This window comes from Schistocerca serialis, unplaced genomic scaffold, assembly GCF_023864345.2.
Source record: "Schistocerca serialis cubense isolate TAMUIC-IGC-003099 unplaced genomic scaffold, iqSchSeri2.2 HiC_scaffold_843, whole genome shotgun sequence".
NCBI classification, from domain to species: domain Eukaryota; kingdom Metazoa; phylum Arthropoda; class Insecta; order Orthoptera; family Acrididae; genus Schistocerca; species Schistocerca serialis.
The window spans coordinates 552,017-840,374 of NW_026048456.1; the positions used below are offsets into that span (position 1 = coordinate 552,017).

Sequence of the window (288,358 nt, forward strand, 5' to 3'; positions counted from 1 at the left end):
CGCCACTATGATACATGGGCAAACGTTGAGATTTGAGCAAAATTGCTCAAGTCTCTAGATGCATATCGTATATGCGCAGGCATTTTGTGTAGCGAGGAGATCGCCGCATATCTGCTGCGCGTACTGTCTGAGTCAGCTGTTGCTCGATCAAGAGTTGATCCTTTACCTTGTTACATGTGTGAGTACATTTATTTGTGGCGGCTAAAAAGTTTGTATGCTTGAAGCCAATAAAAAAAAAATTGATCCTCTTTGTATGCACGCTGAATTTTAAAATGGTTGATACACGTCAAAGAAACCTTGCGCCTGGCGAGATGTCCAAGTTTTTGGGCTTTAGTAAAGATATGGTATTTAGATTGCAATACCAGTTAGTGGACTACAAATGACTCAGGTATTAGTGCATTTTTAAGTTTACTATTAAAGGTATCACTTTCCTTTGTGTATTAGTCCAGAAACACCCAAAAGATCGTACGTTCGGATTGTAGTCGTGCGTTCTGGCACAGTTAACTTAGAGAATCCCGTTTGAGTGTTTGTTTTTCTTTCTAACAATTTAATTTGAGCTTGTCCATTCACTATTAAGTTCATATTTCCGGCAAGTAGGGTAAATCTTAAGTTGTTTGATTTACAAACTTTCGCAATAGTCGTTGGTTTACATACAGTTTGCGTATGGTAAAATGTCATTCTGTTGTGATTAATTAATGGATACTGCTGTAAAGTGAGCGCGAAGTTCTTATTGGATGCGAAAGTAAACAACTTTTTACGTCATATCATACACATTAAGCTGTAACCTGTGGGCCTCATTTTTGATGCTCGTAAATAACGAAAATTCGTGTAATGTAAACAGTGTTAAGAAATTTAATTTCATTTTAAGTGTGTAATCTGTGTTACAATGCCGGATAAGTGTTGATGTTGCCAAAGGATAGCGAAAAAGGGAGTGGTATGTGTAAACTAGGGGATACTGAAGAACGGGATACAACTGCTTTGAACAATGACATCACAAGTTACCACAGATGATGCATTGCAAATATTTAAAAGCATGGACGGATGTTGAGAAACTAATGATTTTAGTATAGAGAAAGAAGATCGCGGACATGCATCATATGCCATGTACATCCACATTTCGAACATAATGTGACGTAAATCGCTTTTTTCACAGTATAAAACTCTAGTACGTTACAATGGCGTGGAGTACCGAAGTTGACACTTTACAAATTTTATGTTTGTCGACTTTTCGCTAGTACTAGTATCAACTGAAGAATAGGATTTAGTAGTAGAGAAGGCGAAAAAAGCGACAAACGTAAAATTTGTATCCTGTACTTCAGTTGACCTATATAGGTCAAATGAGGAGTAGGATACTAGTACTAGCGAAGGCGAAAAAAGCGACAAACCTAAAGTTTGCACCACATACACTCCTGGAAATTGAAATAAGAACACCGTGAATTCATTGTCCCAGGAAGGGGAAACTTTATTGACACATTCCTGGGGTCAGATACAGCACATGATCACACTGACAGAACCACAGGCACATAGACACAGGCAACAGAACATGCACAATGTCGGCACTAGTACAGTGTATATCCACCTTTCGCAGCAATGCAGGCTGCTATTCTCCCATGGAGACGATCGTAGAGATGCTGGATGTAGTCCTGTGGAACGGCTTGCCATGCCATTTCCACCTGGCGCCTCAGTTGGACCAGCGTTCGTGCTGGACGTGCAGACCGCGTGAGACGACGCTTCATCCAGTCCCAAACATGTTCAATGGGGGACAGATCCGGAGATCTTGCTGGCCAGGGTAGTTGACTTACACCTTCTAGAGCACGTTGGGTGGCACGGGATACATGCGGACGTGCATTGTCCTGTTGGAACAGCAAGTTCCCTTGCCGGTCTAGGAATGGTAGAACGATGGGTTCGATGACGGTTTGGATGTACCGTGCACTATTCAGTGTCCCCTCGACAATCACCAGTGGTGTACGGCCAGTGTAGGAGATTGCTCCCCACCCCATGATGCCGGGTGTTGGCCCTGTGTGCCTCGGTCGTATGCAGTCCTGATTGTGGCGCTCACCTGCACGGCGCCAAACACGCATACGACCATCATTGGCACCAAGGCAGAAGCGACTCTCATCGCTGAAGACGACACGTCTCCATTCGTCCCTCCATTCACGCCTGTCGCGACACCACTGGAGGCGGGCTGCACGATGTTGGGGCGTGAGCGGAAGGCGGCCTAACGGTGTGCGGGACCGTAGCCCAGCTTCATGGAGACGGTTGCGAATGGTCCTCGCCGATACCCCAGGAGCAACAGTGTCCCTAATTTGCTGGGAAGTGGCGGTGCGGTCCCCTACAGCACTGCGTAGGATCCTACGGTCTTGGCGTGCATCCGTGCGTCGCTGCGGTCCGGTCCCAGGTCGACGGGCACGTGCACCTTCCGCCGACCACTGGCGACAACATCGATGTACTGTGGAGACCTCACGCCCCACGTGTTGAGCAATTCGGAGGTACGTCCAACCGGTCTCCCGCATGCCCACTATACGCCCTCGCTCAAAGTCCGTCAACTGCACATACGGTTCACGTCCACGCTGTCGCGGCTTGCTACCAGTGTTAAAGACTGCGATGGAGCTCCGTATGCCACGGCAAACTGGCTGACACTGACGGCGGCGGTGCACAAATGCTGCGCAGCTAGCGCCATTCGACGGCCAACACCGCGGTTCCTGGTGTGTCCGTTGTGCCGTGCGTGTGATCATTGCTTGTACAGCCCTCTCGCAGTGTCCGGAGCAAGTATGGTGGGTCTGACACACCGGTGTCAATGTGTTCTTTTTTCCATTTCCAGGAGTGTATTTCAGCTGACATATATAGATCAGCTGAAGAATAGGATACTAGTTCTAGTGAAGGTGGCAAAAGCGACAAACGTTTTTAAATTTATATTCTGTATTACAGCTGACATTTACAGGTCAACTGAAGAATAGAATACAACTTTCATAGTTCAACTGAGGTACAGGATGCCACTGCTGCTTATGTCGCTTTTTTTCTTTCGCTAGTACTAGCATCCTATTCTTTGCTTATAGATGGCGTTGACATGCACAATCGTAAGCCTCGATGCAGTAGTTCTGTTGTGCAGGACTGAAGTTAGAGTTATATAAAGCTAACTGTTCTAACTGTGAGTTAACGTCTCTAATGTAGAATAAACACTGAACAGCGATGTAAGTCACTGTACTGTTAAGTGGCTCCGTTGGCGTCGATGTGAACTACACTGGCTAGTAGCTGGAACTGTCGCTGCAGAGGGCGCCTCTATAAGCGGTTGAGTTTCAAGATCTGGTGGCGCCCCATTGCAGTAGCGTTTGTGGACAGCCGCTGCACTTGTGCTGCCAATTTCGGAGTCTTCGAGGATGATGGTACCTCGTGTGATATCGATTGTGTAACAATAGCCCACCTATTATGATGCCCTCACGACCGAGGTGGAGCTACTACGCGCGCTGGTCAGCACATTATTGTCACAGAACAGTTCTGAGGACGATCCTAAGCGCTGTCACAGACTTTCTAGGAGTCGGTCTGCCAGTAGTACCACGTCAACTCATAGAGAACGGCTGGTGTGCTGGCACCATCGTCGTTTCAGAGAGAAAGCAAGGAAACGTATCCCCACCCCCTGCAGTTATGCTAAATGCCCAAAACTGGCAGTTCTATAAGTACCTGGCAGCTTGTCATCGAAGTGACTGTTTATTAATGACCACGATTCTGGTTTGAAGTTTCTTGTTGATACTGGATCTGACTTGAGAATTCTCGCAAGATTTTGGAGGTATCGCTGCAGGCCATCCACTGTACTCTGCCTAACGACACACAACAACTCCAGCATAGCTACACTACTGGCCATTAAAATTGCTACACCAAGAAGAAATGCAGATGATAAATGGGTATTCATTGGACAAATATATTATACTAGAACTGACATGTGATTACATTTTCACGCAATTTGGGTGCATAGATCCTGAGAAATCAGTGCCCAGAACCACCACCTCAGGGCGTAATAACGGCCTTGATACGCCTGGGCATTGAGTCTAACAGAGCTTGGATGGCGTGTACAGGTACAGCTGCCCATGCAGCTTCAACACGATACCACAGTTCACCAAGAGTAGTGACTGGTGTATTGTGACGAGCCAGTTGCTCGGCCACCATTGACCAGACGTTTTCAATTGGTGAGAGATCTGGAGAATGTGCTGGCCAGGGCAGCAGTCGAACATTTTCTGTATCCAGAAAGTCCCGTACAGAACCTGCAACATGCAGTCGTGCGTTATCCCGCTGAAATGTAGGGTTTCGCAGGGATCGAATGAAGGGTAGAGGCACGGGTCGTAACACATCTGAAATGTAACGTCCACTGTTCATAGTGCCGTCAATGCAAACAAGAGGTGACCGAAACTTGTAACCAGTGACACCCCATACCATCATGCTGGGTGATACGCCAGTGTGGCGATGACGAATACACGCTTCCAATGTGCGTTCACCACGATGTCATCAAACACGGATGTGACCAATGCTGTAAAAAGAACCTGGATTCATCCGAAAAAATGACGTTTTGCCATTCGTGGACCCAGGTTCGTCTTTGAGTACACCATCGCAGGCGCTCCTGCCTGTGATGCAGCGTCAAGGGTAACCGCAACCATGGCCTTCGACTGATAGTCCATGCTGCTGCAAACGTCGTCGAACTGTTCGTGCAGATGGTTGTTGTCGTGCAAACGTCCCCATCTGTTGACTCAGAGATCGGGACGTGGCTGCACAAACCGTTACAGCCATGCGGATAAGATGCCTGTCAACTCGACTGCTAGTGATACAAGGCCTTTGGGATCCAGCACGGCGTTCCGTACTACCCTCCTGAACCCACCGATTCCACATTCTGCTAACAGTCATTGGATCTCGACCAGCGCGAGCAGCAATGTCGCGATACGATAAACCGCAATCGCAATAGGCTACCATCCGACCTTTATCAAAGTCGGAAACGTGATGCTACTCATTTTTCCTCCTTACACGAGGCATCACATCAACGTTTCACCAGGCAACGCTGGTCAACTGCTGTTTGTGTATGAGAAATCGGTTGGAAAGTTTCCTCATGTCAGTACGTTGTAGGCGTCGCCACTGGCGCCAACCTGTGTGAATGCTCTGAAAAGCTAATCATTTGCATATCACAGCATCTTCTTCCTGTCGGTTAAATTTTGCGTCCGTAGCATGTCATCTTCGTGGTGTAGCAATTTTAATGGCTAGTCGTGTATGTAGGTTTGAAGAATTTGGAACTGAATCTAGGACTACATCGCCAAGTCGGCTGGAACTTCACCATCGCAGACGTCCCAGAGGCGATCATTGGCACTGATCTTTTGTCTCACATAACCTCTTGCCAGATGCGACAAACGCTCGGCTAGTTGACAGCGTCACCAGGCTTGCTGCCACTGCGTTCTACTGCAGAAAAGCTGCTGGGTTCTACTGCAGAAGCACCTGTCACAGTACGAAGCTAGTCCAGACAGAATATGGCGTGTACACTGCTCTGCAATTACCCGAATCCAACCAGGCTGCCAAGCGCTTCAAAACAGCTGTTGCACAATATGGAACACCATGTAGAGACAACAGATGCCTTCCCATTTCTCGCAGGCCAGGTCATCTGGTGCCTGATCGACTCGCAATACTGAAAGCAAAGTTTAATACCATTTTGCGCGAAGACGTTATCAGACTGTCCAGCAGTTCATGGTCCCCCATTTTGCACCTTGTGACTAAAAACAATGGGATTTTGCGTATTTGCAGAGATTACCATACACTAAATGCGAGGACAGTACCTTATAGATAGCCCACACCATTGCTGTGAGATTACAACCACGTTCTGCAACGCAAAATCATCTTTAGCGTCCTAGATTGTACTAAGGCGCATGCGCAAGTACGACTGGCCGAGGTGGACATTCCGAAAACAACTACAATGACAGATTTTGGACATTTTGAGAGTATATTCATAACATTCAGCTTGAGGAATGCGGGGCAGATTTGGCAGAGATTTGTAGATTCGATCCTTCAAGGCCTTCCATTCTGCTACGCGTATCTAGAAGATGTGCTAGTGTTCTTGGCTGGCAAATAGCCATACCGCCAACACCTGCAAGACCTATTTAGTCGCCTTCAACATTATGGCATTGTTTTTAACACAGCAAAGTGTGTTTTCAGACTGCCAGAAGTCGCTTTTTGTGGACAAGATACCTTCACCTCGTCGTCTGCTTCTGACGGAAAAAGTAAATACAATAATGCACATGCCTAAGCTCTCTTCAGTCAAAGAATTATGCAGATTCTTAGGTATGTTAAATTTTTACCACCATCACTTCCTGCACCCTACCAAATTTCTCGAACCATTGAAGGCAGCACTCGCAGGACCAAAGAGGAAAGGTAGCTGCTCGATAAAATTGAAAGAGGAAATGATACTGCTTTTGACAATGTCAAACAGAATATGGCTGACGCAAAACTGCTCGCACACTCGAAACTTGACGTGCCCTAAGCTTTGATCATCGACGCGAATCAGACAGCTATTGGCACAGCACTTCAACAGTACATAGAAGGCACTGAGCAGCCGCTAGTGTTCTTTTCAAGGAAGCTATCATTATCGCAAAGAAAATGGAGTGCTTGTGACAGAGATTGTTAGCAATCTATGGACCCATTAAGTACTTCTGCCCACAGATCGAGATTCGTGTTTACTATATTTCTAGATGATAATTCCTCGATCCATGTATTCAAACAGAACAGAACAGTGTAAGCGTAGGCTTCCGCGGCCGTTGTCTTCTTCAATAAAATTCTTCAGGGTATCAGACCGCATCGTCATAATTTAAAATGCGCCAACGTTTCGGCCAGCGTTGCAGCTAGCCTTCATCAGGGCCTTACGTTAACTGCTAAATGAACACACTTGGGGTGCTGCCTTTTCTCGACGTGGAAGTTTATCGAAAACCTGATGGTAAACTTGGCCACAAAGTGTACAGGAAACTCCTCCCACCATCACCCCACGCAGAAGAAGTCCGCCCTGCACACGCTAACGAAGAGAGCGTACAGGATAAGCGACGAAGAACATCTGAAGACAGAACTTGAACGCCTCAGGTCCATCTTCGGAACTAATGGCTATGGGAAGCAGATGATAGACAGCACCATGTCGACAAGGGAGAAGACTAATAGGGAAGAGGAGAAGGAGGCACAGAGCATTGCTGTGTTACCATATGTACAAGGGGTCACCGAACGTATTGGCAAAATTCTACGAAAAGCCGACATCAAACCAATTTTCCGAAGCAGAAACAAAATATCAGACATGCTTGGTTCTACCAAGGATACAGTTGACAAACTACACACAGCTGGCGTGTATGAAATTGGTTGTGCGTGTGGATTAGTCTACATAGGTGAGACGGGACGTCCGATTAGCACAAGGCTCTCGGAACATGAAAGATATATCCGCCTGAAACAACACACTAAGTCAGCAGTGGCGGAACACCGAGACGAGTGCGGGAAACCAATATTTTTTCAAGAAGCCCGCGTCCTGGCGAAACAGCCTCTCACTTTCAAAAGAAAGATTAGAGAGGCGATAGAAATAGCCAAAAGACCCGCCAACATGAATAGAGAGGTCGGGTACAAGCTTCCGAGGTCTTGGCTGCCTGCAATAGCAGGGCTACGGAGCGGCGGCAGAGCCGTGGCGGCCCATGCAGACACGCGGAGAGCCGCAGTAGTGGTCGCGAGCACACAAAGCAATGGCACACTGCAGCCGGCTTCTGGACAGCATGGAAACAGTGTGACGTCACAGCTATCACCTGTTCGCTATTCGTCCGTCTCCTCCAATGGGGTGGATTAATATAAAGACCAATAGAAAACACCTATTTCAGCCAATGACAGATAATAAAGGAAACACCAATAAAGCATACCTTTCACCCCTCCTTCTCCTCCTTTTACAGCCAATCAAGTAACGACACGGTTTTCTCGTGCAGCTATTTAAGGAACCAAGTGTGTTCATTTAGCAGTTAACGTAAGGCCCTGATGAAGGCTAGCTGCAACGCTGGCCGAAACGTTGGCGCATTTTAAATTATGACGATGCGGTCTGATACTCTGAAGAATTTTATTGAAGAGAACAGAACAGGTTGCTCACCACACCACTTCAACCATCTCGAGTTTATGCATCAGTTCTGCACAGATATTCGACACATATCTGGTATACACTCCTGGAAATGGAAAAAAGAACACATTGACACCGGTGTGTCAGACCCACCATACTTGCTCCGGACACTGCGAGAGGACTGTACAAGCAATGATCACACGCACGGCACAGCGGACACACCAGGAACCGCGGTGTTGGCCGTCGAATGGCGCTAGCTGCGCAGCATTTGTGCACCGCCGCCGTCAGTGTCAGCCAGTTTGCCGTGGCATACGGAGCTCCATCGCAGTCTTTAACACTGGTAGCATGCCGCGACAGCGTGGACGTGAACCGTATGTGCAGTTGACGGACTTTGAGCGAGGGCGTATAGTGGGCATGTGGGAGGCCGGGTGGACGTACCGCCGAATTGCTCAACACGTGGGGCGTGAGGTCTCCACAGTACATCGATGTTGTCGCCAGTGGTCGGCGGAAGGTGCACGTGCCCGTCGACCTGGGACCGGACCGCAGCGACGCACGGATGCACGCCAAGACCGTCGGATCCTACGCAGTGCCGTAGAGGACCGCACCGCCACTTCCCAGCAAATTAGGGACACTGTTGCTCTTGGGGTATCGGCGAGGACCATTCGCAACCGTCTCCATGAAGCTGGGCTACGGTCCCGCACACCGTTAGGCCGTCTTCCGCTCATGCCCCAACATCGTGCAGCCCGCCTCCAGTGGTGTCGCGACAGGCGTGAATGGAGGGACGAATGGAGACGTGTCGTCTTCAGCGATGAGAGTCGCTTCTGCCTTGGTGCCAATGATGGTCGTATGCGTGTTTGGCGCCGTGCAGGTGAGCGCCACAATCAGGACTGCATACGACCGAGGCACACAGGGCCAACACCCGGCATCATGGTGTGGGGAGCGATCTCCTACACTGGCCGTACACCACTGGTGATCGTCGAGGGGACACTGAATAGTGCACGGTACATCCAAACCGTCATCGAACCCATCGTTCTACCATTCCTAGACCGGCAAGGGAACTTGCTGTTCCAACAGGACAATGCACGTCCGCATGTATCCCGTGCCACCCAACGTGCTCTAGAAGGTGTAAGTCCACTACCCTGGCCAGCAAGATCTCCGGATCTGTCCCCCATTGAGCATGTTTGGGACTGGATGAAGCGTCGTCTCACGTGGTCTGCACGTCCAGCACGAACGCTGGTCCAACTGAGGCGCCAGGTGGAAATGGCATGGCAAGCCGTTCCACAGGACTACATCCAGCATCTCTACGATCGTCTCCATGGGAGAATAGCAGCCTGCATTGCTGCGAAAGGTGGATATACACTGTACTAGTGCCGACATTGTGCATGCTCTGTTGCCTGTGTCTATGTGCCTGTGGTTCTGTCAGTGTGATCATGTGATGTGTGTGACCCCAGGAATGTGTCAATAAAGTTTCCCCTTCCTGGGACAATGAATTCACGGTGTTCTTATTTCAATTTCCAGGAGTGTAGATAATATTGTAGCAAACTGCCTTTCGTGTATCAGCAGTGTGACAAGCCATATAGATTTTATGGCAATGGTGCAGGTGCAGCAGACTGATGATGAACTTCACACTCTCATAGAAGACGCCAATTCATCACTCCAGTTGTAGTTGGCCGACATCTCTGGCACAGAGATGAAACTATAGTGCGATGTCTCCAAATGAAGACATTGTTTATTCCTTCCACTGGCATTCCGCAGGCAAGCAGAGAAGCAAAATACCCTGTCATGTCCGTGCCACTCTCAGTAAGTTCTCAGACATGACAACACGCTTCGCCCACATATATCTGGACATTGTGTGACTACTGCCGCCCTCAAACAGGAACAGATATCTGTTCACAATGATTGATCGGTATGCACAATGGTCAGAAGCAGTTCTTCTAGACAATAATACGGCTGAGAGTTTAGCCTCTGCATTTGCCTCTACATGGTTAAAGAGATTTGGTTGTCCCCACTGACTGGGGACTACAATTCGAGTCTGAACTGTTCAGTCAACTCGCAGGTTCGAATCCTGCCTCGGGCATGGATGTGTGTGATGTCCTTAGGTTTAAGTAGGTCTAAGTTCTAGGGGACTGATGACCTCAGATGTTAAGTACCATAGTGCTCAGAGCCATTTGAACCATTTTTTTGTTGAATCAACTAGCCAAGTTTTGCAGCTATAGGTATCACAAGACCCCGAACTACCACACAGTGAGTAATGAGGTGGTGAAGTTCTGGCACCATTCATGGAAAGCAGCAATCATGTATCACAACATGTCTTGGACAACTGCCTTGCCATTAGTTCTGTAAGGCCTGAGGACAACATGTCTTGGACAACTGCCTTTCCATTAGTTCTGTAAGGCCTGAGGACAACATACAAACCGGACACTAATTCCTCAACCAGAGAGCTGATACATGGATGAACATTGCGTCTCCCCAGCGAATCTGTTGATACAAACACGCTAAATATCAATGAGGACCAACTGAAATTCTTGCTCGAGCTTCATGAACACGTTGCATAAGTCCATCCATCGCATGCTTCTCGACATGACACGCCTTATTGTATGTACCCCATGATATGGAGATGTGCATGCACATCATGCTATGCATTGAAGGAGTGAAACGACCATTACAGCCACCTTACACTGGTCCACATTGTGGAATACATCGAGGTCCACACTCCTTGGATATTTTATGGAATGGCAAAGAGTCTACAGTCTTAGTAGGGTGATGCCAACAATACTCCATGAGGCACCACTGTCCACAGACAATCATGGACAGCTTTTAGATTGTGCATTCATCAGCACTGCTCGGTAGTCGTCTTAAGGCTTTTATACCATATCTGTGACTCGTTCAGTCATTGCTTAAGCTTCAGTGTGGATGCGACCAGTATCAAATTGTGCCATGTGGATTGAAATGCTCAATGTTATCAAAAGTGATAATTTTTACTGACTGTTAGAATTAATTATAATTCTTGACCCCTCAACAATTGATGTTATCACTTGAAACAGTCATCATAGTATCCCTGGAGGAATTATTTAATGAGATTAGCTGTATGGAAAGTTTGTTGGAAAAGTAAGGAGAGACTGTGATCTAATGTAGCGGGCCGGGAGTAATACAGGGTCGTTATACCCCATACCCAATAGAGTTTGTTGAGAACTTCAAAGAGTGGTTTATAACTACACCACTACCCAATCAACAGAAAACCTGCAGGTGCGAACAACACCTTATGGGAGAAACAAAACTGGTGTGGTGGGACATTACAGGAAAATACTGAGTCTTACCCAGTGCTTGAGCAGATATTTTTGGCACAGCACTGTAGGTATAACCAGCAACAATGTGCCAACTGCCAGAGGACAAGGCCTGACTGCAACGCTAATTATGGTAATTATGGAGCTTGTAGTCTCATTAGCATGTCTCCTAGATACCCTGTTTGAGCCAGAGGCACTTACAGCTGTGATATGCCATAGAGTACCTGACTGGGTGCATAGACAAATAATTACAGTCTTGATCTGGACGCAGCACCTCCATTCTAAAAGCTGTGCTAGGGTAGTTGGTTGTAACAGCATGTCAATACAATGAGGCCTGCAGTTGGATGCATGCATCTTCAGGCATACACCACAGGATTCTAACTGCTCACCTTGTGTCTCCTGAAGTTGATGTCCTTGCAGAAGATCATGCATGGCCATGGTTACATTTATGAAATAGTGGCTCAAATTATCTGGGAAGATGCTGGTTTGCCTTCCAGTAAAGACCACATAAATTTATTTGAAGGATGACATTAATTTGTTCAACATTGCAATTCTTGCCACAGCTCTGTCAAAAATACAATCATGATATGTTGCACTATATTCCCCATGACTAACTGCTTAGTAAGTCACAAACTTAAATCGCTAATTACTATGTCAGCCACAGTAGTTCTTAATACAATTACTTCTTAATAACACCTTTAGCATATCTGAGTAGTGAATCAACTGCAGGTCATGCTATTAATAATTGTCATTTGGGACCTCGCACACACAATAGTTCACATTGATGGACACCACCTAACCCTGTCATATGCAATAGCGAAGTAGCTGTCTCGTACGTTTTGACCAATAATCGACTTGGAAAATCAACACTACCATATTAGGTCATGTTAAGCTCAGCTGCCAATGGACTTTGTGCAGTGGTAACACCAGTTCCCACCAGATCACTGAAGTTAAGAGCTGTTGGCTTGGATAGCACTTGGATGGGTCTGCTGAGCACTGTTGGCAAGCGGTGTGTACTCAGACTTTGTGAGGCCAATTGAGGAGCTACCTGATTGAGAAGCAGCGGCTCTGGCCACGAAAACTGACAATGGCTGGAGAGCAGTGTGCTGACTACATACCCTTCCATTTCACATACAGTGACGCCTATCGCCTGAGGATGACCAGGTGGTCGGTCGGTACCGTTGGGCCTTCCAAGGTCTGTTCATGTGGAATATGTGTGTATACACTCAGCCAGTGAGAAGTCAAAATGGTGTCTCCAAGTAAATTGGCGTCTTAGCAAGTTATCAATAATGATGTAATATGCTACCCACAGTAGAGCTTCAGATATATTGCACAACATTTCGATTTGTCCTGTGTCTATTTGCTACAAACGTTACACGGTGTGTAGAAGAGTCACTCGACCTTCTGTTGGCCTTGGACGAATTCGAAACTGATAGAGATCAGCGGAGCACATGGCATAATAATGAAGCTGTTTGCCCTGTTAGGAGAAATGACGTGGCAAGAAGCGATGAGCAACAATCTACTCACGATACAGAGCAGTTAGCATATTCAATATGAGTGGTGGAGTGAGGCTAACCTTGTGCCACTGCTCTAATCCTGCATATGTGACAACAAGGGACAGTCCAGCGAGACACAAATTTGTGTAATGCTCCATTCTTATGGGTGGGGAATGGTAGGTGAGAGGTATTCCTCTCCTATCCAGCGGTTTTGTTCCTAGGGAAATTGTGGTATCACCGTTCGATACCACACTTGTTAGGTGTTGCAGATGTCGACCGCGGTCCGTAATAGATATCGCTGGACGCGCGAGTCGCGACTAGCGCTGCTAGCGTGCTCCGCGGCTTCTGACAAGTCTCTAGCGAGCTCTCGCCCACTCTTGCTCGGGACCTCAACTAGGAATGTAGAATAGCCTTCATCTGAGTGAAATCAACCTCTAACAAGGCGCTTAGTCAAGTATGGCATAAGTAATGCCTCTCTAGATATCTGTTTGTAATTATATGTACGCAGCATATGAAGAAGCCTGTAACACAAGTTAAGAACAATATACGAGGTGCATTCAAGTTCTAAGGCCTCCGACTTTTTTTCTAATTAACTACTCACCCGAAATCGATGAAACTGGCGTTACTTCTCGACGTAATTGCCCTGCAGGCGTACACATTTTTCACAACGCTGACGCCATGATTCCATGGCAGCGGCGAAGGCTTCTTTAGGAGTCTGTTTTGACCACTGGAAAATCGCTGAGGCAATAGCAGCACGGCTCGTGAATGTGTGGCCACGGAGAGTGTCTTTCATTGTTGGAAAAAACCAAAAGTCACTAGGAGCCAGGTCAGGTGAGTAGGGAGCATGAGGAATCACTTCAAAGTTGTTATCACGAGGAAACTGTTGCGTAACGTTAGCTCGATGTGCGGGTGCGTTGTCTTGGTGAAACAGCACACGTGCAGCCCTTCCTGGACGTTTTTGTTGCAGTGCAGGAAGGAATTTGTTCTTCAAAACATTTTCGTAGGATGCACCTGTTACCGTAGTGCCCTTTGGAACGCAATGGGTAAGGATTACGCCCTCGCTGTCCCAGAACATGGACACCATCATTTTTTCAGCACTGGCTGTTACCCGAAATTTTTTGGTGGCGGTGAATAGGTGTGCTTCCATTGAGTTGACTGGCGCTTTGTTTCTGGATTGAAAAATGGCATCCACGTCTCATCCATTGTCACAAACGACGAAAAGAAAGTCCCATTCGTGCTGTCGTTGCGCGTCAACATTGCTTGGCAACATGCCACACGGGCAGCTGTGTGGTCGTCCGTCAGAATTCGTGGCACCCACCTGGATGACACTTTTCGCATTTTCAGGTCGTCATGCGGGATTGTGTGCACAGAACCCACAGAAATGCCAACTCTGAAGGCGATGCGATCTGTTCAACAGTCATTCGGCGATCCCCCAAAACAATTCTCTCCACTTTCTCGATCGTGTCGTCAGACCGGCTTGTGCGAGCCCGAGGTTGTTTCGGTTTGTTGTCACACGATGTTCTGCCTTCATTAAACTGTTGCACCCATGAACACACTTTCGATACATCCATAACTCCATCACCACATGTCTCCTTCAACTGTCGATGAATTTCAATTGGTTTCACACCACGCAAATTCAGAAAACGAATGATTACACACTGTTCAAGTAAGGAAAACGTCGCCATTTTAAGTATTTAAAACAGTTCTCATTCTCGCCGCTGGCGGTAAAATTCCATCTGCCGTACGGTACTGCCATCTCTTGGACGTATTGACAATAAACGCGGCCTCTTTTAAAACAATGTGCATGTTTTATCTCTTTCCAGTCTGGGGAAAAAAAAATCGGAGGCCTTAGAACTTGAATGCACCTCGTATATTATTTTTTACCAACGACTACTAGTTATTCCAGTAGTTGCAGAGACAGTTTATGCAGCCAGCTCCTTACCTACTTCACTGCCAAACCTGCAATATATGTTTCTATTTAGCATTGGCCACCTGTCATCATAACAACTGACGACAAGAATCGTAACAGATATTACCCACGAGGAACAGAACCTGCAGAGGACACTGTTCGAGCACATACCTCACGAAAGGTACTTGAGCTCGGAACAGCAGATGCAGTGTGCCCACAAACATATGACATATGGACTGAATTCACCCCACAATTCAGAAGTTATGAGAGGTTTTGAATACGCTAGTCCATTGATCTATTGGTTGCCCTGGCAAGAGCTGATGTCCAATATTACTATACACATTCCGATACCAGCAGTGATTTAACCTCTCCACCTGTGATCAGCAGGCGAGAAAAAATTGTGATATCATAGCAGAGACTTAGACAAAACGAGATGAAAAAAATGAACAGCGAAGGAAAGATATAATTTTTGAACCTTATAATTTAGTCTTGATACAGTGTCATGTTAAGTCCGATTTGGTAGAAAAGAAAATCACCAAGTTTCATTTTCTGTACACGCACCTTACAGAGATGCTATGCGACTAGACGTCCATGCCTATTGACTTGTGCAGCTAGCAGCCACGTAGGAAAAAGGAGGCTATATGAAAACTGCACCCAGTGAAATTTTCGCCCACCCCAATAGTCTGGTTGATGAACTGTGAACACTCCCTGTGAGTCATAGCCTATTTGTGCTTTGGAAGACTGCATCCACTCCAGTATAACTGCTCAGCTCATCCATGTGCTGGGGATCACTTCTATTGGAGATGGGTGGTTGGTGTATGCTCTCAGTTGCTGTGCTGCCTCGTCCAAACCGTGTTAATGCCGCATTGCAATTGACCAAATACAGTGTGTCCCACATAAAACCAATATGCCTCACTTACCGGTTAACCATCTCTAGTAAAACCGGTTGTGAAGTAGCAACACTGTCTAGAAAGTTGGCTACACTGCATTTTATTTGAAAGTTAATTGCAGGTGCATGTTCGTGCGTCAGTTGTGCGAAGCTCGTTTTGTTGATTTGTTACAGAAATGGGGTAGTCTGCATTATAACAGCAAATTGATGTTGTGGAGTGTTACATAAAGACAAGCTCCATCAAGAAATGTAAACAAATGTTTCAAGCGCAGTATCCTGGTAGGAAACTCCCCACGACCAGGTCTATTCAAGATCTGTCTGAGAAATGGAGGACTTAAGGAACCGTTCAGAAAGTGCAGAGGAATACGTGACTGACCGTGGGGACCCCTGAAACTATAAAAAGATTTCACATGGACATTATGAGCAGTCAGTAAGGAGGTTACTGGAGCAAGTTGATGTATGTAGTACATAGTGTCATCGTAAAATGAAATGTATGAAATTACATACGAGTGTGGTGCAAGAGTTGAAATTTGATGGCACGAAGAAAGAGAACATTATTGTAACTAGCTGTTAATATCAGTTGCTAACCCCTTACTTTACTTCATGTCAGATGAGGCCTGGTTTCATTTGTCAGGTTATGTAAACTCCCAGGATTGCAAATACTGATCGCAGGACAACCTACATATTGTGCACAAGGAATCTATCCTTTCACAGAAGACAGATATTTGGTGTGCGCTATCCAGGATCAGCATTATTGGCCACATATTTTTCAATTGCACTGTAAACAGTGCTGGATATCTAGAGATCTTTGACTCTCTCCACGCACAATGAACAGAGGCAGAGGAACTGTACGCAGGTTTCCAACAAGATGGACCAACTGTTCACACATACAACTAAAGTGTGTTCCAATTCACTAACATGTTCCTTGAAGACAGCCTTGTTAGTAGAGGCTTCTGGCCCACAAGGTCCTCAGCCTTAGCATTGTATAATTTTTATTTATGCAGCACACTAAAAAACAAAGTGTATGCTGTCACTCTTCGAACAATAGACGATCTTAAACAGAACATTACCAGTTAGCTCATTGCTACTTGAATCCCGGGTGTGAGACGTACTGGTTTTATATACAGCACCCTGTAGTAAACATCCTGGTGCCAGGGCAGTGGTTGATATGATGTTCTACGATATGCCCTCTTACATATGAATATTACGCTGATTCTAGTTATTTTAACGTTTAAAGCATGCAGTTCCTTCTTTTATGATGTGTACTGTGTCCTAATCCAAAAAATCCTGGTACACATTATCAGCGTAAAGAAATATAGTTTGTCATTATATAAGTTATTTTATGACAACCATCTGTAGTTTCAAAGTACATCTTTCTTAATATACAACTTTATAATGGTCATATGCCTTCCACTTGCCAATACTGGCAATGATATGCACAATTCGAATTACAAGGAAAATTGTTTTCTTTTTTTTCTTTTTCTTTTTTTTTTTTTGAATTCACAAATAGAGAACGCGCCCATGTTGAGCTACAGGTGCATGGAGAAGCTGAGTATAGCTTATGTGGTCTAGTTAATATGACAGCATATGTTATGTACAATATATGGTTTAAATGGCTCTGAGCACTATGGGACTTAACATCTGAGGTCATCAGTCCCCTAGAACTTAGAACTACTTAAACCTAACTAACCTAAGGACATCACACACATCCATGCCCAAGGCAGGATTCGAACCTGCGACCGTAGCATACAATATATGCACCATATGATGATTCTCAGGTGTGGGCCTGTTTTATACTTAATTTAAGGTACGCTTTGCCAAGTAAAAGAGACATGATTTTTAAAATTCGTGTTTCTAATTTGGTTTATATTTCCTGTGTAAATCCATTAATAAATAAAAAATATTGCGACTGCGGCAGATAGAAATAAAATAAATGGTGATCACTTCCGACTGTAATTTTTTTTGGCATTACTGCTGTCGTTCTAGCATCTATAGTCCTCTTCATCAGTACGCCACATAAGAGCCCTCGGCTTTTCTACCTGCCATCCAAGTTCGGACAGGTGGATTACTAAACCTTTCGTCGACCTTTTCTGGGTACAGTTTACAGGACACCAGTAAAGTGCCTACATCAAAAACATGGTTCAAATGGCTCTGAGCACTATGGGACTTAACATTTGTGGTCATCAGTTCCCTAGAACTTAGAACTACTTAAACCTAACTAACCTAAGGACATCACACACATCCATGCCCGAGGCAGGATTCGAACCTGCGACCGTAGCAGTCGCGCGGTTCCGGACTGAGCGCCTAGAACCGCTAGACCACCGGTGCCTACATCAGCTATTTAAAAAAAAAATTAAGTCAGTAATACTAAGGAACTCTTGCATTACCGTATACTTTTGCGAAGTTTCCAACACACTGAGATACGCTTCAGTTCACGTCATTACGTGTCATCAGTAGGAAATCCGATTGGTTAGATGGATTTGTGGATGGTTTGCTGTAACTTGTGTTTCGTGTAATGGATGTCAGTGCAGATATTTTTGTATGAGATAGCTTAATGTGTACATCAGTGTGCTGGTCGTTTTTTCTCTGCATTAAACAGTCTTCCTGCAAAGACGTAACATACGAGGGTCGTTCAGTAAGTAAAGCCCTTTTTTTTTAATATACATAGACAAAGGTCCTTGTTGGTGCTTCACATTTGATATTTGTTGTGTGCGCCGGTGAAGTTTCGAACCATCCTGGCAGATGGCAGAGCCGTAGTACAGCGTCAAAATCGTGCCTACATACGACTCACGTTACAAGCAGCGAGCTATTATTGAATTCTTGTGTGCAGAAAAAGAAACCGTGGTGAACATCCATAAACGTTTGTGAGTAGTGTATGGCGACGTTGCAGTTGATAGGAGTACATTTGGGCGATGGGTAAAGAAAGTTACAACCTCGGGAAATGCAGAAACAGAGCTCTGTGATCAGCCACGCTCTGGATGTACTGGCACAGTCACTGCTCCAGACATGCTGAATCGTGCGGTTGCCATTATTCGCGCCGACTGGCGCATCACAACTCGACAATTTGCTCTACAGTTGTCGGTCAGCATTGGAAGTGCGTCTGCAATGATCGAGACTCTCGGATGTTGTAAGATGTGCTCACGATGGGTTCCACGAACGCTCACAGCGGACCACTAGATTCAAAGAAAGGCCATTTCGTCTGAATTGTTGGAGCGTTTTGAAACCGACGGAGGGGTCTTTCTGTCACGGATCGTTACGGGGGACGAAAGCTGGGTGCACCACTTTGCACCAGAAACAAAAAGGCAGTCCATGGAGTGGCATCATCCTCAATCACCACAAAAGAAAAAATTCAAAAGAACACCCTCTGCCGGAAAAGTCATGGTGACAGTCTTCTGGGATTGTGATGGCGTCATTCTCGTGGATGTGGTGCCAAGTGGGCCAACTATCAATTCAGAGGCATACGTGAAGACTTTGAATAAACTCGAGAACCGTTTCCGACGTGTTCGATCGGACAAGAATCCAGCAGACATCTTGCTCAAACACGATAATGCACGCCCACACAAAGTCTGACAACCCGGAAATACATCACCATATTGGGTTGGACATCATTGCCTCATCCACCCTACAGTCCAGACCTGGCACTCTCGGACTTTCATCTCTTTGGGCTGCTTAAAGATTCTCTATGGGGAAACACTTTGAAGATGACGAGAGTGTTAGTCAGGGAGTGAGAAATAGCACGTGGACATGCTGATGTATATTGTCACCAAATTCTTAGTCATAACAATAAATACGAGGGTTGGAACTTAAATAGTGGCATAGTGGAATAGAAAAGCAACTGGAATCACTCAACAGAGGAAAGTCCGCTGGACCTGACGGGATACCAATTCGATTCTACACAGAGTACGCGAAAGAACTTGCCCCCCTTCTAACAGCCGTGTACCGCAAGTCTCTAGAGGAACGGAAGGTTCCAAATGATTGGAAAAGAGCACAGGTAGTCCCAGTCTTCAAGAAGGGTCGTCGAGTAGATGCGCAAAACTATAGACCTATATCTCTGACGTCGACCTGTTGTAGAATTTTAGAACATGTTTTTTGCTAGCGTGTCATGTCGTTTTTGGAAACCCAGAATCTACTATGTAGGAATCAACATGGATTCCGGAAACAGCGATCGTGTGAGGCCCAACTCGCTTTATTTGTTCATGAGACCCAGAAATGATTAGATACAGGCTCCCAGGTAGATGCTATTTTTCTTGACTTCCGGAAGTCGTTCGATACAGCTCCGCACTGTCGCCTGATAAACAAAGTAAGAGCCTACGGAATATCAGACCAGCTGTGTGGCTGGATTGAAGAGTTTTTAGCAAACAGAACACAGCATGTTGTTATCAATGGAGAGACATCTACAGATGTTAAAGTAACCTCTGGCGTGCCACAGGGGAGTGTTATGGGACCATTGCTTTTCACAATATATATAAATGACCTAGTAGATAGTGTCGGAAGTTCCATGCGGCTTTTCGCGGATGATGCTGTAGTATACAGAGAAGTTGCAGCATTAGAAAATTGTAGCGAAATGCAGGAAGATCTGCAGCGGATAGGCACTTGGTGCAGGGAGTGGCAACTGACCGTTAACATAGACAAGTGTAATGTATTGTGAATACGTAGAAAGAAGGATCCTTTATTGTATGATTATATGATAGCGGAACAAACACTGGTAGCAGTTACTTCTGTAAAATAGCTGGGAGTATGCGAGCGGAACGATTTGAAGTGGAATGATCATATAAAATCAATTGTTGGTAAGGCGGGTACCAGGTTGAGATTCATTGGGAGAGTCCTTAGAAAATGTAGTCCATCAACAAAGGAGGTGGCTTACAAAACACTCGTTCGACCTATACTTGAGTATTGCTCATCAGTGTGGGATCCGTACCAGATCGGGTTGACGGAGGAGATAGAGAAGATCCAAAGAAGAGCGGCGCGTTTCGTCACAGGGTTATTTGGTAACCGTGATAGCGTTACGGAGATGTTTAACGAACTCAAGTGGCAGACTCTGCAAGAGAGGCGCTCTGCATCGCGGTGTAGCTTGCTCGCCAGGTTTCGAGAGGGTGCGTTTCTGGATGAGGTATCGAATATATTGCTTCCCCCTACTTATACCTCCCGAGGAGATCACGAATGTAAAATTAGAGAGATTAGAGCGCGCACGGAGGCTTTCAGACAGTCGTTCTTCCCGCGAACCATACGCGACTGGAACAGGAAAGGGAGGTAATGACAGTGGCACGTAAAGTGTCCTCCGCCACACACCGTTGGGTGGCTTGCGGAGTATAAATGTAGATGTAGATGTATTTATTCACAACCGATACAAAATAATTACATGTTTTCACCGGTTACTGTCCTTCAGAGTAATCACCAACGTTGTGTAGATCCCGTTACCAGCGATGTGGAAGGCGTAGTATACCGTCAGCAGAGCCAGTTCTGTTGATTGTGCGAGTGGAGCGATCTAAAGTTATGGTGATTCTCGTGTACGACTGGGATGGTGTGATCCAAACGCATTACGTTGCTCCACGGCAGACCGTCAATTCACAATATTACTGATCGTTTTTGGAGCATCACCTGCGACCAGCTTTGCGTAAGAAGCGGCGACACTTTCTGCGCAACCCACCCATCATTTTGCACGACAATGCGCGGGTGCATACAGCGCAATCTGTGGCTGCTCTGTTCGCTCGATGGGACTGGGAAGTATTGTACCATCCATCATACTGCCCGGACTTGTCCTTGTGACTTTTATTTGATTCCCAAGACGAAGGAACCACTTCGTGGCATTCGCCTCAGAACTGTTCCATAGATTCGACAGGCAGTAGACCGCTCCATTCGCACCATCAACAGAACAGACTCTGCTAACGGTATACTACGCCTTTCACATCGCTGGCAACGGGTTTTACACAACGCTGGTGACTACTTTGAAGAACAGTAACAGGTGCAAACATGTAACTCTTTTGTATCGGCTGTGAATAAATAGTTGCCACTATTTAAGTTCCAACCCTCGTATGTTCTGAGAAAAAAAAGTGGGGCGTTACTTACTGAACGACCCTCGTAATTGTACTAATGTTTTCTGCACTGAACTACGCCTGCAGTATAGACTAACCACTTTGCATCTATGCGAGCACACTTCAACATCTGACATGCTACCCAGGGGAAAATAAACATTAATGGCTTGCTATTGCTCCATTTTACTTGGAGATATTAATCAACCTAAAAACAGCTATAAATATAAGTCTGTAAATGAGGCAAACACCGATGTAATGTTGTTGAGTACACCATACTAAGTCACCAATAACAATATTTGCACTTACTTGAGTTCTGTATCAAACCCCAGTGATATGTTAGCTGAGCTACAAGTTTAAGTTACTGACAATATTCAGTCAGATTTTCGAAAAAGGTCATGTAGTTGGAGGAAGGATGTGCATTCCCTTCCACTTCGGTTATTAGTCAGAGGCAAGTGTAGAGTAGTTTTTTTGTTGTGATTCTAAAGAAAACTTCGAATTGAAAACGGAGAATTTCTTTCAGGTATCTCTGCGCATGGCCTGAATGAACTCCCACCTGAGTTACGTCTTTACAAAAGCCTCAGTGACAAGTTAATTGAGCTGCAAGGTTGTCTAATCTACAAGATTCAGTTATTACCGAAAGTTCAAAATGGTTCAAATGGCTCTGAGCACTATGGGACTTAACTTCTGAGGTCCCCTAGGACTTAGAATTACTTAAACCTAACTAACCTAAGGACACCACTCACATCCATGCCCGAGGCAGGATTCGAACCTGCGATCGTAACGGTCGCGCGGTTCCAGACTGTAGCGCCTAGAACCGCTCGGCCACCTTACCGAAAGTCACATAGTTCGAGGAACCATGTGCATTCCCTTACACTTCAATTATTACAAGTGCCACGTATTGTTTTTGGTGGTGGCTCTCATAAAATTGTGAATTGGAAACGGGGAATCTCCGTCAGAGATCTCTGTGCATGGTCTGAACTAACTCACCTGTGTGTGTAGAGTAAGGACAGACCAGCGAAAGAGTCTAAAGTAGCGGCGTCGCAATTCTAGCTAATTTGTGAAAAAAAATGTAGGCAGTCTGGGACCGTTGTTTTTGCAATTGTATTCGGGGAAAGTATAACAGGTAAATCAGGAAAGACCTCCATCCTGAGATACACAAATACTGGTTTGATTGGATATATATGCTTACACAGTTTCGATTTTTGGCATGTTCGTATTTCCTTTTATATGTTTGGGATTGTTTCTCGGCGATTCAGATTATAATACGGTTACAACTGAAACATAACTCTTTGCTCGGAAGTTCTCAATACGGTTCTTGGCTCTATCACATTCTTCTAAGTATATGAAGGAACGATGATTCTCGAGTTTATTCGTTAATTCTGTTGCAATGACTGCAAGCTGCTGCTAGCTGAGAGTCTCTGGGACTGACAAGAAAAACGTCGCAAACATTGCATGTTCGGAATGTGTCATCTGCAAAGGAATAAAATATTTTGGAGCGAGTCGCCCAAGCATTTGTGCGCAGGTAGAAAGGAAGGAAGTAAATGCCATTGTGGTTCCTTTACCAGCGAGCCGTGGATTACAGTTCACTGTAAGGGTTACGAATTTGTTGTTGTTGACTACCTAGTCCGGTCACAAATGTGAACTTTCCGTTGAAACTTCTCTCGTTACGTCTGTTTGTCAGAGCGCCCGCATCTCGTGGTCGTGCGGTAGCGTTCTCGCTTCCCACGCCCGGGTTCCCGGGTTCGATTCCCGGCGGGGTCAGGGATTTTCTCTGCCTCGTGATGGCTGGGTGTTGTGTGCTGTCCTTAGGTTAGTTAGGTTTAAGTAGTTCTAAGTTCTAGGGGACTGATGACCATAGATGTTAAGTCCCATAGTGCTCAGAGCCATTTTTTTGTTTGTCAGAGAGTGTGTAAGAACAAATAGTTGTGGGAACAAATTTAAAAGTGTATTGAGTACAGTAGCGCTGTACTACCATTTTTATGATTGTTTTGGAAGCAAGTACAGGAATCGTTACAGGCCAGTCGCACTGATTCAGAAGAGAGAAATAAATTTCCCGTTTGAGGAAAGCTCGTTATGGTCTGTCTGTTCAAGACAGTGGTGTAGATAAAATTACCCCATGTAAGTACACTCCTGGAAATGGAAAAAAGAACACATTGACACCGGTGTGTCAGACCCACCATACTTGCTCCGGACACTGCGAGAGGGCTGTACAAGCAATGATCACACGCACGGCACAGCGGACACACCAGGAACCGCGGTGTTAGCCGTCGAATGGCGCTAGCTGCGCAGCATTTGTGCACCGCCGCCGTCAGTGTCAGCCAGTTTGCCGTGGCATACGGAGCTCCATCGCAGTCTTTAACACTGGTAGCATGCCGCGACAGCGTGGACGTGAACCGTATGTGCAGTTGACGGACTTTGAGCGAGGGCGTATAGTGGGCATGCGGGAGGCCGGGTGGACGTACCGCCGAATTGCTCAACACGTGGGGCGTGAGGTCTCCACAGTACATCGATGTTGTCGCCAGTGGTCGGCGGAAGGTGCACGTGCCCGTCGACCTGGGACCGGACCGCAGCGATGCACGGATGCACGCCAAGACCATAGGATCCTACGCAGTGCCGTAGGGGACCGCACCGCCACTTCCCAGCAAATTAGGGACACTGTTGCTCCTGGAGTATCGGCGAGGACCATTCGCAACCGTCTCCATGAAGCTGGGCTACGGTCCCGCACGCCGTTAGGCCGTCTTCCGCTCACGCCCCAACATCGTGCAGCCCGCCTCCAGTGGTGTCGCGACAGGCGTGAATGGAGGGACGAATGGAGACGTGTCGTCTTCAGCGATGAGAGTCGCTTCTGCCTTGGTGCCAATGATGGTCGTATGCGTGTTTGGCGCCGTGCAGGTGAGCGCCACAATCAGGACTGCATACGACCGAGGCACACAGGGCCAACACCCGGCATCATGGTGTGGGGAGCGATCTCCTACACTGGCCGTACACCACTGGTGATCGTCGAGGGGACACTGAATAGTGCACGGTACATCCAAACCGTCAACGAACCCATCGTTCTACCATTCCTAGACCGGCAAGGGAACTTGCTGTTCCAACAGGACAATGCATGTCCGCATGTATCCCGTGCCACCCAACGTGCTCTAGAAGGTGTAAGTCAACTACCCTGGCCAGCAAGATGTCCGGATCTGTCCCCCATTGAGCATGTTTGGGACTGGATGAAGCGTCGTCTCACGCAGTCTGCACGTCCAGCACGAACGCTGGTCCAACTGAGGCGCCAGGTGGAAATGGCATGGCAAGCCGTTCCACAGGACTACATCCAGCATCTCTACGATCGTCTCCATGGGAGAATAGCAGCCTGCATTGCTGCGAAAGGTGGATATACACTGTACTAATGCCGACATTGTGCATGCTCTGTTGCCTGTGTCTATGTGCCTGTGGATCTGTCAGTGTGATCATGTGATGTATCTGACCCCAGGAATGTGTCAATAAAGTTTCCCCTTCCTGGGACAATGAATTCATGGTGTTCTTATTTCCATTTCCAGGAGTGTATAAACGAAATGAAGTGAAATTAGAGAAACGAAAAGCTGAAATGGACTGCCATTTATCTGCAGTGAGAAATACAGCGAAAATAACTTTTGTAGAAGATGTTGAAAGAGACCCTCTGCAAAATCGAGCTGTGGACATCTAAGCATATTCAGATACACCTAGCGTAAATTTCGGATATAGATGGTGACAACTTCACGACTGATGTTGTCTTTCAGTTAGTACACTGTGTATGGACTTGTTTCATAGACCTTGTTCTTCAAGTGCCCCACAGGAAAAAAATCACATGTTGTTAGATCCGACGAAGGTAATGGCCATAAATGTTTGCTGATAGCTTGTTCCTCAGTGAAGACATCATAGATTTGCTCCAGAAATACCTTAGATGTGTGGCATGTTGCTTAGACATGTGGCACGTTGCCCCATCTTGCTGGAAGAAGCTGCATTGTCTGTCATATTCAGTGAGTTGAGCACAAAAATTATCAAAAATTTCCATATTTGCAATCGTGTTGAGGGTAGTGGCAAAAAATACCCGTCCAAAGATGCGTATTACTCTTACACCGCATCGAACACCGATTTTTTCATAATGGAGTCGTTGCTGCCAGACAATGTTAGGATTCTCCGTTACTTCTACCTCGTCTTCTGTGAATTCACATGATCGGAAAGCTGAAACCGTGTGTTATCACACATGATGTAATGGAAAGAATCTAACAAACCGTCGTTGACGTTATTTAAAAGCCACGTGCAGTCATCTACACGTTTCTCACTGTCATTCTCCCATCACACGCTATGGCTTCAGATTACGATTTTTCAATATCCGCTGGCAACTTTTCGTACTTACCTGTACATGCGGCTGTTGGGTCAATTTACTTGAGACTTCTTTGGACTCTGAATAATTTTTAGGTGAATGTCTGCAATAACTTCTGGTGTGCGAACGGGAAGAATTTTTTGTCGTTTTACATTTTGCACTGATTCGTAGGAGCGCTAATTTTTTTACGGACTTTGTATTGCTCTCTTTGTTTGTAGTCCTTTATCCGTATACTTGACACCGAAAATTTCGCGAGTTTCTTCACTCGAACACGTTTTCACACTTGCTTTCACAATTTCAGTTCTTCCTTCTATCGAGAAAGTCATTTTGCAGACAGCAAAGAGGAACTTCTGCAATGAAATAAACTAAAATGCTGGCAGAAGACTGCCAACAATCGACTATTCCGTAAAACTGTCTATTGTTGTGGCTGTTTACTTCAGAAGAGAAATACTCAAAAAATGGCTCTGAGCACTATGGGACTCAACTGCTGAGGTCATTAGTCCCCTAGAACTTAGAACTAGTTAAACCTAACTAACCTAAGGACATCACAAACATCCATGCCCGAGGCAGGATTCGAACCTGCGACCGTAGCGGAAGAGAAATACTGCATTCGCATTCAAGTGCAAAATAAACTGCGTCGGTCTGTACTGCAGGAGCACGCGCAGGAATGGAGAGGATTTGCCATTAAACACACATAACACACTCGTGATGTTACGTTTCATTCATCTCGGTCAAAGTCATCAAATATTTGAAGTGCATATATGGAACTGGCATCAATGTGTTGTGAAAGTACTACACCATGTTTTTGTTTTAGTTTCATTTGGGGAAATAAATTATGAAATCGATACACAAAAATCTATTTATTATTAATTTAACGTGACCAGATTAAGACTTCCAGCCCCTCTCTATGATCGGACCAGGAATAAAAGACACATATACATAATAATAATAACAAGAATAAATGACATTATGATTAACAAGAATACTGATTAGCTTAGCAATATCGAGCAACTTCATGTAACAGGCACAATATAGTTCCTTCACACAGTTCTGAGAATGAATTGTAAAGGTCGTCGAGAAAGTCTACTTAATAGAGTTTATGTAAATGGTAACATGTGTTAAACCCATGTGTGTGCACATAGTGAGATGGGTTAGAAGCGCCAAGTAATATGAAACTTTCGTAGTCAGCTATTTTCATGGTCTGTGAATTATGTCTCCTTGTTGTGGAGCATGTCTACTATTTACGAAAATAGTACTTTTCCTAGGTGCAAATTTGCGTGCACTCTGCACACTTCACATGAAGTTTTAAGCCGTATTTACATATTATTAATTAAATATTGACATGAATTAACGAAACACACAAGCACACACACTCCAGAATGTATTATTTGTTCAAAAACTGTTGAAGCCAATAGAAACGATTGTGGAGGAGAAACGACTTTTTAAGTAAAGTGGTTTCTGTGAAGTTGGACGATTTCTGTTCCAGTTTATTTGCAAATGTTGGTTTACATCTAATAGCTTCTGATCTTCTAAATTTCATGGCATTAGTCTCGATGTTCAACTATTATCCTAGTGCTGTTTTGTCGAAACCTGCATTTTCTGACTGTGGCTGTGTGAAAATACAGATTCTTACAATAAAGTAATCTTTGTTTATAAATATCCCTCGACTGAAATATAAAGTGTGTGTGTGTGTGTGTGTGTGCTCGACACTATCTGTGTTTTAAAAGTTCAGATATTGTGAAAAGTTGCCTGACATTTGGAGCAATGTGTACTTCACCGAAGGCACTCAACAGTGCAATACGAGGACACAGGATGATGTAAATAACACAAAAAACTGATTTAGTTATTGTCTTAGGAAGTTGTTTACGTTATTATAAAGCACTGTTAGTTTTATTTACTATAAAATAGTCCATCGTTTTTTGCTGTAGGGCACCACTGAAACACCACTGAAACAGTTAATGTCAGTGGTGAAGCTGTAATGCCTGGCCATGAGCCATGCCTCAACAGCTCAGTCAGTATGAACGTTGCCCTTGAAACACAAGGATTCAAACTTTAGAAAAACTTGGGCATAATGTCGCAGATAGGAGGTAGGTACAACACCAGTCCGCTAGAGTGCTCTACTTTCAGTAGTAGGTTGCTGCAGTGTTACGCGACGAGTCGCCATCCAGGCACCATGGTCGCCATCTTGTGGGCTGAGGGCCCATCCTTGGCGCCGTGGCTGGGCGCATCATATACGATTGTTCTCCCGCCACACAAGATGGCGGCTGACAGTCCAAAGGTGCCGTAGGTCATGATGAGGTGCTGGCAGGAGGACAGCAGGCACAGGTCATCTCCTGGGGAGTCCGAGGTCATCAGGAACCCCACACTGGCTGGCGAGTCCTTCTGAAAAGAGGTGGGTCTCAGCTTGGTTTCTTAACATCGCTCTGCGCTAAAATGTGTGTGTGTGAGTGTGTACCTGGGGCACGATTCAAAATCGATAGAAACAATACAATATATTTTGTGCAGGTGGCGCTACACAGCTCATATTTGAAAATTTCAAAACTGTCACGAGCTTCTGACAAAATAAGTCTCCATTAACTACCAGTTTCGAGCATCTGATCATCTTCAGCTATCATAAAATTATTTACTGTAGGCTACATGGCAATGATCTTACAAATGAAATGAAAGCAGTCCTGGGTCACCACTATCAAAAGTAAAATATACTATACAGTCAATAGCAAAATGAACTCACAGAGTTAACCGATCTTCATATATTATCATAATCAGGTTCCATCCTTTTGTGTGGAGTGCACTCTACATACTTAGTACTAAAGCTCCAGCAGAACATTTCACTATTGAGTGTACCGAGGGCAAATGGCTTTTATTTAATTTGAAGCCACAATACGAATGTTGCTATATAGGCTGATGTAAATAACTTTGTAATACCTGAAGATGATTTGAGCTGTTAGTAGATAAATTATTACTTTATCAGCAGCTCACAACAATGTTGAAACATAACTTTTTTTAAATAATACAAATGAAAGAAACAGCAAGAAACAAAACAGAATGTGACTGATATGGAAATGGAAACACACCCAAAAAAACCTCATCTCCTATCAGCCGTTTTAATGACTGATGGGGGCCAGATTGTTGATAGTGACTAACAACAAACAAATTTATGGAGCTGGTAGCAGATTGCGTTTGCATCTACATCTATACACTGCAAATGACTGTGAAGTCCATGGCGGAGGACACGTTCCACTGTACCAGTTATTAGAGCTTTTTCCCATTCCTCTCATGTATGGAGCACGAAAAGAATGACTGTTTAAATACGTCTGTGGTCAATATGCTGATGTATAGGAAAAACAATTACTGTTGATAGCAAAAATTTTTGTTTAAGAATGAGTACAGGATGTGTTTAAAGTACAGGTAACAGATTAAAATAAAATAAATGAATCAATACTTCCATGCACACTGTAATTAATCTAATATTGTCCTCATGATCCATATGGGAGTGATATGTAGGAGGTTGTAGTATATTCCTAGATTCATAATTTATAGCGTTTTATGGAACTTTGTAAGTAGGCTTTTTTGGAATAGCTTGTCTATCTTGAAGAGTCTGCCAGTACAGTTCTTCCAGCATATCTCTGACATTCTCTCATAGGTCAAAGAAACCTGTGACCATTCGTACCACTCTTCTCAATATGATTATGTTTGATATCCCTTGTTATTCCTATCTGGTACAGGACCCATCCACTTGAGTAATATTCTAGAACAGGTTGCACGAATGAAGCTGACTGCATTTACCTAGTATTTTTTTTTCTTTTATTAAAATGTTACAAGTTTCACAGGACCAAAGTGAGGAGTAAACCTCCATGGTCGTGAAACGAGGCAGTACACGAAATTAACACCAGAAAAGTTAGTAATAAATAAAATAAATTTACCTAAATCGTATGTAGACGACAGGCTGCTAGTATAATTGCCACAATCAACAATATAACACAGGACTTAGCTTAATTTTTTCCAGGAACTGTTCCACAGAATAGGAGGGGTGAGCTTTGAGGAAATTCTTCAATTTAGGCTTGAAAGTGCGAGAATTACTGATAAGATTGTTTTTTAAGTTCTTGGCGTAGTTTACTGAAAATTGCCGCAGCAGAATACCGACACCTTTCTGCTTATGAATCAAGGAAGTGCGGTCCAAATGCAGATCTAATTTCTGCCAGGTACTAACTGATTGAAAGCCGCTAATTCTTGGGAATAAGTTCACGCTGTAAACAATAAATAACATTAGAGCAAATATATACTGGGAGGCCAGTGTCAGGATTCTCAGAGCCCTGAGCAGTGGACAAGAGGATTGAGAAACTAGGCCACTTATTGTTCAAACTGTCCGTTTCTGAGCCAAAAATATCCTTTGTGAAAGGGAAGAGTTATCCTAGAATATAACGCCGTATGTCATAAACAAATGAAAAGATTCTAGCAACAAACCGAAGCGTGCACCTGATTTGCCTACAAGAGAGCCAATGTCATCGTTCCATTCCGTATCTCTCTCTCTCTCTCTCTCTCTCTCTCTCTCTCTCTATATATATATATATATATATATATATATATATATATATATATATATACTCCTGGAAATGGAAAAAAGAACACATTGACACCGGTGTGTCAGACCCACCATACTTGCTCCGGACACTGCGAGAGGGCTGTACAAGCAATGATCACACGCACGGCACAGCGGACACACCAGGAACCGCGGTGTTGGCCGTCGAATGGCGCTAGCTGCGCAGCATTTGTGCACCGCCGCCGTCAGTGTCAGCCAGTTTGTCGTGGCATACGGAGCTCCATCGCAGTCTTTAACACTGGTAGCATGCCGCGACAGCGTGGACGTGAACCGTATGTGCAGTTGACGGACTTTGAGCGAGGGCGTATAGTGGGCATGCGGGAGGCCGGGTGGACGTACCGCCGAATTGCTCAACACGTGGGGCGTGAGGTCTCCACAGTACATCGATGTTGTCGCCAGTGGTCGGCGGAAGGTGCACGTGCCCGTCGACCTGGGACCGGACCGCAGCGACGCACGGATGCACGCCAAGACCGTAGGATCCTACGCAGTGCCGTAGGGGACCGCACCGCCACTTCCCAGCAAATTAGGGACACTGTTGCTCCTGGGGTATCGGCAAGGACCATTCGCAACCGTCTCCATGAAGCTGGGCTACGGTCCCGCACACCGTTAGGCCGTCTTTCGCTCACGCCCCAACATCGTGCAGCCCGCCTCCAGTGGTGTCGCGACAGGCGTGAATGGAGGGACGAATGGAGACGTGTCGTCTTCAGCGATGAGAGTCGCTTCTGCCTTGGTGCCAATGATGGTTGTATGCGTGTTTGGCGCCGTGCAGGTGAGCGCCACAATCAGGACTGCATACGACCGAGGCACACAGGGCCAACACCCGGCATCATGGTGTGGGGAGCGATCTCCTAAACTGGCCGTACACCACTGGTGATCGTCGAGGGGACACTGAATAGTACACGGTACATCCAAACCGTCATCGAACCCATCGTTCCACCATTCCTAGACCGGCAAGGGAACTTGCTGTTCCAACAGGACAATGCACGTCCGCATGTATTCCGTGCCACCCAACGTGCTCTAGAAGGTGTAAGTCAACTACCCTGGCCAGCAAGATCTCCGGATCTGCCCCCCATTGAGCATGTTTGGGACTGCACGTCCAGCACGAACGCTGGTCCAACTGAGGCGCCAGGTGGAAATGGCATGGCAAGCCGTTCCACGGGACTACATCCAGCATCTCCATGGGAGAATAGCAACCTGCATTGCTGCGAAAGGTGGATATACACTGTACTAGTGCCGACATTGTGCATGCTCTGTTGCCTGTGTCTATGTGCCTGTGGTTCTGTCAGTGTGATCATGTGATGTATCTGACCCCAGGAATGTGTCAATAAAGTTTCCCCTTCCTGGGTCAATGAATTCATGGTGTTCTTATTTCAATTTCCAGGAGTGTATATGAGGTGACTGATTCCAACCGTGACGTGTTGATACATAGTTGTAGTATACAACGTTTTTTCGATTTGTGAACTGCACAATTTTACACTTCTGAACATTTGAAAGAAGCTGGCGACGTTTGGACAACTATGAAACCTTAAGAACATCCGAGTGACTATTATTCCAGCTTTTTTCAGACAGTACTTTGTTATAGATAACCATATCATTCGCAAAAAGTCTGAGGTTACTACAAGGTTGTCTGCAAAGTCATTACTACACAACATGAACAACAAAGATCCTACCACACTTTCCTTTGGCACACTAGAAGTTGCTTCTTCATCTGCCGATAACTCTCCATCCAAGATAACATGCTAAGTCCTCTCTATCAAGATATCCTCAATCCAATACAAATTTCGCTTGATACCGTCGTAAGATCGTATTTTTGATAATAAGCATAGATGTGGTACTGTGTGAAATACTTTTAAGAAATCGTGAAATACTGCGTCTTCCTAATTGCGTTGATCCAAGACTTTCAGTATGTCATATTAAAAAAAGAATCCATGCTGGTTGGAGTGGAGGAGGCCGTTCTGTTAGAGATACCTCATTACGTCTGACTGTGAGCTCTGAGTATGTTCTAAAATTCTACAGCAAATATCTGTCAAGAATACTGAACCGTCGTTTTGTGTATTACTTCTACTACCTTCTTCTAAATGGGTGTGATATGTGCTTTCTTCTAACTACTGTGCACGGTTTCTTGTTCATGGGATCTACGATAAATTAGAGTTACAAGAGAGGCTAATGCAGCCGCGAATTCGATACAGAATCTGATAGGGGTTCCAACGAGCCCTGGAGTTTTGTTCTATTTTAGCCATTTCAGCTGCCTCCCAACACGGCTGACATTAACATTTACATCACTCATCTTTCCAACAGTGTGAGAACTAAATTGGGAAAATGCCCTTAGATTTTCATTTGTAAACGAACATTTGAAAACCGAGTTCAGCGTTTCTGCTTCTACTTTGCTACTGTCGACATTAGTCCCTGTATCGTCCACGAGTGACTGGACACTACAGCCTTTACACACCACCAGAATTTCTGTGGGTTCTGTAGGAGATAGTTCTAGAACATCCTACTACGGTATCATTGAAGACTCCGCGCCTTGTCCTCTCAAGAGCCAAGTTCGTTTCATTTAGCATCACCCTGTCTGTAGCCCCATACCCTGCTTCACACCTGTTATACAGTAGTCTTATTTCCTTAGAAGCTTCTTTACAGTGACTGTATACGATGGAGGACCCCTCCCATCATGAACTGTCCTATTAGGTTCATACAGGATGAAAATTATTGAACTACGTAAAAAAACGTAAATTAATTCCAAAAATTACACTTTATTTAACATGGAAACGTCTCTGCAAATAACCGGATTTAGGTTACGACATGTTTGATATGCCTGCCATCATTACCGATAATGTGTCGTAGACGAATAGCGAAATTCTGCATGACCACTAAAGTGTTGGAACGTCGGTGTTGTCGATGCCTCCTGATTGGCTATTTTCAGTTCAACAATGGTCTTGAGGATATTGCTGTACATCTTGTCTTTAATATAGCCCTACAAAAAGGAGTCGAGATTGTTCAGATCTGGAGAATATGGCAGCCAATAGAGGCCCATGCCAGAGGCCTCAGGGTACCCCAGAGCCATAATGCGGTCCCCAAAGTGCTCCTCCAGGACATCAAACACTCCTGCGTCAATGGGGTCGAGCTTCATCTTGCATAAATCACATCTTGTCGGAATCAGAATCACTTTGGATAAAGGGGATGATATCATTTTCCAAAATCTTCACGTGCTGTCAGCAGTCATCGTGCCATCAAGAAATGTCGCACCGATTATTCCGTGACTGGACATTGAGCACCACACAGTCACCTGCTGCGGGTGAAGTGATTTCTCGATCGCGAAATGCGGATCCTCAGTATCCCAAATGCCCTAGTTTTGCTTATTGACAAACCAATCCAAATGAAAGTGGGCTCCGTTGCTAAACCGAACCAAACAGTGAGAGGTTCCATGCCCTCTTTTGCATGTCACCTCTCATTTTCATCAATTTTATTAAGGGGATACGGAATCACCTATCCCCGCAATGTTAAAATATGCCTACTATAGGGAACATTTTCTCACAAACTACTGGAGACAGAGAGGTAAAAATTTTACTGTATGTGCATTCATATGTTACAACAATACTGAAACAACAGTTTATTGTCAAAGTATTTTCTTACAGAGATATTGTACATTTATTTTTAAGTAAATTTTTTCCATCGCTTTTTACTAGACTATCACCCCTAAGTCTTTTGTAAATCAAGTAATTAAAAAATCGTTGTTTCAGTAGGTAATAGGGACCTATGTCACTACGTCATAAAAATTTCAGACTTCTAGGTTGACCAGTACCTGAGATAATGTTCCTAGATGAAGTAAAAAGTAAACTTACGGGAAACGGAGAAAGAAGATTAAAACATTCCTGATCCGTAGCTAATACCCCCTTCACAGTCTTCATAATCATCTTCAAGTCTTCTTTTGGCACCCCTCTGCACCTGTCTTGTTTTTTTCACTAATGTCTTGATTATATTATCAGCATGCCTTAGTCTGTGCTGATCTAAAAAGAACATAGCACGTACCGTACGGGAACCAACACACATACCCAACTTTTGAAGGACCTGGCATTTAGTTATATTTCCAAGATTGAAGGTTGCCACAGCATCATACACACCAAAATGTAGTGTATTAATTCCGACAAACACTGTTTTTGGGAGACGATGCCATATCACACTATTCAAGCACTCGTTGGGGTTCTGCGTTTTTCCGTGAAGACATTTCATCAGAAGACTTCTGTCAGCCAGATCTCTGAAAATGGGCTTTATTTCTGCCATGATGGCTGATGGTAGACTGTGGTGGTGAATGTATTTCTCTCCTGTTGTTAGTCCCCTATTGTATTTACACCAGCTGTTTTCACCTTTGGGGCACAAACCATGTTGTGGATGCTCATCCGTGGATGCGGTGTGGAAATATAAAGCCCATATAGCTCTCCTCATTTCTTCAAGATTGCCTGTATTTTGCCTGATTGCAAGGCCATAGCAGTTCTGAATGTGGTCTATTATGGAACCAGTCAATCTTCCTCTGCCATCCAAGGTTTTCCCATCATCTAGTTTTTTCCCTTTCATAACTGATTTTAACCTTCTCAGCCTGGCACCCATTCTCTTCTGCACATGTCCTATACATTCAAGTTTGCTTATATTTACACTGTTCCCATATGGCTTGCTTTCCAAAACTTCTTTGAATGCTTTAGAGTCACCATCTCCCAGATATTTGACATAGCGAACATTATACCACTGTGAAGAGCGATGAAAAATTTTCTTCACCCCAGCAACCTCCATGCCACCACTACTACCATAATAATTAGCAATACAGTCATCACTGTGTTCATTTTTCAGCCTGCCTGTGCACCTACAGTATTTAGACATTATTGCAACATCAATAACCTTGCCAGTATCAACACTAGTTGCTGTTACAACACCATTGTTGGAGGTGTGGCCCCTTTTCTGCCACGTGCCATCAAACGCCACTGTGAGGTCACGACTGCCGTCATTTTCTTCCACTGCTTCTTCCACAGCAACCTGCATTGACTTCTGTGCTACATCTTCAACTGCAGATCCTAGTACATAATTGTAAGCTTCAAACTTTGAAGGTGCACTTGGAAGATTTAGAACACCACATAGCATATCACCAGCTGCTTTGCCCTTACCAATTGCTCGCAATCCAAAACTAACCTAATATTTACACTATAAAGTTCAGTTTTCTTGTATCCATTATTTACAGTTACTGAAACCGAACTTGGAAACTTACAGCTGTATTTACAAACACTGCATATTAAATTAAACTGGGCAGCCAGGCCAACATGGGATTCTACTTTCAGAGAAACGTTTCCATGACATTTTTTGCAGCACAAACTGTTTTCAAGAGCTTCACACAATATATTCGTATCAATGAGTTCAAAAACTTCATTCCCTCTATCAAGTAAATTATATTTCTCTTCCAAATCTCTTAGTTTTTTATGAGAAGCACTGTTTTCATTTGGTGTAAGTTCGTTCGGCAAATCAGTAATAAGTGGATTCACATTTTCCAACAGTGATGATGATGAACTGCTTTGCTTTGCTAATGAATCATTATTTCTTTTCTTTTGCCAGTTCACACGCTTTTTAAATACTTTTGCTTTAGCTCTAGGCATTTTCACTGCGAAAAATGAAGCACTAAATACGAAATAACTGAACAACAACTACTTTCTTATATCACACTGTTTACAAAACAGTCCCGCCACAAAGTCAAAGAGTAACTTGAGGAAACCAGAGAGAAACATTTTCGGGCAACTAGTGTATAAATAGTCGCTGGAAACCGGGATATTTGAATTCATGTCACTTTAAAGGTACTGCCAAAAAGTTCATGGTCAGCCACGAGAGACGTGTATAACTAAAGCGCAATACCCGATCTCACAAATATATAAAAATAAAATAGTTATAATTGTAGTAGAGCTATGTATGATACGTCATTTTAAAGAGGAAACATGGCAGAATATAATACGCCAATAAAAAAAATTCGATTTTTTAACCCAAAATCCGATTTCGTATCCCCTTAATGTTCCATGTCATTGCACGTTAGTAGCAGACTGAATAGGGTTATTGTAATGAGAGTATTTGTACCGAGAGCTCAAAAAATACTTTTCATTTGATTCCTATGCTTGTTGGGTTACTTTCCTGTGTGTCCTGTGCGAGGCAAGCATCGGAGGACGCGGCATACTGCATTTCTGGTTGGGGATTGCACTTCCCTGAATTCTGAGGGGTTCGTACAACGGACTTAAGTGCCTGGCGGAACGACTGACGTCAGTCGAGTTTCGCCTATTGTGTGCAGGGTGAAACGACCTGGGAGACGTCTGAGTGTCGCCCCAGTTTATGTGTTTACCGTTTCGGTGCGTCCGGAATGAAGACTCCTGGCGCCAACTGACTGCATTGTCCTCTTGATTCTGAGAATACTTGTGGACTGTGCCCTGCTGGGTGCGACTGTCTGGTACCGGATGTCCGGTGGTCTAGGCAGGTTGTTTTCATAGCCGGTCAAATGGCAAGTTCAGTGTCCTCAGCTGAATAGCAGAGGCATGATTGTTCAGCTTAAACTGAGGCTAGTTGACGTCATAAAGCCCTGTTCGAAATTGGAGGGAACGGTCGCTATTGGCGCGAATGATGTTCTGAGACAGTATGAGGGAATTTTGGAATCAGAACTGAATGCTGGTTCGCGGTTTTCGAGGAGAGTAGGGATTTGAGCAATGTTGGCTTCGTTCTTGCATCGCATTACAGAGTAAGATTCGGGATCTGATCTTTGTCGGAGTCAGACGGTCTTGCTACTTGGTCGCTCTTTTTTGGAAGAACTTGGAATTCTCGGACAGCCTTCGAGGCCAGGGCTTGACACAGAGTTGCTGCACGGCAGAAGTCGGCGCCTACATCATCAGGACGCTGCCTACCGACGACATGCTGCAGATTTCAGTATTGGTACAGTATTTTGCGGCTCGGGCATTGTAGGACCTTATCAATGCAGTGAATCCCTGCAGCACGCGCGCTCGCCTTGCTACAAGTCCACCTTGCTTGTTTCTCCATGTGATCCCTTTTGAGCTCTCACTACTAATTGCGATACTGCTATATAGTTGGGAGATTAATATTTGATTAATTAGGACCTCCAGTCATTATCGTCAATCTGTTGCATCACAGAGAGTAGGAGCCCCTTGTTCTCAACCCAATTCTTGTTCTGACAATGGTTCAGTATACCCTACCCTTTAACCTACTGTTTGTGTCGACAATCATGTGCATTTACGTTCTGATGTATAATAAATCTCACTGTAATATTTACTCCGCATATCATTTCGTAGATATATGCAGAATCCCATTTCCTGTTGTTTATTATGTTACAGTTCTCTTTTTTTGAGTAGATTGCTATTTTTGTTAAATTATTGTGAATGTGCACTCCTTATTTTACCAACCAGCAGGTTCCACCATCATTTCCTTCCGTTACCATTGTGCGCATAATTAATTAGTTGGTAGATAAGGAGAGGGTCGAGTACATGTCTCGTTCTCATGCAAAATTCTTCTCGATTAAAGAGGTACGAACTCTTCTCCACCCTGGCAGCTCGCAACAGTGTTTACTAATTTCCATCATGCCCCGTGGCCAAATGTGCAGTTTGAACGTCCTGACGCATACCGTTCAGAAGCTATGACGCTTTTGTTTCATATAGTTGAATAATTGTCACCCTAACCTATCAAGTGCACAGACTTGAACCATAGTTCTTCTACATGCTCCTCTCCAGCGTTGGGTGTTTAGAGTTCCTTTTTGAGATATGACACTACTGCTTCTTCATCTACCTTGCTGAATATGTAAATTCTTCTATTTTTTAGTTATCTGTTGTACTTTCGTAATCATTGTTGCTACAGTAGCTTCATTGTCACTGATACCTATTTCTATGCGGACATCCTCAAAGAGATTAAGTCCATTTTTGGTGAAATGTAACAGTGTAACGAAAACATTACTTCCTACGCATTACACAGTTTGTTTTTGGCAGAGCTTTCATAGCCAAATGAAGAATGGGAAACTGGGATATTGGGTATCAGATTGATTAGTCTGAAGTCTAGATTTCCTTGAAGGTAATTAGCGTAAGGGAAACTATTTGTCCGAATTTCCATAGCTAAACAGAGTGGGAAATGGACAACCGTGCTGTCAAACTGACCGACTAGAGGTCTAGATCTGCTGAAAGAAATTCAGTCGTTTGAAAGAAATCTGGATAATTAAGAAAAATATAATTATCGATTCGAGGGAAAATTGAAATATTTCACCAACAGCTGCTATTATCTATGCAAAGATGTGTCAAAAAGTTCATCTCTTCAAGGTATAGCCATTTTGTACGTAAAAAAGCTGCGTTGGTGTGACATGTAACATTCGAAATGTACCAGGTAATAAACTCAGAACATTTCGAGAACAGAAACCACCAGGATAGCTGTTTTGTAGACGTCTCTATGCCAATGCCTGTGTTGTCGCAGCTGTACCGAGGAATATTGTTTCTCCTACAGCTGTGAGGACTTAGGCTACGGCCACACGAGCGTTTCTTTCACGCGCGTTTCTGCAGGCGTTCAAGCCGACATTATAGACCATTGCGTGTTGAATGGGTCTGGCCACACGAGGCGTTTTCGCACGCCGCGGGCCCGCAAACTTCGGCTTTCACGCTGAACGAACGCTCTCGGGTGCATTCGTTTTGCGTGTTTTTCACGCTGGGCGCTGGCCACACGGGCGGGAGACACGCTGCGGCAGAGTCTGGAACCTAAGCCCTTTCCTCCGACGCTTACCGTCAATTACCGATCTGAAATCGTAGCGATGCCAACATGTGCAACACTGCGTGGAGCGGTATTATTTCAATAGGCATTTCATAATAAAGAACATATGCAATCTAACAATGCGTGGTGCGATATTATCAAAAGTAGGTATTTCATAATGAAGTAGCCACACATGTCTTATTTTTGGTTTTATAACATGTTGTGTTCCTTTTAGAAATTTTCTCTCCAATCATATTCAGAAGCATTTCAAATGAGTTAACCGACATCCTGCAGTATTCAAAGAACTTGTCCGGATTTGCCTTCAGTTTGTTGTGTAGAAGCACGAACTTTCCTTTAGTTGATCTATCGCTCAATATGGGATGAATCCAGTATTTTTTTTTCCTGCCGTCGTTTCCGTAACTGTTGAAACCTGGTAACAGTAGCGCTAACTTTCAGGGATCAAGTTATGGCGACTCGACTGTACAGGGTGCTAGAAAACGATACCGATGGACGTCGAGCGGTCTTAGGGGGTGTCGTGCGGACAGGAACCCGTCTCCAGAAATGTCATCCTGTCCAGAAATGTCATCCAACGACGCTGTAAAACGTCAAAGAAGCTACGTTTTCTTATACTCTATTTATCATAAGAATAAATCTGATGTAAACATTACGCCATGTATGCTTCAGCGTTTGCTCGAATCTCATTGGATTTCGTTTCCCTTGGAGCGGAATGCAAACTGTGACCAGTACAACCATGTAAATTCATAGGTATACGTTTTATGGTGTGTAACACGCACATGGACTGAGCGATAACGCGGGCCAACAGCTTTACCGGCGCATTAAATTTTGACAGCCCTGGCCTGCCAGCGGTCCAACTAACCTACAATGGTGTGAGCAGTTGCAGTTCAGACGTAGAAAGAGACGAACAAAGAAACAATATAGCTTCGAGTGTCATTTAATTTTTAAAAAGAATGAAATAATATTTCGCAAAACTCCAGTACTACCGCGCGCTTCTAAGGTGACCAGACGGAAAGTATAAAGTGCTCTCGTTCTCACCTGATAGTATGCTAATTACAAAAGAAAGTGATGAAAACTCCTAACTTAAATAGAGGGTAATTTTTCTGAGCGAGCTATGTGTGATGCAAAAGCAGACTGCAGGGATTTCACCTATTGTTGAATGCTGACAACACTAGAGGTATTACAGTCAGTCGTCAGGTAATCTCTCAGCTCCTTCCTTATCCGAATCCGAGAAATACGTTTCAGTTCTGGAACCGTCATCTGCTACATTGATAACGAGTCGATCAACGGCAGAAGCCACCCAGGCGGCGCATTTTCTCCTCTTCTTTTATGAGGTGCTTGCTGTTCTATGTCCCGCCAGCGTTTGGCAGTGATATGTGAAAAAGCTGCCTGCGTTAGTTCCAGTACGTCTGGCAGTTGAACAGTCTTGTTATTTCGCGGGCCAAATCCCGTAACTTGGCTCCAGATCAGTTCTGTTGGGTTCATATTGTATTGCTACTGTGGCAAGTGTAAAAATGCAGCTTCTGTATGAAGTGCTCGATGCTGTGTAAATGTTTGTTTCCCCTTGTTTCTACGACACTTATCTACATCTGTGGTATAAAACAATGGACATAGTCCAAATAAAGACTATTTGGTTTCTCATTTTTGCCTTAAAAATTAAACTGTTATATTTTCTTAATTTAAGCAACCTTTAAATGAAAATAGGAATGTCGCGTGAATACGTAATTAGAAACAAGAAGATGAGCATTATTCATAAAAATTATGATGAATTTTACAATTACGAGATTTAGGTATTTCAAATGGAACGAGAAACAAATGTGACTCAGGTAAAACTTGAACCAGCGAACCACGAACAGCAGTAAATTATCGATTTACAGCACTACCGATACCGTTATTCATCCAGTGTGAGTCAGTGTTTCAGCTGTATGTAATACAGTCCCTCGAAAAACTTCAAAGGCGGTTATCTCCGTGAATTTGTGAAAAACGTTAAGAACAACATATTTCTCGGCATTTTGTAACCGTGTTCCACACGCGCGTTACGCTACGGAAAGGGAAGCAGCCCAGCCATTTTGATACTGCGTATTAACAGCGCGACAATCAGGGCACAACAGTGCAGAGGCTGTGGCTATACACGATTTTTTAAATAAAAACTAGATAACTAAAGCGTGAATACAGGGTTATAAATACAAAATCAAATAGAGGTAATGCAGGAGTAGGTTTAATAATGAATAAAAAAATAGGAGTGCGGGTAAGCTACTACAAACAGCATAGTGAACGCATTATTGTGGCCAAGATAGACACGAAGCCCACGCCTACTACAGTAGTACAAGTTTATATGCCAACTAGCTCTGCAGATTATGAAGAAATTGATGAAATGTATGATGAGATAATAGAAATTATTCAGGTAGTGAAGGGAGACGAAAATTTAATAGTCATGGGTGACTGGAATTCGAGAGTAGGAAAAGGGAGAGAAGTGAACATAGTAGGCGATCATGGATTGGGGCTAAGAAATGAAAGAGGAAGCCGCCTGATAGAATTTTGCACCGAACATAACTTAATCATAGCTAACACTTGGTTCAAGAATCATGAAAGAAGGTTGTATACATGGAAGAACCCTGGAGATACTAGGTTTCAGATAGATTATATAATGCTAAGACAGATATTTACGAACCAGGTTTTAAATTGTAAGACATTTTCAGGGGCAGATGTGGACTCTGACCACAATCTGTTGGTTATGAACTGTAGATTAAAACTGAAGAAACTGCAAAAAGGTGGGAATTTAAGGAGATGGGACCTGGATAAACTGAAAGAACCAGAGGTTGTACAGAGTTTCAGGGAGAGCATAAGGGAACAATTGACAAGGAGGGTGGAAAGAAATACAGTAGAAGAAGAATGGGTAGCTTTGAGGAATGAAGTAGAGAAGGCAGCAGAGGATCAAGTAGGTAAAAAGACGAGGGCTAGTAGAAATCCTTGGGTAACAGAAGAGATACCGAATCTAATTGATGAAAGGAGAAAATACAAAAATGCAGTAAGTGAAGCAAGCAAAAAGGAATACAAACGTCTCAAAAATGAGATCGACAGGAAGTGCAAAATGGCTAAGCAGGGATGGCTAGAGGACAAATGTAAGGATGTAGAGGCTTATCTCGCGAGGGGTAAGATAGATACTGCCTACAGGAAAATTAAAGAGACCTTTGGAGATAAGAGAACGACTTGTATGAATATCAAGAGCTCAGATGGAAACCCAGTTCTAAGCAAAGAAGGGAAAGCAGAAAGGTGGAAGGAGTATATATAAGGGATGATGTTCTTGAGGACAATATTATGGAAATGGAAGAGGATGTAGATGAAGAGGAAATGGGAGATATGATACTCCGTGAAGAGTTTGACAGAGCACTGAAAGACCTGAGTCGAAAGAAGGCCCCGGGAGTATACAACATTCCATTAGAACTACTGACAGCCTTGGGAGAGCCAGTCCTGACAATACTCTACCATCTGGTGAGCAAGATGTATGAGAGAGACGAAATTTCCTCAGACTTCAAGAAGAATATAATAATTCCAATCCCAAAGAAAGCAGGTGTTGACAGATGTGAAAATTAGCGAACTATCAGTTTAATAAGTCACAGCTGCAAAATACTAACGCGAATTCTGTACAGACGAATGGAAAAACTGGTAGAAGCCTACCTCGGGGAAGATCAGTTTGGATTCCGTAGAAATGTTGGAACACGTGAGGCAATATTGACCCTACGGCTTATCTTAGAAGAAAGATTAAGAGGAAGGCAAACCTTCGTTTCTAGCATTTGTAGACTTAGAGAAAGCTTTTGACAATGTTAACTGGGATACTGTCTTTCAAATTCTAAAGGTGGCAGGCGTAAAATACAGGGAGCGAACTGCTATTTACAATTTGTACAGAAACCAGATGGCAGTTATAAGAGTCGAGGGACATGAAAGGGAAGCAGTGGTTGGGAAGGGAGTGAGACAGGGTTGTAGCATCTTCCCGATACTATTCAATATGTACATTGAGCAAGCAGTAAAGGAAACAAAAGAAAAGTTCGGAGTAGGTATTAAAATCCATGGAGAAGAAATAAAAACTTTGAGGTTCGCCGATGACATTGTAATTCTGTCAGAGACAGCAAAGGACTTGGAAGACCAGTTGAACGGAATGGACAGTGTCTTGAAACGAGGGTATAAGATGAACATCAACAAAAGCAAAACGAGGATAATGGAATGTAGTCGAATAAAGTCTGGTGATGCTGACGGAATTCGATTAGGAAATGAGACACTTAAAGTAGTAAAGGAGTTTTGCTATTTGGGGAGCAAAATAACTGATGATGGTCGAAGTAGAGAGGATATAAAATTCAAACTGGCAATGGCAAGGAAAGCGTTTCTGAAGAAGAGAAATTTGTTAACATCAAGTATTGATTTAAGTGTCAGGAAGTCGTTTCTGAAAGAATTTGTATGGAGTGTAGCCATGTATGGAAGTGAAACGTGGACAATAAATAGTTTAGACAGGAAGAGAATAGAAGCTCTCGAAATGTGGTACTACAGAAGAATGCTGAAGATTAGATGGATAGATCACATAACTAATGAGGAGGTATTGAATAGAATTGGGAAGAAGAGGAGTTTGTGGCACAACTTTAGGAGGAGAAGGGACCGGTTGGTAGGACATGTTCTGAGGCATCAAGGGATCACTAATATAGTACTGGAGGGCAGCGTGGAGGGTAAAAATCGTAGAGGGAGACCAAGAGATGAATACACTAAGCAGATTCAGAAGGATGTAGGCTGCAGTATGTACTGGGAGATGAAGAAGCTTGCACAGGATAGAGTAGCACGGAGAGCTGCATCAAACCAGTCTCAGGACTGAGGACCACAAAAACAACTAAAGCGTGATTATGAAATACGTTGATGACTGCCAATACATTATAATATCTTAAAGTTTCATTTAACGTAACTTAGTAATAATATATCTCATACATAAGTAGGACCAACCTCCGAGAGGAGCCGGCCGCTTTGGTCGAGCGCTTCTAGGCGCTTCAGTCCGGGACCGCGCTGCTGTTACGGTCGCAGGTTCGAATCCTGTCTCGGGCATGGATGTGTGTGATGTCCTTAGGTTAGTTAGATTTAAGTAGTTCTATGTCTAGGGGACTGATGACCTCAGATGTTAAGTCCTATAGTGCTTAGAGCCATTTGAACCATTTGCTATTGAAACATAGAATTTTTTTTTCTTTTTTTAGTGTTAGATCCTATTGAACCAAACTGCTGAGGTCACCGGTGCCTAAGTTTACACACTACATAATCTAACTTAAACTAACTTAAAAACACACCCATGCCCGAGAAAGGACTGGAAGCTTCGACGGGGGGAGCCGCGTGAACCGTGACAAGTCGTCTTAGCCCGGCCAGCTATTCCGCGCGGCAATAGAGAAAGATTTTATGAAAGCTTTTAAGAAAAGTTGGTTTTCCCTTACTGCTCAGTACCATATCTCCTAATCTATGTGTCGTACAACAACATAATTTTAGAGTTGACTTCAGCGGCATAAGTCGTTAGCGTGTGCAAGCTTTCTGGCCAATAGCGTCAGTAAGAGTGAAGTGATAAATTAAAATTTCACATATGACGCAGAATTTTTAGCAAACCAATATCCGAAATGTAGTACGGAACAAATTTTTTCCCTTTACTCTTTTTGTGGGAGGGTGAAAGAGAGAAGAAATTTCAGAAAGGTTTGAATTTATTTCTACAGTTTGCTGAAAGTCAGTAGGTGCTACTGCTTTCCCTAGACGAGAGCAGTATTGTGCGGTTGGTTTGCGCGACGCGATTTCCGGCGCGCTGTGAGAAATATTTTGCTATTGGGGCAGTGCAGTGCAGCGCAACAGTAGTAGCAGAGGCAAAACATGAAGCTCACGCAGCGATCTATCTAAAAAAAAGTATGTTACTTTTGGTATTCCGGAAGTACAGGGCTATTACAAATGATTGAAGCGATTTCATAAATTCACTGTAGCTCCATTCATTGACATATGGTCACGACACACTACAGATACGTAGAAAAACTCATAAAGTTTTGTTCGGCTGAAGCCGCACTTCAGGTTTCTGCCGCCAGAGCGCTCGAGAGCGCAGTGAGACAAAATGGCGACAGGAGACGAGAAAGCGTATGTCGTGCTTGAAATGCACACACATCAGTCAGTCATAACAGTGCAACGACACTTCAGGAGAAGTTCAACAAAGATCCACCAACTGCTAACTCCATTCGACGATGGTATGCGCAGTTTAAAGCTTCTGGATGCCTCTGTAAGGGGAAATCAACACGTCGGCCTGCAGTGAGCGAAGAAACGATTGAACGTGTGCGGGCAAGTTTCACGCATAGCCCGCGGAAGTCGACGAATAAAGCAAGCAGGGAGCTAAACGTACCACAGCCGACGGTTTGGAAAATCTTACGGAAAAGGCTAAAGCAGAAGCCTTACCATTTCAAACTCATTGATGGGGACATGCTGCACCGAGTGTGGGAGGAACTTGATTATCGGCTTGATGTCTGCGGAATCACTAAAGGGGCACATATCGAACATTTGTGAATGCCTAAAAAAACTTTTTGAGTTTTTGTATGTGTGTGCAAAGCATTGTGAAAATATCTCAAATAATAAAGTTATTGTAGAGCTGTGAAACGCTTCAATCATTTGTAATAACCCTGTATATAGAAGTTAGGGGAGTGGAGGAAGAGTGAGAGCACTCAACCCGCATCTCATGGTCATGCGGTAGCGTTCTCGCTTCCCATGCCCGTGTTCCCGGGTTCGATTCCCGGCGGGGTCAGGGATTTTCTCTGCCTCGTGATGGCTGGGCGTTGTGTGCTGTCCTTACGTTAGTTAGGTTTAAGTAGTTCTAAGTTCTAGGGGACTGCTGACCATAGATGTTAAGTCCCATAGTGCTCAGAGCCAATTGAACCATTTTTTTGAGAGCACTCAGGAAGAGCGAAGCAGTCACACTAATGTTCTTACACTATGAAGAAGGAGCGTATAACATTTTAGTAAACAGTCGCTCGACGATGTGGAGGAATGCCTTATAATGCAGACGTATCAATAATTACTGAACTGCTCAAGGACAATGTGATACCCTTGGTAGGCGTCGTCTCTTACGCCGATGCAGTAGGATTCACTGTGTGAAGCAGATTCACTGATTACTTCAAAGGGCCGAATTTGAATCGTCTTTCACAGTACTGATCACAATAACAACAACAGCCAACACATTATAACTGTGGTTAAAGGCTAAGTACAAATATACATTGAAGCGCTAAAGAAACTGGTATGAGCATGCGTATTCAAATACAGAGGTATATAAACAGGCAGAATACGGGGCTGCAATCGGCAACTGCTATAAAAGACAAGTGTCTTGGGCAGTTGTTGGATAGGGTACTGCTGCTACAGTGGCAGGTCATCATGATTTAAGTAAGTTTGAACGTGGTGTTATAGTCGGCGCACGAGCGATGGGACACAGCATCTCCGAGGTAGCGATAAAGTGGGCATTTTCCCGTACGACCATACCATGAGTGTACCGTGAATATCTGGAATCTGGTAAAACATCAAACCTCCGACATCGCTGCGGCCGGAAAAAGATCCTGCAAGAACAGGGCCAACGACGACTGAAGAGAATCGTTCAACGAGATAGAAGTGCAACCCTTCCGCAAAATGCTGCAGATTTCAATGCTGGGCCGTCAACAAGTGTCAGCGTGCGAACCATTCAATGAAACATCATCGATATGGGCTTTCGGAGCCGAAGGTCCACTCTTGTACCCTTGAAAACTGCGCGACACAAAGCTTTACGCGTCGCCTGGGCCTGTCAACACTGACATTGGACTCTTGATGACTGGAAACATGTTGCCTGGTCGAACGAGTCTCATTCAAATTGTATCGAGCAGATGGACGTGTACAGGTATGGAGACAACCTCATGAATCCGTTAACCCTGCATGTCAGCAGGGGACTGTTCAAGCTGATGGAGGCTCTGCAGTGGTGTGAGGAGTGTGAAGCTAGAATGATATGGGACCCTTGACATGTGTAAATACGACTCTGACAAGTGACAGGTACATAAGCACCTGTGTGATCATCTGCATCCATTTGTCCCCACTGTGCATTCCAATGGACTTGGGCAATTCCAGCAGGACAATACGAGACCCTTCACGTCCAGAATTGCTACAGAGTGGCTCGATGAACACTCTTCTGAGCTTCGACACTTCCATTGGCCACCAAACTCCCCAGACATGAACAGTGTCGAGCATATCTGGGATGCCTTGCAACGTGCTATTCAGAAGAGATCTCCCCCCCCCCCCCCCCGCAACCTCCCTTGTGCTCTTACGGATTTATGGACAGCCCTCCAGGATTCATGGTGTCAGTTCCATCCAGCACTATTTCAGACATCAGTCAAGTCCACACCACATTGTCTCGCAGGGGCCTTTCACGATGTTAGACAGATGTACCAGTTTCTTTGGCTCTTCAGTGTATTTACAAATGTGTTACACTGGACATTATCAAAGACATTTCTTCTTACTTGCTTGATTCATTTTACTCCCGATCTCTTTTTCCATCCAGTTTTTCAACTCTACGTCAGCCATATTCCACAAAACATGCTGTTCGGATACCATCCTGATAATGTGTTCATCATCTCAGGCAGAGAAGCGGTAAGACGACATTTCTGCTGAATGTTTCAATAATTACATCGGTAGAATTACGTACTCTCTAGCTGCCCGTGCACATGAAACAAACACTGCAGCTGTCACCTAGTAGGGTCCACGCAAAGTACCAAGGCTGGTAGATGTGCAGTCGGCAGGGCACATGTGGGGAGAGCGATAGTGGTGTGGGTTATGGGCAGGCGATGTAGGGGAAATTCCGAGCACTGGAGGGGAAGCACCGTAGTAAACTGAAGCTCACACTTTCTATAAGTATTAAGTGGAGCCCCTCCACACCCACACTTGCACGGTGACCATTCGAAAAGATCTCTCAGCTCTGCTTGGTTACTATCTAAAAAGAATTCCGCTAAGAATGAAGTGATTTATTTTCGTTTGACTTGTTAATCATTTGTAACTTTTAGAGAGGTGTCACAAGTGGCGAATCTGGACTAAAACCTAACATTTCTCTAGCTGCCATGTCAAAATTTGCTTCTTTTGCCAAAACACAGCAGAGGTTACACAGTGTCACCTCACTGACATGTTGTACAGACAAAACTGTGAGAGAATCCTGAGACAGTGGTTGATTTACTTGAGCAACTGAGGAAAAGCAAGGTGAGTAGCTTATGAAAAAGCACATCCTAAGCACAAAATAAACGTGTAATGTCTTCACTTATGTTGTTCCAAAACCCAAAGCATTTCTCGTTTCACCAGCTATCGATGACACCTAAAAACTACATTCTTTCATGGGAAAATACTGTAGATAGTGAAATAACGTGGTAGAAAGTGAAGATTTGCATAACAACCATATGGCAAAATACTCTGCTTTTTGCGTGCTATCATTTGCCAAAATCTATTATCGATGCCTCAAACCGTTTATGATACATGAGGAATGTTGTGGATATTTCACTCTTATTTTATCGCTGGCGCGGCAAGATCGCAGATGAGTGTGTTGACATCAGTTCGACTATCTGGAGATTGGTGACAGATACACTACTGGCCATTAAAATTGCTACACCACGAAGATGACGTGCTACAGACGCGAAATTTAACCGAAAGGAAGAAGATGCTGTGATATGCAAATGATTAGCTTTTCAGAGCATTCACACAAGGTTGGCGCCGGTGGCGACACCTACAACGTGCTGACATGAGGAAAGTTTCCAACCGATTTCTCATACGCAAACAGCTGTTAACCGGCGTTGCCTGATGAAACGTTGTTGTGGTGCCTCGTGGAAGGAGGAGAAACGCGTATGATCACGTTTCCGACTTTGATAAAGGTCGGATTGTAGCCTATGGCGATTGCAGTTTATCATATCGCGACATTGCTGCTCGCGTTGGTCAAGATCCAATGACTGTTAGCAGAATATGGAATCGGTGGGTTCAGGAGGGTAATACAAAACACCGTGCTGGATCCCAACAGCCCCCTATCACTAGCAGTCGTGATGACAGGCATCTTATCCGCATGGCTGTAACAGATCGTGCAGCCACGTCTCGATCCCTGAGTCAACAGATGGGGACGTTTGCATGGCAACAACCATCTGCACGTACAGTTCGACGACGCTTGCAGCAGCATGGACTATCAGCTCGGAGACCATGGCTGTGGTTACCCTTGACGCTGCATCACAGACAGGAGCACCTGTGATGGTGTACTCAACGACGAACCTGGGTGCACGAATGTCAAACGTCATTTTTTCGGATGAATTCAGGTTCAGTTTACAGCATCATGATGGTCGCATCCGTGTTCGGCGACATCGCGGTGAACGCACATTGGAAGTGTGTATTCGTTATCGCCATACTGGCGTATCACCCGGCGTGATGGTATGAGGTGCCATTGGTTACACATCTCGGTCACCTCTTGTTCACATTGATGGCACTTTGAACAGTGGATGTTACATTTCAGATGTGTTACGACCCGTGGCTCTACCCTTCATTCGATCCCTGCGAAACCCTACTTTTCAGCAGGATAATGCACGACCGCATGTTGCAGGTCCTGTACGGGTCTTTCTGGATACAGAAAATGTTCGACTGCTGCCCTGGCCAGCACATTCTCCAGATCTCTCACCAATTGAAAACGTCTGGTCAATGGTGGCCGAGCAACTGGCTCGTCACAATACGCCAGTCACTACTCTTGATGAACTGTGGTATCGTGTTGATGATGCATGGGCAGCTGTACCTGTACACGCCATCCAAGCTCTGTTTGACTCAATGCCCAGGAGTATCAAGGCTGTTATTATGGCCAGAGAAGGTTGTTCTGGGTACTGAATTCTCAGGATCTATGCAGCCAAATTGCGTGAAAATGTAATCACATGTCAGTTCTAGTCTAATATATTTGTCCAATGAATACCCGTTTATCATCTGCATTTCTTCTTGGTGTAGCAATTTTGATGGCCAGTAGTGTAGATACCTCCACCCAAGTGTAAGGACAAATTGGATATGTTAGCTAAGTTTCGGGTGCAACAACATATTATGTAATATGCACCAAACGCAAAATTATAGCCATCATATTTTTCATTTCGAACATTTTCGTACTTAGTGCAGGGTCTCACTTCCATACAAATATCACAATAACTGTGACCATTAACGAAATGATCGGCACATTATCATGAACCCGACATATAAAGCTATAAGTAACGCAAAAATCAAATTTTTTTACCCAATAGTTTCCGTAAAATCGTTCGAGAAAGACTACTGGATGTGTGCGTCGATTCTATGATCACCGACAGGCCGAAAGATGGAAAAACACTGTCGGCTTCCCCTTCTGAACAAACGAGCTTCCCCTTCTGAACAAACGAAAATGTCTGAAAGAACAGATACCATCTTCATATATATATATATATATATATATATATATATATATATATGAGCGTAATGGACAGGGACACTACGGATATAGTGCGGGACAATAAGCTGGGAATTTGCGTGTCACGGGAGGCGTGCCTGCAGTCGCACTATCCTCTGTGTCTTCTGTGGCTCAGGTGGGTAGAGCGTCTGCCACGTAAGCGGGAGATCCCGGGTTCGAGTCCCGGTTGGGGCGCACATTTTCAACTATCCCCGTTGACGTATATCAACGCCTGTCTGCAGCTAAGGGTATTCATTTCACTGTATTAATTTAATTGTAATTTAAATACAATTGGAGAAGATGTTCAAAATGCCTGCAGGGCCACCGAGACGGCTAAGTTACAGAGCCACCTAGCTCACTCCAGCGATCTGCAAACAGATGTCCGATTTGGGTTCCGGCAGCTAAACCCAAGTGTGTGTGTGGTCTCTCGTGCCAGAACTGCGTATGTCAATGGACTGTAAGTGTCACTTCCTCCAGTAATGCTGGCAGCACTTCTCGAACAATAGTTGCATAGCTAACACCTGTGAAGCAAAGAGGAAGCATGTAGGGGCCAATCAAGTAAACGTGTTCCATGCCAGCCCATAAAATATAGTAAATTCTCGTTTACAGGTGGCGTGGAGTTCTCTTCCGCCCAAATATGACAGTTGTAAGTGTTTAAGACACCCCTACAGTTGAAGAACGCCTTGTCTATGGACGAAACATACGCAGCATAATATGGATGAGTGGCACAACGATGCAAAAACCATTGCCTAAACTACACATGTGGAGCAAAATCATGGGCTACCAGCACCTGTGTCTTCACCAAAAACCTAAAAACCGCTAAGTGATCGCTTTGCAATGCACGCGCCATGGCACGAATGCTTGTGGATGATCCATTGGATCTGCCTAATAAGTCCTCTTCAGATCGTAGTGTGAGTATGCTTCGCATGCCACCTCTGTCGTTTTGACATACTTTGAAACCATCTGATGCTGATGAACAGCCGCAAATGTAGAATAGTGTTGCTGATGCCTATACGGATGCCTTTGCCAGTAGAAGCATAAAGCTGCATGCACATCTAAGCTGACCTCACTATTTGTCTTTCCTGTATGCCATCACTGCTGTTAGCGGTCTCTACAGTGTTGTTACAAAAGGTGTGGACATGTTCAGCGCCATCTAACACCCACAATACTGTCAGGTAAATTGCGAGACATTCCACCTTTAATTTGTCACTACATGGAGTCACATTTCCTGCCAAAGGGATGGCCTAGCGGCAGGCGCTGGTGCCTATTAATTCGGCACTCTGTAGCATCTTTGGATGACGCTTCGGGGCACAGATTCCTGCCTTCAATTTGTTCCTAAAGACACCCTCTATGAGCCCCCAAAGTTTTTCAGATGTCATTTTGAAATACCCTGTAGAATATCTCAAGCAGTCTGGCGACCACCAAAGATGCCTCATAAATGTGGAATGACTGCCAGCAACATTGAAGGCAGAGATATTTGTTTTTGATGAGGATGGAACCATGACTGAAGAAAACGTTCTGCTCGGAATAAACAATTCTAGCCACCAGTCATTGAAGAAGTGTTTGTAAAATGGAACTTGAAAATAAAAAATAAAAATGAAAAAACGGTCAGATGTGTGGTGAAATGATTTCTCTACAATTAAGAAATAAAATAGATAACACATACATTTATGCACATTTGAGTAATGCTGGAAATCATGTACACCAAATGAGATGCCAACTAAGCATGTAAAGTTCAATTTCTGAATGAGAAGCATAGAATTTTAAAGAGTCAGTACTGCCATTCTGGCCGTAGATGAACTGTTGGAATGGCCAGCCATCGTATCATTCTCAGCCAATGGCCTCATCTGGATGCAGTAAGGGCAGGCGGCGGTCAGCACACCACTCTACGAGCTGTTGTAGTTTTAACAGACCTGGGGGCCGCTAATTCTGTTTCAAGTAGCTCCTCAGTAACCAAGACAAGGCTAAATGAAACTTGTTCCAGTCCTCCCACCGATCAGAAATCCCTGGCAGTACCACGATTCGAACTCAGATCTAACTGCGTAGCAGACAGCCAAGCTGACCGCTCAGCTAATGAGCGAGTAATTCTAAAAGATACTGGAGAATATTTGTCTGGTGGGTTATGTAGACCATGGAGTTTACAATTGAGTGGCTCGGACATATTTCTATTATCTTTGATCGAGGGTGTAAAAAAGTTCCACCAATTTTTTAGCCTAAAATTTTTTTCAGTGGAGAATTCTTCAAATATCAGGCAAGAGAATAGGCAGTCTCAGTTGCCAACACATTTGCTGTTCATAATTTCGTGAATTATTGAAAAAAAGGGTTCAAATGGCTCTAAGCACTATGGGACTTCACATCTGAGGTCATCAGTCCCCTAGACTTACAACTACTTAAACCTAACTAAGCTAAGGACTTCACTCACATCCATGCCCGAGGCAGGATTCGAACCTGCGACCGTAGCAGCAGCGCGGTTCCGGACTGAAGTGCCTAGAACCGCTCGGCCACAGCGACCGGCTGAATTATTGAAAGGCACATCAAATATTTCTCTAATATACTATATTTCTTGCTTTTAGACAAATCATTACATCATACATTTGATTGCTGTTTTCCATTTTTTTATGTGTTCCTGTCAGATCCAACACATTTCCATCACAAATGGGCTTCCAAACAATTTGTTCGTGGTAGTTTTCAGGTAACGCATTTAGTTCTTTTTGCAGGATGTCTTGTCACACCAAACAAATTACAAAATTGTAATTTTCCAAGCTGGTTGTTGAATAATTATGATCCGTTCCAATGATGAGAGTGAAATTATTGAACTGAGGTTTTCTCTAAGTTTTTGTTTCATCTGGAACTGAGTATGGTGGTCAAAAGAAGGATCCGATTATAAATTTATGCCCTCCCTTGATACTGTGTCATCCCCAGACAATCTAGTATGCAGTTTCTATTTCTATCTCGATGGATTTGAGTTCCTTGTCTCCGGCGATCAATACACAGGGTCCATTTCTCATTACCCTGTTCTTTCGATACATACTTAAATTTTCCCCAAACACCTACTGCTATTGGTTTCGAGTTTGAAACAGCTTTCTGTACCTAGTATGATGTGATCTCTACAGCGTTTTAGGTGTGCTTCAAACTCTGACACTTTGTTGCGAATGCTTCAGCAGTTAATCGCTCGCCTGTAGGAGGCACTCCTTTGCTTCTTGCACTGAAATTCCGGGGTTAGACACATCTTTGGCCTGTAAACTAATTTACTGGACTAGAATTGTCTTTAGTGATGAGTCCCAGCCCTGAGCGCTGATTATCAGCCAAGACACGTCTGGAGACGCCCGGACAGCAGTGGGATACCAAACTGACTATTGCCCACCATACGGCACGACAATCATTTCACAGCAGGACCTCCTTGGTTAAAAAAAAAAAATAAAAAATAAAAATGAAAAAACACAAAAAATGAAAAGTTGTTAAATTAACTTAAGTATGTTGTTAATTTAACTTAATTATGTCATGTATTGGAAAATTTGACTCGTTCCACATCATTACGAAATATCGTATTCATGATCCATGAAACTAGTATTTGTTGTGTCTAGACAAGACACAATGTGAGGAAGCCGAAAGGCAAGCGCTTAAACTCACGCAGGGTGGCGTGAGGTCTGAAACAGGATACGTAATGAATGCTATAAGAAAAGTACGTAGCTTCTGGAATACTTAACTTTAATCCACAATTGTAGAACATCGCTCTTGATGACACATTAATAGAATCTCAATATCAATCGAATACGGCGCCTTGCTAGGTCGTAGCAAATGTAGCTGAAGGCTATGCTAACTATCGTCTCGGCAAATGAGAGCGTAGTGGTCAGTGAACTGTAGCTAGCTACGTCGGCTGTACAACTGGGGCGAGTGCTAGTACGTCTCTCTAGACCTGCCGTGTGGTGGCGCTCGGTCTGCAATTACTGACAGTGGCGACACGCGGGTCCGACGTATACTAATGGACCGCGGCCGATTTAAAGGCTACCACCTAGCAAGTGTGGTGTCTGGCGGTGACACCACAGTATTAATCTAATCTAATCTAATCTATCCGCAATACCCTTACGGCACAGGGGTATGTCTACGAGCATAGCGGTTCGACGACGATATTCTATGCCTCATTTTGTTGCCCTTCATGGCAGACCGTCCTGGGCTTACATTTCAGTAAGATAATGTCCCCCCGCACGTGGAGAGAATTTCTACTGCTTGTCTTTGTGCTTGCCACCTGCCTTGCAACGGCGCCAGACCTCTCGCCATTGAAGAACATTTGGAGCACTATGTGCAGGGCCCTTCAACCAGCTCGGAATTTTGACGATCTAACGCGCCAATAGGACAGAATTTGGCATGATGCCCTCAGGAGGACATCCAACAACTGTGGCAATCAATGCAGAACCCAATAAATGATTGCATAAGGGCCAGAGGTGGACCAACGCATTATTGACTTTCTTAATTTGTGAAGCTCTTTTTCTTCAATAAATGATATAATTTTTCTGAAATTGCAGTCATTTGTTTATCTATACATGTACGTCACATCTACTAATTTCCATCTCATTCGGATAGTTTCTTTGCTGTGCGTCGTTTTGTGTCTTAGGATGTACTGCCGGCCTGTGTGGCCGAGCGGTTCTAGGCGATACAGTCTGGAACCGCGCGACCGCTACGGTCGCACGTTCGAATCCTGCCTCTGACATGGATGTGTGTGATGTCCTTAGGTTAGTTAGGTTTAAGTAGTTCTAAGTTCTATGGGACTGATGACCTCAGAAGTGCCGGCCGCGGTGGTCTAGCGGTTCTAGGCGCTCAGTCCGGAACCGCGCGATTGCTACGGTCGCAGGTTCGAATCCTGCCTCGGGCATGGATGTGTGTGATGTTCTTAGGTTAGTTAGGTTTAAGTAGTTCTAAGTTCTAGGGGACTGATGACCACAGATGTTAAGTCCCATAGTGCTCAGAGCCGTTTTTGAACCTCAGAAGTTAAGCCCCATAGTGCTCAGAGTCATTTGAACCATTTACGATGCACTTTGTTATTTAGTTTATAAAAAAGCGAACCCCATCAGAAGATTTTCAAATTCAGAGCTTCTGTGAATATACTTATCTTGTGGTCACTAGTTCGCACCAATGTTGCACGTCCACAGATCCATTTTATGTTTGGGGTAGTCTTACCTTTATAGGTAACAAACAAGAACATTGTGTGATGTTTGTTTACTGTTGTTCAGTACCAAAACATATTTAAGCAAATCTAATTGTAAAATCACCATTTTCCACACCTGTCCACCATCAGTCACATTCAGAGTAGAGGCTGCTTGTTTTATTACAGTGCCTTGTTATGTCGATCCCATGGCAACAAACAAGCTCCACATCATTATTACTGTCTTATAAATCAACTGAATATTCTTACACTTTCCGATGCCACTGAAGGCCAGTTTTCTGGATGCTTCAGTAGATCAAAATAGTATTCAGTCACAGATTGCTGGTTTTGTTTGTATGCAGATCGTGTTTAGGTTATATTGATTGACTCACGCTGACATGGGGACAGAAAAGCGAAATCATGCGAAAACAAAAATCAATAGAAAAAGATAAAATGAAAAATACTGCAGAATATAGTTCGTATGTACTACCTGACAGAAAATTTGAGTACGTAGAAGACATAGTAAGATGGCATCACGTACACACAAACAGTGGGTATGTAAATGACTAAAGCTGCAATTCTCTGTGACAGATAGGACAGCCAGCAGACTGCGTTATTGTATGGTCACACCAATATTCAAGAAAAGTAGTAAGAGTAATCCACCAAATTACAGGCTCATATCATTAACGTCGATATGCAGCAGAATTTTGGAACTTAACGTTGTATTCGAACATTATGCATTACCTCGAAGAGAACGGTGTATTGGCACATAGTAAACACGGATTTAGAAAACATCGTTCTTGTGAAACACAACTAGCTCTTTACTCACACGAAGTTTTGAGTGCTGCTGTCAAGGGATTTCATATTAATTCCGTATTTCTGGATTTCCAGAAGGCTTTTGACTCTGTACCACACAAAGCGGCTTGTACTAAAATTGCGTGCTTATGGGATATCGTCTCCGTTATGTGACAGGACTCGTGATTTCCTGTCAGAGAGGTCATAGTTCGTAGTTATTGATGGAAAGTCATCGAGTAAAACAGAAGCGATTTCTGGCGTTCCCCAAGGTAGTGTTATAAATAAGCACTTTGGTGTTCCTTATCTATATATACGAGTTAGGAGATAATGTGAGCAGCCGTCTTAGGTTGTTTGCAGTTGACGCTGTTGTTTACTGTGTAGTAAAATCATCAGATCAAAACAAATTGGAAAACGATTTAGAAAAGATACCTGTATAGTGCAAAAATTGGAAATTGACCCTAAATAACGAAAATTGTGAGGTCATCCACATGAGTGCTAAACCGAATCCGTTAAACTTCGATTATACGATAAATCAGTCAAATCTAAAGGCCGTAAATGCAAGTAAATACCTAGGAATTACAGTTACGAACAACTTGCATTGGAAGGAACACATAGAAAATGTAACGGATCTACGAAAGAGACTGCCTACACTACGCTTGTCCGTCTTTTAGAATACTGCCGCGCGGTGTGACCCTTACCAGATAGGATAGACGGAGTACATCGAAAAAGTTCAAAGAAGGGCAGCACGTTTTGTATTATCGCGAAATAGGGAAGAGAGTGTCACTGAAATGATACAGGATTTGGGGTGGTCATCATTGAAACAAAGGCGTTTTTCGTTGCAGCGGAATCTTCTCACGAAATTTCGATCACCAACTCTGTCTCCTCCGAATGCGAAAATATTTTGTTGTCGCCGGCCTACATAGGGAGAAACGGTCAACATAATAAAATAATAATAATGATTGATAAATAAGTAATAAATAATGGAAATCAGAGCTCGCACGGAAAGATATACGTGTTCGTTTTTTCCGCGCGCTGTACGAGTTTGGAATGATAGAGAGTTGTTGTGAAGAAAGCTCGATGAACCCTCTGCCAGGCACTTAAATGTGATTTGCAGAGTATCCATGCAGAGTACATATTCTTATGTAGTGTTATCACCAGGCCTTTTGTGAGATAGCATCATCAGCACCTGACAGAATCTGAATGGGGTCTCGTTGCTCATCTGCAATTGGCTGGCTGGTCGAATTGCGCAGTGTTCAGATTTGTGAGGCATTCAGATGTGACAGCGGCACTCTGTTCGTCAGGCGTACTTATCGTCAAAGTTCTATCCACCAGAAGGGAGGATCGCCGTACTGTGCGTCAAGCAGATCGTAATCTCTTCACATCTACAGCTGCCATCCGAGAACACCTAGTGGACTATCTGCAACATTCTGTGTCATCCCGGACCACAGGTCTGAGATTAGGAGCAGCTGGACCAGGGAATTACTGTCCCACGCGTGACGTGCAGTTAACGCCACAACACAGATGGCTGTGTCTGTACAGTGCCGTGCCCGGGAAATACGGACTGCTGACGAATGGTGTTGCATGTGTTCAGTGATGAATCGCAGCTCTACGCTATGTAAGGAATGTGTGAGAACTCTTCACTACACTGAAGACAATATAGCCAACTTAACGCTACCCTTTGTATTGTGTATGATTGGAAGTAAATAAGCACTCAGATATCGATAGTAACAAGCTGAGGGCGAAACATGGGAGCGCGATTCTAAGCATCGTTGTGAGACGAGGTCTGTCTGCGAGAGAGGAAGTAGTAGTTGAAGCTAGAGATGGGTCGAACTCGTCCATTCCCGTGAACTACTTCATTCATTTCACTCTTTGCCGTGAAGCGTTCAAATGAAGTAGTTCATTCATGAAGTAGGTAAGCCCAGTTCGCCGCTCAGCCTCGGCTACGCTTGCTTCGCCCCGCTCGTACAATAAAGCTTCGTAATACTTCATAATTTTACCAACAGGTGGCCGAACTATGCAGTAATGTGCACGCAACGTTTTACGCTCTTACAGCGTCTGAGTTAAATAGAACATGGTCGAAGGGGACAAAGGAAAGATAAACAGAGAAGCCTGTCAAATATAAAGAAGGTATTACATTTAATCTTGCTCGACATTTTCTCATGAAGCGCCCAAAAAAGTCTTTATCTGCCAAATGAAACATTGTTTGTTGTATTCATGGACCGAAAACTAGGGCTACCAACGAAATGCAGTCCAATTTTATGTTCCTTTTAAAGTTTAATGCAAAATGGAATGAGTATGTTTACCACTGTTACAAAGTCTATATACCTACGTTAAGTAATTGTTCGGGACGTTTTCTTGTAGATTTTATTTTTGTTGAGAATAATAACCCTCCAGATTCAAAACGTAAACTGTCACCTGTAGTCATTGGTAAGATTTCGAGTAAAATCCCTCTTTCAGTGTCATTAACAAACATTTCATTTTCATGTTGGCTGTGCGTGCTCACATAGCAGCGGGAGTGGGAGAGGGGAAGAGAGTGAGTGAACGAACTAGAAAAAAGAAGAGTTTGAAGTACCAGTTCACTCAAATTGAGTGGTTAATTCACACTTCACTAGAGTGAAGCGTTCATTTGAACGACTCATTCACGAGCTCCCCATCACTAGTTGAAGCAAAGCAAGCGCTGTATCGTGTGTGAGATAAAGAGGCGAACGAGTGTACTGGGACTTACACCAGTTACACAAATTGTCAACAAATCGAGACCAACATCAACTATGAGAAAATTTAAGGTATAATAAACACAAGTGCTTCTTTCCGAACCAAACGTTTAGAAATAGATTGACTGGCCACATACGAACTTTGATTTATGAAAAGAATATTATATTGACACGTCGTAACGACAATCATGGTGCAAATCCGAAAGCAGGTTAATCAGTGAACTGCAACACTTAGCACTGAAGGCACTCTCATTGCAGACACCAACGTGAAGCCAGAATAGAACTGCCTCCTGCAAGGAGACTGCAGTTATTTATACAGGCATCGAATAGTCCAGAAAGCTAGTATAAGAGCAAACAATGAATACTCCAGAAAATGCATAGATTACAAACATAAGAAATTTCGAGAACCTTCTAGAAGTGAAATATGCTAATTAAGACAACTAAATATCTCGAAAACAACTCATCGAGCGAAAAAAATGTGTTGGAGACATCCGTCGGTGCTATAACTGGCTACCTCCTAACAACTTCTTCTGCGTGGGCGAGGTCAACGTTGTATTTTCAGATGAGAAACCTCATTTCTATCCATATTCGGGTTCTAGGCCAAAAAGTGCTTCAAGTTTCCCTAAGCATTTTTCCCCATTCGTGGTAGATAGAGCATGTAAATCTAACTTTTGTGCTAAAGGTTGACACACTGAAGCGCCAAAGAAGCTGGTATAGGCATGCGTATTCAAATACAGAAATATGTAAACAGGAAGAATACGGCGCTGCGGTTGGCAAAGCCTATGTAAGACAAGTGTCTGGCGCAGTTGTTAAATCGGTTACTGCTGCTACAATGGCAGGTTCAAATGGTTCAAATGGCTCTGAGCACTATGGGACTTAACTGCTGAGGTCATCAGTCCCCTAGAACTTAGAATTACTTAAACCTAACTAACCTAAGGACATCACACACATTCATGCCCGAGGCATGATTCGAACCTGCGACCGTAGCGGTCGCACGGTTCCAGACTGTAGCGTCTAGAACCGCTCGGCCGGCTACAATGGCAGGTTATCAAGATTTAATTGAATTTGAACGCTGTGTTATATTCGGCGCACAAGCGATAGGGCTCAGCATCTCCGAGGTAGCGGTGAAGTGGGGATTTTCCTCGTGCAACCATTTCAGGAGAGTACCGTGAGTATCAGGAATCTGTAAAACATCAAATCTCCGACATCGCTGTAGCCGGAAGAGAATCGTTCAACGTGACAGAAGTGCAGCCCTTCCGAAAATTGCTGCAAAGTTCAATGCTGGGGCATCAACAAGTGTCAATGTGAATCATTCAACGAAACATCATCGATACGGGCTTTCGGAGCCGAAGGTCCAGTCGTGTATCCTTGATGTCTGCACGACACTGAATTTTACGCCTCGCCTGGGCCCGTCAACACCGGCATTGTACTGTTGATGACTGGAAACATGTTGCCTGGTCGGACGAGTCTCCTTTCAAATTGTATCGAGCGAGTGGACGTGTACAGGTATGGAGAGAACCTCCTGAATCCCAATACCCTGCTTGTCAGTAGGGGACTGTTCAAGCTGGCGGAGGCTCTGTAATGATGTGGAGCATGTGCAGTTAGAGTGATATGGGACCCCTGATAGGTCTAGATACGACTCTGACAGGTGATATGTATGTAAGAATCCTGTCTGGTCACCTGCATCCATTTATGTCCATTGTGTATTTCGACGGACTTAGCATTTCCAGCAGGACAACGCAACACCCCACACGTCCAGAATTGCTACAGAACGCTTCTAGGAACATTATTCTGAGTTTAAACACTTTCAATGGCCACCAAACTCCCCAGACGTGAACATTATAGAGCATATCTGGGATGCCTTGAACGTGCTGTTCAGAAGAGATTTCCACCCGGTTGTAGTCTTACGGATGTAGACAGCCCTGCAGGATTCATGTTGTCAATTTCCTCCAGCACTACTTCAGACATTAGTCGAGTCCATAGCACGTCGTGTTGCGGCACTTCTGCATGCTCGCGGGCGCCCTAGACGATATTAGGCAGGTGAACCAGTTTCTTTGGCTCTTCAGTGCATTACTTTACTAGGGTACAATGGTTGTGGTTCGAATTCCGCCGGTTTCGACGTAGCGGCCTGCGCGAGAGTTATAGCGGTTAGATAGAAACGCGCGCCGAAATCAGTCGCCCTGATGGAGAAGGGACGGGACGTTCGAGGACGGCCACCGAAATCGAGCATTCCATTTGTTTGAGGACTTACCACAGTCACCCCACACGGAACAGAAATCTACGTCATCATACAAGTAGCTTATTTCCGAGTATTGTCAATGTGTAGATCTATTGATTGTACTGTACAATCGCATTATCAACAGTCAAGTAACATTTGAGCATCAGTATCAACTGTTAGAAAACAAATATTGACTGTTATATTGTAAATGAAATGTAGAATCAAATTCTTCGGTTCTTGAATACAAAAACAGACACACTTGCTACTTGACGACTGCAGTGTCACCTGCAAGGAATGCGAAACAATGGTTTGTGTAGCCAGCACATATATTTCGGCGTAGAATCCGAATATGTGATAAAAATGGGGGGTTGCCCATTTGAAAATACGAAGTTGACCCCTGCCAACACGGGTGGTCAGGAGGTGGCCACTTGTAGTACAGACAGATGACCCCTTTATTAAATTTTCAAGTATAACATTTTTTTTTCATACGATGCGTCGTTTTCGAAATTTTAGTTGTCTTAGGTTAAAACAAACACCCTGTGCAGTGGTGTTCTGAACTGGCGTCCGGCCGCACACTTGACAGTTACGCTAACTGCTGCTTCATATTGCTTGCGGCCTGCTGTTTCAGAAATTCTCATTGGAACCACCTACACCCTCCCAGAAGTAGTTCTGGAACCATCACAGGAAGTGCATCGTGCTTCAAAATGATGTCTTCTACAATTAATCTTGCAATTTCCAGCACGGCACGTCTTTGGTGACATCGCACTGCGTAAGGTGGCCAGTGCAGACTTATTTATCGACTCCCGTTTGTCGACTTCACGGACCTCCACAGGAGATCGAATTAAGTCTGGTGGAATGGTGATGCTGCAGGCAGAATTGGTATCGGATCCCCCAGAGTTAATTGAGGCACTTTGGTCGTTGGCATTCATGGCAGTAGCTCACGGTAATTATGTACTGCAACTCTGAAGACAACTAAACATCGGAAGATGCATCACTTCTGGTGATAAGACAGCACTGTAACTGATAAGTAGTACTTATAAATGGCATGTTCTTGAACAGATCACGATCTTATCTCAAGGTCACTGGTCATGACTTGTGGTGCCAGGTTACAATCTTGGGCTAGGTATATTCAAGGTCATCCTTCCCCCTCCCCCCACTCCCCTCACCACCTGGAGAAAGCACTGGCAATTGTGTGAGTTACATGCAAGTTTACCCATGGGAACCCTCGCCCTATCCATGCACCTGACGTGGTACAGGACATAGCCTGATACCAGTCATGTGGTCACCAGGACCTTGTGTGAGAAAAAATTGGCGAATAATCCCTATCTCTCTCGATCAATAGGAACACATTAAAGTGATGGCAAATCTTTCTCTCCCTCCCCCCTCCCCCCCCCCCTTGAACAATTAGCTTCAAGTTCCTCCTCTCACTCCCCATCTCTTATAAATAGGTTAATAGCATGGGTGGCATCAGTCTTCTGCTAATCACCTTAGGGAGAAGACCAGGTTTCTTATAAACACATTTTTATTAACAACAATTTTTTGTCTATACTGGAATGACCATGAAATAATAACAGTGTTATACCAAATGAACTTAAGATTTAATAATAATTTTTTTCAATGCAAATTTCTTACATTGATTTTTGTTCTTTATTAGCAATAATTTTCTTCTATGGATATAGTTACAAATGAAATGTACATAAATATTTTTTGGTTGAATAACTTAAATACAATGTTTCCCATTAAACTAGTAATTGTTTTCTTCATCTTGCATACGATATTTACATTTTAATCGTTTTTCTGTGTACAATATATATCTTATAAGAGTACCAACAGCAGCAGTTGAAGAAAAACTACTCACACACACGAATATATACAATATTTACATGTGTGCACAGTGCACAGTCCTTTACATATACACATAGCGACCAATCAGGCAAGCATCCTCAAACACACAACTATAAGTGGTTCATCCGACTATTCTGCACACATCACCAATATTTACAATTAAACAAATACACAGCCACACACTCAATTGTTCCATCAATAACCTGAATATGAGAGGGTCTGGATCCCGTCCTCCCAGATGAACCGTGTGTCACCATTAGATGACAGCCTAACATTCAGCTGCAATCCAGCATGTACCTTGTGGTCTTGGAATTGAAAGAATATCTGGCGCACCAAACGCCCTTGAACAAGAACCTCTTGTAATGCTGAACTCCTTCAATGATGCATCACGTGTTCGAGCTCTGCATCCATTATGGCTGTGCCTGTTTGTTTACTGGAATATGCACATATGTCGGGCAATGTGGTTTCAAGGAGTCTCTCCACTGAATGCTGGTATTCATATTGAAAGACCACTCTCTTCATCACAAGCTGAAACTTAGCATCATAGTGATATGCAGCTCCAGTGATATGCAAATCCTCCTGACGCACTGTCACAACAAGTTTTTGAAGAAACCCATGCGTGAGGTGTAGCAAATCACGAAATCAGAGTAATATTTTTGGCTTGACTCGCTTAGAAAATGAAATGTACTCAACAGTGTCAGGGATGGTACTGACCGTATCCAAGCCAAAATCACCCAAGTGCTCAACAAGAAAGTAAGCATCATTGTTGTTGTGATCTTCAGTCCCAAGACAGGTTTGATGCAGCTCTCCACGCTACTCTATCCGGTGTGAGCCTCTTCATCTCCGAATAACCATTTCAACCTACATCCTTCTTCATCTCCTTACTGTAACTAATCCATTCTTTTCTTTTGGTCAGTTGTGCCACTAATTTCTTGATTCCCCATTCCCTCCGGCACCTCCTCATTATGTATGTCATCCACCCATATAATATTGAACATTTTTCTGTAGCACAACATTTCGATAGCTTCTATTCTCTTTTTGTTTGAACTATTTATTGTCCATGTTTCACTTCCATACATGGCTACACTCCAGACTAATATTTTCAAAACAGACTTCCTAACACTCAAATCTACTACTTAAACTAATTCCCTCATCATCGCCTGATTTAATTCGACTACCTTCCATTATACTTGTTTTACTTTTGTTGGTGTTCGTCTAACATTCTCCTTTGAAGACACTGTCAATTCCGTTAAACTGGTCTTCCAAGCCCTTAGCTGTCTCTGTCTGAATTACAATGTAATCGGCAAACTTTAAAGTTTTGCTTCTTCTCCCTGAACTTAAATTTCTACTCCAAATTTTTCTTTGATTTCCTTTACCGCCTTTTCAATGTACAGATTAAATAGCGCCTGGGATAGACTACAACCCTGTCTCACTCCCTTCTCAACCATTGCTTCCCTTTCATGCCCCATCGACTCTTATTAATGCCGTTTGGTTTCTGTACAAGTTGTAAATAGCATTTCTCGCCCTGTATTTTACCTCTGCTGTCTTCAGGATTTCAAAGAGCGTAGTTCAGTCAACACCGTCAAAAGCTTTCTCTAAGACTGCAAATGATATAAATGTAGCTTTTTTTTAATTTACCTACCTTATAAGATAAGTCGTAGGGTTAGTATTGCCTCACGTGTTCTTACATTTCTCCGCAATCCAAATCGATTCCTATCAGTTTTTCCATTCTTCTGTAAGAATGCGTGTTAGTGCCTTACAACCATGACGTATTAAACTGAGAGTTCGATTGTTTCCACGCATGTCAGCAAGTGCTTTCTATGGAAAAGGAATTATTTCATTCTTCATGAAATCTGAGGGTGTTTTTCCTGTTTCACACATCTTACATACCAGATGGAAAAGTTTTGTCTCCCAAGCCTATCAGTACTTCTGACGAAAAATCGTCTACTCTCGGCGCCTTGTTTCGATTTAAATCTTTCAGAACTCTGTCAAATTCTTCTTTCAGTATCATATCTCCTATCTCATTTTCATCTACGTTCAATTCCCTTTCTATAATACTGCCTTCAAATTCATCTCCCTTGCATAGATCTTCTATATACTCCTTCGACCTTTCAGTGTTCCCTTCTTTGCTTAGTACTGGTTTCCCATCTGAGCTCTTGATATTCATACAGCTGCTCCTCTTTTCCCCAATGGCCTCTTTAATTTTCCTGTAGGCGGTACCTGTCTTTCCCCTAATGAATTATGCTTCTAAACCCTCACATTTGTTCTCTAGCCATTCCTACTTAGCCGTTTTGCACTACCTGTCAGTCTCATTTTTTAAAATTTTGTGTTCCCTTTCGTCTGCTTCATTTGCTGCATATATATATATATATATATATATATATATATATATATATATATATATATATATATATATATATATTCGTCGGTTAAATTCAATATCACTTGTGTTACCCGAGGATTCCTGCCAGCATTGTCTTTTCACTTATTCGATCCTGTGCTGCCTTTACTATTGCATCTCTCAAAGCTACCCTTTCGTTTCTATTGTATTCCTTTCCCTTCTCCTAGTCAACTGTTGCCTAACTCTCCCTCTGAAACTCTCAACAAACCCAGGTTCTTTCTACTTATCCAGGTCCCATCTCCTTAATTTCCTACCTTTTTGCAATTTCTTCAGTTTTAATCTACAGTTCACGACCAATAAGTTGTTGTCAGAGTACGTATCTGCCCCTGGAAATGTTTTATATTTTAAAAACTAGATTCTAAATCTCTGTCTTACCATTATATAATCAATCTGAAACCTTCCGATGCCTCCAGGTCTCTTCCACGTACATAATCTTCTTTTATGATTCTTAAACCAAGTGTTAGCATTGATTAAATTACGCTCTGTGCAAAACTCTATCAGCCGGCTTCATCTTTCATTACTTTCTCCCTAGTCCATATTCATCTAATATTTTTCCTTCCCTTCCTTTTCCTGCTATCGAATTCCAGTCTTCCATCACTATTAAAGTTTCGTCTCCGTAAACTATGTGAATAATTTCTTTTATCTCGTCATACATTTTTTCAACCTCTCCATCATCTGTGGAGATAGTTGGCACATAAACTTGTACTATTTGGGCTTTGTGTCTATCTTGGCTACAATAATGCTTTCATTATACTGTTCATAGTAGATTATTCATTATTAAGCCTACTTCTGCATTACCCCTATTTGATTTTGTATTTATAACACTGTATTCACCTGACCAGAAGTCCTGCCCCTCCTGCCACTGAACTTCACTAATTCCCACTATATCTAACTTCACGCAGTCCATTTCCATTTTTAAATTTTCTAACCTACCTGACCGATTAAGGGATCTAAAATTTCACACTCCGTTCTGAAGAAGAACGACAGTTTTCTTTCTCTTGATAACGACTTCCTCCTGAGCAGTCCCCGCCTGGAGATCCGAATGGGGGACTATTTAGCCTCCGGAATATTGTATCCAAGAGGACACCATCATCATTTAACTATACAGCAGAGTAGCATGTCGTCGGGAAAAATTACAGCTGTAGTTTCCCCTTGCTTTTAGTCGTTTGCAGTACCAGCACAACAAGTCCGTTTTGGTGATGTCACAAGGCCACATCAGTCAATCATCCAGACTGTTGGACCTGCAACTACTGAAAAGGCTGCTGTCCCTCTTCAGTAACCACACGTTTTACTGGACTCTCAACAGTCACGCCTCCATTGTGGTTGCACCTACAGTACAGCTATCTGTATTGCTGAGGCACGCAAGCCACCCAGCCAATGGAAAGGTCGATGGTTCATGGAGAGGGAGGGTGGGGGGGGGGGGGGGGGGGGGGAGGTCAGCATCATACCCACAAAAAAAAAAAGGAACAAGATGAGCATGTGCTGTGACAATTGGCTTTTCAAGTAGCATGCATGGTAACCTTGTGCTACACAACTTCTCTGTTGCATCACAGTGGTGTCTACATTGAGTGTCTCCTTTTCTATCCAATGGCAGCCTCCAACTACCTTCTTGTAAAGTATGTCATTGTCCTGCCAGTCGGTAATGGGAGTATTGTTGAGACAAGTGAGATCAACTTTACTCAAGTAATTTAAATTCAGAAAGCAACAAGCTTGCAGGATTATCCCCAACATATGATTCGAATCTGTGGCTGGAGTCATACGAACATATAAGAGCGTTCAAAAAGAAACGAGCCGGAATCTGGAATGCGCAAACCGGTGACAGGAGGGTAATATCGTGGCGTGTGTAAGGCGTGGTTCCGACCAGAGCGTGGAAGTTCACAGCCTGTCGCTAGAGGGCACACGTGCACGTCACGTGGCTATACAGAGCTAAAGTAGCATGCATCAATCGTCCATCGCTGCTAGTCTGACGTTCTTCTTTGACCAAAATGGCCCCCTTCCGATTCGCTTCCTGCAGCACGGGACAACAGTGAATGACCAGCGTTACTTGCAAACCCTTCACCAAGCGATCAAATCAAATTAACCAGGCAATCTCACCAGTCGGGTCATTCTGCTCCACGACAATGCAGAGCCTCATAAGGCCAACACAGTCGCGGTAGTCCTGCAGAAATTCAAATGGGAGGTTCTCGGCCACACTGCATACAGTCCAGACCTCTCTCCCAGTGATTACGCCATTTCTGGTCCCATTAAAAAGGCTCTGAGGGGCAAATGAGCTACATGTTGTGTACATAGTTTGAGGGGCAAATGAGCTAGATGTTGTGTACATAGTTCCGCGTAGTCAGCGCGTACAAAACTTTCCCTCTAGAGCGCGCCCTGCTAAGCACAACAGTGCAGGCGTAGCGCTCGTCCGTCTCTGCACTACGAGATGGCGCTACCTAAGAGACAGACCAAATTCTGCTTCCGCCGATCCGCGTATTAATATGTAACGCAGACAATGAGATTGCTGCTAACCTAGAACCTTTTCTCCTCGCGGATCACACTCGCGCAGTGATACCTGAACATGCAAGATATTATAACGAGTGTACAGACCTCCGATTAGTCAGTCTGCATTTGTCTGCACCAGTCTGCATTAGCCTGTACCAGTCTATAGTCAAGTTTCAGTCTGCGCCTAATAAGATTATCATATTCCTATACATAGCCATGAAGATAAATGAATAGACACTTTGTCAAGTACCAGAGATATGTGAGAATAAGATTAACGTACCAAGACCAAAGGAACTTCAGATTGTCAATTGTAAATAGCATCCAGAATCAAGTTAAGTAAGGTTTATGATTGTTATTATTTTAATAAATGTGTATGAAAATTAATCAAGTTCTGCTTAAAGTTGGTCACCATCAATCTGCTACACTAAGCGTGCAAGTGGCATTTCTATCGTCTGACCTAACGGCAGAAGATAAACATGCCACGATAAGACCACGAGACATATTGCTGACACTCGCCTACTTCGTTAGAGCGACAAGTCAAATAATCTGATGGTGTGTGTGTACCAAAAGTCTTACAGTACGCACACCACACTAGAATACACTGAAAGTCAGCGTATATGGCGAAGGAACGTCGCTCCTGGTGGCGGGAGTTTTTAAACTCTAAGAACTACAAGGAGCATTCAGTAAGAAATGCCACATATTTTGTTTCTCGTCCAATTTCCGCTGAAAAGGTGCAGAATTTGTGGCGTAACGTTGTGGAATATTCCTGCTTGAGCCCCTAAAGTACTATGAAGTTCCAATAAGTGACAGCACTATATGTAGCTTTCAAAATGGCATCTGTAACAGAGGTGATTTTCAAGCAGGGACCTGACTTAGAGTTTCTCTTGGCGGAAAAGCAGAGCACCACAGACATTCATGGCCACTTGCAGAATGTCTATGGAGACCTGGCAATGAACGAAAGCACAGTGAGTCGTCGAGCCAGGCATCTGTCATCATTGCAATAAGATCACGCAAACGTGTCCAATCTCCTGCGTGCCAGCTGGCTGCACACAGCACTGACACTTGAAACTTTAGAGCGTGGTGTGAACACTCTCACCTGAGGTGATCGACGGGTCACAGTCCAACACCTTGCTACACAAGAGAACATCTCTGATGGGAGCGGTGACACATTTGTCCACCAGCTGGGGTCCTCACAGGCGTGTGCCCACTAGGTTCATCGGCACTGTAACGTTGCGAGTATATAGGCAAGTTGTTCGTACACATAGGTCTAGTACTAACAAGGGAACCTCCCCATCGCACCCCCGTCAGATTTAGTTATAAGTTGGCACAGTGGATAGGCCTTGATAAACTGAACACAGATCAATTGAGAAAACAGGAAGAAGTTGTGTGGAACTGTGAAAAAATAAGCAAAATATACAAACTGAGTAGTCCATGGACAACATAGGCAACATCATGACAGTGTGAGCTCAGGAGCGGCGTGGTCCAGTGGTAGCGTGAGCAGCTGCAGAACGAGAGGTCCTTGGTTCAAGTCTTCCCTCGAGTGAAAATTTTACTTTCTTTATTTTTGCATAGTTATTATCTGTCCGTTCGTTCACTGACGTCTCTGTTCACTGTAATAAGTTTAGTGTCTTTGTTTTGCGACCGCATCGCAAAACCGTGCGATTAGTAGACGAAAGGACGTGCCTCTCCAATGGGAACAGAAAACATTTGATCGCAAGGTCATAGGTCAACCAATTCCTCCACAGGAAAACATGTCTGATATATTCAATACGACATTGGTGACGGCATGTGCGTCACATGACAGGAATATGTTGTCGACCCACCTAACTTGTACACTTGGCGAATGGGTAAAAAGAATCTTCTACCTTGCCCGATTTAGGTTTTCTTGTGGATGTGATAATCACTCCCAAAAAAGTGATGAAAACATGAGAGTTTGTCACATAAACTGAAAATAAAAAATTAAAATTTTCACTCGATGGAAGATTTGAATCTAGGACCTTTCGCTCCGCAGCTGCTCACGTTACCACGAGACCACAGCGGTCCTGCGTTTTTCATGTCCTTGATATTGCATATCTTCCCATGAACTACTCAGTTTGTATATTTTGCTTATTTTTTCACAGTTTCACAAAACTTCTTCTTGTTTTCTCAATTGATCTGTGTTCAGTTTTTCGAGGCCTATCCACTGTGCCAACTTATAATTAAATCTGAGGGGGGTGCGATGGGGAGGTTCCCTTGTAAGGACAGCTGAGTTTCCTTGCTTGGTTGGGTACGAGTCAGCGGAACGAAGCGAGCTCAGTGCAGAGACAAGGAGCGCCTCGACGGAAATGGGTAAATGCCAAAGCTGGGAATTTGGACGGATGTTGCTAGCATGGCCTTTCAGCAGATGATGCGTTAAAAATGGTGGAGTGTCAGACAAGCTAAAAGATGGTTTCTGGCAGCCCTTTGACAATCTATGGTAATTTACAGTCAACTATTACAGCAAATTTGTACACACTTGTGATCTCAGAAAAATGAGGCTCATCCTGTGACACAACAATATTTTCAACATCTTTAGAGACCAAAATGAGATTTTCACTCTGCAGCGGAGTGTGCGCTGATATGAAACTTCCTGGCAGATTAAAACTGTGTGCCCGACCGAGACTCGAACTCGGGACCTTTGCCTTTCGCGGGCAAGTGCTCTACCATCTGAGCTACCGAAGCACGACACACGCCCGGTACTCACAGCTTTACTTCTGCCAGTACCTCGTCTCCTACCTTCCAAACTTTACAGAAGCTCTCCTGCGAACCTTGCAGAACTAGCACTCCTGAAAGAAAGGATATTGCGGAGACATGGCTTAGCACTTGCCCGCGAAAGGCAAAGGTCCCGAGTTCGAGTCTCGGTCGGACACACAATTTTAATCTACCAGGAAGTTTCATCTTTAGAGACGTTAATAGTTCACAGTGACCAACATTTTCACAGTGAACATCTGAATTAACAACTTTTAAACGTTTCGTGCCATTTCAGCACACATTATCTCAGATGATAGCATTGCACAATAACTATCACGTCTGAGTGCTACGTATCTGTATCTGTTTTATTTCTTACTTACGGCGTTTTTTATACCTTTTTTATTACGCAAATGTTTGTCAGAACATAGCAGGCTCCACAGTTACACAACTAACGAATACGTCATGAATTGCTCAAACATTGTCCTAATTGTTTAGTTATTTAATGAACAGTTTACTATTTTGCAAGTAACTTTATTTAAATGTTGACTGAAAGTGCTATTAAAAACCTGTGCTACTTTAAAAGTGGTCAATTGCATATGTTAGCGGATTCCACTATTGAAATGAGAACCAAAAGATGTTTATGTCAAAAAAGTATCAGTAATTGTTTAAACAAAATTTAACGACAATTCGTTGTTATTTATTGTGACCACACTTGCGCGAGGATGCTGGCTTATTTATTTATGAACCAACTAAGTCTTAAATCTATTGTAAATGATCTATGTTCAACCGAATGTTTATGACAGTTCTTCATTTGAATATTGAGGTTATATATTAGTTTAGTCTGAGAAGTGATCATGTTGAGCGTCTCTCCTGCAGAGTCTTCCACTGGAGTTTATCTATCATCTCCGTAACGCTTTCGCGATTACTAAACGATCCTGTAACGAAGCGCGCTGCTCTCCGTTGGATCCTCTCTATCTCTTCCATCAAACCTATCTGGTACGGATCCCACACTGCTGAGCAGTATTCAAGCAGTGGGCGAACAAGCGTTCTGTAATCTACTTCCTTTGTTTTCGGATTGCATTTCCTTAGGATTCTTCCAATGAATCTCAGTCTGGCATCTGCTTTACCGACGATCAACTTTGTATGATCATTCCATTTTAAATCACTCCTAATGCGTACTCCCAGATAATTTATGGAATTAACTGCTTCCAGTTGCTGACCTGTTATTTTGTAGCTAAATGATAAGGGAACTATCTTTCTATGTATTCGCAGCACATTACACTTGTCTACATTGAGATTCAATTGCCATTCCCTGCACCATGCGTCAATTCGCTGCAGATCCTCCTGCATTTCAGTACAATTTTCCATTGTTACAACCTCTCGATACACCAAAGCAACAGCTGCAAAAAGCCTCAGTGAACTTCCGATGTCATCCACAAGGTCATTTATGTATATTGTGAATAGCAACGGTCCTATGACACTCCCCTGTGGCACACCTGAAATCACTCTTATTCGGAAGACTTCTCTCCATTGAGAATGACATGCTGCGTTCTGTTATCTAGGAACTCTTCAATCCAATCACACAATTGGTCTGATAGTCCATATGCTCTTACTTTGTTCATTAAACGACTGTGGGGAACTGTATCACACGCCTTGCGGAAGTCAAGAAACACGGCATCTACCTGTGAACCCGTGTCTATGGCCCTCTGAGTCCCGTGGACGAATAGCGCGAGCTGGGTTTCGCACAACCGTCTTTTTCGAAACCCATGCTAATTCCTACAGAGTAGATTTCTAGTCTCCAGAAAAGTCATTATACTCGAACATAATACGTGTCCCAAAATTCTACAACTGATCGACGTAAGAGACATAGGTCTATAGTACTGCACATCTGTTCGACGTCCCTTCTTGAAAACGGGGATGACCTGTGCCCTTTTCCAATCCTTTGGAACGCTACGCTCTTCTAGAGATCTACGGTACACCGCTGCAAGAAGGGGGGCAAGTTCCTTCGCGTACTCTGTGTAAAATCGAACTGGTATCCCATCAGGTCTAGCGGCCTTTCCTCTTTTGAGCGATTTTAATTGTTTCTCTATACTTCTGTCGTCTATTTCTATATCTACCATTTTGTCATCTGTGCGACAATCTAGAGAAAGAACTACAGTGCAGTCTTCCTCTGTGAAACAGCTTTGGAAAAAGACATTTAGTATTTCGACCTTTAGTCTGTCATCCTCTGTTTCAGTACCATTTTGGTCACAGAGTGTCTGAACATTTTGTTTGATCCACCTACCGCTTTGACATAAGACCAAAATTTCTTAGGATTTTCTGTCAAGTCAGTACATAGAACTTTACTTTCGAATTCATTGAACGCCTCTCGCACAGCCCTCCTCACACTATATTTCGCTTCGCGTAATTTTTGTTTGCCTGCAAGGCTTTGGCTATATGTATGTTTGCTGTGAAGTTCCCTTTGCTTCCGCAGCAGTTTCCTAACTCGGTTGTTGTACCACGGTGGCTCTTTTCCATCTCTTTCGATCTTGCTTGGCATATACTCATCTAACGCATATTGTACGATGGTTTTGAACTTTGTCCATTGATCCTCAACACTATCTGTACTTGAGACAAAACGTTTGTGTTGAGTCCTCAGGTACTCTGTAATCTGCTTTCTGTCACTTTTTCTAAACAGAAAAATCTCCAGTGTAGTACTCTGACTTTTTCTGCTTGTATTACGGAACTGAGAATAGACAGGGTATTAGTTACTATTCTTTTTACTGCGTCTGATAATCTGTAAATCATCATGGTTGAACTCTGAACTGTTGTGAGCTGGTGAATGTTTCGTGTATTGTGATTACAAAACTGATTTAGTTATTGTGTATCTTTGATTAGAATGTAGTTTCAGATTTCTGCTACCATCCTTGTAAAGCTCTCAACGTAACTTTACTGCATTTCATAAGCATATTTTCTGTCTGTATTTTAACTAAATATTGTAGGACCATTTCCCGTTTATTTGATATGATATTTCTTGAGCAACGTTAATCAACATAATTCTCTGTCGTCTACATCGATTATAGACGTTAGGATAGAATCATTTTTAGTAAATTTTTCATTTATCTTTTATTTTATATTTCAGTGTATTTTATTGATTCGTAGTTCTAGCCAATGCACAGACTGTTTGACTGCAGGATCACAGCTACAAGTAATTATTTGCAGCGAATTACCTGTGGAGCATGAAAGCAGACATTAGCAGCTCGACCCTGTCAATACATCGAGCTATTCTTTTAAACAGCCTTAAATAGCTCAAGTGCCTAAAGTACGAGTAACTGCAGGTAAATCGCCAGGTATCATCGCACTACCTAACAGATGACCATAAAGAATAACGATGGACCATCTGTGCGGAATTACTTGTGCCTTGCATGGTTGATCATGACAATTTTTTGTCAACCATTGTCATAAAACTTCGTTGGATTGTTGTTCCTCATCCGCCCTACAATCCAGATATCGCACCTTCCAACTTCCATTTGTTTTGCCAAATGAGGGATACACTCTGCGGGAAGCAGTATCTGGATGATGCAGAGCTTATTGATGCAGCAACACGTTGGCTCTGAAGTCCACCAACAGAGTGGTACCATGTTGGCATACAGGGCGTCCCACAAAGGTGGCACAAGGCTGTCGCACTGAAAGGAGATTACGTTGAAAATAGGGCTTTCTAGCCAAAAGACTGAGGAATAATATGGTGCATTGGAATCCTGGATATAACCATCCTGCTTTCCGGAAAAAAGTGTTGCATTACTTATTGAATGTCCATCGTATTTTCATGCTCGGTACACAATTTAACACGTACCGGCTCCTGGCTCGAGCAGTCAGTGAGCGCCTTTCAAGATACTCTCTCTTGGGATAAGAGTTGAGGCGTCTACAGCAAAAATACCTCGCCCCTTTCTGGTTTTGATCCAGACGTATTGTTACTTCACATCCTCGGACAATATCAATAAATCTCCATGTTTTCGACGCTGATCAGGTAATTTTTGAAAGGTAGAGGTGTCCAACTACTTTATTCTTTACTTCTTTCTGCAGGGAGTGCTCCTGGTCATTTCTTCTGGCTCGTTATCATCATCCAGGCTATATATGTGAACAAAATAATTCAGTTTCTACCCGTCGAATTTTGGTACATCCTGATGTTTAATGAGGAATTAGATATATTTGAAGTTGTAATACTCACAGACATTTTGATGTTTCTAGTATACAGTTGCACACTCAGGATGAACACTATAATTTCTATCACAGTCCAACAGCGACCATGCAAGTCAGAATTCATCATCATCTTCACTATTACAGACATTAATACATACCTGTTTAATGGCTTCAGCTTCCAGAAGAGAGGTGAAACTGAACACACCATTAAGTAGATCAAAACAAACTGGTATACACTGAGATGGAGTACATGGTTGAGCGCCTTAGTCTAAGGAGCTGCAGTCATGGACTGTGCGGCTGGTCCCGGCGGGGGTTCGAGTCCTCCCTCGGGCATGGGTGTGTGTGTTTGTCCTTAGGATAATTTAGGTTAAGTACTGTGTAAGCTCAGGGACTGATGACCTTAACAGTTAAGTCCCATAAGATTTCACACACATTTGAACATTTTTTTTTTGAGCGCCTTAGCAGACCCTCATTCCTACACTTTGAAAAAATGCCCCCGTATGACACTAAAGGTAAAAATACCAAGCCACTTTGCAATTGAGTCATTTCATGATATCACACCGTTAACCTGCCAAATTTGTACAATGCTCTTTTCCTCAACAGCATCACTACATTCTTTTGAGGGTGCATGAGTTCGCAATACCGAACTGCTTTAAACTTTGTGGCAGGATACTGTATGTCATTAACCAATGGAGGGAGCTCCCTTTACAACACAGCTTCACGAGCATTGATGAAAGTCGCAAGATCACAATACCTCACATTATTGTTGTCAATGTGAGCTTGTGAAATCTCGTCCCTAAAAGCAGCAGCAACCACAGATTAGCCCAATGTGGCTGTATGATTTACCTCATGATCCATAACAGAGCGTGCTCTAGGGCTGCTGCCACTAGACTCGTTGCAATGTTATGGTGATGTCCAGTGGTGACGATTGCGACATGATCCAGAGGTGTGGAGAGTATCGCTGTATTAACAAAGGAGCTGGAGTCAACAGTCCGCACCGTGTTGATGATGATGAACAGGGCTGTGGTGGTGATTCCAAGTGAAGTAAATACGTGATCAACGAACTGGGAGTGGGGTGACGAATGCATCATCATGTGTCAGGTAATGTAGTTGCTTTTGCCTGCGCAAGCATGAGTGTACACATGTCCATCACATCTACATCTACATGACTACTCTGCAATTCACATTTAAGTGCTTGGCAGAGGGCTCATCGAACCACAATCATACTATCTCTCTACCATTCCACTCCCGAACAGCGCGCGGGAAAAACGAACACCTAAACCTTTCTGTTCGAACTCTGATTTCTCTTATTTTATTTAGATGATCATTCCTACTTATGTAGGTTGGGCTCAACAAAATATTTTCGCATTCGCAAGAGAAAGTTGGTGACTGAAATTTCGTAAATAGATCTCGCCGCGACGAAAAACGTCTTTGCTGTAATGACTTCCATCCCAATTCGCGTATCATTTCTGCCACACTCTCTCCCCTACTACGTGATAATACAAAACGAGCTGCCCTTTTTTGCGCCCTTTCGATGTCCTCCGTGAATCCCACCTGGTAAGGATCCCACACCGCGCAGCAGTATTCTAACAGAGGACGAACGAGTGTAGTGTAAGCTGTCTCTTTAGTGGACTTGTTGCATCTTCTAAGTGCTCTGCCAATGAAACGCAACCTTTGTCTCGCCTTCCCCACAATATTATCTATGTGGTCTTTCCAACTGAAGCTGTTCGTAATTTTAACACCCAGGTACTTAGCTGAATTGACAGCCTTGAGAATTGTACTATTTATCGAGTAACCGAATTCCAACGGATTTCTTTCGGAACTCATGTGGATCACCTCACACTTTTCGTTATTTAGCGTCAACTGCCACGTGCCACACCATACAGCAATCTTTTCTAAATCGCTTTGCAACTGATACTGGTCTTCGGATGACCTTACTAGACGGTAAATTACAGCATCATCTGCGAACAACCTGAGAGAACTGCTCAGATTGTCACCCAGGTCATTTATATTGATCGGGAACAGCAGAGGTCCCAGGACGCTTCCCTGGGGAACACCTGAGATCACTTCAGTTTTACTCGATGATTTGCCGTCTATTACTACGAACTGCGACTTCCTGACAGGAAATCACGAATCCAGTCGCACAACTGAGACGATACCCCATAGGCCCGCAGCTTGATTAGAAGTCGCTTGTGAGGAACGGTGTCAAAAGCTTTCCGGAAATCTAGAAATACGGAATCAACTTGAGATCCCCTGTCGATAGCGGCCATTACTTTGTGCGAATAAAGAGCTAGCTGCGTTGCACAAGAATGATGTTTTCTGAAACCATGGACCGATAACCTCAGCAGTTTGGTCCCATAGGAACTTACCACCTGAAACCATTCTGATTACGTATCAATAGATCGTTCCCTTCGAGGTGATTCATAATGTTTGAATACAGTATATGCTCCAAAACCCTACTGAAAACCGACGTCAATGATATAGGTATGTAGTTAGATGGATTACTCCTACTACCCTTCTTAAACACTGGTGCGACCTGCGCAATTTTCGAGTCTGTAGGTACAGATCTATCGGTGAGCGAGCGGTTGTATATGAGTGCTAAGTAGGGAGCTATTGTATTAGCGTAATCTGAAAGGAACCTAATCGGTATACAAAAAAATACAAAGAAAATAAAAATGGATAACTGTTGTGTATAAAAAAGATATGTGCAGCCATCTATAATAATTTGTAGCCATTCTTTAGTTACATACGAAATTAGCAGCATCTGAATAAGGTCAACGAGTCTCTATCACAATGTTATTTGCCGTGATGTCTTGTAATATCGTATCCTGCAGGTCAACACAATACCAGTATTATCATTGAGTGTATTTAGGAACGAAAGTCCATTATGACTGTGAGATAGTCCAGAGTGTGAGAATGTGGCTGGGTTGGCAAGTGAGCTGGTGTCACCAGTCCTTACCATGCTGATGATGACAGATGAGGCTGTAGTGGTGTCTGCAGGTGTGGCAAATACATCTTGAACAGATCATGATTGTGCAATGGATACATCATCATCATGGTAGGTCATGAGGAGGTGATGCAGGTGCAACCCAACTGCATGCATCCATCAGATCTAGAAGAGAAGAAGAAGAAGAAGAAGAAGAAGAAGAAATGAACCATCAGATGCCAGCTATAACGAAAACAGACAAGCATGGAGAAAAAAATCACCTTAAATACATACCTGTAGGATCGCTGGCCGCAAACTGGGCTCAATTTTTAGTCGCTGATGAACCGCCATCATAACTATTTCCATTATATCACTTCATCTCTGCTGAAGCCATCAGTACTGTTGATGTTGTTGCTGGCACGTCTCACACTGGAATTACTTTTTGGGCCAAAACACCACTCATTTGTAGCAGAAAATCGTTTTCCTTTGTTTATTTCAGCCAATAGTAATATAGTCACGTGCTTTTAGGCAGGACGGCACCAACTCGCGGCTGTGCATAGGTGACACTATCTTACCCCACTTCCACAACTGGACATGTACACACGCTGGTCCATCACACGGACAGTGGTGGAATGCAACATATCCAGTTACAAAAGAGAAGAGGATTTTGCCAACGCTTTGACACCTGCAGTGCGCCACGTCCATTATCTGCTAGTCCCACCTATGCCTCAGATAGCACTGTCAGCTCTGTTCAAAGAATTCCATACATATTTTACTAATGCGTCTTTGCAGATGTCTGCTAGTTTAGAAGCCATTAATGGCACGTGTAAGCATCAAGTATTGCTCAGAGTTTGGTAGCTATCGCAGTATGCACTGCTTCCACAATAATAGTAAGGAACGGCGGTAGGAATAATTTGTACTACACCAACAAGACCACTGCACAACGTCCAGTAACAGCGGGCAATAGCTATCACACACAGCTCGCCCAAGAGCCTGTGTGCACTGCTCGCTATTTGGAGAAAAATCTGAATGTCTGCATCAATGCGTAAGTAAGCTCTGGCATGTGCTAAAATACGTTAAAAACCCAAATATCGTACCAGTGGCACTCTGCGAGAAGTGTTTATAAATCTTTCTGTACACCTACAGCACGAGTTTGTGTAATCGATTTTCACGTTGAGTAGTTACAATTATAGACATAGAAATAACATCTTGCATTAGACTCCCGCCTGTCAAACGCAGCCTAGTCGATTATTCATACCAATAGGAAAAGCCTCTGAGTAAAGACCCAAGATGGCAGCATTTGTGGTCATAGGCTTTAAGTCTGAATGTACTTGCAATCCAGTTACGCTATTTTGTGTGTGTGTGTGTTTGTGTGTGTGTACTGTGATGTGGATGCCAAATGGCCAGAAGTTAGGTGTGACGTAATTTTTTTTGCACGCATAGTGTTACTTTATAAAGCAAAATGCATACTAAGGGAGAAAAAGCAATTAATGTTGTCCAGATCCTCTTTAAAACAAGAGTGTAATTGCTTATTTAAAAATTAATGATGCATGATGATGAAATGTTACACATAGGTCTGTGGCAGGAATTTGTAGACTGGCAGATAGAGCTATCGAGAGGCCTTGTCAATTCAATAGTAGCATACCTAACCTTCCACACACTAACGGTGAGACATGGTCAGCACTCGAACTCACAGTATCTCCAGATTTCTCTCTCTCTCTCTCTCCAGTTTGTTAACTCTCTTCCTAAGTAGTCAGTTACATATGTGCTGAGAGCTGTATATTTTCCGCAACTGACACTGCCAAAGGGAGCAATCGAAAGAATCGTTCAAAGTGAGATAAATGGTTTAAAAACATTAGACAAACACCGACAAACAGTATTAGGTGGTAGTCTAAGTAACGCAGATAAAATGCATGCTGCCCATGCTTGTGCAACTTATCGTGATTTCGTTTGTACTAGATTCGACAAGTGATCCACGTGTATCACTCTGCGTTGAGGGAATCATGTCACTTTACAATACATCAAAATACAGCACAATTCCAAATACAAGTGACTTGCAGCTCCCATGTATATGGAGAGAATACCGCAGCATTCAGAATGCAAATAAAGGGTGCTGTACAAATTACATTCCACAATAATAAAACGACCGAAGGTAAGAAAACTTAGCGCACGTCAGAAACTTTTTTTTCCACGCTACATTCCCATGTATAGAGCTAATAGTTTGGAGACCGAATGGATGCCTACAGTTTACGTCACAGTAGAATCTTATAGCTGGGAACGTATTGTAAAACCGAGCGAGGTGGCGCAGTGGTTAGCAAAAAAATGGTTCAAATGGCTCTGAGCACTATGCGACTGAACTTCTGAGGTCATCAGTCGCCTATAACTTAGAACTACCCAAACCTAACTAACCCAAGGACATCACACACATCCATGCCCGAGGCAGGATTCGAACCTGAGACCGTAGCGGTCGCTCGGCTCCAGGCTGTAGCGCCTAGAACCGCACGGCCACACCGGCCGGCAGTGGTTAGCACACTGGACTCGCATGCGGGAGGACAACGGTGCAATCCCGCGTCCGGCCATCCTGATTTAGGGTTTCCATGATTTCCCTAAATCGCTCCAGGCAAATGCCGGGATGGTTCCTTTGAAAGGGCACGGCCGACATCCTTCCCTAATCCGATGAGACCGATGACCTCGCCGTCTGGTCTCCTTCCCCAAACAACCCAACCCCAACCCAACCCATGTTGTAAAAATGCTGCTAGGTAATTTTTAAAAAATCAGCTGTGATGAGGATTGGGAATATTATTACTGGTTCTTCACACACACACACACACACACATACACACACACAGAACTATTGGGAATATGACAATTTCGTTTTGTTACTATGTCTCTCTAGAATGCACCGTCTTCTCTCTATTAACGCATTTGTAGTGTCATTCCCTCTCCTGTATCCAGTGGTTACATTTAGGACATACAGTCCCTTTCTACAACATATTCCTATTACTCTGTCTGTGTGCTGCTTTTTTTATTTCTAAGTGTATCTGTGTGAGGTCACATACCTCCCACATACAGTCAGTTGCATAAGGAAGTGTGAGCCATGATTTTAAATGTAACGCCCGCAGCGAAATATCTGGTAGTAGTCTGGAATCTGTAATCAGTGCGCTTTTGCACAGTGTATAGATAGACAGTGTCACAGTTGAATGTTTTGTTGGTTGCAGTTTAAAATGGGTGCAAAATATCGGAAGCGTCACTTATTTATATTCATAATTGTATATTTAGCCTTCTGATGCGTTTGGTTCGAACGGGGCAAACTGAGTGCTACTGTCAGTTGCATAAGTGTCCAAGGAATAGAAAACCAACTGGAATCACTCAACAGAGGAAAGTCCACTGGACCTGACGGGATACCAATTCGATTCTACACAGAGTACGCGAAAGAACTTGCCCCCCTTCTAACAGCCGTGTACCGCAAGTCTCTAGAGGAACGGAAGGTTCCAAATGATTGAAAAAGAACACAGGTAGTCCCAGTCTTCAAGAAGGGTCGTCGAGCAGATGCGCAAAACTATAGACCTATATCTCTGACGTCGATCTGTTGTAGAATTTTAGAACATGTTTTTTGCTCGCGTATCATGTCGTTTTTGGAAACCCAGAATCTACTCTGTAGGAATCAACATGGATTCCGGAAACAGCGATCGTGTGAGACCCAACTCGCTTTATTTGTTCATGAGACCCAGAAAATATTAGATACAGGTTCCCAGGTAGATGCTATTTTCCTTGACTTCCGGAAGGCATTCGATACAGTTCCGCACTGTCGCCTGATAAACAAAGTAAGAGCCTACGGAATATCAGACCAGCTGTGTGGTTGGGTTGAAGAGTTTTTAGCAAACAGAACACAGCATGTTGTTATCAATGGAGAGACGTCTACAGACGTTAAAGTAACCTCTGGCGTGCCACAGGGGAGTGTCATGGGACCATTGCTTTTCACAATATATATAAATGACCTAGTAGATAGTGTCGGAAGTTCCATGCGGCTTTTCGCGGATGATGCTGTAGTATACAAAGAAGTTGCAGCATTAGAAAATTATAGCGAAATGCAGGAAGATCTGCAGCGGATAGGAACTTGGTGCAGGGAGTGGCAACTGACCCTTAACATAGACAAATGTAATGTATTGCGAATACATAGAAAGAAGGATCCTTTATTGTATGATTATATGATAGCGGAACAAACACTGGTAGCAGTTACTTCTGTAAAATATCTGGGAGTATGTGTGCGGAAAGATTTGAAGTAGAATGACCATATAAAATTAGTTGTTGGTAAGGCGGGTACCAGGTTGAGATTCATTGGGAGAGTCCTTAGAAAATGTAGTCCATCAACAAAGGAGGTGGCTTACAAAACACTCGTTCGACCTATACTTGAGTATTGCTCATCAGTGTGGGATCCGTATCAGATCGGGTTGACGGAGGAGATAGAGAAGATCCAAAGAAGAGCGGCGCGTTTCGTCACAGGGTTATTTGGTAACCGTGATAGCGTTACGGAGATGCTTAGCAAACTCAAGTGGCAGACTCTGCAAGAGAGGCGCTCTGCATCGCGGTGTAGCTTGCTGTCCAGGTTTCGAGAGGGCGCGTTTCTGGATGAGGTATCGAATATATTGCTTCCCCCTACTTATACCTCCCGAGGAGTTCACGAATGTAAAATTAGAGAGATTCGAGCGCGCACGGAGGCTTTCAGACAGTCGTTCTTCCAGCGAACCATACGCGACTGGAACAGAAAAGGGAGGTAATGACAGTGGCACGTAAAGTGCCATCCGCGACACACCGTTGGGTGGCTTGCGGAGTATAGATGTAGGTGTAGATACAGCGTGGAAACAAGGCAACGGAGTGCCCACGATGGATTGGCCTGCAATGTCTCCGGATGCAAATCCGATCGAAAATGTTTTGTCGTATATTAACATGAAAAAAATGTGTGTGAAATCTTATGGGACTTAACTGCTAAGGTCATCAGTCCCTAAGCTTACACACTACTTAACGTAAATTATCCTAAGGACAAACACACACACCCATGCCCGAGGGAGGACTCGAACCTCTGCCGGGACCAGCCGCACAGTCCATGACTGCACCGCCTGAGACTGCTCGGCTAATTCAGCGCGGTTATTAACATGAAGCTTAAAGGAAAGCCGATATATTAATTGAAGCAACTGTCATATCAAATCAGGACGATATGGAGATCATTTCCGAGAGAATATGCAGAAAATCTCGTGAAAAGCATGCCAAAAAGGTGCCAAACTATAATCGATAATGACGGCGATTGGATTAACCATTACGTAATTGTGCAATTAGTATTAGCACCTATTTACATGTAAACATATATTTATAACAATGTCTTTTATTTCATACAGATAACTACGTATACTTTCCTTTGGAACTAACTGTATGCCCAGTGTTTATGCGGAAAATTTCAACTACTCCCTCTGTATAAATAACAAACTACATTGTTTTTCAAGTAGTCTGCAAATTCTTCAATCTTTAGCTCGGATCTCTGTCATTTTGGGAGCAGATTGTGCTGTGATTCTAATAGTTTACTTCCTTGGTACAAACTTGTAACCTTATAAAAAAGTGTCCTAGAGATCTCCGGACACTTTCATATTCTCTTTATGCCACAAATTTCAACTACTTCCTCTGTATAAATATAGATATCCAGTACAATATTTTGTATCCGGGTTTTACCCTTTTTTACACTTTTTTACCATTTTTCCGTATTTTCACGATTTTCTGTTTTTTCCGTTTTCCCTGTATTTCTCAATTTTCCTGACTTATTTCCATATCCTGTATGTAAATGTACAAGAGTATATAAGCTCTTACTGCCAGATGTGGGTTGTTACATTTACTATCCAACTCTGATAGAGAATCCCAACCCACCCCGAGTTTCTGCAAACTACAGTCATGGTCAGAATAAACAGAACACCATGAATGACTAGAGATAGAACAGTCGTATTCATAGGATATGAACATTGGTGAGGTCCGCAAAACGATTAGCATTCGAGCCATGTCGGCCCACGGGTTCGAGGTCAACGCAACACCAGCTGTCGGTAAAATGGCGCTGCAGCTCTCGTTGTCGCTATAAACCGAAGGTACCGGTAGTCGATCAGTGTGACTTGAGCAGACGTCCAGGATATCTTGCAGAAGGAAGTGTGCGCTAACCGTACCATCAAAATCAGCGAGTTTGAAATAGGGAACATTATTGACATGAGGAAATGTGATGCATCCATCCAGGGAATTGCTGCTCATGTGGGATGAGGCGTTTCGGCAGTACAGTGGGTGAGTACAGAATGGTTCGTGGAAGGCAGTAGAACACGACGAGATGGGCCAGGTCGTGTCATCAGACCATCCCCTAAGAAATTAGAATTATATGAATACCTTCAGCTGCTAACGATTGTTGACATATATATCAACGGGGACAGGTGAAAATGTGTACTCCGACCGGGGCTCGAACCCGGGATCTCCTGCTTACACGGCAGACGCTCTATCCATCTGAGCCACCGAGGGCCCGAGGATAGCGTGACTGCAGGGACATCTCGCGCACGCCCCCCGCGAGACCCACATTCTCACCTTGTATATCCACTCACTACATTCGTAGTGTCCCACCCGAACACACTCATTACTCGTGGAAGACATTCTTACCAAGTCCCGTAAGAGTTCGGGGAATATGTGTGCATCCGCACAGAAGAAGATCATGGCCGGTATTTCCAGAACTATATACTATATGGATATGGTGTCTGTTCTTTCGGATATGTCCGAAAGAACAGACACCATTGATGACCTGCAGCCGTCTGGAGCCTTTCTGCACAACACTCCAGACGCCATTTTTCAGCAAGACAAATACACGACCACATGTTGCTGCATGAACACGTGACTTCTTGGTGTCACAGGATATCAGCCTTTGTTCCTTTACCGCCAGATCACCAACCTTGTCGCCAATCGAAAATGTGTTGGATATGGTGAAATTACAGAATTACAGTGTCATCGGCAAACCTCAACGTTTTTATTTTTTCCCCCTGAACTTTAATTTCTATTCCAAATTTTTCTTTGGTTTCCTTTACTGCTTGTTAAATGTACGTATAGAATAATATTGAGGATAAACTACAATCCTGCCTGACTCACTTTTCAACCACTGCTTCCCTTTCATGCCCTTCGACTCTTATAGCTGCATCTAGTTTCTGTACAAGTTGTAAATAGCCCTTCGTTACTTGTATTTTACCCCTGCTGCCTCCCGACTTTCAAAGAGAGTGGTCCAGTCAACATTGCCAAAGGATTTCTGTAAGTCTACAAATGCTATGAATATATGTGGGCCTTTCCTTAATCTATCTTCTAAGATAGGTCGTAGGGTCAGTATTGCCTCGCGTGTTCCACATTTCACCAGAATGCAAACTGATCTTCCCCGAGGTCGGCTTCTATCAGTGTTATCATCCTTCTGTAAAAAAAGTCGTGTTAGTATTTTGCAGCCATGACTTATTAAACTTATAGTTTGGTAATTATTACATCTGTCAGCAACTGATTTCTTTGTAATTGGAATTACTACATTCTTCTTCAATCCTGAGAGTATTTCACCTGTCTCATACATCTTGGGTGGAAGAGTTTTGTCACTGCTGGCGCTCCCAAAGGTATTCTGACGGAATATCGTCTACTCTCGGGGTCTTGTTTCGATTTAGATCTTTTAGATCTTCGTCAAATTCTTCTCGCAATATCATGTCTGCCAACCTTCTCTTTCTTTTCCTACTATTGAGTTCCAGTTCCCCTTAACAATCAAATTTTCATCTCCTTCAACTATTTAACACTAGGTACAGGATCACTAACAATCTACAACGATTATTGAGACATATACTACGGAAATCAGAGCCTTTCCCCCATCAGGAATTTACAAAATTAACTGTGTAGAATACTCTAACTTTTATATTAGATGAACCGGAAAGAAAGTTAGCACACAATCTGAAGAACACACGACAACAAGCAGCAATAGCTTATCGACCTTCGCTTCACACTTAAAAGACACAACCACAAAATATCTAACACTGATGAATCACTACAAATATAACAAAAGTTACAGAAAGGTAAATTCATGGATGTAATAGAAGAAACTGAAACTTACATCCTTCTAAAAGGCCATTCAAAGTTTCTAATGAAGAAATAGATCTGTGAAGTGGAAAATTTCTAGACAAATTTTAACCAGCTCTATAACGAAGTGTTATACAGCCATATAATGTATAATTATCGCTATACTCATTAATAAATATGACTGTAATGCGGAAGCAGGTCATGAAGACTTTACTCGATTTTTGTGGTTTTTCTACTATTTCATTAGAGTACTGTGATCGACTCAAGCAACTATTCAAAAATGACATGCTCCCACAATAACAGAACAAATATTTATAATTTGTTTTAAGGGAATTACAGACAGTCATATTTATAGCAATGATCAATGACAAATAAATGTAATTGAGGACAAAGACATATATACTGAAACCAAAAAATTCTGTAAAATAATTATAATATTCCTAGTGCAAGTACATTAAAACTTCGACTATATATATATATATATATATATATATATATATATATATATATATATATATATATATATATATACGAGTTTGGAAACAACTGCCCAAAAATAAGATGCTCCTAAAATCGCGGAAAACTATTTCTAAATTAGTTTGTGACAATTACATGCAGCCTAAAGAGCAAAGACATACATGGCATAATTCACCATTGCAGAATCGTTCATAAAGTAAGTTATAATCCTCCTAGTATATCTTAGGTTTGACTTGTTCCTGAGTTACATTTATGAGTGAGACTAAAGTACCCAATGTATAATGCTTCTGTTTCAGATATCTGAAATTGTACAGGCCAAAATTGTACAGTCATACATCAAATAGAGGGAATGGCAACTGAAGACATCACAAAAACAATAAAAAAATTACCATAGTGAGTTTTCCCAAACTTTAGGGAGAGTCCATTTTCAGAGAAGCGTTTAATAATTCTTTAAAAAATATCATTAAGAGCTCTTCTATGGCTTTCTCTTTAATGGAATTTATTATGGCACTAGTATCACCTGTAAAAAGAACCAATTCTGGTTGTTAAATGTTTAAGTGGAAGGTAATACATACAGGTAAGGAATAGAAGTAGACCCAAAATTGAACTTTGTGGCCCTGAAATTTTCTGGCCATTCAATATTGTTTGAATTTTTCAGCACTTTTTTTACATTCTGGTTCATATCCATTAGTTTCTATTAAGTTCTAGTAGATGCGACCACCATTACTCTCTTCCATTGGTTCCTACATAGTCAAAGACATCAAACAGAGAGCAGCAATGAATATTGGAGAGGTGGCAATATTGCAATATTGGAATCCAGTGCACATCTTCAGTCTCACAGGAAAGATTTATTCATAGGAGTGAATGTGCATACTTTGTTTTAAGTTTAAGAAACCTCTGAAATCCAAAGTGTGCTTTCTTGGTTATGTCAGAGATACTAACAAACTTTTTGAATGAAAGCCTTTTTTAGAGAGACACACGCTATTATGTTAACAAAAATGATGTATCACTGCCATTGTTTATAATTAACAAACAGAATTTTTAAAAAGGTGTCTTTGTCGAAATAGTGATATACAGTTTGTAATGTAATAGGCACGTAGGCGATTTATTTGACCAATTAGAATTGGTATGAAGGGAGGTGAATTCATTTGTGCAGAAGAACGCTGGGTGGAATGGCCTGACGGATAGTCCAGCAGAGTGACTGGTATGGTCCGGCTCAGGTGCAGAGACGTGAAGCGAGTAACAGGAAGCAGGTAAAACCTGGACAGCAGTCGCTCCCTTAAGAGGGCCACTGACGCACCAGCAATACCAAACAGTCTGAAATATAGCTACTTACAGTTCTTATAAATTCTGTAGTAAATCACAGTTAAATAATAGGCAAAACTGAACACATCAGGAATCTCAGGAAAATGAGATGTACCCAATGACACAAAAAATATTTTCAGTACCTTTAAGACTACAGACGTTAATATTTCACAGTGACTAAACATTTTCACAATGAATCTTACCATTAATAACCTTTAAATATTTCATGCGATATCAACAAATAATAGCTCAGATGATAGCATTGCACTATAGCTATCATCCCTGAAGGCTATGTATCTGTATCTATTTTATTTATTGACGTATTATGGCTTTTACATCTTTTTTACTATGCAAATATTTGTCAGTGCATCGTATTCTCCACAATAACACACAAAATTAATGCAGTATGAACACTTCATATCTTGTCATATTTGCTTAATGAATATGTTTCTAATTTTGCCAGATATTTATTTAAAGACTGGTTACAATTGCTAATATAAAATAATGGTAATGTAAAAAGCAGTCAACCACATGTGTTAGCTGACACTACTATTGTAAAGAGTGCCAGAAGACGATACTAACATCACATGTAAGTAATTGTTTAAAAAATGTTGAAGGACAGTTTGTTGTCATTTAATGTGAGTGCACTTATGCAAGAACGTTGACTTATTTATTTACGAACAAACCTTTATTTATATTTCTCCTGCATAGTCTGAGTATGACAATGTGTATAACATTTCTACATTTACATATTGGTGTAATATATTAGTTTACCCTGGGAAGTAGTCAAGTTGAATCAAATTACGTCTGTAGAACTTAAAGAACAATGAATTTTGGTGACAACAGCCTTCAGACAGTGGAGAAGCAGAGAAAGGCGCATCATTACTGAAGTCAACAGGAGGCGGACACTTTTCGAGTGAAGAGCTCAAGCGAGCGATGCTGGACAATTTTACGTTTGTTCTTGAAGAAGGCAGACCTGCCGGTGAGATAGTGGGTTTTTTGGATGAGTGGGTGACGGATGCTGGGCGGTGAATGGCCAGTACAATACTTCAAGTTTTGGAGAGAATTAGCATGTGCAACATCTGAATGTGCTCCAGTGCAGAACTCAAACTTTTTCCAGTTGCAATACGGAACTGAGAACAGAAAGAGTGTGTGTTTTTGCTCGTTGTCTCTCATATGTTATTGTGTAAATTATACAGAATTCGGAATTATTTTGAGCTGGCGTATATTTCGTGTTACTTAAAATCCGTCTTGATTGCAAATTTTTTATTATTCATATGACCGGTTACGGTTCTTTCAGAACCATCTTTAGATCTGATATTTCAGTCACATACTACGTCACATGTGAAAGTTGCTGGATTTGGACGGGTTACTCCTGTAACTGAAATATCAGATCTGAAGATGGTTCTGAATGAACCGAAACCGGTCATATGAATAATAAAAAATTTGCAATCAAGACGGATTTTAAGTAACATTATAAAATCACTGATTGCTGTTATCCCATAAGACATTATGTCTGTTTTCGCGAAGTATATTTCGTGCATTGTCATCACGAAGTGGATTTAATTTTCGAGCATCTTGGATGACTATTTAGTTGGGGGTTCTGCTACCATTCTCACCACGTTCTTTTCGCCACACTTACTTAATTTGATAAGGTTATTTTCTGTCTGTATTGTAATTAGATATCGTAGGACCTTATTCTGTTTATTTTAGATGTACTGTCTTCAACAAACATTATTGAATGTATTTCCCTCTCATGTACTTCAAGTACAGACATTAGAATATAACACTTTTCAAAATTATTCACTTTTTAATATGTCTGTTTATTTTACTGATTTGCAATTCTAGCTGATGCATAGACTATTTGACCGCAGAATCACAACTACAAGTTATTTGTAACACACTAGCTGTTGGGGATGAAAACAAATGTGTGCACCTCCACCTTAAGACACTATCGATCCATTTTTTTGCTAAACAGAGCTGTTTATAGCCCAATTACCTAAGGTAAGAGCAACATCAGGAAAAGTTGCAATTGATTTGCCCGTATGGAATGCAGATTAGAGAGCAATTATTTAGCAGAAAATTTTTAGGTAATGTCACAAGAACGTACACTATTTCATTATAATTTAATGGAGCACAGCATTGTTGTTGTATTGAATGTTTTAGACACAATCATTTTGTTCCCATTGCGATGTCTGTTGCAGGTGCAGGATTATATTCATTTATCTGAATATATTCTGCTAGCATCTATGGACATTAAATTGATATAATGAAACAGTCTGAAGGAGCCTTATCCAGAAATTAAAATATTTGAAGTATTTCTGCAAGACGTTTCTTGATGTATCTCCATCAAAATCGAAAGAGGGTTTGATTGCAGTACTTTGCGACGCTAGGGAACGGTTTTCTCTTGCTGAGTACTTGCTCTCTAACCAGCACTATATACGCCTTTACCTCATGCTGCTCCCTCATTAGATAATTGGGCAATGCACAACTCCGTTTAAAAAGAATAGCTGGTCTGCCTTCTTCAAGAACGAATGTAGAAGTGTTCAGTATCGCGCCATTGAGCTCTTCACTTGAAAAAGTGTCTCTCTTCACTTGACTCAGTGGAGTTCCTCTACTGTCTGCTTTTCAGTTGGCTGAATGCCGTCCCCACCAAACAGACGTCTTACTTAAGTTCTACAATATGATTTGACCCTACTTGAACACTTCTTGCGCTAAAATAATATATTATAACAGTATTTAAATTAAGAAATCTTACAGACATTCAGTTACGCTCAGACCACGCACAATAAATATAAATGAAAGTATTTTCGTAAATAAATAAATCAGCATTTTTTGCGGAGGTGTCCTCGTGTTAAATGAGAGCCAATTGTCACTGAATAGTGCTGAAACAATTGTGGCGACTTTCTAGTATGCTCGAACTATAGAATAATACGGAGTTGTTCAGAATAACTTTTATTACTTTAACACTCGAAAAACAACGATAAACATAAACAACTCTGAGTCACTATCCAACAGCGGCAAAGATTGTGCTCTAATATGCAGCTTCTGATGTCCATGGTATTACATGGTTTCCTGTAGTATTTTTTCCTGTGAGTAGAGCCGCGAGTGGTTCTTGGGCTGTCTCTAGGTGAAGTAAATGGCTGCGGTAGTAGTTGAGCATGCCGAGGAATCGGCGAAGTCCTTTGTACGTTATTGGGAGAGGCATCCGTTGAACTGCCTCCAGACGTTCAAGCAGCAGTGGCAGACCTGCTGTCGAGACCACATATCCGAGAAATTTGACTGCCTGTTTGCCCAATGCACACTTTGCCTCGTTAACTAAGATGCCATAGCGTTCAAAACGCTGTAAAAGCAGCTGCAGGTGTTCTTTGTGTTCTTCCGTCGATGAGGAGAAAACTAAAACATCGTCCATGTAGCAAAAAACAAATGGCAGCTCTCGTAGCACTTTACGCATAAACCGCTGCCAAGACTGGGCCGCGTTTCTAAGGCCAAATGGCATAAAGTTGTATTCAAACAGGCGAAACGGTGTGATCACTGCAGTTTTTTGAACGTCTGCTGGTGCCATTGGAATTTGTAAGTACGCTTTCGCACAGTCTATCAAACTGAAGGTGGAGCATTGCCGATATTACAATTGAAATCCATCACATTGGGAACAGGATACCGATCCGGAATTGTTCGAGGATTGAGTGCCCTATAATCACCACATATCCTCCAAGAACTGTCTTTCTTGCGAACCATATGGATGGGTGAAGCCCACGCACTGTCTGACCTAGTTACTATAACTATCGCCAAAAGACGATCAAACTCCGCCTGCGCCGCAAGTAGATTCTCTGGAGACAGACGTCTTGGACGGAATGCAACTGGTTGGCCGGGCTTCGTGCGGATGTGATGCTGTGTCTCGTGAAAGCACTTCCTTGTGGCGAGTAATTGCTGAAATGCGTTGAAGTATGCTGCGAAAAGATGCGTCCTCCTTTGATGTTGTCATATTGCCTACAACAAACGAATCGTTGCATTTGAGAAGCTTATTCTTGCGTGGCTCACTCATGTGCGTCCCGTATTGTTGTAAGCACGAATTCGTAGCGACGCGTTCTGGCACGGAGGAAGTGTTAGAATGACCGGGCACTTCGCACTGCATTTGCCCCTATGCGGAAGTGAGGGGAGACAATGTCTTTTCCTTGCGTATCGGAACCAGTCGTCGATTGACAAGGTCTGGCATAACGTGATGTTTGCGCAAGAAATCTGCAACAATAATAGGGTCCTGTACATGTGCTATTATGAAAGTCCATACCAGTTTGTAATCAGGTTCGAGATGTAACGCCAATCGTTTCTCACCATAAGTGGGGATTGCAGAATTGTTGGCGGCAGTGAGCACGTGATGTGACGTAATTCTTTGGATATCACTATTACTTCTAGGATACCCACTAACCTCTGAACCTGTATCAACCAGAAACTTCTCTCCGGATGTAAAGCATTGGATGAATAGTCTGTCCGATTTGCTAACCATAGATATCGTTTTCTTAGCACCGTTTCGTTTTCCTTCTGTCTCCGGGCTCCTAAAAGATTGATGACGAACATTCGCACCCATTAATGTCCGTCTCCGAAGTTTGGGAAGCTGCAGGGTTGGGCACATTGACGAGCAGAATCGCGGAAGCGTTTGTGATGCCAGCACCAATGTTCTGACTGGCTCTGAGGAATGTTATTCCTGCGTCTTTTCCGGCGACGGCTTTGTAAATGTTGTTGGTGCTTGGAGACAGACGTTAAGTTTTGCCACTTGTGCTACCAACTGTTCTATGACGGATTCTTACGATGTGTGCTGGTGATGAGAGGAAGTAATGCCTGAAACGGAATCCACGGTGTCTGACTCTATATTGCTGTATACTCCCGTGCTTCTATTGTGGTTTGTATTGACCGTTGCATAAGCAGAAGATTCTATTAAATTATTTGCCATGGTGTCTGCCTTCTTTGCCAATGTCGTTAACGGTACATCTGTTTGTGCGGCGATGATGTTGACTGGCAGTTCATGTAGCCACAGTACCCGTAAAGATTGTTCTGGCAGCATATCTGCCCGCCAATGTGCGTAATGACCTGAGGACTTGCGACGGAAGCTTTTGTTCCACATATTGTCCAGTGAAAATTTTTTGAAGACGTAGTTCTGTCGGTAAAGTGTAGCGTTGTATTAGAGCCTCTTTTGACGCTGCGTAACTGCGTTGTGACAAGGTATCTTCCACTTCTTCTATCACTTCCAAGTCTAGACATGAAAGCAGAATGTTGAGCTTATCACTATCACAGGCTACCTTGCGTTGTTGAAATATACATTCCGCCTGTGTGAACCGCAGCTGTGGCCTCGTTGTCCAGAAAGCAGGGAGTTTGACATTTCCTTGGCCTATAGGGGTACTTCTATGTTCTCCTGTGGAAGAGCTTGCGGCAGGCGACGTACTTTGTTCCTCCTCGAAACTGTTTTCCGATGCTGATGTCGGTGTAGTCATTATTTCGACTTGGTGTGTGTGTTGTTGCGTCTTCTTCGCAGGGTCACCACTGTGGCGACTTTCTAGTATGCACGAACTACAGAATAATACGCAGTTGTTCAGAATAACTTTTATTACTTTAACACTCGAAAAAAATGATAAACATAAACAACAGCGGCAAAGATCGTGCTCTAATACGTCAGCGATACGATCGCGCTAAACTCACGTGGCAAAGAATGTCAAAGTGTTGCCACACAATTATTTATGGCTGCTCGATAGTCATCGTTCGGCACTCTTTTCAATAGTGGTGTCAGTTAACATAAGCGATAGGCCACTTCTTAAATTACCATGATTTTACATTATCAGTTACAATTATATTTAAATAAAGTTAACAGCAAAGTAGTGAACTATTCATTAAGTAATACACAAGTATGACCAAATATGAGGTATTCATGATGTATTCATTTGCTGAGTTATTGTAGGAAGTATGGTATTCTGACAGACATTTGGGCAATAAAAAGGTATAAAAAATCTCATAAGTCAATAATTAAAACAGACACAGGCATGCAGCCTTCGGGGATGATGGCTATAGTGCGATGCTATCATCAGAGATATTGATCGTTGAAACTGTATGAAGTTGTTAATTCATAGGTTCACTGCGAAAATATTTAGTCGCTGAGAAATATTAACGTTTGTAGTTTTTAAGCTATTTAAAATATTGTTGTGTCATTTGATGCACCACATTTATCTAAGATCACAGTTGTTTTTAGATTTAATTTAATATTAGACTATGTTTTATTGCCGAATTTCAAAGAGATCGAAGAAGAAGCCATCTTTCATCTTGTCTGATACTTCACTATTGCTGCAGCAATAGACATGTCCAAAATTCCCCGTAATGGGGTTCTCCCAGTTTCCACAGACAGATTCACCTCACGTCGTACCAATTCTAGGCAGCCAATTAGCTCACCATCATAAGCATAACGTTCCAACCTGACGTTCGAAAACTGATGTCTGATTCCAATCAAAAATGACTGCGAGTGGGATGGAGTGACGGGTACAATACAAAGCGGTTGTTGCTAATTTCTTAGACAACGAAAACTACCCATAAATCTGTTACGGCCAAAATGCAGGATAATTTCAAGAATCTATGCTGTATGATGAGCTTCACAACGTACTTTTTGAAGGGTAATTTTGATTTATCTCGGAAAATTTGGGCTACATATATGATGAAGAAGGTGAGCACTTTCATCAAGATGCCAAAGTGATGGAGAGACAGTACTGGGTGCACTGGAGTGCCAAGGTAATGGTTAACTAGAGTTAGTTACTTCAGTGGAACATGAGCCAATGGATACAAAATTCCTCTCTATTAAGGAACTCTTAAATAAGATCTTTGTCTATATTGAAAAGCTAAATTACTTCTCATTTCAGTAACAAGTGTTTAGCAAGTTTCTTGGTTTATAGCGAAGCCACATTTTGACAAGACTGTACGCTTTAGAAAAGAAAAAACGAGATTAGATGTGGAATCAATGCCCAGAAAACCATAAGACCAACTTATCACCCAAAAGAAGGCAATAAAGAGTATTTTTCGTTCACAGGTGTTCGTTCTGCCAAGGTATCCTAATAATGAAACGTGCAGAAAACTCACAGACGCATTCCTGGTGAGAGTGGGCAGCAAGTTCTGTTGGCACCACTGGTTGTCGTCGCTCGTTACGGCGAAAGCGACGGCAGTGCACTCGTGGCGCAGGTCTGTCAACATGGCGTCCGCCGCTGCCTTGTAGTATGAGATGCCGGCCGGTTGCTTCAGTTGGAACATGTTCTCCATGAACTCTTTGTAGTCCGTCCTGCGCACATGCACCCCCACCGTGCACACCTGTCAACAGGGCCACGCTCTGACTGCCACGAACTGACGTCACTTACGCCCACTTGTGTGTAACAACAGAAATCTGGGTGGAAGAGCAGTGTTTTCATTTGAAAATAAAATGTTCCCTTTTTTTCTTTGTGTGTTCATTCGTGCATTTTTATTTTGTTACTCTAATATCTTCCGCTCTCCCGCCCAATAACAACATTTAATACTGTGACATAATTTCATAATCAATCATCGAAGCAAGGTCAATCGCGACACTTAAAAACAATCTATTTTAACATAGAAAAAAAATCTCTTTTAACTTAGAAAAATGATATATCATGTGAATTCCACGCTTTTACATGAAGAGGCTGAAAAATCAGCCAACCAGTTGCAAATAAGGGTTTATTAACCCTTGACCTAGGTTTCGATATTTGTAAAAATATCTTCTTCACAAGTAGTGGGCCTTGTTACATCACATGGCGGTACATTAGATTAGATGAAGCCGAGCGGCTCTTGTCATAAATAAAATTGCCAAAACGAGAATTATCGGAAGCCATGACTTTAGATAGCAGCCAGACTACATATATCGTACTTCAGAATAAATTTTCAATAGTAAATGCCCAAAGGTAGCGGCCCTTGTCAATATAAAATTGTAATAGACATTACAGAATAAAATATTTGCATAACCTTATGCCAGAGGCTGAGTTTTCTTATATGTCCGAGATATTTACGACATATTAGAAATTGCTTCCTGATTCCATTGATATAATGCAATCCTTCCAAAATTTGTGTATTAGGATTCCTGGAAGAAGTCCATAGTTTGTATATTGAACCGACTTTAATACATTACTCCACATTTTATTACCATGAACTGTGGATCGTTTGTAACTAGAGACCATAGTAGGATAACAGGTTTCATGAAGAGTCAACTCATTTGGCTAATTCAAAAATGGAAGTTGTTGCGTAATATTCACATTCAATTAATCGAATTTTGAAAAGGAATATTCAGTCAGCAGATACCAGAGGATAAAACATCATGATTTACATGTACAACTGTAATCTATACACGTCAACTGAATCAATATAACCAAAATATAAATCGAAATGTTACATCACCCATAATATTGAAAATATTACAATCTCACAAAATCTAAGAGCAGTTGTGGGACCATTAACAAAATTGCTTTGAGATGAGACACTTTATATATATTCTCATACTCTTTAATTTGGTAAAAAAATTACTTGTTTTGGAAATATGGCAGACAGGTTCAGGATATAATAGTGGACTCAGGTATGATTGCTACCACATTAACTTATATTCACGCACATATGGAGCAGAAAAACTCTGTTGTGTTTATTCATACATAAAATAAGAAAGAGACAGCCTTCAGATATTGTATTTCTACACTCCTGGAAATTGAAATAAGAACACCGTGAATTCATTGTCCCAGGAAGGGGAAACTTTATTGACACATTCCTGGGGTCAGATACATCACATGATCACACTGACAGAACCACAGGCACATAGACACAGGCAACAGAGCATGCACAATGTCGGCACTAGTACAGTGTATATCCATCTTTCGCAGCAATGCAGGCTGCTATTCTCCCATGGAGACGATCGTAGAGATGCTGGATGTAGTCCTGTGGAACGGCTTGCCATGCCATTTCCACCTGGCGCCTCAGTTGGACCAGCGTTCGTGCTGGACGTGCAGACCGCGTGAGACGACGCTTCATCCAGTCCCAAACATGCTCAATGGGGGACAGATCCGGAGATCTTGCTGGCCAGGGTAGTTGACTTACACCTTCTAGAGCACGTTAGGTGGCACGGGATGTTGTGTCGGTAGCTGGGCCGACACCGTGAAGTAGAGATGGCTGAAAATGAACTCTAGACTAACGCTGTAGCCGATAGGGCACGCACGGCTAAAGCAGACGGGCGTGAAGTCTGGAACATGAGAACTTATAAATAAATAAGAAGAAAAGTATGTAGATGCTTATTACTTATCTTTTTATTAGTCCTTGGAATACATCTCTCTTGAATACTCGTAAGCTATAGGCACTGATACAAATGGCGCCTTGCTAGTTCGTAGCCATTAACTTAGCTGATGGCTATTCTGTCTCTCGGCTAATGAGAGAGAAAGGCTTCGTACAACTGGGCGGTAGCTAGGTTCTCGTACAACTGGGCGGTAGCTAGGTTCTCGTACAACTGGGCGGTAGCTAGGTTCTCGTACAACTGGGGCGATAGCTAGGTTCGCGTACAACTGGGCGATAGCTAGGTTCGCGTACAACTGGGGCGAGTCCACTCTCGTATCACGAGACCTGCCTTGGTGGTGGCGCTAGGTCTGCGATCACAGTGGCGACACGCGGGTCCGACATGTACTAAATGGACTGCGGCCGATTTAAGCTACCACCTAGCAAGTGTGGTGTCTGGCGGTGACACCACATTCCTCCCCCGCAAATCGGCGAACGGTCGTGTGATAAGGCTTCCGCCCGCCGTGGGGAGGACCACATGTTGACGTATGCGATGAGGTGGGGAGCCTAACAACAGGCGAGGCTGTGCCACCCGCACCCGGCCATACGGTCCGAGGGGAGCTAGGAAACGCCTGCAAAACTAGTGCAGGGTGCACGTCAACATGCGGTGTATGCGCCCGTAAAGAGACAGGAGTGACTGAAGGGTCGACCTCCATTGCGTCGGGGTATCCGACGCGCGATGACGTCACGTGGTCCGGAGCGGTCGGGAGTTCCATGGCGGAGGACAGCTGGTCACGGGAAGCGATCGGCGGCGCGTGACCCTGGGAGGCGCTTGGCGGCTGCAGCGAAGCGTCTAATGCGGGCGGCGCCGGCGGGAGAACAAGCGGCGGCGGCGGCGGCGGCGGCTGCTGCTGCTGCGGCGGCGGCGGCGCGTCGCCATGGGGCAAAATGGAAGGCATCGTCGGTAACACCTGGGGATGAGGCGAGCCAGTAGATGGGTCTCCAGGGCGCTGACCGGACGGCACCGTCGCTGAAAGCAGACGGGGAGCGGCAGAACCCGAGCGACGACAGAGGCGCAGCTGATTGAGATGCCGACGCACCTCACCAGAGGCCCCCAAAACCAAATACATCGCGCGGCCGAGGCAGCGAAGAATGCGCCCTGCGAGCCAACGCCGTGAACCTCGATAGTTGCGATAAAATACAACGTCGCCTGGAGCAAAAGCAGGAGTCTGCCGCTGCACAGGAACCTGATGCGGCGGATGCAGCAAAGACATCAAGGTGCGATGAGGACGACCGTGGAGCAACGCAGCCGGCGAGCGACCATCTCGGGGCTGAGAGCGATACGAAGACAAAAAGAGCAACAATGCGTCCTCCCGAGAATGCGACTCTTTCAATTTCAACATCTGTGACTTGAAAGTCCGGACCAATCGTTCAGCGGCACCGTTGGACTGAGGCGAAAACGGCGCGGATGTCAGATGTTGAATACCATTGGCCTGGCAGAATGACTGAAATTCTGCGGACATGAATTGTGGGCCATTGTCGGAAACAACAGTCTGCGGAAGACCTTCAATGCAAAAGATAGCAGACAACGCTTGGATGGTGGCGGAGGACGTCGTGGAAGACATCCGGACAACAAAAGGAAAATTACTGAAGGCATCGACCAGAACCAACCATCGAGCATTCCAGAATGGACCAGCAAAATCAATGTGCAAGCGTTGCCAAGGGGAAGTGGCTTTTGGCCCTGCAAAGACTTGCCGCGGCGGTGCGGACTGTTGTTCGGCACACGCCGGGCACGAAGAACACATATTCGTAATCGCAGCATCGATTCCGAACCAAGTACAGTGCTGACGAGCAAGTTGTTTCGTTCGCACTATACCCCAATGTCCTTGGTGAAGAAGCCGTAAAACAGCGGACTGTAACGAACGTGGGACCACGACTCTGGACTGATCATTATCAGAACGCAACAACAAAACACCACGTCGAACAAAAAGTCTCGCCTTGTGAGCAAAAAATCGGCGAACTAACGGATCCTCGATCCGAGACTTTGACAAAGGCCATTGCGTAGCAACAAAACGTAAAACAGTAGCAAGGACAGGGTCAGCAGCTGTGGCTGTAGCGACACGACGAAAATCAATCGGAAACGATTCGACCACTTCATCGGTTTCCGAATCAATGAACATGCAAGCAAGTTCGGAAGAATCGAATGCTTTATCCTCAGTAACAGGCAAACGGGACAACGCATCGGCGTTTCCGTGCTTAGCAGTGGACCGATACAAGATATCGTAGCGGTACTGCGAGAGGAAAATAGACCAGCGAATGAATTTCTGCGCTGTACGTGGAGGTACAGGCTTGGTCGGATGAAAAAGCGATGTCAAAGGTTTGTGGTCTGTGATGATGGTAAAGTGACGACCATACAAGAAATCATGGAATTTAGTAACACCAAACACGAGAGCCAAAGCTTCTTTCTCTATCTGTGAATAATTTCTTTGCGCAGACGAGAGCAATTTGGACGCAAAGGCAATAGGGCGATCATGGGAGCCAACTTTGTGCGCAAGCACAGCACCGATCCCGAAATCCGATGCATCTACCATCAACAAAAGGGGTTTCTGGGGATCGAATGGCGTAAGGCAAGTATTAGAAAGCAACGCCGATTTCAACTGGCGAAAGGCGCGTTCACATTCCGTCGTCCAGACGAACGGAACACCTTTACGGCGTAAGCGATGAAGCGGAGCTGAAATAGAAGAGGCATTGCGCAGAAAGCGATGATAATAATTAATTTTACCCAACACACTCTGTAGCTGTTTCACATTTTGAGGGGAAGGCAATTCTTGTATGGCACGGAGGTGCTCTGGACTCGGATGTATGCCTTGGGCATTAATGACATGTCCCAGGTATGGTAAGTCACGAGCAAAAAACACACATTTGTCCTTCCGCAAGCGAAGACCATTTTGCCGCAAGACCTGAAATAAGGTTCGTAAGTTCGCAAGATGATCTTCTTCTGTCGGTCCGGAGATCACTATATCGTCCAGATAGTTTGCTGCAGTAGGGACCGACGCACAAATAGTTTGTAAATATTGCTGAAACAAGGCAGGGGCGGATGCACACCCGAATGGCAGTCTTTTGAAGCGGTACAATCCAAGATGCGTGTTAACCACCAATACGCGCTGGGATTCGTCGTCCACCGGTATTTGCAAGTACGCATCGGCTAGGTCCAACTTTGAAAAATATTTTCCCGGGCACAGTTTAGCAAAAAGATCTTCCGGGCGGGGCAAAGGAAAAGTAGCAGTCACTAGCTGTGGATTCACTGTGGCCTTGAAGTCCACGCAAAGTCTCAATTTTCCGGAAGGTTTTGGCAAAATTACTAAGGGTGAGGCCCAAAGAGAAGCTTGCACACGTTCAATTACACCCTGTGATTCGAGATCGTGTAACGTTCTTGCGACCTCTTCACGCAATGCGTGGGGAACATTGCGCGCCCTGAAAAATTTCGGTTGCGCGTTTACCTTCAGTTCTAAATGTGCTTCATAGTTTTTAGCGCAACCTAAGCCCGGTGCAAAAATGTCTGCAAATTCGTCACACAGCCGAGAAACACTGTCTGTAAGCACAGTCTGATTCACTGATAGGACCTGATTTACAATAGACATGTTAAACAACTGAAACAAGTCTAGACCAAACAAGTTCACTGCAGAAGAAGAACGAAGAACGTAAAATGACACAAGTTTTGTTTGTCCCTTGTATGTTGCAAGAAGGCTGCACTGTCCTAACACAGGAATTTTCTGTCCGGAATATGTAGTTAGCTTAACATTTGCGGAATGCAACGGAGGTTTGCCCAGTTGTTTGTACGTGTCATGATTGAGCAATGAAACTGCAGCTCCGGTATCGAGCCGGAATTGTATCACTTTGCCTTCAAAGTCTAAGTCCACAAAAAGTTTATTGTCCTGCTGACGACAAAAGCGACTGTTTTGTGCAATTTGAATAGACACTGGTACAGAAGCACTTGCTAATTGACGTGATTTCCGGCGACGTCGACGCACAGTGTTTGTGGGACGAACACAGTTACTGTTAGAGAAAGTGTCACTGGACGAAGCGAAATTAACGACATGAATGTCCATAGGCGAAGGTCCACGAGCCTGAGTGTCCTTGGTTCGATTCCGGCGCGAAGCAAAGGGCCTGGAATGATTGTGATTGTCTGATCTGAGCTTTTTCTGGCAAACACTTTGAACATGTCCTTTCTTATTGCAGAAAAAGCAAATAGCTTGGCGTGACGGGCAATGTTCACGCGAATGTCTAGTAGCACACCGCGGGCATGATTTCACTGCATTTGTGGGCTGGCGCGGCACACCTGGCTTAGCACGCGGCGGTCGCTGTGTCGACGTGCGCAAGGCCCGGTTACCGGGCCGCGCAGCGCGTCCAGCGGGCCGGTTAATGTTACACACGGCTGGCGAAGTTTCAAAAGATTCCTGAGCACAGTCAAGTGTGTCCTGTCTATCCAATATGTCTATCACTTGTTGAAGGGAGGGATTAACTAGTTTCAAAATTTGCTCCCGTATACGAACATCAGAAACGTTCTGTGCAATTGCATCATGCACCATTGTATCTGAATAAGAAAGACCACAGTCACATTCAAAGGCACAGTCCCTAGTAAGTCCTTGCAATGTTGCTACCCACTCCCTATTAGTTTGACCGGCCGTACGTTTTGTACGAAAGAACGTATACCTTTTTGCAACCACATTAACTGTTTCTTTGAAATAGGCATCTAATGCAGACAAAATTTCCTCGTAGGACAAAGTTGCTACGTCGCGTCGGGGAAACAATTTCACTATCACACGGTATGTGGACACACCGACACAAGAAAGCAAAAACGGCTGCCGCTCATTACCTTGAATTCTGTAGGCAGCGAGGTGAAAGTTGAACTGGCGAGACCACTCTTGCCAGGTCTCATCGGCTGCCACGTATGGTCGAAAGGGAGGTGCAACAGCGTTTAGTGGCAGCGGTAGCGAAGAAGCGGCGGCGGCCGCATCGGTTTGAATGGTACGTTGACCCTGGACGAGCTGTCCAAGGGCATCCAGTAACGCCTGCGTCTGCTGATTCTGCAAGCGATAAAATTCGGACAGTACATCTGGAGAATGTGGCGAAGCCATGACACAATTAAATGTAAGCAATCAGAACACTTTAAATCGTCGCCAATGTTGTAAACGAATTAATACAAACGCTTTTGCTCGTCGCCAATAAATGTTGTGTCGGTAGCTGGGCCGACACCGTGAAGTAGAGATGGCTGAAAATGAACTCTAGACTAACACTGTAGCCGATAGGGCACGCACGGCTAAAGCAGACGGGCGTGAAGTCTGGAACATGAGAACTTATAAATGAATAAGAAGAAAAGTATGTAGATGCTTATTACTTATCTTTTTATTAGTCCTTGGAATACATCTCTCTTGAATACTCGTAAGCTATAGGCACTGATACAAATGGCGCCTTGCTAGTTCGTAGCCATTAACTTAGCTGATGGCTATTCTGTCTCTCGGCTAATGAGAGAGAAAGGCTTCGTACAACTGGGCGGTAGCTAGGTTCTCGTACAACTGGGCGGTAGCTAGGTTCTCGTACAACTGGGCGGTAGCTAGGTTCTCGTACAACTGGGGCGATAGCTAGGTTCGCGTACAACTGGGCGATAGCTAGGTTCGCGTACAACTGGGGCGAGTCCACTCTCGTATCACGAGACCTGCCTTGGTGGTGGCGCTAGGTCTGCGATCACAGTGGCGACACGCGGGTCCGACATGTACTAAATGGACCGCGGCCGATTTAAGCTACCACCTAGCAAGTGTGGTGTCTGGCAGTGACACCACACGGGATACATGCGGACGTGCATTGTCCTGTTGGAACAGCAAGTTCCCTTGCCGGTCTAGGAATGGTAGAACGATGGGTTCGATGACGGTTTGGATGTACCGTGCACTATTCAGTGTCCCCTCGACGATCACCAGTGGTGTACGGCCAGTGTAGGAGATCGCTCCCCACACCATGATGCCGGGTGTTGGCCCTGTGTGCCTCAGTCGTATGCAGTCCTGATTGTGGCGCTCACCTGCACGGCGCCAAACACGCATACGACCATCATTGGCACCAAGGCAGAAGCGACTCTCATCGCTGAAGACGACACGTCTCCATTCGTCCCTCCATTCACGCCTGTCGCGACACCACTGGAGGCGGGCTGCACGATGTTGGGGCGTGAGCGGAAGACGACCTAACGGTGTGCGGGACCGTAGCCCAGCTTCATGGAGACGGTTGCGAATGGTCCTCGCCGATACCCCAGGAGCAACAGTGTCCCTAATTTGCTGGGAAGTGGCGGTGCGGTCCCCTACGGCACTGCGTAGGATCCTACGGTCTTGGCGTGCATCCGTGCGTCGCTGCGGTCCGGTCCCAGGTCGATGGGCACGTGCACCTTCCGCCGACCACTGGCGACAACATCGATGTACTGTGGAGACCTCACGCCCCACGTGTTGAGCAATTCGGCGGTACGTCCACCCAGTCTCCCGCATGCCCACTATACGCCCTCGCTCAAAGTCCGTCAACTGCACATACGGTTCACGTCCACGCTGTCGCGGCATGCTACCAGTGTTAAAGACTGCGATGGAGCTCCGTATGCCACGGCAAACTGGCTGACACTGACGGCGGCGGTGCACAAATGCTGCGCAGCTAGCGCCATTCGACGGCCAACACCGCGGTTCCTGGTGTGTCCGCTGTGCCGTGCGTGTGATCATTGCTTGTACAGCCCTCTCGCAGTGTTCGGAGCAAGTATGGTGGATCTGACACACCGGTGTCAATGTGTTCTTTTTTCCATTTCCAGGAGTGTATTATTACAAATATTTTTACGCTTCGCTTCGCGACATCACTTTCCATAAACTGGTAGGGAGAGTGAGATATTTAAATACTCTGATTTGCTAAACTTGAGGACAAAAGTAACTTTTTCATGATGCCATCAAGTAACATAGCTTGACGAAACTTGGATCGTACATAGAAACAACTACTACAGCATAGTACAGAAGGTAACTGAAAGAAATACGATGATCACACTAAAGTCACCGTGATTTATGATGGTCCCCAGGGCATTACATAAGACCACATATGGCTCGTAATAGTATGAGTGATCACCATGGATGACAATGCATGCTCTGCAACTTGCTTCCATGCAGGCCACAAGCTTTAGCAGTCTTGTGGTAGGGCTTTCCATTCTCTACCAGTGCAGCTGACATCTACTGAATGGCCGTTGGAGCATATGGACGTGTTAGAATACATCTCCCCAATGCCAGCCACACGTCCTGAATGGGATTCAATTGGGGAAACCGGGCAGGCCAGTCCATTCGCTGAGTACCCTCTCATTCCAAGAGTTGATCATCTGCTCTGACCGTGCAGTTGCACAATGTCATCCATAAAAAGTCAGGGCTCATGAGGAAGGAGTGGAGTGTCACAGTAACTTTGACTTACGAGCGTACCATATTCAAAAATCTGGAGGTCAGTATGCCCATACAACGTTATACCTCCCCACACCATAACACCTGCACTGCCAAAGCCAATTGTTTGACAAAGTTCCTGAGGGCAATACTTGTCCTCACTTCTCGTCCTAAGAAGGTACTTCCAGAATCACTACTCAGACTGAACCTACTCTCATCCAAAAACAGCACACAACCTCACTCTTCATTGGTGCTCTTGGCATCATCAGATACCATGCTGGCAGTGTCCAGGTGTCAATGGAAAACAAAGCACTTGTAGTCGGGCAAAGAGACCACCCTCATGCAGTCGCCGTGTCACTGTGGAGCATGAGATTGCAGGCCTTCCAATACTGTTAAATGTGGTTGCAAATGCACCTGCAGTTTGACGTGGGTCCTTCTTCATTGCTAGGCAATGTAGCGGCCATCTTCTGCGGTGGATGTCTGTGGTCGACAACTGTATCGACTTTAGGCAGCAGTGCCTGTGGTTCAGAATGCTCCCCACACAAATGAAAGAATAAGTTTCCTTTAATTTACGTCTATGGTCACAAACTTTTTGTTAACAGATTACCGGTTTCGGTCTTTAATGACCATCATCAGATCTGCAGCAAAAATGGGAAAAGCCTAAATACACTCGCAAACTGTATACAGCTTAAGAACAATACATAGACCATAATGAAAAGGAGTACTGACAAAATTTACATATGTGCGCTTTAAATATGAAACGGGTATGCCTCTTCATATTTAAAGCGCACATATGTAAATTTTGTCAGTACTCCTTTTCATTATGGTCTATGTATTGTTCTTAAGCTGTATACAGTTTGCGAGTGTATTTAGGTTTTTCCCATTTTTGCTGCAGATCTAATGATGGTCATTAAAGACCGAAACCGGTAATCTGTTAGCAAAAAGTTTGTGACCATAGACGTAAATTAAAGCAAGCTTATTACACAAATGGGTCACTGTTTTTTCGCGACGATGGCGCAGCCTGTCAAATGAAAGAATGGAGTGTGCAATATAAAACTGCAGGGCTACACTCCTCACACTTCGTCCTTGCTATAGTTTGCCGATGATTCTCCCCTATGTGAAGTCATCCAAACGTTTGGTTGGTCATGTTGTAATGAACAACACCATCATTGTTGAGCTATTCAACTCTTTATGTCACTTCTAGTACCATCTTGCAAACTGGACAGATCAGCTTGTCTAGTATAATCTGCTACCTGTCAAGCTACTCACATGTACAGTGATAATGGCACTACATTTGGAGGTGTGCACAAAGAACTTCAACTTTTTTGTCTAATGATGCTGTAGTAGGAGGTGTGGTGAACTTTTCGAACTTAGAGGTTATCAATTGGGATTTTACTCCACCCCATGCCCATAACTATGGTGGACTGTGGGAAGCAGGACTCAAATATAAGATGTCACAGCTCAGATGTGTAATTGACAATGAAGTACTGACATTTGAAGAACTAATTATAGTGTTAACTTAGACAGAAGCTTGCCTGAGTTCAAGGCCGTTTGGTACTCTCTCTGATGATAAATTCTCGATCTGCTCTCACTCTTGGTCATTTCCTCTTTGGACAGCCACATGTTTCTCTTCTTAACCATCAGCTATACCACCACAAAACTTCCATATCTGCTATACACTGATACGGGGTGCTAACCTCCTCGACATGCGCACATCTGGAGAAATCTCGTGCACTTGGATGGGTGCCTTGAGTAAGATTGGTGTGGAACAGCAGTTACAGACTCGGATCGGCCTGTTTCTTCCTGAGACATGGAATGCAGCCTCCTAATTCTGGTCAGCGGCAACTTAAATCGGTGACAGTGTTGCAGGAAGAGTTGGTCAAGGACAATGTGGGGAGATCTTTCATCCTCTAACTTTATCCTAAGAATGTGAGAATGTGAGGGAGCGATGGGCAATCGTAATCGTAAATTACGCACTACGATCGAAGTGCTAGATATATGTATCAAACGACAACACAGGGACCCTCTATTGCAATTAATAGTTTGTGGAATATGACCCTCCTACAGTACTACCGAGCGAGGTGGCGCAGTGGTTAGCACACTGAACTCGCATTCAGGAGGACGACGGTTCAATCCCGCGTCTGACCCTCATCCTGATTTAGATTTTCTGTTCAAATGGTTTTAAGCAGTATGCGACTTAACATTTGAGGTCATCAGTCCCCTAGGCTTAGAACTAAAACCTAACCAACCTAAGAACATCACACACATCCATGCCCGAGGCAGGATTCGAACCTGCGACCGTAGCAGCAGCGCGGTTCCGGACTGAAGCACCTAGAACCGCTCGGCCACAACGGGCGGCAGCTTTTATCTGATTCCCATAAATCGCTCCAGGCAAATGCCGGGATGGTTCCTTCAAAATGGCACGGCCGACTTCCTTCCCTAATCCGATGAGGCCAATGACCTCGCTGTTTGGTCTCCTCCCCCCAACAACCCAACCCCCAACATACAGTACTGGTGACAAAACTTTACACTGTTCTGTGGAACGACTTCGACCACTGGTCATCTGCTCCAACGAACCAATACCTGCATATTTAACAGAGTAGCCACATATGTTCGACATCTGCATGCAGACGGTACGTATTTCCGATATTTTTGAAGAGAGGGATGTGGTAGCATGTTATCGAGTTCTCTATCGGATGCGATAGCTAAATTTTTATAGTTCGTAGCTTATCTCTGTTGGTCGGTAGAGCTACGACAACATGTTCCTATCTCCATCGAGTGGTCAAAACACAGTCCTGTTGCATTAACTCAGCTCATCCTGTTTCCCCACGCGTTGCAGAAGGTGATGGATATAGCACTTTCCGACTTCTGCTCAGTTCCGACTTAAATTGGAACGATCACGTGGACAAAAGTGCAGAGACTGAGGAACAGTTACAAGATCCAGAGGGACTGTCTAAAAAACAGTGCTGTCGTTTTGCTGCAGCAGATAGTTCGAAAAAAAAAAAGGTAACACGTTTCGAGATATGAGTGTGTCACGAATATGATTCATCAGTGGCTGTAATCATTAAAATACATCTCCGTAGGATCCAACGCAATTATGTGGTTGAATGGATAGACTTGATTCCGAAACAGAATAACACTATCAGCGACTCTTGCATGTGCCTGTAGAACCAAGACCGCCTCTTATGCAGGGTAACATAATCGTTGTATTCGTGTTTTAATAGCGCAGTCCTTACGCGAAATGTGTGTTGGCAGTGGTAGAATCCTTCTGCGGTCAGCTTCAAATGCCGGTTCCCAGTAGTGTTCCTCAAAAAGCACATCGTGTGCCCCTCAGGGATTCCCATTTGAGCTGTCTGGTGAATGTAATCAGACTGTTGGAAAAAAATTACTCGCCATGCAAAGTGACTCCCATGATCAATTTAATTAATTAACTACCAATTTGATATCCATGACGTGCTGCCTGGCGGGTGGAAGTGATGGCTAGGGTACAGAAGGTATGATTCTTGACTTGAAAGGTAAACAGGCGTTGTCTACTGGAATTGCCCAAGTCCGTCGGAATGCACAGTGGACATGAATGGATGCAGATGATCAGGCAGGATGCTTTCGTACGTATCACCCGTCAGAGTCGTATCTAGACGTATCAGGGGTCCCATATCACTACAACTGCACACGACCCACACAATTACAGAACCTCCTCCAGCTTGAAAATTGGAAATTTGTGGTAAGGACTATGGGACCAAACTGCTGAGGTCATCGGTCCCTAGGCTTACACATTACTGAATCGAACTTAAACTAACTTACGCTAAGGACAACACACACACCCATCACACCCATGCCCGAGGGAGGACTCGAACCTCCGACGGGGGGGGGGGGGGGGGGGGGGGGGGGCGCCGCGCCCACCAGCTTGAACGGTTCCCTGCTCTGACATACAGGGTCCATGGGTCCATGAGGTTGTCTCCATACCCGTATACGTCTATCCGTTCGATACAATTTGAAACGAGACTCGACCCGCCGGGCAACATGTTTCCAGTCATCAAGAGTCCAATGTCATGACGGGCGCAGCCGAGGCGTAAAGCTTTGTGTCGGCACTCATCAAGGGTACACGAGTAGGCCTTCGGCTTCGAAAGCCCACATCGATTACGTTTCGTTGAATAGTTCGCGCGCTGACACTTGTTGATGGCGCAGCATTGAAATCTGCAGCAATTTGCGGAAGGCTTGCACCAGTGTCACGGTCTCGTTCTTGCAGGATCTTTTTCCGGTCGCAGCGATGTCGGAGATTTGGTGTTTTAAAGGCTTCCTGATATTCACGGTACACTCATGAAGTAGTTGTACGGGAAAATCCCCACTTCATCGCTACCTCGGAGATGCTGTGTCCCATCGCTCCTGCGCCGACTATAACATTGTAGCAGCGGTAATCGATCTAACAACTGCGCCAGACGCATGTTGTCTTATATAGGCGTTCCCGACCGCAGCGCCATGTTCTGCCTGTCCACATACCTCTGTATTTGCATACCTATACCAGTTTCTCTGGCGTTTCAGTGTATATGGTACTTCAGTTTTGCAGATAAGTCTACTTTCCTAGCCACGTAACGTTCAGCACCGCCACATGTACTTTGGCCCGTCAGTGTTCTCATATGTTTACAATGACAGCATTATTCGTCAACTTTAAGCAGTTACTGTTAGATATCTGCTTTAGAGATGGGCAAATTCGTTCATCCTTGGGAACTAGTTCACTACTGATCTTTCCTTTTTGGGAACCGTTCATTTTTACTCGTTCACCGTTCATTTGTGCTTAGTATATGGTTCTCATGTAAAACTGAAAACTAGTAGTGTAGGTGACTGAAGGATGGAGGGCACCAAGAGGGGGCACTTGCCTCCCCCCTGGAGTATAGAGTTTTTATTCATTACAGAATTCTTACACACTTTTAGAAGTAATTTCTGTGATTCTGCAGAACCTCTCGTTTAGCCAACTGCAGCGTTGTGTGGCTGATTGCAGGGAAATGATATAGGGTGGCGCACGGTAAACCGGCCCCGAGTACAGACTGCTCGCCAGTTGCAGACGATGTGTTGCCCGTTACGAGCAGATACAACAAACAGACAAACATGTAATAATTAGGCAGTGAAGAAATAACAAGCTAATGCAAGCAACAATGGCGAAATATCGATGACGATGTGTAGAGAGCTGGAGAAGAGAACATAAAAATGTCACGCGACGCGCATGGGCTATAGCACATGTAGTCTTGTAAACCTGTTGGTGGCTGTTTCCCAACCTAATAGACCACTTCATAGCTATGCTGCGTTGTAAACAATAACGTGAAGTATGTATAGGGTGTAAACGATTGTCTCTGAGTTCGTAGGCAAAGTAGATTGTATGGAAGCATAAAATAAAATGTGGTTTTCTCATCATACTTGCGTCACGTGCTTAGTAAAAATTAGGTTTTTATGTTGCATTATTAAAGTTAATGCAGCAATAATAATAATAATAATTAAGTTCGCAGTAATAAAGCTTTTGGTTTGAAAGCTCCTTCTGAACAAATGTTTTTGAGATAATAAGTAAATACGATTTTATGGCAATATGTCTTTTCAAATGGAGAGCCACCGCTTTTCCTACTGAGCCAAAATGACCCACAACCCACTTTTTTCCCCAAAGAAACCAAACTAGCAGGTAATGTAAATTGGAAACAACTAAACTTAAAAATAATTAGAGCCTTCCTGAGTGTAATGTTTTGCATATGAAAGATACACGAAAATTGTTTTATATGAATTTTCTTACACTAAAAATTAAGCAAATTATTGAAAGTTAGTTGCTAAATCAAGTCGATGAAACCAAAAAATATATGAATAGCAAAGAAAAAACTTGCCTTGTTATAAGTATGTCTTCTGCTGTTCATCTATATAATGAAGTGAGCTGATATGCCGTTTTGTTGCCTGAAAAGACGTACCTGTTACATACAACGTAATTTTTTTGTAATTTAAGTGGCTATAAAATACTTTTTGATTACCGGTCGTGGACGCTGAATAGCCAGACCCAAGTGCAAAAACAGTTTGGAACACACGTAAAATGGGCGAGCGCAGTGGACGAAACGAACAACTGGATACTGAACTAACTAGGAGCAGTCGGCAGTGTAAGTGAGACAGGTGGTCAAGCGAAGAACGACGAGTGCGGCCGAGGGAGACCGAGAATGAGACGAGCACGCGACCGAGGCTGGAACGAGAACTGCCGAAGTGACCGCCGCGACCGAAGTGAACTAGTGAACTATGAACAGATCGTTCCTCGTTCCCGGGAACTATAAGTAGACAGCCGCGACCGAAGTGAACTATGAGCCGATCGTTCCTCGTTCCCGGGAACTATAAGTAGACCGCCGCGACCAAAGTGAGCTATGAACTGATCGTTCCTTGGAATTTGTTCCTCGGTCCTTTCGTTCATCTAGGTGAACCGTTCCTTTGCACCCGTTCGTTCGCGAACTACCCATCTCTAATCTGCTTGCAGTATATTTCCAAGTTTTATTTAAAAATTTCCGATGTGGCTAACTTTGGAACACGACAGATGTTCCAGTTTCCTGTCAGATGCTACGGAGCGAGTCTTGACGTATAGCAGCAACTGCTTGTGTTATCCCCTGTCGCAGCTCTTCGACGTTTCCCCGAAATGGAGGAACAAACACCCTGTCTTAATATAACCCCATACACAGAAGTCCACTGGTGTTAAATCAGCTAATCATCGTTGCCAGGATATTGTTCCATCACGTCCAATCCAAGTCGGCACATTCAGGCGGAGATACGCGTCAGTTTTACGATGATAATGTGGTGGCGCGTCACCTTGATGGAAAATAAACTCTGTGCCCCTATACTGTTGTAATCGAGGCATTAGATCATGTTCGGGCATATCAAGGTACGACAGGTCAGTTACAGCTGATTCGACAAACAGAAAGGACGGTAAACCTTGTTACGGCTAACAGCGTAAAACACCTTAACCTAAAGCGAGTCCATACATGTTGCATTACGTGACGTAATTTCTATTAAGTTCATATCCGAACATTACGCTGATTCACTTTGCCGCAGGTATGGAAGGTGACTTCATCACTGAACACAATTTTATTAAGAAAATATCTTCAGTCTGCATTCTGTTAACCATTTCTACTCAAAACTGAGCTCGTTTTTCGTTGTCGCTTTTTCTTAAAGTTTGCAACTGTTCCGATTTGTAGGGTTTGAAAGATAGGCGTTTCCGTAATGCCTTCCACACTGTAACACTAGGCGTAATTAAGTGTGAGCTGGCACGTCTCGCTGGTTTACCCGGATCACGAATGTAAGACTGCCAAACTTGCTCAACCGCTGAGTCAGAGAATGCTGCCCGACCCTGACCAAGTGTCACAGATTAGATTAGATTATACGTGTTCCATAGATCATGATACGACACTTCGTAATGATGTGGAACGTGTCAGGTTAATAAAAGGTGTCTATACAAGATATTACATTACACAAAATATTACATGACACTTAATATTTTTAATTTTAAAATTTTGTTTTGTGGGTGTTGGGGAAATTACCCACTTACTATATCCAAAAATTCATCTAATGATTAGAAGGAGTTGCGATTGAGACATTCTTTTAATTTCCTTTTAAATGCTATGTGGTTATCTGTCAGACTTTTGATGGTATTAGGTAAGTGAGCAAAGACTTTTGTGGCAGCATAATTTACCCCTTTCTGAGCCAAAGTTATTTAACCTTATATATATATATATATATATATATATATATATATATATATATATATATATATATATATATATATATATATTGTGAGGCTACAGTGAAGATCTCTAGCTCTTTCAATAAGTGTCTGCAGGATGATCTTGGATGAGCTCCAGCACTTACTCTGATTACACGCTTTTGTGCAATGAACACTCTTTTACTCAATGATGAGTTACCCCAGAATATGATGCCATACGAAAGCAGAGAATGAAAATAGGCGTAGTAAGCTAATTTACTGAGATGTATATCGCCAAAATTTGCAATGACCCTAATAGCATTCAGTGTGTTTTTTCCAGTTCAACCCCTCATCAACGCATACACCTAGAAATTTTGAATATTCTACCTTAGCTACCGATTTCTGATCGAAGTCTATATTTATTAATGGTGTCATTCCATTTACTGTGTGGAACTTATGTACTGTGTTTTGTCAAAGTTTAATGAGAGCCTATTTGCAGAGAACCACTTAATGATTTTCTGAAAAACATGGTTTACAATTTCAACAGTTAATTCTTGTCTGTTGGGTGTAATAGCTATACTTCTATCATCGGCAAAAAGTACCAGCTTTGCATCTTCGTGAATATAGAATGGCAAGTCATTAACATATTAAGAGCAGCAGAGAACCCAAGACCGAACCTTGCGGCACCCCATTCTTGATTGTTCCCCAGTTTGAGAAATCACCAGTTTTTTGCATATTATGTGAACTGCTTATTTCAACTTTCTGCACTCTTCCAGTTAGGTATGATTTAAACCATCTGAGCGCTGTCTCAATCATACCACAGTACTTGAGATTATCTAGAAGTATTCCATGATTTACACAATCAAAAGCCTTGAGTCACACTCAGTTTCAGTGAAACAACTGTACCTCTTAATAACAATTTGAGTTGGTGGTTTGCTACATTTAATAGTGAATAGTCCCTCTGAACTGTAGTAGCGGATTTACAGTCATGAAACCATAAACAACACTGCATAGTCTCTACACCATTATACGTCATTAGACTCTTGGAATGACTCATTCGCGCATGGTACCCAGCGGGAACGTTGGGAACGAAGTTATATGAATGCGTGGTGTCTTATTATTTTGGACGTGTCCGAAAGAACAGACACCTCGCGGAATCCGTAGCTGTGATACATTATATGTAAATTGAAGGTGGAGTAGGGAAGATAGGAAAGGAAACGGAAGAGATCACCGCTGTCAACTGCATCAGGGCATTACGCAGAATCGGCGGCAACGAGTTAAAGTGTCTACTGGACCAGGATTCGAACCCGGGATCTCCTGCTTACAAGGCAGATGCGGTAACCAATACCTGTCACTGAGCAGCTCCATTATTCCCATGTATTCCCATAAATACCTTAAATAAAAGAACAAAACGGAAGTAATAATGAAGGTAAGATAATTATCAGATTGCCACTTCCAATGGCGTTCGAGTGCATGCCAGGCAGATGGTGGCAAAGAGGGCAGGGGTCGAGAATTCTGAAACCTGGCCACGATGCAGCCCCCGTACCTGTCATCCACTCACATTTTGTGTAATGCGAAGACTATCTGCACCAGGTAGGTGTAGGCAACGAGGACAGGTGTCAAAGATCCGAGGCTTGGCCACATGCCAGATTGCCACTTCCGAAGGCGTGAGCACCTCGTAAGACATAACTCATAAGAGGAAAATAGGTGACAGAAAAATCCATAACATTCAAAAACATTTCACAATGTAAGACATTATGCACTGGAGACATATGATGTCTGTAAGGAAGCCACATATTTTTCATCAAATGAAAGTAAATTCGGAGTCGGAGGGGTTTGCCAAATTAGAACAGTCTCACTTCAGAGCCAACATAAAAAGTGAGCAGTGGCAAGCTGGGGCCAGTCTTATTTTGTTCATGTATCGTTGAGATCGATTGTGGTTGAGGTAAGCTATCTTTGCTTTCCGCATGTCTTATCTTGTGGCTTCGCAGGTGAACCGAACTGGTGCAATTTGGAATTGTTTGAGTTATGAGTACGTTAGGTTTCTAATTGTATTTGCAAAGTTTTATCGAATGGTTTGTCCACAATTTGTAATTCTCAAATTATTTTTTTAAAGGCGTAATGCCAATAAAGTGTCTTAATTACAAAGTGTGACTACCAAACATGATTCCATCCCGCTTCCTCTTTTATGGTATTTAAGATATACTGTGCAAGCGGGGTATGACTAAGGAAACACGTATCAAAAAGATTCCTGGAATAATAGAGAAGAAAGAATAAGTATTCTGCTTCTAATCAATAAAACTTTCGTCTTTGTAGCTCACATAAAGCAATAGATAAAAAAATTTGAAACCAGTACTTATATTTGTTATTCTTCTTCAGCTTAAAATGCTCTTCTGCAATACAGAACATGCACTCTTCTAAGTTCGAAGTTTTGTTTGCTAACACGTAAAACACTAGCTGTCCCAGAAGCCACGAATAACAGTTATTCTTTCCGGACGGGTAGCATTTCCAGTCGGGTTGCAAAGCTTCAGTTATCGGTATATGACTTTCTGCAGTTCTGTTATAAGTGCTAATTTCTTCCTAATCCAGTTCCAAATTCTGATTTCATTTCCACTTAAGAACATATGCGCTACAGTTTCTACAAGCTGACATTTGTCGCAGTATGGAGATGGTCTCAATTTGATTTTCCATAGTCCCGCTGTGGGTATGGTTTCGTTTACGTCGTTATACCACACGGCACTGGCTCTAGTGGGTAGAATTTCACTGTTGGTATTGGTCCAAATGTTCATCCAGTTTTTAGCACGATATTTTATCTGAATTGGGTTGTTTCTGGTAACATTCATAGACTGTTCTTGGGTTGGTTTGTGCTGGTGGAAGTCTTACATAGCTCCAATCGACATAGTACTTTCCGACGTAATCTAGGCTGGCATCGATATGTGCTACATTAACAGGAGCGTTCTTGTCCCCATGATCTAATGAGAGGAATAGAAGTTTCGTAATGCCTGTCTTAGTGGCATGTGTTAATTTAAAAACACGAGTTAGAAACAGTGCGGCACATCTAGATTTAACGTCTTTAATTCCAAGACCCCGTTGTTCCTCTGCAAAGTTACCGTGTGGAACGACCCCTTGAAGATATTTTGTTTCCACACATATCAACACGCTGCAGCTAGTATTTTTCGTGCGGTGATGTGCGCTATCGGTAAGATTGCTGCGACATACACTCCTGGAAATTGAAATAAGAACACCGTGAATTCATTGTCCCAGGAAGGGGAAACTTTATTGACACATTCCTGGGGTCAGATACATCACATGATCACACTGACAGAACCACAGGCACATAGACACAGGCAACAGAGCATGCACAATGTCGGCACTAGTACAGTGTATATCCACATTTCGCAGCAATGCAGGCTGCTATTCTCCCATGGAGACGATCGTAGAGATGCTGGATGTAGTCCTGTGGAACGGCTTGCAATGCCATTTCCACCTGGCGCCTCAGTTGGACCAGCGTTCATGCTGGACGTGCAGACCGCGTGAGACGACGCTTCATCCAGTCCCAAACATGCTCAATGGGGGACAGATCCGGAGATCTTGCTGGCCAGGGTAGTTGACTTACACCTTCTAGAGCACGTTGGGTGGCACGGGATACATGCGGACGTGCATTGTCCTGTTGGAACAGCAAGTTCCCTTGCCGGTCTAGGAATGGTAGAACGATGGGTTCTATGACGGTTTGGATGTACCGTGCACTATTCAGTGTCCCCTCGACGATCACCAGTGGTGTACGGCCAGTGTAGGAGATCGCTCCCCACACCATGATGCCGGGTGTTGGCCCTGTGTGCCTCGGTCGTATGCAGTCCTGATTGTGGCGCTCACCTGCACGGCGCCAAACACGCATACGACCATCATTGGCACCAAGGCAGAAGCGACTCTCATCGCTGAAGACGACACGTCTCCATTCGTCCCTCCATTCACGCCTGTCGCGACACCACTGGAGGCGGGCTGCACGATGTTGGGGCGTGAGCGGAAGACGGCCTAACGGTGTGCGGGACCGTAGCCCAGCTTCATGGAGACGGTTGCGAATGGTCCTCGCCGATACCCCAGGAGCAACAGTGTCCCTAATTTGCTGGGAAGTGGCGGTGCGGTCCCCTACGGCACTGCGTAGGATCCTACAGTCTTGGCGTGCATCCGTGCGTCGCTGCGGTCCGGTCCCAGGTCGACGGGCACGTGCACCTTCCGCCGACCACTGGCGACAACATCGATGTACTGTGGAGACCTCACGCCCCACGTGTTGAGCAATTCGGCGGTACGTCCACCCGGCCTCCCGCATGCCCACTATACGCCCTCGCTCAAAGTCCGTCAACTGCACATACGGTTCACGTCCACGCTGTCGCGGCATGCTACCAGTGTTAAAGACTGCGATGGAGCTCCGTATGCCACGGCAAACTGGCTGACACTGACGGCGGCGGTGCACAAATGCGGCGCAGCTAGCGCCATTCGACGGCCAACACCGCGGTTCCTGGTGTGTCCGCTGTGCCGTGCGTGTGATCAGTGCTTGTACAGCCCTCTCGCAGTGTCCGGAGCAAGTATGGTGGGTCTGACACACCGGTGTTAATGTGTTCTTTTTTTCAATTTCCAGGAGTGTATATTTTGCTAAGAGCTTTCTGCAGTCGGTCTAACGATCGCATATTATGGTCCTTCAGCAAGGCTCTGACGACTTTAATTTTCCGTTCCCAATTGTTCGTAGCCATGAGCTTGGGATTCGCCCTTAACCACAAGCCTAGTTGGAGTCTCTCTTCAGTTACATCCAACCAGTGCGCAGCTGTTGCAGCTGTTTCACAGAGGAAGACTGCACTTTAGTTCCTCCTCTAGATTGTCGCACAGATGGCAAAATGGGAGATATCGAAATAAATGAGAGAGGGGTAGAAAAGCAATTAAAATCTCTCAAAAGAGGAAAGGCCGCTGGACCTGATGGGATACCAGTTCAATTTTACACAGAGTACGCGAAGGAACTTGCCCCCCTTCTTGCAGCGGTGTACCGTAGGTCTCTAGAAGAGCGTAGCGTTCCAAAGGATTGGAAAAGGGCACAGGTCATCCCCGTTTTCAAGAAGGGACGTCGAACAGATGTGCAGAACTATAGACCTATATCTCTAACGTCTATCAGTTGTAGAATTTTGGAACACGTATTATGTTCGAGTATAATGACTTTCCTGGAGACTAGAAATCTACTCTGTAGGAATCAACATGGGTTTCGAAAAAGACGGTCGTGTGAAACCCAGGTCGCGCTATTCGTCTACGAGACTCAGAGGGCCAAAGACACGGGTTCCCAGGTAGATGCCGTGTTTCTTGACTTTCGCAAGGCGTTCGATACAGTTCCCGACAGTCGTTTAATGAACAAAGTAAGAGCATATGGACTATCAGACCAATTGTGTGATTGGATTGAAGAGTTCCTAGATAACAGAACGCAGCATGTCATTCTCAATAGAGAGAAGTCTTACGAAGTAAGAGCGATTTCAGGTGTGCCGCAGGGGAATGTCTTAGGACCGTGACTATTCACAGTATATATAAATGGCCTTGTGGATAACATCGGAAGTTCACTGAGGCTGTTTTCGGATGATGCTGTACTATATCGAGAGATTGTAACAATGGAAAATCGTACTGAAATGCAGGAGATCTGCAACGAATTGACGCATGGTGCAAGGAATGGCAATTGAATCTCAATGTAGACAAGTGTAGTGTGCTGCGAATACATAGAAAAAAAGATCCCTTATCATTTAACTACAATATAGCAGATCAGCAACTGGAAGCAGTTAATTCCATAAATTATCTGGGAGTAGGGATTAGGAGTGATTTAAAATGGAATGACCATATAAAATTAATCGTCGATAAAGCAGATGCCAGACTGAGATTCATTGGAAGAATCCTAAGGAAATGCAGTCCGAAAACAAAGGAAGTAGGTTACAATACACTTGTTCGCCCACTGCTTGAATACTGCTCACCGGTGTGGGATCCGTACCAGATAGGGTTGATAGAAAAGATAGAGAAGATCCAATGGCGAGCAGAGCTCTTCGTGGATCATTTAGTAAGCGCGAAAGCGCGGAGGTGGTAGATAAACTCCAGTGGAAAACTCTGCAAGAGAGATGCACAGTAGCTCGGTACGGGCATTTGTTGAAGTTTCAAGAACATACTTTCACCGAAGATTCAAGCAGTATATTGCTCCCTCCTACGTATATCTCGCGAAGAGACCATGAGGATAAAATCAGAGAGATTAGAGCCCACACAGAGGCATACCGACAATCTTTCTTTGCACGAACAACACGAGACTCGAATAGAAGGGAGATCCGATAGAGGTACTCAAGGTACCCTCCGCCACACACCGTCAGGTGGCTTGCGGAGTATGGATGTAGATGTAGATGTAGATGCTCTCTACTCTTGAGATTCCTGCAGGAGGTCGGACGTACTTGTGCATCCTCTCTGAAGAAGGTGGATCCATTGCCCATGTGAGGAAAACACGCATTCACAGAATTAATTCGTCTTGATAGGCAATGGACCTACCTTCTTCAATGCAGGCACACAAATACGTCTGTCCTCCTGCAGGAATCTCAGAGTAGAGAGCATGGAGAAAATGGGCAGGGGCTGCGGGAAGGTGGCACTTGGTGGGAATGTGGGTCAGCCTGGAGGCGTGCCGAGATAGTCCGCGCAGTAGCAGTAACACTTCTAAGTAGGCTGTTTAGGTTTTCTTATTGGTAACGCCACGTAGCGCTCTGTATGAAAATCACTGGCTGTGCTGTGTGCAGTCTGTGACTAGTTTTCATTGTTGTCTGCCATTGTAGTGTTGGGCAGCTGGATGTTAACAGCGCGTAGCGTTGCGCAGTTGGAGGTGGGCCGCCAGCAGTGGTGGATGTGGGGAGAGAGATGGCGGAGTTTTGAAATTTGTAAGACTGGATGTCATGAACTGCTATATACATTATGACTTTTGAACACTATTGAGGTAAATACATTGTTTGTTCTCTATCAAAATCTTTCATTTGCTAACTATGCCTATCAGTAGTTAGTGCCTTCAGTAGTTAGAATCTTTTATTTAGCTGGCAGTAGTGGCGCTCGCTGTATTACAGTAGTTCGAGTAACAAAGATTTTTGTGAGGTAAGTGATTTGTGAAAGGTATAGGTTAATGTTAGTCAGGGCCAATCTTTTGTAGGGATTATTGAAAGTCAGATTGCGATGCGCTAAAAAATATTGTGTCTCGGTTTAAGCACAGCCATGTATAATTTTTCTAAGGGGACGTTTTATATGTCGACCCTTAGCCAAGGATACCTCACTGGAATCTTCTGATTTTTTCTTGTAGTTTGTGTAATTACTGTAGATTTTGTTTATTACTAGCACATAATTGTAGAGGGAATCTCCTTTGTAGTAGCAGTCTTTCATTGTTGTACAGTAAAACAGGTGTGGCACACATGTAAATTTGCACCAAGTATTCCGCAGCTGCACTTCCAATTAACTAGATATTATTTTCAGTGCTATGTTCATGTGTTCTCTTATTTTTGCTCTTCAAATTGTGTTTTTCTGTGTTGTCGTGTAAAATACAGGGCTATTACAAATGATTGAAGCGATTTCATAAATTCACTGTAGCTCCATTCATTGACATATGGTCACGACACACTACAGATACGAAGAAAAACTCATAAAGTTTTGTTCGGCTGAAGCCGCACTTCAGGTTTCTGCCGCCAGAGCGCTCGAGAGCGCAGTGAGACAAAATGGCGACAGGAGCCGAGAAAGTGTATGTCGTGCTTGAAATGCACTCACATCAGTCATTCATAACAGTGCTACGACACTTCAGGACGAAGTTCAACAAAGATCCACCAACTGCTAACTCCATTCGGCGATGGTATGCGCAGTTTAAAGCTTCTGGATGCCTCTGTAAGGGGAAATCAACGGGTCGGCCTGCAGTGAGCGAAGAAACGGTTGAACGCGTGCGAGCAAGTTTCACGCGTAGCCCGCGGAAGTCGACAAGTAAAGCAAGCAGGGAGCTAAACGTACCACAGCCGACGGTTTGGAAAATCTTACGGAAAAGGCTAAAGCAGAAGCCTTACCGTTTACAATTGCTACAACCCCTGACACCTGATGACAAAGTCAAACGCTTTGAATTTTCGGCGCGGTTGCAACAGCTCATGGAAGAGGATGCGTTCAGTGCGAAACTTGTTTTCAGTGATGAAGCAAAATTTTTTTCTTAATGGTGAAGTGAACAGACACAATGTGCGAATCTGGGCGGTAGAGAATCCTCACGCACTCGTGCAGCAAATTCGCAATTCACCAAAAGTTAACATGGTTTGTGCAATCTCACGGTTTAAAGTTTATGGCCCTTTTTCTTCTGCGAAAAAAACGTTACAGGACACGTGTATCTGGACATGCTGGAAAATTGGCTCATGCCACAACTGGAGACCGACAGCGCCGACTTCATCTTTCAACAGGATGGTGCTCCACCGCACTTCCATCATGATGTTCGGCATTTCTTAAACAGGAGATTGGAAAAGCGATGGATCGGTCGTGGTGGAGATAATGATCAGCAATTCGTGTCATGGCCTCCATGCTCTCCCGACTTAACCCCGTGCTATTCCTTTCTGTGGGGTTATGTGAAAGATTCAGTGTTTAAACCTCCTCTACCAAGAAACGTGCCAGAACTGCGAGCTCGCACCAACGATGTTTTCGAACTCATTGATGGGGACGTGCTGCGCCGAGTGTGGGAGGAACCTGATTATCGGCTTGATGTCTGCCGAATCACTAAAGGGCACATATTGAACATTTGTGAATGCCTAAAAAAACTTTTTGAGTTTTTGTATGTGTGTGCAAAGCATTGTGAAAATATCTCAAATAATAAAGTTATTGTAGAGCTGTGAAATCGCTTCAATCATTCGTAATAACCCTGTATTTTGACAATAATGGCGTGTGAAAAACGTAATACTAGGCTCCAAAGTAAACTGAGAAATGACAGTGAAGACGAAAGCAGTGCGTTAGCGCCACCATGTAATGAATTAACTAATGTTCAAAGCAGTAATTTGGTACTTGTGCATAGGGAAATGGAGCGGGCTGCAAATAATGGTGTAGGCAGTGAAACAATTAGTGAACAGGGAAGCATTATCGATCGATCGGTCGGCAACAGCTCGCCTCAGGATTCCGAAATAACAGGACGCAATCTTGCAAATACTGTAGATTCAGGTTTTGCGTCCTCACCGTTTTCTCAAATAAATCAAGACACATTTTCTGCTTTTCAAAATGCGAATATTGCCGGTTCAAATGCACTGCCGAATGGCACTGAGGAACATGTTTCAGACACCAGTGTACTGTTATTACAGTTAATGCAACAAATGGGACAAAGGCTACAAAAGTTAGACAGAACGCTTGAATAAAATCAGAAACAAATGGGACAAAATCTTCAAAAGTTAGACACAATGGAACAAAATCTTCAAAAGTTAGACACAATGGAACAACACCAGAGGCAAACACAGCAACAGTTATACACAATGAAACAAAATCAGAGACAAACACAGCAAAAACTTCAAAAGTTAGACACAATGGAACAAAATCTTCGGAAGTTAGGCACCACACTTGAACAAACACGTGAAGATTTAACTACTGAGTTACATAACATTGAATCGAAATGTCAAAAAGTCTGTAATGACGTAAAAACACAAATTTGTGAGCATTTACAACTTATTTTTTCGCGTCATGAAAATGCATTATAGAATCACGAAGCAGCCATAAAAGAACTGCAAACTATTGTTCATGAAAATCACGACACCTTGCAAGCTAAAACTGACTCAGTTGCATCTACCGATTCGGTTACGCAACTTGCAAAAACTCAGGAAAACTTAAAGGACACAGTAGATACGATTTCAACACAAATGGACACTCTGAAACACACAGAGGAAATAATTTCACTATCGGATAAAGTAGCCGAACTTTCAGATCAGTTCACTAACTTATCTACAAAGGTAGATGATGATCTGAATGACAAGACCTGTAGCCTTCACAGACACTGAAGAGTATGAACAAATTAGAAAATTCAAACAAAATCAAAATCAAATCAATACACAGTACAAAAGAGAAATCCGGGAAGTACAAGATCAGTTGGAACAAGTAATACAAGAATTACATATTTCAGAGGACACTCGCGCTCCAGTACGGGAAGAGGGACATAGAAATATGGAACAACCACAAAACAGTAACACAGGACATTTCGGAAATTATGAAAGAAATTGGCAAGGCGCATTGGATTTTGAAATGGAACCGCCGAAACGAAGTAACAATGAGTGATGTGTGACTCGCCAACACGATGATTTTGACTATAAGCTGTTCATTACTACACGTAAATTCAAAACATTTAAGAATTCTGACAACGACATTCATCCACAAGCATGGCTTCATCAATTCTCTCATTGTTTTCCTCCCAACTGGTCATTGGAGCACAGGTTAGAATTTATGTGTGGCTACTTGGAGAATGAACCAGCTGTAAGAATGCGATCGGTCATTCACGATTGTCACAGTGAAGGAGTATTTTATCATGCCTTCCTCTCAGCGTATTGGTCTCAAGCTACACAAGACCGAGTAAAACATAACATCATAATGATGAAAGTTTCGAACAATATGAATTTTCCAATCTTATGAAACATTTTGAAGACATGTTGCATAAGAATCAGTATCTTTCAAACCCATACAGCCCCTCAGAACTCATCCACATTTGCTTAATCAAATTGCCTGAACATTTACGACATATTATTTTAGCAGGACGTTGCAAAGACGACATTGAAGCTTTTCAGGGACTGTTACAAGAACTGGAAATTGACACTGACAATCGCGGAACACAACAACAGGAGCACAACAATTACAGGTCACATCTGTCACAATTCCGCGATGACAGAAATAATACACGACAAGGCTATTCTTACAACGTAAATCGTGACCAAAACAGACACGCCCCGTATGACAACCGTTGGCAGAGTAGTAATAATTACAGGGAAAGATCACCTCTCCGCAGTAATGACTATCACAGAGACAATCAGAGAAACAGATAATATGGGAACCAAAATAATTATTATCAAGGGATACAGAATAACTTTAGATGCAACGGTCCAGCGCGCAGTTACGATTCAGGGAGAAATTCTCCACCACGTGACCGACAAGAAAGAAACTACGGAATCTACCGACATGACGACAGACGATATGATCGTAACGACAGACCTGAATTGCATCAGAACTGGCGGGATTCAAACAGTGTAGGGCCCTCTTGACAAGGTAAATTTGTAGAAGTTAGGTCTCCTAATCCTAATAACGACGCGCGCCAACAAAGAAACAGACAATGACTCGCACCGGCAGGCAGCCACGTGCGCCGGCAGGGCTTGAGAAAAATAACATAAGCTAACCTTGAGAAAAATTCCAGTGTTCCTTACCGACGTAACCACATGATAATTGCGTTGAAACTGAAACTCTGCGTACTAGGAAGAGTAAAAGATTGCACCACATTTTACATGCAAAACCGTTTATTGAGAGATGATCTGCTTTTTAACTTCGTCTTTGCTATAAAATTTTCACTTTCCATTACTAATATGCTTTGTCAGACTTAGAATCTGTTGACATGCAACAATGTTTGAAGTTAAATATCCAGTCAAGAACCAAGAGAACTTATTTAAACAGAAATTACGAATGCATTGATATTGTGAACAGACGACACAGTGTTATTGTGTGTGTACCTTCTTCCTTGTTAGTTGCACGATTACGTAACGTCTATCAGGCTTACATACTTAGAACATATACTGCTAATGAGATTTTAATGCAACATTTTGGTTTACTTGAAAATACATTCTTTATTTGAAGTACTTTCTGTGAGATTAAAGATGACTTAGTATTTGGTTTCCTTGACAGCTACACGATTATATCATTACGCTACTAATGAGTGACAATTTACAATGTTGCTTTTGCGGTGTTTCCGTTTTATATCTGCACAGTTTTTCTGAATTATTCTGGGAAGTAAAACATGTTTTAGTAGTAACTTTTGTGGTATAGCTACAAGGAGACAGCCTTTTCCATAGCACAATACGTTACAGCACAGTACTTTCTTCATCACAGCAATAAGCGTAATAACTATGTATCTATACGCAAAGCACTTCACTTAAGTTTATCGTGAGGTAAGTACATTGACTTCTGCAGAAATTAGCTTTCGGAGGACGATAACTACGACACTTCCACAGAGATTATCTTACAACAAGACGCACAGTTTAGCGCTACAGTACACGTATTTGAGTGATTAATTTTGTACTTAAAACATTTATTTTTAAAGATTTTTGAATTACAAAGATACAAAGGTTTTCCGTGATACATTTCATTCCATTGCTGTAATCTGTAAGACCTGAGGGTATAATTACATTAATCCTCAAGGGGGTACACGCCTACTTTGTGTACCATGTGTCTGGCAAGCACAAAAAGCCCTAGCTGATATGGTATTTGCTTACACAACTTTACACATCGGTACCATATTTCTCTAACACATAAATTACACAGCTATCTGATCATTTAACTGGAAGAGACAAACATTTATTTTACTACATCAGTGACAGATGTTTACGTAATTACACAGTTGAATAACTTCACACTTATGAAACTGAATTTTGTCTGCACTTTGTGAACTGTTCATATTTCTTTTTGGAACCATTGTGATACTACGAGAGCTTTCAATGATGTATTTGGTATGGGATCATGATTTTTAGAGTATGTTTGAGGTAGATGACACTTTTGACATGAGCAGAGAATTTTTTTAGGTTTTGAAATTATTGAAGGAAGCTACGACGATTTTGAGATTTGGCTGAGGTTTTATGATGTTATGATGACGATGTGTGTTACGCTGTTGCGGTATGTTTATGATCAATAAGCTGATGCTATATGAGGAATTTGATTATGTTGCATATTTACTATGATGAAATATTGAAGAAGTGTCTACGAATATGTATATGTGTAATAAAGCAAGGAATAATGAGTAGTGGTTAGGGACTCTGGTTTGTGAAAAAGGATGTTTGAGCCGAGAATTGTACTTTAAGAGTTATGAAAAGTGTGTATATGCGTGAATGTATCACTATGCTGGCGAAAATTTTTTGGACACTGTTATATTTACAGGATTTTGTTTCTACACATTTGTAACGCAAATTTTCGACCTGTTAAATTTTATATGAGACTGTCACTGTAGTGCAAACTGGTGTCGTAAATATTTCGGTAAGAAAGTTAAGTGACCTCCGCAGTGAGACAAAATGGCGACAGGAGCCGAGAAAGTGTATGTCGTGCTTGAAATGCACTCACATCAGTCAGTCATAACAGTGCAACAACACTTCAGGACGAAGTTCAACAAAGATCCACCAACTGCTAACTCCATTCGGCGATGGTATGCGCAGTTTAAAGCTTCTGGATGCCTATGTAAGGGGAAATCAATGGGTCGGCCTGCAGTGAGCGAAGAAACGGTTGAACGCGTGCGGGCAAGTTTCACGCGTAGCCCGCGGAAGTCGACGAATGAAGCAAGCAGGGAGCTAAACATACCACAGCCGACAGTTTGGAAAATCTTACGGAAAAGGCTAAAGCAGAAGCCTTACCATTTACAATTGCTACAAGCCCTGACACCCGATGACAAAGTCAAACGCTTTGAATTTTTGGTGCGGTTGCAACAGCTCATGGAAGAGGATGCGTTCAGTGCGAAACTTGTTTTCAGTGATGAAGCAACATTTTTTCTTAATGGTGAAGTGAACAGACACAATGTGCGAATCTGGGCGGTAGAGAATCCTCACGCATTCGTGCAGCAAATTCGCAATTCACCAAAAGTTAACGTGTTTTGTGCACTCTCACGGTTTAAAGTTTATGGCCCCTTTTTCTTCTGTGAAAAAAACGTTACAGGACACGTGTATCTAGGCATGCTGGAAAATTGGCTCATGCCACAACTAGAGACCGAAAGCGTCGACTTCATCTTTCAACAGGATGGTGCTCCATCGCACTTCCATCATGATGTTTGGCATTTCTTAAACAGGAGTTTGGAAAAGCGATGGATCGGTCGTGGTGGAGATCATGATCAGCAATTCATGTCATGGCCTCCACGCTCTCCCAACTTAACCCCATCCCCATGCGATTTCTTTCTGTGGGGTTATGTGAAAGATTCAGTGTTTAAACCTCCTCTACCAAGAAACGTGCCAGAACTGCGTGCTCGCACCAACAATGCTTTCGAACTCATTGATGGGGACATTCTGCGCCGAGTGTGAGAGGAACTTGATTATCGGCTTGATGTCTGCCGAATCTCTAAACGGGCACATATCGAACATTTGTGAATGCCTAAAAAAACGTTTTGAGTTTTTGTATGTGTGTGCAAAGCATTGTGAAAATATCTCAAATAATAAAGTTATTGTAGAGCTTTGAAATCGCTTCAATCGTTTGTAATAACCCTGTATTTATTTACTCATTTTTTTTAAATATCTAGTTTCTAGCTGCACTGCAGCATTGGTTAAAATAAAATTTAATAGATGTACTAGTATAGTTATTTTATGCCTACAGATCCAGTCAATAATAAATTTATGATCTACTTCCAAGAAAACGAGGGCACATAAATAGACATTTCCCTTCACAGGAATTGCATAAATAATTTTTTTACGATTTGGTAACTTATCCGCTAGCGTAAGTTCTCGTGATGCATCACCCTAGCGTTAAGGTGTGACATAGGTATTAAACATGGCCATTTTTACTGTAATATTTTTTCTGCTTGAGCTTTGTCATGTTTAGATATTAGTTATTGAATTTGCTGCTGCTTGCTTTGCCAATTTCCATTTTTTTGTCATTGCTGTTTGTGTTAATTGTTTTGTGCTGCTGCATTGCCTCGTCCCTTAGTTTAACATCTGAGCTCAGTAGTTTTAAGTTAGCTTAAGAGGGGGTAGACTATATAAGAGAATAAGTTGCGATGAATTGGAAGAAATGCCTGAGAAGTTATACGAAAAAAGTACAGAAAGCAGGTATAGATAGGATTTTCTTGGAAATAAATGATGAGGTAAGATACTGGAAAATAAATAATAAGGTAAGAAATATGTGAACATACAAATACAGAAAGCATGCTTGGATAGGATTTTTTTTGGCGGAAATAAATGTTGAAATAAGACGAAAGATCTGTGGAATGAAGTTTTGGGTTGGACTGCAGTACCAAATGTTACACTGAAAACGAACCCTGTCCTGTATTTTTGTGTTATTACACTATGTGAATTTGTGTTATTCCTGTCTGTATGTGTTTAGCTAATAAGATTTATGTTGTAGAATTTTTCTGATAATATGTTATTTACCTTGTAAAGATGCTTAGACATTATTTATTCAGTTTTATTTTAATGCTCATGTGTGAAGTTGATGTTTCAAAAGTTATTCTGATCTTTTATGTATTTACTTATGTCATAATTCCTGTAACACTGATGTATATGTTAGTTCGATTCTTTTGTAAAGCCTGTATTACTACAAATGTTATCTGTATTATTATGTTTTTAATGATGTATTTTATACCTTTGTTATTATATTCTTATGTTATAAAATTGTAATTGACACCAGTTCATCAAATTAAGTTACTTGTAAGGTACATTTCACTGCACACGTTTCTGTTGGTCATAGTATATGGACAACATGTGAGAAGTAGGGACTGATAGTGTTTGCACGTGTATTAATAATTCAGCAAGGGACTGGATAACAGTATTGCTGGTTCAAGGACATTTAAAAAAAATTGTGAGTGCACAAGTGGTGGTTCATGGACTTGCTATATTGTCCACAAGACTCTTCTACGGTGATTGTTCACTTGCACAGTCGCAACGGATGGCTGCTAGCCATCTCTACAAGGACTACAGTGGCTCTACACCTTTGATGACTCACCAACACCATTATCTCTACAAGGACTACTTTAGGTCTACACCTTTGATGACTCACCAACACCATTATTTCTACAAGGACTGCAGTGGGTCTGCCTCTCTGGTGGCCCACCAATACTGTAATCTCTAACAAGACTACAGTGGTCTGTTCTGTGATGACCTACCTACCAATATTCTTCAAAACGTCGACTGACTCTGCGGTGGGTTTGCTCTGTTGTGGTCCATTACCTGTCAGCATGTCAAGAGCCAGCACTGTCTTTCCGTTGGAAGGACAACACTACTTCTTCAAGACTGCATGGAAATCCACTACTTCCATGTGCATTGTCTTTTACTGCTCAGACTTTGAGAAAACAAACGGCAGTTTTACTGTGATGAATGATCAGGATTGTCTTTATGGACTGTGAGAAAATTTTAGCTTTTGACCAACATTGTATTAATAAGTGTGTGCATTTGATATCTTTCTTACTGTAATTATGAAAAAAAAATTTCAAATCTGTATTGGCCAGTGCCCAAAACAATTTGTAAATTTTTTTGTGGGGAGCATGGGGGCTATGTAAGTAGGCTGTTTAGGTTTTCTTATTGGTAACGCCACGTAGCGCTCTGTATGAAAATCACTGGCTGTGCTGTGTGGAGTCTGTGACTAGTTTTCATTGTTGTCTGCCATTGTAGTGTTGGGCAGCTGGATGTTAACAGCGCGTAGCGTTGCGCAGTTGGGGGTGAGCCGCCAGCAGTGGTGGATGTGGGGAGAGAGATGGCGGAGTTTTGAAATTTGTAAGACTGGATGTCATGAACTGCTACATACATTATGACTTTTGAACACTATTGTGGTAAATAAATTGTTTGTTCTCTATCAAAATCTTTCATTTGCTAACTATGCCTATCAGTAGTTAGTGCCTTCACTAGTTAGAATCTTTTATTTAGCTGGCAGTAGTGGGGCTTGCTGTATTGCAGTAGTTCGAGTAAAAATGATTTGTGAAAGGTATAGGTTAATGTTAGTCAGGGCCAATCTTTTGTAGGGATTATTGAAAGTCAGATTGCATTGCGCTAAAAAATATTGTGTGTCAGCTTAAGCACAGTCATGTATAATTTTTCTAAGGGGACGTTTCACACTGTGTCCCAGATGGCGCTATGGTTAACGCACCTGCCTAGTAAGCAGGAGATCCCGGGTTCGAATCCTGACCCAGTACACATTTTAACTCGTCACCTCCGATTCTGCGTCATGTCCCGATGCAGTTGACAGCAGTGATCCCTTCCGTTACCTTTCCTATCTCCCCTATTCCACCTTCAATTTACTTGTAAGGGATCAAGCAGTGTTAGGTGGGAATAAAACTTGAAGATATACCGCATTCAGTGCTGTATCATACATTTTTGTACATTATTTACCCTTTTCAAAATTGGAGATTACTTTTGTATAACGAATTTACAAACGCCCTTTACATGAGTGAGTTCGGCGCCGGCCGTTGTGGCCATGCGGTTCTAGGTGCTTCAGTCTGGAACCATGTTACTGCTACAGTCGCAGGTTCGAATCGTGCCTCGGGCATGGATGTGTGTGATGTCCTTAGGTTAGTTAGGTTTAAGTAGTTCTAAGTTCTAGTGGACTGATGACCAAGGGTGTTAAGTCCCATAGCGCTCAGAGCCATTTGAGCCATTTTTGAGTGAGTTCGTCTCTATGTACCTTAAGTGTGGATGCTCCATGTCTTGTGAACCCCTGTGGGACTCAGTGAACGCTACGAGCAGTGGATCTAATGGATGGGGGGGGGGGGGGGGGGGGGGGGAGGAGGGAGACGCTGCTTGGCGTATGACAGGTTGGGAATTTGGGTCAGACAGAACTTGTGTACAGATGGGTCAAGGTGGTTAAGGTAACCTTTCTAGAGAAGCAGAGCATATGGGTTCGAGTCCCGGTTCGACACAGGTCTCTGACCTTCGCCATTGATTTATTTCAATGCCTGCAGTTGGCTGAAATCCTGGTATCTCGTAATACAGTTTCTTAACGGCTGCCGTATCACTAGCGGGGACAGGTCTGTCGGACATGTCCGGAACAATAGACACTACATATTAGTATTTTTGTAACACTCAATCAGTGACTGGAAACTAATGTGATACCTGTAATCAGAGCTCCTGAAGGAGAATCGACAGCGTTTAAAATCCATTATGCAACAATAAATATTTAGTAGCCAGAGGCTGTTTTTGGTTGGTTGGATGTTTTTTCGGTTTGGGGAGGGGACCAAACAGCGAGTTTATCGGTCTCGTCGGACTGGGGAAGGATTGGGAATGAAGTCGGCCATGGCCTTTCAGAAGAACGATCCCGGTATCCGCCTGAAGCGATGTAGGGAAATCACGGAGAACCTAAATCAGGCCGGCTGCTGTGACCGAGCGGTTCTAGGCACTTCAGTGCGGAACCGCGCTGCTGCTATGGTCGCAGGTTCGAATCCTACCTCGGGCATGGGTGTGTGTGATGTCGTTAGGTTATAGTAGTTCTAAGTCTAGGGGACTGATGACCTCAGATGTTAAGTTCCATAGTGCTTAGAGCCATTTGAACCTAAATCAGGCTGGCCGGTCGTGGGTATGATTCCTCGTCCTCCCGAATGCGAGTCCAGTGTGCTAACCACTGCCGCCTCGCTCGGTGAGGCTGTTTTTATTCAGCTTTGGAGTATCAACTAGAGTCCTGTTCGTAAACATTCCAATCATATAAACAGACTACCGCATGGATATCAAAACCATCTGTGTGCCAGATCGAAAGCGGTTTGCCGTTGGGTGCTGTTTTAGCTAGTTGTTCGCACTGTTTTGTTTGCCACTGATCGGTCTAATAAGAGGAAACGTACGTCTGTTTCTGCCGATGGGGAACGCTGGCAGGCATAGAACAATTACAGCTTTTCCAGAATGAATTTTCACTCCCTAGCGGACTGTGCGCTGAGTTCAAACTGTCTGGTAGATTAGATATGTGTGCTGCGCCAGGACCCTAACCTGTGACCTGTTTCTTTCGCGGGCAGTTGCTCTGTCGACTGAGCTATCAACGCACGAATCGCTTCCGGCCCTCACAGCTTTACTTCCGATTATATTTCTTCTCTGAGGATCGCGGGTCACGTCTCGTACTTGGATAGCTCAGTGCGTAGATCACTTGCCCGCGAAACGCATAACCTCAGCCCTCCACACATTAATTTGTCAACGAGTATGAAATCAGCGCAAGTTACAATACAGAGTGAAAATTTATTCCGCGAACAATCATCTAAGCTGTGACCAAGTCATTTCTCCAGCGTACCCTTTTTCCAGGAGAGGTACTCTCTCAAGGCATGCAGAAGAACTGTGAAGCCAGGAAGGCAGGAGGAGAGGCGGAAGTAGAACTGTTACCGGTCGGGGGAAGGGGGGGGGGGGGGGAGAGGGTGTTCGTGAGTCGCGCTTGGTCAGCTTGATCAGTACAGCTCTCGCCCACGAAAGGCACAGGTCACAGGTTCGGGTCCCTGTTCCACACACAGTTTTAATGTGCGAGAAAGTGTCAGCTACAGATAACAGAAATATTCAAATTAAAAAAACTATTGAAATCTTCTAAAAAACTTCTGCTAGATGCAACAGCTGCTAATAGCTCCTTTATTATAGGGTCATACACGACCGGTTTCGCCATGATTTAATCGCGCCCTCTGGTATAAAAACTATGGCAAAATATAATCAGAATTAGGAAGTATAATAATGGGGAAAAATAAGGCAATTAAATCAGAAAAACCGAGGAAAAAATACTCACATGAAACTTCCTGACAGATTAAAACTGTGTGCTGGACCGACATTCGTACTCGACACCTGTGCCTTTCGCCGACATGTTCTCTACCGACTGAGCTACCCAAGCATGACGCACGACCTGTCGTCACAGCTTCACTTCCACACGTACCTCGTCGTAAAGCTTCCAAACTTCAGAGAAGTTCTCCTGCAGACCTTGTAAGACTAGCACTCCTGACAGAAAGGATAATGAAAGCTAGGCGACGAGGTACTGGCGGAAGAAAAGCTGTGAGGACAGGTCGTGAATCGTGCTTGGGTAGCTTAGTCGGTAGAACACATCAGCGCACACTACGGCGCAGAGTGAAAATTTCATTCCAAACTCTCACTGGCCTAACTTAACAACGGGTTAGACACTGAAGAACCAGAGAAAGTGGTACATTTGCCTGATATCGTGTAGGGTCGCCGCGAGCACGCAGAAGTGCCGCAACATGACGTGGCATTAATGTCTGAAGTATTGCTGCAGGGAATTGACACCATGAATGCTGCAGGGCTGTCCGTAAATCCGCAAGAGTACGAAGGAGTGGAGATCTCGTCTGAACAGCACGTACCAAGGCATACCAGATATGCACTATAATATTCATATTTGGGGAGTCTGGTGGCCAGCGGAAGTGTTTAAACTCAAAAGAGTATTCATGGAGCCACTCTGTAGTAATTATGGATGTGTGGGGTGTCGCATTGTCCTCCTGGAATTGCCCAAGTCTGTCGAAATACACAATGGACATGAGTGGATGCAGGCGACGAGACAGGATGCTGCGTGTCATCTGTCAGAGTTCGTATCTAGACGTATCAGCAGTCCCATATCACCCGAACTGCACACGCCCCACACCATTACGGAGCCTCCACCTGCTGACATGCAGGGTCCATGGATTCATAGGGTTGTCCCCATACCCGTACACATCCATCCACTCGATACAATTTGAAACGAGACTCGTTCGACCAGGCAACATGTTTGCAATCAACAGTCCAATTTAGGTGTTGACGGGCCCAGGCGAGGTGTAAAGCTTTGAGTCGTGCAGTCATCAAGGGTGGACGGGTGGACCTTCGCCTCCGAAAGCCCATATCGATGATGTTTCGTTGAATGGTTTACACACTCACACTTGTTGATGACCCAGCGTTGAAATCTGCAGCAATTTGCGGAAGGGTTGCACTTCTGTCACGCTGAAAGATTCTCTTCATTCGTCGTTGGTCCCGTTCTTGCAGGAGCTTCCTCCGGCCGCAGCGATGTCGGAGATTTAATGTTTTACCGGATTCCTGATATACACGGTACACTCGTGAAATGGTCGTACAGGAAAATTCCTACTTCATCGTCCCCCTCTGAGATACTGTGTCCCATCTCTCGTGCGCCGACTATAACACCACGTTCAAACTCACTTAAATCTTGATAACCTTCCATTGTTGCAGCAGCAACCAATCTAACAACTGCGCCAGGCACTTGTGTTATATAGGCGGTGCCGACGGCAGCTCCGTATTCTGGCTGTTTACTTATCTCTGTATTTGAATACGCATGCCAATACCAGTTCCTTTGACTTTTGTGTGTAAGACAAACGGTCTCCCAACGTTTGGATGAGGTTCGAATTGTCAGAGCCGCTTAAATTGGATGGTTACAAAATGAAACATCCAAAATTTCGGTGGGTAGCAGGTACGTGAGCACTGTGAGTCGCGGGCTGTGATCTACAAAGAAGTCCGAATAAAGGCCCCGGAATAAAACTATACGGAATGAACATACGTTGGATAGAAAAATATGAAGACTCAGCAGTGACGAAAAATCAACATATGACCGCAAAAGGCACTTGGTGGAGACGTGACTTTGCGTGAAGCAGGAAGGCCGGGCCACCAAACAGCCCACTTCACGTGGTGTTATCGAAACTACCGGAGCGTGGCATCTTCCATAGAAAGGTGGCCAACAATAAGTGTGTTTCAAAATGGTTCAAATGGCTCTGAGCACTATGGGACTTAACATCTGAGGTCATCAGTCCCCTAGAACTTAGAACTACTTAAACCTAACCAACCTAAGGGCATCACACACATCCATGTCCGAGGCAGGATTCAAACCTGCGACCGTTTCGCGCGGTTCCAGACTGAAGCGCCTAGAACCGCTCGGCCACAGCGGCCGGCTAAGAAATGTGGGAATATGCTGCTAGAGGGTGCAAAGATGGAGACAAAAGAATCACGATTACGTACCCACAGAAGGCTGCAGACCGTTAAAAAATAAATTAAGGAAGAGAAAGACGGTGAGTGGTATAACAGTATGTAGAGGGAAATTACAGGGCTCGCGCTAAGAGCTGCTAAGATAAAATTAAAAGTACAATATAAAAACTTCCTGTGATCAAATATTAGGTCACCTAATATAAAAAGATTAGCCGGGTGACCTACAAAAATGATTAAAATTGCAACAAAACCCATCCCCTATCCAAAACACGTTCATTCCAAACAGTTTTATTCCGGGATTTTATTTGAACTCCTTTTTAGATCCGTAACCCCGTCTCCAGTAATCATGTACACGGTTACCCACTGGAATTTTGGATGTCCTCCTCTAGCATTACTTTTCCTCAACAGTAGTTGTCGATACCAGTATTATTTTTCGAATTTTGGACAGGTCAGTATTACCTTAGCTCCTTTCCTGAAAATTTTCGTATAATTTTATACACAATATGTTCTATTTCAACCTAACATTTAAGAAAAAGAATTACTTTTTCTTCGGTATTACACTCTGAAGTACAGTTAAAATCATTTTTTAGAAACATTTGAAATTGCGAATTATTTGGCACACTTAAGATTTCTATTATTAATTAAGCAATATAGTACTGTTTACTATGTTTATTTATGGATTCGTTTATGAAATAATAATCGAACTTAACAGAATTCATTTGTCAAGAAAAATTGTAAACCCTTATTTCCGCTGAGTGAACAGTACTAAGCATGACTTTGATGTGATCGGAAGTATTTTTGTATTTTGGGCGAATAACGTAATTTCGGCTTTGTTAATGTAAAAATTCAAAAGACTGGGAGATAGACTAAAACGTGACAAAATATTTTAACGTAACAACAAAAATTCTGCAACAACAGTCTTCAAATTTATTTACATCGATTACCGGCCGCTGTGGCAGAGCAGTTCTAGGCGCTTCAGTCCGGAATTACGCGACTAATACAGTCGCAGGTTCGAATCCTGCCTCGGGCATGGATGTGTGTGATGTCCTTAGGTTAGTTAGGTTTAAGTAGTTCTAAGTCTAGGACACTCATGACCTCAGATGTTAAGTCCCATAGTGAGTAGAACCATTTCCACCATTTTTTATTTAGATCAATTCAACCATGACGACCTAAAATGTGATAATTTCAGCTTCAAGAATCAGACCCCTAGACAAAAAGAACTGGAGCCATCTCTAACCGAAAATCTATGTAAACTAGAAAGTTTATTATAATCTTCACTCCTCTCAAATTTTTCATAAAAGGCTTTGCTTATTGTGGGCAATAACAGAAATTAGGAATGAGAGGGGAGATCACGAACACCATCCAAACGTTAGGACACCGTGCATCTTCAATGAACCATAGTTAAATTAGTTATGTGAGAATTTGCTCCCCTGTTTTTCTGCTTTAATTGCATTATTTTTTTGCATTATTATACTTTCTAATTCTCATTATATTTTTCATAAATGTACATACCTGAGGATACGATTAAATCATCAGGAAACGAGTCGTGTATGATTGTATAAATAAAGGAACTATTAACAGCTAATGCGGCTACTAGCAGCTTTTTAGATGATTTAAGTTTCTAAAAATTAAAAAAAATGTATTGTGTGTCTAAACTATGGACGCCCAACCGTAAAATCATATGTATGTTCCCTTTACAAACACTTAGTTACCTGGGTGTAGTTTGTGCCAGTGGCGCTCGCTGTCTCCAGTCTAATCCTGTGCAACTTTTCGCTTGCGACACTCTGCAATTCCGGCCGAAAACGGAATTCTTGTCGCAAAAATTCCAAGGAGGGTGCGAGATACTCTGGTAGAAACATGTACCTCCTGAAAAAACACAGCATAAGAAGATTCGTATTAGTAGTAGCGTACATCTTTCATAAAACGACCGATAACAAAATGCAGCGTAATTACAAGTGAGTCATCAGATTTTGGCGTCTTATAGCTTCGAGTATATAATGCCCACCTATTTGTACTAACAAGCAATCGAAAGAGAATATTTTAATGTTTTGACATCTCATAGTTTCAAATATACAGGGTGGTCCATTGATAGTGACCAGGCCAAATATCTCATGAAACGAAAAAACTACAAAGAACGAAAGTCGTCTAGCTTGAAGGGGGAAACCAGATGGCGCTATGGTTGGCCCGCTAGGTGTTTCTGCCATAGGTCAAACGGATATCAACTGCGTTATTTAAAATAGGAACCCATATTTTTTATTACATTTTCGTGTATTATGTAAAGAAATACGAATGTTTTAGTTGGACCACTTTTTTCGCTTTGTGATAGATGGCACAAACGTGTAAGTACGTGGTATCACGTAACATTCCGATTCCGCCAGTGCGGAAGGTATTTGTTTCTTGATACATTACCCGTGTTAAAATGGACCGTTTACCAATTGCGGAAAAGGTCAACATCGTGTTGATGTATGGCTATTGTGATCAAAATGCCCAACGGACGTGTGCTATGTATGCTGCTCGGTATCCTGGACGATATCATCCAAGTGTCCGGACCGTTCGCCGGATAGTTACGTTATTTAAGGAAACAGGAAGTGTTCAGCCACATGTGAAACGTCAACCACTACCTGCAACAAATGATAATGCCCAAGTAGGTGTTTTAGTTGCTGTCGCGGTTAATCCGCACAGCAGTAGCAGACAAATTGCGCGAGAATCGGGAATCTCAAAAACGTCGGTGTTGAGAATGCTACATCACATTGATTGCACCCGTATCATATTTCTATGCACCAGGAATTGCATGGCAACGACTTTGAACGTAGTGTACAGTTCTGCCACTGGGCACAAGAGAAATTACGGGACGATGACAGATTTATTGCGCGCGTTCTGTTTAGCGACGAAGCGTCATTCACCAACAGCGGTAACGTAAACTGGTATAATATGCACTATTGGGCAACGGAAAATCCACGATGGCTGCGACAAGTGGAACATCAGCGACCTTGACGGGTTAATGTATGGTGCGGCATTATGGGAGGAAGGCTAATTGGCCCCCATTTTATCGATGGCAATCTAAATGGTGCAATGTATGCTGCATGACAGAATGGCGATGTACTTCCAACATGATGGATGTCCGGTACATAGCTCGCGTGCGGTTGAAGCGGTATTGAATAGCATATTTCATGACAAGTGGATTGGCCGTCGAAGCACCATACCATGGCCCGCACGTTCAACGGATCTGACGTCCCCGAATGTCTTTCTGTTGGGACAGTTGAAGGATATTTGCCATCGTGATCCACCGACAACGCCTGACAACATGCGTCGGCGCATTGTCAGTGCATGTGCGAACATTACGGAAGGCGAACTACTCGCTGTTGAGAGGAATGTCGTTACACATATTGCCAAATGCATTGAGGTTGACGGACATCATTTTGAGCATTTATTGCATTAATGTGGTATTGACAGGTAATCACGCAGTAACAGCATGCGTTCTCAGATATGATAACTTCACAATGGTATATGTATCACATTGGAACAATCGAAATAAAATGTTCAAACGTACCTAAGTTCTGTATTTTAATTTAAAAAACCGACCTGTTACCAACTGTTCGTCTAAAATTGTGACTATTACAGCGCCATCTATCACAAAGCGAAAAAAGTGATCCAACTAAAACATTCATATTTCATTACGTACTACACGAATATGTAATAAAAAATAGGGGTTCCTATTAAAAAAAACGCAGTTGATACCCGTTTGACCTGTGGTAGAGCCACCTAGCGGGCCAACCATAGCGCCATCTGGTTTCCCCCTTCAAGCTAGACAAGTTTCGTTCTTTGTTGTTTTTATGTTTGACGCTTATTTCGTAAGATATTTGGCCCGATCACGATCAATGGACCACCCTGTATAATGCCCAATAACTAACAACCAATCGAAAGAGCATATTTCATAGTTTTGTTTATGTCATTTCAGGTTTCATTTTGACTCACCAGATGGCAGGGCGATAATAGCTTGCAAAATGGTGACTAATCAACAGAAAGCAATTTTTGTGTTGCAGTATGTGTGAACAGAATCTGTCACTATCTTGCAGCGTGCGTTCCGAAGACAGTACAAGATAGAGCCACTGACCGACCAAAGTATTCTGCGATAGCATCGACAGTTCAAGGACACAAACTGCCTCCGTAAAAGGAAAAGCTCTGGGCCACCACCTGCCAAAGAGTAAACAGTGGAGAGGACACGAGATGTATTCCATCGTAGCCCAAACGAATCGACGTGTCGAGCAAGTCGCGAACTGAGCATTCCTCAGTCAACGGTGTGCAAGATTCTGTGGAAGCGATTACGTCAGGAACCGTATCGCGCACAACTGCTGCAAAGTTTACGGCCGAACGACCGCACCATTAGATTCGAATTTTAGGAACGTTCCTAGAAAGCAATGGAAGGTGACGTGTTCAGTGGTGAGGTGATGTTCTGCCTAAACGGTAAAGTGAATCGTCACGGCGTCCTCACAGGGAGTACGGAAAATCCCAGTGTTACAGTGGAGATTGAAAGAGGTCCTCCAAAGGCGAATGTCTTCTGTACTGTGTCATGTAGCAACGTTTAAGAACCCTACTTCTTCCCTGGGAAAACTTTCATGGGTTATGATGCACCTACACATGTTACAAGACTGGTTGCAATGCACACTTCATATTCCAACAAGATGGAGCTCTGCCTCATTGGCATAGAGAACTGCGTCGCCATATGAGCAATGAACTTCCGAACAGGTGGGTTCAATGTTTTGTGCCCAGGATGATTTGACACCCTTCAGGTAGCCCGCAAGGTCTTCCAACCTCACAGTTTGTTTTCTTCATTGGGGATAAGTGAAAGGCAATGTGTACCTTCCACCTTTTGCGACAATATTGGGTGATCCCCAAGATTGTATCACTGTTGCGCTAGGGAACATTGACAGGTATGTACTCAAAAGTTTATGGGCTGACCTTATTAGTGGAACAAAGAGAGCACCACCCCACATTGCATTGTTGGCAAATTTATTCAAGATGGCGTATTCAAGATGGCGGCGATACTGTGGCAATGTCGCAATGACGTCACTGCGTGGAGTTCAAATTTTGGCAGGAAAATAGGTCAATTGGGCTGTTGTTGTTGTTGTGGTCTTCAGTCCTGAGACTGGTTTGATGCAGCTCTCCATGCTACTCTATCCTGTGCAAGCTTCTTCATCTCCCAGTACCTACTGCAACCTACATCCTTCTGAATCTGCTTAGTGTATTCATCTCTTGGTCTCCCTATACGATTTTTACCCTCCACGCTGCCCTCCAATGCTAAATTTGTGATCCCTTGACACCTCAGAACATGCCCTACCAACCAGTACTTCTTCTTGTCAAGTTGTGCCACAAACTCCTCTTCTCCCCTATTCTACTCAATACCTCCTCATTAGTTACGTGATCTACCCATCTAATCTTCAACATTCTTCTGTAGCACCACATTTCGAAAGCTTCTATTCTCTTCTTGTCCAAACTATCTATCGTCCATGTTTCACTTCCATACATGGCTACACTCCATACAAATGCTTTCAGAAACGACTTCCTGACACTTAAATCTATACTCGATGTTAACAAATTTCTCTTCTTCAGAAATGCTTTCCTTGCCATTGCTAATCTACATTTTATATCTTCTCTACTTCGACCATCATCAGTTATTTTGCTTCCCAAATAGCAAAACTCCTTTACTACTTTAAGTGTCTTATTTCCTAATCTAATTCCCTCAGCATCACCCGACTTATGTCCGCAGCTCGTGGTCCTGCGGTAGCGTTCTCGCTTCCCACGCCCGGGTTCGATTCCCAGCGGGGTCAGGGATTTTCCCTGCCTCGTGATGACTGGGTGTTGTGTGATGTCCTTAGGTTAGTTAGGTTTAAGTAGTTCTAAGTTCTAGCGGACAGATGACCATAGTGCTCAGAGCCATTTGAACCATTTGAATCACCTGACTTAATTCGACTATATTCCATTATCCTCGTTTTGCTTTTGTTGATGTTCATCTTATATCCTCCTTTCAAGACACTGTCCATTCCGTTCAACTGCTCTTCCAAGTCCTTTGCTGTCTCTGACAGAATTACAATTTCATCGGCGAACCTCAAAGTTTTTATTTGTTCTCCATGGATTTTAATACCTACTCCGAATTTTTCTTTTGTTTCCTTTACTGCTTGCTCAATATACAGATTGAATAACATCGGGGATAGGCTACAACCCTGTCTCACTCCCTTCCCAACCACTGCTTCCCTTTCATGTCCCTCCACTCTTGTAACTGTCATCTGGTTTCTGTACAAATTGTAAACAGCCCTTCGCTCCCTGTATTTTACCCCTGCCACCTTCAGAATTTGAAAGGGAGTATTCCAGTCAACATTGTCAAAAGCTTTCTCTAAGTCTACAAACGCTAGAAACATAAGTTTGCCTTTCCTTAATCTTTCTTCCAAGATAAGGGGTAAGGTCACTATTGCCTCACGTGTTCCAACATTTCTATGGAATCCAAACTGATCCTCCCTGAGGTCGACTTCTACCAGTTTTTCCATTCGTCTATAAAGAATTCGCGTTAGTATTTTGCAGCTGAGACTTATTAAACTGATAGTTCGGTAATTTTCACATCTGTCAACACCTGCTTTCTTTGGGATTGGAATTATTATATTCTTCTTGAAGTCTGAGGGTATTTCGCCTGTCTCATACATCTTGCTCATCAGATGGTAGATTTTTGTCATGACTGGCTCTCCCAAGGCCGTCAGTAGTTCTAATGGAATGTTGTCCACTCCTGGGGCCTTGTTTCGACTCAGGTCTTTCAGCGCTCTGTCAAACTCTTCACGCAGTATCGTATCTCCCATTTCATCTTTATCTACATCCTCTTCCATTTCCATAATATTGTCCTCAAGTACATCGCCCTTGTATAGACCCTCTATATACTCCTTCCACCTTTCTGCTTTCCCTTCATTGTTTGGAACTGGGTTTCCATCTGAGCTCTTGATATTCATACAAGTGGTTCTCTTTACTCCAAAGGTCTCTTTAATTTTCCTGTAGGCAGTATCTATCTTACCCCTAGTGAGATAAGCCTCTACATCCTTACATTTGTCCTCTAGCCATCCCTGCTTAGCCATTTTGCACTTCCTGTCGATCTCATTTTTGAGACGTTTGTATTCCTTTTTGCCTGCTTCATTTACTGCATTTTTATATTTTCTCTTTTGATCAATTAAATTCAATATTTCTTCTGTTACCCACGGATTTCTACCAGCCCTCGTATTTTTCCTACTTGATCATCTGCTGCCTTCACTACTTCATCCCTCAGAGCTACCCATTCTTCTTCTACTGTATTCCTTTTCCCCATTCCTGTCAATTGTTCCCTTATGCTCTCCCTGAAACTCTCTACAACCTCTGGTTTAGTCAGTTTATCAAGGTCCCAACTCCTTAAATTCCCACCTTTTTGCAGTTTCTTCAGTTTTAATCTATCTTAATCAATTGGGCTACCTCCACTAAAATAACCCCCTCCCCTCTCCTCCCCTGGAAAATGGCGGGAAGTTCACATTCCAGCAGGACAATGCAACACACCAAGGATACCTCCACTAACCTAAGAAAATGGTGGGAAAATAGGTCACTTGGGCTACCTCCACTAAACTAAGTCATCCGACTGCCACCTCTTCCTAGGAATTGGCGGAAAAAGGACTCAGCCTGAGCTGGACAGGATGGACATAAGTCTTTATTTTCAGTTTAGAGGCAGTACCACCATTAAGCGTGTTCACCATGAGGTCTGGAGTCCAACTAACCTAGTACACAGTGCCACCACCAGAGGGCACTGTCGTCCTCCTGGAATGTAATCCAAGATGGTGGTCTGGAGGGGAAAATGGTGGGAACAGGACTCAGCCTGCGCTGGGCTGCTGGAGAGAGGAAGGAGTGTACTTTATTTATTTTTGGAACTATTTGCTTTGGGACAGATTTGACATAGTACATTTATTACACTGATACAAAACACTCACTCTGAGAAAGCAAGTGTTCAAAGACAAATTGAAGCAGACCACCCATCTCTGGTTGGGATGCCCTCACTCATCCACCACTGTGGCATTAGGACATCTCCAGACCAGTAGCTGTAGGATACCAAAAAATCCCGCCGGTTTTCTCTTCTGTAAGACAGGGCTTCGAATTCTGTTTGCGTAATTGTTCTGATTTCCCCCTGTCTGTGCTTAGAAGAATGATTCTATGATTAATGGTGGTTTTGCGAGTGTGCACAGACATGATGAAAGCTTTTAGTGGTGAGAACGTTTAACGTTTCTGAGATGTATGTTGACAGCAGGACGAACATTTTGCGGCGATGCGTCAGCCACGCTGGGCAGGTAAGCATGCGTGCAAGGCAAGACGCAGCTCGCATGTCGGTTAGGATCGCTAGGAACAATGCACCCTGTGCTATTCTAGGAAGCATTGGAACAGATTTCTGTAGCACAACCTGTGATGTCAGTAACCACAGGTCGAGAGGTATTGTCCCAGCACCCAGGCACCCAGTGGGTGACTTGGTTTTTATTCACATAGGGATGTGATGTCAGTACAACACTCGAAGAATTCTAACTGTATATCCGAAAATAGATGCGACTTTCACCTGCTGGCTGTAGGCGATAGTGGTGTGAGGGCAGTTGCTCGCACTCCAGCGTTCATCACTTTGCAGCAGCAGTGGTGCCCCCGACTCCTGGTAGCGTGTGCAGCGTTGTCGGCGTCGACGTCGCGTGTCGGGCGTGGGGATGTGTTGTTTAGTAGCGATCTTTTGTTTAAACTATATTCCATCGATTTCCCCTATTCCGGGAGTTAAAAAAAACTACCCCATACATGTGAAGGATATCGATTTAATTAATTTGCATAAATTTTTTATATCAACATGGTGTTAGCGGTACATAAGTTAAGGGGAGGGTGTTGGTGGGTGTGTGACATGGAGCAGAGGAGCAGGTTAGGTGCAGACCACTAGGTTAAATTGCATAATTTTTATGTAAAATGCGGTACAATAGTTTAAGAGGGTGGGGGTGGGTGTCAAAGAAGAGTGCGCCAGAAATGGCTTTCAAAAGTGTGTGAAATTCGAAAAGTGTACAAGAAAATGGTGGGAGGACATAACAAATAATTTAATATGGTATCAAAGGGGGTAATATAGTTTAAGGTTATGGAGGTGACACGGAAATCCAGTTAACAGAACAATAGGTTCAGTGCTGACAAAGGGCCAAACATTTGGTTAAGGCACCCAGAGTGCAGTGCCAAACATTAGGTTATGCAACATGTTTGCCCCATTAAATTGCTTCTTACAAGATCTACATCTTTCCAAACAGCTGAGAATGAAGAGCAATAGATTTCCAACCTCTGCAAACTGAATTGTTTATAGATAAACAATATGTCCTCGAATTTCCTGTTACGAGTCCCTTTCTCTCCACCACAAGGCCGCCATTTTCCATATATTTCATACATTGCTTTGAATCCCACAAACTGTTTAAATGAAAATATTCCATACCTTGTCTAAATTATTTAAACAATATTCCATACACTACAATCGAATTCCCTCCAAATGACCAATCAACTGAGTCTTTTTCCCACCAACTTCTGGGAGGGAGGGTGGGGGGTGAGGTGGTTTACCAGAAGGGGAGAGGTTAATTAACTGATCAGTTTAATTAAATAGTCAATCAAATTGATAAGAGTGAGAAGGGCTATTCCAATAACTCAGACCTGAAAGTGTACCTGTAGCAGTGAGGGGGGGAGGTTTCTTGAGGGGCGAGGTTTCTTGAAGGGGGAGGGGAGTGGAGGGGGTGCAGACACAATAGGGTAAGTGACTGTCAATCAAAAGAAAGGATCCTTTTAGTAGAACAATAGGTTAAGGAGCTGTCAATCAAAGGAGAACAATAGGTTACGTACCTGTCAATTAATGGAGAATGATAGGTTAAGTACCTGTGAATCAAAGGAGAACAATAGGTTTGCCCCTGAGTGCATACCTGACTGTGATGTAGGCAACCTACACTAACAAAATGCGCCAGAGCAGACCTTGTCCCCCTACTGACAACAGTCCCCTGCATGTCCACAGGGGACTGTTCAAGCTGGCCGGTCAGAATGGCCAAGCGGTTCTAGGTACTACAGTCTGGAACCGCGTGACTGCTACAGTCGCCGGTTCGAATCCTGCCTCGGGCATGGATGTGTGTGATGTCCTTAGGTTAGTTAGGTTTAAGTAGTTCTAAGTTCTAGGGGACTGATGGCCTCAGAAGTTAAGTCCCATAGTGCTCAAAGCCATTCGAGCTAGTGGAGGCTCTGTAATGGTATGGGGCGTGTGCAGTTGGAGTGATATGGAACCTCTGATATGTCTAGATACGACTTTGGCAGATGACACATAGGTAAGCACCCCATCTAGTCACCTGTATCCATTCATGTCCATTGCGCATTCTGACTGACTTGAGCAATCCCAGTAGAACAATGCGACACCCCACACGTCCAGAGTTGCCACAGAGTAGCTCCAGGAACGCTCTTCTAAGTTTAAACACTTACAGACATGAATATTATTTGCATATCTGGGATGCCTCGCATTGTGCTGTTCAGAAGAGATCTCTACGCCCTTGTACTCTTACAGATTGACAGCCCTGCAGGATTCATGGTGTCAGTTCCCTCCAGCACTACTTCAGACATTAGTCAAGTCCACGCCACGTCGTGTTGCGGCACCTCAGTGTGCTCCCGGGGGCGCTACACGATATTATGCAGGCATACCTGTTTTTTGGCCCTTCAGTGTTAAATACTGTGTTGGTGTGGGCAGCTTTATGTCAGACAGACTGTGAGTTCTATTGAACAGCGTTGCCTAGAACGAGAGAGATATTTTCCCATTGAGTACTATGAAAAATCAGTGGTATCAGAGTACTCTCTAGAAAATGTAAATCGTATTACATTCGGCGAAACGCCTTTAATTAACGGACAAATACGAGTAGTTTCTGGGGTTGAGTAATAATAGAAGCGATCGAGATAACAATTTATGACAACATCCTCAGTAAAGGTGGCTTCCTGCAGCTAAGCACGGCGGAAGGTTGAAGCGGGCGCAGCGAGCGACAACGGATACATTGCTTTATATGGCGCTGGATCGAGCATCAGTGGCGTCACAGAAGGCAGTGCGGCTCTAGAGAAACCAAAAGACAGTCACCAATCGACAACGGCCGAGGAGTACTCGGCTAGAAGCTCGTGGATATTGAACCACTTGACGCCGCTGGCAGCTCGAGAGTATTTTATCAAAATAATATTCAATTGTAATAGTCGAGAAGTAGTTGTTCTTCCTGAGAAAGTAAACAAAAGTAATTATTGAGGAAGGATGCTTGCATTTTTACAGACATAACAAAAGGAAAAGAAACAGGTCATGAATAGGGTATACTTCCATAGACCTTATAACTCCCAGTCGATGAGCGTGGAGGACTATGAGTAATGTGAGTGTTCTCTATACTCTTCTCACTCCGGTCAGACAGCTCAAGGTCATTTGTCCCGCTCTCCCCACCTCACGCGACCATCCCTCCACAGCAGCTTTTGCACTCTCTCCCAGTGCAGTAACCATGCCTTCTGCAGCTATACAACAAAAGTGCGTGAGTGAATCTATGCGTTTACATTCAAACTGTGCATGATGTCGAGCCTGAGAGGTATTGGGCGCCAGTCTAAGGACACTGGGCATAACGTGTTTAATTTCTTCAAAGCGCTGGAAAACTGCCAAAGAATAGGTTTTTGGTTTTTTGAGAGATAGCATGTCAGGTCTCGGCAAGAATAGTGCAACGTATCTCTGAGGAATCCAATAAAAGTGTAATCGAAAATGAAGATGACCTAGGGCAAAGTAAAAAACATTGCACACCAAAAACCTGTCATAAGGTTGGATTATTTCCAGAAAGACGTAATCCATTGCTCAGATCACGAATTTTATGGTAATAGTGAATACCCAACACTTAAAAAACTATTATCTGGCAGGATTCTAACAGAAACTGTGGTCTAAAGGTCCTTTTAGGTAAAGGACCATGTCTGATAATCTGCCATGCCCGATCGGCCAAATACCTTTTCATAGAGGGACGGAATTGGTGTTTCAGTCTAAAAGCAGTGCTGATTATCATCAAGAGATGAATAATGTAGTATTTGGGGAATGGTTCACTGATCTCCTTCAAAGCCTGGAAGAAGGGTGTGTGATAGTCATGAACAATGCAAACTATCGTTCCATGCTTAACGAAAAAATTCCCAACACAAATTCCAATAAAGCTGACATTTTGGAATGTCTGCAGAGCAAAAGCATACCCCATGATCCCACACACATGATGGGCGAATTCATTTCCTTGTTAGGCATCGCAGCTGCATTTGTAGGCGATATGAGCTTGATGAGCCATTGGCCTTGCCGCTTTGGTAACACCGGTTCCCGTCAGAACACCGAAGTTAAGTGCTGCCGGGCTGGGCTAGCACTTGGATGGGTGACCATCCAGTCTGCCGAGTGCTGTTGGCAAGCTAGGTGCACTCATCCCTTGTGAGGTAAACTGCGGAGCTACTTGATTGAGAAGCAGCGGCTCCGGTCTCGGAAACTGACATACGGCCAGGAGAGGGGTGTACTGACCACATGCCCCTCCATATCCGCATCCAGCGACGCCTGTGGACTGGGGATGATGACACGGTGGCCGGTCTGCACCGTTGGGCCTTCATGGCCGGTTCGGGAGAAGTTATGAGTCTGATGATCTAGCTGCAGAACTGGGACATGAAGTAATATGGCTTCCTGTCAGTATAATCTCATTGAACTGATATGGGCTAAGATAAAGTGAGAAGTAGCAGACAAGAATTGTGCATTGAAATATGGAGAAGAGAGAAAATTATTGAAGGACGCCATTAAACACGAAACAATAGAAGATTGGCAGAAATGTATTGCCCGTGTGGAGCGACTGCAGGAAGAAGAATTCGTGAAGCAAGAACTTGGAGATGAATGCATTCAGAAGAAAATGGTTCAAATGGCTCTGAGCACTATGGGACTTAACAGCTGTGGTCATCAGTCCCCTAGAACTTAGAACTACTTAAACCTAACTGACCTAAGGACATCACACACATCCATGCCCGAGGCAGGATTCGAACCTGCGACCGTAGCAGTCGCGCGGTTCCGGACTGCGCGCCTAGAACCGCGAGACCACCGCGGCCGGCGCATTCAGAAGATTGTAATAAGTCTACGTGAAGACTGTGACCACAGTTGCAGTGACTACACAGTGAAGATGATGTCCGCCTGCTATAATTTCCGTTGATAGGTTAAATTTAAACTTTTCCTTTTCTTTCCCTTTATTAATATGCGAAACAAAGTTCACTAAAATGTAATGAATTAATTCTACACACCGACGATGCTTATTCTTGTTGGTACCTTGCTTATGCACCAAAAGCTGTTGACTGTACGGTGTTCTTGCAAGGAAGTAGAGGGGAGCATATAGAGTGGGCATAAAGGCACGTGACCTTGAGCTGCCTGGTCAGAGTGAAAAGAGTGTAGTTTACACAAGAGGTGAACTCACGAGGGATACATTGTAGTCCCTACACTTGAGGCAAGCCTTATAAATATCTGCGAACCACACTGTATAGGAAGGCACTTTATTTAACGTACTTGAAAATGAGTGGCAAGTGTTTGCTTCTCAGGTGGCTCAGTGTCTTCTCTACAGATCCCCACGTCAGGAGCTGGTGCTTCGGGTCGTCCAGGAACCCCTCCTCTGTGAGGTTTCCTTCACATGGCGGCTGCTGCAAAACTCGGCCCAGCGGTTCTGCACTGATGTTGTGGAAGATGGCGGACAGTGGCTCGAGGATCCTGGCAGGCATGGCCAGCCGTAGGTGGTGCCGGTTCGCCAAAATGGCGGAGCACGCATACTCCACCAGCAGGTTCCCCAGTCTGCCACCAGGCTGCGCTGTCACCACACCGTCCATGCAGGCTCCTGTTTCCTATAATACATAAAGCATAAGATGTTAAACACGACATATTACTGCAATTATGGTTGCCTGTAAATGGTGATGACACTGGCCATATGTACACTGATCAGCAAGAACAGTAAGACCACCTACATAATAGTGAGTATGTCCGCATCATGGGCACGAATAGCAGCAGCGACGAATCGTGGCATGGAAGCAATGATGCCTTGGTAGGTCACTGAAGGGAGTTGGCACCATATCTGCACACACTAGCTGCCCAATTTCCATAAACATGGGAGAGGGAGGCGATCAGCTCTTGAATCCACATTCAGTCACAACCCAGATGTGGCGAGTTGTGGGGCCAGCACATCAATTGTAACTCACCACTGTGACATGACACATTATCTTGTCGGAACATACCATTGACATCAGAAAACATAATCGTCATGAAGGGGTGTACGTGGTCTGCAACCTCTGTACAATACTCGTCGATCATCGTGGCCCCTTATGCAAGGCCTACTGGACCCGTGGACGCCCACGTGAGTGTTCCCCAGAGCATAATGGAGCCGCCGCCAGCTTGTTTCCGTCCTGCTGTACGGATGTTGAGGAACTGTCACCCTGGAAGACGACGAATTCGCGTCCTTCTATCAGCGTCATGAAAAAGCATCGGGATTCATCTGACCAAGCAACGCCCTGCCACTGCACCAACATCCAGTGTCAATGATCACGTGCCCATTTCAGTCGTAGTTGCCGATGTTGTGGTGTGGCACATGCATGGGTCGTCAGATATGAAAATTAAGGAGATTGTAAATTGTTAAACGACAGAGTTATTAATTAATACATTTCCAAGAAAGGGGCCATTTAGATACTTCTACCTACACCTAGGGCAGTTGATAGCAGATGTTCCATTTGGCGGTCCGCTGCACCCCCTAAATACAGCTATAGATGCAATACGAGGAGACGCTTTGCACCAAGATATCAAATTGTCCACGTCAGTCAAATGCCCACGTATGTTGTGCCTCGGATGACGTCGCAGCTGGGTAGTGTTGAATGCGTTTTCGGTAAAAGTAGGAAGTGAACACGCAAGTACTGAGCACCATCTTTGATTTCACGGGAGTACCTTTTAGTGTGTCGCCCGTTATGTTGACAAAACCACGTGGCAAGTGGCGAGATTATTTTCCACTTTTAAGGCGAGCAAATAACTTTTGGTGGTTAGAAGTCAGGGCGATAGACCAATTTATTTGGAACTTCCCATAGAGATCACCTCTGAACCGTTAATAGTGCTGTTTTCGATAGGGATATTAGTCACAATATTAAGACTTATATTTTGTGCAAGTGAACGTTTACAGAATATATCAATCAGGTAAAACTCAAAAATTTTATTTATAGTCATAGCTGACGATCCCGCTGAGAAAATAGCAAGAGTAATGGGGACTTGCAGACTGGAAATTATGATCAGTATGTTCTCCATCGCATTTTGGCTGACGGAGAAAATAATTTTCAGGCTCTTGTAGATGGCGAAGGTACGTGGAAAGCACGCACGGACTCTTAGTCTTTTCATAATGACATAACAAAGTAACGATCATTTGATTGTTACCCGCCGCCCGACAGTGTGTTAACATATTAGGGAATAACTTCCGTGGCGCTAGAATGAGTTCGAGAAGGGTAAAGAACGTACGGGAGAAAAGCGTTTGGAGCACATCCAACAAATAATTGAGGATGTTCGGCGTAGGTGTTGCTCTGACTGACGAGATTTGCGTAGGACAGGTAGCCGTTGTGAGACACTTCAAATCAGTCACAGGACTGGTGAAAAAAGGTTTAAAAAATAAATAAAGGGTACTCAACCTTTTGAACACAAATAGATTCGAGAAGGAACTGAATTTATACAATGGAGAATAAGGACTGCTTGTTATCTTCCTTTTTTGTCTGCTTGCTACCGATTTAGAAGCTCAAAGAGTTCCTCTTTGGGTGCTTTAGGTTAGTAATCGATGACTAGCACCACAAGTATATCCGGTATCTTTAATGCAGCATCCACGACTCACTGAGTCGTGTGGTGACTACGCCATACGATTCTGGATTACATTAATCGGATCTACAGGGGATAGGCAAAATAATGTGAACACCTGTACTTACTTGGGAATGGTTTATTAACAAGGGGTTGGACCTCCATTTTCCCGTAATACAGCTGCAATTCTTCTTGGAATACTGGCATATAATGAATAACTGTATAGTCTCCAATAGAATGTTAGGCCACTCTTCGATCAGAGCCTTTTCTGACTCCTGTAGCGAAAAGGGAGGCGGATATCTGTTCCGGAGTCTACGCTCCGATACCGATCACAAGGGTTGGATAATTTTCGAGTCTGTGGGCTATGCTGGCCAGGGAAGTCGCTGCAGTTCAGTTGCATGCTTCTCATACCGCGATTGTGCTGTCCTGACTATGTGAATGGGTGCATTATCGTCCTGAAATATGGGATTATTGTTGGGAAACAACATTTCCATCATAAGGTGCGCCTGATCATCTAAAATATTTACATAAACTTTGGCAGTAATGATGTGACTAGCAGTATACCATCATATGGCTGCCCACACTATCACACATCCACCTCCACGCTTAACAGCTGGAATGAAGCAATCAGGATTGTAGGCTTCGTTTAGCGTTCTCCAGGCGTAAACCCGCCACGATGTTGGAAATAACGGAAACCTTGAGTCGTCGGACCATATGTCATGTTTCCACTGATCATCCGTCCAGGATTTATGCTCCTGACACCATGTCTTACGCTTCTTTGCGTTGGTTGTCGCCACTTATCGTTTCGGTGTAGCAGTCCGTCCATAAACATTGGCTTTATGGAGTTCTCGGCGAACAGTGTCGACAGATACAGTCTCGAAGATGGATATTGAGCTCTGAAGTCACTTTAGCCGCCATGGTTTTGTGTTGTTTTGGCACAATTCGTATCAGCATACGACTATCTCTGTCATTATTACTATTACGTTTACACGATGGTGTCTTTCCATGTTTTGTGTAGGCTGTCACGACTGTTGAAACAGTTGCTCTTGAAACATTCAATAAGTTGGCCGTCTAGATTACTGATGCTGCAGCTAATGGGGTCCCCACAATCTGCCCTCTTTGGAACTCTGTTAGGTCTTTCATTGCACGTCGATCTCGGCTTCTAAATGCAGATAAGAAGTGTGCACTACTCGTAAACAACCTGCACTGTTGCCTAGTCCGTACTGAACAAGCACAGTCCAGCACGACACGTGCCTTACCTGCGTTGTTGATCGGCAAACACAACCATCCCATTACTAACACTGTTACCATTATTTTATCCATCCCCTTTCAAATGGCTCTAAGCATTACGTTTAACAGCTGACGCTGATATTTGCAGAAGTATGGAAGCAACATGAAGGAACTGACCTTTATTTGGGGCGACCTGACGAACGCAGTGATGGTATCAACACGGCTGCCACGTGCCACCAACCTCGGCGAATATACGACGTGGTCGGTGGCGGCATCCTGCAAGGAGACAAGGAACATCTGAGGTCATCAGTCCTCTAGACTTAAAACTACTTAAACCTAAGTAACCTAAAGGCATCACACACATCCATGCCCGAGGCAGGATTCGAACCTGCGACCGTAGCAGCAGCGCTGTTCCAGACTGAAGCGCCTAGAGCTGCTCGGCCACAGCGTCCGGCCCCCTATCCCCTTTACTTACGGTCGTACACAGCATTGATTACTACCCTAAAGCCCCTGATGATCAAGTCTCAAAACTTCGCAATTGATAGTCAAGAGACAAAAGACGGTAAACATAGATGGCTGGTGACAAAACAGTAAGAGGATAAATAGTTTTAACTCTTTACAATAAAATATTTAACAGCTGACGCTAATATTTGCAGAAGTATGGAAGCAACATGAAGGAACTGACCTTTATTTGGGGCGACCTGACGAACGCAGTGATGGTCTCTGTGGTGTCTCCTAAATTGTAGCTGACGATCAACAGTAACAACAGAGGTATCAACACGGCTGGCACGCGCCACCAACCTCGGCGAATATACGACGTGGTCGGTGGCGACATCCTGCAAGGAGACAAGGAAAATCCTTCATCGCTGGTCTGCCAAGCTCCAAGTGGATGGATACCTCTCTCCAAATTGTTATGAAGCACCAGGTGTTCAGATGTGCGTACCATGTTGACTGGTGTGATGAACATTGCTAGTTGTTAAAATTGCAACACCATACCTATGTAGAATCGGAGAGGAAAGGAATATGTGGAAAACACAGATAAGGAGAAGGGACAGGATGATAGGACATCTGCTAAGACATGAGGGAATGACTTCCATGGTGCTAGAGGGAGCTGTAGAGGGCAAAAACTGTAGAGGAAGACAGAGATTGGAATACGTCAACCAAATAATTGAGGACGTAGGTTGCAAGTGCTACTCTGAGATGAAGAGGTTAGCACAGGAATGGAATTCGTGGCGGGCCGCATCAAACCAGTCAGTAGACTGATGACAAAAAAAAAAAAAAAAAAAAAAAAAATCTGAAAGCGAATAACTACTTATTGGGCGTGCGCAGAACAGTAGCTAGAATACGTGGTTAGATTTGTACGGGATTTCGGGGATATACACTACTGGCCATTAAAATTGCTACACCACGAAGATGACGTGCTACAGAAGCGAAATTTAACTGACAGGAAGAAGATGCTGTGATATGCAAATGATTAGCTTTTCAGAGCATTCACACAAGGTTGGCGCCGGTGGCGACACCTACAACGTGCTGACATGAGGAAAGTTTCCAACCAATTTCTCATACACAAACAGCAGTTGACCGGCGACGCCTGGTGAAACGTTGTCGTGATGCCTCGTGTAAGGAGGAGAAATGAGTACTATCACGTTTCCGACTTTGATAAAGGTCGGATGGTAGCCTATTGCGATTGCGGTTTATCGTATCGCGACATTGCTGCTCGCGCTGGTCGAGATCCAATGACTGTTAGAGAATATGGAATCGGTGGGTTCAGGAGGGTAATACGGAACGCCGTGCTGGATCCCAACGGCCTCGTATCACTAGCAGTCGAGATGACAGGCATCTTATCCGTATGGCTGTAACGGATCGTGCAGCCACATCTCGATCCCTGAGTCAACAGACGGGGACGTTTGCAAGACAACAACCATCTGCACGAACAGTTCGACGACGTTTGCAGCAGCATGGACTATCAGTTCGAAGGCCATGGCTGCGGTTACCCTTGGCGCTGCATCACAGACAGGAGGACCTGCGATAGTGTACTCAACGACGAACCTGGTTGCACGAATGGCAAAACGTCATTTTTGCGGATAAATCCAGGTTATGTTTACAGCATCATGATGGTCGCATCCGTGTTTGGCGACATCGCAGTGAACGCACATTGGAAGCGTGTATTCGTCATCGCCATACTGGTGTATCAACCGGCGTGATGGTATGGGGTGCCATCGGTTACAACTCTCGGTCACATCTTGTTCGCATTGACGGCACTTTGAACAGTGGACGTTACATTTCAGATGTGTTACGACCCGTGGCTCTACCCTTCATTCGATCCCTGCGAAACCCTACATTTCAGCAGGATAATGCTGGACCGCATGTTGCAGGTCCAGTACGGGCCTTTCTGGATACAGAAAATGTTCGACTGCTGCCCTGGCCAGCACATTCTCCAGATGTCTCACCAATTGAAAACATCTGGTCAATGGTGGCCGAACAACTGGTTCGTCACAATACGCCAGTCACTACTCTTGATGAACTGTGGTATCATGTTGAAGCTGCATAGGCAGCTGTACCTGTACACGTCATCCAAGCTCTGTTTGACTCAATGCCCAGGCGTATCAAGGCCGTTATTACGGCCAGAGGTGGTTGTTCTGGGTACTGATTTCTCAGGATCTATGCAACCAAATTGCGTGAAAATGTAATCACATGTCAGTTCTAGTGTAATATATTTGTCCAATGAATACCCGTTTATCATCTGCATTTCTTCTTGGTGTAGCAATTTTAATGGCCAGTAGTGTATACAGTTCTGTACATAAAACTGTCCTGAAGCAGCAAGAATGACTAGCTCGGTTAGGCATAGGGTCCAACTGTCCCCTGATGACAGATACGAGTACGTCATTCTGTGTAGCTTCGACACTGTGCCAGAGTTCAACAGTCATAATGGCTGACGTAATGTGAGTGTTAGTATCTACACTACCCGTGACCAGATGCTTTTAGTGGATGAAAGATCTGCAGAATATGCTGGCCAGGCCAGATGTCGGCCACACTCTGTATCGAGATAGGTCGGGGCAGCACGGGCAGGATGCGGTCTTACATTATCTTGCTGAAACATATAATAGTCACCGAGACCAACCATTCATACACCTTGTTTAATCCCTCTGATAAATCAATTACTCAAAATGACAGTCACAATCGCATTGTTTATTTTGCCGCCAACCGGTTTCAACCCGCGATGGGGTCATCTCCAGGGCAATTTACTCTGTAAAATTATAATATTTGTAAGTAATCATGTACGTAATCTACTAGCAATTAGACAAAGTTACATAAATAAACAGATTTTTATACCCATTTGGTCGCTCGCTGGAGTCGTCACCCTGCCTGTGTACGGTTAGTAACTATGCATAGTTGGCTCTCTGCATGAGCTTAAATAACGACCAACACGTGGGCAGACGGTAAACGCCCTCCACGGTGACCAACGGTAGTTATATGTTTAAGCAAGAAATCGTAAATTTTAAAGTTTGTTCCAGTTGTAATATAAAACATGATAAATAATAATGGTAAATATAGCTAATTAGACTTCGAGAAATTTACAACTATTTAAAATTCAGGTAACTGCTGTCCCATTCATGTTTCACATCATTTGTGGATAGAGCAGAGCCTTTTATCTTTTGTGGTAGGGACACCGTTGCCATGGGCGATAGTATATATCAAGCGCCCCCTAGCCTGTGTGGTTGGGACTCTGTCGTCATGGTAGACCCTTCGTATGAGTCGTCTGCTGTAATACCATCTTTGTGTGGCGTTCGAAGTTATGGTAACGGCGTACCATAACCATTCTTCCACCATATTTTTGTCAATCCATGTGGTCTTCTGCTGCTGCTATATTTATTATTATTATGTGTTATGTTTTATATTACAACTGGAACCAACTTTAAAATTTACGATTTTTTGCTTAAGCATGTAACTACCGTTGGTCACCGTGGAGGGCGTTTACCGTCTGCCCACGTGTTGTTGACCGTTATTTAAGTTCATGCAGAGAACCAACCATGCATACATCTACATCTACATGATTACTCTGCAATTCACATTTAAGTGCTTGGCAGAGGATTCATCGAGCCACAATCATACTATATCCCTACCATTCCACTCCCGAACAGCGCGCGGGAAAAACGAACACCTAAACCTTTCTGTTCGAGCTCTGATTTCTCTTATTTTATTTTGGTGATTATTCCTCCCTATGTAGGTTGGACTCAACAAACTATTTTCGCATTCGGAAGAGAAAGTTGGTGACCGAAATTTCGTAAATAGATCTCGCCGCGACGAAAAACGTCTTTGCTTTAATGACTTTCATCCCAACTCGCGTATCATATCTGCCACACTCTCTCCCCTATTACGTGATAATACAAAACGAGCTGCCCTTTTTTGCACCCTTTCGATGTCCTCCGTCAATCCCACCTGGTAAGGATCCCACACAGCGCTGCAATATTCTAACAGAGGACGAACGAGTGTAGTGTAAGCTGTCTCTTTAGTGGACTTGTTGCATCTTCTAAGTGTCCTGGCAATGAAACGCAACCTTTGGCTCGCCTTCCCCACAATATTATCTATGTGGTCTTTCCAACTGAAGTTGTTCGTAATTTTTACACCCAGGTACTTAGTTGAATTGACAGCCTTGAGAATTGTACTATTTATCGAGTAATCGAATTCCAACGGATTTCTTTTGTAACTCATGTGGATCACCTCACACTTTTCGTTATTTAGCGTCAAATGCCACCTGCCACACCATACAGCAATCTTTTCTAAATCGCTTTGCAACTGATACTGGTCCTCGGATGACCTTACTGGACGGTAAATTACAGCATCATCAGCGAACAACCTAAGAGAACTGCCCAGATTGTCGCCCAGGTCATTTATAGAGATCAGGAACAGCAGAGGTCCCAGGACGCTTCCATGGGGAACACCTAATATCACTTCAATTTTACTCGATGATTTGCCGTCTATTACTACGAACTGCGACCTTCCTGAAGGAAATCACGAATCCAGTCGCACAACTGAGATGATACCCCATAGGCCCGCAGCTTGATTAGAAGTCGCTTGTGAGGAACGGTGTCAATAGCTTTCCGGAAATCTAAAAATACGGAATCAACTTGAGATCCCCTGTCGATAGCGACCATTACTTCGTGCGAATAAAGAGCTAGCTGCGTTGCACAAGAACGATGTTTTCTGAAACCTTGCTGTTTACGTGTCAATAGATCGTTCCCTTCGAAGTGATTCATAATGTTTGAATACAGTATATGCTCGAAAACCCTACTGCAAACCGACGTCAATGATATAGGTCTGTAGTTCGATGGATTACTCCTACAACCCTTCTTAAACACTGGTGCGACCTGCGCAATTTTCCGATCTGCAGGTACAGATCTATCGGTGAGCGAGCGGTTGTATATGATTGCTAAGTAGGGAGCTATTGTATCAGCGTAATCTGAAAGGAACCTAATCGGTATACAATCTGGACCTGAAGACTTGCCCGTATCAAGCACGGCAGGGTGACGACTCCAGCGAGCGACCAAATGGGTATAAAAATCTGTTTATTTATGTAACTCTGACTAATTTTGTGTAGATTATGTACATGATTACTTACTAATATTATAACTGTACAGTGTAAATTGCCCTGAAGATGACCCCATCGCGTGTTGAAACCGGTTGGTGGCAAAATAAATAATGCGATTGTGACTGTCATTTTGAATAGTTGATTATAAGTAAATTAATCGCTGTTTATCTCCATACAAATATGTTGTCCATAAAAAATCCTCTGATAAACAATAAAGTTGAGAGAAGTGAAAAGAAAAGTTGAGGGTGAATTAATCGCATATTAATTTGTATTAAAAATGTTCTATAAATAATTGTGTTACGACGCCGCACAGTAGCCGGAAGCGCCTGGGAAAGAAGTACCATGCCACGCCTCCGTGTGTGGTGACACCAGGACGACCATGCAGCAGCAGCCAAGAAGTGGTGGGATGCCACTGCCGCCAGTCAAGAAATGAAATTAACTACTTCAAACGCCTGTCTTTGTCTCTTATAATTTTCTGCGTGGCGCAATGCTCTTGTGTAGCAGCAGACCAGGTCTTCTACAGAAGCCAATGTTTGGGTTAATTGAATACTTAAAGGATAGATACGAAAAATATAAGGAGCAGTGTGTGTAATATTTAGTTGAGAATATATTACAAGTGTGTTTCAACATTTATTTATTCTTATTGGTAGCCTGAGGTTAGTCGCTTGATTAGCAATGTGCTTATTGGTTTGAAGAATGATTTACAGTGCAACATTTAATTCGTTTGAAAATATTTACTTAAACCGAAACAAGAAATTATTCTTTGAAAGTGAAGAATCTATGAGAACTTGATTCTAGGTTTCGTGTAGAGAGAAATATATCTAAGCACGCTGTCAGGCATACTCCAGAGGCGACACACTGACAATTTCAATTAAATATTCGTTCCGCTTTTCCGCTTTTTCGCAGATTTGAATATTAGACCCTTGTTGTGGCTCCGTAAGCTTTCCCGGCGCAATAATTGGTTGTATTCATGTCTGATCTCCAGCAGGAACATATCATCTGGGCACAATATTTCGGTGTCCCATTTGGCCGTCATCTTCATGTGAGTAGGCCGTCGCACTGTCCCGCGCCGGAACTGAAATCAAACGCGGTGGCTCCCTTATACACCGACCGCGGGTCCATAGTGCGTAGCGAAAATAACTGCCCTCTAGCGACAGACACAGCTGCGCACCGTTGGTGAAAGTTCGCGGAAACGATGAATCAATATCAAACACTACTGAGAGTTTTTAATGACCGAAACAAGAACCGTTGTTTCTTAATGTCAAACAGAACAAGGTTCCAATTCTTACTGAAAGGAGACCCCTTATCTCTGTTTATAATATTATCAGACAGCCGGATTTCAATGGCTTCTTTCACTACACAGTCCTAGTCCCACAACGTAGGGGCAACCACTTGTGGCTCATCGCATAACATTATATGTCCTTCAGTAAGACAAGGATTTTTCTTCATATTTTTCTGGCTGAAATAAACGCTTGTGGCGATGATGCTCCATGCAACGATCCTGGACCGTATGAATCGTTTGTCCAATATAGGCTTCCCCGCAATGGCAGGGAATCTTGTAGACCCCGGGCTTTCTCGAACTCCAATTATCCCAGCAGAGCTCTGGTCTTAGCTGCCGGATGGAATAGAGCTGTAATACCAAATTTCTTTAAAATTCTTCCTGTTTTTGAAGATATGCTCCCCGCAAAAGGCAGGAATGCCACCGATTTGCTTGTATCTCCTGTTGGTTCCCGCGAAGGTCCAATCTGTAGAGCATTGACGGATCTGATTGTCAGCATAACAGCTTTTAGATCATTCAGTTCTTGTTTCAAACTATCTGCATCCGAGATGGCGTAAGCTCTTTTTACCAATGTACGTAGGATCCCTTTGCATTGATGTGATGGATGACATGCATGAATATATTGAACCATATCCGTGGGCTTACGATAAACAGTAGGTCATCATGTCCCATCATCCCTCTTGTAGACCAAGACATCTAAAAACGGAAGTTTTCCATCCTTTTCAGCTTCCATCATGAATGGATGTGGATAGTTCCACCCGAGTCGGAGATGAGTTATCCTTTTGCACTCAGGATTGGGAATGTGGAAACAGTTTAAATTATATTTCTACAACCCAAACGGAAGAAACACCAGAAGGATAACGACACGAAGAACTGGAAGATAGGGCACAGCCAACGGCCCTAACTAAGAGCTGCTGTCCAAACTACTGACTGTGCAAAGCAGAGGTGACGGTCCTGTGTATCCATGATACTCTACACTATCGCGCCCGATGCTGGTGCCATGTGACAATAAAAACCGCAGTCTGTTAACGTTCACTGTCACTGGGGCCCGCATGCTTGGGCACGTTCATCGGGATGCTTCACTTAGAACCGGTACTCGCCTGAGAAGGCCACGTCAGTCCTGTGTTCAGAGCTGCCGTTATTGGACCTCTACCGCCGCACCTCTGTCTTCCACTAAGGAGAGGGAAGCCGCAGTTGTGGAAGCTGTGACACACCAGACGTCTTCGTACTGTCATCTGTCTGTATCAAAGTCTTGCCGCAAACAAGCCCATTCCTGTATCGTCCTCTATGGCCAAAAAAGAGATTTCACTGTCCTCTCGGGCGATAGTCGCGTGGGATCGTTGATATTCTGCGTGTGGTTGTGTATGGGTCTCTTGAACCCATCGATTCCATATTCGCGTGGTAGTTGAAGGACCCTGACCAATGCGAGCAGCTCGAGTCATAAAACGATCTTCTCACTGACTAACAACGTTCAAATGCGATTTCCGAATGAGAAAGCCGCTGCACGATCCGCCAGATAAGTGAAAGGCACAAAATACTACCGAGCGAGGTGGCGCAGCAGTTAGCACAGTGGGCTCGCATTCGGTAAGACGACGATTCAAACCCGCGTCCGGCCATCCTGATTTAGGTTTTCCGTGATTTCCCTAAATCGCTTCAGGCAAATGCCGGGATGGTTCCTTTGAAAGGGCACGGCCGATTTCCTTCTGCATCCTTTCCCAATCCGATGGGACCGATGACCTCGCTGTTTGTTCCCCTCCCTCGAATAAGCCAACCAACCACGAAATACTAATTTGAATGCATGAACAGTCTCTGTTCCAGCTATGTAATTGCTTGTTAATTCCAGCTACCCGTTGAATGCGGTTAGAGTTTCATCACAGTGGAACACAAAAAAAAGGTTCAAATGACTCTGAGCACTATGGGACTTAACATCTGAGGTCATCAGCCCGCTAGACTTAGAACTACTTAAACCTAACTAACCTAAGGAAATCACAAACATCCATGCCCGAGGCAGGATTCGAACCTGCGACCGTAGCAGCAGCGCGGTTCCGGACTGAAGCGCCTAGAACCGCTCGGCCACAACTGTCGGACAGTGGAACAAAAAGGAAATAATTACAGCTCAAATGCGTGAACCTAGCGGGCAGTGGGGATAATATCGCTAACAGGTGAGTAAATCTGAAAAACTTTAAACTTACTTGGTTGAACTGTGAAAGCATCTAGATGGGACCGGTTGTCGTGTAAAACGGCGGTAGAAAACACTCTTGTGAAAGATATGAAGCTGGTATCTATACAAATACCATTGGTGATCTTGCAGCTCTCGAAGAATGAAATTACAATGAAATCCAGACCTTTAGCTGCTTATAGGCGCTGATATTTATCAACAATTTCACTTGTCAAATATGTTTTCTCTTCATTCCCACAGCTCACGGACATACATCACTAGACCGGCAAAAACGCATCTTTTAGCTACTGAAGTCTGACGTTTGGTGAGGTAAGATGGAGGCGTGAGGAAGTATGTGTATGGTACTGCTACGATTTTCTGAAACGAAATGAGCCTCACGAGGTAGTCTAAACAAATTCTGGAGTTAAGCAAATATTTGTGCACTAGTGAGTTCAATACATAAATTGTAGAATCGTGTCATGAAAAGAATATCAAGTTACATATATACACATTCGAAACAGACTGTAGCTTTCGTAAGAATGCTCAGATGAATAAGGGCATTCGTTACCAACGACAAATACCACGTTCTACTCGTAGGAGCACTTTCACAACGAGCATACTAGTCGAAGAAAAGCTGAAGTTGATCAAAACTGGTTAGACACACCATTAAGCTACGTCTTTTCTGTATTTATTAAATACCATAAAATAACTATCTAAACACTGCCGGTATTGGAGATGAGACGAACTTTAATGCTAATTCTTTAGGCTTACGTACAGTACGAGAGTCCGCTGCTAATGATTTTGCGGTAGCGTTATCGCTTCCCGAAGACGCGGGTCCCGGTTTCGATTCCCGGCGGGGTCAGGGATTTACACCTGCCCCGAGATGACTGGGTGTTGCGGTGTCGTCTTCACCATCATCATTCATATTCATTACGGTCGGGGGAAGGCAACGGCAAACCACCTCCACTAGGACCTTGCCTAGTACGGCGGTGCGGGTCTCCCGCATCGTTCCCGTACGCTCTCTCAAGAAGCATGGGACTTTATTTCAGTTCAAATGTTTGTGGAATCTTATGGGACTTAATTGCTAAGGTCATCAGTCCCTAAGCTTACACACTACTTAACCTAATTTATCCTAAGGACAAACACACACACCCATGCCCGAGGGAGGACTCGAACCTCCGCCGGGACCAGCCACACAGTCCATGACTCGGCTAATACCGCGCGGCTTTCATTTCAGTCACAGCACGAGAGCAAAAGTACATAGAATGTTTCTTGTTATGCTTGCATTGAGACATGTTTCTTTCCGTTTAAGTACGGTCTACTGTACGATAAATTACAGCGAAACACGGGGCATGTATTGACCATTGTGTCAAAACTAGGTAACTTAGTTATATCAGTTTCTCCAATTCCTTACGACAGTTTTAACAGTAAATAAACAGCTGTTTACACGTCCTTTGCGCTCGCCGCCATATTGCGATTCTAGAGTACTGGCTTCATTGACACCAGTTATACTGTATACGGTACCGCCAGTGTGGTAATGTATGACTGTGCCACGACTACCCATATCACACTTCTTCCAGACACTGTCAGTATTTTACACTGTAAAAGTGAAAAAGTTTCGCACAGGTCCCCTGGTCCTTAATACTTTACCCGGAGAGTCTAACTTGACTTTACAGTGTGTTAAAAAATCTATCGATCAACCCATCGTATGGAATATTTCGTCGCGACTCTTACACAAGAAACTTGTGCCCTGCTTTCCCGGCCCCTTCCACGCTTAGGTATGTGTTTACTGCACGTGTAGAACTTACTGCTAAGTTGGTGATGACTTTCAGACGAAGCACTTCTTCTTCATTTAGTGTTACATTACTATTTACAGGAATACTCGTCTTCCTTAATGGCATATCTGTGACAATTTGTCTATTAATAGGTTTAGTTGCTTCCGTGAACCACGTACTGTTGGAAGGAACAAAGTCTCGGGTCTTATTGGTTCCCGCTAGGTAGCAGCAGTGTGCGTCCACTTCAGTTCTACACTCCTGGAAATTGAAATAAGAACACCGTGAATTCATTGTCCCAGGAAGGGGAAACTTTATTGACACATTCCTGGGGTCAGATACATCACATGATCACACTGACAGAACCACAGGCACATAGACACAGGCAACAGAGCATGCACAATGTCGGCACTAGTACAGTGTATATCCACCTTTCGCAGCAATGCAGGCTGCTATTCTCCCCTGGAGACGATCGTAGAGATGCTGGATGTAGTCCTGTGGAACGGCTTGCCATGCCATTTCCACCTGGCGCCTCAGTTGGACCAGCGTTCGTGCTGGACGTGCAGACCGCGTGAGACGACGCTTCATCCAGTCCCAAACATGCTCAATGGGGGACAGATCCGGAGATCTTGCTGGCCAGGGTAGTTGACTTACACCTTCTAGAGCACGTTGGGTGGCACGGGATACATGCGGACGTGCATTGTCCTGTTGGAACAGCAAGTTCCCTTGCCGGTCTAGGAATGGTAGAACGATGGGTTCGATGACGGTTTGGATGTACCGTGCACTATTCAGTGTCCCCTCGACGATCACCAGTGGTGTACGGCCAGTGTAGGAGATCGCTCCCCACACCATGATGCCGGGTGTTGGCCCTGTGTGCCTCGGTCGTATGCAGTCCTGATTGTGGCGCTCACCTGCACGGCGCCAAACACGCATACGACCATCATTGGCACCAAGGCAGAAGCGACTCTCATCGCTGAAGACGACACGTCTCCATTCGTCCCTCCATTCACGCCTGTCGCGACACCACTGGAGGCGGGCTGCACGATGTTGGGGCGTGAGCGGAAGACGGCCTAGCGGTGTGCGGGACCGTAGCCCAGCTTCATGGAGACGGTTGCGAATGGTCCTCGCCGATACCCCAGGGGCAACAGTGTCCCTAATTTGCTGGGAAGTGGCGGTGCTGTCCCCTACGGCACTGCGTAGGATCCTACGGTCTTGGCGTGCATCCGTGCGTCGCTGCGGTCCGGTCCCAGGTCGACGGGCACGTGCACCTTCCGCCGACCACTGGCGACAACATCGATGTACTGTGGAGACCTCACGCCCCACGTGTTGAGCAATTCGGCGGTACGTCCACCCGGCCTCCCGCATGCCCACTATACGCCCTCGCTCAAAGTCCGTCAACTGCACATACGGTTCACGTCCACGCTCTCGCGGCATGCTACCAGTGTTAAAGACTGCGATGGAGCTCCGTATGCCACGGCAAACTGGCTGACACTGACGGCGGCGGTGCACAAATGCTGTGCAGCTAGCGCCATTCGACGGCCAACACCGCGGTTCCTGGTGTGTCTGCTGTGCCGTGCGTGTGATCATTGCTTGTACAGCCCTCTCTCAGTGTCCGGAGCAAGTATGGTGGGTCTGACACACCGGTGTCAATGTGTTCTTTTTTCCATTTCCAGGAGTGTAGTAAAAATGGTGTCGGAACAACAGAAAGCGTTTTGTGTTCTATATTTTTGGCACTGCTGGTCTGTAACAACTGTTCAGCGTGACTTTCTTACTAGGTATGGTGCGAATCCGCCTACAGCATAGACCTTTATACGATGGCATGAACAATTCCGAGAAACAGGTTGTTTGTGTAAAGGCAAATCGCCGAGCCGTCCCCAAGTGCCTGACACAGACGTCGAACGCATCCCCCATAGTTTCACAAGGAGTCCTCAAAAATCCTTTTGCGGTGCAGCTCGACAGTTCAACGTGCCCCCTGATGTCCGTCTGGCGTGTACTACGTCGACGTTTACACATGAAACCATACAAAGCTCAGCTGCTCAAGCTCTTCGCGAAGGTGACAAACAACAACTTGTGGAGTTCTGTAATTTCGTTCTTTGCAAGATGGAGGATGACAGTTTTCTTCCACGCTTAGTGTTTAGTGACGAGGCAACATTTCATTTAAATGGAATGGTAAACTATTATAAGGTGAGAATATGGGGTGTGGAACAACCACATGAAGTTGTACAACATGAGAGGGACTCTCCAAAATTTGATGTGTTTTGTGCAGTTTCACGGGAAATGATATATGGCCCATTTATCGTTGCCAAGAACACTGTTATAGGAAGCACATATCTCGATATGATTGAGAACTTTCTTTTCCCACAGTTGGAGACTGATTCGAACGACTTCATTTACAAACAGGATGGGGCACCACCAGACTGGCATCTGGAAGTATGGGATTTTTTAAATCAAAGGATTACTGAACGATGGATCGGTCGCACTAGACCAAATGATTTAGCCTTACATTACTGGCCTCCAAGGTCACCAGACCTGACTATGTGTGATTATTTGATGTGATGTCCGCCCCGATAGCTGAGTGATCAGCCTGATGGATTGACGTCCTACGGGCCCGGGTTCGATTCCCGGCTACATCTACATCTACATCTACGTTTATACTCCACAAGCCACCTAACGGTGTGTGGCGGAGGGCACTTTACGTGCCACTGTCATTACCTCCCTTTCCTGTTCCAGTCGCGTATGGTTCGCGGGAAGAACGACTGTCTGAAAGCCTCCGTGCGCGCTCTAATCTCTCTAATTTTACATTCGTGATCTCCTCGGGAGGTATAAGTAGGGGGAAGCAATATATTCAATACCTCATCCAGAAACGCACCCTCTCGAAACCTGGCGAGCAAGCTACACCGCGATGCAGAGCGCCTCTCTTGCAGAGTCTGCCACTTGAGTTTATTAAACATCTCCGTAACGCTATCACGGTTACCAAATAACCCTGTGACAAAACGCGCCGCTCTTCTTTGGATCTTCTCTATCTCCTCCGTCAAACCGATCTGGTACGGATCCCACACTGATGAGCAATACTCAAGTATAGGTCGAACGAGTGTTTTGTAAGCCACCTCCTTTGTTGATGGACTACATTTTCTAAGGACTCTCCCAATGAATCTCAACCTGGTACCCGCCTTACCAACAATTAATTTTATATGATCATTCCACTTCAAATCGTTCCGCACGCATACTCCCAGATATTTTACAGAAGTAACTGCTACCAGTGTTTGTTCCGCTATCATATAATCATACAATAAAGGATTCTTCTTTCTATGTATTCGCAATACATTACATTTGTCTATGTTAAGGGTCAGTTGCCACTCCCTGCACCAAGTGCTGGGTCGGGGATTTCCTCCGCTCAGGGACTGGGTGTTGTGTTGTCTTCATCATCATTTCATCCCCATCCGGAGCGCAGGTCGCCCATTGTAGCGTCGAATGTAATAAGACCTGCACCAAGGCGGCCGGACCTGCCCCGCAAGGGGCCTCCCGGCCAATGACGCCAAACGCTCATTTCAATTTCCATTTCTCGTGGACATTTATAAAAGACTCTGTTTATGTGCCTCCGTTACCAACAACAATTAATGGACTGAGACATCTCATAACAGCAGCTGTGGAAGCTGTAACTCGAGACATGCTCGCTGCTGTGTGGGATCAATTTGAATACCGCATTGATATATGCTCTCCATCTCAAGGATGGCATATTGAATACCTATGAAAAGGTATGGAAAGAAAAGATTTTGAGTTTCCCGTACGTCAAATTCATTGTATATGTTTACTAGTTTCAGAGATACAGACCTGCCAAACCAGATACTTCTTTTTGATACACCCTGTATTCCCTCGTACGCCACATGTAAAATACTTGAGATTTCTTGCGCCTTGGCGTTCTCACGCCCAAATTGTATTGGGAGGACTATTTGCATCGCTCTCGTCAGGACTAACGCACTTTCTTCTTGTAGTTGTTGTTCCACTGCAGCCGACGACTCAGCCATCTCCTAAACATCTCACGATTGTTTGGACACCATCGGTACTAACCCCTTGTAAGAAACAAGCTCGGTCTACAGAGTCAACTAGCTCATTGCCCATTTAGACCCTCCCTGTTTGTCACCGAGCGAAGTGGCGCAGTGGTTAGCACACTGGACTCGCATTCGGGAGGAAGACGGTCCAAACCCGTCTCCGGCCCTCCTGATTTAGGTTTTCCGTGATTTCCCTAAATCGTTTCAGGCAAATGCTGGGATGGTTCCTTTGAAAGGGCTCGGCCGGTTTCCTTTCCCATCCATTCCGAATCCGAGCTGGTACTCCGTCTCTAATGACCTCAGTGTCGGCGGGACGTTAAACACTAATCTCCTCCTCCTTGCTTGTCAGTCTGCGGACAGCTTCTTTGATTTCTCTTTACATTTCGACAGTCTTGTTTGTCCACACTATAATCTGTTTCACTCCAAACCAAGCGCCCATACATTCCAGTATTTGCAACCCTTACTGTTGTATAGTCCAAAGATCGCGGCGCCACGCCGAAGTCGGCAATATACGTCGGTACCACAGAAATCAGCGATGTCTCGCTGCAGTCTGCAACGACGAATGGCAGTGGTGAAGAATGCATGCCCTCTCTGAGCACTGCATCACCCTCACGTGGATGTCAATATAGAGCTGAGCTTGGAAGTGCCCTTCCAAGTTCGTGAACTCAGCTGAAGTAGTCAACATCATCAAGTAGGACTAAAGAGTTACTCAAACCTCTGATGGACATGTACCTTTGTAAATGTTGAGTAATGTACTTCAAGAGAACAGCTTGTTAATTAGTGCATCAAGAGATGGCAGTTGTAAACTATCAAGCACTCCTCCGGCAAAGGATTGTATCAACTTAAGTAAATTATTTTATCATTCTTGTAATAAAGTGAACTAATATTTCGTATGTAATATTTCAGTATCCCGATGGTAGCCACCGCACATGCTCCAACAACACACAGGATTGTGTTGTTAGCTGCTACGATTATTATTTTGTTGGTGACAAACACACATAAGGGCGTCGGCTTTCGGGACCAGTACTTTCCTGGATAACATTTACAAGGGACATTCTCTGTAGCTTGACACAGACTGACAAAAAGCTATTTTAATCGGTAAAGCGATGTCAGTTCGTGATTTTAACACAGACTGGACATTTGTTCAAAATGGCTCTGAGCACTATGGGACTCAACTGCTGTGGTCATCAGTCCCCTAGAAATTAGAACTACTTAAACCTAACTAACCTAAGGACATCACATACACCCATGCCCGAGGCAGGATTCGAACCTGCGACCGTAGCAACAGCGCGGCTCCGGACTGGAGCGCCTAGAACCGCACGGCCACCACGGCCGGCCTGGACATTTGTCATTGATGATGGTTTTCATCAGTTGAGGAAGCTGAGAACTTTGCCTAGAAACGCCACCTGGTACTCTGTGGCATTTGTAACAACTCTTTATACCATATGACATAGCATTATATACATCAGAAGAAGCAACTGAAAATTTGCGAAACGTGTTGCGTGGGACTCTAGATCAACTTCAACAAATACAGCTGCTGCAGATTATTGGACTTTTCATTCAGTTCTATATTTTAATAGTTTTACTGCCTGTATTTAAACACCTTATGTACAGTATGAATTTTCAATCAGTTATATATAATATTTCATATGTTGTAATTCCGATGAGTCATCTTCCAGAGCAAGCAAAGAACCTAATGTTCGGATGATTGTAGTTTCATCTGGTCGTAATACTTCCCTCCCCTCTGAGGCAATTTTTGCCTTTATGAATTTGAACAAAATTTTGTGTTCCACCGGCTTCACTAGGTCAAATGCGGAATCAAAATTCTCTAAGGTCCCTCTTATTACCATAAAAAGATTTCGCTGTGACACACAATACATCATTAACACTAATTCCATCGTGTGTTGACGAGCTTACTTCTCTAGTAGGAGCCATTTCGATCAGACGAAATAGTGTTCCGACAAGTTACTATTTTTTATGTTACCTCCTTACTGTGTCGCCTTCAGACGAGTCACGCTGAGCAGCTTTCATCTACGTGTACATACGTACTCCGCCAGGGACCCTACAGTTCTTGATGGAGTATACGACATACCACTACTACTCGTTTCCTTTCGTGTTCCACACGCAAACAGAGTGAAGGAAAAATGACTATCTATAAGCTTCCGTAAGAAACTTACTTTCTCCTATCTTGTCTTCATGGTCCTTACGCAAAATGCTCGTTGGCGGCAGTAGAGCTGTTCTGCAGTCGGTCTCAAATGGCAGTTCTCTAAATTTCTGTGCCAGTGCCTCGCGAAAAGAACATCGTCTTTAGGGATTCCCATTCGATATCATGAAGCATCTACATAATACTGCATGCTGAGTAGACCTTCCAATAACAAATCTGGCACCACGCTCATGATCTTTTTCAATGCCTTCCTTTAATCCAACCTGATGGAGATCCCAAACACTTAAGCAGTTTCAAGAATGGTCGAACTAGTCTTCAGTATTCCGTCTCCTTTATAGATGAACTACACTTTCCAAAATTCCCCCAATAAAAGTCGACCATTTGCTTTCCCTGCAACCAACTGTGACGATGTCAAGCAGCACATTACTAATGCTATATTCGAACATCACAAAATTGTTCTACCTAATCATCTGTAAACTAGAAATTCTAATGCATTGAGCTGTGTCGCTGCACATTGTAATGTGTTGATCTCTGCACCTCTTGGACTGCGACAGCCCTGTAGCTTGCTGCTGCTGCTGCTGCTGCGAAATCCGAGGTCCCTGGCCCCTAGAACCTGGGACGCCTGGCTCACAACAGCGATGGTCACTGCCTGCAACTCACATTTTTGACGGCTAAGGGGTGGGCGACCACTACGATGGGTGGTGGAACTGAGGTGGTAGCGTCAGAAATCAGTAGTTCACCACTCTCGGCGGGGTAACAGCGGAGCGGTGTGTAGAAGCCTGGTAGCTGTCTGACATATCAACTTGAAAACATCATTGATTAAAAATACATTTTATTAGTCAACACACTACAACTATCGTTAACGATTCCCTGTGGTGGCACCACCCTCCAGGTGTATGTTAAGGACAGTGGGTGTGGAAGCAATGAGCTAAATCGTCTGCTGTGGTATCCAGAAATTATGTGTCACTCCTCCAGAGAATGGTGACACCAGCGGCTCAGGCGGGCCGCGCGGGATTAGCCGAGCGGTCTCAGCCGCTGCAGTCATGGACTGTGCGGCTGGTCCCGGCGGAGGTTCGAGTCCTCCCTCGGCCATGGGTGTGTGTGTTTGTCCTTAGGATAATTTAGGTTAAGTAGTGTGTAAGCTTAGGGACTGATGACCTTAGCAGTTGAGTCCCATAAGATTTCACACACAGCTGAACTTTTTTTTGACTCAGTGGGAATCCTCACGTGAGGTACCTGTGGCGGCCTACAATCGAGATGGCGTAAGCAGATCTCCGACAGCTAGGGATGATGTTGCCAGCTTTCAGTTATGAAGTGCAAACGGCTCCAGGCGAGACAACATTCTGTAAACCTGTGACAACGCTGCGGCGCTACCAAAGACACTTTTACAGAATCGTTTTACGTGAATGGCTGAGATAGGCGTGTGGTTGAGGTAGGCGTGCGAATCTGCCACAACCAGTCCGCTGCAACCGCCAGGAATCTTCTTACTCTGTCTCGACTGTAGTTCTCGTGGGCGCTTCACAGCTTAGGGCAGGACACATCAGAAGGTGTAGAACCCTTCTGTGGACGCTGTAGTGGAAAACAGCTCTCAGCAGTAGTGCCCATCATTGCGAGCAGAGGCGGACAGTCGGGCAGTGACAATACGCCCACAGAAGCAAAGGTGGCTGGGCGGGTAGACAGTCCTGGCCTCGAACATCCAGCCTCCAAGTTAGGAGGTTGGCGGTGACTGGAAACAGACCAGCAGGTAGTCCACTGGTTGGGCAGTACCAAGTCCACAACATCGGACTCAGAGCCAGCAGTACGCCTGCATTTAGTGGAGGCTAAGTCGTGTGGTGGCACCTAGTTGATTTGTGTCGACTTGTATACTGGTCTGGACTTCTCCTCGGAGTTTGCAGCTACTGGACTGCATGCAACCATCTAAAAATTAGCGGTATACTTGTCAAATAGCCCCAAGCGGAGCGTGAATCTCAGGTGTGAGTTTATCAGACCACTGTGTCACACTGGCTCTGTCTTTCTGCTGTGTCATTATTACTAGGGCCCAGATTTTAATGACCTAAAGAACAACGAATTATCAAGTATTTATGATCTAAAACTTATGTACATATGACCTTAAAAATTGAATATTACTTTAGACACTGAAGCGCGAAAGAAACTGGTATAGGCATACAGAGATATGTAAACAGGCAGAAGACGGCTGCGGTCGGCAACGCCTACATAAGACAACAAGTGTCTGGCGCAGTTGTTACCTCGGTTACTATTGATACAATGGCAGGTTATCAAGATTTAGGTGAGTTTCAATGTGGTGTTATAGTCGGCGCACGATCAATGGGACACAGCATCTATGAGGTAGCGGTGAAGTGGGGATTTTCCCGTACGAGTATTTCACGAGTGTACCATGATATCAGGAATCCGATAAAACATCAAATGTCCGACATCGCTGCGGCCGGGAGAAGATCCTGCAAGAGTGGAACCAACTAAGACCGAAGAGAATCGTTCAACGTGACAGAAGTGCAACCCTTCGCAAATTGCTGCAGACTCCATTGCTGGGCCATCAACAAGTGTCAGCGGGGGAACCTTTCAATAAACGTAATCGATATGGGCTTTCGGAGCCGAAAGCACACTCGTGTACCCTTGACGACTGCACGACAGAAAGCTTTACTCCTCGCCTGGGCCCGTCAACGGCGACATTGGACTGCTGTGACCGGAAAAATGTTGGCTGGTCGCATTAGTCAAATTGTATCGAGCGGATGGGCGTGTACGGGTATGGAGGCAACCTCATGAATCCATGGACCCTGCATGTCAGCAAGGGGCTGTTCGAGCTGGTGGAGGCCCTGTAATGGCGTGGGGCATGTGAGGTTTGAGTGACATGGGACCCCTGACACGGCTAGATACGACTCTGATAGGTGACACGTATGTAAGCATCGTGTCTGATCACCTGCATTTCTTCATGTCCATTGTGCATTCAGACGGATTTGGGCAATTCCAGCAGGACAATGCGACACCCCACACGGCTAGAATTGCTACAGTGTGGCTCCAGGGACAGTTCTCTAAGCTTAAACACTTCCACTGGCCATCAAATTCCCCAGACATGAACATTATAGTGCATATCTGGGATGCATATCTGGGACGCTTTGCAACGTGCTGTGCAGAAGAGATCTCCACGGCTTCGTACTCTTACGGATTTGTGACAGCCCTGCAGGATCCATGATGTCAATTCACTCCGGCACTACTTCAGACATTATGCGAGTCCATGCTCCGTCGTGTTGCGGCACTTCCGCGTGCTCGCGGGGGCCCTATATGATATTAGGCAGGTGTACCAGTTTCTTTGGCTCTTCAGTGTATAAGTTTATTTAATAACACACCTGTTCATATTTTTATATACGATGTAATAAAAAATTCTCTTCTGAACAAACTGTGAGATTAGTACTCACTTTTTGCAGTGTTTATAATGTCTGCTTGTGTAAAAAAAAACACAAGTTATAGTGATAAAAATAACACATACCAAAACAATAAAACCATTTTCACCTACTTTATACCACTTGCTTAAAGTATTCCAGATTATTTAACATGTACTGTCAATCTTCAGTTTCTGCAGAGTTGCACTAAATCACAAGGTGCGTTTTTAGGTTTCCTATTTTCAAAGATCTACAGTTGTCGCTGAGAATAGTTTCGTACCTGGAAAAGTTCCTCTCCACATCACAGGAGCAAATTCGAAAGTGGAGAGGTCTATGCAGACCCGCTTTGGTTCATTATCTTCAAATATTGTGACATCACCAGAAAAACTGTCACTAATTTTGCACATTGTAGCTGGAGAAGACATCGCAATTTGTTGTTCACTTAGACAGCTGCATGACCATGAGGCCGACCCAACTCACACTACACATGGTAGACAGTATCAAGGGCATCACACAATTGAGTACCAGCAGCTTCCAGTCGTATGATGGCTCCTGATACCACTGAAAAGTTGGGGTTGATGTACTCTTACGTCAAGTTTCCAGACTAGTTGCCTGTAAAGATGTTAATCGTTATTAACATCACAAAAGATGGTCTTTGTATTGGTGTAGATGGTTCAGTAATACTCAGCAGCATTAAGACAAGAACCTACGGTGTAATAATAAGCTAAGTGGGGAGAGGCAGTGGTGCTTGTTCCTTGAATTTCTGCCCTTGTAGTGGAGCTTTCACATATAGATTTTGCCGGCCGCGGTGGTCTAGTGGTTCTAGGCGCGCAGTCCGGAACCGCGGGACTGCTACGGTCGCAGGTTCGAATCCTGCCTCGGGCACGGATGTGTGTGATGTCCTTAGGTTAGTTAGGTTTAAGTAGTTCTAAGTTCTAGGGGACTGATGACCACAGAAGTTAAGTCCCATAGTGCTCAGAGCCATTTGAACATATAGATTTTCTTGCCATGGGAAATTAATTTGTCTACATCAGAATAATATAACTGAACCTCTTTTGCAAGTCTGTGTAACGCATGCGCAGGGCAACCATACTGGGATAGAGAATCTCAAGTCCTTGTCTGCTTTAGCCATGTACGAACCACCATCTGTTACTAGCAGCAAAACATTATCTCTGTTCACGCCATCCAGCCACCGCAGCTTCATAAAGTTTTCCAACAAAACGGCAGATGTCGATTTCTTCACTCTCTCGACTGTTTCATAGGTTAGGAGGACCATTTCTCTAGGGCCATCAGCTTTTAGAACACCAACAAGAACATTTCCAAATTAACGCCCACTGGCACCGGCGGTTTCACCTATGGCCACCCAGACCCTTTCGTCAGCAACACTAACTTGTATTTTTCTTGAGCTCCTCCTTGTAGCACGCGGATATTCAGTTCTTTTTCAATGTAGCGGGTGATCAGAAAGTCAGTATAAATTTGAAAACTGAATAAATCACGGAATAATGTAGATAGATAGGTAAAAATTGACACACATGCTTGGAATGACATGGGGTTTTATTAGAACCAAAAAAAATACAAAAGTTCAAAAAATGTCCGACAGATGGCGCTTCATCTAATCAGAACAGCAATAATTAGCATAACAAAGTAAGACAAATAAAGATGATGTTATTTACAGGAAATGCTCAATATGTCCACCATCATTCCTCAACAATAGCTGTAGTCGAGGAATAATGTTGTGAACAGCACTATAAAGCATGTCCGGAGTTATGGTGAGGCATTGGCGTCGGATGTTGTCTTTCAGCATCCCTAGAGATGTCGGTCGATCACGATACACTTGCAACTTCAGGTAACCCCAAAGCCAATAATAACACGGACTGAGGTCTGGGGACCTGGAAGGCCAAGCATGACGAAAGTGGCGGCTGAGCACACGATCATCACCAAACGACGCGCGCAAGAGATCTTTCACGCGTCTAGCATTATGGGATGAAGCGCCATCCCGCATAAACATCGTACATTCCAGCAGGTGTTTATCAGTCAGGCTGGTGATATTGCAATTCTGGAACATATCGGCGTACATCTCACCCGTCACGGTAGCAGTTACAAAACCAGAATCACGCATTTCCTCGAAGAAAAAAGGCCCGATAACGGTAGATGTGGTAAATCCAACCCATATCGTGACTTTCTCGTCGTGCGATGGAGTTTCCACGACAGTTCTAGGATTTTCGGTAGCCCAAATTCTGCAGTTGTGGGCGTTGACAGACCCTCGGAGCGTGAAATCAGCTTCGTCGGTCCACAACACATTGCTCAACCAATCGTCATTTTCCGCCATCTTTTGAAACGCCCACACCGGAAATGCCCTCCGTTTCACTAAATCGTCAGGTAACAGTTCATGATGCCGATGTATTTTGTACGGATAGCATCGGAGGGTACACCTAAGTGCCAACCAAACGGTAGTGTATGGAACGCCGGTGCGACGTGCGACTGCACGAGCACTGACTTCACCGTGCATAGACGAACCCGCTACAGTCTCCATTTCTTCCTGAACTGTCTCAGCAGCATTACGCCTTGTGCTCGGTCGACCATTACAGGGTCTATCGTCTAAACAACCCGTAGTTTCGAACTTCGAAATCATTCTCGCCACAGCTGCATTTGTCAACGGACCTTTACCCGTTCGAATCCCCTTCCTATGGCGATATGATCGTAACGCTGAACTAGCACATTCCCCATTCTGATAATACAGCATCACTAAAAGCGCCTTTTCAGGTAACATCAACATACTGCGACTGCTGGCGTATCTGATTATCTGCTGCTGCTGCTGCTGCTGCTGCCTGACAGAGACAGATGAGCCCCTGTGGGTCGGTGGAGTCTAAGCCGGAAGGCTATTCCTCCAAACTGCCGGAGCGTGTGATGTGGCCTGACTTCGTGTTTGGTGTCCTGTCAGTCTGCTGGGACGGTGTTCTGGACGTGCTGACAACTCAGTGGTCGCGAAACAGGTGGGGCCATCTGGTTGCGTTAAGATGCTGCACCCGGTGGCCCAGTGCTCGAAGGAGCGGATTTTCGGACTGAGCGGTCTTCTCGTAAAAGAGCCGTGCAGCCTGACGAAACCTGTCTCGAACAGTAGGGATGTTGGAGACTCGGTGAAGGTCGGTCGACGGGAAGTCCCGAGGGAGGTGCAATGCCAGACGTAGAATCCGGTTCTGAAGTCGCTGGAGGCGGTCGTGGGTCGCTGCAGCATTGCCCCACACCACAGCGGCGTAGTCGATAAGCGGGCGTATAAGATAGAGCGCAACACCCAGTTCTGGGGGGAGCGCAGGTGTCGGATTTAGAAAGGTAGAGTTGAGTCATTCTTCCCCTGACCTTTTTGACGATGTCGTTTATATGGTGTCTCCATGTGAGCCCCCTATCCAGCATCACACCCGTGTACTTAGCGGTATTGCCCCAAGGTACGGCGGTTCCTCTGATGGTGATCTGCGGTAGGTCGGCCGGGATATACTTCTTGGTGATGAGGAGGGCTTGCGTCTTAGCCCCATTGAAGCTCAGGCGCCACCTCCTGGCCCATTGACTAAGTGTGTCAGCTGCTGCCTGCATGCGTCGTTGGAGCAGAGCTGCATTCATGCTGCGCGTGTACATCGCCGTATCATCCGCGTAGAGGGCGAGGCGGACCCTGTCCATTCGTGGCATGTCTGCAGTATACAGGATGTACAGTATGAGGTCGAGTACGGAGCCTTGGGGAACTCCAGCCCTGACTCGGCGGCGCGTGGACAGGTCCTCCATGCGTACATGAAAGCTTCTGTCGGCGAGGTAAGATTTTAAGAGACGGACATGCGACAGGGGCACACTGAGGTCCAGGAGCTTGAAGAGAAGCCCCTCATGCCATACAGAATCGAACGCCCGTGAAACATCCAGGAAGATGTCTCCGAAATACTCCCGCCGTTCGATGGCATCAAGAGCCTCTTCAACGAGTCAAAGCAGTTGGTGCGTTGTTGCGTGTCCAGGGCGAAAACCACATTGTTCATCCGGTAGGAGACGTTCTTCCCTGATGTGACGCAGGAGGTGGCAGAGATACAGCCTTTCAAAGACTTTGCGGACTGCTGGTAGCAAACTGATGGGCCTGTAGCTGCTTGGGAGACGAGGGTCCTTCCCAGGCTTCCGGATAGGGACTACCTCGGCGTGTTTCCACTCCTGAGGATAGCAGCCAGTGCGGAGAATGTTGTTGAAAAACGAGCCAGGTGTTCAGCCACTGTCGGTGGCATCCATCGCAGTATTTCATTCGTAAGCTGGTCAGGGCCTCCTGCCTTGCGTTTGTTGAGCCGTCGAAGTTGATCAGAGACTTCATCAGCATCCACCTCTTCGATATGTTCGTCCCCGTAGGGGCAGCGAGGAACACCAGGAGACGTTGAGCAACCAGGCGAACGTGATCCGGATCCATGGGGTCCATGACGGGCTGGAAATTTTGTTCAAAAACGTCAGCAATGGCGTTGACTTTGTATACTGGGCTGCTCACGATGTTTCGACCAACTTGTAACGGCGGAATCTTCTGACACCGGCGGAGGAAGAGCTGTGTGGCTTTCCAGGCGGTACCATCGTCAACCCGAAGAGTGGCCAGGTGGTTGGACCATTCCTGATGGTGGTGGTTTGCAACGGCAACTTTTATGTCCCTCCTCATCCTGTTGAGAAACCTCTTTGTCGCTGCGTTGTCCGTCAGCTGCCATTCACGAAAGAGGCGGTTTTTGGCAGTTATCGCCTCCATGAGATGCGGTGGTAGTTGCCGGGATCAGTCAGGTGGGTCAGAACGTGGCCGCAGTATGGCCCAGAGCACCGCTTGTAGAGTACAGTCGTGGAGGAATCGGGCACAGCCATCAACCCCAACATTGGTTGCGTCAGGTGCATCACGGAGACCCTCTTCCAACAGCTCCTGATACTAGTTCCAGTTGGTATTCCTGGTCGGGATGCCTCTCCACATCACTGGCTGGGCATCGACGTCGATGTCAAATACACTCCTGGAAATTGAAATAAGAACACCGTGAATTCATTGTCCCAGGAAGGGGAAACTTTATTGACACATTCCTGGGGTCAGATACATCACATGATCACACTGACAGAACCACAGGCACATAGACACAGGCAACAGAGCATGCACAATGTCGGCACTAGTACAGTGTATATCCACCTTTCGCAGCAATGCAGGCTGATATTCTCCCATGGAGACGATCGTAGAGATGCTGGATGTAGTCCTGTGGAACGGCTTGCCATGCCATTTCCACCTGGCGCCTCAGTTGGACCAGCGTTCGTGCTGGACGTGCAGACCGCGTGAGACGACGCTTCATCCAGTCCCAAACATGCTCAACGGGGGACAGATCCGGAGATCTTGCTGGCCAGGGTAGTTGACTTACACCTTCTAGAGCACGTTGGGTGGCACGGGATACAGGCGGACGTGCATTGTCCTGTTGGAACAGCAAGTTCCCTTGCCGGTCTAGGAATGGTAGAACGATGGGTTCGATGACGGTTTGGATGTACCGTGCACTATTCAGTGTCCCCTCGACGATCACCAGTGGTGTACGGCCAGTGTAGGAGATCGCTCCCCACACCATGATGCCGGGTTTTGGCCCTGTGTGCCTCGGTCGTATGCAGTCCTGATTGTGGCGCTCACCTGCACGGCGCCAAACACGCATACAACCATCATTGGCACCAAGGCAGAAGCGACTCTCATCGCTGAAGACGACACGTCTCCATTCGTCCCTCCATTCACGCCTGTCGCGACACCACTGGAGGCAGGCTGCATGATGTTGGGGCGTGAGCAGAAGACGGCCTAACGGTGTGGGGGACCGTAGCCCAGCTTCATGGAGACGGTTGCGAATGGTCCCCGCCGATACCCCAGGAGCAACAGTGTCCCTAATTTGCTGGGAAGTGGCGGTGCGGTCCCCTACGGCACTGCGTAGGATCCTACGGTCTTGGCGTGCATCCGTGCGTCACTGCGGTCCGGTCCCAGGTCGACGGGCACGTGCACCTTCCGCCGACCACTGGCGACAACATCGATGTACTGTGGAGACCTCACGCCCCACATGTTGAGCAATTCGGCGGTATGTCCACCCGGCCTCCCGCATGCCCACTATACGCCCTCGCTCAAAGTCCGTCAACTGCACATACGGTTCACGTCCACGCTTTCGCGGCATGCTACCAGTGTTAAAGACTGCGATGGAGCTCCGTATGCCACGGCAAACTGGCTGACACTGACGGCGGCGGTGCACAAATGCTGCGCAGCTAGCGCCATTCGACGGCCAACACTGCGGTTCCTGGTGTGTCCGCTGTGCCGTGCGTGTGATCATTGCTTGTACAGCCCTCTCGCAGTGTCCGGAGCAAGTATGGTGGGTCTGACACACCGGTGTCAATGTGTTCTTTTTTCCATTTCCAGGAGTGTATAACTGGGACGTGGTCCGAAGATAAGGCAGTGCGGGTGCTGGCAGATATAACATAGGGCTCCCCCTTGGCCACCACAATGTCGAGCACGTCTGGACGTCCACTGTTGTTGGGAAAGTGGGTGGGTTCTTGAGGTCCGAGGATGATGGCATTCCACCGCTGGGCCGCTCAGAGAAGTTTGCGTCCGTGGTTGTTGGTGACATGGGAATGCCATTCGGTGTGCTTAGCGTTAAAGTCACCACCAGCAAAGACTTTTCCAGGTAATGCCAGCAGTGCTTTGACGTCCTGCAGGAGTAACTGTCGGCCAGGCGGACGGTAGACAGCAACAAACGTGATGCGCCCATGTGAGGTGTCGACAGCTACAGCAGTGGCCTCCATCGCTTGTAGCAGCGGAGGAACTTGATGGTGCATCTGTGACGTCCAGACATAGACCGCAGTGCCACCGCCATGGGTTGGTCTGTCGGTCCGGTAACACACGTAGTTGGCAGCCCGGACATGGACATCAGGCTTGAGAAAAGTCTGGGAAACCAGGAAAATGTCGACGGCCTCATCCCGCAGCAGCTGTCGAAATTCGCCATCTTGAGTGTGGATGCCCTGGGCATTCCACACGCAGACAGTGACGCCTCGTTGACTACAGGCCATGCTGGGAGGCCAGTGGTCCGGTGGAGATTGCCTGAACGGCTGCACTGACAGCGGCAATGAGTTGCCGTGGGATATCTTTGAGAAACTCCCGAAGTTCTTGCAAGAGGAGCTTCAATTCGGCCATGCTGGAATCGGCCGCCTGGGTTGGGACAGTTGCAGCTCGTGAGTGTTGAGCCGGGCTCGCCACGACGTCAACCTCTTGTCCCTGTCGGGGCTGGTCGTGTTGGCCCTGGTCTTCACCCTGCTGCTGTGCAGAGCGCCGCGCTGATGGTCGCGCTGCGGCCCGTGGACGGCGGTCCATCTCGGTGTTGGTAGTTGGTGCAACAGTGGCTGGCTTCGGCGCAGGTACGGAGGCCTGCGGTGAGGAGCCAGAGGTAGTAGCAGCAGCAAAACTGACGCCAGGTCTGACTGGTGCAGACCGCTTTATGGAGCCAGGTTGTTGACCACGGCTCCGTGCTGCAGCCCGTCGGAAGCTGGAACAGCCGCGGTAGGAGGCCACATGTTCCCCACCACATCCAGCGCATTTGGGCGGTCCATCTGTCCACTGCCGTGTGCAGTCTCGACTGGTGTGCTCCCCCGCACACTTAACACAGCGTGGGGGCAGCGTGCAGAACCGTGCCACATGACCAACCATTTGACAGTTGTAGCATTGTGGTTCGCCCCTCTTCGAGCGCAGTTTTTCCGTTGTGACAGGTGTCGCCGCGATCTTGGTGATCTGCCATAGCCCGCGGTTGTGTGGGATATCACAGGTGACCACGAGGACCAGCGGAGTCTCCTTTCGGGTGCGGTGAGAGGGTAGGCGGGTTATCGACCGGAGACCAAATCCATAGCCCATATCCTCCAGTTGTCGCCGGACGTGATCCAGGCTGTAGTTTCGAGGGAGGCCCCGAAAGACGATCTTGAGTGTCTTGTCCGTTGCAGATGGGTAAATGTAGAACGGCTTCTCGTGTTCCCCGAACGTAGCCGTAACCTTTCTGTAATCTTCTGCCGTTTTAAGGTGACCTTATATAGGTTGGCGCCAGCCGGATTGATAATGACGTTATCTTGGCCGACAAGGCGAAGTACCATCCTGTAGAGGCCGTCGTAGTCCTCCTTGTGATGGACCACAATGGGCGGCGGTTTGGGTTCTCTCTTCTGAGCAGGCATCTCCACGCCATCAGCGAGCTCCTCATAGGCGTTTGTCGTCTGAACTGGTGGCGCCGAGGAGAGTTGAGCCTTCCTGGCTGGCCGTTTGACGAGTTGAAACCCGTCATCGACGGCGACATCGGCCTGTTTCGCCTTTTTGCCCTTAGGAGGGGCGCAGGTGGTTCCTGTGGCAGTGGTCGCGCGCCTTTTCGTCGTCCTGGTGGCGGCAGGAACGTCATTTCTTGCCGTCGACTCGTCGTCCGAATCGGGCAGCGGAACTTGCAGAGCGTCCGAAACATATTCCATTTCCATATCTATATTCGTTGCTACGGTCATCGTAGGTGGGGGGCCGGATGGGGCCGCCGACAAAGCGGGCTTTGCCGGACGGCGATCCGCCACACCCTTCGCTGGACGGACATCCTCTCGCTCCGACATCTCAACGCTAACTCGCGTGCGTGCGTGCGCGTGATCTGATTCTCTCATTACAGCTCCTTTTATACGCGATTGTCATGCGCTGTCACTGACGTTTTGCTGTCCAGCGTCCTCTGTCGGACATTTTGTGAATTTTGTTTTTTCTTTGTTTCTAATAGAAGCCCATGTCATTCCAAGCATGTGTATCAATTTTTACCTCTCTATCTACATTATTCCGTGGTTTATTAAGTTTTCCAATTTATACTGGCTTTTTGATCACCCGGTAGATTCATCTGGAACGGGGGATGCTGTGTATTTCTCCACGAACTGCCTGAAGCATGGATTCTTCAGCTCCTCCAATGGGATGTTGCAAAAAAGCATCATCTCTATCAAGTCCTTGAAGAATGACTGCACTGTTGAAGAAGGACCTGTCTGCTCAAATAACAGCATTTGTCTGCTGTCATTTTCGGCACTTCTCTCAGCTACTGTGTTTGGCAACATTGGAGTGTTGTTTTCTGCAATAACTTTAACTTCGCTGGCCGCTGTGGCCGAGCGGTTCTTGGAGCTTCAGTCTGGAACCGCGCGACCGCTACGGTCGCAGGTTCGAATCCTGCCTCGGGCCTGGATGTGCGTCATGTCCTTAGGTTAGGTTTAAGTAGTTCTAAGTTCTAGAGGACTGATGACCTCAGATGTTAAGTGCCATAGTGCTCAGAGCCATTTGAAATATTTTTAACTTTAACTTTACGTAGTATACAAAATAATACATCTTCGTCTGTACTGAAGAACTTCTCTACAAAATCACGTATAAAACCCAGCAACTTCAAGCAATACTTTACTTTCGGCATGTTGAACCAGACTGAGTTTGTATTCAAACTGAATAGCGTGCGATGTTTATTACGTCGAAAGCCCCCTTTGTTGGCTTCGAGAGCGCTTTGTCGACCAAGCGCAACGATGTCTTACGTCAGCGAACCGACTGATGTGTTTCGTTCCTTGTCTACTATAGTACTAGTGAATAATAGTTGTGTTTGTTTGTGACAATATTGCCTGAAACATTGTCATCTGAGTAACATTTTCGTGTTTTTATTCCTGTGTACGTAAAGGAACAACAAATACATGTGTTGTTTGGCAAAAGTTGGCCGAAATACGACCACTTACTAAAAAGGTGTAAATAATTATGACTTACAAGTGCAATAAAAATACATTTTTCTTCACTACTGTTCCTGGCTTTGTGCATAAATTGTTGTAAAATTCGCCGGCAGCTGTGGGAGAGCGGCCCTAGGCGCTTCAGTCCAGAACCGCGCGCCTGCTACGGTCGTAGGTTCGAATCCTGCCTCGGACATGGATGTGTGTGATGTCCTTAGGTTAGTTAGGTTTAAGTAGTTCTAAGTCTAGGGGACTGATGACCTCAGATGTTAAGTCTCATAGTGCTTAGAGCCATTTGAACCATTTTGTTGTAAAATACAGCCTGAAGTTCAGGAAGAAAATTGAGTTGTCATTAAAATCAAGTCCTAGCTGTTACAAAGCTGCTCCCTCGGCCTAGTCAGCGACGTGGTAATCACCTGACTTCATGGTAGCAGCTTCTGTGGACTCATTGGCCAGCGGTCAGTAGCGGGTAAATACCCAGGTAACGCAGTACTAGTTGGAGGCTACTTTAACCTATCGAGTATAGACTGGGATGTCTATGGGTTCATTGCGATGGGTACGGACAGACAGTCGTACGAATTACTTTTGAACAGGTTTCCTGAAAACTGTCTTGAGCAGCTAGTGCGGCAGTCCACACGCAACGGAAATATTTTAGACCCTGCACAGGGTGACAATTGTTAAACTATCCGGAAAAAAGTAACTTAGTTAAAAACTAAGGCGTGTACACTTTATTCAACATGTAAACGTCACTATTCATATTCGGATTTAGGTTATTTATTTATTTGCTTAATCTGGCAAGATTACGGCCATCAGGCCGTCTCTTACATCTAACGAGGCATTCTACTTATTTTGCTTTCATATGTTTTAGTAGGCATGTAAAACTACATCTAGCACAAAAAGTGAAATAAACAATTACAAAGGTACACTTAAAAAAATACATACACATACAACATGTCATGACATGTTCGATATGCCTGTCATCATTGGGTATGACGTGACGCAGAGGAATAGGAAAATTCAGCATGACTCGCTGAAGTGTCGGAACATTGATGCTGTCGATGACCTCCTGAATGGCTGTTTTCAGCTCAACAATGTCTTTCGGGTTACTGCTGTACACCTTGTCTTTAATATAGCCCCACAAAAAAGAGGCGCATGTGTTCAGATCCGGAAAACATGGCGGCCAATCGAGGCCCATGCTAGTGGCCTCTAGGTACCTCAGAGCCAGAATGCGATCCCCAGAGTGCTCCTCCAGGACATCAAACACTCACCTGCTACGATGGGGTCGAGATCCGTCTTGCATGAACTACATCTTGTCGAAATCAGGGTGACTTTCGATAATGGGGATTAAATTATCTTCCAGTACCTTCACATACCGTTCAGTAGCTACCATGTCATCAAGGAATATCACACTGATTATTCTGTGACTGGACGTTAGACGCCACACTGTCCACTGTTGAGGTGAAGAGACTTCTCGATCGTGAAATACGGATTCTCAGTCTCCCAAATGCACCAATTTTGCTTGTTGACGAACCTATCCAAATGAAAGTGGGCTTCGTCGCTAAATCGAACCAAACAGCGCATACTAATTCCCCTCATGCCCCACGCCCAACCGTGCAGTTTGAATGTCCTAACGCAAACCATTATGTGATGTAGATGTAGTTTTATTTCATATAGTTCAATAATTATCATCCTATAGCTAAAAACAGACCGGACCTTAACGGCAGCGTGGGTGTAGAGATGGGGATTACTGATGATGATGTCACTATAGCAACTATGGATACGAAAGTTAATAAATCAGTCGAGAACGCTAGAAGAGTGTTTAAGCTAGATAGAGCAGAAAGGCAGTTGTTAGCACCTCACTGAGACAGTGAAATGAGATCACTTACTTCCAGTAAGATAGACATAGAGGAATTTTGGGCAAAGTTAAAGCAGATTGTAAATCGTGGTCTGGAGAATTATGGGCCTTGTAAGTGGATTGAGGACGGAAAAGACCCATTATGGTTTAACAACGAAATTCGTAAAACGCTAAGAAAGCAGAGGCTGTTGAACTCTCGGTTCATAAGAGAACGTGCAAATGACGACAAGCAAAGGTTATTAGAGGTTAGTAGATTAGTAGAGATTCGTGCGCGAAGCATACAACTACCGCCGTCGTAACTTAGTAAAAGATCAGTCCGAGAACCCGAGAAAATTCTGGTGCTATGTAAAGTCCCTAATCGGGTCTAAGGCATTCATCCAATTACTCGTTGAGCAGTATGGTGTGGCAGTTGAAGATAGCAAAACGGAAGCAGATGTTTTAAATATCGCTTTTAAGAAATCGTTCACGCAGACGAATCGTACTAACATACAGGGTGTTTCAAAAATGACCGGTATATTTGAAACGGCAATAAAAACTAAACGAGCAGCGATAGAAATACACCGTTTGTTGCAATATGCTTGGGACAACAGTACATTTTCAGGCAGACAAACTTTCGAAATTACAGTAGTTACAATTTTCAACAACAGATGGCGCTGCGGTCTGGGAAACTCTATAGTATGATATTTTCCACATATCCACCATGCGTAGCAATAATATGGCGTAGTCTCTGAATGAAATTACCCGAAACCTTTGACAACGTGTCTGGCGGAATGGCTTCACATGCAGATGAGATGTACTGCTTCAGCTGTTCAATTGTTTCTGGATTCTGGCGGTACACCTGGTCTTTCACGTCTCCCCACAGAAAGAAGTCACAGGGGTTCATGTCTGGCGAATAGGGAGGCCAATCCACGCCGCCTCCTGTATGTTTCGGATAGCCCAAAGCAATCACACGATCATCGAAATATTCATTCAGGAAATTAAAGACGTCGGCCGTGCGATGTGGCCGGGCACCATCTTGCATAAACCATGAGGTGTTCGCAGTGTCGTCAGGCAGTTTGTACCGCCACAAATTCACGAAGAATGTCCAGATAGTGTGATGCAGTAATCGTTTCGGATCTGAAAAATGGGCCAATGATTCCTTTGGAAGAAATGGCGGCCCAGACCAGTACTTTTTGAGGATGCAGGGACGATGGGACTGCAACATGGGGCTTTTCGGTTCCCCATATGCGCCAGTTCTGTTTATTGACGAAGCCGTCCAGGTAAAAATAAGCTTCGTCAGTAAACCAAATGCTGCCCACATGCATATCGCCGTCATCAATCCTGTGCACTATATCGTTAGCGAATGTCTCTCGTGCAGCAATGGTAGTGGCGCTGAGGGGTTGCCGCGTTTGAATTTTGTATGGATGGAGGTGTAAACTCTGGCGCATGAGACGATACGTGGACGTTGGCGTCATTTGGACCGCAGCTGCAACACGGCGAACGGAAACCCGAGGCCGCTGTTGGATCACCTGCTGCACTAGCTGCGCGTTGCCCTCTGTGGTTGCCGTACGCGGTCGCCCTACCTTTCCAGCACGTTCATCCGTCACGTTCCCAGTTCGTTGAAATTTTTCAAACAGATCCTTTATTGTATCGCTTTTCGGTCCTTTGGTTACATTAAACCTCCGTTGAAAACTTCGTCTTGTTGCAACAACACTGTGTTCTAGGCGGTGGAATTCCAACACCAGAAAAATCCTCTGTTCTAAGGAATAAACCATGTTGTCTACAGCACACTTGCACGTTGTGAACAGCACACGCTTACAGCAGAAAGACGACGTACAGAATGGCGCACCCACAGACTGCGTTGTCTTCTATATCTTTCACATCACTTGCAGCGCCATCTGTTGTTGAAAATTGTAACTACTGTAATTTAGAAAGTTTGTCCGCCTGAAAATGTACTGTTGTCCCAAGCATATTGCAACAAACGGTGTATTTCTATCGCTGCTCGTTTAGTTTTTATTGACGTTTCAAATATACCAGTCATTTTTGAAACACCCTGTATCTCCCTTTGACCTTCGAACAGTCACCCGTAAGAATGTCATAGTAATAAACATCCCCTGCTTAGAGAATCGAGTGAAGGAACAGAGAACAAATTAAGTCGCCAGTTCTGTTTTACAAAGTGTACTCAACGGCATTAGCCCCTTACGTTGCTTGCATTTACCACGAATGTCTCGCCCAGCGCTCAGTCCCAGGCGATTAGAAAAAAGCGCAGGTGTCTCCAGTATATGAATAGGACTAAAGGACTGACCGCAGGATTACAGACCAATATCCCTAACATCGGTTTGCTGCAGAATCCTTGAACATATTCTCAGTTGGAAAATAATAGGTTTTTTTGACCCCGAGAAGCTTATGACCACGAGTCAGCATGGTTTTAGAAGGGATCGTTCGGGCGAAGCTCAGCTTGCCCTTTTTCTGATATGATATTCTGCGAACTATGGATGAAGGGGAACAGGCAGATTCCATATTTCCAGATTTCCGGAAGGTATTTCACACGGTGCCCCATCGCAGACTGTTAACGAAGGTACGAGCATATGGAATAAGTTCACAGATATGTGAATGGCTGGAAGACTTCTGAAGTTATAGAACTCAGGATGTTGTCCTCGACGGCGAGTGTTCAGCAGAGAATGGTATCATCAGAAATGCTCCAGGGAGGGGTGATAGGGCAGCTACTATTCTCTGCATACATAAATGGTTTGGCAGACGGGTTGGGCAGCAGTCAGCTGATGTTTGCTAATGATGTTGTGGTGGACAGGAAGGTGTCGAAGCTGGCTGTCTAGTTGGTGTGATGAATGGAGCTAGCTCTAAATGTAGAAAAATGTGAGATAATGCGGATGAGTAGGAAAAACAATCTCTTAATGTTCCGATGCAGCATTAGTGGTGTCCTGCTTGACAGTCACGTCGTTGAAATATCTCTTTGTAACGTCGCAAAGCGATATGAATGTAACGAGCACCTGAGGATTGTGGTAGGGAAGGCGAATGGTCCGCTTCGGTTCATCGGGAGAATTTTGGGAAAGTGTTGTTCACCTGTAAACAAGACCGCATAGAAGTCGTTAGTGCAACCTATTCTTGAGTACTGCTCAAGTGTTTGAGATCCGGACCAGATCGGATTAAAAGTAGACATTGAAGTATTTCAGAAGCAGGCTGCATGATTTATTAGCGGTGGGTTCGAACTACACGCACGCGCTAAGGAGATGCTTCGAGAAATTCAAATGGGAATCCCTGGAGAGAAGGCGACGTTCTTTTTGAGGAACACTACCGAGAAAATTTAGAGACTGCAGAACGATTCTACTGCAGCCAACATACAATTCGCGTAAGTACCACGAAGATACGAGGAATAAGGGCTCATGCGAATCAGTCGTTTCCCCTCGCTCTATTTGCGAGTGGAACAGGAAAGGAAATGGCTGATAGTGGCGCAGTGTTCTCTCCGCCATGCACCGTTCACCTGTTCACACAGTTCAGTAGGAGTTATTGGTTGACGAGTAACGCGAGTCACTTCTTGTCCCATCACATCCCACACATGTACGACTGGAGACAAGTCTGGATTTTGTGCTGGCCAGGGAAGTTACTGTACGTCTTGCAGAGCACATTGAGCTTCACGGCAGTGTGTGGGCGGGCATTATCCTGTTGGAACAACACATCACCTTCCCGTTGTAAGAACGGCAAAAGAACGGTATAACAACATTTAGAAAGTACCGAGAGCTGTTTAGCTTCCCCTCCAGCAACACCAAAGGTGAACGAGAGTTGCAGCACACCGCACTCCAGACCTTAAGGCCTGCCGTTGGGCCAGTGTGTCTTCCACGAATGTACCTTACAAGACAGCTCTCAGCAGGTCTATGCCGTACACGCATACGACCATCACTTACATCCAGGTAGAAACTGCTTTCATCGCTGAGGACCGTGGCGCGCCATTCCGTCTTCGAAGTAATCTGACGGCTTGAGTTCAGCCGCGTACGTCGGTGCTGTGGTGTGAGTGGAAGACGTGTTACAGGTGGGCTTGCCCGTAGTCCCACGCTGACAACCGATTCACAACAGTTCGTGTTGACATGTACAGGCTCACAAGCCCTCTTACCTGTGCTGTTGTAGCTGCACGATCTACCGCTGCTGCCCTTACTATACAACGATCCTGGCAGGTGCATGTGCTGCACTCGGAAAGCCACAATCTGACTCCTGCCAAACTCGCTCACTTGGTTGTAGGAAGCACGAATGCGTCTTCGTGGCATAGTTGCCTGCTTTCTTCACGCGTTTGCACCACACTGAGCCTTCTGGCTGTATTAAAGGGTAGACACAGATGGCGCTCTGGTGGCTTTGCGACTACGCTACCTGTTGGTGGACAACGTTGAAACCATTATCGGTACCTCATATTCAGGTGTGAGAAGGTTCACGTGACCACTGATACCAGAATTGTTGCACGTCTGACACAGCACACCCAACGTGTGTGGCAATTCTCCGAAAGGATCGTCTTGCCACTCGGAAGGCCACAATCTGACTCCTGTCAAAATCGCTCATTTGGTTGTAGGAAGTACGAGTGCGTTTTCATGGCATAGTTGCCTGGTTGCTTCACGCGCTTGTACCACACTGAGCCTTCTGGATGTATTAAAGGGTAGACACACATGGCGCTCTGGTGGCTATGCGACTACGCTATCTGTTGGTGGACAACGTTGAAACCATTATCGGTACATCTACTATTCCCAGGTGGCATATACCGTCATCGAATCACAATCGACGTCGTCTTTCCAGGTGCAGTGTATATATACCACAGTTGCTGAAAAAATAACGGTTGTGAATAAAATCGTAAATTGTACATCTCTGAGCATTCAAAGAAAGTTTCCAATCTATGCACGAATTTGTCTGGATATTAGCACAGCTTTTACCGGATAGTACTTCTTTGCACATAACTGCTTCGTTTGCAAAAAATCTGATTCTGATGAACTAAGATTTATGGTTGTGCAAAAAAAGAAAATCCTCTCGCCCATTACATGGCAGAGGTATAACCTGGGTATTAAAGGTCCGTGTCGGTTAGTGGAGTACTAGGAAGGATTCCTTATTCATGCCTAGGTGCCTGACACGCAGAGATGTAGGTAATTTTGGTAAGTACTGTACGAAAAAAAGAAAAATGTGTGCCCTACGTAGTGTTCTAGAGTGTACAGACAAGGTCTACGAGGCAGTGTACCGCCCGCATAGAGTTTACATAGCTAGTCAGTTCCATGTTCCGTACACATACACTACAAATGTTATGATAGGAAGGGGTCAATTGAATAAAAAAGGGAATTGACAATTTAAAAAAATATGTTTATATGGCTACATCCTGGTCAGTTACAGATTTGTAGCTGACTACCGCGCGGCCGCTACGGTCGCAGGTTCGAATCCTACCTCGGGCATGGATGTGTGTGATGTCCTTAGTCAGGTTTAAGTAGTTCTAAGTTGTAGGGGGCTGATGACCTAGAATGTACAGACATGGCCATTTGAACCATTTTGTAGCTGACTACTTATTTTTCTTATCTATGTTTACATCTATACTCCGTAAACCACCTTATGTACTACTATCACTTCACCCCTTCCCAGCCCAAGTTCCCACTGTTGGTAAGCATCCGTATGAACTCGATTCTCACTGACTTTCTGCTCATGGTCTTCTCAAGAGATATACGAAAGAGGAAGTGGTATAATGCTTGACTCTTCCAGAAACGAAGTACTTGTGAAGTGTATCGTGCAGTCATGGGCTGTGCGGCTGGTCCCGGCGGAGGTTCGAGTCCTCCCTCGGGCATGGGTGTGTGTGTTTGTCCTTAGGATAATTTAGGTTAAGTAGTGTGTAAGCTTAGGGATTGATGACGTTAGCAGTTAAGTTCCACAAGATTTCACACACATTTGAACATTTTTGAAGCGTATCGTGATGATCAACGAGGCAGTCAAATGGTTCAAATGGCTCTGAGCACTATGGGACTTAACATCTGAGGTCATCAGTCTCTTATAACTTAGAACTACTTAAACCTAACTAACCTAAGGACATCACACACATCCATGCCCGGGGCAGGATTCGAACCTGCGACTTAAGCGGTCGCGCGGTTCCAGACTGAAGCGCCTAGAACCGCTCGGCCACACCGGCCGGCGAGGCAGTCAGTGGAATTGGGTGTCTTGCTCTTTTCTCACAAGATATAATGCGGACTGTGAATGAAGGGCAACAGACTTATTCCACATTTCTAGATTTCCGGAAAGCCTTCGACACGGTACCCCACTGCACAGTGTTAACGAAGGTACATGCATACGGAATAGGCTCCCAGATATGTGACTGGCTCGAAGACTTCTCAAGTAGTAGAACACAGTATGTTGTCCTCGACTGTGAGTGTTCATCGGAGACAAGGGTAAACTCAGGCGTACTCAAGGGAAACATGGTAGGACGGCTGCTGTTTTCTGTACACATAAACGATCTGACAGACAGGATGGGCAGCAATCTGCAGTTGTTGGCTGGTGATGCATTGGTATATAGGAAAGTGTCGAAGATAAGTGAAAGCCTTCGACATTGGTATATAGGAAAGTGTCGAAGATAAGTGAAAGCCTTCGACAAACTTTCTAGTTGGTCTGGTGAATGGCAGCTGGCTCTTAATGTAGAAAAATGTAAGTTAATGCGAACGCGTAGGAAAAACAAACCCGCAATTTTCGGGTACACAGTCGCATCGTTTAAATATCTGTGCAGAACGGTATGAAGTGGAAAGAGCATGTGAGGATTGTGGTAGGGAAGGCGAATGGTCGACTTCTGTTTATTGGGAGATTTTTAGGAAAGATTGGTTCACCTGTAAAGGAGAACACATATAGGACGCTGATGGGACCTGTTCTTGAGTACTGCTCGAGTGTTTGGGAACCGCATCAGGTCGGATTGAAGGAAGACACCGATGTAATTCAGAGGCGGGCTGCTGGGTTTGTAACCTGTAGCTTCGGACACTTAAGTGTTACGGAGATGCTTCGGGGACTCAAATGGGAATCCCTGGAGGGAAGAAGACATTCAAATCGAAGAACCCTACTGAGAAAGTTTAGAGAACGGGCATTTGAAGCTGATAGACGAACGATTCTACTGCTGCCAACGTACATTTCACGTCCGGTCGACGGAGATAAGATATGAGAAATTAGGATTAGGATTAGCAAGGTGCAAGGTGCATATAGATAGTCGTTTTTCCCTCGCTCTAGTTACGTGCGGAACTGGAAGGGAAATGACTAGTTGTGGCACAGGGTACCCTCCACAATGCACCGTATGGTGGCTTGCGATCTATGTTCGTAGATATGCAAATGTAGATGTAGCTTCTCTAAGACGCCTCCGCGCCCACTTGACGAAACTGTGACGAATCGCGCTGCTGTTCTTTGGATCCATGTCAGTTATTAATCCTAGCTGATAAGTCCTCCACACTGAAGATCAATGTCAAGTATCATTGGAAAGAGAGTTTTGTAAGTTATCCCCTTTGTGGGTAGGCAACACTTACTGAAGACTTTTCTGGTTAAATGTAAATGTCGTGTGACTAGGGCCTCCCGTCGGGTAGACTGTTCGCCGGGTGCAAGTCTTTAGATTTGACGCCACTTCGGCGACTTGCGCGTCGATGGGGATGAAATGATGATGATTAGGACAACACAACACCCAGTCCCTGAGCGGAGGAAATCTCCGCCACAGCCGGGAATCCAACCTGGGCCCTTAGGATTGACATTCTGTCGCGCTGACCACTCAGTTACCAGGGGGGGGGGATACTATTCTGGTTAATCTGTTTGACATCATCCTTTCGATATGACCGTCCCATTTTAAACACTCCATATGTGTACTCCAACATATTCCATGGAAGCTATTGTTTCCAGTCTCTGTTCACCAATCGTATAATAAATTGTAACGAATATCTGCATCTATTTGTGCGCAGTGTGTCAAGACTAGTTCTATAGTATAGAAGCAGTTGTCAGGGACAAGCAACTTTAACCTATGCTTGAAATCACTTCTCCTGTCAGACATTTTATTTCCGTGGGCGCTTTGTGAAATCACTAATTACCTTTTCCTTGCCAAAGTTAGCTGCACTGAAGGGAAGTGCAGAACGTTTTTCTTTGTTGACGGAAAAGAATCGTCACACCAAAAACTAATTGATGTAGAGTAGCGAAATTTCGGGAATACATTTGTCCGGGTAACATCTTTAAGTGATTGACACTCCAAAAACACATGTTAATGTAAGCACGAGATAAGCTGTTGCAAATGTGAAATGCTGGTACACTAATAACCGATGTAACCGCCAGAATGTTGAATGCAAATCATGCAAACGTACATGCCGTCACTGGCATCAAGACAGAACCAGCTTTCATCAGAAAACACTACAGACCACTGCCTGCCATCCAATGAGCTCTCGGTTGACACCGCTGAGTTGGCTGAAAGGGTACAGTACCGCCCGACATTGAAAATAGGTACAACATTCTTCGTTATTCTTGTCATAACAACATATTTTTTGTAATAATGACTCAATTTCACTTAATACACGGCAGTGTAGGAAAGAATGACAATTTATTTATTTAATTGATCACATGTGCACTCCCACAAAATAAATCCCTACACCAATTTGGTGAGATCTGCGAAATGAATGAATGTATGGTCGTCTGCTAACCGCAGATAGTGAATGTGAATATATGATCATCTTTGAGACGTTCTTTTGATCACCTTTGGTGGAACCAAAGAGATGAAACTTACCGGAGCTTTGAGCGCCTGAAATGTGGCTGACCAATACGGTAGCAAGGTGCTCCCCCACTTCGGCACAGGTGCGAGAGGACCTGAAGAACGGCCATGTTTCAGCACTCTGCTGCTGGATCTAGTGTTGGTAAGACCTGTCTTAGGTGTGCTCCGTAAAGACAAAAGAGTGGAGACATGGTAGGCATGTGAAATACTTAAGAGTAGTTTAGAATAATATTTTCTCTATTTCAGGAACTTTTGAGGGGAGAATTAAATGTCAGGCAGGTAATATTAAGGGGATCGTAGTAATCTTCGGAAGTGACCAACGGTCACAAAGAAACCACGTGTAGCAATAAGTTGAAATACTTCTGAGTGCTTAAGTTAAGCTGAATTACTAGCGTGTGTACTATAAGTTGGAAATATTTAAGAAATGGCGTGTGCAGGACTTGAAATTAGAGACGAGTACTTCCACGTGGTGAGTACTGTGTGAGTCTCAATCTGTGTATGAGACAAAGGATAAAGAGAAGTACTCGTCCATGGTATCAGTTGAGGACTCGCATGTGTGATGAATATGTTCTTAATATTACTTTGCGTGTTATGTTTCCGTGTGACGCTTGATTCAAACTATAATACTCTGAGAGAGAAGCAAGGTGAGTCAGCCGTCTATCCAGCAACGCCACTTGGCCTGCATTGCAAAGGAAGACGTGCATGTATCCTCCACAGTTCATAGTAGGAAAGAAAAATTACGAAGTGGGGCAGTGTCGTGTGAAACTGAGATAAATACTAATTGAAGTGGGAAAGCTGAAAGTGATAATGTTGTGACTATTCCTTGTGTTGAATTCCATGTTGCAGTGTGGTGTATGTCATGTGATTTAAGTATGTGTGGTTTGCATGGGAGAGTAGCAAGGTAGTTTCAGAGGTAGTGGGTTATGCATGTTCCTTTTGTACCACTCGGTCTGGAGGAAAGTTTCATGATGATGGTTGTGAGAGTCGAAGTGTGAGATATAGCAAAAGATCCACCATCCTATCCAGAAAGTGCACTGCAGCGTTAAATAATTACGAGACCATAAGATAGAGAATCACCAATGTAAAGCCATGCCCACTGGGCGGAATTTCTCATGTGTTATTGTTGTAGGTTATAGAATTTGTGTGTTTAGGTTATAGAATTTATCGGAATAAATAAGATAGTGAAAAGAAAAAGATTGGTGGCCTTTTCCTTCGAATAGTGTGCTGCCATGATACCCAGAATTTTTAATGTGTGCGACATTCATATGCAGTGCGATGGCCACGTGTTGATCAAAGCCGTTGAATAAGAACGAAAATGTGGTATTGCCAGTGTGTAGTGAACAGTCAGAGTTGTGTAAATTACTAATAGTCAGATGTGCGTTTGCGTTGCGCAATATCCAAGGAGGAGAATAACATTTAACTTAATTGTGAGTAATAGAGTTCATGTTACTTGATAAACAAAAAATGAATCCACTCGCTTGGCAGACCACTCATCTTGCAGGCCTGACTGCTTGATGCCACAGTATGAGCAAGGCATGCGGGTGCCTCTCATGGCAAATGGCGGTCGTTTGAGGTCAGTAGAACGCATACCACAGGGCGTCTGGCTCGGAGCTGTCCTTGAAGTAATCAATTTGTAACAGTTCGTTGTGTCACTGTGGTGCCATGTGCCGTTCAAATTGGTGCTGTAGATGCAGTACGACGCGCCAGAGCCATACGCCAAACACAATTGTCTTCCCTCTCGGTAGTGTCACGTGACCTTCCGGAACCTGGTTTTCTTGCGACTGTAAATTCTCGTGACCACGGCTGCCAGAAATCATGTAAAGTTGGTACATTCCTGCCAAGCCTTTCTGTAATATCGTGGAAGCTTCTTGTAGCGCCATTACAAAACCTCGTTCAAACTCAGCGAGGTGTTGACAATGGCTGGCCGGGGTGGCCGAGCGGTTCTAGGCGCTACAGTCTGGAACCGCGCGACCGCTACGGTCGCAGGTTCGAATCCTGCCTCGGGCATGGATGTGTGTGATGTCCTTAGGTTAGTTAGGTTTAAGTAGTTGTAAGTTCTAGGGAACTGATGACCTCAGAAATTAAGTCCCATAGTGCTCAGATCCATTTGAAACATTTTTGTTGTTGACAATGGCGCTTTGTCGCCTTAAAGGTATTCGTGACTAACATCTACTCACCACGTCCAGTCTCAAAAATAACCTTCAGTTACAGTGTATATTTAAAGCAGTCCTGATTTGCATCGTCTTAGTGGCGCTTCTAGCGCCACACTTGTGCATCTGGCGGGAAGTTAGAATAATCATCATATTTCAGATGAAGAAACACGCCTACCAACTTTCGTTTATGTCGCGCAACTCCTTCTTGCTGTTTCGATTTTTTTCCCACTAGTGTATACTTTCAGTGCCAGCAAGATATACTTTTGTAAACGATACGCAATAATTCTAAGCGGTTTCTTTCGTACAATCAGTATTTTTTCCCGAAGTGATAAATTATGCCAGAATATTTTCACGTAGTAAATTAGTGAACTGCAATATGCAAAGTAACTTACTAACTTGAAAGTGTGCGTGGCTGGCAACATTATTCTTGTGGCAAAAGTAACCGAATACTAACGTAATGACGCGTCTACTATCCGTTTTTTCTCAGTTCAAGTTTTTATCAATGGCACATCCAAGAATTTTGACCTTTCTCCGCCATTTATTTTTGAAGTTTATAGGGGATGTGGTATTTTGTCTCCACAAAACTGTATGAACGGTGGATTTAAAATTTAAAGCTAGTTCATTCGTGCAAAATCGGTTAATAAATTTCGAAAACAAGAACGCCATTTACTATTTTCCTTATTAATTCTCCTTTGCTGTGCTTGATAATGACACTTCTATTTCCAAAAGAAATGGTTCAAATGGCTCTGAGCACTATGGGACTTAACTTCTGTGGTCATCAGTCCCCTAGAACTTAGAACTACTTAAACCTAACTAACCTAAGGACATCACACACATCCATGCCCGAGGCAGGATTCGAACCTGCGACCGTAGCAGTCGCGCGGTTCCGTTCTATTTTCAGCACGAAGGACTGTACCCGGATTCAAGTAAAAGTGGGTATCACTAACACAGAGTGAGAACGGAAACATTCCACAGAATATTCAGGGAAAGACTTAACTAGTGGCCCAGAAACATGGCTTGTGACTTGTAAAGTGCTGCTACAAACACTAATAAAACATGCTGGTTACGGACAGTAGCGCAAAGAAAAACTGGAATGATAAACATAAGCACGAAAGGTCTACTAAATGGCTGCAGAATGCATTGCGAGCACTTAAATTCAGAGACGCGAAGTGTGCGGTATCATTTGCAACAATAGAAAGACCTGTACAAACCAGGACACGTGATATGCGACGAAGGACGTAGCTGCGCGGAGAGGGAGACAGCGATGTGAGAACGAAGGCACATCAGTCTCCGACACTGCCGTAACCAATAATCCAGCGCCGTTTCGTAACAACACTAGCGTTGCCTGGTTACTTCTCCCCTAAGTAATTAGTAATGGATCAATGGAAAGATGTCGCCTTGCCGGATGCTTTACGTTTCTCGTTACAACAGGTCGATGGTCGCTTTCGGATGCGTCGTCATATGATGCTCACCTGGATCTCCGTGAGGTTTCTCTTAAGTCCATTGTGCTTAATGAACTTCACGGAAATGACCATCAATTAGTACTGACGACGAAACAATCTGTCAGCGGCAAGAATGGGAGAAATTATCAGCAAAGTGAGCCATTATTAGTTTATTACGCCCTTAGTCGAAAGGTATTATTGAATTATAGCAACAAAATCAAGCCACGAGATCGGAATAGTACTACAATTTTCATGTATGTTCCAATATTGGGAAGCATTCCCTACTTGCGAATTACTGTTCAATATTCTTCCGACACGCGAACGTAAAATTCAGTGCACCACTTCAACCGCGCACGCTGGAAACCAGACAAACATGAAATCCATTGTTGAGTGCAGAGAGGCTTAACCGCGCATTGTAGGTCACCGCAGAATTGTATTTGTTCTCTATCGATCGAAATGCATCAACGGTCACGGCACAAAAGAGGGGCACTTGAACCCACCCGCAGGAATCTGAAGTACAAAGTTTTTATTCCTTACTAGCTGTTCACGGACACGTGTTGCTGTGCCTGATTCTGGTAAATCGAAAGGAAAAAGAAAAAAAAGGAAAGCACGCGTTTCTAATATGTACAGAAATTGGATGTACATCCTAATCTTCTCCTCCCCGTATCTCTCTCCATCTCCTCCTACCTCTCTCTCTCTCTCTGTCGATCTCCTCCTTTCCGGTTGTATGTCCATTTACTCCCACCGTTAGCCGTTTCCTGCTCCCCCATCTCTCTGACTTTGAGCTTTTTTATTGCTACTGCACATCTAATCATAAGCCGATAGGCCTTAAATGCAACGTCCTGTTTGCCAACAACGTTTTACTATTATGTACACTCTAAGACAAACAAAAAACGATGCACCACGAAGGTATGGGAGGGAAACCTGTCAATATCATGTACATGTACAGACAAACAAATGATTGCATTTCGAGAAAAGTTTGATAATTTGTTATTCAAGAGGATGACGTCACAAATCCAGCAAGTCAATAATGCGTCGGTCCACTTCTCGCCCTTAGCCAAGCAGTTATTTGGCTTGCCATTGAACGATAGAGTGATTCGATGTCTTCGTGAGAGATATCATGCCACATTATGCACAACTGGTCCGTTAGATTGACAGAGGACCCTGTCCATAATGCTCCAAACATTCTCAATTGGGGAGAGATCCGGCGACCTTGCGTACCGAAGTAGGGTTTGATGAGCACGTGCGGGCGGGCTTTATCTTGCTGAAACATAAGCCCAGGGTTCTTTGCCATGAAGGGCAACAAAACAGGGCGTAGGATAACGTCGACGTCCCACCGGGCTGTGCAGATGCCGCGAATGACAACCAAAGACGTCCTGCTATGGAAAGAAACGGCGCCCCAGACCATCACTCCGGCTGTCGGGTCGCATGGTGAGCGGCAGTCAGGTTGGTATCCAGTGCTGTCCGGAGCATCTCCAGACACGGCTTTGATGGCCATCGGGCCTCAGTTCGAAGCGTGACGTATTCTGAAGAGGCCGGTATTACACTAACAAATATTTTTGTCCAATATCTTTGTCAAAGAAATTTGATGGTGTAATAGGGAATTTGTCAAATGTCGTCAATATTTCATCAAATCTAGGGCCTCGCTGTAGATTTGGTCAAAGAAGTCGCTTGTCTTCTGTTCACTGCAATGTGACATGTTACCATGTGGAGCGCAAGCATCGCTGCAGCGTTCTGTCATTTGTAGTGTTTTCATAAACATTGCTGGGAAATACAATTGGTGTGTACTGTCAACTACAAAATTAAGAGAGATTTTGAAGCTGATGAGGCGCTTTACAACGTGAGGCACCCTGAATACAATAATAGATTAAGAAGATTGGAGACCTGACCTAACCTAACCTAACCTAACCTAACCCTCTCCCGTAGCAAGGAATCTGAGTGTTACAGTGAGCCAGTCTTCTGCAAATATAGCAGTTCTTAAGTGAATATTGTGCTTTGTGATATGAGGATACACTTCACTGAGCACATGCAGAAATGTATGCTCATCCATTCTTAAGTAACTGATGTGTGACTTTTTGTTAAATGCTTTTATCGTGTCGTCGAAAACCCTCGGCTTCACCCAGGTACGTTTCCTTTTTTTCCCTGCTTCTCTTCCGCATGTGCACACATTGCAATTGTGGTACATGCAACTGCTGCGGTTAATAACAAGCTTTTGTTGTTGTCAGCCATCTTTGACGAAAAATATGGTGGCAGTCTAATACCCCTTTTAGCGCCACGTCAAAGAATTTTGTCAAATGTATTTGACGAATATTTGATCACATCTTTGATCAAATCTTCGACAAAGAAATTTGATAGTGTAATACCGGCCTAATTGTCCTAATTGAGCCCTGATGACCAGCGACCCAGGAACACTAAGGAGTCCTGCTTCGAACTGAGCCACAGTGACCAATGAAGACGGGTCTGGAGACAATCTGGAGAGCGGTGGGACGCTAACCTCACTGTCGCCCACCATACGCCGCGCGGGATTAGCCGAGCGGTTTTGGGCGCTGCAGTCATGGACTGTGCGGCTGGTCCCGGCGGAGGTTCGAGTCCTCCCTCGGGCATGGGTGTTTGTGTTTGTCTTTAGGATACTCTAGGTTAAGCAGTGTGTAAGCTTAGGGACTGATGACCTTAGCAGTTAAGTCCCATAACATTTCACACACATTTGAACATTTCACACAAATTTGCCCACCATAAGATCTGACAGCCAGGGGTAATGGATAGTCTGGGGTGGCATTTCTTTTCATAACAGGACCCCTTTGGTTGTCATCCACGGCACCCTTACAGCACAGCGGAACATCGATGAGTTTCTACGTTCCATTTTGTTGCCTTTCACGGCAAACAATCCTGGGCCTACATTTCAGCAAGACAATGTCTGTCCGCACACGGCGAGAGCTTCTACTGTTCGTGCTTGCCAGCCCAACCTTGGCCAGGGGGATCACCGGATCTCTCTCCAATTGAGAACGTTTGGAGCATTATCGACCGAGCCCTCCAACCTGCTAGGGATTTTGACAATCTAACGCACCAGTTGTGCAGAATATGGCATGACATCCCTCAGGGGGACATCCAACAACTCTGAAAATCAACTGAATTTTCTCATTACGAGAGTACTGAAGGGCGATCTGTTTTAATTGTCAAAAACCATTTAAAAGAGACAACCATTTCAACCATCTTAGCTATCATCTTCAGGTCTTAAACATCTTTTTGCAGTAAAATTGTAAGTGGGCTGCTTCTGTGTTGGCAGCGCTGTGTAGCGCTTTGCATTGGATCTCTGAGCTTTCTTTGTAAGAGACTCTGTGGCTGGTTGGACTCGTTGGAAGTTAAGCGCCGGTAGTGTGTTGGGCAGTTGGAAGTTAGTCGCCAACAGTAATTGAAGTACTGTTGGGCAGTTGAAGGTGAACAGCCAGCAGTGATGGATGTCAAATGTGAGAAGTTAGCATTGATGGAGGGTAGAGGTCTGAAATGTTAGCGTAGGCTAACGATCTGGAAGTATCCGACTTGGAGAATGAAAATTATTCATGATTATATATCTTTCTACTGGATGTAAATGACGATTTATATTCGTGTTTGAACTGGTGTCACATTATTAAAGTAAAAAAATACATTATTTGGTTTGCAACAAAACCTTTCCTTTGCTAACCACATGCCTTTTAGTGGTTAGTGGCTCTAGTAGTTAGAATGTTTTATTTAGCTGGCAATACTGACGCTCGCTGTATTGCAGTAGTTCGCGTAATGAAGATTTTTGTGAGGTAAGTGCTTAATGGAATGTATAGGTTATTGTCAGGATTGCTTCTTATTCAGGGTCATTCTTTTGTATTAATTATTTGAAGTCAGGTTGTAATTCTTTTTGAGCAGTCAGATTGCGTAGCGCAAGAATATTGTGGGTCAGTGTTGACATGATAAGATAAAGTAAAGAGAAAATAGGCCCAGTACGTTCTGTTTTACTCAGCTGTTCCAGAATCAAAGCCGGCCGGAGTGGCCGTGCGGTTCTAGGCGCTACAGTCTGGAACCGAGCGACCGCTACGGTCGCAGGTTCGAATCCTGCCACGGGCATGGATGTGTGTGACGTCCTTAGGTTAGTTAGGTTTAATTAGTTATAAGTTCTAGGCGACTGATGATCTCAGAAGTTAAGTCGCATAGTGCTCAGAGCCATTTGAACCAGAATCAAATAACGTAGAAGTTTCATGTTCTCAGTCATTCAGCAATTTGATTACAGATACACACATTTAAATAAAGAAGTTTCAAAATGTGTTGATTTTCGCTGACCTCATGCAGAAGATGTCAAGTGGATCAAGTTCAACACATCATAAACGTTTGTTATCGCTAAAATATTTAAAAACACGCAGCATCTTGTCCAAAAGGCCACGTCCATAGGCATATTGCTTACAGATGCTTGTTACATGCTGCAAATACGGAACACAATAGCATATCTGTTTACATATGCTTTAGTATGTGTCTAGTATACGTAAACAGATGTGCTGTTGTGTACCGTATTTGTATTATGTAACAAATGGAATTATGTAACGATTCTCTTCAGTCGTCGTTGCTCCCGTTTTTGCAGGATCCTTTTCCTGCCGCAGCGATATCGGAGATTTGATGCTTTACCGGATTCCCTATATTCGTAAGATGGTCGTACGTGAAAATCCCCATTTCATCGCTACCTCGGAGATGCTGTGTCCCATCGCTATAACACCACGTTCAAATTCAGTTAAATCTTGATAACCGTGTAGCAGCAGTAACCGATCTAACAAATGCGCCAGACACATGTTGTCTTATATAGGCGTTGCCGACCGCAGCGCCGTATTCTGCCTGTTTACATATCTCTGTATTTGAATGCGCATGCCTGTACCCGTTTTCTTGGCGCTTCAGTGTAGCATATACAGTTGGCCAAGTGGTTGTCAGATCCCTGACTAATAATTCACTACTGGCAGCTGCAATTATTCGCGCTGATCAGGGGCCACTAACTCCAATGCACCGCCGCAATTATCAAGAAATTCATTTAACTATGCTTTATTACCATCGTGGCAGAGCATCACTGAAACTAACTGGTGACGACTGCGCGACATTACTACCACTTACTTCTGCCTGCGCGTGTGGCTGCATGCTGTGTCAACAATTTTTCTTACCTTACTTGGTTTTTCTTTTCCTTTTCTTGGAATCCCCGCTGACTTCTGCGCCGCTTCGCTCTCGTTGCGTCGCCTCCCAGCCGTACTGTTAACGCTGCCGGCCCATACGCGGCCGCCACCCGCCCCCCATTACGCTATCTCCTTCCTTGCAGCTGACAGACACCTCTGGCCCGTTTGTCGAGTAATGCCGCCGCCCTTCTGGTACGGCGTTCTCCCTTGCCTGCCACTAACTCCCCCCCCCCCCCCCCCCGCCCCCCGCCCCCAACGAAGTCGAGCCTCGCGCCGAAACGGACTTCCCTGACTTGTCAGAATCGTCTTCGTTCTTTTCCGCCTCAAGAGTTAAAGGAGTAGTCCGATATGTCACCCACGCATTTGGATGCATTATGCACTCGTCTCCGCACTGAGTTACATGAATTCCTTAATACACTCTCCGACTGTCTCGTAAATCTCTCCTACACTGTAAAATTCGGTCCTCCTGTTCTTCAGCCGTATCAGTGGATGTGCGGTACACTTCACGTTTGAGATGATCCCAGACAGAAAAATCCAGAGGTTTCAGTTCATATGATCTTGGAAGCTAAACCAGACCTCTCACGGGACGTGAAGACGCCGTATTGAATTGCCTTAGACTACGTATTTGGTGCTTTTTCTTTATCATAAACAGCGTGGTACGAGTATAAGCTGTTTCAGAGCATCATGAAACTGAGGATCTCTCGAAAACGCGTCGTTTTAGCTACGATTTGTCACAGTAAAGTGACATATAACTACACTACTGGCCATTAAAATTGCTACACCAAGAAGAAATGCAGATGATAAACGGGTATTCATTGGACAAATATATTATACCAGAATTGACATGTGATTACATTTTCACACAATTTGGGTGCATAGATCCTGAGAAATCAGTACCCAGAACAACCACTCTGGCCGTATTAACGGCCTTGATACGCCTGGGCATTGAGTCAAGCAGAGCTTGGATGGCGTGTACAGGTACAGCTGCCCATGCAGCTTCAACATGATACAACAGTTCATCAAGAATAGTGACTGGCGTATTGTGACGAGCCAGTTACTCGGTCACCATTGACCAGACGTTTTCAATTGGTGAGAGATCTGCAGAATGTGCTGGCCAGGGCAGCAGTCGAACATTTTCAGTATCCAGAAAGGTCCGTACAGGACCTGTATCATGCGGTCGTGCATTATCCTGCTGAAATGTAGGGTTTCGCAGGGATCGAACGAAGGGTATAGCCACGGGTCGTAACACTTATGAAATGTATCATCCACTGTTCAAAGTGCCGTCAATGCGAACAAGAGGTGACCGAGACGTGTAACCAATGGCACTCCATACCATCACGCCGGGTGACACGCCAGTATGGCGATGACGAATACTTGCTTCCAATGTGCGTTTACCGCGATGTCGCCAAACACGGATGCCACCATCATGATGCTGTAAACAGAACCTGGATTCATCCGAAAAAATGACGTTTTGCCATTCGTGCACCCAGGTTCGTTGTTGAGTACACCATCGCAGGCGCTCCTGTCTGTGATGCAGCGTCAAGGGTAACCGCAGCCATGGTCTCCGAGCTGATAGTCCATGCTGCTGCAAACGTCGTCGAACTGTTCGTGCAGATGGTTGTTGTCTTGCAAACGTGCCCATCTGTTGACTCAGGGATCGAGACGTAGCTGCACGATCCGTTACAGCCATGCGGATAAGATGCCTGTCATCACGACTGCTAGTGATACGAGGCCGTTGGGATCCAGCACGGCGTTCCGTATTACCCTCCTGAACCCACCGATTTCATATTCTGCCAACAGTCATTGTATTTCGACCAACGCGAGCAGCTTTGTCGCGATACGATAAACCGCAATCGCGACAGGCTACAATCCGACCTTTATCAAAGTCGGAAACGTGATGGTACGCATTTCTCCTCCTTACACAAGGCATCACAACAACGTTTCACCAGGCAACGCCGGTCAACTGCTGTTTGTGTATGAGAAATCGGTTGGAGACTTTCCTCATGTCAGCACGTTGTAGGTGTCGCCACCGGCGCCAACCTCGTGTGAATGCTCTGAAAAGCTAATCATTTGCATATCACAGCATCTTCTTCCTGTCGGTTAAATTCCGCGTGTGTAGCACGTCATCTTCGTGGTGTAGCAATTTTAATGGCCAGTAGTGTACATATAGGCAGGTAAAGGCTTCCTGTATTTGATGTTTCTAGTGTTATAACTTGTGTGTTATGAAAGTATAACGTTTTATAGCTAGACCGCAATGAAGATCTATCAAAAATCATTCTTACATTATTTGTCACAGCTAAATATCAAATAATGACAACTGCAGATCCAGTCTTTACTCAGTATCATATACAGGGTGTCCCATTTATTTTGACCACTCTAAATAATTGTTTGCAAATTACAAAATGTTTCAAGCAAATGTTCTTTAGCCTTCAGGGGGATTTCAATCAGCATGATTGCCTTCGTTGTAGCTTTGTTTTTTACTAAGATATTAACAGCGGTATGACTTTTTTAAATGGCACCCTGTATTTTTTATTCGGTAATTCATTTCCTCTCCTAAAGACCTATTCAAAAATGTATCACAGTGTCCCATTCACTGAAATACAACGTTATTAATTACAACATTGACTTTGAGCCCAGGATCACAAACTCATACACTTGCTGCAGTTGTTAGAAAATAAATTAAAACCAAATAAAAACATAACACAAAATTGACTTTGACTGTCCTGTGCCATTTCCCAGGAGTAGAACATTCAAAGGTGCTCAAAGTGGTGACCCTGGACGCCGATTCACTGGTGCACTCGTTGCCTGCTGAAGAGAATTACAAGTAAGCATGATACGTTCCTGCCTGGCCTCTGGAGTTGTTGAAATATCGCAAGAGACAACGTCTTTAATGCATCGCCAAAGAAAAAAGTCCAGAGGGTTTAAATCAGGAGACTTAGCAGGCCAAGTAACTGTTCCTCCTCAATCAATCCATCTGGCAGGATACCTTCGGTTCGGAACACGACGTGCACGCAAAGCATCCATCGTGTTGATACCACATAAGCATTCTAGTTTTTAGCGGCACTTCATCCGGAAGAGGAGGAAGAATTCGTCTGAGGAAGTTGGCATACGCTGTGCCCTTTAGACTACCATTGATGGAAAAAGTGCCAATAATTGCAGTACCAAGCACCCCACACCTGACGTTAACTCTCCATTGACGCTGGTGTTCCACCTATCTAAGCCATCGTGGGTTGTCACTGGACCAATAATGCATGTTCCTTGTATTTACCTGTCCTTTGTTTGAGAAGGAACATTCATCGGTAAATAGAACACTGGAGAAGAAGTTCGGGTTGGCGAGTATTTGCTGCTGTGCCCACTGACAGAACTGTACACGATTCTGGAAATAATTCCCATGCAGCTCTTGATGTAGGTGTACATGGTAAGGATGGAACCGGTGACGTGTAAGAATACGATGTACACTGGTTTTAGGAATGCCAATCTCGTGTTTAAGCTGTCGTTTGCTCATATGTGTACTCATTGCAACGGAAGCGAGAACAGTAACTTCTGCAGCTTCGTCTGTGCGAGTGCTACGACGATTGCGTTGTCGTGGGTTGAAATTTCCCGTGTCCTGAAGCATCGCAACAAGACGAGAAAACATCAGTCGGGAAGGTGGGTTCTTGTCAGGATATCGCTTTCTGTAAGAGGTGCATTCAAGTTCAAAGGCCCCCTATTTTTTTTTCTCCCGATTGGAAAGAGATAGAAACATGCGCATTGTTTTAAAATGAGGCTGCGTTCATTGTCAACACGTCCCAGAGATGGCAGCACCGAACGGCAGATGGAATTTTACCGCCAGCGGCGAGAATGAGAACTATTTTAAATACTTAAAATGGCGACGTTTTCCTTACTTGAACAGCGTGCAATCATTCGTTTTCTGAATTTGCGTGGTGTGAAACCAATTGAAATTCATCGACAGTTGAAGGAGACGTGGTGATGGAGTTATGGATGTGCCGAAAGTGCGTTCGTGGGTGCGACAGTTTAATGAAGGCAGAACATCGTGTGACAACAAACCGAAACAACCTCGGGCTCGCACAAGCCGGTCTGACGACATGATCGAGAAAGTGGAGAGAATTGTTTTGGGGGATCGCCGAATGACTGTTGAACAGATCGCCTCCAGAGTTTGCATTTCTGTGGGTTCTGTGCACACAATCCTGCATGACGACCTGAAAGTGCGAAAAGTGTCATCCAGGTGGGTGCCACAAATGCTGACGGACGACCACATGGCTGCCTGTGTGGCATGTTGCCAAGCAATGTTGACGCGCAACGACAGCATGAATGGGACTGTCTTTTCGTCGGTTGTGACAATGGATGAGACGTGGATGCCATTTTTCAATCCAGAAACAAAGCGCCAGTCAGTCAGTCACAGATTCACCGCCACCAAAAAAATTTCGGGTAACCGCCAGTGCTGAAAAAATGATGGTGTCCATGTTCTGGGACAGCGAGGGCGTAATCCTTACCCATTGCGTTCCAAAGGGCACTACGGTAACAGGTGCATCCTACGAAAATGTATTGAAGAACAAATTCCTTCCTGCACTGCAACAAAAACGTCCGGGAAGGGCTGCGCATGTGCTGTTTCACCAAGACAACGCACCCATTTTTTGCAAAAACAGACATAATGTCTTATGGGATAACAGCAATCAGTGATTTTATAAAGTTACTTTAAATCCGTCTTGATTGCAAATTTTTTTTTTTTATTATTCATATGACCGGTTTCGGTTCATTCAGAACCATCTTCAGATCTGTAAAAATAATTATACTAATTTACTATTTCACGAAAGCAAATCTTTTTCATCCTATCTTATCAACATCAAATGTACCAGAACGTACCTGATATTTAAGTTACAGGAGTAACCCGTCCAATTCAGCAACTTTCACATGCTACGTCACATAAAGTTGGTTGGCAGAGTGCACGTCATTTATATTAATTATAACACTATTACCGACAGGTGGCGTCTGGTACATTTGTTACATTCCATTTACACAAACTTTATTCAGTAGATCTTTTTTATATTAAAAATATTTAATTAAAATATGTAGATGTCAAAGCTAAAATCTGTACTTGTCAGGATTAAAAAACAGTAAAATTATCATTTTTATACGATCTAACAGGCATAGGGCGATTTATATATCTATGGTGCTGGTGTGAACTTGTTTTCTTCTACGGTCTGCTTCCGTGGTTCCCGCCACTTTGGTGTTGTGCCGCGGTCCGCTCAGTCGTCTGCTGTCCATCGCCGCGGGCAAGAGGGCCGCACAGGAGGGCCCCGTCAACGACGCCAGGCGTTGCACGCGCCTTCCGGCTTCTCCACCGCGTACCATCTCTCATCCCTCGGCCTGGATCTCCATACGCAACAGTTGTCATCTTAGTAGGTCGTCATAAATGCTAAAATAGGCGTTATGATTGAATTCGCTTTGTTCGTTGAGGATTAAATCCGGATCTTTATTTTTATGGGTGTATATTTCGAAACCAGATTCAGGGAGCACACCTACTCTCAAAACAAAACAACTTTTGGGGCGCATATGGCTGCGACAAAGCACTCAGTCACGAATATTGAAAACAACTTAGACATCCTGCATAGAGCTCACAAGGGACGGTTCCTTAACATTTTAGAAGAGATCGAAATATACACCCATAAAAATAAAGATCCGGATTTAATCCTCAACGAACAAAGCGAATTCAATCATAACGCCTATTTTAGCATTTATGACGACCTACTAAGATGACAACTGTTGCGTATGGAGATCCAGGCCGAGGGATGAGAGATGGTACGCGGTGGAGAAGCCGGAAGACGCGTGCAACGCCTGGCGTCGTTGACGGGGCCCTCCTGTGCGGCCCTCTTGCCCGCGGCGATGGACAGCAGACGACTGAGCGGACCGCGGCACAACACCAAAGTGGCGGGAACCACGGAAGCAGACCGTAGAAGAAAACAAGTTCACACCAGCACCATAGATATATGAATCGCCCTATGCCTGTTAGATCGTATAAAAATGATAATTTTACTGTTTTTTAATCCTGACAAGTACAGATTTTAGCTTTGACATCTACATATTTTAATTAAATATTTTTGATATAAAAAAGATCTACTGAATAAAGTTTGTGTAAATGGAATGTAACAAATGTACCAGACGCCACCTGTCGGTAATAGTGTTATAATTAATATAAATGACGTGCACTCTGCCAACCAACTTTATGTGACGTAGCATGTGAAAGTTGCTGAATTGGACGGGTTACTCCTGTAACTTAAATATCAGGTACGTTCTGGTACATTTGATGTTGATAAGATAGGATGAAAAAGATTTGCTTTCGTGAAATAGTAAATTAGTATAATTATTTTTACAGATTTGAAGATGGTTCTGAATGAACCGAAACCGGTCATAGAATAATAAAAAAAAAATTTTGCAATCAAGACGGATTTAAAGTAACTTTACAACGCACCCACACATCGAGCTAACGTTACACAACAGTTTCTTCGTGATAACAACTTTGAAGTGATTCCTCATGCTCCCTACTCACCTGACCTGGCTCATAACTTTTGGCTTTTTCAACAATGAAAGACACTCTCCGTGGCCGCACATTCACCAGCCGTGCTGCTATTGCCTCAGAGATTTTCCAGTGGTCAAAACAGACTCCTAAAGAAGCCTTCGCCGCTGCCATGGAATCATGGCGTCAGCGTTGTGAAAAATGTGTACGTCTGCAGGGCGATTACGTCGAGAAGTAACGCCAGTTTCATCGATTTCGGGTGAGTAGTTAATTAGAAAAAAAATCGGAGGCCTTAGAACTTGAATGCACCTCGTACAGTTCCGATGCCTGCGTTGCATTTCGCCTACCTTCAACAACAACAACAACAATAAAAGAAATGTTATGTTGATGCAGTTTGTAGGAAGGACAGCCTTTGCTGTATGACTACTCTACACAACAGTATGTAAAAGGACTAAACGACTGTACTAAATGTACCCATACATAAGAAACCAGTATTGCAATTACTGTTCTGCTAACTTACATTCCCCATAGATCAGTAGCATTTCTACCCTCTCTTCGTTCGTGTACATTCTACTCACACACCTCTTCAACTGCCAGCCGGGGTGACCGAGCGGTTCTAGGCGCTACAGTCTGGAACCGCGCGAACGATACGGTCGCAGGTTCGAGTCCTGCCTCGGGCATGGATATGTGTGATGTCCTTAGGTTAGTTAGGTTTAAGTAGTTCTAAGTTCTAGGGGACTGATGACCTTAGAAGTTAAGTCCCATAGTGTTCAGAGCCATTTGAACCATTTTTGAACCTCTTCAACTGACGATGGTTGACAGAATAACGGGTGTGCATTCTACTTATGTTTACATTTGTCCTCTGTCAACGTCAACACGTGGATGTGTTCCATTACCCCGATTACCTGCACTAAGTGCTGGGAGCGTCAACGTCAATGTTGTGTTACGTAATTAATAACGTTGTGTTTCAGTGAATGGTATACTGTGATACATTTTTGAATAGGTCTTTAGGAGATGAAATGAATTACCGAATAAAAAATACAGGGTGCCATTTAAAAAAGTCATACCGCTGTTCATATCTTTGTAAGAAACAAAGCTACAACGAAGGCAATCATGCTGTTTGATGTCCCCCCCCCCCCTCCCCCCTTCCGACTACTAAAGAACATTTTCTTAAAATATTTTGTAATTTGCATTTGGACAAACAGTTATTTAGGGTGGTCAAGATAAATGGGACACCCTGTATATGGAAACATCGCTCTTGTGTTGAAGCCCTAGCTCCTTTGATAGAGTTGTATCCTGGGAAGAGGAAGGTAGCAGGTTCACGTCCGCCTTCTTTCAACTTTTTTCACCTTTTGTTTTCTCAAAGATTCTGGGTCCTTCTTATTCATTTGATAGAAGTACTGTCTCAAAAACCGATGTTGTTTGTTATAAATAATGTACTTGTGCAGTTTTTGTTGGGAACGCCAACGAGTGGAATGTTTTCCCCGTCGCTAGAAATCTTAAAGTGACTGCCAGTCTGTGTCAGAAAGTAAATACAAGTTAGACAGTGGGAGTTTTTGCTATTATGAAAGTTTCTGTAAAATATATATATCTATCTCATGTTCACATATTGCCGGTAAAATTTCCAGATGGTGCAGCTAGTTCTTAATGTGAAAAATGTATTTGAGGACTGTGGTAGGGAAGGCGAATGGTAAACTTCGGTTTAGTGGGAGAGGCTCAGCTGTAAAGAAGACCGTAATCTAGCACGCTGGTGCGACCTATTATTAAGTACTGATCGAGTGTTTGGGATCCGTACCAGATCAGACTGAAGGAAGATATCGTAACAATACAGAGGCGGGTTACTAGATTTGTTACCGGTAGGTTCAAACAACCGTGAGTGTTGTGGAGTTGCTTCGGGAAATGAAATGGGAATCTCTGGAGGGGAGGCGATGCGGCTAAACATCGACACAAACGGCATCCACCATCTTATCGAATTTTCTGTCAGTCAGAATTTCTGGCAAAGTCGTCAAACACTCTGATGTTTGACGAATACATCAAACAGCACTTTTCGCGTTCAGATATTTGGCAAAGATGTATTGATCATGTACGGGCGCCTTTGCGTAAAATTGCACACCAACCGTTCTGCGTAGCGTAGAATCATTCGTGAAAAACTGCGTCATGTAATCGTCGCCTACCACAATACACAATAAACGTACAGAATGCTGCAAGCAGTGACTTCCTAGCAGCAAACGTGGTCCTTAGTATAACTGCGGTGAAACTCATGGCATTCTGGTAGGATAGGCGAGTACTGTGGTTCGCCCAGCTTGAGAGCCAGTTTGTCTCATCCCACATAGCCCCAGACGAAAGTAAATATAATTATACACTGGATTCACTTAATGAGCAAATGGCTACGGAAGTACAAGACATTTTAGCTTCATCGTCAAGCACTGAAAAGTACACCTCCATCGAGCATGGGTTTGTAACGTGTTTATCGCAAGCAGAAGAAAAGCGACCTGAAAAATTGCTTCACATTGAGGAAGTCTGCGACCGCACTCCATTTCAGCTAGTTGGTCGTCTTCGCACAGTCTCAGGCAATTAATGGCAATTTTCTGTGGAATATATGCAATACACCTCAGAAATATTAAGTAGCTGCGATGTTAATGTTGTCAGTAGTGTTCGCGTGCAGTCACAACAGAGCAACACATGTAACTACGTCACTCCACAAGAAACTTGCAAGGCCATGCAATGACAATGAAAGTATATATTCCTAGAGGTCAAAAGTATTTTCTAATTGGCATAGCTTAGATTAGATTCAGTTTTCGTTCCATAGACCAAAAACTGAGATGATTCTTGTGGACTTGGAACATATCAGAAACTATAGAAAAAAGCATTTAAATGTAATGCTCATTACCCTGAGCATTTGTCAGGAGATCGTCAAAATAGGTGAATTCATTACAATAAAGTGGAACTGCCAAAATTTAAAGAATTAATACCCTGTTAGAATGAAACATAGTTAAGCACTTTTAATAAATTTATCATACGCAAAATACCTAATCTTGACTGTTGTAACCAAGTGCTGTCAAAACTAAAATCTAACAGACATTTTTTTACTTAAACTGATCTAACAGACCCTGATAAGATATTCATCTATAGGGGAGAAGGAGTTGCCTATCAAAAAGTCTTACAAACATTGTTTAAACTGTGTTTTATCTGAAACCAACTTTTTAATGGTTGCCAGCAATTTATTGAAAATGTGTGTTCCTGAATATTGGACCCCTTTTTGGACCAAGGTAAGTGATTTTACGTCTTGATGTTGATTGATCTTATTCCTAGTACCAATACTATGTACTGAGCTATTGGTTGGAAATAAAGATATATTATGTACAACAAACTTCATGCCGGCCTAAGTGGCCGTGCGGTTAAAGGCGCTGCAGTCTGGAACCGCAAGACCGCTACGGTCGCAGGTTCGAATCCTGCCTCGGGCATGGATGTTTGTGATGTCCTTAGGTTAGTTAGGTTTAACTAGTTCTAAGTTCTAGGGGACTAATGACCTCAGCAGTTGAGTCCCATAGTGCTCAGAGCCATTTGAACCATGTTTTAACAAACTTCATTAAGAAATAAATATACTGAGAAACAGTGATTAGGTTTCTACATGATGTTCTTGAATTTACACCAGAAACGATCCTATTACATGCTAAAAACTTTTGCACAGTTTCATGAGTTATCCCACGATATGAACCGTATGACATAATAGAGTGAAAGTAAGCAAGTTTTCTTATATTTATATTTCCTATGTCTGACATCATTCTTACTGCAAATAAAGACTTGTTTAGGCATACAGATTTGTTTAGGTGGTTCAAATGTTCAAATGTGTTTGAAATCTTATGGGACTTAACTGCTAAGGTCATCAGTCCCTAAGCTTACACACTACTTAACCTAAATTATCCTAAGGACAAACACACACACACGCACACACACACACACACACACACACACACACACACACACACACACACACACACAGCCATGCCCGAGGAAGGACTCGAACCTCCGCTGGGACCAGCCGCACAGTTTAGGTGGTACGGCATTCATTAACTATTGTTACCTACGGCTTCAGACAGTGTTCGTTTGTTAGCAGAAACGACGATAAGCATGCCTAAAGACAAAGAATATTCGGCTGATGTGAGAAAAGCGGTTCTGCATGCTTTGAAGAAAGGGAAGTCGCAGTCTAACGTTGCTAGTGACTGTGCCATACCACAACTGATAATGGCGTGGACTCGATGGCAGAAACAGGAAGGAGCAGTAGCCAGTAGGGCAAGGTGAGGTCGCCCTCGAAAAACAACAAGGTGCGAGGACGGAATGATTTGTAAACAACCAGCTGATGATCCAAGAAAGTCGGCTCGACAAATTGGCGATGATACCGAGTAGCCATCATGGACTGTACCTACACGTATCTACTGTTAAACGTCCACTAGTAGCAGGTGATTTAAATGGATGAAGACCATCACGTAAACGACTCATGACTTCAAAAAATAGGAAAACAGGATAGAATTTGCGGAGAAACGTCAAACTTGGAATGTTACAGATTGGTCTAAGGTTTTATGGAGTGATGAAAGTAAATTTAATGCATTTTATTCTCCAGGTGTGTAGCATACACGTGAACTAAAAAACCAAAAGGTACAAAAAAAATCCTAGGTACAGACCATCGAATACAGTAGTAACAGCGTGATGGTGTGGGGAAGTTGTTACTCTAGTCCAAATACACACATCAAAAAAGTTTTGCATCACCTCGGTTCCGAAAGTTTCGGAACCTGTACAGAAAATTGCAATAGAGATCAACATAAACATCATTTCCGTTCTTTTTATTGCTCATGAAAACCACACTTTGCATGTTGTACCACCATACAGCGAGACCTTCAGAGGTGGTGGTCCAGATTGCTGTATACACCCGTACCTCTAATACCCAGTAGCACGTCCTCTTTCATTGATACTTGCCTGTATTCATCGTGGCATATTACCCACATGTTCATCAAGGCACTGTTGGTCCAGATTGTCCCACTCCTCAACGGCGATTCGGCGCAGATCCCTCAGAGTGGTTGGTCGCTCACGTCATCCATAAACAGAACTTTTTAATCTATCTCAGGCATGTTCGACAGGGTTCATGTCTGGAGAACGTGCTGTCCACTCTGGTCGAGTGATGTCGTTATCCTGAAGGGAGTTATCACAAGATATGCGCGATGGGGGCGCGATTTGTCGTCGACGAAGACGAAGACGAATTCCTCGCCAATATGCTGTCGATATGGTTGCACTATCTGTCGGAGGATGGCATTCACGTATCGTACAGCCGTTACGGCGCCTTCCATGACCACCAGCGGCGTATGTCGGCCCCACATAATGCCACCCCAAAACAGTAGGGAAGCTCCACCCTGCTGCACTCGCTGGGCAGTGTGTCTAAGGCGTACAGCCTGACCGGGGTGCCTCCAGACACGTCTCCGACGATTGTCTGGTTGAAGGCATATGCGACACTCATCAGTGAAAAGAATGTGATGCCATTCCTGAGCGGTCCATTCGGCATGTTTTTGGACCCATCTGTACCCCGCTGCATGGGCTCGTGGTTGCAAAGACAGACCTCGCCATGGACGTCGGGAGTGAAGTTACGCATCATGCAGCCTACTGCGCAAAGTTTGGGTCGTAACATGACGTCCAGTCGCTGCACAAAAAGCATTATTCAACATGGTGGCGTTGCTGTTAGGGTTCCTCCGAGCCATAATCCGTAGGTAGCCGGCCGCGGTGGTCTCGCGGTTCTAGGCGCGCAGTCCGGAACCGCGCGACTGCTACGGTCGCAGGTTCGAATCCTGCCTAGGGCATGGATGTGTGTGATGTCCTTAGGTTAGTTAGGTTTAAGTAGTTCTAAGTTCTAGGGGACTGATGACCACAGCTGTTAAGTCCCATAGTGCTCAGAGCCAGAGCCAGAGAGCCGTAGGTAGCGGTCATCCACTGCAGTAGTAGCACTTGGGCAGCCTGAGCGAGGCATGTCATCGACAGTTCCTGTCTCTCTGTATCTCCTCCACGTCCGAACAACATCGCTTTCGTTCGCTCCGAGACGACTGGACGCTTCCCTTGTTGAGAGCCCTTCCTGGCACAAAGTAACTATGCGGACGCGATCGAACGACGGTGTTGACCGTCTAGGCGTTGTTGAACTACAGACAATAAGAACCGTGAATCTCCTTCCTGGTGGAATGATTGGAACTGATCGGCTATTGGACCGCCTCCATCTAATAGGCGCTGCTCATGCATGGTTATTTACATCTTTGGGCGGGATCAGTGACATCTCTGAACAGTCAAAGGGACTGTGTCTGTGATACAATATTCACAGTTAACGTCTATCTTCAAGAGTTCTCGGAGCCTTAGTGATGCAAAACTTTTTTTGATGAGTATAGAAGGCAAATCGATCTGTAAAGCGAAATTTTAGAAAAGGATATAGTTCCACATGGGAGAAAGAATATGCCACGTAACTGGATATTTCAGCAGGATAAAGATCCAAAACACACTGCTGGCTATTTAAAAATAATATTTTTCAGATAAAAATATCAAACTTCAGAAGTGGCCAAACCAGGGCCCGTATCTGAATCCAACCGAACATCCCTGGGATGCTCTGGATCGACGTGAATGTAGTAGAAGGTATTCAAATAGGGATCGGTTTGCTACTGCCTTATCGGACGAATAGACGAAACCCCCGCTTTGGCCTGGAAATGTTGCTGTATAAAAAGTAGTCCCAATTTTAATTATCGCCCGAAAATATTATAAATAGTTTTACGCATACAAAATAAATTCGTATACTAATTGAAATGTATTTTTCATTATTCATTAGTTATTTTATAAGAAAAAGTATCTAAGACTTAAAATGCGTAAAAAAAACTCTGTGAACAAAGTGCAGTAAGTACTTTCATTTGTCTAGCGATATAAGAAAGCAGAATGCGATTAACTGGCTTTCTCTCTCTCTCTCTCTCTCTCTTCATCTCCCTCCCTCCGTCTCTCTCTCTCTATTTTGTACTCCGTTATCGAGATGAGCTGTGTAAGTGTGACTTGTGCTCTTTCATTGAATAATTATGTTAATTTGATGTCAAGTAACCGTGTGGGTATTCATGTTATATTTTATTTTATGAAGCATTTTTTTAGTCCAGTTTCAGGCTGCATCGAAGAGAAGTTGGTTGCGCGTTGTTTGGTGGGCACGGCCGAACACTGTTAGTGTACATCCGCCGTTTAATCCATCAGATTTTAATCCATACGTCCCTGAGATCATTTTTTACCGAGCTTTTTCCCTCAAAATCCGGACTATGTCGCTACGCGAACCGCATAATATTCAGATCGGTCATTGGCCTCCAAACAATGTCTTCTACCAACACACTCGCTGGTTCGTTGTACTTGCGATGCTCTAAGGCAGAGTTCAGCGTAACTAGAAAAGGGGACAAAATTTGTCTGTGTGATGTTTAATCTTTTCAATAGCATTGCCTCCATCAAAGCAAGAAACATTCATGTAGTCTTCTCAACAAGTACTTATTAATTATTCAGTGCTTTCTTAAAAGTCATGTTTACTAGCAGAAATAAAATCTATTAACATTCCATTTTAATTAATTAATTCATATCTATCTAACCAAAGAATAATTATGTAAAAATATCTCATCTCTTATTTTTTATTATTTTTTTAACTGAGAAACGCTACACAGTGTATCAAAAGCTTGTGGATGCAGAGCCAAACAGATGTGCAGCTGTCATCAAAGCCCACTGTTATGCAACGAAATACTGATTTATTCTTTAGATTTCAAGAAGAATGTAATAATTCTAATTGGAAAGAAAGCAGGTGCTGACAGGTATGAAAATTAACGAAATATCAATTTAATTCGACATTGTAATTCTGTCAGAGACAGCAAAGGACTTGGAAGAGCAGTTGAACGGAATGGATAGTGTCTTGAAAGGAGGATATAAGATGAACATCAACAAAAGCAAAACAAGGATAATGGAATGTAGTCGAATTAAGTCGGGTGATGCTGAGGGAATTAGATTAGGAAATGAGACACTTAAAGTAGTAAAGGAGTTCTGCTATTTGGGAAGCAAAATAACTGATGATGATCGAAGTAGAGAGGATATAAAACGTAGATTGGCAATGGCAAGGAAAGCATTTCTGAAGAGAAATTTGTTAACATCGAGTATAGATTTAAGTGTCAGGAAGTCGTTTCTGAAAGTATTTGTATGGAGTGTAGCCACGTATGGAAGTGAAACATGGACGATAAATAGTTTGGACAAGAAGAGAATAGAAGCTTTCGAAATGTGTTGCTACAGAAGAATGCTGAAGATTACATGGGTAGATCACGTAACTGATGAGGAAGTATTGAATAGGATTGGGGAGAAGAGAAGTTTGTGGCACAAGTTGACTAGAAGAAGGGATCGGTTGGTAGGACATGTTCTGAGGTATCAAGGAATCACCAGTTTAGTATTGGAGGGCAGCGTGGAGAGTAAAAATCGTAGAGGGAGACAAGGGATGAATACACTAAGCAGATTCAGAAGGATGTAGGTTGCAGTAGGTACTGGGAAATGAAGAAGCTTGCACAGGATAGAGTAGCATGGAGAGCTGCATCAAACCAGTCTCAGGACTGAAGACCACAACAACAATAACAACAATTTAATTAGTCACGGCTGCAAAATACTAACACGAATCCTATACAGAAGAATGGAAAAACTGGTAGAAGCCAACCTCGGGGATAATCAGTTTGGATTCTGGAGAAATGCAGAAACACGCGAGGCAATACTGACCCTACGACTTCTCATAGAAGACAGTTCAGGAAAGCCAAACCTACGTTTATGGCACTTGTAGACTTAGAAAAAGCTTTCGACAAAGTTGACTGGAATCTCATTCAAATTCTAAAGGTGACAGGGGTAAAACACAGGGAGCGAAATGCTATTTACAATTTGTACAGAAACCGGATGGCAGTTATAAGAGTCAAGGGGGCACTAAAGGAAGCAGTGGTTGAGGAGGGAGACAGGGTTGTAGCCTATCCCCGATGTTATTCAATCTGTATATTCAGCAAGCAGTAAAAGAAACAAAAGGAAATTTAGAGTAGGGATTAAAATGCTGGGAGAAGAAATAAAAACTTTCAGGTTTGCCGATGACATTGTAATTCTGTCAGAGACAGCAAAGAACTTGGGAGAGCAGTTGAACAGAATAGACAGTACCCTGAAAGGAGGATATAAGACGAACATCAACAACAGCGAAAGGAGGCAATGGAATGTAGTCGAATTAAGTCAGGTGATGCTGAGGGAATTAGATTAGGAAATGAGACACTTAAAGAAGTAAATGATTTTTGCTATTTGGGAACCAAAATAACTGATGGGCGAAGTAGGGAGGATATAAAATGTACATTGGCGATGGCAAGAAAAGAGTTTCTGAAGAAGATAAATTTGTTAACATCGGATATAGATTTAAGTGTCAGGAAGTCCTTTCTGAAAGTGTTTGTATGGAGTGTAGCCATGTATGGAAGTGAAACATGAACGATACACAGTTTAGACAAGAAGAGAATAGAAACTTTCGAAATGTGGTGCTACAGAAGAATGCTGAACTTTAGATAGGGAGATCACGTAACTAATGAAGAGATACTGAAGAGAATTGGGGAAAAGAGAAATTTGTGGTACAACCTGACTAAGAGAAGGGATCGGTTGGTAGGACATGTTCTGAGGCATCAAAGGATCACCAATTTAGTATTGGAAGGGAGCGTGGGGGGTAAAAATCGTACAGGGAGATCAAGAGATGAATACACAAGGAGGTTCAGAAGGATGTAGGTTGCAGTAGCGAGTGGGAGATGAAGAACCTTGCACAGGATAGAGTAACATGGCGAGCTGCATCAAACCAGTCTCTAGACTGAAGACCACAACAACAACAATAATGCTTTCTACAAAATACTTTTGAACGCCACTGCAGCTGTCGCGTTTGCCTGAAGATGCACAGAAAATACAGTTTGCGCGTTTGATCTAGACACTTATCCCCAAACTGCTGACGGGATACTGCAGATGTGTACATCGACGGGCGTGACAACCGTCTCCTCCAGAACAGAGACTTCTATGGAAGCACTGCAAGCCCAAGCACCTGGACCACATGTGCGTCGCGATGTCGACGCCCTCCCAGCAGAATGCTAGAATGTCAGCTGCTGCCGGAAAAAAAAAAAAAAAAAAAAAAAAAAAAAAAAAAAAAAGGCTGCAACTCGGCAACGTCACCTACCCTGTAATAACGAAATGCTGCCGGCAGTTAACAGCAAATGCGAACGATTTATAACCACGTAACCGTCGACTGCTTATAGCAGACCACCCTACCGAGCTGCAATTTCTCGCTAACACAGGTGGCTGAGTTCTCAGTTTCCCCTTCTCCTTGTCTCCCACGGCGGAATACTAATGGAAATAAAATGTAGATTTCAAATGGATGTTTCCTCAAGAAGGCTAAGAAAACCAATGTGCACTCATTGTGCATACCGGGAGTTGTCATTCCAGACGTGGAAGGGGTCCTCCCAAATGCCATGATGAGCACATGGTGCAGCCAACTGCAGGCGGTGGCTCACATCGGTACCAATTATGTGTGTCAGTTTTGGATCAGAAGAGATTCTCTCTGGTTTCGAGCGGCTAACAGAAGTGGTAAAGGCTGTCAGTCTTGTTTGCGAGATGAAAGCAGTGTTGACCATTTGCAGCATAGTCGACAGGACCGATTGCGGACCTCTGGTACAGAGCCGAGTGGAGGGTCTGAATCAGAGGCTGCGATAGTGTAGGCTGCAAATTCCTTGACTTGTGCCAATGGGTGGTTGGGTTTCGGGTTCCACTGAATGGGTCAAGAGTCCACTATACGCAGGAGCCGGCTACACGGGTGGCAGGGGCTGTGTGGCGTGGACTGGGCGGTTTTTTAGGTTAGAGGGTCTCGTTGAGACACATAAAGGGCTTCACACTACCGAGCTGCAATTTCTCGCTAGTACAGGTGGCTGAGTTCTCAGTTTCCCCTTCTCCTCGTCTCCCACAGCGGAATACTAATGGAAATGAAATGTAGACTTCAAATGGATGTTTCATCAAGAAGTCTAAGAAAACCAATGTGCACTCATTGTGCATACCGGGAGGAGTCATTCCAGACGTGGAACGGGTCCTCCCAAATGCCATGATGAGCACATGGTGCAGCCAACTGCAGGTGGTGGCTCACATCGGTATCTCTGGTACAGAGCCGAGTGGAGGGTCTGAGTCAGAGGCTCAGACGGTTCTGCGACAGTGTAGGCTACAAATTCCTTGACTTGTGCCAAATAGCGGTTGGGTTTCGGGTTCCACTGAACAGGCAGGAGTCCACTATACGCAGGTGCCGGCTACACGGGTGGCAGGGGCTGTGTGGCGTGGACTGGGTGGTTTTTTAGGTTAGAGGGTCTCAGGGAAACACATAAAGGGCTTCAGTCACAAAGGGTGCAGGCCGAACCAAGGAAGAACGTAGATGCAGTAACCATCGGTATAACAGTTGTAAATTGTAGCTGTGTTGTGAAAGTACCAGAGCTCCAAACGCTAATAGAAAGCACTGATGCTCAAATCGTTATAGGCACTGAAAGCTGGCTAAAGCCGGAGTTAAGCTCAGCAGAAATTTTTGCGAAGAACCTGACGGTGTACCGAAAGGATAGGCTAAACACGGTTGGCGGTGGCATGTTTGTTGCTGTTACAGGTAGTTTATCTTGTCACGAAATTGAAATAGATAGATCCTGTGAGGCAGAGATCATTGTTAGCAACCCGAATAAAATAATAATTGGATCCTTTTACCTACCTCCCAATTCAGATGATACGATTGCTGAAAGGTTCAAAGAAAACTTAAGTTTGATTTTAAACACGTAGCCGACTAATACGATTATAGTTTGTGGTGACTTTAATTTATCCTCGATGTGTTGGCGAAAATACATATTTAATTCCGGAGGTACGCACAAAACATCATCCGAAATCGTGCAAAACGCATTCTCTGAAAATTATTCCGAGCAGTTAGTTCATGAGCCCACGCGAATAGCAAACGGCTGTGGAAACATACTTGAGCTCTTAGCAACAAATAATCCTGAGTTAATAACGAGCATCAAAACAAATACAAGGATTAGTGAACACAGGTTTGTCATAGAGAGATTGAATACTGTAAGTCCCAAATCCTCCAAAAATAAAAGAAAAATATTTGTTGTTATTGTGGTCTTCAGTCCTGAGACTGGTTTGATACAGCTCTCCATGCTACTCTATCCTGTGCAAGCTTCTTCATCGCCCAGTACCTACTGCAACCTACATCCTTCTGAATCTGCTTGGTGTATTCATCTCTTGGTCTCCCTCTATGATTTTTACCCTCCACACTGCCCTCCAGTGCTAAATTTGTGATCCCTTGATGCCTCAGAACATGTTCTACCAACCGATCCCTTCTTCTAGTCAAGTTGTCCCACAAACTTCTCTTCTCCCCAATCCTATTCAATACCTCCTCGTTAGTTATGTGATCTACCCATCTAATCTTCAGCATTCTTCTGTAACACCACATTTCGAAAGCTTCTATTCTCTTCTTATCTAAACTATTTATCATCCATGTTTCACTTCCATACATGGCTACACTCCATACAAATACTTTCAGAAACGACTTCCTGACACTTAAATCTATACTCGATGTTAACAAATTTCTCTTCTTCAGAAACGCTTTCCTTGCCATTGCCAGTCTACATTTTATATCCTCTCTACTTCGACCATCATCAGTTATTTTGCTTCACAAATAGCAAAACACCTTTACTACTTTAAGTGTATCATTTCCTAATCTAAATCCCTCAGCATCACCTGACTTAATTCGACTACATTCCATTATCCTTGTTTTGCTTTTGTTGATGTTCATCTTATATCCTCCCTTCAAGACGCTATCCATTCCGTTCAACTGCTCTTCCAAGTCCTTTTCTGTCTCTGACAGAATTACAATGTCATCGGCGAACCTCAAAGTTTTTGTTTCTTCTCCATGGATTTTAATTTCTACTCCGAATTTTTCTTTTGTTTCCTTCACTGCTTGCTCAATATACAGATTAAATAACATCGGGGAGAGGCTACAACTCTGTCTCACTCCATTCCCAACCACTGCTTCCCTTTCATGACCTTCGACTCTTATAACTGCCATCTGGTTTCTGTACAAATTGTAAATAGCCTTTCGCTCCCTGTATTTTAACCCTGGCATCTTTATAATTTGAAAGAGAGGATTCCAGTCAACATTGTCAAAAGCTTTCTCTAAGTCTACAAATGCTAGAAACGTAGGTGCCTTTCCTTAATCTAGCTTCTAAGATAAGTCGTAGGGTCAGTATTGCCTCACATGTTCCAATATTTTCACGGAATCCAAACTGATCTTCCCCGAGGTCGGCTTCTTCTAGTTTTTCCATTCGTCTGTAAAGAGTTCGCGTTAGTATTTTGCAGCCGTGACTTATTAAACTGATAGTTCGGTAATTTTCACATCTGTCAACACCTGCTTTCTTTGGGATTGGAATTATTACATTCTTCTTGAAGTCTGAGTGTATTTCACCTGTCTCATACATCTTGCTCAGGAATGGCTCTGCCAAGGCTGTCAGTAGTTCTAATGGAATGTTGTCTACTCCCGCGGCCTTGTTTCGACTCAGGTCTTTCAGTGCTCTGTCAAACTCTTCACGAGGTATCATATCTCCCATATCATCTTCATCTACATCCTCTTCCATTTCCATAATATTGTCCTCAAGTACATCGCCCTTGTATAGACCCTCTATATACTCCTTCCACCTTTCTGCTTTCCCTTCTTTGCTTAGAACTGGGTTTCCATCTGAGCTCTTGATATTCATACAAGTGGTTCTCTTTACTCCAAAGGTCTCTTTAATTTTCCTGTAGGCAGTATCTATCTTACCCCTAATGAGATAAGCCTCTACATCCTTACATTTGTCCTCTAGCCATCCCTGCTTAGCAGTTTTGCACTTCCTGTCGATCTCATTTTTGAGACGTTTGTATTTCTTTTTGCCTGCTTCATTTATTGCATTTTTATATTTTCTCCTTTCATCAATTAAATTCAATATTTCTTCTGTTACCCAATGATTTCTACCAGCCCTCGTCTTGTTACCTACTTGATCTTCTGCTGCCTTCACTACTTCATCCCTCAGAGCTACCCATTCTTCTTCTCCTGTATTTCTTTCCCTCATTCGTGTCAATTGTTCTCTTATGCTCTCCCTGAAACTCTCTACAACCTCTGGTTTCGTCAGTTTATCAAGGTCCCATCTCCTTAAATTCCCACCTTTTTGCAGTTTCTTCAGTTTTAATCTACAGTTCATAACTAATAGATTGTGGTCAGAGTCCACATCTGCCCCTGGAAATGTCTTACAATTTAAAACATGGTTCCTGAATCTCTGTCTTACCATTATATAATCTATCTGATACCTTCTAGTATTTCCAGGGTTCTTCCACGTATATAACCTTCTTTCATGATTCTTGAACGAAGTGTTAGCTATGATTAAGTTATGCTCTGTACAAAATTCTACCAGGCGGCTTCCTCTTTCATTTCTTACCCCCAATCCATAGTCACCTACTACGTTTCCTTCTCTCCCTTTTCCTACTACCGAATTCCAGTCATCCATGACTATTAAATTTTCGTCTCCCTTCACTGTCTGAATAATTCATTTTATTTCATCATACATTTCTTCAATTTCTTCGTCATCGGCAGAGCTAGTTGGCATATAAACTTGTACTACTGTAGTAGGCGTGGGCTTCGTGTCTATCTTGGCCACAATAATGCGTTCACTATGCTGTTTGTAGTAGTTTACCCGCACTCCTATTTTTTTATTCATTATTAAACGAACTCCTGCATTACCCCTATTTGAGTTTGTATTTATAACCCTGTATTCACCTGACCAAAAGTCTTGTTCCTCCTGCCACCGAACTTCACTAATTCCCACTATATCTAACTTTAACCTATCCATTTCCCTTTTTAAATTTTCTAACCTACCTGCCCAATTAAGGGATCTGACATTCCACGCTCCGATCCGGAGAACGCCAATATATCTATATACACTCCTGGAAATTGAAATAAGAACACCGTGAATTCATTGTCCCAGGAAGGGGAAACTTTATTGACACATTCCTGGGGTCAGATACATCACATGATTACACTGACAGAACCACAGGCACATAGACACAGGCAACAGAGCATGCACAATGTCGGCACTAGTACAGTGTATATCCACCTTTCGCAGCAATGCAGGCTGCTATTCTCCCATGGAGACGATCGTAGAGATGCTGGATGTAGTCCTGTGGAACGGCTTGCCATGCCATTTCCACCTGGCGCCTCAGTTGGACCAGCGTTCGTGCTGGACGTACAGACCGCGTGAGACGACGCTTCACCCAGTCCCAAATATGCTCAATGGGGGACAGATCCGGAGATCTTGCTGGCCAGGGTAGTTGACTTACACCTTCTAGAGCACGTTGGGTGGCACGGGATACATGCGGACGTGCATTGTCCTGTTGGAACAGCAAGTTCCCTTGCCGGTCTAGGAATGGTAGAACGATGGGTTCGATGACGGTTTGGATGTACCGTGCACTATTCAGTGTCCCCTCGACGATCACCAGTGGTGTACGGCCAGTGTAGGAGACCGCTCCCCACACCATGATGCCGGGTGTTGGCCTTGTGTGCCTCGGTCGTATGCAGTCCTGATTGTGGCGCTCACCTGCACGGCGCCAAACACGCATACGACCATAATTGGCACCAAGGCAGAAGCGACTCTCATCGCTGAAGATGACACGTCTCCATTCGTCCCTCCATTCACGCCTGTCGCGACACCACTGGAGGCGGGCTGCACGATGTTGGGGCGTGAGCGGAAGACGGCCTAACGGTGTGCGGGACCGTAGCCCAGCTTCATGGAGACGGTTGCGAATGGTCCTCGCCGATACCCCAGGAGCAACAGTGTCCCTAATTTGCTGGGAAGTGGCGGTGCGGTCCCCTACGGCACTGTGTAGGATCCTACGGTCTTGGCGTGCATCCGTGCGTCGCTGCGGTCCGGTCCCAGGTCGACGGGCACGTGCACCTTCCGCCGACCACTGGCGACAACATCGATGTACTGTGGAGACCTCACGCCCCACGTGTTGAGCAATTCGGCGGTACGTCCACCCGGCCTCCCGCATGCCCACTATACGCCCTCGCTCAAAGTCCGTCAACTGCACATACGGTTCACGTCCACGCTGTCGCGGCATGCTACCAGTGTTAAAGACTGCGATGGAGCTCCGTATGCCACGGCAAACTGGCTGACACTGACGGCGGCGGTGCACAAATGCTGCGCAGCTAGCGCCATTCGACGGTCAACACCGCGGTTCCTGGTGTGTCCGCTGTGCCGTGCGTGTGATCATTGCTTGTACAGCCCTCTCGCAGTGTCCGGAGCAAGTATGGTGGGTCTGACACACCGGTGTCAATGTGTTCTTTTTTCCATTTCCAGGAGTGTATATTCCTCTGAGACAATCTTCACTCCATCCAAATTAAAAATATAGGTGTAGACCCGATGTGGCATGAATTCAAAGATTAGTATCGGCAGCAATTGAGGGATTTATACGAAATAAATAGACAAGCGACGCAGCTTATCCTCCTTGGTACACAAAATCGGTCAGAACACTTATGCAGAAACAACGAAACAAACATGCCAAATTTAAACAGACGCAAAATCCCCAAGAATGGCGATCTTTCACAGAAGATCGAAATTTAGCGCGGACTTCAATACGAGATGCTTATAACAGTTTCCACAACGAAACTTTGTCTCGTAACATGGCAGAAAATCCAAAGAGATTCTGGTCGTATGAGAAGTATGCTAGCGGCAAGACACAATCAACTCCTCCTCTGCGTGACAGAAATGGAGATACTATCAAGACAGTTCTGCCAAAGCAGAATTACTAAACACAGCCTTCCAAAATGCCGTCACAAAAGAAGACGAAGTAAATATTCCAGAATTCGAATCAAGAACAGTTGCCAACATTAGTAACGTAGAAGTAAATATCCTTGGAATAGTGAAGCAACTTAAATCACTTAATAATAGCAAGTCTTGTAGTCCAGACTGTACTACCAATTAGGTTTCTTTCAGAGTATGCTGATGCAATAGCTCCAGACTTAGCAATCATATACAACCGTTGGCTCGACGGAAGATCCGTACCCAAAGACTGGAAAGTTGCACAGGTCACACCAATATTCAAGAAAGGTAGTAGGAGTAATCCTCTAAATTACAGGCCCATATCATTAACGTCGATATACAACAGTATTTTGGAACATATATTGTTTTCGAACATTATGAATATTACCTCGAACGGTCTATTCACACACAGTCAACATGGATTTAGAAAACATCGTTCTTGTGAAACACAACTAGCTCTTTACTCGCATAAAGTGTTGAGTGCTATTGACAAGGGATTTCAGACTGATTCCGAATTTCTGGAATTCTGGAAAGCTTTTGCCACTGTACCACACAATCGGCTTGTGAAGTTGCGTGCTTATGGAATACCGTCTCAGTTATGTGACTGGATTTGTGATTTCCTGTCGGAGAGCTCACAGTTCGTAGTAATTGACGGAAGGTGATCGACTGAAACAGAAGTGATTTCTGGCGTTCGCCCAGGTAGTGTTATAGACCCTAGTTGTTCCTTATCTGTATAAACGATTTGAGAGATTATCTGAGCAGCCCTCTTGTGTTGTTTGCAGATGACGCTGTCGTTTATCGACTAATGAAGTCATCAGAAAACCAAACCAAATTGCAAAACGATTTTGAAAACATATCTGTTGGTGCGAAACATAAGTATTACAACGAATCCGTTAAACTTCGGTTACACGATAAATCAGTCAAATTTAAAGGCCGTAAATTCACCTAAATACCTAGGGATTATTAAATTGGAAGGAACGCATAGAAAATGTTGTGGGGAAGGCTAACTAAAATCTGCGTTTTATTTGTAGGACACTTAGAAAAGTTAACAAATCTACTAAGGGGACTGCCTACACTACGTTCGTCCGTCCTCTTTTAGAATACTGGTGCACGGTGTGGGGTCCTTACCAGATAGGATTGACAGACTACATCGAAAAAGTTCAAAGAATGGCAGCACGTTTTGTATTATCGCGAAATAGGAGAGAGAGTGTCACTGAAATAATACAGGATTTGGGGTGGACATAATTAAAACAAAGGTGTTTTTCGTTGCGGCGAAAACTTCTCATGAAGTTACAATCACCACCTCTCTCCTACGAATGCGAAAATATTTTGTTGACACCAACCTACATAGGGAGGAACGATCAGCATGCTAAAATAAGGGAAATTAGAGCTCTTACTGAAAGATATAGGAGTTCGTTCTTTCCATGCGCTGTACGAGATTTGAACAATAGAGAACTGTGAAGGTGGTTTGATGAATCCTCTGCCAAGCACTTAAATGTGATTTGCAGAGTATCACTGTAGATGAAGAACAGGTTTACGAACCTTATCTAGCTCATTTTCAGATGTTACACAGGTGGTTACACCACTATTTCGAAGCGTAATGCTGGCTGCTGGCTATGTGACAAGAAGATGGAACATTCCTTAATGCATCGCCATGAGTATTGTTTATATTGTGATTTGTATCAAAAAATGAACTTACTGCAAAATTATATGTGGCTTTGTTGTTGTTAATATCCATCTCTCAGCTTCCACTGTGATGTAAAGTTGGTAACACATCATCACTTTTCACAGGATGTGTATGTACACTCTTTGACATAAAACTCGACCGGCGGCCGGCCGCTTCAGAGGCTAAGTCCGCGCCGATCGCGACATGGGACAATAAAACTGGCCAACTCGCTAATCCTCTAAGTCCGGTTATCTGCACAATCTGTCAATACTGCAGACTGCGGCACTTCCTGGAGGAAAACTTGTCCCATGATAGAGAAACACTACGCTGATTACGCCTGTGGTCTAGCGGTAGCGTGCGTTGTTTCTGTTCGTAATGTCAGTGGCTCGAGAGCAGCTGGCATAAAATATTTTTATAGCCTCTTCTGTCTGAATGCTGAAGACGTAAGTGTAATGGTAGCGCAGATTCAATCTATTTCGCTTCCTGACACACCGATATCAAAATTTTATCCAGTAACGATTTTGCGGCAGATTTCCTGCAGACTGTCCTCCTCTGGACGCCGTATGCGGCAAAGCTCCGGGATCCATTTGCTGGCTACCGGCAGCGGCCGTGGCGACAGCAGCGGCGCTGCACTCCCCCGTTCTTTATCGAAAGCGCCTGCTCCCGCTCATCGCTTTTGATGATTTAAAACGCTTTATTATTAAATGTTGCTCCACACAAAATTTCTACGATTTCCATTCACGCTCAAAAGCAACGGAGACAGACGCCCTGATTAGTAGGCGGGTATTATATTACATTAATCGGCAAGAGCTGAGTATGGCCCGAAATTAATTTTATAGACTGGGACGAAATTAAACCACCTCGCTACATTCGATGAATTTATAAATGCTTCATACATCGTTTCTTTTCCTTTCAAACTCAATTATTTGTGCAACTTTTGGTCAATGTTCGGATGTTTTCGTCAAGCCGGGGTGAGCGTCTGTGGTGTGAAGTGTATTACAGTTCTTGTTTGATTCCTTATGCTAACTCTATGCGATAAACTGTGTGAATACCTTGCAATGCATGCTCTGTAGCAGTGCAGGAACACTGCACATTTGGAGTTCCATGTATGGGTTCATGAAGTATTTAATGTTGATCGGAAGTGATAGTTAAGGTCATCAGATTTAGACCAGAAAAATTTGCCGTTTTGGAGGTTTCAGAGAACGGAAAGGAATTGCTAACGCCGGTGTTAGAAAACGTCTACAGTTAAATGCTATTGAAAAAATTTAGAAGAGGGGGAACTATATTAATCAACATGTGCACTTCATAAACAACCTTCTGACATGTTAGACCTATACGACGAACAAAACTCAAATTTATATCGTTGACAGTCGCTTTGAATCTTTTCAGGATCTATTTTACAGTGAAGCACCTTGGCATTTGCAAAGCAGACATCCATTATGTTAATTTAATTTACTAAGTCGAATCGGACGAAGATTGATGTTTAAAGGCATTCTTCAGATTTCGTATAAAGAATTTTTACTAGCCGTTTGCAACTCCATTAATTAAAATGGAAAATAAAAGGTTGTAGTCATCGGCTTCCACCGAGATTGGAACTGCTATGTCATACAGTACGACCACCGCAACGCACAAGGGAACCTCTTTTTTTTTAATTTTGCTTTTTTTCTTTTACTTTTTTTGACGATTACCCCGTTTTTCTCTCTTATTTTAAAGCCCCTTAGGAAAATGGCAATAAAAAAAGAAACTAAGTGCCACCGCCACTTTTCATCCTACAAAAAAAAAAAAAAAAAAAAAATCTGGTCCACTTCAGGCGTTGGCTCCTGACTAAACCTACCCCAAGAGCTGCCTATATACCAGGGGAAATATGGGAATTCAAGGTTAGGGCTATCATTACAAACAAAACAAAAATCTTCCTTTTTCTGAATTTTATTTTTATTTTGATTTTTGTTTTGTTTATTTTTGTTGAGTAATTGATCAGACGCCTTCTGCGCCCCGCTGGTAATATGTTGAGTCACGTCTTCTCGAAATTGGTGTGTTCCGTTCAGTAGTTCAGAAATGTTCATTGGTTCAAACTGGAAACCTTCTTCACTCTTGGCTTAACACATTCCAGCTGCGAGGCGGGTCGTGGAAAGCACTCCCAAGGAAGTTCGAGAAAAATTGTCTGTACTTTGGGTGGCGGACAACGACATAATGACGGTCATTGAGGTATGTCCAAAAATCGAGTACAGAGTCTACAGTTTGTCCAACTAGGTAGTGAATGGCATGTCCACGAATCCAGTTCACAGCACTGGTCTTTGTCCGAGGAAAATAGTCACGTCCCGGAACTAATAATGAAAGGGGAGTATTCCGATTCAGAATGTCCCGCGTTAGAAAAGCCACAATATGACGAATAACCTCTGAGCTAACGACACACTGGCGACCACAGACGGACTATAGTCACCGCGATGTTGCCTGAGCCTCAAAACGCAACCTTAAAACAAACAAACAGGTGTTACAAACAGGTGTTACTTATGTGAAGAACGCCGTTCTTGGAGTCCAGAAATTAATTATACTTTCTAAGTGTCTCATCTTATAGTGGATTCTATCGTACGAGTCTTCGATGTGGAAAACGAATGTCAAGTGAATTTAGCGAGGTAACGCCGGCCTACACCCGGAAGTAAATGCACTATCAGAGTGTTGACAAATACTTGCTACGACGCTGCCATTTCTCGGTTCACTTACGAGGCAGCTCTTCAGCGAAATGCTTGCCGTGATTCTCCGATACGGTCCTTCAGAGTGGAGACGCGCGCGCACGTTTGGTTTTTATGCGGCGTTCTCCCCTGATGGTTTCTGACGTCGCCTTGTGGGCTATGTATACATCTGAGGCATTTAATTATCATTAATCCAGAATGATACAAGTTTCAGCTTCCGGCGTGGAGGAAGGCTGTTGACGCCGACATTATATCATTTCAACGTAGGGAAAGCAAAACGGGTCATTCAATGTTTCTCATTCAACATAAAGCATGTGATATAATTTTCCGTAACGTTCATAATCATCTAAAAATACAAACGAAGTAAAAATACATCTGAAGCTAATTCGAATTGAATATAATGTAAGATACCAAACGCTTTGCACCTCGATGTCGAATTTGTCCACGTGCAATCATTTGCAGCATACAAAAAGAATGTCATGATTACCATGAGAATGAAGAAATATGTTGGTACAGATGGAAGCAAGGAGAGACGCAGTCAACAAATATTCGATTCCTCATGGCATTCATTTCATTTGAGACGTAAGAAGAGTTAAAGCGGGATATTACTTTCGTTAACACGAAAGATATGCCGCACATATTGATAACGAGGAAGTCTTCGTCTTCATACGTTTCCTCCTTGAAATCTGTATGCTCTCTTATATACTAAGTAGCCTGATCATTGTTTCAGTAATGTTACCCTCTTGTTTGACCCCGTAGCGATGAACAGATTCCAAATGCATGTCTCTGCATGAAAGTAGCTGTTCGAACCCTTCCTGGGTTGCTTTTTGTGTTTTATTGCTTGGAATTCCTGAAGCAGACCACTGTGCCTTCTCCCCTTGTGGGTTAGGTCTCAAAACTAAACCGCTTTTTATCCAATGGCATAATTTATTCAGACAGCATCAGCACAAGACTGTCAAACAAAGCGTTCCATTTACAGTTGCAACACTCTAACCAGCACTGACCGAAGTGTAATCCACGGTCATGGTCCGAAATTATCAGCTGTCTGCTACTGTGGCAAAGTCCGTACTACACTTTCGATTCCGCAGCACCATTTTATCTGGTAACACTGTGTAGTTGCAGAGTTGTGCCAGCATGTCTGTCCTCACACTGTCAACTTTATGTATCTCACTTCTCCTGCAGCGTTGATCACGAGGAGCAGCAGTAAATGAGTGTATTCTGCATGACGTAACATTCAGTATTCCCTTCTTTCATAGCCACTCTTCATGTGCATCGATATCAAATAGAAATGTGAAAACCCTTGCGAGTGAGAGAATGACAATAACAATCGTAACAAGAACAATCAAATAATGAATGATGTTTATTCCAACGCAGAACGAGAATGGCTTTAAATATAAAAATCTATATCTATATCCATATCTATTGATCTTTGAGTTGGCACAATGCAAATATATTCTTAGCATTTAGTTACTGAATTTAGTTCGGGATGTTTCCAAAGAAAAGGAAAAGTCGGTACTTCTCGCTAGTGTAATATAATGTGAACCAGCGACTACCCTTTCCTTAGAACACGACTCAAGCAGGTCCCCAAGTAGATACCAAGGCACTGATGCATTCTGTTCCCTGACATTGCTCTGATGACGGTTAATGCAGATAGTTCCGATTATGAAATACAAAACGTATTGCAGGTTAGTTCCTAGGATAGTAACATTAAATTTGCGTTGTAGACGGCACATGAACGTGACGACTATCCATATTACTCATCAATATAAAAAGACAATATTATGGGAATTTAGCAGGATTACTCAACATGAATTCTGAAATTGGTTGACTGACCGCACAGGTGCTAAACGTCGTCAAGAGTATACGATGTCCTAATCGCATTAGGAATATGAAGATCGTCTTCGACAGCTCGCAACTTTCACATTGCTATCTCCACCCTACTCCAGACAGCCCTCGGTGGAGTTGCACTAAGTTACCGATGCAATGTAAGGCCTTCAAACCGACAACAGACCACATATTGAAAAATACAAGAGAGTTCTCTTGCAGCGTAAGCTTATTGTAACTAATCTAAAAATTTTTGGACAGGAATATTGTCCTATTCAAGAAAAGCTGTCCAGCAGGTCCTCTAATCGCTCCTTGGTACAGTCGTTTGACTATTGAAAATGGTTCCAACAAGTCACCACTAGAAAACACTGCTCTGTACCGCAATAACTCAAGATGTAAAGTAATACCACGATACTACAAATATCAGGGAACACCTTATCACAGATAAGACTGTCCTTAAGGCTTGTAAGCTCACATTTATTACAATAAATGACATACCTGAAATGTTACCACTCTCATTATTACGTCAGATTGGTAATGCACGTAGTAAGTTCGTCGTATTCATGATTTCCTCTTCAAAGTAACATACCGTACTTATTATTTAACACAAAATGACATTAAAAATTTAAGTTATTCACGAGCAGCTAGTTGAGAATATGTATGAACTTCAAATGACACGACGAACCGTCTTGTTCCGCATATGGATTCAAACCCAGCTCATGCAGACTAAGCAAAGATTTCGTTACTGACGGAAACTAACAGTCAATTATGATTAAGCATACAGAGAGTGATATACCTCGATTTTAGACAGTATCAGTTAGCAAATATCAACTTTAAATTGCATAACGCAAACATGTTTAACAGATGCGAATTCCTACCCATCATCTATTGTCCCTGTTAACGAACTACGAGAGATGTTAAATATTGCTTCTTCACAAGTAACTTACTTGAAATGCTGTGAGGTAAAGCTTTGTGTTGGACACGGATTCGAACCCAGAACCTAATCGGATTGCTATCGAAGCACAGTCAAATGTGACATATCGGATTTTCGCGGCAGTAGCCTGATGTTTTAACTGAAATGACGAGACGAAACATTAATTTTTTCCTTCCCAGGACTCCTACCCGGCACCTATCGCTGTTATATTCTAGAGAAAACGTTAAATATGGGTTTGTTGCGCCAGCAGTGATATGTGAGCATGTTTGAACTAGAAATAATATGACGAAGAGTTCAGCGCTCACTGGGAATAGAGCCCCACATATATCGTTGTTGACTACACACAAAGAGACGTCAGCTACCGAATTTTTCTCCACCAGCTGCTCAGAATAACATCTTGAACTTACAGTCATCTCGCAAATAGTTCTGTGTCTCACTGGGAGTTAAAAACGTCAGATATCGTTAGTGTTGACAACTAATGAAAATACATTAAAAATCAAAATTCTTATCCACCAGCAGATAGGTGTTCTCAAGCTAGAGCTTGATAATACATAATTAAATCTTTAGTGCCGGGCCAGGATTCGATCCCATTCACGCGTAATATGTGGAGATGTTAAGGAATCTGCAGTTTTGAACAAACAACAAATTGTAGCCGAGCTGTATTGTCACGAAGGGATCAAATTCCGCGTTAAGGGCGGTCTGAGTTGCATTCCCAGTTCAGAACCAATCTTATCGACATACAGAAGCTCAGATAAAAGATGGAATAAGTGTCCTGTGACCATACATAGCGTTTGTTTCGTCACTTGAAATAAGTAACTAGTATAAGAAAGGTTACTGGTGATAGAGTTTCTACATGTCGCCACTCCAGACTTTATTGTGGTTCAACCTACCGTCTACTTGGTAGAGAAGGAAAATCATCTTTAATGTGAATTTTCAGACCACACTGCCATTACATCTTCTTCACTTGGTGTAGCCAGGAGAGAATGGACTCTGTCTCTCCCTATCTAAAATCATTGACAGAAGTGGGAATCCAACCCAGACCATAGGTATAACAACCTACCATCCGTCCAACAGACCACGAAATCCTCTTCTCTCATTTTTCTATTGTAACGCCGTTGCGCCACAATGGATGAGAATTCTGACACACAGGCGTCCTGTAGTAATTTGCACCATGTTCAGTAAATTCATTTACTTGGTTGACCGAATCACCATGAACTAGCTGCCTCGACTACCCAGTGCATACATTCCACTCTATATTTTGTAATCACCGAAATAAAATCACGTAACTGCCACCTACACAGAACTGCCAACAGTGTAGGATGCAGAAGTTTAAATAGGAAGTGTTCCTTTCCACTTGAGCTATTCTATTGCGCTATCTGTTTGTCGAAAACGTCGTTCAATAAAAAAAAAAGAAAAGCTGTAACTGTTTGTCTCTCAGAAGTCAAGACCTGGCCATATGCATAATCTCACAGTGCTGTGGAATCAAAAAGTTCTGTCGAGCTCTGGAGCTGTTGTAGCTACGTGTCAGCTAGTAGCGTAGATAAGATGTCGCGAGTTAGAATACATTCAGTGCTACATTTTTTAAAACGCAATTCTGCTGTCTGCTGAAGTTGTCAATCTAATGGAACTTTGAACATATTTCCCTTCACTTCTCAACCCAAAGTAGTCGCATGTGGAAAAAGGGCTAACTACTGTGACATTTTGTTCTGTTCAGGTTTAATAGACAGCAGGCAGCAGATGCATCTCGAAGATGTGTAGGGAGAGCGCATCGTGCCATAATATGTCAGAAAAGTATTTTCTACATTAGCTGTCGTGTGGTAGTGAGATTTTATTCTTCTTCAAACTTTGTTTGACAGCTTTAACTCAGAACAAGTTTTCTACATGCATGTAATCAATAAACTGCACGTGCATTGTCATACTGTCACAGATAACATCAGAGAATTCGCATATATCGTTGATGATTAATTTCTCTCTCATGTTTACTATTGTTTTAACAACACTAAAGGAAACCTTACGAAAATTGTGCACTGTATTATAAGAAATGAAATAAAACTAACCACGATAACCTTACGACGAAAGTATGTTTTAATAAAACCGAGTATCTGTACACAAATGTGCCTCTATCTACACGAATTAGTAAAATACTACTCACTTAGATTTTGATTGGGTCTGTGTTTCATTGGTATGCTGTGTCGTACTCAAGAGGTATGCAAATGTGGCATTTCATAAATATAGTTACGTATTCCTAGAAACCCAAAATTCGCTTGTCAGCAGCGGAAAGAGGCGTTACCTGTTGTGCAGCATTGTAAGTTTTTCAACATTGCACTATGAGCCGAAAGTATTTTCTTGCGATTTCCTTATTGATGTTTGATCCGACTCCTTGTAGCTCTTTCACAGAAGGGATAAAAACGTTGCAGTCAGAGAGACTGGAACTGCAAACCATAACAGACGCTTTTCCACAGGTCAGCACGTTACCACAGAGCTGGCGAAGAGGTATGGGTCTGAGCGTCCTCTTACGACGGCAATAGTGCCTAGAACTCGGAAACCGCTATTTAAAGGTCGAGATTAGTTGAGATTTCCACCTGCAACGACTTTCCTGGGCTGAAAACCGTAAATTTACAATCTTTTGTTACCCTTCAAGCGATAATAACTAAGATCATTCAATGGAAATGACAGGTAAAATCAAGTGAACTTTGAGGCTTAATTCCGTGCACACCAGGAAGTAACTCCTCGATCAAAGAGTTGCCAAACATACGTTGCCTTATCTCAGTTACAGTATCAGCAGGAAGAAGACGAACCGATGTGATCCTACAGCGGGCTGGGAAGTGACCATAGCTGGTGTCTCCAAGTCGCGGCTGCTACGGCCTGGAATACATAATGCGTCTGACTCGCTTACTGTAACTAGGTTTAGGGACTGGAGCGTAGTTACTAATAATACTCAGAATTGACTGCAAACTAAGCATCATAAATCAGTAACTCTCATTGTTGTTTTTATATTTCTTTAGTAAGTGTACTCAAAACTAAGAAACTCATTCACAGGCGTTTTCGTGCCTCGCCAATAGTCCAGCACAACAAACAATTAAAAATAAAAAAGAATGTTTATATATATATATATATATATATATATATATATATATGTGTGTGTGTGTGTGTGTGTGTGTGTGTGTGTGTGTGTGTGTGTGTGTGTGTGTGAGTGAGAGAGAGAGAGAGAGAGAGAGAGAGTGTGTAAAAAATTGTTGTAAAGAAATTGAATCATGGTATTTAAAGAAATCTTTCATTGTAATGACACGTTCCACATCATTACGAAATGTCGTATTCATGATCTATGGAACAAGAAGTAATCTAATGTAATGTAATCTAATCTAATCACATCATATTGATGACCAGCCGTAAAGAGTCATGAATTACCGAAATTTTTGCCAATACCAGTAACCAAACCTAAACTTGAAAATAAAAGACGACAAGTTTTGTAATAAACCGTAACTCCTATCAAGACCCTTTCGTCCCTGTTATCTAACCACGAAAGATGTCTGATATACCTCCATTCTGAAGTAACAAAGTGTGCATGCATTTAAAGATGAAGTGCATGATGTGAAGTTCTGTGACGGAGATACAAACCCAACATGAAATCGGATTGTTAACTAAGAAAAATCAAATGTTACGTATCGGTTTTTCTTACGAGCCGCTAGGTGTCTGAATCTAAAATAAGGATACAAACTTTTGTGCCTACGAGACAATCGAACTGCACACCTACCGTGCATCCACGAATGTAGCTTAAGTATCGGTTTCTTACTCACGAACAGTAAGATGTGTGCGTGTTTGACCAGAAATAACGACACCTGTTGCGATTGTTGGCAACACGTGAACAGACATTAAAAATGCTCGTTAATTTTCACTAGCAGGTGGGTGTGCACTTGATAGAGCTGGAAATGAAATTATGAATATTTTTGTACTGGATCAGGATTCGGACCCACATATTTACCTTTGGAGGAGACCTAGAGAAGACTGCAGTCTTGGGAAAAGGAACGAAATGATTGAACTATACTGTTCAGAGAGATTCAGATCCTCGAAAGAGGAGATACGAATGCGAATCACAGTCCAGCACCAAATTTTTCACCGTCTCTAGTTCAATCAAGTACAAGTAAACTAAGAGCCCTGTCCCTTTAAATGGCTATCGGTTCATCAAATAAAATAAAATTTGCTAATGTAAGTAAGCTTACTGGCGACTGTATTTCTGTTTACAATGACTTCCGCTATGTCATTTCCCAACGTAAACTGGCTCTGCCCAGTTGGTAATGAAGGAACGTGATGCTTAATGCTGATTCTGGATTATAACGTCTTTCTCTTGAGGTTACCAGAGGTAAAAAAAATCTGTGTGTGCCTCTTAAAAGCAAATGCCTGAATCCACGCATTGCACCTGTGATAGTTCGTTCCACCAGACCATTGTGGCCACATTTCCCAGCCCCTGGAGTGTGCTGTGACGGATGATGTGCTTAACTTACAAAATTAATCACTGTGGAAAAAATGCGAGTCTATTAAATGGTTAAGTAGAAGCAAGCTTCTGACGCAGAGATTATGCTATTCTCATGTCAGCAGGATGTAAAGACTCTTCTAGGCATCATAGGCTGGATGTGAAGCCATTTTGATTTTTCACAAATTCAGCAAATTTCTTAGTTCGAGAAAATCCACTATGAAGTGTGAACCAACTGGGCAGAGCCAGTTTACGTTGGGAAATGACATAGCGGAAGTCATTGTAAACAGAAATACAGTCGCCAGTAAGCTTACTTACATTAGCAAATTTTATTTTATTTGATGAACCGATAGCCAATTAAAGGGACAGGGCTCTTAGTTTACTTGTACTTGATTGAACTAGAGACGGTGAAAAATTTGGTGCTGGACTGTGATTCGCATTCGTATCTCCTCTTTCGAGGATCTGAATCTCTCTGAACAGTATAGTTCAATCATTTCGTTCCTTTTCCCAAGACTGCAGTCTTCTCTAGGTCTCCTCCAAAGGTAAATATGTGGGTCCGAATCCTGATCCAGTACAAAAATATTCATAATTTCATTTCCAGCTCTATCAAGTGCACACCCACCTGCTAGTGAAAATTAACGAGCATTTTTAATGTCTGTTCACGTGTTGCCAACAATCGCAACAGGTGTCGTTATTTCTGGTCAAACACGCACACATCTTACTGTTCGTGAGTAAGAAACCGATACTTAAGCTACATTCGTGGATGCACGGTAGGTGTGCAGTTCGATTGTCTCTTAGGCACAAAAGTTTGTATCCTTATTTTAGATTCAGACGCCTAGCGGCTCGTAAGAAAAACCGATACGTAACATTTGATTTTTCTTAGTTAACAATCCGATTTCATGTTGGGTTTGTATCTCCGTCACAGAACTTCACATCATGCACTTCATCTTTAAATGCATGCACACTTTGTTACTTCAGAATGGAGGTATATCAGACATCTTTCGTGGTTAGATAACAGGGACGAAAGGGTCTTGATAGGAGTTACGGTTTATTACAAAACTTGTCGTCTTTTATTTTCAAGTTTAGGTTTGGTTACTGGTATTGGCAAAAATTTCGGTAATTCATGACTCTTTACGGCTGGTCATCAATATGATGTGATTAGATTAGATTACATTACATTAGATTACTTCTTGTTCCATAGATCATGAATACGACATTTCGTAATGATGTGGAACGTGTCATTACAATGAAAGATTTCTTTAAATACCATGATTCAATTTCTTTACAACAATTTTTTACACTCTCTCTCTCTCTCTCTCTCTCTCTCTCACTCACACACACACACACACACACACACATATATATATAAACATTCTTTTTTATTTTTAATTGTTTGTTGTGCTGGACTATTGGCGAGGCACGAAAACGCCTGTGAATGAGTTTCTTAGTTTTGAGTACACTTACTAAAGAAATATAAAAACAACAATGAGAGTTACTGATTTATGATGCTTAGTTTGCAGTCAATTCTGAGTATTATTAGTAACTACGCTCCAGTCCCTAAACCTAGTTACAGTAAGCGAGTCAGACGCATTATGTATTCCAGGCCGTAGCAGCCGCGACTTGGAGACACCAGCTATGGTCACTTCCCAGCCCGCTGTAGGATCACATCGGTTCGTCTTCTTCCTGCTGGTACTGTAACTGAGATAAGGCAACGTATGTTTGGCAACTCTTTGATCGAGGAGTTACTTCCTGGTGTGCACGGAATTAAGCCTCAAAGTTCACTTGATTTTACCTGTCATTTCCATTGAATGATCTTAGTTATTATCGCTTGAAGGGTAACAAAAGATTGTAAATTTACGGTTTACAGCCCAGGAAAGTCGTTGCAGGTGGAAATCTCAACTAATCTCGACCTTTAAATAGCGGTTTCCGAGTTCTAGGCACTATTGCCGTCGTAAGAGGACGCTCAGACCCATACCTCTTCGCCAGCTCTGTGGTAACGTGCTGACCTGTGGAAAAGCGTCTGTTATGGTTTGCAGTTCCAGTCTCTCTGACTGCAACGTTTTTATCCCTTCTGTGAAAGAGCTACAAGGAGTCGGATCAAACATCAATAAGGAAATCGCAAGAAAATACTTTCGGCTCATAGTGCAATGTTGAAAAACTTACAATGCTGCACAACAGGTAACGCCTCTTTCCGCTGCTGACAAGCGAATTTTGGGTTTCTAGGAATACGTAACTATATTTATGAAATGCCACATTTGCATACCTCTTGAGTACGACACAGCATACCAATGAAACACAGACCCAATCAAAATCTAAGTGAGTAGTATTTTACTAATTCGTGTAGATAGAGGCACATTTGTGTACAGATACTCGGTTTTATTAAAACATACTTTCGTCGTAAGGTTATCGTGGTTAGTTTTATTTCATTTCTTATAATACAGTGCACAATTTTCGTAAGGTTTCCTTTAGTGTTGTTAAAACAATAGTAAACATGAGAGAGAAATTAATCATCAACGATATATGCGAATTCTCTGATGTTATCTGTGACAGTATGACAATGCACGTGCAGTTTATTGATTACATGCATGTAGAAAACTTGTTCTGAGTTAAAGCTGTCAAACAAAGTTTGAAGAAGAATAAAATCTCACTACCACACGACAGCTAATGTAGAAAATACTTTTCTGACATATTATGGCACGATGCGCTCTCCCTACACATCTTCGAGATGCATCTGCTGCCTGCTGTCTATTAAACCTGAACAGAACAAAATGTCACAGTAGTTAGCCCTTTTTCCACATGCGACTACTTTGGGTTGAGAAGTGAAGGGAAATATGTTCAAAGTTCCATTAGATTGACAACTTCAGCAGACAGCAGAATTGCGTTTTAAAAAATGTAGCACTGAATGTATTCTAACTCGCGACATCTTATCTACGCTACTAGCTGACACGTAGCTACAACAGCTCCAGAGCTCGACAGAACTTTTTGATTCCACAGCACTGTGAGATTATGCATATGGCCAGGTCTTGACTTCTGAGAGACAAACAGTTACAGCTTTTTTTTTTTTTTTTATTGAACGACGTTTTCGACAAACAGATAGCGCAATAGAATAGCTCAAGTGGAAAGGAACACTTCCTATTTAAACTTCTGCATCCTACACTGTTGGCAGTTCTGTGTAGGTGGCAGTTACGTGATTTTATTTCGGTGATTACAAAATATAGAGTGGAATGTATGCACTGGGTAGTCGAGGCAGCTAGTTCATGGTGATTCGGTCAACCAAGTAAATGAATTTACTGAACATGGTGCAAATTACTACAGGATGCCTGTGTGTCAGAATTCTCATCCATTGTGGCGCAACGGCGTTACAATAGAAAAATGAGAGAAGAGGATTTCGTGGTCTGTTGGACGGATGGTAGGTTGTTATACCTATGGTCTGGGTTGGATTCCCACTTCTGTCAATGATTTTAGATAGGGAGAGACAGAGTCCATTCTCTCCTGGCTACACCAAGTGAAGAAGATGTAATGGCAGTGTGGTCTGAAAATTCACATTAAAGATGATTTTCCTTCTCTACCAAGTAGACGGTAGGTTGAACCACAATAAAGTCTGGAGTGGCGACATGTAGAAACTCTATCACCAGTAACCTTTCTTATACTAGTTACTTATTTCAAGTGACGAAACAAACGCTATGTATGGTCACAGGACACTTATTCCATCTTTTATCTGAGCTTCTGTATGTCGATAAGATTGGTTCTGAACTGGGAATGCAACTCAGACCGCCCTTAACGCGGAATTTGATCCCTTCGTGACAATACAGCTCGGCTACAATTTGTTGTTTGTTCAAAACTGCAGATTCCTTAACATCTCCACATATTACGCGTGAATGGGATCGAATCCTGGCCCGGCACTAAAGATTTAATTATGTATTATCAAGCTCTAGCTTGAGAACACCTATCTGCTGGTGGATAAGAATTTTGATTTTTAATGTATTTTCATTAGTTGTCAACACTAACGATATCTGACGTTTTTAACTCCCAGTGAGACACAGAACTATTTGCGAGATGACTGTAAGTTCAAGATGTTATTCTGAGCAGCTGGTGGAGAAAAATTCGGTAGCTGACGTCTCTTTGTGTGTAGTCAACAACGATATATGTGGGGCTCTATTCCCAGTGAGCGCTGAACTCTTCGTCATATTATTTCTAGTTCAAACATGCTCACATATCACTGCTGGCGCAACAAACCCATATTTAACGTTCGTTTTCTCTAGAATATAACAGCGATAGGTGCCGGGTAGGAGTCCTGGGAAGGAAAAAATTAATGTTTCGTCTCGTCATTTCAGTTAAAACATCAGGCTACTGCCGCGAAAATCCGATATGTCACATTTGACTGTGCTTCGATAGCAATCCGATTAGGTTCTGGGTTCGAATCCGTGTCCAACACAAAGCTTTACCTCACAGCATTTCAAGTAAGTTACTTGTGAAGAAGCAATATTTAACATCTCTCGTAGTTCGTTAACAGGGACAATAGATGATGGTGAGACATTCGCTATTTTTGACTTCATTAAAACAGCAAATACGAGTAGTTAATACTTTCAGCCAGAAGGCAAATACTTGTTTGTAAATAATGATTAATGTATAATGAGGCGTCGCAAAGCGACGGTGGAATTTTCTAATGATGTAATTTGTCGTCTTGGGGCGGCAATAAAAACAGAAAAATACGGATAGATATACGATCCTTCACTATTTTGTTCGCTGGAGAACAAATGAAGCCTTGAGCGCTAAGAAGACTTGTACTGTTTTTCTGAAGTAAGACGGACGCAGATTTGTGGCAGTCTGATCTAATTTTTACTAAATGTATAAAAACGTGTATGTCTGAGTTGAGTGAAGTGTAAAGAACTGTTATAACTTACCGTGACGATGCACGAGCGACTCAAAGAAGACAATGGCTATATAAAAGAGCGCTAAATGGACATGATACGGACATAAAAATCTACCGTCATTGTTGTATTAAGCTTAAGGTACGATATATGTTTTAGTTATAATAAATATTTGTTCTGGGAATACTGAATCATTTAGCAGTGCTCATTCCTATTATCTCCTCAGTATTATTTTCATTTTAATTATGCATTTTGCTAATATTACAGACACCAAGATCAGCAGTCTAATGTGCGTGTTACATTGATAAAAAGAAAACTGTTTTATCGTCTTCTTGCATCAGCTTTAATATCGAATTTCCCTTTTGTGTGATGTTACAGTTGTTTTTGCGCCCTTAAGAACTTTCTGGTCCCTTAGGAAATTGTTTTGTCATAACAATAACTTCACAACCGGCTATGATCGTATCTACGATCATGAAGTCATTAGAAAGACGATAATGCGATTTCTTAATCAATAGCACGCTAGTTGTGACTGCCTCAAGCCACGCGAAACTGCAAGTAAAAACTATTCACATCTCATAATGCAATATTTTATGACAATGGTCAATCCACGATTCTTACGCCAATTGTGGTTGATAAAACAGTAAGCTAAATCTCAATTTCCAACTTTCCATTGAATAACAACATCACTTTTATTTTGTAACATCACACTTGGCGCCCGAACAGGGACTCGACCAAAAATTAGTTCAAATTCTTGGAAAATTTCTATGTGCTTGTGTTAATATATGTTCTGTCGTTTCATGTACACATCATCTCTCTGTGAGAATGACAGAAAATACGCTGGTCGATAACGCAGTTTAATTATCGAGAGAAAGGAAAAGAAAAGAGACGCGAATTTGCTGAGACAACATAGCGGTAACCAAGCCATCAAAAAGTAAGTCAGAATTTTGCATACGCAGTGTAGTGCTTCAGTAGCAACGTTGCTTTTCCAAGTCGATCCACATCCTTTCTATCTCCTTCCCGCTATAGAAAATCTGCTTTATTTTATCTTTCAAAGTAAAATTATTCGTAGTCTGATAATAGAAATTATTTCTCCCCATTGTTAGTATAGCTGTATTACATTTTCAACATGGTGGATAGTGTGTGCAATTTGCAGTGAAGAGCATCTTCATTCATTTGTCTGAAACGTTTAGGTTCCATCTTGTCTTCTCGCCAGATAGAATTTCATTTGTTGCTCACGCGAGAGCGGTGATCTTAGCGGACTCACCACGTCAGTGACAAACGACGAAAGCCTTGCGTAGCACGTGGTTAACTGACGAAAATGGCAGATAGTAAACAGAGACAGGTGACAACAGGAGACGGGAGTGAAGACGTTAATAGTATTCCATACCCTTTACGATCGCGAACGGTAGGTTCCCGTGTGGAAACTGAACTAACCATGTCTGTAACAGGGGAAAGTGACCCTAAAGTCCAAATTCTTCCCGCTGCAGCTACAAATGACCTCGGTGCGTTAATGGAAATGCTGAAACAACAGTTTGACGCAGTAAATGAGACTATAAAAACACAAAATGAGACTGTTAACGCCCGATTAGATGCTGTAAGCGAATCAGTAAAAACACAAAATGAGACTGTTAACGCCCGATTAGATGCTGTAAGCGAATCAGTAAAAACACAAAATGAGACTGTTAACGCCCGATTAGATGCTGTAAGCGAATCAGTAAAAACACAAAATGAGACTGTTAACGCCCGATTCGATGCTGTAAGCGAATCAGTAAAAACACAAATTGAGGCTGTTAACGTCCGATTAGATGCTGTAAGCGAATCATTAAAAACACAGCTAGGCACAATCAAAACAGATCTGCATAAAGAAATTACGGCTGAATTAAATACCCATTTGGGTGAGGTGCAAACTAAGATCAGTGATCAAATTCAGAAAATGCAGAAACAGGTGAAAAGTGAAATAGCTGAAGTATCTGGAACATTAAACACAAAAATTCAGGCAGCTACCAAAGAAATAAACTCAGTTAGAAATGCAGTATCTGACATTGAAGGTGTAGTGGAGGGTCTGTCGAGGCAGATAGACTCAATCAATATTGAAGAACAGGTTAAGAGCACCGTGAAAGCACACGCGGAGGCATTGTCGGAACACTACGGTGAATGGATAAAGGGTAAAGATATTTTTATCGAAAAGAAGGTCAGGGAGGAGCTTAGGGAGACTGTCAAGGATGTAACTTATGAAATCTTAGCTGCTCCTGGTAAGTCTGGAGACACAGTGGTTTCTGAATTGGGACAGATTCGGAGGACACTTACACGGGATCTTCCCGAGTGGAAGCAGCAAGTAGTGGACGAAGTCAGAATGCTGAGAAACTGGGTAGAAAATCCGCACACGCATACGCAAACTATAGGGAACAACTCTTTAGACGGTGACGAATGTCAGTCAACTCCTTATCGTTCACCGCCTGATTACATGCAAAACGACAGTCATGTTGAGTCCCGAGTAGGGAAAATAAATGATCCGCCCACAATCGTGAGTTTAATGCAAGAGGAAAGTGTGATTAAGCATCGCACTTTTCCTGTTTTTCATCCGCAGAAGCGAGAAATACACCCCATCGTGTTCCTAAAGAATTTTTCCGGCATATTTCCCAGGAGCTGGACAGACAGACAGCGTATTCAGTTCGTCACTGGCTTTATTTCTGGTGATGCAGCATTATGGGGAACGGAAATGGTAGACACGTGTAGGAATTATGAAGAGTTTGAGAAAATGTTCTTGGCAAAATTTTGGAGTAATGGGGTACAGCAAAGATTAAGGAAGGAGGTCTATGGTGCGGAAATTTTCAATGAGAAGCGTGGAAGTCTCCGGCGATACTTCGAGAAGTATCTAGCAAAAATTAAATTCTGGGATTCTCCGATTTCTTCCAAGGACGTAATTATGATTCTCAAAAGCAAACTCCCTGTGTCTATTAGAGAGAAACTAGTAAATGTGTCCGAAGAAGACACGGATGCATTCCTTTCTGTGCTGGATTCCTTAGATTTAATTAGCGAGGATGTGCGCTCCAAGGTTGGCAGCGACAAATTCTTCCCTGGCAGCCAGCAGAATGCATCGCACGCGGACAACAATGCGCCGAAGGAGAGAGCGAGCTACTGCGACCGCTGTTGCCAACCTGCCAGCCGTTATGAAAACGCAAATGGCAATAACTTTAAATGGAAGCAGAAAACCAATTACAGTAATCAGCAGAGATACCACCCAATTTACAACCACCAGGTACAACATCAGTACGGAAACCCACCCTTTAATTCTGCGCCTGAGCAGTATGGAAATTCTCCACAAACGATTGGTAATTTTTCAAATGGGCCAGTGTACAATCAAAGTTATAGGTCGAAAAATAGCAAGTGGCATGGGCAAGGCGGAGGCCACCCAGCACATCAGAACAACTTTTCACAGAATAGAGGACCGCGGAACAATTTTCAAACGGTACCAAATGCGAACTTTCCTTCACAAGGAAATGGTTCTGCCGGCAACCAAAAGATCGGGCGACAGCAGCCGTCTCAAGTATTTTATTCACAAGTGAATGCACCCAGTGGATTTTACCCCTCTACACCGGCATTTGTACCACATAACCAGCACCAATATGAAACGGAACAAACACTTAAGGCCATGAATGACAAACAGGTTAAACATCCTGCGGAAAATTAGAGGCAGCACCTTTCAGCCTCCTAGAGGTCGCTGCCGGTTCCAGTGGGGGTACTAACGAATACACTGATTCTGAGTATGTTAATGCGATACGGTACGACCATGAGACCGACTTACGAGATGACCTTGCACGTAACAAAGAAGCTCAAGACATTAACAACATTTATGATGAACAGGTCCAGGCTGCGATTAAGATTTCTATTGCCAACATTCCTTTCACAGCCGTTGTTGATACAGGAGCAAACATCAATGTGATGTCATCATGTCTCTTCAGACAGGTGTCTTCTGTTTCAAAAGTTTTATCAATGCCGATTCAGGGCTGCTCCATATCGGGAGCGATTGGTCCATTGAAACAGAGAGTTAGTTTACAGACGCAGCTTCAACTGCAGATAGAATCTGTTTTGGTTTTTTGCCACTTTCTAATAGTAAAGAACTTGTCAGTTCCATGTCTCTTGGGGATGGAGTTTCTTCGACAAACAAAAGCAGTGATAGATATTGAATCTGGAATGTGTACCTTTATCGTAAATCAACAACAAGTTGTTGTTAACTTGTTAAGGAGTAAAGTGAAGGCAGTGTTGACATTGCATCAGGTTTGGAGACGACAGAGGACCGCCAAACCGTGCTTTGATCAGACAAATGACCTGAGTAAATGGGATGACATAAATGACAATGAATATGAAGACTTACTTCCTGACACAGACGAGATCGATGCTAAAGCCAAGGAATCGACTGAACTCAGGGGGGAGCAGAAATATGAGTTGTTCCATTTATTAGTAAGTTACAAGAAAATCTTTTCAAAGAAACCAGGAGTAATAAAAGGGTTCGAGTATAAAATGGAAATGCTTCCCCACTCAACGTTCTGCAAAGCAAGCTATTCAGTACCCTACGCCCGACGAGAAGCTGTAAAGCAGGAGATTAGGAAAATGCTGTGTTGGGATGTTATCGAGTTATCGATTTCGCCGTACTCAAGTCCCTTGTTGTCCGTACTTAAACAGGACGGTAGTGTCAGACTAGTACTGGACGCCAGATCAATAAACAAAATAATTGTACCGATAAGGACTCGGCCTGAAGCACTTGAGGAGCACTTGCAAAAATTTCATGGCATTAGATTTTTGAGTACACTCGATTTAAGAAGTAGCTATTGGCAGGTGAAATTGGCCAAGGAATCCAGAAAATATACTGCTTTTATATTTGCCGGCCGCTCATATCAGTTTAAGGTCATGCCTTTTGGTTTAAATGTAAGCTCGGGAATATTTATTTCTGCTCTCGATTTTGTGTTAGGACCTGAACTTCTGGATGAGGTAACTGTTTATGTAGATGACGTGTTGATAGCCACTAAGAACTGGGAAGATCATTTAGCTATTCTACGAAAGGTGTTTCAGAGATTTCAAGAACATGGTGTTACAGCGAATCTGAAAAAGTCAAAATTTGGAAAACGTGAGGTAAAGTTTTTAGGTCATGTGATTACACCTGAAGGGATTAAACCCGACCCGGAAAAGTTGTCTGCGATTAAGAATTTCCCTACGCCGGTAACTAAGAGGCAACTAAGAGGATTTCTCGGTCTTGCGTCTTTCTTTCGACGATTTCTGTCTGGTCAAGTAATGAACAATCCCGCTTTGCACAATCTTCTGAAGAAAAGTACGCATTGGATTTGGACACCAGAGTGTCAGAAAGCTTTTCAGGCAATTAAAGATGGTCTTGTAAACAATAACATTCTCTGTCATCCACAAATGGACAAAGAATTTTGTATCACCTCAGACGCTTCGTTTGTTGGAATTGGATCTTGTTTGTTTCAGATTGAATTAGTAGACGAAACAGAGCAGATCAGAGTGATTAGTTTTGCGAGTAGGGTCTTAACAGAATGTGAAAAGTCCTATTCAGTTACTGAGCTAGAGGCACTTGCGGTTATTTGGTCCTTCAAGAGGTTTAATTATTACATTTTTGGCAGAAAGATAAAAGTGTTTACGGACCATCAAGCACTTTCGTATCTTTTGACCTGTAAATTACAACATCCGCGCCTGACCAGGTGGTGTTTATTTTTGCAAGAATACGATTTTGATATTGTGTATATAAAGGGCAAGGATAAAATTATTGCAGACGCACTTTCTCGTTCACCAGAAGGTCTGCCTGAGACAAGTGAGTTGGTAGAACAGATGTCGAATTACAAAGTTCTTCTTATGCAGGATCCCATTCATAGAAAATATTTCTTGGAACTGTGCAAGCAAATCCAGACACTACAGAGCACAGATCCTAAGTGGGGAAAAGTAATCAGACTTCTTCAAGAAAATCCAAACCATAAGTTGTCCAAATTCTTCAAGATTCATAATCAGGTATTATTTCATCGTACCTCTGTGTCATCAGACAACTGGCTTGTTTGTATACCTAGCAGTTTTGTCGAACATCTTTTGTGGTATACCCACATTTCTTGGGGCCACTATGGTCCAGAGAAGTGTAAAAAGAAGATTGCTACTTACTGTTATGTGCCCAACCTACATCGTCGGATACACAAGTTGCTAAAATTCTGTGTCATTTGCCAAAAGGCGAAAGCTATGAATATTCCTACTTTAATTCCATTGAATCCGATCATCGCAGAAAGACCTAATCAGCTCATTAGCATTGACCTGGCTGGCCCTCTACCGATGGGTAGGGGAGGTGTCAAATACCTCGTTGCTGTTCTCGACAACTTCACTAAATACGTTCGAATGTATGTTATGAAGACATCTTGTGCTCCGCCTATTATACGCTGTCTTGAAAATGACTATTTCCCTCGATTCGGAGTCCCCGAATCTATACTTTCAGATAATGCATCCAACTTTACTTGCCGCAAATGGCGTGAGTTTTTGGCCCATCACAATGTCAGGCAGATCTTAATATCACGTTTTAGGCCTCAGTCGAATTTGACTGAGCGGATCTTCAAGGAGTTTAACAGATTTGTTCGGACGTACATTCCAGACAAGCAAACTCGTTGGGTTGATTTTGTGACATCTTTTGAGGAGATAGTTAATAATTTGCCACACACTTCCACAGGTTTTACTCCACACGAGTTGATATGTCGAAAGAAGGAACAGAATGAGTGGGTTGATCCTCTTCCCAAGATACCTAGCCCTGAGGTAGATCTAGATGTCAAAATTCGAGAAGCTTTAAGTTCCATTACCACCAATGCTCAATTAAGGAAGAAAGGCTATGATAAAAAAGTAAACAAAGTTGTAAATTACCATGTAGGTGAAAAGGTATTACTTAAGACTCATTTCAAGCCATCATTAATATGTAAGAAAAATCGCAAGTGGCAACATTTGTACCAAGGTCCTTACCTTATTTTAAGGAAACCGCACATAGGGAGTTATTTATTAACTGACCCGGCTACGGGGAGAGTAAAAGGCTTATTTCACCACCAAGACTTAAAGAAATTTTATAATGGTATTGGTTAAATACTGTCGTGGAAATGAATTCTTGCTTACTGGAAATTTCCTTGTGTGAACTGTTAATGATAAGTATTGTGTTGAACAGCGCACTGACTACATAGTAACGGCTACTACATGTATGGAAAAATTGTTTATAGTGATGGACATTGAACTGATATTTCTTCAACAAGCTGAAGCAGGAAATAGGGGTTGCACCAAGAATTTCAATTTAATTTTAAGTTAGTATTAAGAAAAAAAAAAGTGCTTGCGAGGCGATTGCCCGGAGCTATATAAATACGTAAAGGTGAGAAATGGAGAAGGATGCGTAAATAAGCACTTCGCTCAAGGTACAAGAAGATTTATAGATTTATTTTTAGTAATGTAAGTACTTGAAGTTCTGTTGTAAAAGCCCAAATTACCTGCTTAAAAAAAAAAAAAAAAAAAAAAAAAAAAGGTACATGGTCAAACAGTCCAGACAGTGGACAGGAGTAGAAGAAATAGCTTAAAGTTCAGTTAAAGCGTGCTGTTAAATGGAAAAACAAGTGGTAACCCACATGTGTTCACGCAAGGAGACAATAAGCTGTAGTAAACTAAGTTAGGTGAAATACAGTACAAATAGAGGCAAACCATGAAGCATCAATAATGTAGCGTAAGTACTCCACGAGGCCATTAATTGCTATGAAAGTAAACTATTACCCTGTGATCGGAGCCCAATGTAAAGAGAATATGAGGAATGTTAGCTGACGAATTGATTTCAGTAGAATCAAGGTACTAAATAACCACACAGCAAGCCCCCTGTATCATAAATAAGTCCAAGTAAAGATCTTCAGAAGATTTGTAGTGTAATCTAGCGACCATTCAATACCCTAATTGAAGGCTAATCTAAAGAACAAGCAATTCAGTGATATTTAAACTTAATACTGACTATAACCAGAGTAAGATGTAGAAGTAGCAAAGCATGCTGTAATGAAAGAGGTTGAAATTTATATATGTGCCTATGTTTATTATGATAATTTTATTTACATGCAGATTTTATTGCAAAAATGTCTCCTGAGACACTCCTCTTATGAAATCCATTTTCCTTGTGCCCGTTCCTTTTGATCTTGGTTCATTAACCCACACCAAGGGTCGACTTGTAAAAGGCACGTGTGCTTCGGGGCAAAGCAGTGCTCATGAGAAATGAGACACGTAGCGTGATGAACTTCGCTAGCTTTGGTAATTTTTGTTATGGACCGGTTGCGTAAACCCAGTGAACTGTCGGTAATTCCATTCATGCGAAAAATAGTAGACACGCATTACCCTATTTTTTTTTTAAACAGAGAACGATTGCTGAGTACATGAAGCGAAGAGGGAGACCTATTGTTATCCAGTCTGCCCTCAAATAAAAAAAAAATTGGCAAGCACAAAGGAGAGCACAAAAAAAAAATTCAGCGTTAAATGCGTACTCGTTAAGTAGTAGATATGCTGCGTGGCAGTAGAAAATGATCTTGGGTGCACTAAAGAATAAATGCAACGAGTGTTGCGAAACCTGTAGTTTTCATAAAGAGGAGATGAGCCCTTAAAAGAAAGTTTGAAAGAGTATTTTTAGGTTCACTAATGAAAGTAAACCTTGAGATATAAAGAGTCCATTCATAAAGCAGTTGTTCACTGGACTTAACAAAAGGAGTGACCATTAATTGTAAATATTAGCTCGTAAGTCATCTTTTGTAAATAGTAGAATTAAGTCTTTCTGTACCAATGGAGGAAACCTGCAAAATTAATTGTTTTGTAAATGAACTCTATCGGCGAAGGAACTAAGCACGAATGCTGTGTGAAGATGCACACTAAAGTGCGACGTGCATCATAAAAATAACTGTTCACTGTATATTAGTGGTAGTGTTGTACTGCAAGTGTAAAAAGAAGTCAAGGCTACGACAACAGGTGCAACGCAAAGTTCAGTGTTGTTCTAAGTGCAGCGACAGCTAAAACATTCGTCGTCACTTACCTGTGAGCCTCATGGGAGGCAGTTGACAGAGAAGTATGGAGGCAGCTTCAGTGTCTGGCTCCTTCGATGGAAAACGCGCGCGAGGTGTTTGTATCGATGCACTCGTGTGATACGAAGTTCACAAAAAAAAGGAGCACTCGACGACCAGCAGCTCTGTTACAGCCTGAGCGCGAACGGATACAGAGTGTTGGAGCTCACGCAACACTGTGCAGCCGCTGTGAGTGGCTGACGTGTGGGTGACGAAACAATCCAAACTTTAAACTGCTAACCGCCATGACTTCCATCGTACATACTGGAGGAAAGACATTTGTACACTTGTGTGACTACATCTTCATATGTAAATTAAGCGATTTTCTTGAGCTGAAGTTAAGATGAGTGAGAAGTAGATTGTTAGATTACTCAGACCTTAAAGCCATTAATACCGGCACTCCTGAACACTGCTAAAATGAATTATAATCCTGTATCTTGATGGACAAAGAAAATGAATGTGCACTATAGGAAGACCCTAAACTCCAGACCAGTCCCGATCCTTAACAAATGTATCCAATAGGTTATAAGTTATACTAATAATTTTCCACTTCTTCTGTTTCATATTGTAAATAAAAACCCGGGAAGCCGCATGAATTCCTGGCACCACAGCGGAAAGGACAGATGTACTGCATGATGAACGCCGTAGACAGCTAACACAGAAAGTGAAAGCATCACGAAGTGTAGTGCTACGTTATTAAACTGTAATTGAACCACAATGAGTCAACAGATGCTCGAACATTGTCCACTCTAGTTTAGTGAAAATAAGCACTCACTGTACTCATGTATTAGTTGTTAAGCTTAAGAGAAAGTAATTTCTGAATTCTATCCCCTGAAGGGCGAAATGAACGTTCACTTATTGTTATAAGCAAATATGGACCAAACTTAAAAATGCACATAAATGTTAGTCTTGGTATTATGGAATGAAGTGACTGATGAACAAAGAATGAATAACTTTATTTTGAAAAATGATAAATATCTGATATATGTTTATAAATGTAATTTCAATTTAAGTACATAGTACGCCAGTAACATTATGTAAATGTCACACCAAAAATCACGAATATCTCATGAGGACATGAGGATCGAGGTAATCCTTCGGCATTCCCTCTCTCCTCATGGGAGGCAAAGAGACATTCGCTATTTTTGACTTCATTAAAACAGCAAATACGAGTAGTTAATACTTTCAGCCAGAAGGCAAATACTTGTTTGTAAATAATGATTAATGTATAATGAGGCGTCGCATAGCGACGGTGGAATTTTCTAATGATGTAATTTGTCGTCTTGGGGCGGCAATAAAAACAGAAAAATACGGATAGATATACGATCCTTCACTATTTTGTTCGCTGGAGAACAAATGAAGCCTTGAGCGCTAAGAAGACTTGTACTGTTTTTCTGAAGTAAGACGGACACAGATTTGTGGCAGTCTGATCTAATTTTTACTAAATGTATAAAAACGTGTATGTCTGAGTTGAGTGAAGTGTAAAGAACTGTTATAACTTACCGTGACGACGCACGAGCGACTCAAAGAAGACAATGGCTATATAAAAGAGCGCTAAATGGACATGATACGGACATAAAAATCTACCGTCATTGTTGTATTAAGCTTAAGGTACGATATATGTTTTAGTTATAATAAATATTTGTTCTGGGAATACTGAATCATTTAGCAGTGCTCATTCCTATTATCTCCTCAGTATTATTTTCATTTTAATTATGCATTTTGCTAATATTACAGACACCAAGATCAGCAGTCTAATGTGCGTGTTACATTGATAAAAAGAAAACTGTTTTATCGTCTTCTTGCATCAGCATTAATATCGAATTTCCCTTTTGTGTGATGTTACAGTTGTTTTTGCGCCCTTAAGAACTTTCTGGTCCCTTAGGAAATTGTTTTGTCATAACAATAACTTCACAACCGGGTATGATCGTATCTACGATCATGAAGTCATTAGAAAGACGATAATGCGATTTCTTAATCAATAGCACGCTAGTTGTGACTGCCTCAAGCCACGCGAAACTGCAAGCAAAAACTATTCACATCTCATAATGCAATATTTTATGACAATGGTCAATCCACGATTCTTACGCCAATTGTGGTTGATAAAACAGTAAGCTAAATCTCAATTTCCAACTTTCCATTGAATAACAACATCGCTTTTATTTTGTTTACCTCACAGCATTTCAAGTAAGTTACTTGTGAAGAAGCAATATTTAACATCTCTCGTAGTTCGTTAACAGGGACAATAGATGATGGGTAGGAATTCGCATCTGTTAAACATGTTTGCGTTATGCAATTTAAAGTTGATATTTGCTAACTGATACTGTCTAAAATCGAGGTATATCACTCTCTGTATGCTTAATCATGAATGACTGTTAGTTTCCGTCAGTAACGAAATCTTTGCTTAGTCTGCATGAGCTGGGTTTGAATCCATATGCGGAACAAGACGGTTCGTCGTGTCATTTGAAGTTCATACATATTCTCAACTAGCTGCTCGTGAATAACTTAAATTTTTAATGTCATTTTGTATTAAATAATAAGTACGGTATGTTACTTTGAAGAGGAAATCATGAATACGACGAACTTACTACGTGCATTACCAATCTGACGTAATAATGAGAGTGGTAACATTTCAGGTATGTCATTTATTGTAATAAATGTGAGCTTACAAGCCTTAAGGACAGTCTTATCTGTGATAAGGTGTTCCCTGATATTTGTAGTATCGTGGTATTACTTTACATCTTGAGTTATTGCGGTACAGAGCAGTGTTTTCTAGTGGTGACTTGTTGGAACCATTTTCAATAGTCAAACGACTGTACCAAGGAGCGATTAGAGGACCTGCTGGACAGCTTTTTTTGAATAGGACAATGTTCCTGTCCAAAAATTTTTAGATTAGTTACAATAAGCTTACGCTGCAAGAGAACTCGCTTGTATTTTTCAATATGTGGTTTGTTGTCGGTTTGAAGGCCTTACATTGCATCGGCAACTTAGTGCAACTCCACCGAGGGCTGTCTGGAGTAGGGTGGAGATAGCAATGTGAAAGTTGCGAGCTGTCGAAGACGATCTTCATATTCCTAATGCGATTAGGACATCGTATACTCTTGACGACGTTTAGCACCTGTGCGGTCAGTCAACCAATTTCAGAATTCATGTTGAGTAATCCTGCTAAATTCCCATAATATTGTCTTTTTATATTGATGAGTAATATGGATAGTCGTCACGTTCATGTGCCGTCTACAACGCAAATTTAATGTTACTATCCTAGGAACTAACCTGCAATACGTTTTGTATTTCATAATCGGAACTATCTGCATTAACCGTCATCAGAGCAATGTCAGGGAACAGAATGCAGCAGTGCCTTGGTATCTACTTGGGGACCTGCTTGAGTCGTGTTCTAAGGAAAGGGTAGTTGCTGGTTCACATTATATTACACTAGCGAGAAGTACCGACTTTTCCTTTTCTTTGCAAACATCCCGAACTAAATTCAGTAACTAAATGCTAAGAATATATTTGCATTGTGCCAGCTCAAAGATCAATAGATATGGATATAGATATAGATTTTTATATTTAAAGCCATTCTCGTTCTGCGTTGGAATAAACATCGTTCATTATTTGATTGTTCTTGTTACGATTGTTATTGTCATTCTCTCACTCGCAAGGGTTTTCACATTTCTATTTGATATCGATGCACATGAAGAGTGGCTATGAAAGAAGGGAATACTGAATGTTACGTCATGCAGAATACACTCATTTACTGCTGCTCCTCGTGATCAACGCTGCAGGAGAAGTGAGATACATAAAGTTGACAGTGTGAGGACAGACATGCTGGCACAACTCTGCAACTACACAGTGTTACCAGATAAAATGGTGCTGCGGAATCGAAAGCGTAGTACGGACTTTGCCACAGTAGCAGACAGCTGATAATTTCGGACCATGACCGTGGATTACACTTCGGTCAGTGCTGGTTAGAGTGTTGCAACTGTAAATGGAACGCTTTGTTTGACAGTCTTGTGCTGATGCTGTCTGAATAAATTATGCCATTGGATAAAAAGCGGTTTAGTTTTGAGACCTAACCCACAAGGGGAGAAGGCACAGTGGTCTGCTTCAGGAATTCCAAGCAATAAAACACAAAAAGCAACCCAGGAAGGGTTCGAACAGCTACTTTCATGCAGAGACATGCATTTGGAATCTGTTCATCGCTACGGGGTCAAACAAGAGGGTAACATTACTGAAACAATGATCAGGCTACTTAGTATATAAGAGAGCATACAGATTTCAAGGAGGAAACGTATGAAGACGCAGACTTCCTCGTTATCAATATGTGCGGCATATCTTTCGTGTTAACGAAAGTAATATCCCGCTTTAACTCTTCTTACGTCTCAAATGAAATGAATGCCATGAGGAATCGAATATTTGTTGACTGCGTCTCTCCTTGCTTCCATCCGTACCAACATATTTCTTCATTCTCATGGTAATCATGACATTCTTTTTGTACGCTGCAAATGATTGCACGTGGACAAATTCGACATCGAGGTGCAAAGCGTTTGGTATCTTACATTATATTCAATTCGAATAAGCTTCAGATGTATTTTTACTTCGTTTGTATTTTTAGATGATTATGAACGTTACGGAAAATTATCTCACATGCTTTATGTTGAATGAGAAACATTGAATGACCCGTTTTGCTTTCCCTACGTTGAAATGATATAATGTCGGCGTCAACAGCCTTCCTCCACGCCGGAAGCTGAAACTTGTATCATTCTGGATTAATGATAATTGAATGTCTCAAATGTAGACATAGCCCACAAGGCGACGTCAGAAACCATCAGGGGAGAACGCCGCATAAAAACCAAACGTGCGCGCGCGTCTCCACTCTAAAGGACCGTATCGGAGAATCACGGCAAGCATTTCGCTGAAGAGCTGCCTCGCAAGTGAACCGAGAAATGGCAGCGTCGTAGCAAGTATTTGTCAACACTCTGATAGTGCATTTACTTCCGGGTGTAGGCCGGCGTTACCTCGCTAAATTCACTTGACATTCGTTTTCCACATCGAAGACTCGTACGATAGAATCCACTGTAAGATGAGACACTTAGAAAGTATAATTAATTTCTGGACTCCAAGAACGGCGTTCTTCACATAAGTAACACCTGTTTGTAACACCTGTTTGTGTGTTTTAAGGTTGCGTTTTGAGGCTCAGGCAACATCGCAGTGACTATAGTCCGTCTGTGGTCGCCAGTGTGTCGTTAGCTCAGAGGTTATTCGTCATATTGTGGCTTTTCTAACGCGGGACATTCTGAATCGGAATACTCCCCTTTCATTATTAGTTCCGGGACGTGACTATTTTCCTCGGACAAAGACCAGTGCTGTGAACTGGATTCGCGGACATGCCATTCACTACCTAGTTGGACAAACTGTAGACTCTGTACTCGATTTTTGGACATACCTCAATGACCGTCATTATGTCGTTGTCCGCCACCCAAAATACAGACAATTTTTCTCGAACTTCCTTGGGAGTGCTTTCCACGACCCGCCTCGCAGCTGGAATGTGTTAAGCCAAGAGTGAAGAAGGTTTCCAGTTTGAACCAATGAACATTTCTGAACTACTGAACGGAAAACACCAATTTCGAGAAGACGTGACTCAACATATTACCAGCGGGGCGCAGAAGGCGTCTGATCAATTACTCAACAAAAATAAACAAAACAAAAATCAAAATAAAAATAAAATTCAGAAAAAGGAAGATTTTTGTTTTGTTTGTAATGATAGCCCTAACCTTGAATTCCCATATTTCCCCTGGTATATAGGCAGCTCTTGGGGTAGGTTTAGTCAGGAGCCAACGCCTGAAGTGGACCAGATTTTTTTTTTTTGTTGTAGGATGAAAAGTGGCGGTGGCACTTAGTTTCTTTTTTTATTGCCATTTTCCTAAGGGGCTTTAAAATAAGAGAGAAAAAAGGGGTAATCGTGAAAAAAAGTAAAAGAAAAAAAGCAAAATTAAAAAAAAAGAGGTTCCCTTGTGCGTTGCGGTGGTCGTACTGTATGACATAGCAGTTCCAATCTCGGTGGAAGCCGATGACTACAACCTTTTATTTTCCATTTTAATTAATGGAGTTGCAAACGGCTAGTAAAAATTCTTTATACGAAATCTGAAGAATGCCTTTAAACATCAATCTTCGTCCGATTCGACTTAGGAAATTAAATTAACATAATGGATGTCTGCTTTGCAAATGCCAAGGTGCTTCACTATAAAATAGATCCTTAAAAGATTCAAAGCGACTGTCAATGATATAAATTTGAGTTTTGTTCGTCATATAGGTCTAACATGTCAGAAGGTTGTTTATGAAGTGCACATGTTGATTAATATAGTTCCCCCTCTTCTAAATTTTTTCAATAGCATTTAACTGTAGACGTTTTCTAACACCGGCGTTAGCAATTCCTTTCCGTTCTCTGAAACCTCCAAAACGGCAAATTTTTCTGGTCTAAATCTGATGACCTTAACTATCACTTCCGATCAACATTAAATACTTCATGAACCCATACATGGAACTCCAAATGTGCAGTGTTCCTGCACTGCTACAGAGCATGCATTGCAAGGTATTCACACAGTTTATCGCATAGAGTTAGCATAAGGAATCAAACAAGAACTGTAATACACTTCACACCACAGACGCTCACCCCGGCTTGACGAAAACATCCGAACATTGACCAAAAGTTGCACAAATAATTGAGTTTGAAAGGAAAAGAAACGATGTATGAAGCATTTATAAATTCATCGAATGTAGCGAGGTGGTTTAATTTCGTCCCAGTCTATAAAATTAATTTCGGGCCATACTCAGCTCTTGCCGATTAATGTAATATAATACCCGCCTACTAATCAGGGCGTCTGTCTCCGTTGCTTTTGAGCGTGAATGGAAATCGTAGAAATTTTGTGTGGAGCAACATTTAATAATAAAGCGTTTTAAATCATCAAAAGCGATGAGCGGGAGCAGGCGCTTTCGATAAAGAACGGGGGAGTGCAGCGCCGCTGCTGTCGCCACGGCCGCTGCCGGTAGCCAGCAAATGGATCCCGGAGCTTTGCCGCATACGGCGTCCAGAGGAGGACAGTCTGCAGGAAATCTGCCGCAAAATCGTTACTGGATAAAATTTTGATATCGGTGTGTCAGAAAGCGAAATAGATTGAATCTGCGCTACCATTACATTCACGTCTTCAGCATTCAGACAGAAGAGGCTATAAAAATATTTTATGCCAGCTGCTCTCGATCCACTGACATTACGAACAGAAACAACGCACGCTACCGCTAGACCACAGGCGTAATCAGCCTAGTGTTTCTCTATCATGGGACAAGTTTTCCTCCAGGAAGTGCCACAGTCTGCAGTGTTGCCAGATTGTGCAGATAACCGGACTTAGAGAATTAGCGAGTTGGCCAGTTTTATTGTCCCCTGTCGCGATCGGCGCGGACTTAGCCTCTGAAGCGGCCGGCCGCCGGTCGAGTTTTATGTCAAAGAGTGTACATACACTGTAGTTACGAAACTTTGCCAGCATGTAGCATGTGCTGTCCAACGATTCCTTGTTACACAGATCTTCAAACGGAGAAATAACATAGGCCTACTTTGTTCAGAGACGTTGCTGGGTTTTGTTTGCATGTAATAAAGCCAACGCTTGGACAAATACTTTAATCAATATTGGCGTTAACGTGAATGCCTAAGAGTTAAATAAGTTAACAAGTTACTACATGAAGTAGTTGCAAACGATCTGGTGTCTTATTTCTATTCTTACATTAACGTATAATACAGTCAGTTTATTGGTAAATACTTTACCCAAATACATTATATGTATTCGCAGTTGCGAACATGGATATCCATCAGCTGTACAATGCAATGACGACATTGAAAATTTGTGCTGGACTGGGACTCTAACTCGGATTTCCCATATGTCCCATATGTCGTCAACCATGCATGTCCGAAATAACTTTACATCGTATTTCTGAAACCACAGAGACTGCAGTATCGTATTTATGCGCCTACTCTGGGAAGTGACTTCCAAGTAAATTGTCTCCCCTGTGTGGAAATATACATAATGGGATTACGAGTACAGGATATAGACGCATGGTTGACGACACATGGAAGTCTGCAACAGGGTGTGAATCACCGAATTGCTTAGCCGATAAGCGGGAGATGCGGGTTCGAGTCCTAGCAATAAGCGGGAAATCCGAGTTGGAGTCCCATTGCCTTTATTCCATTGTACAGCTGATTATTGCCCATATTCATAACCGTGAATACATTTAACGGATTTCACAACGGCTGTAGTGGCCACAGTGCCTGTTCCTTTGGACATGCATGCATCTCCGAAAAAACTTTGCATCGTATTTCCATATAACACATGTCCTGAAATATCGACTTTACCCAAAAATTGCCTTTAGCGTTAACAGTCGAGGGCTTGGACATTAGGACATACAGTACAGGATTTATTCTGTTGTGGGATATTTATGTTGAGGTCAGTGTAATTAGCACATGAAGAGAGGGACAGAGGTGAGAGGAGGGGAAGCATTGGAGGGGTCGGGGGGTTCTTTGACTGATTAGCTGTTTTGAACTGGCAACTCTTCGAAATTCAGAAGGACAAATTTGTTTCTCAGTTTAGTCTGATCGTCGAGTAGGTAGTCATGTGCTGTTTTTTTATTTTTGGACATTCATGTAAACGCCGGATATGACTAAAATATTTGCCCACACATTGACTTTATTACATCCAAAGAAAAACAATTAATGAGTATAAGCAAAGTTGACATGTGCCAGATGCTGGCGTAACTATGGAGTATATACATATACATCCTGTGCAAAGTGGGCAATATGTTACCAACTGTCCATCACAATGGAAGCTGATTGATGGGTACTAACAACAAAGCCACCCATATTGTCACAGAATGTACAGAATTCATTTTTGGATCCAAGTCGCAATATAAGCGACACTCATGGCGATGCGTTGAAGTGTGATCCACTATCTAGTAACAGAGTCAGCATCTAGCATTTCGCTTTCAAACAGTCATGTAACTTCCAGCGCCCCAACTGAAGATGCATCTGAAGAGGTTCGAAAACCGGGTTATGCAATCAATAACTATTTTGAAAGAATGACTTGTGGCAATTTTCTATATTTATATTGGAAAAACAGTCGTGGGTTCTTAAACATCCATTATGGCTGTTGAGAAAAATAATAATGAATAAAATCAGAAATCATTAGACACTCAATTTCTCAATTTAAAAATTCTCAGTTAATATTCTGTGTTGTGCGTCAAATGTGAGATTCTTGTTTCCATACATAATTACTTAGGCGATTGTGTCCTTCGGTATTTTATTGTCGAATGTTGCACATAATTTCTTAGTAGTCCTCTTAACAGCAACAATATTGTTTCTGTTTCATTTAATCACATAGATAGGTAGTTCGTTACGAAATTAAACAGAGTTAAATTCACATTGCCCTTCAACTGTGTAACTCCTTTAAGATCAAGAAATGCATTATACGCCTTCAGATAATTATTTTTTGGATCGAAATTATATGCAGGCTGTTTTTTTTCCAACCTCTGATTGGCTGTAAATAAAAGAAAAATGTACAGAAAATAATAATTTTATTACCAAAAGTACAGTAAAGTCTTAACTTATTTTTCTACATAATCGCCAAAACGATTGAGGCACTTGTCATACTGTAACACAAGCTTTTCGATGCCTTCCTCGAAGAATGTTGCCGCCAGTGAGGGCAGGTAAGTCTTGATGGCGTCCTGAAGTTCTTCATTAGTAGCGAAGTGCTGCCCACCTAACCGTGACTTCAGTTCTCGGAACAGGTGATAATCACTTGGTGCTAGGTCCGGGCTGTATGGTGGATGTTTAAAAACTTCCCATTTAAACTTTTTGAGGAGGTCTTTTGTCATGTTGGCACCGTGTGGTCAGGCGTTGTCATGGATCAAAACAACGCCAGACAAAAGCATTCCTCTGCGTTTGTTTTGAATGGCTCTGCGGAGACGACATCAAGTTTCACAATAAACTTCCTTGGTTATCGTCGGAGCTTGCTCCCTAATGTTCACCAGCACTCCTTTATGGTCCCAAAACACAGTGGCCATTGTTTTTCTTTTCGTCAGTGAATGTTTAAACTTATTTGGCTTGCTTGGGGAAGCTGTGTGTATCCACTGCTTTGATTGTTTCTTTGTTTCAGGATTGTCAGAGAGGACCCACGTTTCATCGCCAGTAACAATCGACTTCAAAAAAACGTTTCCCTCATTGGCATAACGTGTGAGAAACGATAATTCTGACGCCATCCTTTACGTTTGGTGGTCAGTACTCAGCATTTTTGGGATCCAACGTGCACACAATTTCCGATAGCCTAGGTCTTGAGTCACCATTGTGTACAAAGCAGACCTTGAAATGTCTGGAAATTCATCGGACAGTTCGCTAATTGTAAACCTTCGTTTGCATCTCACCGCCTGATCAACATGCTCAACGAGGCCTACAGTGGACGAGGCCTACAGTGGCGACAGACTTGCGACCTTGTCCACCTTCTACATCTACATCTACATTTATACTCCGCAAGCCACCCAACGGTGTGTGGCGGAGGGCACTTTACGTGCCATTGTCATTACCTCCCTTTCCTGTTCCAGTCGCGTATGGTTCGCGGGAAGAACGACTGTCTGAAAGCCTCCGTGCGTGCTCTAATCTCTCTAATTTTACATTCGTGATCTCCTCGGGAGGTATAAGTAGGGGGAAGCAATATATTCGATACCTCATCCAGAAACGCACCCTCTCAAAACCTGGCGAGCAAGCTACACCGCGATGCAGAGCGCCTCTCTTGCAGAGTCTGCCACTTGAGTTTATTGAACATCTCCGTAACGCTATCACGGTTACCAAATAACCCTGTGACAAAACGCGCCGCTCTTCTTTGGATCTTCTCTATCTCCTCCGTCAGACCGATCTGGTACGGATCCCACACTGATGAGCAATACTCAAGTATAGGTCGAACGAGTGTTTTATAAGCCACCTCCTTTGTTGATGGACTACATTTTCTAAGCACTCTCCCAATGAATCTCAACCTGGTACCCGCCTTACCAACAATTAATTTTATATGATCATTCCACTTCAAATCGTTCCGCACGCATACTCCCAGATATTTTACAGAAGTAACTGCTACCAGTGTTTGTTCCGCTATCATATAATCATACAATAAAGGATCCTTCTTTCTATGTATTCGCAATACATTACATTTGTCTATGTTAAGGGACAGTTGCCACTCCCTGCACCAAGTGCCTATCCGCTGCAGATCTTCCTGCATTTCGCTACAATTTTCTAATGCTGCAACTTCTCTGTATACTACAGCATCATCCGTGAAAAGCCGCATGGAACTTCCGACACTATCTACTAGGTCATTTATATATATTGTGAAAAGCAATGGTCCCATAACACTCCCCTGTGACACGCCAGAGGTTACTTTAACGTCTGTAGACGTCTCTCCATTGATAACAACATGCTGTGTTCTGTTTGCTAAAAACTCTTCAATCCAGCCACACAGCTGGTCTGATATTCCGTAGGCTCTTACTTTGTTTATCAGGCGACAGTGCGGAACTGCATCGAACGCCTTCCGGAAGTCAAGAAAAATAGCATCTACCTGGGAGCCTGTATCTAATATTTTCTGGGTCTCATGAACAAATAAAGCGAGTTGGGTCTCACACGATCGCTGTTTCCGGAATCCATGTTGATTCCTACATAGTAGATTCTGGGTTTCCAAAAACGACATGATACTCGAGCAAAAAACATGTTCTAAAATTCTACAACAGATCGACGTCAGAGATATTGGTCTATAGTTTTGCGCATCTGGTCGACGACCCTTCTTGAAGACTGGGACTATCTGTGCTCTTTTCCAATCATTTGGAACCCTCCGTTCCTCTAGAGACTTGCGGTACACGGCTGTTAGAAGGGGGGCAAGTTCTTTCGCGTACTCTGTGTAGAATCGAATTGGTATCCCGTCAGGTCCAGTGGACTTTCCTCTATTGAGTGATTTGAGTTGCTTTTCTATTCCTTGGACACTTATTTTGATGTCAGCCATTTTTTCGTTTGTGCGAGGATTTAGAGAAGGAACTGCAGTGCGGTCTTCCTCTGTGGAACAGCTTCGGAAAAAGGTGTTTAGTATTTCAGCTTTACGCGTGTCATCCTCTGTTTCAATGCCATCATCATCCCGGAGTGTCTGGATATGCTGTTTCGAGCCACTTACTGATTTAACGTAAGACCAGAACTTCCTTGGATTTTCTGTCAAGTCGGTACATAGAATTTTACTTTCGAATTCACTGAACGCTTCACGCATAGCCCTCGTTACGCTAACTTTGACATCGTTCTGTTTGTCTGAGAGGTTTTGGCTGCGTTTAAACTTGGAGTGGAGCTCTCTTTGCTTTCGCAGTAGTTTCCTAACTTTGTTGTTGTACCACGGTGGGTTTTTCCCGTCCCTCACAGTTTTACTCGGCACGTACCTGTCTAAAACGCATTTTACCATTGCCTTGAACTTTTTCCATAAACACTCAACATTGTCAGTGTCGGAACAGAAAATTTCGTTTTGATCTGTTCGGTAGTCTGAAATCTGCCTTCTATTACTCTTGCTAAACAGATAAACCTTCCTCCCTTTTTTTATATTCCTATTAACTTCCATATTCAGGGATGCTGCAACGGCCTTATGATCACTGATTCCCTGTTCTGTACATACAGAGTTGAAAAGTTCGGGTCTGTTTGTTATCAGTAGGTCCAAGATGTTATCTCCACGAGTCGGTTCTCTGTTTAATTGCTCGAGGTAATTTTCGGATAGTGCACTCAGTATAATGTCACTCGATGCTCTGTCCCTACCACCCGTCCTAAACATCTGAGTGTCCCAGTCTATATCTGGTAAATTGAAATCTCCACCTAAGACTATAACATGCTGAGAAAATTTATGTGAAATGTATTACAAATTTTCTCTCAGTTGTTCTGCCACTAATGCTGCTGAGTCGGGAGGTCGGTAAAAGGAGCCAATTATTAACCTAGCTCGGTTGTTGAGTGTAACCTCCACCCATAATAATTCACAGGAACTATCCACTTCTACTTCACTACAGGATAAACTACTACTAACAGCGACGAACACTCCACCACCGGTTGCATGCAATCTATCCTTTCTAAACACCGTCTGTACCTTTGTAAAATTTTCGGCAGAATTTATCTCTGGCTTAAGCCAGCTTTCTGTACCTATAACGATTTGAGCTTCGGTGCTTTCTATCAGCGCTTGAAGTTCTGGTACTTTACCAACGCAGCTTCGACAGTTGACAATTACAATACCGATTGCTGCTTGGTCCCCGCATGTCCTGACTTTGCCCCGCACCCGTTGAGGCTGTTGCCCTATCTGTACTTGCCCAAGGCCATCTAACCTAAAAAACCGCCCAGCCCACGCCACACAACCCCTGCTACCCGTGTAGCCGCTTGTTGCGTGTAGTGGACTCCTGACCTATCCAGCGGAACACGAAACCCCACCACCCTATGGCGCAAGTCGAGGAATCTGCAGCCCACACGGTCGCAAAAGCGTCTCAGCCTCTGATTCAGACCCTCCACTCGGCTCTGTACCAAAGGTCCGCAGTCAGTCCTGTCGACGATGTTGCAGATGGTGAGCTCTGCTTTCATCCCGCTAGCGAGACTGGCAGTCTTCACCAAATCAGATAGCCGCCGGAAGCCAGAGAGGATTTCCTCCGATCCATAGCGACACACATCATTGGTGCCGACATGAGCGACCACCTGCAGATGGGTGCATCCTGTACCCTTCATGGCATCCGGAAGGACCCTTTCCACATCTGGAATGACTCCCCCCTGGAATGCACACGGAGTGCACATTGGTTTTCTTCCCCTCTCTTGCTGCCATTTCCCTAAGGGGCCCCATTACGCGCCTGACGTTGGAGCTCCCAACTACCAGTAAGCCCACCCTCTGCGACTGCCCGGATCTTGCAGACTGAGGGGCAACCTCATCATGGACGTCTATCTGTCCTCCTTTAAATTTTCGACACCATTCCCGAACACTACCATCAGTCATAACGTTGTTACTATACACGTTGCTCATTCTGCGATGGATTTCCACAGCACTACATCCTTCTGCTTGCAGAAAACGGATTACACTTCGTAACTCCCATTTGGCGGGAGCATCGAGCGTAGCGGCCATGTTTACAAGGACGTATCTCGGCTACGACTGACACACTGCAGCTGAAAACGGCAGAGGTTGTGGTGAGGGAGCTGCGCAATCGCATGACGACCAGGTCCGGCTCCTCCCTACCTCTTACTTGCTTAGATGGACGATCGGAGGTTGAAATAAAAAAAAAACAGCCCTCGTACATTTCTTGATTAAATATTCATTCATTCCAATTTTAATTAAGTATTCTGGAGCTTAACATGATCATATAATTAAGAATCAATTAACTGATTATTTTTCGATTAGTTTGGAACCCAACAAAAATAAAAGGAAGCATATCAAACTCTACTGAATTACGGTAATTTGTGGTGTCTAGCTCTAAATTTCTCTGCCCTGTTAATCCTGCTACTGCAACTATTTGTAGTTCATGGAAAGATAATTCAATTTTAGGATTTGTCAGTAAATTTTCTAGATTTTCAAGCTCATACTTCGGTGCATGTTTAATAATAGGCACAAGAGTTGCTATAGATTCTACTACAATTTCACCTTCTTTTGGAAGTGTATCTTTTACTTCAACTCCAGTATTATTGTAGTCAGGCCATCTAAGAAGAGCATCTCCATCACTTATACTCCAAGTAAAAATCATAGTAAGATCTCCTTCCAATAAAATTTCTTTATGGCCCTAAAGAAACCACCAAGAATATTCATATGGATACAGCACATCACTTTTCTTGCTTTTAATGTTACCATTATTAGGTATATGCACCTCCATACAAATTTTATGATTAAGAGATGAAGTCAAATACAACCAAACTGATGATGAAAGGATGCTCTGTTCTAGATGTAACAGTATTTCCCTCATTTGTGGCAGGAAATAAAATAGTTTTTCCACATAAATCAACAAATTTTTCTTATATTTTCCTTATAGGTTGGATAAACTATACCATCAGTTCCTATAACACTAAAACTCTTGTACAACTGAGCATAATTAGGAGGAAGTCATCCATCTCCTATATTTATGTTAATTTCTGTAGCCTTGTTAGGAATATTTAGATTATTTTTTTGATTTCTCATTCACAGGGAATGAGTAGAACTGATAGGTCCTATTTTGTCTGTTATTTATTAAAGATAAAATTTATTAAACCATTTCTAAAACGACTGTCGCAGTAACACCATTGAAGTCAATCAAATTATCATAATCATAAGTTACAGTTATTTCTATTTCCTGTGTATTATTTAAATTGGAATATATGCAAGATAATGTCATTCGAGAATTATCAGTCCACCGAATTCAGCATTACATTTGAATGAAGCAATAATATTGATTTGTCTATGAAAACTACCAGAATGCCTCACAAACATTCCATCAGCTAGATTAAAATTTTTATTGATGAATTCAAATTGATTAAATTTAGGAACATCATTAGCAATAGTTCTTTTTTCAGCTTCAATAATTTGGTTACTAAATCGATGTGCACTTGAAATACTGTCTTTTTCCATATATAATTTAACATCACTCTCAATAAAAATTCTATTTAAAATTTAGCTATAATGAAATAATAAGCAACAAGTTGCAAAAAGGAAGTTTAATTTCTTCATTGGTTTCAGGCACTTAGTGACCTTCCTCAGGATATTATGCCTATTGCATTATTTGCGAGTGTCAATAATAAATTGAATTCAGCAGAATGCCATGGTCCCAAACAAATATGTGCAGGAGTAATAAGTAGTACTATACTGAAGCTATTAATACAGTAACAGTTCTTAGATGCCCACATGGAGTTCACAGCGTCTGCAATACTAAATTTTCTTTGCTTTAATGTGAATATTTGACCTTTTTGAATCAATTAATTTTTTCAACCTTTTCAGCTATATTGATGAACAGAAACTTATACCATTTCTTCCTCACAATACAATTTACCATTTTTTGTCCTACTACTGCAGTGGATGACCGCTACCTACGGATTATGGCTCGGAGGAACCCTAACAGCAACGCCACCATATTGAATAATGCTTTTCGTGCAGCCACAGGACGTCGTGTTACGACCAAAACTGTGCAAACAGGCTGCATGATGCGCAGCTTCACTCCCGACGTCCATAGTGAGGTCCATCTTTGCAACCACGATACCATTCACGGTACAGATGGACCCAAGAACATGCCAAATGGACCGCTCAGGATTGGCATCACGTTCTCTTCACCGATGAGTGTCGCATATGCCTTCAACCACACAATCGCCGGAGAGATGTTTGAAGGCACCCCGGTCAGGCTGAACGCCTTAGACACACTGCCCAGCGAGTGCAGAAAGGTGGAGCTTCCCTGCTGTTTGGGGGTGGCATTATGTGGGACCGACATACGCCGCTGGTGATCATGGAAGGCGCCGTAATGGCTGTACAATACGTGAATGCCATCCTCCGACAAATAGTGCAACCATATCGACAGTTACTAGCGAGGAATTTGTCTTCACAGACGACAAATCACGCCCCCATCGCGCATATCTTGTGATGACTTCCTTCAGGATAATGACATCGCTCGACTAGAGTGGTCAGCACGTTCTCTAGACATGAACGCTATCGAACGTGCCTGGGATAGAGTGAAAAGGGCTGTTTATGGACGATGTGAGTGACCAACCACTCTGAGGGATGTACGCGATTTGCAGTTGAGGAGTGGGACAATCTGGACCAACATTGCATTGCTGAACTTGTGGATAGTATGTCACAACAAAAACAGGAATGGATGAATGCAAGAGGACGTGCTACTGGGTATTAGAGGTACCGGTGTGGACAGCAGTCTTGACCACCACCTCTGAAGGTCTCGCTGTATGGTGGTACAGCATGCAATGTGTGGTTTTCATGAGCAATAAAAATGGCGGAAATGATGTTTATGTTGATCTCTATTCCAATTTTCTGTATAGGTCCTGGAACTCTCGTAACAAAGGTGATGCAAAACTTTTTTTGATGTGTGTGTGATCCAACCTGTACCTTTCTTTTTTACATCTGATCACATAATAATCATACACAAATTGACTACCAAATAATTGTAGAATAACGAACATATTTCTCAAATCAGTATTATCAGTTGGTACAATGACACTTGGCTGCATTTCGATAATTTGTTCAACAAGCAATTCTTCTTGTATCCTTAAGTTTTGAGTTTCTTCTCTTCTTTTCTTCAACACACACATACTCATTTCTTTATCAATTTGTAAATCTTCAATCTGTTCTTGAAAATTTTCAATTCTTCCTTTAGTTTCTACTGACCATGTTTTCTAATCCATGGTAAAACTTCTTAGGTTACCCTACGTAGAGGGACCACTCAGCTTGCTGAATTTTTGATTTCATGATCAACGAATATAAACTTCATTTGTTAACAAAAACAGAATGAGGATGCATGTTTGATAATTTGGATGAATAGTTCACCCTTTAAATTTTCATAAATATTACGTGTTTTTCTACAGTATAGTATAGAATATTTTTGCGGATTTTCGTATTCCAATATCTCTGCAGCATCCTTACCATTAAACCATGGATTATTCTCTTTGTCAGATATCACAAACACTTCTGTATTGTATAAACCATTGTGTTAAATGTATTCGTTAATGGTGTGACAGCTGAAGCAGATGTATTTGGAACTTGTTCCATTTAATAAAAAACAATATTTGATAAAATTTGAATACAATATGAATGAGAAAAGTAACACTTCTGTATTTTCTATTCTATGTTATCCTCATGATTGTGTATCATCATTCCTAGATCAATTAACTGATGAAAATGTGAATTATTTATACTATCTAAGTGAAGAAGAAATATGTATTGTTTAGAACTAAATTTTGTATTCCACTCTATTCCCAAATATTTCTTTGGTAAAATTAATGTCTATTTATCATTAACAATCAATATATTTTTCACCAAATAAGAAATAAGACAGTTTTATATTTTTCTGACAAAAAATATTTCTTATAAATGACCAGGCTAAAAGTAAGTGAATTAAAATCTAGAGCAAAACAATTAGGAATAAGAGGTTACTCTAAATTTAGAAAACAACAAACTACCGATCTTATCCATAGTAACATCAACAATTTGAAGGCTGCACACTGCAGAGACGGCTTCTAATATAAAGGAACTAAAAGCTAAAGTGAAAGATCTAGGAATTAAAGGATGTTCTAAACTAGGAGAGGAGAAATTGATGGAGTGATTATTTATAAATTTGAAAATTAGCTTTTGAATAATTATATAAATTATATTTAACAACAACAGAAACATCTAGAAAAAAGTTCTTGATTATATTGAAAGGGGGTGCACCTTTGGCAGTAGATGGGTTCACTCTCAAAACAGTTGACTGCTGCAAGTACTTAGAGAGTTTGTTCTGTAACAATAATGGAACTGATATAGAAGTAGATGCCCGTTTAGCAACAGTGAACAAAACGCTCTTTAGTTTTATCAATATCATACAGAGAAGATCACTTAGTACTAACTTCAAAATCCGCTTGCATCAGTAGACCATTATACCAGTAACATTATACAGGTGTGAAGCATTAATATACAGGACGAAAGATAAAGAAAACCTGTTAATATTGGAAAGAAAAATACTAAGAAAAATTTTTCGTTTAGTATATGATGAAGATAACATGGAATGGAGGATAAGAAAAAAATGAAGAATCAAGAGAGCTGCATAAACACTGTAACATTGTAAATGTGCTGAAGAAGAGAAGGTTGAACTTGGCAGGCCATACAGCAAGAATGACAGAAGACAGACTACTTAAAATAGCATTCGGAGAAACAATAGATGGAACGAGAGGAAGAGGAAGACCCAGAAGTAGGTGGAGAGATAACAGCCAGGAGGACACAATTGGATGAACACAAACACTGAATGGACGAACAGTGCACTCAACAGAAGGAAATGGAAGAAGCTTGTAGAGCAGGTGTGTGGTCGATAAGGTCCTTACACATGTAAAATAAAAAATTGACAAAATTTTAAAAAAATTATTGAGAAACGCTACATCTCGTCACGAAAACTTGTGAATTAAGTGCAAAAAGATGTGCAGCTGTGATCAAAGCCCATTGTTATGCAACGAAATACTGATTTATTCTTTATATTCCAGTATATTTACGCTTTATTCTTACATACTCAGACCTAAAAATTATTTTTGAGCCAGAAGATCTGTTATTTCTGTTTTGAAGTAAGAAAACTTAGTTTTAACTAAAAGTAGTTTTGTACCAAATGGATTATAATTATATTCTCTTCAATTATCCACTGGCAGTTTTTTCATATGACACATTTATCTTTACGTAATTTTAACTAATGCTTTCTACAAAATACTTCTCAACGCTACTACAGCTGTCACGCTTTCCTGAAGACGCACAGAAAATACTCACAGTTTGCGTGTTTGATCTCGACACTAATGCTCAGATTGTTGACGGGATACTCAAGACGTCTCCATCGACAGGCGTCGCAACCGTCTCCACCAGAACAGAGACTGGAAGCACTGCAAGCCCAGGTAGCTGAACCACATAAGCAACCCGCGGCCCTACAAACACAGCACTCCAAATGAGCGTCGCGACGTTTACGCCCTTCCAGCAGAAGGCGGCGTTGGCCCGCTGAGGACATATCAGCTGCTATCACAAAAAAATTGGTGCTGCAACCCAGAAACGTCACATACCCTGTGATAAGGGAGACGCTTTTCGCAATCAATATCTACGGCGAATGATTTATAGCCATACAGTTATCGACTGTTCATGACAGAGCGGACTACCGTGTTACAATTTCACATTGACACATGCTGATCTCTCAGCTTACCTTTTATCTGTCATCACTTTTATTCTGAAATTTCATTTATTGACTCGTTCCATAACCGTGAATATTTGCTCCTCAATTTAGTCCTACGGAATTAGACATGTAAAATAAATAAAAGAAAACCTTCTTCTACGATGGAATACTAATGGAAATTAAATGCAGATTTCAAACGGATCTTCCAACGAGACTGCTACATCAACTTACAGCTTAAGTTCCTTTATAAGTACATAAAATCTGCATCCAGTACTTTTTCGAAATAGCTATTTATTCCATAATCAGGTATAAGAAACTCATCGTGCTCATTTGCAAATGTTACACAAGTAGTTACACGACTATTTCGAAGTGTAATGCTAGCTGCTGGCTCTGTGACAAGAAGATGGTACATTCCTTAATGCACCGCCATGAGTATTGTTTATATTGCGATTTGTATCAAAATATGAATTACTTAGCATGTGCGGCTTTATTGTTGTTAATATCCATGTCTCAGCTTCCACCGTGATACACCGTAGTTACGAAACTTTGCCAGCATCCAGCATGTGCTGTCCAACGGTTCCTTGTTACACAGATCTTCAAACGAAGAAATAACATAGGATAATTTGTTCAGAGACATAGCTTGGTTTTGTTTGCATGTAATAAAGCCAACGCTTGGGCAAATAATTTAATCAGTATTGGCGTTAGCGTGAATGCCTAAAAATAAAATATCTATTCTTACATTAACATATAATACAGTCAGTTTATTGGCAAATACTTTACCCAAATACTTAAAATATATTCACAGTTGCGAATATGGATATCCATCAGCTGTACAATGGAATGACGACATTGAAAATTTGTGCCAGACCAGGATCCTAACTCGGATTTCCCGTTTATCGCGAACGGTCGGCTTACCATCTGGCTATCAAAGGACAATTTACAGCCGGAATTAAACTTCCATATGTCGTCAACCATGCATGTCCGAAGGAACCTATAACGATATGTTTACGTAATGTGTATACATAAACATACAGTTATAAATGTCCCCGTTCGTAGGCGCTAATTATAACAATATGTTTACTTTTGTGCTGTAACATATAGCTATAATCAGCGGTGGAAACATATTTGCGAACGCCGACCGTGTGCGGTTGTTTCTTGTTGGATCGTCTGATCAGTCGGAAGTTTCATTGCGGAAGAGAGTAAATGCCTGTTCAAAATATAATTATTTTTGGATAGCTCAACATGAATTTCCTAAGGGACCGTAGTTTATCATGCATTTACCAATAGAATATGGCGCGGAGAAAATATTTCGCCGCATACAACTTCCGTCCGATTTCGACGAAAGAATTCGTGACTGTGAACTCTCTATTTGAAAGAAACATAAAGAAAATTAAATAACTTCATGAAGGAGTGAGACATAGATTCTATATTAAATAAATAGTCCATACACCAATTCCATTTAAATCTGAATTTATGGCAATTAATAGACGAACTTACACTGCAATGAAGGATTTAACATGGATGCCGTTTTGACTGGCACTTCTCGTAATGAAAACAATTCCTTTGACATTTTCACATACACGTCGCACAATAAATCTACTGCTAGGCACTTTTAGTATTACACATTTACTTTACACTAGAACAATATTATTTTTAACAATAATAATACGGCGGCAAGACATGCGCGTCCGACACACGTTACAGGAGACAAGAGAAGAATGAGTAACTGTTCATCGAGAATATCTCGTACATCAAAAAAAATGTGTAAAAAAGTGTTCTTCTTCTGTCCGTTTTTCGCGCCGCGGTTTTCAAAGTCAATAACTCACAGCATCTCTGACGGCGCTTCGACAATAAACAAGTTACGTCACAGGTCGTTCACCTTTTACATTCTCGCAGCATTATTTGCTAACTGTAGCTGTTGCCAAGCGACTGCTCGATTAGTGAATGATTTAAAATGATAAGGCAATCACATAATGTTACATTGTCTTCCATGGGAATCTTGGAAATCAAGGAGATTACCAAGATTCACATGTCGCCGTTAACATTATGGGATTGAGTACTTTACAGATTTACATTGATCAAACACAGTATTCCTGTCATTTGATTATTAGGATTACACAAATATAGTGATCTCTCACTCATAGACAAAGTCAGTTCTTAAGGTAAAGATACACAAAAAAATTTAAAAACTAAGACAGTAAATCTACGAAGTTTACAATGGACATTATACATTATACTCATTACAGTCCTTTTTTTAGAGTTCATACCGACCATCTTTGTGGCCTCAAGTTATTGTCCAGAGCTCATAGACTCTTTGCTCCTGAAAGAAAACACATAGGATTCATCTTTTTATACACACATAATTCTCACACAATTCTCACACATGGAATTTCTCACACGTGTCCATTTTTATACACATATACTTCTCACACATGGAATTTCTCACACGTGTCCATTTTCCATTGCTCACTAGTTGTTATAATTTTTACGCTTTCATTGTTTGTGTATTGACAGGAAAGTTAAAATTTGATTCTTCTCCAGGTGAAGCTTATGCCTTGAGAAGTTGGATCGCTACTTTGCGGTCTCCGAGTGGAAAACTTTTCATCAGCTCTGGCGGGCGAGTCTCACTCGCACGTTACGTACACACGTTACATGTAACAAAAAATATAAATACCCATTAGTCTAAGAACTAAGCTTAAATCTAATTTTAGGACTTGGGATTCATAGGAATTTGACTTTGTCACTATTCGCGTGTGGTTTGGCTGTTCGCATTTCATCCACGGGATATAACATTAGCATAGTATGTGATATGTTGTGAACTCATATAAGAGTCTTTTATTTTGGGAGCGGCTTTCATGGAAAGTCCGTTTCGTCGAACTGTAGCGGGAGTGCTGTGCAAGTACATCACTTTAAATTTAACGCGTTTGTTGCGTTGATGGACGTTGACACAGGCTGATTGTTAGAGCTGAATCGCAACTCGAGGCGCTCACCAGCCTCCACGCGGTACTTTAGCTTTTCCGCGCACGGTTCAGTGAACACGTTGCGTCGATGGTGTTGTGGTTTGCTGAGCTGGTGCGGAGGGACGAGGATTACCAGGGACAGAGACTCCATGGAAACCATCCCTGTCTCCACATTTTCCAGCCGATTTTGAAGATTTTAAGGTAGGCTAGCGCTCGCACTTTGCAAAGCAGCTAACACACTTGGTTTCCGATGTACTGCACGTAATCACATCACCGCCTTCGGTTACACAACCGGACTATCAATGTCCGTCGGCCTATCTGCACGTTTAACACTTTTTATCTTCATCGTGTCTGTGGCAGACTTCCACACCATTTTAAGCCTTCACTTATACACTACTATGTACACAATTTTTTTACAATTTATAATCAAATAGTTTGTCTCACTTTGAAGCTTGCTAATTGAGAGCTTCGATTATCATGTCCATTTCAATTTCTGTTACTTTGTTCGTAACTATCTTTAACATTTCGCTTTACATTGTTCATCATCTTTCTCTAAGACTAATTATGCTTTTAGTTCACAGTCACAATACATTAGTTTCTCCGATCTGTTAGCAATTATTATTATTTTAATTCATTTCAACCGTTCTTTCTATTTATTAGATTCATTAAAGTTATCACTGTCATTTCAACAAAAATTCTCTTTTTACTAGATGTGAGGATCAATCAGTCACATTTGATCGCCCTCTCATATGAGAACAGAACACCATTCAAGAAAATATTCAAATTCCTTATCGCGATCTCGGTTTCCGTCTCGGATTGACTTTAAAAGGAAAAATAAAGACGTTTCAAAACTAGCTTTTCCCGATTTCGTTCACGCGTTTCCTTTTGAACATCGTATGCCAAACCAGCCTTCCACGTCAACCGCATTTCTCAATCTGTGACGTCAAGTCTACGGGACGGGTTTAGGCGGGTTAGGGTATTTAAACAAATTCAGAAGAAAGACATAGGTATACTAATACATAGAAGAAGAAATCTAGCAAACAACTCCTTGTTCCTTATGACTTAGAAATTAATTTCCCTTTGCGCCGTACGTCTGCGTACGCGCTCCAATTAAGAACTAGTTGCGTTGTTTTGCCGACTGTTTCATTGTCATTTTATTCTCGCCTTGACGCCTGCTTGCGCTACACTGCATTGACCTCTATATATGACCTTAAGTCATCATTGCTTTGTCCTTGCCACTTACGCTCTTATACTTGGTATTTATTTCATTTATGGCTTTGAATGTATCTGTCCTGCGTATTGCAATTACAATTAATGCTACTTTGTTTATCTAGCTGAAGGATAGCGCTTTCGTGGTCATGTTGGTACTTACAAGTAACTCACATGCTTCGTAAACATTACGTTATTTTAATGCAGAGATGAACCTGTTCCAGATTTCTATGTACATTGGAACTTAATCTAGACATAGCTGACTTAGAAACTAGTTACTTGTTTTCCTTTTTGGTGGGATCAGGAACCAATAATTGTCAAGCGACCCTTGTCCTTGACGAAAATAAATTTCGTTTCTGGATCATTGCTCCTTGAACTTTAAAAAAAAAATTCTTACATACTACGTTTTATTTTCATTTCTTTAGCATTTCATATCACAGAAGCCGGCTTGTTAGGCACATCCTTCGCTTTATATCTCATTTTTCTCTCTTAAATATTATCTCCTTAAAACTAAATCTTAAAACTAGAGTTCTTGGAGTTGATCACTTTCTTTGTTAAACAAGAATTTTTTTCATTTATCAGCTTGTCTGTACTTAAATTATGGCTCAAGATGACATATTTTAAATTGTCTGCTGTATAGCAAGATAGACTCACTGTCGTGTAATACATTCTAAGCATTTTTTTTAACGAAGTCAAATCAGTTGTCACTTAGTCACTAGCGGCTAACCTTCTCTTGTCATTATAAAGCTTTCCTTTTGACTTATTCTGTAGCATGATATTTTTTAAGATCAGAGTGATGGTATAACCCTTTTATTTTTCCATTTGCGGGATCAGAAATCAGATAACAACCTGTATGCGGTATACGAAGGATCTCGTAAGGTCCCTCAAAAACACTTTGCCATTTTCGATTTTTGTGTAAGAGCAACGATGGTTTAAAGTGTGTTTTTAGCAAGACCTTTTCGCCTACTTTATAAGTTAACACCGTATCTCAGTACAGGTACGTCATGGTTAGTCTCTCCGTCGAAGTGGTAGCCCCCATTCTGTCTCACAGCATCACTTAGGGAGCTTTCAGATGCTGAACTTAGTTTTCCTGCTTGTGTGGTTTTGATTGGCCTTCATCATTAGAAAGTTCGACCAATCTGACATTGTGAGAACACTGAGGAACAAAATTACTGTTATGCACAAACCTCGTGTCAAAATGTTGCTGTGTTTGTTCTGGTGTCCAATACGTGTTACTGTCTTCCGCGTTTGCGAAAAATACAGGGGGATTGTAATGCCTTCGCGGGGTCTGATGATTTTTATTACTATTATGATTTCCGGAATTGTTACTGTGAAATCCACCTTCACACTGTGGTTTGCCGTTAAACTGTGTGTTTCTGTACATTCCCTGCGCTTGATTTTTACTAGACGCGGAGTTGTATTGGTATGAGTGGGTGTTATCAACTGTTTGTTGCTGCCCGTAATCTGAGTGTTGGCTGCGCGAGTACGGTGCATTCCATTGCGATCCGCTCTGCTGTTGCCAACCTTTTTGACTGAAACCGTTTCCAAACTTCTGCTTGTACGATTGATTGCCGTACTGGTCACCAGTCGTGTTATACACGGGATTGAATCGGTTGTGTTGATTATGTCTATTCCTTTTGTGCGGATACCCACTGCCTTTATTTACGTTTTGCCAATCGTTACTATTTTTTGAATCGTTCCCTGGCTTTTCATAGCCGTTACTGTCGTAATGTTGTGGCCAAGAATTGTGCGGAGTATTCCGCGGTTTGTTAGCTCTCATGTCCTCATAGATCAGGTCTAGGGAATCTAATATCGACAGAAAGGTATCTGGATCATCATCTGGTATGGCTATCAGCTTTTCACGAATCGAAATGGGTAATTTAGACTTGAGAATCATAATTGCATCTTTACTATTGATAGGGTTATCCCAATACCTAATTTTGCCAAGATATTTTTCGAAGTACTTTCTCAGGCTACTATTCCTGGGGTCAAATTGTTCTGTATAATAGACTTCTTTACGAAGGCGCTTCTGAACACCTTCGCTCCAAAATTTGCTGAGGAAACAGTGCTCAAACTCCTCATATGTTCGACACTTATCAACCATTTCTGTTCCCCATATTGCCGATTCGCCACCTATATATCCGGTAACAAATTGGATACGCTATCAGTCCACGAATTTGGAAAAATGCCGGAGAATCCACGAAGAAAAACAATTGGGTGGATATTTCGTTTTTCCGGGTTAAAGGTTTGAAAAACTCGATGCTTTATCATGCTTTCTTCCTTCATCATTTTTACTACTGAGTCAGATTCTTGGTTTCGGTGACTAACTGGAATATGTGGTGGTGAAGTGTGTTCACGGTTGACGACACATGGAAGTTTGCATCTGGGTGTGAATCGCCAAATGCTAAGGCGACAAGTGGGTTATCTAATTCGAGTCCCAACGATATTCGGAATGCCTGGTTTGGGTCCCAGTCTAGCAGAGTTCTCATTTTCATTATTCCATTCAACAGCTGATTCTTGTCTATATTCATAACTGTGAATACATTTAATTATTTCGTAATGACTGTAGTTGCCACAGTGCCTGTTCCTTCGGACATGCATGCATCCATGTCCAAGGAAGTTTCCATTGTATTTCTGAATAACACATGCACTGCCATACCGACTTTACCCAAAACTGCCGCTAACATGAATGCCCATAAATAAAATAAAGTAATAGTTTTTGCAGAGAATTCTAGGTGTTTCAGTGATCAAGAACTTTACATTTAAAAACAAGAAGAACAAAACTTCAAATGAAGTGCTGACTTATTTCTGTTCTTATGTTAACATGATCTGGAATATTAATAAAAGCAGTTTCTGTTTATTTCACCTAAATGCAGTATGTGTATAAGTAGTGATTTGTTTTAACAGGACATTTAGACATATAGTACAGGATTTATAATATGTAGTAGTATATTTACATTGATGTCAGTGCAGTTAGCACATGAAGAGAAGGATAGTGGTGGAGGGAGCATTGAAGGGGGCAGGGAGTTGGTTGACTGATTAGCTGTTTTGAACTAGTGCAACTCTTCGAAATTCTGAAGGGAAAATTTGTTTTTCAGTTTAATCTGGTCATTGAATAGGTAGTCATTGCTGTGTTTGTTATTTTTGAACATTCATGTAAATGCTAGATTTGATTAAAATATTTGCCCATACATCGAGTTTATTACATCTAAAGAAAAGCAAATAATGGAGGAGGAGGAGATTAGTGTTTAACATCCCATCGACAACGAGGTCATTAGAGACGGAGCACAAGCTCGGGTTAGGGAAGGATGGGGAAGGAAATCGGCCGTGCTCTTTCAAAGGAACCATCCCGGCATTTGCCTGAAGTGATATAGGGAAATCACGGAAAACCTAAATCAGGATGGCTGGACGTGGGATTGAACCGTCGTCCTTCCGAATGCGAGTGCAAATAATGCTTCTGAGCAATACAGACATGTGCTGGATCCTAGCAAAGTTTCATAATTATAGAGTGTATACATACATATCCTGCGAAAATTAGGCAATATATTACCAATTGTCCATATGTATGAACAGAATTCATTTTTGGATCGAAAGTGCAATATCAACAATATGCAGAGTGATACATTAAAACGTATTCCCTCTTCTTGTCACAGAGCCAGCACCTAGCATTTCACTTTGAAACAGTCATGTAACCTCCGGTATGCCAACTGAAGATGACTCTGAAGACATTCAAAAACTGGTTTATGCAACACACAACTATTTTGAAGAACTGACTCATGGCAGTTTTCTGTATTTATATTGCAAAAACAGTCATGGGATCTTAAACACCTATAATGGCTATTCAGAAAAATAATAATGAGTAAAATCAGACAATATTTGATACTAAATTTTTCAGTTTAAAAATTCTTGGTTAATATTCTGTGTTGCACGTGAGATGTGAGATTGTTCTTTCCATACATAATTACATAGGTGGTTGTGTCCTTCAGTATATTATCGTTGAATATAGCTTATAATTTCTTGGTAGTCCTCTTAGTGGCAACAAGATTCTTTCTGTAAGTCATGTTAATCATACAGATATGATAGTTCATTACAAAATTAAAGAGAGTGATATTTACATGGGCCTTCAACTGCATGACTCTTTTTGAATGAAGATACACATCATATGTCTTCAGATAATTATATGGTGGATCGAAATTCCAAATTTCTTGAGGAAATATTCATTCATTCCCTTTTTAATTCAATAGTCTAAAGTTAACATGATTATATAACGTAGAATCACTTAACTTATTATTTTGTCGATTGGTTTGAAACATAACAAATATAAAAGAAGGCATATCAAACAATAGTGAATTACAGTAATTTTTTGTTTCTAGCTCTAAATTTTCTGCCCTCTTAATATTGCTACCTGCAACTGTCTGTAGTTCATAGAACAATAATGGAATTTTAGGATTTTTCAGTATATTTTCAAGTTTTTCAAGCTCACAATTAAGTTCATATTTAACAAAAGGTACATGAGGTTCCATACATTCTACTACAATTTTACCTTCTTTTGGAAGTGTATCTTTTACTTCAACTTCGGCATTATTGTAGTCAGGTCATCTAAGAAGAGCATCTCCATCACTTATACTCCAAGTAAAAATTATAGTAAGATGCCCTTCCTATAAAATTTCTTTTTGGCCCTACTGAAATCACCAAGCATATTCAGTGGAGAAAGCACATCACCTTACTTGCTCTTTACTTTACCATTATTAAGTACATTTTTCCTAACATTGTAAGGTGTCAGGCAAATCCAACACCTTCCATGAAAACCCTGATATGATAAGCAAATCCAGTAGTATGTCACATAGCTCCAAATAAATCGTGACATTAAATTAACCAAAGTAATATGAGTAACGAGTGAGCAAATGGAATACCACAGACTAACACAAGAATGCCTAAATGCATATCATACCTTCCCACCGTGAGACAGACGCAGTTCTGAGGGGAGAAACGAGAACAGAAGCCGAGAGCAAAACCGTGTTAAGCTGGAAGGCCCTATGATATGGGACGGACGGACACCCACGTCGCCAGCTAACTGCTAGGACCACACCACCTGAAAGCTTTAGCGTGAGACATTTTCCTGTCTCTGTTACATTAGGACCACCCCCCAGCCCATGTTAAAAGCTAGAGCCCTCCAGAAGAACAGTATAGATCTTACGATAACACAAAAAGGGCTACACCACCCGCAAGTTTTAGCGTGAGACTTTTTCGCGTCAATGTTACATTAGGACCACCCCCCAGCCCGTGTTAAAAGCTAGAGCCCTCCAGAAGAACAGTATAGATCTTACGATAAGGCTAAAGGGACCACACCAGCTGCAAGTTTTAGCATGAGACTTTTTCGCTTCTCTGTTACGTTGCAAACTTTAAAAACGTTGCCCCACCACGAAAAGTATAACGTTTCTCATCGGATAGACAGAATTTTTGTAGGCGGAGCTTAAGGTTAACATTGAGACCCTGATTGGTCAGATGAAAACACAGCCAGATAGTTTTTTTAAACCAACTTCGGTAAATTGTAGTAAGGAGAAGTTAAGAGAGAGTTGCTTCCGAGAGGGCGAGCTGGACGGAGCTGCGTCGGCCGCCGCCCCCTGACGAACACCGACAAGGTAATGAATGCACGCAATGCTGCATGTTTGAGCGCATAAGGCTTCACCCAGAACTGCAGAAGTCTCATCTGTTACAACCCCTTTTTGCGTAATACTAGTGTCGATCGTCAATTACAGCTCATGGTGTTCACATTTGCCACTTGAATTAAAAATCTGAAAAGCGATGATTTTTCTGTTATATAGTTATTGAGAAGCCACATCAGCCACTGTAATTTACGACAAGTTAGATAAGTAATTAAAGATAATTGTGGGTCACTGTAGACCAATTTGATAGTTTTCTCTTTTGTGAAACTTAATTTAAACCAGATTATAGATGTGATATGGCATAGGTCATCCTTCGATCCATTGTAGAACTTGGAAACCCATTCAGGGAATATTTGTTCACATTTTTGTTGAATGCAGTTGGTTTTTACCATCCTGTATTAAAACATTTCCTTTTATCAATAGTGCAATTTATAAACGATGTTTTGTGAGTAGAATAAAATTTCCAATGGTAAACTTAACTGCTTTTTCGACGTTATTTTACCAGCTAACTAAAAATAGGAAAGCCTTGAACCCCTTCCACTAAATTTAGTTAGTATTAAGATTCTTTTTACAGGGAGTGCAGCGGAGCTGACACTGAAACCATTAAGTATTTGGTTATATCATTGCTAGTCTCACTGAACTCTTCTGAATTCTACATGTCCTGTGTGGTCTGGCGTCTCCTTACCAGCAACAGGTCACAGGTTCAAACTTTCAATTCCCTAAAAAACACCCTCAGAGCGTCGTTGCGCGAAAGTGGTAGGGAGACATGATATAGAACAAACAGACACCATGCAGAATGTTTAGAAAATGGCGACCCTGCCAGGATGGTAAAATACCATGATTGGAGGTCGACCACATGCCTAACTAGGTCAGAAAAATATCCTGTTGAAAAATTTTCGTGGTAAAAAATTTATTTTTCCTAAAGTTTTAAATACTCGAAAACAGTAGCTGCAGTGAGAGATAGTAAGAAAGTGTCAGAGACAATAGCATAATCAAGTTGTGAATTTTAATATTGTTAGAATTAAGTTTTCTCCTCAATGCAAGCGCACAGGTGGCGTATACATCGTTGACAAGTTGGTTCCGACCCAACAAGTAAGTGAATGGATTGTCAGTCTTGGTAGTGTCAAGTTGTGTGAACAAAAAGTTTATGAAACGCGTGAGAACGTATGAGCGCATGTTGACTCGAAGTAGGGCGCGTGAATTGCTTTTAAAACAGAAAATAAGGGATTTGGAAAGATTAGCAATGGCAGATCGAGACCTTGACCGAATTGAGGTAGAGACCCAGCATGAAAATGGACAGAGAATAGAGGACAGTACAACAGACGATGCAGTATCGCGAGAAATAGGACATATAACGCACCATAACGAGGATAATGTACGCCAAGGCATAGAAAAGGTAAGTCAGCATACGACAGAGGAGCAGGAAAGTAGAGAGACAGTCGATGAGGATTCTAACTTGCGTCTTGAATACGTAGAACCCATAGTACAAGTAATCAGAGCTTCCTCAACACAGAGTACAAGGAATGCGAGCAGAAACGTGTCACCGCACAGTTCAATGCAATCGGTTGCAAACCAACAATTGGGCGAAAACACAGAGCGTAGGACGTAGGAAGAAAACGCAATAGGACCCACCAATCTGGCAGAATTACTACAACAAATTACGGCAACCATGACAAGACAAAATAAAGACATAGCGAACCAAATTCAAATTCAGAATGCAGAAACCTCGAGACAAATGCGTGAGATTAAAGAACAAAACAAAAAACTTCAGTTACACCTAAGTCATATTGAAGACGAGGCAAAAGAATCTCGAGAAGTGATAGGAAACTTAATAACATGAGAACAGACATTGACAAGGTACAAGTGGACGTACAAACATTGCGTAATGACACTCAGGACGAGATCAAAACATTACGTAACAACACCCAGGGAGAAGTCAAGAAACTAGAGAAACAGATAAACGTAATTACTAGACAAGCAGCAGGTACAGAGCGTGAAATTGTTGAAAACAGTGTGTTACACAAACGTATCACAAAAGCAGCGCTGAAAGATATGATAACCGCATAGTCAAAACAGAAGCGCAAACGAAGCGACAATTTCAGAAATTGCGAACAGAGTTGTTGCAAACCATTGAAGAGCGTAGTGAACAGGAGCGAACAAGCACAGAGTCTGCAACCACATCCGTATCTGTAACAGCACCGGAAAAACAAGCAATTAACGAAGATATCATGCATTTGCGTTTCCAATCACAGGCGGAAAGTAACATACGTGACAATGGAAAGCCAGGTCGCGAAGAGTACAGTGCAATGCATTCAGCTACACGGTCACAACCGATGGAAGAAAATTATTGCGTACCACTCCAACGATACTACGCAAGGGTAGGCGAAAGTTACAGTGGACAATATCCAATGGATCTACCACAACCGGAAAGAACGACGGGAGAAATGATCAGAAACAAAAGTGGCGAAGAATCGCGAATTTCATATGGAACTATGACAAAGTACGACAACGATCATTTCCTCACAGTCAGAAAATTTCAACACTTTCGAGAAGGAAACTCATTACATCCACGAACTTTTATTGAGCAATTCCGAGTAGGATTACCAGAACACTGGACGCTAGCACACAAATTAGATTTTATATGTGCACACATGTCAGGAACAGTCGCAGAAACCATGCAAAATGTTGCAGCGACACGCCGATCGTACGAAGATTTCAGAGAGAAGTTTCTCTCACGATATTGGTCCAGCGAAGCACAGAACAGAGTGAAGTACGAATTATTACAGAACCCATATTTTGAAAATTCAGGAGAGAAGAGTCCCGTGAAAGTTTTCGAATTAATGGCAAAGAAAAATCAATGCTTAGATGTACCATACAGTGACGGAGAGTTGATTAAATTATGCGCGATGAAGCTATCATTGAAATACCAGCAATCATTAGTAGGTCGCGGAGGCAATGACGTCGAAGCATTTAAAGGTATTCTAAGGGAACTAGAGTTCATATTTTCGGAAGATGACGCAAGAAAAAGACGAAGCGCACGTGAAAACGAAAGCAAAAAGCAGTGGAATCCACAAGACACAGTACGAAGAAACAATAATTACGAACCATGTGATAATTTCGCACCAAGAAACGACAATAGATTTCAACAAAGAACCGGTTATGGATTTAGAAGAGAATATGGCAATAACTATAATTCACCCAGGAATGGCAACAATTATTACAGAGGGAATAACGACAACCGGAACGGTTACTGGAGAACCAATAGACCGAGAAATTATCAACAAAGAAACCACTATCAACAAGCTGAACAAGAAAAGAGAATAAAGATAGAAGAGGTGGAGGTAGGACCACCAAACCCCGATAAACGTTCGAATTGACAGCTAAGCGCCCATGCCAAAGAGAATGACGCACTGACCCAGGACAATTGCAGCACCTTGAACAGAGAAGTAAAAATCTTATCACGAGAAGAGAAGGAAGAAACAAATCCACAGGGACCAGATGAAAACGAAGACAAGAAAATAACAATATCGTGTTGGGATGAAATTAATTGGGAGAATACTGACAAGGAAGATGAATTACCAGAAGCATGCACAACGAATGTAGGAGGAAAGGACGAAATAATGAGTATTGCAGAGCTATTTGAGATGGAAACCAGGGAAAGCGAATTCAATGAGGATAATGCGCAGTCGACAGAAGTTGAAAATAAGTTACGAGTGGGCACACAACCCAACGTATATAATGAAGGAAGTTATGAAGCGATAATTAGAGCATTTAGATGCGATTATGTGGAAGTAGCGACGAAGAAGGAGAAGATAGACGAGGATGAGAAAAAAGTAGAGGATGGTGAAGAAAGCGTAAATGAAGGAAGAAATAGAGAAGAGGAAATAAAAGAGAGAGAAGTAGCTGTCGAAGCTTATCCTACAGAAAGTTCGAATTCACAAGGGAAATTCCTAAAAAGACTCATGTATGATTCAGTGGAGGATTCGCTGATGCAAGAAGAAGAAGAACAGAACCAACCCTTTCAAATTCAACCAATTGTGAAGGCCATGGTAAAGCATATCCCAGTCAATATTGTAACTGATAGCGGAAGTGAACTGACTGCGATCTCAGAAAATTTATTCATGCAGTGTAATCCCAATGAGGAATTGCCAGTTCTGAAAACACGTAAGATTATAGTAAGAGGTCCTATTAGAAACAATGCTGCGGAAGTTACGAGACAAACAAGGTTAACTCTTTCGTGCCAAGGTCAAAACATCGAAGCCAACTTCGTGATTATACCTAAACTAACTGTATATTTGATTATAGGTGCAGATTTTTTAAATGAGAGACGAGCGATAATAGATATGGGGAAATGTAGCGTAACATTCGGGAATGTCACACTTCTCTTTGAACAAAAGCTAAAATTAGAAGAAATACCAGTTATAAACAAACAATTAAGAATGACGTGAGATAAAGAGGATGAAGAATTAGAATGGTATACACATTTAAGTAATGGCCACTTTGGACCAAAGAAATGCTTTTTAAAAATAAAACAAACAAGCCATTTTCCTAATATGGAAAGATGAATTAGAACAGTATTAGTCAAATGCAAAAAATGTTTGAGGGCTAAACACATCACTTTCCAAACCAAACCACCTATGTTTCCAATAATCGCTAAAAGATTAAAACAAATAGCTGCAACAGATTTGATGGGGCCCCTCCCACACACAAAAAATGGATATATTTTCATATTTGTCGTTTTGGAACTCACTTCTTAATATGTTACCTTGACACCATTAAAACGGGCAACAGGTCTTACTATAAGTAAAGCATTTAGACAAGATTTTCTCAGACAAGTAGGTCGAGTGGAACGAATAATTTCGGATAATGGCCCACAATACAAATCAGTGCAATGGCAGAACACGTTAAAACAACACAAAATAAAACCCATCTACATATCTAAGTACAAACCTAGCGTAAATCCAGCAGAAAGTTCTATGAGGGACATACGCACTTTATGCCGATTATATGCAAGCAAAAGACACAACACTTGGGATATATACCTTAAAGATTTTCAAGAAGTAATAAATGAAATGCCACATAGCACTACACTACTACCTCCAGTTACTGTACTTAAAAATATTGAACCCCCAAACATAACCAGAAAAATGTTAGATTTCCTATTGTATCACATAGACAGCACAAACAAGTAATAGCAACAGCACTCTCCAATATCAGAAAGGCAGCCATTAAAAGAAAAGAAAGAGGAGATAGAACAGCAATTAAAAGAACATTCTCAGTAGGCCAGAAAGTATTTGTAAAAACACACCATCTCTCCAGCAAACAGAAACACAAAATACATAAGTTTTACGCTGCATACAAAGGACCTGTCATAATTAGCCGAATTGCTCATGATAATGCTGTGGAACTAATGAACACAAAAACAGGCAAAACCTTAGGACATCACCATGTGAGCCATATCTAAAAGTTTGAAGATTAATTTTATTACTGGTAAATAATCAGCACAATATTTCAAGATTATGTTGCAGAACAGATCGTCAGGAGAAAGAAGAATGAAGAGAGAGGAAGGTGGGAAAAAGAAGGTACTTTCAATAATAACACCAATAGTACCATAGATTAAGGTGAGGGGATAAAGTGTAGATAGTCTAAAAGCATGAAATACTAAAATGCTATACACCATGACACTACACAAAAATAAAAAACGAATTTGAGGTTTCTTGTATAAGTTAAGACTCAAAATATCTTAGAATTGTAACATGGAAAGGACGCCAAAATTTGTAAAGCTTTTTAAGAAGGCGTAAAATAATGTAGGTACTAGACATATGTCAGATGATTATAAGTAAACCTTTTTGTAAGAACCATTGTAAAAACTCCAGCAAAGACCAGATGCAACAATCCACAAGTTGCAACGCAAGAAGTATCAAGAAAGAATAGGACGTAATTAGCAAGACACGATTCCTACAAGGCAGAAGTGTCGCGAGAAGGGAAAGGACAGCGAGACCAACAGAAGGCCCTTGTAACTGAAGTGGGCAATAAAGATAACCGCTAGGCGGAACCCTGCTGGGACAGAACACCCTGCAGTGACTCGACAGGACGCCGAACGTCGGGTCTCCGAGAGCCCCGAATGAACGGAGCAAGCAAAAAACGGCCCGACGAGAAGACCGCTTGGGCAAGCCACCACCGGCAAAATATATGTGTAAAAGTCACACTACTGCTATTAATCAGCACACTGATGCACGAAGTGGAAGAAAACGTCCACAAAGTAAAAATGACACGCCCAAACAATTTATCAAACAGTTACTAAGAGGAGAACTTCAAAGCGACTAGTTATCAATAAATATTTCCATATCCTGCCCAGAGAAGAACCAAGAATCAAGTAAGAAGCAGAGAAAAAGCAGGAAGAACAGAAGTTGAAGATTCGCAAGATTGAGATCAAGAAAGAAGATGGGTGAAGAATAGACGACATACCTTCCCAAATCCCTATCCTATTGTAAACTAGTCGTCTGCGAAGTATTACAACGAAAAACGACCGCTTTCAGCGACACATAACGATGACTTTCACGCATACAAAGCCAGTAAACCACAAGATTCTGCACTCACAGCTCAATTCCATTATGGGACCTCCACAACAGCAACACACACGTGCAAAGCCAACAAGGATGACGAACGAAGCTGTACATCAAATACTTGCCCACATCCATCTCGCTCAAGTCCATCACCTTTGTAAAAAAACATTCGCCAACCTCATGCTTAAACATTCATAGGATTGTGCGAATGTGTAAAATCAAATTATGTGATGTAGGAATTGTGCAAAAGAAACGTGTGAAAAACTAAATGAGTTAAGCACACCAGACAGCTAATAAACTACAAAATAACAGTCATTGACTATGGACTTAAATAAAAAAATAGACTATCGACAAAAATAAGTCATTAATTCAGAAATGGACAGTACATAAAGAACAAAAGTAAGGCATAATAAACACTAAAACTATATGCCACTTTTTTTCTCCTCATAAAAATAAAAGAATAACTACACTCCTGGAAATGGAAAAAAGAACACATTGACACCAGTGTGTCAGACCCACCATACTTGCTCCGGACACTGCGAGAGGGCTGTACAAGCAATGATCACACGCACGGCACAGCGGACACACCAGGAACCGCGGTGTTGGCCATCGAATGGCGCTAGCTGCGCAGCATTTGTGCACCGCCGCCGTCAGTGTCAGCCAGTTTGCCGTGGCATAGGGAGCTCCATCGCAGTCTTTAACACTGGTAGCATGCCGCGACAGCGTGGACGTGAACCGTATGTGCAGTTGACGGACTTTGAGCGAGGGCGTATAGTGGGCATGCGGGAGGCCGGGTGGACGTATCGCCGAATTGCTCAACACGTGGGGCGTGAGGTCTCCACAGTACATCGATGTTGTCGCCAGTGGTCGGCGGAAGGTGCACGTGCCCGTCGACCTGGGACCGGACCGCAGCGACGCACGGATGCACGCCAAGACCGTAGGATCCTACGCAGTGCCGTAGGGGACCGCACCGCCACTTCCCAGCAAATTAGGGACACTGTTGCTCCTGGGGTTGCTCACGCCCCAACATCGTGCAGCCCGCCTCCAGTGGTGTCGCGACAGGCGTGAATGGAGGGACAAATGGAGATGTGTCGTCTTCAGCGATGAGAGTCGCTTCTGCCTTGGTGCCAATGATGGTCGTATGCGTGTTTGGCGCCGTGCAGGTGCGCGCCACAATCAGGACTGCATACGACCGAGGCACACAGGGCCAACACCCGGCATCATGGTATGGGGAGCGATCTCCTACACTGGCCGTACACCACTGATGATCGTTCGAGGGGACACTGAATAGTGCACGGTACATCCAAACCGTCATCGAACCCATTGTTCTACCATTCCTAGACCGGCAAGGGAACTTGCTGTTCCAACAGGACAATGCACGTCCGCATGTATCCCGTGCCACCCAACATGCTCTAGAAGGTGTAAGTCAACTACCCTGGCCAGCAAGATCTCCGCATCTGTCCCCCATTGAGCATGTTTGGGACTGGATGAAGCGTTGTCTCATGCGGTCTGCACGTCCAGCACGAACGCTGGTCCAACTGAGGCGCCAGGTGGAAATGGCATGGCAAGCCGTTCCACAGGACTACATCCAGCATCTCTACGATCGTCTCCATGGGAGAATAGCAGCCTGCATTGCTGCGAAAGGTGGATATACACTGTACTAGTGCTGACATTGTGCATGCTCTGTTGCCTGTGTCTATGTGCCTGTGGGTCTGTCAGTGTGATCATGTGATGTATCTGACCCCAGGAATGTGTCAATAAAGTTTCCCCTTCCTGGGACAATGAATTCACGGTGTTCTTATTTCAATTTCCAGGAGTGTATATTTTACTTATTTTCTCCTTATAAAAACAAAGAATGAAAAATTATCTTGTTGGATGTTTTCCCTTTTTTTTAACATTTGTACCATTTGTTAGGATAATATCTCAATACTTGTGTATGTATATTTCTTTGTCAAAGCAATTCTTGGAAATAATTCTT

At 43.3% G+C, this 288,358-nt stretch overlaps 1 protein-coding gene across 1 annotated transcript; it reads right to left on the reverse strand.

Annotated features, from left to right (window-relative positions):
- Positions 1-28,024: 28,024 nt before the first annotated feature.
- LOC126452263 (uncharacterized) lies at positions 28,025-179,864 on the reverse strand. Its single transcript, XM_050091054.1, has 6 exons — positions 179,079-179,864; positions 151,741-151,839; positions 148,033-148,361; positions 136,145-136,298; positions 95,290-95,514; positions 28,025-28,432 (listed from the first exon to the last, which is right to left on the reverse strand). The coding sequence occupies exons 1-6, from the start codon at positions 179,862-179,864 to the stop codon at positions 28,196-28,198; spliced, it is 1,830 nt and encodes a 609-aa protein (XP_049947011.1). The 3' UTR covers positions 28,025-28,195.
- Between the last annotated feature and the right edge of the window lie 108,494 nt (positions 179,865-288,358).

Coding starts and splice junctions, on each gene's coding strand:
- LOC126452263 (XM_050091054.1), bottom strand. CDS start 179,864: ATGGGCTATGGATTTGGTCTCCGGTCGATAACCCGCCTACCCTCTCAC. Junction 148,362..151,740: donor TCAGGTCGCCCCAAATAAAG/GTCAGTTCCTTC, acceptor TATGTATTATAG/GAAACAGGAGCCTGCATGGA. Junction 95,515..136,144: donor CTGGCACAAACTACACCCAG/GTAACTAAGTGT, acceptor CCCTGTTGACAG/GTGTGCACGGTGGGGGTGCA.